This window comes from Hemitrygon akajei, chromosome 2 (assembly GCF_048418815.1).
Source record: "Hemitrygon akajei chromosome 2, sHemAka1.3, whole genome shotgun sequence".
NCBI lineage: Eukaryota > Metazoa > Chordata > Chondrichthyes > Myliobatiformes > Dasyatidae > Hemitrygon > Hemitrygon akajei.
The window spans coordinates 153,472,521-153,760,878 of NC_133125.1; the positions used below are offsets into that span (position 1 = coordinate 153,472,521).

Sequence of the window (288,358 nt, forward strand, 5' to 3'; positions counted from 1 at the left end):
GGCTGCATCACTGCCTGTTATGGGAATTGTACTTGCCCCAATCACAGGACTCTGCAGAGAGTGGTGCAGACAGCCCAGTGCATCTGTAGATGTGAACTTCCCACTATACAGGACATTTTCAAAGACAGGTGTATAAAAAGGGCCTGAAGTATCATTGGGGACCTGAGTCACCCCAACCACAAACTGGTCCAGCTGCTATCATCTGGGAAATGGTACCACAGCATAAAAGCCAGGACCAACAGGCTCAGGGACAGCTTCTTCCACTAGGCCATCAGACTGATTAATTCATGCTGATACAATTGTATTTCTGTTATATTGACTGTCCTGTTGTACATACTATTTGTTATAAATTACTATACATTGCACATTTACATGGAAATGTAATGTAAAGATTTTCATGCCTCATGTATGTGAATGATGCAACTAATAAGGTCAGTTTAAATCAACAATTGTGCTCTGGGTAAGCCTAGAAATTTCTAAGTTAGGGACAAGTTCAGCACAACTTTGTGGGCCGAAGGGCCTGTATTGTGCTGTTGGTTTTCTAGGTTTTATGTTTCTCATTCACATCTATCATATCTCCACCAAAATTTTCACTGAATCTAAAGGATAGCCTGCTGCATCAATTGACAACCTTTCTGAATATCCACGATTTGACCAACGGGCATGTAACTATAGACACCGGCGGTTGTTGCTAAGTAACTGATCTATAGAGTTGGAGCACCAATATACATAACCAAGAAAGACACACACACACACTCACAGAGAAACAGTAGTACAACAGTCATTCTCTACAAATAATGCAGGGAAAAACGGATATACGATTTGCATAAAAACAATTGGAGAAAAGGACAATAACAAACTAATTAACATAATCAACATAATTAAAAAAGCATAAACTACCCCTCTGAACTTTTCCATTGCTGTTTAACGAGTGTAATTTAATAACTTCGCTTGTGCTACCAGAAATAATATATTTTATCAAGAATATATTAAATATAAACCAGTTTACAATCAAATATTTAACTTTCGTAAGGCAGGCACGGCGGACCTCGATTTGCATATCTTACTTATCTTATTTGCATATCTTACTTACCTTGCCTGTGAGAATTACAGCCCCAAAACGGATATCGACATGGGCGGGGCGGTGGATTGGAAATAAAACATTGTACGAAGAGAACAAGAAAATATCAGAGACAACAAATAAACTGACGTATATCCGGACTCCGAATCCCTCTCACTCTTACCCACCGCCCCTGTAGAAAAACGGAGAAGCTGATGCTGATTCGACATGTTGTTCTGCTCTCATTTCCTCTCGCTCTTTCTGCTGCCTTCACTGGGATCTTCAGGTAAGATTCTTACCACCACGGGACAGTGGAAAACATATTCTCATCTCAGTACTTACTAATAAATTTGTCCAAATGTGAACTCCATTATTGGTTCGTGGTGAGCGGGGGAGGGTGGCGTGATTGTGGTCGTCATCCCGGTCCAGAATTCTTAATGGCCAACGCTATTTATTGTTCTTGTTTTAAAATGTGTTTGTCAGAAACGTCCTGCCCTTGAATAATGGCAAAGGACAAATTCAAGGAAACAAAGTTTATTAGAACAGGTCTGCAGAGCTGGGTGCCTTTAAAAAAGGACCCCGAGCCTTACACAGTTCCAACTTTTATGTCTCTCTTAACTCCTCCCCTCGCTGGGAAGTGCACATTCTTGAGCTTAGTACTCAGTACTTTTCCATTCCCTAATTGGAGTTGTCTTTCTTTTACAACCTGCAGTCCACCGTTACATCCTCCATGTTATTATCAGTAGCTTATTTCACAGTCTCCATGGTTACACATTTGCAGCTTTAGCGACTACCCCCCCCCCCCCCCATTCCCCCTTAGTCATCCTTGTGTTAGCAGTTTAGCAGAAGCTCAATATTTAACTCCTTCGGGTCACTGCACATCTTAATAACGTAATTACCTCTCACAGTGTTCATGGGATTCTGGTGGGACGTTTATTTATTGTTACATTTTAGCTTGGGTTATACGGTTAATTCGCTTGTAGGTCACCCTGTTACCTGGGTGCGTATTAATCACCTACCCGTCTGTATGTGACTGAGTGGGTTCTCTGCTCGGGTCACGGCGCCCGCTTTGTTTTTTGTGTTCGTCACAAGAGGGGTCCTCCCAGTCAGATCCCTCCGTACGCCCGGAACATCGTCTCCACACCCCGCTACCCACGAGAGGAATGCAATGGGGGCGGAATCAGTAACCCGCCTCTTTGCGCATCGAAGAAGGATGAAAGCTGGTTTCACGCTTCATCCCCGGCAGCTGCGTAGCAGAGGACTCTGATCTACAGGCTGTTCCCGGAGACAAACATCCGGTACTGCTGGCAGATCATCAACTCGGTGAAAGACGCTGTCTGTTCGGCCCAAAACTTGATGGACGTCGAGGTGTCCATGGCAGAATGCTGCCAACTGGCAACTTCTCGGCTGCAGGAGTACGCGCTGAGGGACGCACTGAAACTTGATGCAGCCACCGCAAGGACCCAGTGGGGAAGGACCACGGTTTAGGGCTCTTCTCCCGCGGGAGTAGGGGGGGGGGGTTGTGTGGCGGGAAGTATACCCCCTCAACAATGGTTATGCAATATGAACTAGTAAAGTGCCACGTGAGTGGCTGAAATCGTGAAACTGTATAGAATATAATTGTACTGTCTGTAAAGCATTCACAGTTATTGAATGGTTTATTGTTAATAATTGTGAATAAAGTATATTTTGTAATAAAAAAACGGCTGTTGAGTTAAACGAGCTCTTCTCGTCTGTCATCATGGTCTGAAAGCTCACCACAGTGGTGTCAGGAGTGATGATGATATTGAAGAGCTATGACATCAGATGGAGCACCTGAAAACTCAGGGAATAAGTCAAGGGAGTGAGCAGTATGCCTGCCCCTGCACTGGCCTCCTGAAGATGAGACCCGGAGGGAGGACCAGGAAACCAAGCATCCTAGACCGGCCTCACTCGTGGCCCACATCGGGGACCCAAAGACGCCATAAATGTGGGAGAATGTGCAACATGGGAGACACCACTGACACCGTCAGAACAGGAGGAAGACCAAAGGGCCTCAGCAATTAATGCCACAAGGTTGATCCTGAAGATCCCCAGGTACCGGCCACCTGGAACCTTACCTGGTGCAAGTCAGTCTTGTGGCATGGCACAACAGGTGGAACCCCACCGAGACGGCGGTGCACCTCACCCTGCAGATGGATGCCCTCCCCAACCTAATGCCAGCTGAGCAGTGTGACTACGGGGCTGTCGTTGCAGGACTGGAGCGGTGTTTCAGGCAGAGGCTGTTAGAGGAAGCAATGAGCAAAGAACTGGGCAGTTCACAGCATCATGTGGAAGAAACCCTGGTGGCATTCACAGGAGATCTCCGCCTCTGTGCTCCGCATGGCTACCCCTAGTTCCCTCCCGCGGTCCAGGAAGAGCTTGCCCTCCACGCTTCTGTAAAGGAGCTGACACTGGAGTGCCTTCGGCAGCATGTTCACCTGAAATCACCATCATTGCTGGTTGAGGCACTGGCAGAGGGGGAGAGGGCAGAAGCAATTTTAGCCTCCCAAGCTGTTCCAGCGTCGCCCCGCACGCCGCTTACCCGGGCTTGTATCACCAAGTCGGAGGAGGGAACTGACGAGGAGGATCCCGTGAGACAGGTCCGACCTACTCCGTGCTCGCCCTGTCACATGCCAGGGAGTGATCTCTGCTACCGTTGTGGTGAGTCGGGCCATTTTGCCCGGGACTGCCTCATTGCACCACACCACAGACTAGTGCAGCCGTGGAGAAATGCTGTGTGGGCTGAGCACCACCCGAGACCTCCAGCAGAATCCTCCCTGTTGTCACCTCTCCAGGTGGGCCGATTGGGTGAAGAGCAAGGCTTATGGGAGGACTATGTGGTGGAGGGCATCAGATGCCTTGCATTGGTGGATACAGGGTCAGCCATCACCATCAAACGTCCGAGTGTCCTCCCCGACACGGACCAGCCATCCCTGTCTAAGTGGACAATAACGGGGGTCCAGCTGGCTATGGTCGCTGGTGACTATGTGGCAATGAGAGGGAAGGGTTCACTGGGCATCGCAGTGGGGGAAAAGACAGTAAAGCACAAGGTGTGGCTAGCCGACTTCCGGAGTCCACCATATCCCAGGCAGCGGTGTCGTACTCCACCTGGACTTTTGGACTTTTTTATGGAGTTTGGAGCTGCTGGTGACGGCTGACCCTTCATGTAGGGGCAGCGTGGCATTCTGGGGTTCATCAGACTGCTCCAGCATTCCTAATGGCCAGCGGTATTTGTTATTGTTGTTTTCAAATAGATTCATGTGATTATGGTGGGATGTTCAAGTTCGTTTATTGCTACAGTTAGCTTGGGCTATACAGTTATTTGCTTGTATGTTTGTGGGTCATTCTGTCTGTAATTGGGGTGTGTAATAATCACACCCTACCCCATGTGACTGGATGTGTGAGTGTGTTTACTCCCTGGGTCATAATTCCCTATCAGTATTTTGTAGCTGTTACAATAAAGTGGCTGTTGGGTTAAATGAGTTCTCCTCGTCTGTCATCATGGGCTGAATGCTCACCACAATATATTCCAATGCATGGCATCAGATCTGTTAGTATTTCATACTTTGATCTTACAAAAGAAGATCACTTGTCACTCGTAACCATAGAAGTTTTTGAATCCACAGTTTGGTTCAATTTCCTTTCTTCTAACAGACTTTTATCTCCCTTGCTTAAAATAGGGTTGGTTTCATTTCCATCACACTTTCAGGCTGTTTATCCGTAGCCACATAGCTACAATTACTGTTGAGGCATTCGGGCAGATGGGTCTTGTCAGCCATAGTTGGCAGCTCATCTAAAAGGAAGATTCTGATCTCAAACCTCTGCTGCCTTGCAGCTATACCCACTCATGGCGGATAAACCCTGAGGGAAAAATCCGGAGCTGGAGTCCTTAAGGTGGTCCACAGTGAATCCAACGCTGACTGGCAACTCTGGCAATACTGTTGATATCAAACTGTATCAGTCACTGCCGTTCCTTTGGGTTCATCAGATGCGTGGAGAGAGAGTTGTACATTGGCAGCAGCTTGCTCTCCACATCACACTGCCTAGGCCTGCATATCTAGACAGCTAGACAGCAACATCTATGATTGATCTTGACCAACAGAGGCCTCACTCATTCCCTGTTGAAGCAAGATCTATTGATGCGCATGTTTAGATTTCTCCTCACATTGGGCCTTCTACCGTGGGGTTATGGGAGGAAACCAGAGTTCCTGAGGGGAAACGTATGCAGTCCCAGGGAGATTGTACAATCAGAACTTGGGAAACACCAGAAGGTCAGGACTGAACCTGGGTCTCTGGAACTATCAGGCAGCAGTACTTATGTCAGCCAGTGACTTTGTGGCTCTTTTTGAACGGTGACCAAACTCTGAAACAGACACTCTAGATTCTCCTCCCTTGTGCCTTCAACACAAGACTCCACTTGAATAACTAATGAGCCAGTGAGATTGAAGACAGATTTCTACTTCAATTCTATTAGTTTACACAGGCTGATCGTCCATAACTTTATTGTTCCCATTTATATATTAGTTCCAATCTTTAAACTTAACTTGCATCAAACACAGACATAATTTGAATTACAACCTCATTAACAGAAACTATGCAACAATTGATATGAGTGGTGCTGCCTCCTTTTCATTATATTGCCACTTTTACCAAGTTCTCACACTTAAAACAATAAAGTGCATTTTGAGCACCCGGAGGCAGATATTATTTCTAAACATCCTGGAGATAATGAAGTGATAGGGTTTACAATTTGTGGATTTACCTTTAATCCCGAGCCATGAGGCAAGTGCAACAAAGGTAGCAGCAAGAGACAGAACTCTGAAAATCATCAAGCTCAAAGACGCTGTGGAGATACAATAAAAAACAGTTCAAATCCACTGTCACTCAAGGGGACCTACTCTTTTGCTCAAAGGCCATTTAATGCCCCCTTTGGCCGTCATAATGGTTTTCTTAATTGCTCTTGTAGTTTCTCCATAAACCTCAAATGTCATAATAACAATTTGATAACAACCTGATAAAATGCCTCCTCTTTCTGTCACTCCTCTCTCTTTCTTCCACTCACCAAGACTGCTTCCTGCAGTCGGCTGTTGTTTCCCTTTCAGCAGCTGCATCCAGTCCAGCTTTACCAGGTTCTGCCTCATACTACTGAAATCAGCCCTCGACTGATTTATCTCTAATTCAACCTTCTCCATTTTCATGACTAAAATTTATTCATTTGAGATCACTATTCACTAAAGTTTGCTTTATAGAAACTTCCAGTAAAGTAAGGTCAAGTATACCCCTGCCCCTGGTAGGAATTTCTACAGACTACTTTAAAAACTCTTCCTGGACACATTTAACAAATTCAACCCCATCTAGGTCCCTTACACCAAAACAATCTCAGTCAAATATGAGGAAGTTATTGCCAGGAACAAGAGTTCATCATACAGACGATGGTTACTATAAAGTTATTTTTGCTACATTAATCTACTATGTTTAAAACGTATATTGTTCTCCCAGTCTGAGAACAATGAGAATGGTAATCAGTCTCGGGTGCAACATCCAATAACATCCATTCGACAATGGTACCAGTTCCATTACCTCGGATATGAACAGCGTGTGTGAATGCATACAGGCATGGCACATTGTTCTGGTCAGAAATATTTTCTCTGTTCTGTTCTCTGTAGGTAGGACTGACGGAATATTTAGAATAGAAACACAGACACACATTTTCAATGAAGGTCAAGGATGTTAGGTAGTTCAATGAACTGAGTCCTTAGCAGCAGGTCCAAGGAAATCCACCGCTTCACCAGGTCTTTAAAATATTATCCATCTTTAAACACCATTGAGAGGGTACTCCTGAATGCCTTTTTTCTTTCACTATTTCCACCACCCCGCTTCAAGCTTCCCTTGTTTTAGTAACACACTCAAAGTGCTGGAGGAACTCAGCAGATCAGACTGAGGAATAAGCAGGTTTCGGGCTGAGACCCTTCTTTAGGACTGGAGAGGAAGGTGGAAAAAGCCAGAATAAGGTGGGTGGTCAGGGGAAGGAGTACAAACTGGCAGGTGATAGGTGAAACTAGGTGAGGGGAAAGGTGGGTGTGTGGGTGAAGTTGATGAAGTAAGAAGCTGAGAGGTGAAAGGTAGAAGAAGTAAAGGGCTAAAGAGGAGGAATCAGATAGGAGACGACAATGGACTAGGGAAGGAGATAGGGCATGAGAGGGAGGTGATAGTCAGGAGAGAAGGGGTGAAAGAGGAACCAGAATGGGGAAAATAAAATCGAGAGGGAGAGGGGGGAAAATTACGCGAAGATAGAGAATGGATGTTTGTACCATCTGTTTGGACGCTCATTACATCTTCCAGCCATCACCCCCAGCTTTTTACTTCTTCCTTCCCCCCCCCCACACACTCACCTTCTTCCTCAGCTGGTTTCACCCACCACCTGCCAGTTTGTACTCCTTCCCCTCCCCCCACTTTCTTATTCTGCTTTCTTCCCTCTTTCTTTCCAGTTCTGGTGAAGGGTAGGTGATCAAGGTTTCTGAAGCAGAGCTTCGCACCAGTTTCTCTGAGTCGGACGGTGACCAATCAGCAAGAGGAATTCATTAGACCGGGTGATAAAAGTAACGCAAGTGTAAGCTCAGCGGATATTCCGAGTGTGCCCGTTTCAGAGCGGCTTTGGCTCCTCGGGCTTGGGCAAGGGAACGTATCCAGTAAGTTTTCCTCCTCCTGTTCTTATTTGTTCATTCCTCTTCGATTAGGACATAGTAGTGTAGTGACAATGGCTCTGGGGGCAGTGTGTGAAATGTAGGAAGTCTGGACAACTCAAGTCTCCCAGATAACCACACCTGCACCAGGTGCACTGAGCTGCAGCTCCTCAGAAAATGTATTAATCGGAACTGGAGCCACAGCTCGATGACCTTCGACTCACAAGGGAGAATGAGGAAATGATGGACAGGAGTTACAGGCAGGTTGTCACTCCTAGACTACAGGAGCTAGGTAACTGAGTGGCCGATGGAATAAAGTGTTGGGAAATGTATGATAATGCATTATGGCAAAAGGAACAATAGTTCAGACTATTATCTAAATGGGGAGAAGTTTCAAACATCAGAGATACAGAGGGACTTACGGGTCCTCATGTAAGAATCCTAGAAGGTTAATTTACAGGTTGAATTTGTGGTAAAGGCAGCAAATGCAATGCTGGCATTTATTTCAAGGGGAATAGAATATAAAAGAACAGGATAATGCGGAGGCCTTTTAAGACACTAGTAAGGCCGCACTTGGAGTATTGTCAACAGTTTGTCCCCATACCTCAAACAGCATGTGTTGTCATTGGAGAGAGTCCAGATGGGATTCATGAGGATGATTACAATATTGAAGGTGTTAACATATTAGGAGCGTTTGGCAGCTTTGGAAGTGTACTGACTGGAATTTGGAAAAATGCGGGAGGATCTCACTGAAATTCTCCAAACATTCAAAGGGCTAGAGAGGGTGGATGTGGAGAGGGTGTTTCCTATGGTTGGGGTACTCAGAACTAGAAGACACTGCCTCAAAATGGAGAACAGCAGTAAGGAGGATGTTTTTTAGCCAGAGATATCAAGTCTATGAAATGCTCTGCCACAGACTCTGGTGGAGGTCAAGTCCATGCATATATTTAAAGTGGAATTACAAGCAGCTTCTTTCATGCAATATACAACTAGTCATAGGTATCATATCCCTTTGATGTCCATGAATTTTATTTTTAGTTCATGTTTGGGATAAGGCTAATGATAAGACAAGAACTTGTATATCCTGAAATGTGCAGCGTTACAACTGTCAATGACACGTTTGATCAGTGCAAAAGCAGAAATTTTTCCACAGGAACTGTATGACAGTGTCTTCTACCGACACTATTATAGATGGATGCATCTACCACAGGAAGACCAGTAAGGACAAACTCATTACTTGTATCAGAACCATTTTAACAGCTATGTGTTTCAGGACTTGGCAGTTCATCCATGATGGTAATAGGCAGCCATCTTTGGTGGACAGTAAACTTGTCAAGTTTGGAGGCTTGACTGCTTCAATGGCCCAGAGAGGTATGTTGCCTGGAGTTTGGGCTTTGTGCGTTGACTCTTGGTAGAGTCACCTATGCCAAACTGGTCAAAGGGAAGAGGCCAGACTAAGAGTAGTCCATCGGTCCTCCAGGTTCAGGGGTTCAGCTCAGGGCCACCAACACTGAATGGTCAAAAAAAAATTACAGAAACAGCAATCAAGTTTCCTATATCTGTGTGCGACTGTATTCCTGATATCTACCCGGATTTCCATGACTGACAGTAGTGAAAACCGAGAGGAAGCTACTGGCACAGTCAAGCCAGTCCTCTCTGTATACCAATGACTGTTTCACCACCCACAGTTCCAATCTGCTAATTAAATTTACTGATCATACCACAGTGATTGGCCTAATCTCTATAGGCAGCCTCATTATTATTTGAGAAGTCATCACCCTAACACAGTGGTATCAAGAAAACAACCGCTTCCTTAATGTCACAAAAACAAAGGAGCTGTTTGTGGATTACAGGAGGACTGGAAACAGGCTAACCCCTATTGACATCAATGGATCTGGGGTTGAGAGGGTGAACACCTTTAAGTTCCTCGGCATCTACATCACAGAGGATCCCACGTGGCAATGTTGTCAGAAAGGCACCACAGCACCCCTTTCACCTCAGATGATTGAAGAAGTTTGGTATGTGCCCTCAGATCCTAAGACTTTCTACAGGGGCGCAATTGTGGGCATCCTGACTGGCTGCAACATCGCCTGTTATGGGAACTGTACTTGCCCCAATCACAGGACTCTGCAGAGAGTGGTGCAGACAGCCCAGTGCATTTGTAGGCGTGACCTTCCCACTATTCAGGATATTTACAAAGGCAGGTGTATAAAAAGGGCCTGAAGGATCACTGGAGACCTTAGTCACCCCAACCACAAACTGATCCAGCTGCTATCATCTGGGAAGCAGTACTGCAGCATTAAAGCCAGGCCCAACAGGCTCTGGGACAGCTTCTTCCACTAGACCATCAGGCTGATTAATTGATGCTGATACAATTGTATTTCTATGTTATATTGATTGTCATGATGTACCCCGTAACTGGGTGTCTAAGCAGCAGAGAAGGAAGAATCCGTTGGAGTCTGGTGGTACTATATTCAACAGTGTTTATTAGTAAAATAAGCAAATCAATATCAATAATGCAAATATATAGACAATACATGTTAGCAATAATAAACCTAAAAGTGTGGGAATAATAATAAGCAATAATAAACAAGCTCTATCGATGTCTAGGGATAATGAATTGTCATATAAAAGTATAAAGTTTAGTTCAGTTCATACGTGCTGAGGTAGATGTTGGTTGTTGTGTTGTAATCGTTGGAAAGAGAGAGAGAGCGAGCAGTAACAGCTACAGGCAGGCAAACCTTCCTTTACGTTCTTGATCCGTTGTTCCATGGTCATTGTGGCCATTCAGTTATGACCCCTCTGTCCTTCAGCTAGACTGTTCTTCTGTGCTGGACTCGTCACTCTGGCATGAGTGGACACAGACACTAGCCCCCACCGGCCCTGCTATAACACTGTGAGTTCAACTGACTAACCTCTTTGTTCGGTCTCCGATGCCCCACACCTTACCGTGGGTTCCAACACTCAATCAGTGCTCAATAGTGTGTATCCTGGTGTATCTGAGGGGTATCTCCCCAGACTTCACTTTTATCCTTATTCACGGGGTCTCAGTTGTCAATCAATTTTGAATGGCTGTGTCCATCAAACCAGCCCACTCCAGCTGTCCACTGAGGAATTTTAATGAACAGAATAGTATAAGATAAATAACCCTCTCAGGAGCCATAAGTCTCTCAGAAGTCACAATACGGTGAATCAACAAGTCTTACTCCCCTACTTTCTCTCTCTCTTACCTGTAGCGGATGTTCCAGTATGTTTTCTTTTACATCTCTCTTTCTCATTAGCAGCATAGCAACAGTAACGGTTTGTGATTCTCCCGGGGGGTGGGGGGGGGGGACATGGGCAACTCTGCACCCTTCTGCCCATCAGAGCTGTTCATCCTTCATAACATTGTATATACTATTTATTACAAATTACTATACATTGCACATTTATATGGAGATGTAATGTAATGGTTTTCATGCCTCATGTACGTGAATGATGCAACTAATAAAGTCAGTTTTATTCAACAATTGTGTTCTGGGTAAGCCCAGTAATTTCTAAGTTAGAGAAATGTTCAGCACAACTCTGTGTGCCGAAGGGCCTGTATTGTGCTGTTGGTTTTCTATGTTTTATGTTTCTCATTCACATCTATCATATCTCCACCAAAGTTTTCACTGAATCTAAAGGATAGCCTACTGCATCATTTGACAATCTTTCTCAATACCCACCATTTGACCAACGGGCATGTAGATACAAACAACACACAGTAAATCACATAAAATATACAGGACCGTGAAGAGAGGAGGGGGGAGAAAACTGCAAAAAAAAAAGGCCATGATGCAAAAGACAGACAATCAGAGGCAAGTTGGTGGTAGTACTAGTGTAAAACATGGTCCATAGTGTTTATTGCTGAGGCGGGGTTGGGGTTGTGCAGGGCAATTCAAGAACCTCACATTTGTCAGAAAGTAGGCTTCTGTACCTCCTGCTTACCATAGCAGTGTTGTAAAGTGAACAACGTCACCAGAGAGACACTGAAGCTAGTGGATATAGAAGTGTTTTATTTAGCAAAAAACGAGCAACAGGCATCATTCAGCATTAAGGGCACTCTTGGAAGGAGAGGCCTGCCAGACCCAATGTTATACTGTATAACATTTTTCAAAGCTAAGATCAAAGGTAACAGCAGGATAATTCTATAGACACAGTGTTTCTACATCGCTCCCTTTGAATTTTATATAATTTTGGAACATCTCCGTCTAAACACCCACTCTCCAGGCACCCAAAATGAATGTTAACTCCCACCAACTCGGGGCTGCATTCATGCGCATCCAGCCTTAAGGCGACCAAACGGAGTTTTTCTTTGTCTGCAATCAACCCCCAAAACACAGCATTATTCACAGCCGCAGTTTAAATTCAATCTACAATCCACACTGAGGTCTGAAGACTGGCTGCTGTAAAAATTAGTATTTGCTTCACACCATAAAGCAACAAGTTAAGGCCCTCGGAAACCCACCGGCGGTCGTTGCTAAATAACTGGTCTATGCAGTTGGAGCACCAAAATTCATAGCCGGTAGAGACACACACACACAGAAGCAGTGATACAGCAGTCATTCTCAACAAATTCTGCAGGAGAAAATGGATATAGGATTTGCGTAAAAACAATTGGCGGAAAGGACAAAAACCTTGCTTTCCTTCAACATAATTAAAAAAGCAATAACTGCGCATCTGAACTGAATGCACTTTCCACTGCTGTTTAACGAGTGTAATTTAATCACTTCGCACGAGCTACCAAAAATAATATCTTTTCTCCAGAGTGTATTAAATACAAAACAGCTTACAAATATTTAACTTTAGTAAGGCAGGCACTGCAGACCCCGACTTGCATATTTTACTTAATGTCGCCTGTGAGAATTACGAAATCGACATGGGAGGGTACTGTGATGTGGATTGGAAATAAAACATATACTAAGAGAACAACGAAACCGCCAGAGGGAACAAATAAACGGCTGCATATCCACACTCCTAATCCCTCCCACTCTTACCCACATCACCATACAGCCGAGACCTTGATGAATTTTTCGTTTTGCCAATCTGCATCGTTTCCTGGTAACTCGACATGTTGTTCTGCTCTCATTTCCTCTCGTTCTTTCTGTTGCCTTCACTGGGAGCTGCAGGTAAGATTCTAACCACCACGGGACAGTGGAAAATATATTCTCATCTCAGTACCTACTGACACATTTGTCCAAATGTAAGCGCTCTGTTATTACCTAGTTCGTGGTAGTGGCCGTCATCCCGGTCCAGTATGCCTAATGGGTAGCGCTATTTATTGTTCTTGTTTTAAAATGCGTTCATGGGATTATGGTGGGACGTTTATTTATTGTTACATTTTAGCTTGGGTTATACGGTTAATTCGCTTGTGGGTCACCCTAACTGTTCCCGGGGTGCGTATTAATCACCTACCCGTCTGTATGTGACTGAGTGGGTTCTCTGCTCGGGTCACGGCGCCCGCTTTGTTTTTTGTGTTCGTTCCAAGAGGGGTCCTCCCAGTCAGATCCCTCCGTACGCCCGGAACATCGTCTCCACACCCCGCTACCCACGGGAGGACTGCAATGGGGCGGAATCAGTAACCCACCTCTTTGCACACTGTGGGTTCGCGGAGAAGGTGTGGAGGTTGATGAATGGTCTGGTGTCACGCTTCACCCCCGGCAGCTGTGTAGCAGAGGACTCTCTGATCTACGGGATGTTCCCGGGTACGCACACGGAGATAAACCTCCGGTGCTGCTGGCAGTCCATCAACTCTGTGAAAGACGCTCAGAGGGAAGAGTTAGTTGCGCATCGCAGTGGGGCAAAAGACAGTAGAGCTGGAGGTGTGGCTGTGCTAACCTGTGGCTTTCGGAGTCCACGGCGACCCAGGAGGCGGCGTGGCCACCACCCGGACTTTAGGACGTTTTTGCGGACTCTGGAGTTGCTGGGGATGGCTGACCCTTCGGGTAGGGGGCAGCATGGCACTCTGGGGTTCATCAGACCGCTCCAGCGTTCCTAATGGCCAGCGGTATTTATTATTCTTGTCTTCAAATAAATTCATGTGATTACGGTGGGATGTTTAAGTTCATTTATTGCTACAATTTAGCTTGGGTTATACAGTTACTCACTTGTATGTTTGTGGGTCATGCTGACTGTAATTGGGGTGTGTAATAATCACTCCCCCTCCCATGTAACTATGCCAGCTCACAGAGGAATCCCATTCCCCACAACATTTCCTATTGGCTGTTCTTCTGGCGTTTCTGTCCACATTACCATCCAAACTGCACAGAACTACTTACATTCTTCACTAACCTGCCAGGCTGGGGCTGTTGGGATGTTGGAGGAAACCAGAGTACCCAGAGAAAATCCGCATTGTCACAGGGCGAATGTGGAAACTTGAGATAATGCCAGAGGTCAGGATTTAAACTAGATTACTGGAGCTGTGAGGTTGAGTGCCAATGTGCTGCATCCTGTGTATCCTGTAGTACATCCACCAACATTCTACCACTTCCAGCACACCCCCACCCATTGTCAGAGACTCGGCATAGAATTGGGTTGAATATGGATCTCAAATACTCCAATTGTACTCTATTTATGAGGATCAGAAATTACCTGAACCTCACTAAAGGAGACATATAAAGACATTGGTTCAGGTGTGTGATAAAACCCAGAGTCAAAGCAAATTCAGTTTATTGCCATTTCCACAAGTGTGATGAGGTATGAAGGTGATGGAAGACTTGCTTGCATCAACATTATGGACATGTTGGTTCAGAGATCACACAGTTTAAAGTACACCAGACAGTGAAGAAATAAAGATGTTGGTGGAAAACAAAACGATAAATCCATGGTTGTGCAAGATATTCCTTTGCTGAGGTTGTGCAGATTGTTTCAAGGACCTGAAGTAGCTGTTCCTGTGGAGCTTCAGGCTTCTGAACCTCTCATCTGATGATAGGAATGGGACCCTTGTGGTGGGGTCCTTGATGGTAGCCTTGAATTACCCAATTACACAATTAAGTTCCATTTTGAGATCCATGATCCCACCACAGCCTAGAAAATAGAGCATTATTAAAAAAGGATACTGGCTGCAGATAAAAGGCAGGTTTTTTTCCCAGCTGCTTTCATGTTGGACCAGCTGGCTGTCTTATTAAATTGACAAGAGCTCTACTATTTGCACAATATTTTACTGCTCAGTTTGCATATGTAAGCTTGAAATTAATTGGACATGCACATACTGCAGCTCCTGATGCCAGTCAGACACCTGGGTCACATTCCTGATAACACTTACTCACATTCCCATAGCACTCCTAATAACTGGTTCTGGATAAACATATACCCACATTCCCAAGTCAAGTCACGTCACTTTTATTGTCATTTCGACCATAACTGCTGGTACAGTACATAGTAAAAATGAGACAACGTTTTTCAGGACCATGGTGCCACATGACACAGTACAAAAACTAGACTGAACTACGTAAAAAAACAACACAGAGAAAGCTACACTAGACTACAGACCTACACAGGACTGTGTAAAGTGCACAAAAACAGTGCAGGCATTACAATAAATAATAAACAGGACAATAGGGCAAGGTGTCAGTCCAGGCTCTGGGTATTGAAGAGTCTGATAGTTTGGGGGAAGAATCTGTTACATAGTCTGGTCGTGAGAGCCCGAATGCTTCGGAGTCTTTTCCCAGATGGCAGGAATGAGAAGAGATTGTATGAGGGGTGCATGGGGTCCTTCAGAATTCTGTTTCCTTTGCGGATGCAGCGTGTAGTGTAAATGTCCGTGATGGCGAGAAGAGAGACCCCAGTGATCTTCTCAGCTGACCTGACTATCCGCTGCAGGGTCTTGCAATCTGAGATGGTGCAATTTCCAAACCAGGAATTTCCATCACTATGCAGCTGCTCAGGATGCTCTCAATACAACCCCTGGAGAATGTAATGAGGATGGGGTGTGGGAGATGGACTTTCCTCAGCCTTCGTAGAAAGTCGTGACACTGCTGGGTTTTCTTTGCTATGAAGCTGGTGTTGAGGGACCAGGTGAGATTCTCCGCCAGGTGAACACCAAGAAATTTGGTACTTTTAACTATCTCTACCGAGGAGCCGTCGATGTTCAGCGGGGAGTGGTCGCTCCGTGCCCTCCTGAAGTCAACAATTCCCAGCACAATCTTAGAAACACATCCTTCCTGTGCTCTGGATTGTAGCTCCAATTTTATACCTGATATCAGCTCCGTCTTCCCATCCTTGTATACTGAGGCTTTGTCCTCTCAAGGCTCTGCCACTATTAAAATACAATTAGCCCAAATAAAGGGCCTCAAGTTGGAAGTACAATCTGAGCTGGTTTTTCTCTGAACAACTTAGTAGGTCGATCTTGCCTTTCACTGAGGCCAAGGTAGAGGTCTTGGGCTTAAAAAGGTTGATGACCACTGGTGTAGAGTCTCAATGGATTGAGTTAAGAAATGGCAAGGGTAAAAGGACCCTAATGGTAGTTGTACACAGGCCTCCAAACAGCAGCCGGGATGTGGATTACAAATTACAGCAGGAGATACAAAAGGCATGTCAGAAGGGCAATGTCATGATGATCGTTAGGGATTTTTAACATGAAAGTGGATTGGGAAAACTAGGCCAGTATTGGACCTCAAGAGAGTGGATTTGTAGAATGTCTAAGGGATGGCATTTTAGAACAGCTTGTTTTTGAGCCCACTAGGGGATCAGCTGTGCTGGATTTGGTGTTGTGCAATGATCCAGAGGTGATAAGAGAGCGTAAGGTTAAGAAACCCTTAGGGAACAGTGATCACAATATGATAGAATTTACTTTGAACTTTGAGAAGGTGAAACTAAATTCCAATGTCAGTATTTCAGTGGAATAAAGGAAATTACAATGGTATGAGAGAGGAATTGGACAAAGTTCACTGGAAAGGGACGCCAGCAGGAAGGACAGCAGAGCAGCAATGGCTGGAGTTTCTGCAAAAAATGAGGGAAGTGCAAGACAGATATACTCCAAAAAAGAAGTAATTTTCAAATGGAAGGACACCACCATGGCTGACAAGTGAAATCAGAGCCAAAGTAAAAGCAAAAGAGAGTGCATATAAGGAAGCCAAAGCTAGTGGGAAGATAGAAGATTGGGAAGCTTTTAATAACTTCCTGAATGAAACTAAGTTCAGTAGGAAGGAAAAGATGAATTATGAAAGGAAGCTGGCAACTAATATGAAAGAAGATACTAAAAGCTTTTTAAAAAATATATAAAGGATAAAAGAGAGTCGCGGGTAGTTATGGGAACAATAGAAAATGATGCTGGAGATATTGTAATGAGATGCGCAGAGATGGCAGAGAAGTGATGGCGTATTTTGCATCAGTCTTCACAGTGGAAGACATCTGCAGTATAGCGGACACTCAGGAGAGTCAGGGAAGTGAAGTATGTGCAGTAAATATTATGACGGAGAAGGTGCTCAGGAAGCTTAATGGTCTGAGGGTGGACCTGATAGAATGCACTCTCGGGTTCTGAAGGAAGTAGCTGGAGAGATTGCAGAGGCATTAACAATGATCTTGATAGATTCTGGCATTGTACCAGGTGACTGGAAAATTGCAAATGATACTCCACTATGTAAGAAGAGTGGGAGGCGGCAGAAAGGAAACTATAGACCTGTTAGCCTGACATCAGTGGTTGGGAAGTTGTTGGAATCAATTGTTAGGGGTGAGATCACGGAGTACCTGGAGGCACATGTCAAGATAAGCCAAAGCCAACATGATTTGCTGAAAGGAAAATCCTGCTTGACAAACCAACTGCAATGTTTTGAGGAAATTATAGGCAGGGTAGACAAAGGAGATGCAGTAGATGTGGTATACCTGGATTATCAGAAGGCTTTTGACAAGATGCCACACAAGAGGCTGCTCAACAAGATAAGAGCCGATGGAATTACAGAGAAGTTACTAGCATTGGTTTCTTGGCAGAAAACAGAGAGTGGAAATAAAGGGATCCTATTCTGGCTGGCTGCCGGTTACCAGTGAAGCTCCACAGGGGTTGGTGTGGGACCGCTACTTTTTACAATGTATGTCAATGATTTGAAATTAAATGGATTAATGTATTTGTGGCTAAATATGTCAATGATACAAAGATAGGTGGAGGAGCGGGTAGTGTTGAGGAAACAGAAAGCCTGTGGAGAGACTTAGATAGTTTAGGAGAATGGGCAAGAAGTGGCAAATGAAATACACTGTGGCAATGTGTATGGTCATGCACTCTGGTGGAAAAAATAAATTGGCAGACAATTATTGAGATGGGGAGAGAATTCAAAATGCAGTGATGCAAAGGGACTTGGGAGTCCTTGTGCAAGGTACTGTAAAGGTTAACCTCCAGGCTGAGTTGTGGGTGAAGAAGGCGAATGTAGAGTTGTCATTCATTTCTAGAGGTATAGAATATAAGAGCAGGGATGTGATGTTGAGGCTCAAGTTATTCTTGAGACCACACTTGGAGTATTGCGTGTAGTTTTGGGCTCCTTATTTTAGAAAGGATATACTGACATTGGAGAGGGTTCAGAGAAGATCCATGAGAATGATTCCTGACATGAAAGGTTTACTGTATTGAGGAAGGTCTGGCAGCTCTTGGGCTGTATTCCCTGTAGTTCAGGAGAATGGGGGGGGGGGGATCTCGTAGAAGCATTCAGAATGTTAAAAGGCCTGAACAGATTAGATATGGCAAAGTTATTTCCCATTGTAGGGGAGTCTAGGACAAGAGGGCACGACTTCAGGATTGAAGGACGTCCATTTAGAACTGAGAGGCAGAGAAATTATTTTAGTCAGAGGGTGGTAAATCTGTGGATTTATTGCCACGAGCAGCTGTGGAGGCTAAGCCATTGGATGGATTTAAGGCAGAGATGCAGTTAGGTTCTTGATTAGCCAGGGTATCAAAGGGTATGGGGAGAAGGCAGGGGAGTGGAGATAACTGGGAGAATTGGGTCAGCCCATGGTTGAATGGCAGAGCAGACTCAATTGGCTGAATGGCCTACTTCTGCTCCTATATCTTATGGGCTTATGATGGATGTCACCTTTATAAGTTATTGTCTTTTGAAGTGATCCTTGATGGCGAGGGTTGTGTATGCAATGGAGCTGGATGAGTTTGCAACTTCTGCAGCCTCTTGCAATCCTGTGCATTTGAGCCTTCATATTAGGCAGTGATGAAACCAACGATAATTTTCTTCACTATCTATCTATAGAAATTTGCAAGAGTCTTTGGTGACATAATAATTCTTCTCAAACTCTGAAAGAAGTAGAGCTGCTGGTGTGCCACTTTCATGACTGCATCAGTGTACTGGGCTAGTTTCTCTGAGCTGTTGATTACCAGGATCTTGAAGCAGCTCACTCTTTCCACTGATCCTGAGGACTGGTATGTGTTGTTCTGACTTATCTTTCTGGTCCATAATCAATTTCTTTATCTTCCCGTCAGCGATGACAGTTTGTTGTTACAACAACATGCTACTGGCTAATGTCTCACTCCTCTGTCCTCCGCTTTGCCATTTGAGATTTTACCAACAATAGTGGTGTCATCTGTGAATTTATAGCTACCACAAGAACAGCGTTTAGCCATATAGTCAGAGTGCAGAGAGAGTACAGCACTGGCACAGCTGAAAAGGCAGTTTACCATATTTTGATAGCATTAAAGATCGTTTGTCACAATAACAAAACTATAACCGTCCAGATTACTACCCTAATCCGGTAATTGCTGTTCAACTAATAATCAGGAGCAGACGACTCATTTACAAGAGGACACCTCTAGCTTATATAGTTCCAGCATATCTCTCTGATTTTTGCTCATTCATCTAAACTACTTACACTTCTCCATAAATGCTGCCTAACCTGTTGTGTGTTTAAAATATCACGATTCGCCCAAGCAGAAAAACTGCCTGTAAAAACATGGAAGGTGTAGGCAGGAAATTGGTTTACAATAGTTTAATATTATTAGCTCAGCCATGATCAAATTAAGTAGAAAGATCTGGGCCCTTTGGCTGAGGCTATAAAGAGTCTGCATTGTACTGGACTTGTAGCTGCAGAAAAGCTATTTGTGTTATATTAGAGATAACAAAATTTCATAAATGCAATGAAGTTGTCATGACTTGCAGGAAGAGTGAAGCTACCACGGAAGACCCGAATCCCACAATATGTTGGCCCCTAGTACCAGGGAACGCCTAGATTGGTTCTGCATTGGATCTTGCTGTAATTTCAAAGATCTGTTACAATTCAAAGTTCAAAGTAAATTTATGTTCAAAGTACATATATGCCACCATATACAACCCTGAGATTCATTTCCTTCTGGGCATACATAAGAAATCCCTAATAGAATAATAACCTTAATAGAATCAATGAAAGACCACATCAACTGGATGTTGAACCAGTGTGTGAAAGACAATGAACCGTGCAAATAAAAAAGAGAGTATAATAACAAATAAATAAATAAACAATAAATATTGAGAATATGAGATGAAGAGTCATTGAAAGTGTCTATAGGTTTGGGAACATTTCAGTGATTAGGCAAGTGAAGTTATCCACTTTGGTTCAAAAGCCTGATGGTTGAGGGGTAGTAACTGTTCCTGGACATGGTGGTTTGAGTCCTGAGGCTCCTGTGCCTTTTTCCAGATGGCAGTGATGAGAAGAGAGCATGACCTAGGTGGTGAAAGCCCTTGATGATGGATGTTATGACAACACTCCTTGTAGGTGTGTTCAATGGTGGGGAAGCTTTACCTGTGATGATCTGGGCCGTAACCACTACTTTCTGTAGGATTTTCCTTTCAAGCACTTTGGTGTTTCCATGCTAGGCTATGATGTAGCTTGTGAATATACTTTCCTGTTTATGGGATTTGTTGAACTTTCCAAAGCATTCAACACTGTACAAAGAGAGCTCTCATGGGATGGCCTCCTGAGGTTTGGCTGTCCCAATAAATTTGTTGACATCCTCCGCCAGTTCCACGATGGGATGACTGTTTGGTTGACCACAGGAGGATAAGAGTCCAAGCCCTTCCTTGTACGCACGGGTGAGGCAGGGGTGTGTGCTAGTGCCAGTTCTCTTTAACATCTTCCTCGTGTGTAACCAAACTTCTCCGCAACAAGATTGAGGACAGCAGCAGTGTGGCAGTCGACATCAGATTAGATGGCAACCTCTTTAACATCACGAGGCTCCACACAACCACCAAACTCCGTAGAGAATTGGTCCTGGAGCTGCAGTATGCAGATGACTGTGCTCTTGTGGCCCATACTCCGGAGGATCTTCAGACTGTTCTTGCTGTGGCGGTGAGAGCGTACAGCAGGATGGGGCTGACTGTCAATACCACCAAGACAGAAGTGGTTTGCCAATGGAATATCAGTATCCCACACACCCTACATGCTTTCACTGTTGGTGATGACAAGCTGTCAGTAATGCCATCTTTCAAATATCTGGGGAGAATTCTCTCTGAGGATAGCGGCATTGACAATGACATCCAGAGCCGCATTAAACAGGCATCAGCTGCCTTTGGGAGACTTCGGCATAGAGTCTTTCAGAACAGGAGCCTTTGTCCTTCAACAAAGGTCATCATATACCAAGCAGTCTGTGTCACCACCCTCCTTTATAGCTGTGAAGCTTGGGTAACCTACAGCCATCACATCAAGTCCTTGGAGAGCTTCCACATAAGCTGCCTTCAGCGCATCCTGGGAATTACCTGGTGTGAGCGGGTGCCTCACACTGAAATACATGAAGACCAACTGCAGAAGTATTGAGGCCATGATCACCCAGCGTCAGCTGCAGTGGCTGGGGCACATGATAAGGATGTCCCCATGTCGGCTACCCCGCAGAGTGTTATACGGCCAGCTACATCATGGTCGACGCTCAGCTGGAGGGCTGAAGAAGCGCAATAAGGATCAGATGAAGAATGCTTTAAGGAAGTGCGAGATCAGACCCGAGGACCTGGAGGATGTCGCTGCTGACCGTAACACTTGGCGACAGCTGTGTAGGGATGGGGTTTGTATTCTGGAGATGGAAAGAACAACCAGAAGACAGCAGGGGAGAGCCAGTAGAAATGCAGCCATGGTTGCCATCACTACCACATATACATGTCCCACCTGCAATAGAGTTTGTGGGTCCAGGATAAGACTGTATAGTCATCAAAGATCTCACCATTAAAGGAGTGGAAGTCATCATCTGATTCTGATGGACAACCGAAGAAGAAGGAATATACTTTCCACTACACATCTATGGAATTCTATCAAATTTTGGATGCCATCCCAAATCTTCGCAAACTCCTAAGGAAGTAGAGCTGCTGCTATGCTTTTTTCAAAATTGCACTTACATGCTAGCCCCAGGATAGGTCCTCTGAATTGAAAACACCGAAGAATTTATCATTGCTGACCCTTTCCACCTCTGATCCTTTGAGGACTGGCTCATGGACCTCTGGTTTTCTCCTCCAGAAGACAATAACCAGTTCCTTGGTCTCACTGAAATTGAATAAGACGTGGTTGTTGTGGGACCACTCAGTCAGATTTTCATTCTCTCTCCTATATGTGATTCATCACCAGCTTTGTTTCAGCCTAAGACAGTGGTGTCATCAGCAATCTTAAATATGGCATTGTAGCTGTGCTTAGCCATGCAGTCTCGAGCAGGGGGTAAACATGCTGCCTGGTGGTGTACCTGTGCTGATGGAGATTGTGGAGGAGATGTTGTTGCCAATCTGAACTGACTGGGGTCTGCAAGTGAGGAAATTGAGGATCCAATTGCACAATGAGGTATTCTGGCCAAGGTTTTGAGGCTTACTCATTAGTTTTTGAGGGAATGACAGTATTGAATTCCAAGCTGTAGTGAATAAAGAACATCTTGATGTAGGCAGGGTTGTTCAAGGGTTGAGTGAGGAGTCAATGAGGTGACATTTTTTGTGAACCTGCAGTGCCAGTAGGGAAATTGGAGTGGCTACAGGTCACCTCTCAGGGAGGAGTTGTTGTGTTTCATCACCAACCTCTTATAACACTTCATCACTATGGATGCAAGTGCTATTGGATGCTGGTCATCGAGGCAGGTCACCGTTGTTCTTAGACACCAGTATCAGTGAAATCTGCTTGAAGAAGATGGACTGCCAAAGCGAGAGGTTGAATATCTGAGTGCACACTCCAGCCAGTTGATCAGCACAGAGACCCCATCTGGGTTGGATACATTTCGTGGGTTCACCCTCCTGAAGGATACACACACATGTCGGCCTCAGGGACTGAAATCACAGGTTCATCGGGGCTGCGTAAGTTACCAGTAGTTCTTCCATGCCTGTTATCTGCTGAAGTATTCTGTGGATTACCAGTCCTGGCCCAGCATCTTCCCAGATGATATGGTACTGTAGCAGTGTGCTACACACAGCACTGAAATAACGTCACACAGTCGGTGAGTTGCAGTTGCCACAGTACACAGATTCTGGTTTTGTCGATTCTCAAAGAAGTGGATGCTATGCTCTGTAATGAGAGTGAACGGCAGTGAAACATTTCTCAGATTCCTGCTTTGGGAATGTAGGAATTGTTTTACTACTGAGGTTAAAGTGTAGAAAAAGGCTTTCAATATTAAACATTTTTTTCTGAAAATCCTACACGGTTGCATTTAGAGTCATATTGGCATTCAGTAATATAACACCCAAGTAACTGAATTGGCTGCAATTTGGAGCTTTAGAAAATATAAAGAAAGGCTGTTTTTAAATGTGATGGTCTTCCCTCTGACCTTTTCAGGAAGCTTGGAGAGGCCAGGTGATGGTTGCTGTGTTTAAGAGGAATTTAAAAAGGTACATGAAAATGAAGGGAATCGAACGTTACAGATCACGTGCAGGCAGATGGGATTTGTTTCATTTGTCATCATGGGCTGAAGGGCCTGTTCCTGGCTGTACTGTTCTGTGATGTGGATGAACACATTAACTGATGGAAATTCTGGTTCCACAAGGCCAAGTTCCAAAACTCTAGGATGGCATTCTACAAATGTCTATTTGTGGCGACCCACTTCCCAGCGCACTCGAACCGGCTCACAAAGTGGCGCGCGCCGGCATTGAGGCCGGTCCCAAAAAGGGCGCCAGGCCTTCTTCACCAGCAAGGGGAAAAGCCCGCGCCAGGGACAGGTCTGTGAATACGGGCCCTCTATTCCATTCCTGCCCGGGGAGGGCGGGAACAGGAAGGCTTTAAAGCGAGGCCGCGAAGTTTGAATAAATCTCTTTTGCAACTGAAGCTCACCGACTACGTGTCGTTATTTCAGCGCTGCGTGTAGCACACCGCTACAATTTGTGACCCCGACGGCCCAAACGACATTTGGACCGGAGATGAACAATGCCGCATCTGTTCATGCAGTTTCGTTAAAACTGCCAAGCTTCTGGATGCTGCGACCTCACCTATGGTTTCAGCAAGCAGAAGCCCAATTCCACATTCGGCAGGTAATCTCGGATACCACACGTTACTACTACGTGGTGAGCTCCCTCGACCAGGAGACAGCCACCCAGGTTGAGGAGTTCATACAGTCGCCCCCGGAGGATGGCAAATACACAGAATTCAACGCCTTGCTTGTAGGGACTCTCAGGGCGTGAGCAAGCTGCCCGCTTACTGTACCTGGATGGTTTGGGAGACAGGCCACCGTCGGCTTTGATAAATGAGATGCTGTTCCGGGCCGGAGGACACAAGCCCTACCACATGTTTGAGCAGGCATTCCTGGAGCAGCTGCCCGAGGACATACGCCTGCTGCTGTCCGATGCGGATTTCAGCGACTCCCGGAAGGTGGCGGCCTGGGCAGACGTGCTGTGGAAAGCCAAGAAGGAGAGTCGGGCGTCCGTCGCACAGATCGCCAGGCCACGTTCCCAGCAGCAAACCAGACCAGGCCCGGCCACAGAGCCCGCTAACCCCGGAGGCAGGGGTGAGGAGACCAACGAACAATGGTGCTTCTACCACCAGCGGTGGGGCGCAGAAGCCCGCCGCTGTAGCCCACCCTGCAAATTCCCGGGAAATGCCAGGGCCAGCCGCCGCTGATGGCTACGGCGGCTGGCCATCGGGATAGCCTCCTGTATGTGTGGGACAAGCAGTCGGGACGCCGCTTTTTGGTCGACACCGGAGCCGAGATCAGCGTCTTACCTCCGACGAGTTACGACACCCGCAACAGAGAAGCGGGTCCCACCCTGAGGGCCGCGAACGGCAGCACAGTAAGGACCTACGGCACCCGTACGGTGCGGCTACAGTTCGGCTCCAGCCGGTTCACGTGGGACTTCACACTGGCCGCCGTAGCCCAACCGCTCCTGGGAGCGGATTTTCTGCGAGCTCACAGCCTACTGGTCGACCTGCCAAGGAAGAGACTGGTCTATGCTGAGACCTTTCAAACGTTCTCCCTGGGTGAAGCCCAGTTGCAGGCCCCACACATAGAATCCATCACGCTGTCTGACAACGACTACACCAGAGTCCTGGCGGATTTCCCATCGGTTCTAGCGCCTCAGTTCACGGCAGCCATGCCCAGACACGGCGTACAGCACCACATCCCGACCCACGGACCACCCCTCCACGCCCGTGATCGAAGGCTTCCCCCGGACAAGCTCCGACTGGCGGAGTTCAAGAGGATGGAGGAATTAGGGATCATACAGCAGTCCGACAGCCCATGGGCCTCCCCTCTGCACATGGTGCCCAAAGCAACTGGGGGCTGGAGACCATGCGGCGACTACCGCAGGCTAAACGAGGCTACAACACCAGACCGTTACCCTGTGCCGCACATTCAGGACTTTGCAGCAAACCTGCACGGTGCACGGATCTTCTCCAAGGTAGACCTCATCCGGGGATACCATCAAATCCCGATGCATCCGGACGACGTCCCCAAAATGGCACTCATCACCCCGTTCGGCCTTTTCAAATTCCTCCGTATGCCGTTCGGCATAAAGAATGCCGCACAGACGTTTCAGCGGTTAATGGACGTGGTGGGACACGACCTGGACTTCGCATTCATCTATTTGGATGACATCCTCCTAGCCAGCAGTAGTTGTCAGGAGCATCTGTCCCACCTCCGTCAACTCTACGCCCGACTGAGTCATCAACCCGGCCAAATGCCAGTTCAGGCTCGATACCATCGACTTCCTGGGCCACTGGATTAATAAAGATGGGGCAGCCCCTCTGCGCGCCAAGGTAGACGTGGTCCGCCACTTCCCCCTACCCAACACACTCGAAGGCCTGCAGGAATTCGTGGGTATGGTGAATTTCTACCACCGCTTCCTCCCTTCAGCAGCCCGAATCCCGAGTCCCCTGTTCACCCTGATGTCAGGTAAGGGCAAGGACATTACCTGGGACGAGGAGTCCGCCACCGCTTTCATTAAAGCCAACGAGGCCTTGGCAAATGCCGCAATGCTAGTGCACCCCAGAACGGACATCCCTACTGCCCTCACAGTGGACGCATCTAACACGGCAGTCTGTGGGGTTCTGGAACAACTCATCGAGGGTCGCTGGCAACCCCTGGCATTCTTCAGCAAACACCTACGACCACCCGAGCTCAAATACAGTGCTTTCGACCGGGAACTGTTGGCGCTATACCTGGCAATCCGGCATTTCAGGTGGTACTTAGAACGTAGACCCTTCACCGCGTTCACGGACCACAAACCGCTTACCTTTGCGTTCACGAAAGCATCCGACCCCTGGTCGTCCCGCCAGCAGCAACATCTGTCCTACATCTCCGAATACACGACGGATGTCCGGCATGTCTAGGGAAAGGACAATGTCGTGACGGACGCTCACTCCAGACCTAACATCCAAGCCCTGTCCCAGGGGGTAGACTATGAAGCGCTGGCGGGGGCGCAGCAGGCAGATGAGGAGATCCCTAGTTACAGAACCGCAGTGTCTGGTTTGCAGCTCCAGGACCTCCCCGTAGGCCCAGGTGAGAGGTCCCGACTCTGTGATGTTACCACCGGCCAACCCCGCCCCGTCATCCCGGCAGCCCGGGACCTGTACTGAATCTGAAAACACGTCAGCTAATAAGTCTTCAGCAGTGAATCTGATAAGAAAAACGTTAGATCTCAGTGGCTGTGAAAGCAGATGACAGCTGCAGCAAGTCAGATTATCCGCTTCCTGTACTGTGACCTGAGCTGCACAGAATACTCCAGCTCAGGTCTGATCGATGTTTTATAAAGTTGTGCATAACCCCTCTGTTCCTTTATTGAAGACCTGAGCAAATTAAGCCAGTATCACATATCCCATAGTAAACACAAAGTACACTGCAGATGCTGTGGTCAAATCAGCACGTACAAACAAGCTGGATGAACTCAGCAGGTCGGGCAGCATCCGTTGAAAGGAGCAGTCAACGTTTCGTCAGGACTAAAGAAGGAGGGGGCAGGGGCCCTATAAAGAAGGTGGGGGGAGGGTGGAAGGTGCCAGGTGAAAAACCAATCAGAGGAAAGATCAAGGGGTGGGGGAGTGGAAGCAGGGAGGGGCTAGGCAGGAAAGGTGAAGAAGGAATCTAAGGGGAAAGCACTATGGGTAATAGAAGAAGGCAGAATCATGAGAGAGGTGATAGGAAGCTAGAAGAGGAGGCAGAGTGAAAGTGGGATGGGGGAAGGGAGAGGGAGGGAATTACCGGAAATTGGAGAATTCGATGTTCATAGCAAGGGGCTGGAGACTACCCAGACGGTATATGAGGTGTTGCTCCTCCAACCTGAGTTTGGCCTCATCATGGCAGTAGAGGAGGCCATGCATGGACATATCCAAATGGGAATGTGAAGCAGAGTTGGAATGGGTGGCAACCGGGAGATCCTGTCTGTTGTGGCGGACGGAGCGGAGGTGCTCGATGAAGCGGTCCCCCAATCTGCGTTGGGTCTCGCCGATGCAGAGGAGGACGCACAGGGAGCACCGGATGCAATAGATGGCCCCAACAGACTCGCAAGTGAAGTGTTGCCTCACCTGGAAGGACTGTTTGGGGCCCTGAATAATGGTAAGAGAGGAGTTGGGACAGGTGTAGCACTTACGCTTACAGGGATAATCCCTGTCCCTACAACCCCTGCAAGCATAAGCGCTACACCTGTCCCTGCACCTCCTCTCTTTTGGCTGTTCGAGCCACATTGCCTGCCAATTTCCCAGTTTTTAATCCTAGCCTAATCATGGGACAATTTACAATGACCAATTAACCTACCAACCAGAAATTTGGAGGAGCATGGAGGGCTATTGAACGGCTGTAGGACGAGGCAGGTTAATAATTTGGCAGAGACTAGATGGGCCGAAGGGCCTGTTTCTGTGCTGTAGTATTCTGGAACTATCTGCCGCACCGTCTTCAGTGATACACAGTTACTTCAAAAAGAAGCTGTTGTTCTCTCTTTACTTTGTGCTGTAAGGTATCTGTATTTCACCACATCAGTATAATGATTTTCTGTTTTAATTCTAAACAGTGAGGAGTAAGGAAGTAATTGGGACCATTGGTTCATCGGTTTTCCTGGATCCTGAACTCCAAGGTGATCTCAGCAAGAGTGAAATTCTATGGACCTTCACCGGCAGCAACAAAAGCCCTGTTACTATTTTGGATTACGTTCCAGATAAACCTGTGGAGGAACCAAATGAACAATTCAGATCCCGTTTACAGTTTAACGCTTCTACTGGCTGTCTGCTGGTAGACAGGATAAAACCTGAGGATCAAGGTTTCTATAGTTTTGTTGTAGATAAGAGAAGAACAACTACAATAGAATTGCTTCTATTCTGTAAGTATTCACTTGTTTGTGTATCTTAAAAATGCTGAAGCTGTTGAATTATTTACTCCTTTGCTCTAGAACTGTACACACAGGATTTGTGATTATTGATACCACTGTAAATGAATTAGTTTCTTCACCCAGCAGCTATAACATTAGTAAAATAAATGTAGCTGTTCAGTCAGCCTCTATTGTATTTGCATATATATTTACTCTCCTTCTGAGGAGTTGCTATGGAATTCTGATCTACCATGTATTTCTGTCCTGGTGAAATGAACCCAGACAAAAGAAAATCTGCAGTTGCTGGAAATCCAAGCAACACACTCAAAATGCTGGAGGAACTCAGCAGCCCAGGCAGCATCTATGGGAAAAAATAGTTGATGTTTCAGGCTGAAACTCTTTGTCAGGACAGGGGGGAAAATAGCTGAGCAGTAGATATGAAAAGTTGGCAAGGGGTGAGAGAATCTCCAGGCGACAGGTGAAACCCGGAGGGGGAGGGGGGATGAAGTAAAGAGTTGGGAAGTTGATTGGTGAAAGAGACAGAAGGCCATGGAAGAAAGAAAAAGGGGGAAGGAGCACCAAAGGGAGGCAATGGGCTGTCAAGGAGATGAGTGAGAGAAGGAAAAAGGGATGGGAAATGGAGGGGGAAGGGTTCGGGGGCATTACCAGAAGTTTGAGAAATGAATGTTCATGCCATCAGGTTGGAGGCTACCCAAAAGGAATATAAGGTGTTGTTCCTCCAACCTAATTGTGGTCTCATCACAACATTAGTCACAGGCCACAGGTTCAGTGTAGCGCAGATGAGAAAACCCCAACGAGTAACAGTCAAGAAGGCATAGCAGCATCTACACATTCTGAGGAGATTGATGTGTGCAATCTCTGTCCCCATCCGAAGAACTTTGTATAGGAGTACCATCGAGTGCCCAGTTTGGCTGCATCATTTTGTGGTACGGAAACTGCAAGGCATCAAACTGCAAGACCCTACTGAGGATAGGAAAAACCACTGTGAGGATCATTGGAGAATCCCTCTCGCTTATTTATGACTTCTACTGGGAGCATTGTAGACAGGGCACCTGAAGTATTGTTGAGAAACCCTACCACCCATCACACATTCTCTTTGACCCACTATTGTCAGCAAAGAGTTAGAGGTGTATCAGGACTAGGATGCTAGATAGGGTAACAGGTTCTTCCCTCAGGCTGTGAGATTAACCCTGAGTCTAAATCTAATGAATACCCGGCTACCACCAAGGTCTCCATCACAAGGACAGTGAACTGTTTTACTGTGCAGTTTATCTGTATGTATTTTTGAATGATAGTTTATTACTTATGGTAATAGTGTGTGTGTGTGTGAGAGATATTCATTAAGTATTATGGGTGCACTGTGGTCTGGAGGAATGTTGTCTTGTTTAGTTGTATATATGTATAATCAGAAGACACACAACTTGAAGTTGGACTTGAAACATAAATTTCTGAGAGCAACAACTGGCACAGGAATACGTTTCCCTTGTTGGGAGTCTGGAACCAGATGCTATAGTCTTGGCATTTGGGGTAAGAAATTAAAAGTTGTGTGATTTTACACCCCTGGGACACAGCCCAGGCTGGTTCCTTGTGAAATTTCACTCTGCAGGCTATCTCTGAATATATTCTAGAAAGCGATAACAGTTTTCTAGACATTGAAAAAACACCCAGCAGGGGTATGGATAAAACAACAGTGTTTAAAATAGCAATTCAGCCACAATTGTATTGAACAGTGAAGGACAAACCTCTGATCCCTCCTTTAAAATGTTCTGTACCATTTCTCTCTAAACTTTTGGGACTGACTGGGTATTTAAGGCAGAAAATCCTTTTGGAGATGATAAATTAATTTCTTCACCAAAGATTTGTCACTAGTAGGTAGAAATCCCCTGTCCTTCATTGGAACCTGGTAGTATCTCCCCTGAATGCAGGTTTTCAGGTGTAACCATAAGTGGGGTCTATCATTGAACTGTTGGGTTCAATCACAAAGCCATTGAGAGCCAAACCCAAGATTGTCATGATAACTGTCTTTCCTTTCCTCAGTCATTATTTCTATGGAGTGAGGAGCCCATGGACTGAGGACTTCAAACAGAAAAATAGCCTTGACTGACTTCCATAAAAGGCGTTTATCGATACTGGTGTCTCCTCTCTCTGCCTGCTGGAGTGCCCCCTGCTGGTAACATTGTGTAGTTGGCAGCAGCAAGTTTCCAGCAGTAAATTCACAAACTTAGAAACAACATTTGGACTGGTATCATTTACCTTTTGTGGAAGAAAATTTCGAATATCCTTTGTGTGGAAAAGTGTTCAAATTTCAAACATAAAGCACTGGCTCCAATTTCAAACTGTCTTATCATCCGCTGTTTTTTGGTCTATTCTGTTGATCTACAATCATTCTGTGAAATGCATTTATTTTTTCATAACTCGACCAGTGAGGGCTAGTTTGAAAAAAAAGAATGAAATATTACTGCTCATTATTCAACATTTTTCCTCTAGATGAGCGGTCCAAAACTTACATAAGGAACTATAGAGCCACTGGCAACACCATGAAACTGACCTGTGAGGTTAAAGGAAATCCTCATAAATATGAGTGGCTGAAAAATGGAGGGGAGATCTCCCAGCGTCACTGGCTAATTAATGAAAACAGAAGCCTCATCATCTTGACTGACTTGACAAATGAATGTGGAATGTACACCTGTGTTGCTACCAATCCTGTCAGCTCCGATCAGGCAAATTGCACCTTAAATCCCCCAGGGAAACTTCATTTATAAACAATATCTTAAAGCTATAAGTCACAATCTTTGTGGACTTTTGGAATGCAGGCTGCATTAATCGAACAGTAGCAATGATTGCCCATAGTGGAATTAATAGATATTTTGCTACAAAGGGTTTGACTGAGCGAGGAAGGGTGACTCCTTCTGGCTGGGTGAATGGATTGCCAATTAGCTATCACTCAGAGAAAGATGCAGAGAAGGGTAATCAGGAGAAGCTGGTGGATCCTGAACTGCTCTGTGACAGGGATTGAGTGAGACGATGCCCTTTTGAATTCTGTGGGGGAAATCCAATTAGTTTTACAACATGAACAACACACACACACAAAATGCTAGACAACTCAATAGGTCAGAATATATTTATTGGAGAAAATGAACAGCTCAGGTTTCAGGCAGAGATCCTTCATCAGGACAGGAATGGAAGGAGACAGAATCCAGAATATAAGGTTAGGGGGAGGGGAAGGACGACAAGCTGGCAGGAAATACGAGAATAGGGATGAAAGGGAATGAATGATGTGAGAGGCAAAGAGGTGATAGGTGGTAGCAATAAAGGGCTGAAGGAGGAATCTGGCAGGATAGTAGACCATAAAACAAAGGGAGGAAGGTGGGGAACCAGAGAGAGGTGATGGACAAGTCATGAGGTCAGTGTTGGCTAAGAGGTGAGGTGAGAGGCCACTGCAATAAGGGAAAACAAAGGGCAGCGGCAGAGGTTGATGGGAAACAGTGTGCGTTTATGGGAAGTTAGAGAAATTGATGATCATTCTATCATGTTTTTTGTATGTTGCTCTAGATTTCTAGCATCTGTAGAATCTGTTGCATCTTGGTTTTATAATATTGCAGTTTCTGAATTTCAGATCCAAACTTTTCACTTACCACCCTACAGTCACCAACTATCATATTGTTTTGTTCAGTATGTTTTCTCTCCTAAGAATGCTGAAGCAGAGTTTCCTTGATCTTCAGTTATCTGGCTCAAGCAAATTACAAACTGGGCAGGTTTGACAGTAGATGTAGGATATCAAGCTTCTTGGATATGACAGCGCTGCTCCCATCAGGAATGCATAATCAGTGTTAGTGTGGAATTTACTTTACGGGGATTGGAAAAAGGGAGACTGACTTATCTTTACTTTAACTTGTGGTATGTGGGACAACGATCACATCCTGACCATTTGCTGATTAGTTCTGCGTGTCAGATCAAGTAATTTGCTAGCATCGGCTGCCTAGTGTTATATATGATGAGAGACTACTTGGGCAAACCCTTCTGTAGAGAATGTGCAGAGAAAATAAAACTTGAGCCTACAGTGGGGAACAGAGATATCTTATTTTTCATCAACACACCTGTACAAAAATAACATGTAGTATAAAACACTGTTGTTCAGTCAGCACCCATTCTGTGTACCACGTGTGACTAATTTCATTGATTTGTTCCCAGTCCTGACTATTTCCTCATTCCTACCAAAAAAAATTAGACACCTGCTGAGCTGGAACTATTACCTGATATCTTCTGCTTTTGATACCTACATTACATTTTTCCGTGCGGATGAAAAATAGAAAAGATAGAAACATATAAAACCTATGGAACAATACAGGCCCTTTGGCCCTCAAGATTGTGCTGAACATGTCCCTACCCTAAAAATTACTAGGCTTACCTATAGCCCTCTATTTTTTTAAGCTCCTTTACCTATCCAAAAGTCTCTTAAAAGACCCTATCGTATCCACCTCCACCAACATTGCTGACAGCCTGTTCCATGCACTCACCACTCTCTGAGTAAAAACCTACCCCTGACATCTCCTCTGTACCTACTCCCCAGTGCCTTAAACCTGTATCCCCTTGTACACTTCTATCAGGTCACCCCTCATCCTCCTTCGCTCCAAGGAGAAAAGGCCAAGTTCACTCAACCTATTAGTGTGGAATGAGCTGCCAGATGAAGTGGTAAATGCGGGCTCACTTTTAACATTTAAGAAAAACTTGGACAGGTACATGGATGAGAGGTGTATGGAGGGATATGGTCCAGGTGCAGGTCAGTGGGACTCGGCAGAAAAATGGTTCGACACAGCCAAGAAGGGCCAAAAGGCCTGTTTCTGTGCTGTTATGTTCTATGGTTCTATTCTCATAAGGCATGCTCCCCAATCCAGGCAACATCCTTGTAAATCTCCTCTGCACCCTTTCTATGGCTTCCACGTTCTTCCTGTAGTGAGGCTATCAGAACTGAGCACGGTACTTCAAGTGAGGTCTTCCCAGGGTCCTATATAGCTGCAAATTACCTATCGGCTCCTAAATTCAATTTTACGATTAATGAAGGCCAATACGCCATACGCCTTCTTAACCACAGAGTTAACCTGTTGCAGCTGCTATGGACTCAGAACTCAAGATCCCTCTGATCCTCCACACTGCCAAGAGTCTTACCAACAGTACTATATTCTGCCATCATATTTGATGTACCAAAATGAACCACTCCACACTTATCTGGGTTGAACGCCATCTGCTACTTCTCAGCCCAGTTTTGTATCCTATCAATGTCCCGCTGTAACCTCTGACAGCCCTCCACACTATCCACAACACTTCCAACCTTTGTGTCATCAGCAAACTTACTAACCCATCCCTCCACTTCCTCATCAAGGTCATTTACAAAAATCATGAAGAGTAAGGGTCCCAGAATAGATCCCTAAGGTAATTACCTGGTGACCGACCTCCGTGTAGAATATGACCGTCTACAACCATTCTTTGCCTTCTGTGGGCAAGCTAGTTCTGGATCGACAAAGCAATGTCCCCGTGGGTCCCATGCCTCTTTACTTTCTGAATAAGCCTTGCATTTGATAAACCTTATCAAATGCCTTGCTGTAATCCATATACACTACATCTACTGCTCTTCCTTCATCAATGCGTTTAGTCACATCCTCAAAAAATTCAATCAGGCTTGTAAGGCACGACCTGCTCTTGACAAACTCATGCTGACTATTCCTAATTATATTATACCTCTCCAAATTTTCATAAATCCTGCCTCTCAGGATCTTCTCCATCAACTTACTTTTAGACCACTGAGGTAAGATTCAATGGTCTAAAATTTCCTGGGCTATCTCTACTCCCTTTCTTGAGAAAAGGAACAACATCCGCAACCCTCCAATCCTCCGGAACCACTCCCATCCCCATTGATGATGCAAAGATCATCGCAAGAGGGTCAGCAATCTCCTCCCTCGCCTCCCACAGTAGCCTAGGGTACATTTCATCCGATCCCGGCGATTTACCCAACTTGATGCTTTCCAAAAGCTCCAGCACATCCTCGTTCTTAATATCTACATGCTCAAGCTTTTCAGTCTGCTACAAGTCATCACTACAATCACCAAGATCCTTTTCCATAGTGAATACTGAAGTAAAGTATTCATTAAGTACCTCTGCTATTTGCTCCAGTTCCATACACTGTCACATTTGATAGGTCCTATTCTTTGACAGACAGACATACTTTATTGATCCCGAGGGAAATTGGGTTTCGTTACAGCTGCACCAACCAAGAGAAGTGAAGAAATATAGCAATATAAAACCATAAATAATTAAATAATAACAAATTAATTTGCCAAGTGGAAAAATAAGTCCAGGACCAGCCTATTGGCTCAGGGTGTCTGACACTCTGAGGGACGAGTTGTAAAGTTTGATGGCCACAGGTAGGAATGACTTCCTATGACACTCAGTGTTACATCTCGGTGGAATGAGTCTCTGGCTGAAAGTACTCCTGTGCCTAACCAGTACATTATGGAGTGGATGGAAGTCGTTGTCCAAGATGGCATGCAACATGGACAGCATCCTCTTTTCAGACAGCACCGTCAGAGAGTCCAGTTCCACCCCCACAACATCACTGGCCTTATGGATGAGTTTGTTGATTCTGTTGGTGTCTGCTACCCTCAGTCTGCTGCCCCAGCACACAACAGCAAACACGATAGCACTGGCCACCACAGACTCGTAGAACATCCTCAGCATCGTACGGCAGATGTTAAAGGACATCAGTCTCCTCAGGAAATAGAGACGGCTCTGACCCTTCTTGTAGACAGCCTCAGTGTTCTTTGACCAGTCCAGTTTATTGTCAATTCGTATCCCCAGGTATTTGTAATCCTCCACCATGTCCACACTGACACCTTGGATGGAAACAGGGGTCACCGGTGCCTTAGCCTTCCTCAGGTCCACCACCAGCTCCTTAAGTCTTTTTCACATTAAGCTGCAGATGATTCTGCTCACACCATGTGACAAAGTTTCCCACCGTAGCCCTGTACTCAGCCTCATCTCCCTTGCTGATGCATCCAACTATGGCAGAGTCATCAGAAAACTTCTGAAGATGGCAAGACTCTGTGTTGTAGTTGAAGTCCGAGGTGTAGATGGTGAAGAGAAAGGGAGACAGGACAGTCCCCTGTGGAGCCCCAGTGCTGCTGACCACTCTGTCTGACACACAGTGTTGCAAGCGCATGTACTGTGGTCTGCCAGTCAGGTAATCAATAATCCATGACACCAGGGAAGCATCCACCTGCATCACTGTCAGCTTCTCACACAGCAGAGCAGGGCGGATGGTGTTGAATGCACTGGAGAAGTCAAAACACATGACCCTCATAGTGCTCGCTGGCTAAACATCTTATCCACTCACAATGGATCAGGAGAAGGTGATTCCAATCTGATATGTTCAAAACAATGTTTAAATTCAAACAATGAAGAAGATTTCTCCTCTCCTCGATAAATGATGTCAGTAGTTGTTTTCGATGTCATCTTTAAAATCACAAGAGGCCTCATTTTCTCTTTTGCAGAAAATGTTTACCTCTTTCATTTAACTCTTTATGGTATCAGCATCCCTTGCAAATGGATTAAGTACTGGGTTAACTACATGAGGATGCACTGAAGTATCATCTAATGAAAACATGCCCTCAGCAAATTCCCATCTATTGACAATTTGCTCGCAGTCCCTAATATAGGCTCTCAGCAGGTGAGGCACTGAGAGTTCTATTTGATAGTTCCCTGAGAATCAATGTAATGTCTTTCTGTTATTACCCACTGTGACCCTTTCGCTTGGTGTCAGCTCTGCCTCATGTGGCAGTGTTCTCACCTCAATTCCAGATTGTGGGTTCAGATCTCATTCTAATATCTTAATCAGAATCAGATCCAGCTTTAATATCACTGACATACGTCATGAAATTTGTGCAGCAAGAGAACATTACAATACATAGTGAAAAAAAAACAGTCAGAAATTATCTAATTAAATAAGAGATGCAAAAAGACAGAAAAAAAAGTGAGTTAGTGTACCTGGGTTCTTTGTCCATTCAGAAACACTTACGCTTGTGGAAAAAAGCTGTTCTTAAAATATTGAGTATGTGTCTTCAGGCTCCTGTACCACCTCCTTGATGGTAGCAATGAGAAGAAAACATGTTTTGGGTGATGGGGGTTCTTAATGCTGGATACCGTATTTTAAGGCATTGCCATTTGAAGATGTCTCCGATGCTGGGGAGGCTAGTTCCAATGATGAAGCTGGTTTTGTAGCTTTCTGCAGTTATTTCTGATCCTATGCAGTGGCCCCTCCTGTTGATGTAAACAGTTAGAATGCTTTCCACAATACTTCCGTCGAAATGTACTAGTGTCTTTGGTGACATAGTGAGTCTCCTCAAACTCCTAATGAAATACAGCCACCGTTGTACCTTCTTTGTAATTGCACCAATATGTTGGGCCCAGTACAGATCTTCAGATATTCTGACACCCAGGAACTTGAAACTGCTTACCCTTTCCACTGTTGATCGTTTGATGAGGACTGGTGTGTGTGCACCCTCAACTTCCCCTCCATGCAGTCCACAATCAATTCTTTGGACTTATTGACATTGACTGATAGATTGCTGTTGCAAGCATTCAACTAGCTGATCTATCTTGCTCCTGTACACGTCTTCGTCACCATCTGAAATTCTGCCAACAATAGTTATGCCATCGGCAAATTTATGGATGGCATTTGATCTGTGTCTAGCCACACTGTCATGAGTGTAGAGACAGTACAGTGGTGGGTCTGTTATGACTGTGATCTCCCGATGAGGAAGTCAAGGATCCAGTTGCAAAGGGAGGTACAGACACCCAGATTCGAGCTTGTTAATTAGTACTGAGAGTCTGGTGGTGTTGAGCGCTGAGCTGTAATCAATAAACAGCAGCTTAATGAAGGTATTACTGTTGTCCAGGTGATCCATGGCTGAGTGGAGTGCCACTGAGATTGTTTCTACTGTAGATGTATTTTGGTGATAGGCAAACTGCAGTGGTACAGCTCCTTGCTTAGACAGGAGTTGATTCTGACTGTGACCAACCACTCAAAGCACTTCATCACAGTAGATATGAGTGCTTCTGGGCAATGGTTGTAGAGACAGCTCACCCAGCTCCTTTTGGGCAGCAGTGTAATGGTCGCCCTTCTGAAGCAGCTGGGAATCTCCAACAGCAGCATTGAGAGATTTAAGATGTCTTTCAACATTCTCACCAGTTAGTTGGCACAGGTTTTCAGTGGCCTACCAACTATATCAGAATCTGACATCTTGCAAGGCTTTGCCCTCATGAAAAATGTTCAGATGTTCTGACATTGGCCTCTGAGACAGAGATTACAGGGTCACCAGATTTGGTAGGGTTTCCCACAGGTCAAGTTTTATTCTCTGTCAAAGTGTTCATAAAAGGTGTTTAGCTCATCTGCAGTTAAGCCTCCGAGAATTCATGATGTTAGATTGTGCCCCGTGGGAAGTAATGGCCTTCAAACACTGCATTCTTGGAAGTGCTCTTGCAGAAGGATGTACACTCTAGGCCATGACCCTGTTTTGGGTGTAGCACCTCTTTCAGAAGAGAAAGAGAGAAGTGAAGTAACTTGCAGAGTGTTGTAATGTTATCCAGCTTCACCATCTACACTAGCCTCTGTAGTATCCAGAACATCTTCAAGGAACAATGCCTCAAAAAGACAGCGTCCATCATTAAGGACCACCATCACCCAGGTCATGCCTTGTTTTCATACCTTTCATCAGGAAGGTGGTTCCGAAGCCTGAAGGCACACGGTCAATGTTTCAGGACCAGCTTTTTCCCCTCTGCCATCTGTTTTCGCAATGGACATTAAATCTATGAACACTAGCTCACAAATTTATTCTTTCTATTTTTGCACTTCTCTTTTAACTATTTAATATATACAGTGTATACTTGCTGTAGTTCACAGGGTTTTGCTACTATTGTGTACTGCATTGAATTGCTGTTGCAAAGTCAACAAACTTCATGACATATTAAATGTGATTGTGATTCTGAGTTCTCTCTTGTATTCTACAATATTTATCTCTCAACCAGTATAAACAAATCAATTTTCTCTTTCATCACATCACTGACTAATCCTTCCTCTTACAAACTGCAAGTTCCACATTGCAACAGTGACTGCATACAAGGCATCACTTTTTCTAAGTATACACTGGAATGATCAAGGTTTGTTTTCAAACAATACATAAACTCACTGAGGCCTTCTGTAATGAGTTGAATGGATGATTAAATTAATGCAGGCATCACTGAATAGACAACATTCACTATGCATTCTGGTAGGCATGACAACTCAGTTGCAGTAATGCAGTAGACAATAGCGTTCAATCAGTATGGATTTGAAGCGACATCAACCAGGCCCTAATTCAAGGTTACAAACTGAATTTCCTGAGACTGAAGGGTAAACCAAATGGCCGATATTACAAACAAATTCATTTTCCCTGATGCCTTTTTATACAGTGAGATTTGATGGACTGGGACTCTTTTCCCTGGCAAAAAGGAGGCTGATGGGTGGGTGATCTTGTAGAGCTTAAAGGCACACAGGAGGAACATAGAAAAGTTGGATTGTCGCAGTCTTCTTCCCAGTCTAAAACTAGAGGTCTTGGGTTGAAGGTGAGAAGGGAAAGATTTAAGGGGGAACTGAGAGAAAGGTGTTTCACACTGAGGGTGGTGGGTATTCGGATCAAGCTGTCAGAGAAAGCAGTAGAGGCAATTGCAACATTTAAAATACATTCAGAGAGGTGCGTGTATAGGAAAGGTTTTGAACAGGGGTTTCAAATCTTTGGACTAACACAATTTGGCAAGGGGTCCATTGACCCCAGGTTGGGAACCCCTGGAAATGGCCTAAATGCAGGTAAATGGGACTATCTCAGAAAGATACTTTGGTTAGCATGGATAATTTGGGTCAAAGCACCTGTGTAACTCTCTGTCTCTGTTCTATTATGTGAATATTTCAATAACAGGTGCTTCTGGTGAAGACTATTATTATTATTATTGAATCAATCACAGGACTGGTATCATCTTTGGTCTCTCACAGTTGATTCTTGCTTCTGTCATGGTTGGAGAAGAATTCAAACCAAGGTAGTGTATGTGTCAAATGTTGACTAGGTTGGGAGGCTTCAATATCCATCACCGAGTTTTGCTGGGTATCACCTCAATAAATCAACCAGCTAGCCAGAAAGATATCGCTGTCAGTATGGGTCTGAGGCATGGGAGGGATAAACTGAATTGGCTTTGTCCTTCCTAATCCACCTGTAGTGGATGCTTCTGCCGACAATAGCGTTACTGGAAGTGAGTGCCTCACAGGCCTTGTGAAGGCAAGTCTTTGCACCTTCCATCATGTTGTGTTTCTCTGCAAGCATGCTGAACAGGATTGACTTGCAGTAGAACAGATTTGCACCTCTAAAACCAGGCATCTGTTAAACATGGTGGATCATTTTTGTTGGCAGAAATGCATTGTGTAACCTCTATATGGTCTATTACTTCTATCACCATGACTACCAAGCCGGGGAATCAACCCTGGTTTAATGGAGAGTACAGTGTTAGTGACTTTTCTGGAGGGCAGGTTATCAATGTCATGTGTTTAGAGAAGTTTTCTTACTAGGCACTGGAACCTGCTTGGTGAGATAGATTCAACAGGAAGAAGGAAAGGAAGGAAGGTGCAGTGAAACTGATAACATAATTAATGAATCAAAAAATATTTCAGGTGCATCTAGTATGTAACTGAAAGTTGAATTTAGTAGAGTGAAACTGAGTGTTTGCTCAAAGATTGTTAAGAAATACAAAACTATCAGTATCACTGTCAGTCTTATCCAGCCAGGTCCCTTCAATATTACCCTAGATGATGGTTGTGCACATTTTACTCATGTTTATAAATAGCTGTCAGGTAGGTTGAAGTGGAATTAAGCCATTCTAATGTTATTGTTCATTTCTCTGCAGTGTTTCAGAGCCTCATTAATTGCAACATTTTGTCTGTTGTTGCTACCTTTGTTGCCCTCATCTCCTGGATTGCGATTAAAGGTGAGCACAAAGATGTGTTTGATCTGTATTCCTCTCAAGCTCAGTGACCCTCTCCAAATGTCCTTTGTGAATTGTTATTGTACCCATCTCTACCACTTTCACTGTCACCTTATTCCATTATGTCCAGTACCCTTTACGTGGAAAAACCGGCACCTCACATGCTCTTTGAATCGCAGAAACCATCAAACAGGATTTCCTTACCCTGGAGAGGAATATGATCTCATGATTTGATAACCTGTATAAGGTCACCCCTCAGGGGAATCAATTCCAGTTAGTGCAAGAATAACACAATCTTCGGTACATTAAATTCATGATTGATGCAATGGAAACTGTGTATTTAAATGAAATAACCAAAATTTAAAAGCTGATTCTGCATTTTTCATTCAAGGAGAAGGAACTTATTAGTAAGGAATAGAATGATGAGTAGGAAAGTGGAAAAATACGATAGAATAATTACTGGGTCTAACTCCAAATCCTTGTGGAGAATGTACACATTTCATCTGCTCATGTAAGAAGGCTTAGGCTCAGACAAAAATAAGGGTTTCTAAATCGGGGTAAAAAAATCTTTGTCAAGACTATCAAAGCAATGTACAGGTGCAGATGTCATTCTGAATGCCTTAACCTACCATTAAAACCTGTTTTGGTTGTCCCATTCTGAATCCAGTTGCCGAAGGGTTTCAGCCCGAAACATTGACTGGAATTTTTTCCATAGAATGTGCCTGGCCTGCTGAGTTCCTCCAGCATTTTATGTGTGTTGCTTGGATTTCCAGCATCTGCAGATTTTCTCTTGTTTGTGATCTCTTACATTGATATATTTTCTTTCCAAATCCACACCTCAAATTGCCAAGGAAAGGACAGCAAATGCATGGAGTCACAATCACCAGTATGTTCCTTTCCAAGTCATATCTATCCTGACTTCTAAATGTTTCACTAATTTTCATTGTTCCAGAGTCTAATGTCACTCACACATTCTGAGGCTTTGCTCTCTCTGAGTAGGTGAGGGAAAGTCAGCGGCCTGGAGGCCAAGAAGCTTTGAGGTGAGCCCACGATAACTCAATTTATCACTGAGTTTGTCGATTAAAAGACTGAAGAAAATTGAAACATCGAGGCGAGTGTGGAAGGCAAGTAAGAGTTCAGTGCCAGATACCAGCCTCTTGCTCGCTGCTGCCAGAGGAAGTTGTCTGCCTGTGACAGTCTTTCCCTCTCGCTCACTGCTCCCAAGGGAAGGTCCATGTGTTCCAATGGTCATTGTCTCCTACGATGCTGTCAGAGAATGGTGCTGGAGTTTTGGGTCTGTGGTTTCTGGATTGGACTGCAGGTCCTGGTCTCTCCTTTATCTACTACTGTTCTGGGCAACTATGAATCGGGGTGGCCTGTAGATAATGAACACTGAGCTGAACTGAATATGGACTCTTTCAATTTTGTGTTTTGTATTCAGGGTTTTCACACATTCTTTCTTGTTGCCTTTGCGTGCGGGCAGAGGTGCGGTGGTTGATGTTCTTGGTGCCATTTGTCCAATTTGTGTTTTGTGCCTGTGGGGGTGGTGGGGTTGATGTTTTTCTTTGTTTTGTGGTTGTCCGTGGAGAAGACAAATCTCAGAGTTGTATACTGCATACATACTTTGATAATAAATGTTCTTTAAATCTTGAAAAACAGCTGGTGAAAATTCAAAGGATTCAAAAAAAGTTCACCGCCTGCTCCCAAGGCCCAGAAAAATGAATATGGAACAAAATTAAGTACATTACCAATTACCAACCAGTATTGTTGAATTTTTCCTCCAGGTGCTGCCTTTATATCTGTTGTTGCATTATGCACTGTCTCTGTCCTGTTTTTGGCCATAATTACACCAATCGTTATTCTGAAATTCAGCTGCTCCTTTAATGGGAGATTCCAAGGAAAGAAAGGTAAAGAACAGTTCATCATTTTAAAAAATTTCTAGGTTTAACAATAAAACTGAATCTTGCAACTAATTATATTGTTTACGTTTGACAGGATCTCAACCTTTCACTGATTTCAGTGGTTTCATTATATTCCCCATTTCGATCACTATCCTGAAGGAAGAGATTCAGCAAAACTGTGAGTCTAACTTTGCAAACATTGGCATTTCTGTGTACTCAGCATGTTTTTGAAGTTACAGGTACTGTGTGAAGTGGCCACTCCCATCACCATGGTTAAACCCAGATTAATCTGCAATCTATACATTTTATTTTTTATGGATGTACAAGCCTTGCTTGAATGTTGGCTAAACAGTAGAGCTGGTTGTTGACTCCAGGGTATGCACACACTCCTGTTTACATCATATGCGCTGATTTCCAGAGGGTTGAGAGCTTCAAGTTCTTTAGGAGTGAACCTTGCTAATACCTGTCTCGATCTAACCATGTAGTGTTGTGGTCTGGGCTGGGGTCCGCGTTCCGGTTCGCGGTCCGCGTGCTCCGGACTCCGGGTCCTCCGGCTGTCCCTTGTTTCGGTTGGACTAAACCATAGATACCTGATGCTCATCTTGTTGGCTGAGAATATAAGTGGCCCTGGGATTGAGTGTGGTTGGGTGGGTCATCTTGTCAAGCTTCCCTGGCAAGATTCTCATGGAGTAAATGGCTGGTGGAAGGCTGGAACGGCCACTTGCCATCTTTAGGCTACTTTGGAGAACCATTGCTTCTTGGAGCCTTGCTGGCAGTAGTCGGAGCTGTCATTGCGGTATGGATTTGGCCATTTCCCGGGCCAGCTGGGTGGCCGTTAGCCACTTCGAGCTAGGTAGGGATCTGGTTGTTTCCGTAGCCACCAAGGTTGCTGGCCGTTACTGCGAGTCGGAGCAACCCCGATGCTGAGATGGAACTGTCTGTCGTTCTTCGGTGTTTGTCTCTTCCTGTCCTCACCCTGTGGGGTAAGTTGAGCCATTCTGCTGTTGCCCTGCGGGGGGAATCTATCTTGTTTTGTCTTTGCCTCCGTCAGGTAAGTCCGGCCATTCTGCCGTTACCCGACGGACGGTCCTGCCCCACCTTGGTGTGGAGTGAAAGATGAGTCCCGGCTTGTCGAAAGAGAAGTCCCGGCTCTATGTCTATGTTCTGTCCAGTCTCATGTTAATGTCTTGTGAAAAAGGAGTCCTGGCTTGTCGAAGGAGAAGTCCTGGCTCTATGTCTATGTACAGTTCCTAGTCTGCCTCCAAGCTCTAGCCAAGCCTTGACCCCAGCGTCAGGCCTCAAGCCGAGCCTCATGCCCAGCCTCAAGCTGAGCCTCGACCCCAGCCTCAAGCCAAGCCTCGACCCCAGCCTCAAGCCAAGCCTCGACCCCAGCCTCGAACCAAGCCTCGACCCCAGATTCAAGCCAAGCCTCAAGCCAAGTCTCCAGCCAAGCCTCAAGCCTCTAGCCAAGCCTCAAGACCCCAAGCCTCTAGCCAAGCCTCAAGACCCCAAGTCTCTAGCCAAGCCTCGTCACGTCTTCGCCTGGTTTTGGGGGTCTGAGCCCGAGGCAAGACCCAGGTTCTGGGTCCTTGTCCAGTCTCAGGCTCGGAGTCCACCCCAGGCCCCTTGTTCCCAGTCCCTCGTCCTGGTCATGCTTCCCTAGCCAAGGCTGCGTCCTGCATTTGGGTCCTGATACAACACCCCTGTATGACATATAGATTCCATGGCCAAGAAGGTGCACCATGCCTCTGCTTCCTTAGGAGGCTAACGAAATATGGCACTCCTCCAATTTTTATAGATGCACCATAGAAAGCATCCTATAAAGATGCATCACAGCCTGGTGTGGAAACTGCTTCATAGACTTGATTCCCTTCATTCCCTTGATAAAGCAGCCTGATGCCATACTATTGGACATTGAAATAGATTCTGTCTCCTATTGCAGAATTTGAAATTGAAATGTTGGTTAAAATTGACACCTGTGCCCACCTGGAAGCCCGAGAAGAGTTTATGTGCTTGTTTGCTAATGCTCAATAAAAATTCTTTGGGTTGTTTACCATGGTGAAGTTACTAAATAAGTGTTGTATTGGGAGACATTCAATTTACTCAGTGTTTCATTGTCACACATTTTCAGATCAAAGTTGTCCCACCAGCAACTTAGCATGGAGCATACCGATTGCATTATTGGTCAGCTGTGTTATTATAATGTCTGTGTTCCTTGCAACATATCGCTGTAAATACCGTAAGTATCAAATCATTTGCTCACTTTCACTTCCTGAAGAATTCAGAATGGAAATGAAAATGTTCACATAACTATTTTGTCATTAACTTTTAAAGTAGAACAGTTGTGAAGAAACTGTCTCAGTATATTATCTTAATTTCCTTTATAACCACAATGTCATCACAGAAATGTCAATTCCCTAGCACAGGTTGTTACACTAAATTGCTTTTCTTAGGGTTAGCAAATGGACAAGGCTACAAGTCTTTATTACGAATCACATGCGTATCCTACGTTCCCTGAAGCCAAAGGCTACTACAAGTTCCCCTGAATTCCCATTTTGCTAAAAGACTCTCACTGTCCACAGACCCTAATCCTGAAGGTGATACTGCCAGGTCAGCCTGCCCCAAGGCTACACAATCACTATGACACCAGGCTTCTGTCTTGACATATCTTATTGAACTCAGTTTTGGGAATGAAGAGACCCTGACCTGTGACCTGCTATTGAGGGTAGAGAGAGGCAAAGTGCTTTTCAGTCCCAGCCCCAGCTTGCTATATTCTTTCAACCTTGTCACACATAAGTACCAACTTGCAACCCCTTGCCAACACGGAGCAAAGGAGCCGCTGCTTGGATCACCTGCTCCACAGTCCTGGCACAATAGGAGATTACTATACATCCATATTCTCTGCTCTGTTGAGCTCAGGAGTTTATGTCCAAATAAAGTCACTGACCACATGAGTATAATTTCACAGTACACCCAATGAAATCAGCCCCAGAAAATGAGGAAAATGGTTTTATGTTGATTTAGCCCTCTTCTAATGTCTGTTGTCCCTGAGGTCCCTAAGGTCCCTGAGGTTTGTATGTTCAATTACAAACCACATTGACCTCGACCAAAATATAAGAGATTAAGTCAAATCAGACTTTTCCACAGAAAAATGGTGATGAGAAACAATGTTCTTTGTTAACTATCTGGAATTTATAAAGGTTTATTTTATTTATTATATACAGAAACGAAAATGAAAACATTGAAGTGAGACAGCAGGTATGTTATCATCTACATGTCTGCAATTGTCTAGAACTCTGTTATAAGGCTAGCTTAATTTGCATTTATAAAAATAAGATGCAAATCCGGCTTCGGGATGAGAGTGGGTTTGGGGGTTCAATATCAGTGAGCACGTACCAAAAGTTTGATAATTTAAAGTAATTTCTAAAATCTTCTGTTTCATAGAATTGTTACAATACAAAAGGAGGCCATTTGGCCCATTAGATTTATGTCAGGTTTATTACAGAACTCTGATGAATTTCATTCCACTGCTTTCTGCGCACCCCCCCCCCACTGACTTGCAGATTATTTTTTCCATTTGTCTGAGTAATTCACTTCTCAAAGCCTTGATTGATACAGTTTTAACCACAGCTTCAAGCAGTGAGTTCCAATTATAATCATGACCATCAGAAGGGGTAAGGGGAGTAAGCAGTCAGTGCAGGGTTCCACTCTGACTGTTCCCCTCATTAACAAGTGTGCCGCTGGTTGCTGCTGGGTGGAGGGGAGATGACCCATCAGGGTGCAGCAGGGCATCCAGGCAAGTGGCACTGTGTCTGGATCTGAGGCTCAGCTGGGAAGGGTAAAGTCAGGCAGAGCGATAGTCATCGGAGACTCAATGGTTATGAGGACAGTCATGAGATTGTGTGGCTGCAGGAAGTTCTCATGAGAGAGAGCGGGCAGCCAGATATTGTGGTGCACATTGACACATCAGCAGAAAGGGGGAAGAGGTCCTGCACAGTTGGTGTAGCGAGTTAGGGAAGAGACTGAAGATCAGGACCTCCAAGATAGTAATCTCTGGAGTACCCCTGGCATGTGCTTGTCAAGACAAGAAATAGGATGATAGTACAGATGAAAGAGTGGCTGGTGAAGTGGTGCAGTGGGTAGGCTTTCAGATTTCTGGATCATTAGGATCTCTTCTGGGGAAGGTAGGACCCGTACAAAAAGGGCGAGTTACACATGAACTGGAGATGGACCAAAATCATTTGTGCAGATTTGCTAAAGCTGTTGGGGAATGATTAAACAAATTTGGCAGTGGATGGGAACTGGAGTGATAGGACTGAGGATAGGCAGTTGGTTTACAAGTTGAAACGTTGTGAAGTGAGTCTGTGAGGAAGGGCAGGTAGATAATAGGGCAAAGTTGCAATCAATGGGATGAGGTGAAGTGTAAAATCAAAAAGTGTGATGAATACAGGACTGAAGGTGTTATATTTGAATGCACACAGTATACGGAATAAGGTAGATGATCTTGTAGCGCAGTTAGAGATTGGCAGGCATGATATTATAGGCATCGGTGAGTTGTGGCTGAAAGATACTAGTTAGGAACTTAACATCCAAGAAAACATTGTATTAGAACATACAACATAGAACAGTACAGCACATTACAGGCTGTTCGGCCCACAATGTTGTGCCGACCCTCAAACTCTGCCTCCCATATAACCCCCCCACCTTAAATTCCTCCATATACCTTTCTAACAGTCTCTTAAACTTCACTAGTACATCTGCCTCCACCACTGACTCAGGCAATGCATTCCACACACCAAGTACTCTCCGAGTGAAAAAACTTCCTCTAATATCCCCCTTGAACTTCCCTCCCCTTACCTTAAAGCCATGTCCTCTTGTACTGAGCAGTGGTGCCCTGGGGAAGAGGCGCTGGCTGTCCACTCTGTCTATTCCTCTTAATATCTTGTACACCTCTATCATGTCTCCTCTCATCCTCCTTCTCTCCAAAGAGAAGCTCCCTTAATCTCTGATCATAATCCATACTCTCTAAACCAGGCAGCATCCTGGTAAATCTCCTCTGTACCCTTTCCAATGTTTCCACATCCTCATTGAAAGGCCAGATAAGTAGGCAGAGGGGTGGGGTGGCTCTGTTGGTAAGATGAGAGCCCATGCTACTAAAGGAAAGAAACTAGCATGGATAAAAGACTGGCGGTCCCACAAGAGACAAAGCATGGTAATAAAGGTGGCCTTTTCTAGTTTGTGCCAGTGACTAAAGGTGTTCCACAGTGGTTGTTGTTGGGACTGTTTCTTTTCACATTATACATTATGTCAATAGTTTGGTTGAAGAAATTGATGACTTTGTAGCCAAGTTTGCTGACAATACAATGATAAGTGGACAGGCAGATAGTGTTGAGGAAGCAGGGAGACTGCAGAAACACTTAGTCAGATTGGGATAATGGGCAAAGAAATGGCAGATGGAATATTGTGTAGGGAAATGCACTTTGGTAGAAGGAATAAAGGTGTAGCGTATTTTCTAAACAGATTAAATTCAAATGTCAGAGGTGCAAAGGGACTTGGGAGTCCTTGTGCAGGATTATCTAAAGATTTACCTGGAGATTGAGTCAGTTGTAAGAAAGTCAAATGCAATGTATGCATTCATTTAGAAGGACCAGAATATGAGATTGAGGCATTTTAAGGCATTGGTCAGACCACACTTGGAGTATTGTGAGCAGTTTTGTGTGCTTTATCTAAGAAATTGTGCTGACACTGGAGTGGGTCCAGAGGAAGTTGACGAGAATTATTTTGGTAATGAAGCAGTTAACGCATGAGGAGCATTTGATGGCTCTAGACCTATACTTTCTGGAGTTTAGAGTAATGACGGGTAATTTCATTGAAATCTATTGAATATTGAAAGACCTAGATAGAGTGGATGTGAAGAGAAAATTTCATATTAATGGTGAGTCCAGGACCACTGGTCACAGCCTCAGAATTGAGGCCATCCACTTACAACAGGGATGAGAAGGAATTTCTTTAGCCAGAGATGATGGATTTGTGGAATTCATTGCCATGAACAGTTGTGGAAGCCAAGGCATTGAGTATATTTAAAGAGGAGGTTGACAGGTTCTTGATTTGTCAGGGCATCAAAGGTGATGGAGAGATGGCAGGAGAATGCTGTTGAGAGAGATAATAAATCAACCAGGATGGAGCGGTGGTTCAGAATTGATGGGCTGAGTTGCCTAATTCTACTCCTACTTGTGACGGTCTTATGGTCTCTTATGATCTGATGTGCATCTATTCCCATTTTTAGAAATTGTGCTTTCTGTCCGTTGAAATGTCTGCCTGGGTAACATCTGTGCTCCATTGAACCTAACTAGGTCACTCATGATATTATACAGCCGTCTGAAATACCTTCTCATCTTTCTCTGCTCCAAAGCAAATGGCAGTTCACCATCTAACCTTGCACTTGAAATACATCATTCATGAAACAATTGCAGCAAATACTTCTTTACATCTTCTCTATGGTGTCACAGTCCCTGAAATGGATATAATAGTTCCGTTGGAGTCTATCAGTTTACCAGAGTCAATATAACATCCCTGCCTTTGTACTCTTCGCTTTTCGTTATGAAAACTTGGATTTCGTACCCTTTGCTAATTATACCGAACATGCTCTGACATTTTCACATACAGTACTGTGCAAATTTCTTGGCACATTTTCTGTATACAGCTAGGCTGCTGAAGACCTTTGGACAGAACTACACTAATTTTATATATTGCACTGTACTGCTGCTGTAAAAAAAATCATGATATATGAGTGATGATAAACCTGATTTTAATATGGGTCTCTATTGTGGACTGAGAGTGGGAATGGGGCAAGGAGAGAGTGATCATGGTCCCAACCATGAGACAGGGGCTGTGAGACAGGAGAGAGTGGGAAGTCCCAGAGAGACATTCTGTAATGATCAACAAACCAATCATTTGGAATCAAATTACCTTGCCTGGTGTATCAGGCTGGCAGTGTCTGCCCCCAGGCCACACCCCCCCTTATGCTGCTTGTTTTTAGTCTATTTCTACCCCAGTCAGTTACGAACTTTTAATTTCATGTGCCTTAATTTTGCTGATTAATGGTTTGTTTGTTTCTGAAAACCCATGTAGATGACATCTGCTTTCCCTTCTTAACATGCTTGCCTGTATTAGAATATTCCCCACAATGCATCTGGCTGCTAGGCTCAAACAAGAGAAAATATGTAAATGCTGGAAATCCAAGTGACACACACAAAATGCTGGAGGAACTCAGCAGGCCAGGGAGCATCTATGGAAAAGAGTACAATCGATGTCTCAGACCGAGATGTTGACTGTTCTCTATTCCATTGATCTTGCCTTGTCTGCTGAGTTCCTCCAGCATTTGGTTGTGTTGCCTGGTCACCAGGATAGTTGTAAACCTCCCACCATCTGTTTCGTCCATTTCTCTGTCCAGTATGGTTATTTACTGCTGGCAATTTGTGAAAATATTGATCCCTACATATAACAAATATGCTTTGTGTTTTTTTTAGGATAATGAAGAATCGTAAGATTTCAGTATTTCATAGAGCTGGGTGCTGCACCTGATTCGCTTCAGACTCTTTAAAATGGATATGATGGGTGTCAGTCCTGGACTTGAGTACCAGCGGAAAAACTTTGTCTATCAATAGGACAAATATTTGCCTTCACTCCTATGGAATGGCACTATTATTTGAAGCACATTATTACAGCATTACTAATGATTTCTGTATTTTTCTTTCAAAGCACTGTTAGAATGTATTACTGGGTAGGTGTCTGATACAAAAAACACCCTCGCCAAACTAAGAGTCTCTAACCAAAGAATCGATCCTTGAAATGCTGTTTATACAGTATGAAAATCAATAAACCAATATGCAAAACCAATTTTAAAAAAAACAATACAAACAACATTAGAATCCTACCAACCCTCCACCTTGTATACGATATCAAAAATATGAATAAATACATCTCATCTTAACTAAGTGGTACACTCACTTCGGCACACTCGTACTTCACTTTCAAACACGCATAGGCTAGTCCTTGAAATGAATTCTCGCTCACGCTGTGACATTACTCCATTACATTCACTGGTCATGAAGCAAAAATAAACTTACACAAAAATATTTACAACATACTGTTCTTGTAGTTAAATTAAAAGAAAGACTAACCTACCAGGCCGATAAGGAACTTTACACAACCATGCTATCCAGTACCTTAGCAAAATTCTAAATCAACCACATGTAAAACATGTCAAATTATTGATATTCTGGACTTACAAACAAGTATAAATGAATTTGCATGGATAGTATCAAATATTATACACCTTTCCTAACCATACATCCAGAACTCAATGTTTTTTCTAGAACATTAACTCCTTTTCCTACTCCGCACATGCATAATGATGTCACCATTTTCTCTTAAAGGCACAGGCAACCATTTTAGCATTACCAGCATGAATAAATAAGTGCACTTTAACAATAAAAAATAACATAATGCTTACCTGTTACACTGATTAATGAAGTCCAAATTGCCAATAACTCTCTTCATGACCCTACCTACCTGTGACGCCACTTTCAATAAATTATGTACCTGATTTCCCAGATCTGTTTGCTCTTCAATATGGTGACACTTTCTGACCATACATGCTCTAATGATTCAACTAGATATGACTGGTGAGGGAATCAGAACAAAATCTACCATCAATGCTGACTTTAGTGTAATATTCGCCAGCTCTCTAATGTAATATATCAGGTGGATGATACTAACAAGGCATTGGGTAAGATCCAGAGAATGCCTGAGGGGAAGAAGAAAGCCAAATGGACATGTATAGTTCTATCACAACTAAGAGAGAATGTGTTAAGTAACAATGTCAGCATAATAAAAACTGAAGTGTCTATAGAATACATGTGTGTTAACTGAAAAAGTGACAAAGGAAAAGGAAAATTATGACAAATTACAAGATAGCTCCTTGATGATTTGAAGATGTTTGAATGAGTTATTGTCTCTGAAAATGAAGTGTAGCTATCAGCAATTATGGCTTCTGGTACCTCTCTGCAACAGACACAATTAAAAACCCTGGCTGAGATGGAAGGAGGGAAAAAAGCAGTTACATCTACACAGACTCACAATAGGCTTTCAGAGTTGTTCACAATTTTGGAAATCTATGGGGCAAAGGGGATTTCTTACAGCTCCAGGAACCCCAAGCAAAAATGGCCAGATGGTACAATACTTAATGCAGATCATGCAATTTCCATCCGAGGTGGCTGTATTGAAATGTAAAGGCCATTGCAAAATGGACACAGTTGAAAGCTGTAGAAGTGGACCAGCAGATGAAGCAGGGAAAAAGGAGAGTACAGAGAGGAGGAAAAGAAATGAATGAAGTGAATCCATTAACTAATTCTGTGAGAACAAACTTGAACTCTAGCACATAGAGACATACAGCATATTTGAGAAACGCAAGTTCAGTCTTCTAACAGAGGAAAGTTGTCCTAAATGGTGGGAAATTGAACAATGACTGGGCATGGAGATATAACACTGGTCATGGACTGGTAGCCTTAGTGATATTGCTTCCTTACGGGCACAGTAGATACACTCACTAGGATACGTTAGAACATGACTAGCAGCTTCTCTTAGTGGAAGTGGCATCAGTAATTCAAGCCTCTAAGCTTAACAAATGTTGGAGAGATGCATGCCATACTGAACAATAAATACAGTTAAGTACTCCAACCCCATCTAGATCCTCTTACTCCAAGTGATTTACCTGAACAAATTGACAAGGATACTCATATATACTAGATGTTCTCAAAGTGGGTGAAGCCTGTTCCAGCAAGGAAAGCCACTACTACACATAAGAGTAAAACATGATTGAGGACCACAGCACTAGTTGTGGATTGCCGTGTTATATTGACTCTGACTAATGGCAACACTATATTCCCTGATGAACATTGAATGATTCTCCCTCAGTCCACATCATCCAGAATTGTCAGGACAGATGGAACAAATGAAAGGGACTATCAAACAAATACTGATCAAGTATTATGAGGAGGGTGTACTATGGCCCTCTGGCCTCCCCAGACTCTTGCTCTAAGCACAATAGTCAGCTTCATTGAATATTCTGTAGATGCAACCAAAGCTCTTCAGTCTGCTTCTCAATGGTTCTCCAGTGGAAGGAGGACACACAATTCCCATGAGGGAGTCCTGATCAAGAACCCATTGGGTGCTTTGTGGGAACAATCTTATCACATTCTATCAATTACTGATTCAGCTGTAAAGGATGAAGAAAAAATAAATGGATGTACATGAGACACTGCAAGTGAGCAAAGACGGCACCAGGCAATGAAGATGTAGATAGCAAACATTGAGATTAACGTACGAGGAACCTATTCCTCAGTGCCTAACCCATTAACCTGCAGTTATTAAATCACTAACCAGCCAGAAGGTGTTGAAAAAATTCCTGAACCATTGAACACAAAGCTCAGTCTAATGTCCTTATTTTTGCATTGTTACCCATCTTGATGACTCGGCACATGCCAGATGAAATAAATTACAAAGTATTCTTACAGGTATCACATCAATTTCCAGATGCTGTTAATTCTTCTGGATGTTGGATATCCCAGTACATACCAGACACATTCCAAATGTAGCAGCACAATCACTTGAGTTGAGCATGTTCTTCTCTTAAGAAGTTGTCTATTGGAGGGTCTTCGGTGACTGTAGGTGCCAATCCAGGATCCACACCCAGTATTCTGATCTCACAATCCTGTCCCCATCATTACTTGCTTATCATCACACAACAGGACTTAATTCAGGATGTTAAGGGGGTATTCCCTTAATTGAGAACACCTGTGCATGAGCTTGTTTACTGTGGGTGGGCTGATACATGGGCAGCCACCACACAGTCCTTGACAGATCAGGGTCAATGTTCAGTAACTGGGAACGGAAGATTCAGATTCAGCTTATTGTCATTTAGAAACCACAAATGTAATGCAGTTAAAAAATGAGACAACGTTCCCCCAGAATGATATCACAAAAGCATTGACAAAACAGACTACACCAGAAAATCCACGTAACGTTTGGCAATCCCCAATCCAGAGTCTGGAGAGGCTGCTGCGTATTAATATCACGCTACGGTCTAGCGCGTTCCCCGGAAAGGAGCTCCAAATCCACCAGACAAGACCAAAAACTAAAGCTACAAGACCTGCACAAAACCACATAATTACAACATATAGTTACAACAGTGCAAACAATACCATAATTGATTAAAAAAAACAGACTATGGGTACAGTAAAAATAGTCCAAGATGTTAAAGGACTGTAAGTTCAACAGAAATCACCACAGTTTCCACAAGTCCCCAGGGTCCCGACAGACTCGCCATCCCACACCGGCAGCAGAAGGGAGTACCCACGCTATGGACTTCCAAGTCGCAGCCAGACTCAGCCTCGCAGACGCAGCACACACTTAAAGCGACCTGAGTCCGTCGAAAGGACTCCGAGTCCGTTGAACCTCCGAGCCGACGACCATCTCCTCCGGCACAGCTTCTCCGAGCACCATCCTCTGCCGACCGTATTAAGATGATCCCGCCAACGGCCATCGGCAACACGACCCCGAGGACTGGGGGCCTGTTCTTCCCAGCAGAGTCCCGGACCTCACAGCAGCAGCAGCAGCAACGAAGAAGGTCTTCCTGGAGATTTCCCGATGTTTTTTTGTGCTCCCACGTCCATTTTCAATCGATTATGATTGGGCACGGCACCCCACTTCACAAATGATGACAGGATGCTTCAATACTACAGCCTTCCTCCACTGCACTGCCATTGTGATGCATCATGCATCTGCCAGAGGCACAATTGAGGTCTTGGTTGGATCCCTCTTCCGAACATCCCCCTTGACCTGACTGGCTTGGGTGGCACTACCAGGGGCTAAGAGCCAGATGGTTAACCTCCACATGGCATTGCTCTTGGGATCTCAGGGACTCCCAAACCTCTCCCACCACAACAAAGTGACAATCCTCGGAGAAGAAACATTACAAAACTCACCAATGTTAGGTATTACTGTAGACATTTAACAACCACATGATCTTTTCCTTGTCCAGCATTGTGCTCTAACAACTTGGTGTCCTTCCTTCACTCTTCTCAGGGGTATTATGGAAACACAGTCATCACATGCATCACACACCATCTTAATCTGGATCTTTTGTGCCAACACTATCTGTCTCATCTGTTGAGTTTTGTCTAGACCAGTCCTATTTATGCATTCATTGGGGTATGGTATGCCAATGTTTAAACCTGAGATTGATGATAAGGTTACGTCCTTTCAGGTGTTCACTGTAAAGGCTGCCTTTTGCATCAGTGCTAAAGATAACCTCAAAGTAGGGTATAGTTCTTGCAAATACAGATATCGCTGATCTGAATATAATAATGACTCTGCAATTTTCATTGACAATGATCACTATAATATCACAATCCAAAGTTCCTGCCAATAACTCAGAAACAGGTTGAATTCATGGAACGACACATACTTTATGTGTAGAGATGGAGAAAACATGCATAATTGTATGTAATTGATGAGGATCCTGGTACTTGAATCTTGTCTTCCCTGTTATGAGACTTGCATAAACTTTATCTTGTCCAGATATAAATATAGGGGGCTCTAGACAGAGGTAGTACCTTTGATGTCTGGCATGCTATTCCCTACCAGACAGGGTGGACAGGCATCACCGGTCCTCATCCATCTCCTAAATCTCTCCCGTGTTGGCTCCAAGCGCCATACCCCAGTAAACTTCATTAGCTGGTGGGTTAAACAATGTGAGGGGGTGGTGTTAACACAGCACCACTGGGTGAAAGGCTTCCATGATGCGATCACCGGCTGGGACAGAAAGGTTCTCAGATGAACTATAACGGCCACGTGTTGACGACCAAGGTGAGCCACCCAGTTGGAGGAAATCGGCTGTGGTCGAACCTGGAGAGGGATGGGCTCCGCCAGGTTTCAGATGCCCAAGACACACCACATGATGTGTGCACCAAAAAGCTGGTGCAAAGCTTGTCATGATGACACCCCGACGACTCCACCTAAGGGCACGAGAAGAAGCAGAAGAAATGTGATATCTTGGAAGGGAGTCATCTGCAGCAAACATAGGACCATAAGACATAGCAGCAGAAATAGGCCATTCAGCCTATTCAGTTTGCTCAGCCATTCCATCATGGCTGTTCCTGGATTCCACTCAACCCCATACACCTGCCTTCTCACCATATCCTTTGATGCCCTGACCAATCAGGTAACTATTGTGGGTTGGTTGATTACTCCCTCTTGCCCCCTCCTTCTCTCCCCTCTAACTACCCTATCCCACTCTCTACCCCCTCCCTCTCACTACTCCCTCCTCCTCACTCCACCATCCCTCTCCCTGTACCTCTTCTCTCTACCCCCTCCCTCTCCACCCTCACCCTCTTCCTCTCTCTCCCCTTCCCTCTCCACTCCCCCTCTCTCTCCCTTCTCCCTCAGCCCCTTCAGTCTTCTCCTCCCCTCCCCGTCCCCATCGTTCTTCTCTCCCCCACCCCTTACCCTCCCTCTCCCCTTCCACCTCCCCTTTTGTCCTACCGACATCAGCTCCCGGTCTGTTATCTTGCTTCCGCCAGTTTCCCTCAGTTTCTATTTTGCCTTCCTATGCAGACTTCCGAAATGTTTACTTCACCACCACCATCAGTCACTCTTTTTACTGGCAACATTGGAAGCCTTTCTCACGTGTAAAATAATGTTAATGTCACCTGGACCACGAACGATGAAGGACGGGCGCTATGACTAGGCAGTTTAGCGGGGCAGCCTGCGCCAACCGGCACCGTGAGTAATCGCCGGAGACCACTTGCCGCTTCTACTGCGCTGTTCCGCTGGTCGTTCCATCAAAATCCACCGGCGCCCCACACGACAGGAAGCGATGCAATAAGATGCATCTTTCGGGGTTCAGGGCAGGCAATCAAAAGCCATTCGTCATCGCTTCCAAATTGCAGCAACAACTGATTTTGGCTGTAGCACTTTATTGATGCATTTGCGAAAGTGCAAATTACATTTATTACCAAAGTGCATATATGTCATCAGATACAACCCTGAAATTCATTTTCTTGTGGGCAATCACAGTAAATACAAGAAGCACAACACAATCACTGAAAAACTGCGCTCAACAGGACGGACAAAAACCAATATGCAAAAAAGCAACAAACAGCAAACACAAAAAGAGAAAAGATTATTAACGAACAATCAAGCAATAATACACAATAATATCTTTTGCATCTATCCTGTTTACACAGGCAATGGGTAGAGGTGGTCAGATTTAAGATTGTACTGAAAGCCTCCTTGAAGTGCACTATAACACTCACACTTGCTCCTGGGAATCTCCATCCAATGGTTGTTCAAAGTGGGAGCTCATCCAGGCATCTTGAATCCATACATTTGGAGCACATGGAAGCCCAATGTAAATAGTTGGGTGGGTGGCACTACCTCACACACTAAACATCTGCCCTCTCCACAGGTACGTCCCACCCTATCAATGGAACTGTTTGCAGTTCTCACATTCTCATCATCAGTCCCCTTAGAACTCACAGACTGCAGTGGGAGCCAGTCTCCCTCAATGCCATGCAACTAACAACACAGAAGCTAACCCAACTGATTCTCACATTATGCTTGTAAAATAAAGCCAATTATTTGAATATTATTTTACTACCTTAGCTGTTAAAATTAAACATTGCAGATCCTGCAAATGTGTATCATCGCACAAACCCAAAATAACTCAAATTTGAGCACGCGTATATCCAGTGAGGGGTGGTTCTGTTGGTGAAAATGCCTGTCAATGAGAGAGGTCAGAGGGGAATGGCCAGACCGGTTCAAGCTGACAGCACATTGAACACGGAAACCTACAGAACATTACAGGCCCTTCGGACCACAATGTTATGCCGAACATGTAACCTACTCAGTAGAATTTCTCTACAGCATAGCCCTCTATTTTTCTAAGCTCCATGTACCTCTGTAAGAGTCTCTTAAAAGACCCTACTGAATCCACCTCCATCACTGCTGCTGACAGCCCATTCCATGCACCCACCACTCTCTGTTTGAAACACTTAACTCTGACATCCCCTCTGCACCTACTTCCGAGCACCTTAAAACTATACCCCTCATTTTAGCTATTTCAGCCCTGGGAAAAAGCTCTGGTTATCTGTACAATCAATGCTTCTCATATCTTATACACCTCTATCAGGTCAACTTTCATCCTCTGTCACTCCAAGGAGAAAAGGCCAAGTTCATTCAAACTGTTCTCCAAAGGCACACTCTCCAATTCAGGCAACATCCTTGTAAGTCTCTTTTGCACTCTTCCTTTAGTATCCACATCCTTCCTGTAGTGAGGTGACCAGAAATGGTGACCAGTACTCCAAGTGGGATCTGACCTAGGTCTTATATAGCTGTAATGTTACCTCACTGCTCTTGAACACAATCCCACGACTGATGAATGCTGACACACTATACACCTTGTTAACAACACTTTTAGCCTGCACAGCAGTTTTGTGTGTCCTGTGGACACATATCCCAAGATCTGTCTGATCTTCCACACTGCCAAGAGTCTTGCCGTTAATACTATATTCTGTCTTCAAATTTGACCTATCAAAATGAACCACCTCACACTTACCTGGGATGATCTCCATCCGCAACTTCTCAGCCCAGTTCTGCATCCTACAGATGTCGTGCTGTAACATTTGACAACCCTCCAGACTATCCTTGTCTCATCAGCAAACTTACTAACACACCCTTCTACTTCTTCATCCAGATAATTTATAAAAATCACAAAGAGTCGGGGTCCCAGAACAGATCTCTGCGGAACACAACTGGTCCCCATACTCCATGCAGAATACAAACCATCTACATCCCCACTTTGCCTTCTGTGGTCAAGCCAATTCTAGATCCACAAAGCAAGGTATCCACGGATCCCATGCCTCCTTACTTTCTGAATGAGCCTTGCATGGGGAGCCTTATCAAATGCCTTGCTGAAATCCATATAAACTCCATCCAGTGCTCTACATTCATCAATGTATTTTTACACAAGGTGACAGTAACTCAGATAATCACACATTAAAACAGTGATGTGCAGAAGAGCATCGCTGGATGTACAACATGTCGAACCTTGAAGTGACACACATGAAATGCTGGAGAAACTCAGCAGGCCAGGTAATATCTATGGAAACGAGTACACAGTCGATTTTTCAGGACATTTCAGTTGAACAGACTAGTTAGGGACAGTATTTTGCACAAAGTATTCATTAATTAATGATCTTGCAATTTAGAGGCCTGTCTACAAAACTGATCAAAATGTGATATAATTCTGTACTGGGATAGCAAGCCAGTATCTTAAAAAAGAAAAAGGAATGTAGGTATGTGGGACAAACTACATAGGCAGAAAAAGAACATACATTAAAAGCAGTAACAGTAGGCAAACAATAGATGATGTTTATAGATTTAATGCATGATTCACGGCAGAAGAATGGCAAACTCCAATGGAAATTTTAGCCCTTTATGGTTCAGAAGAAATTGAAGATAACATTAGATATTGGAAAAGGAATAAACCAGACCAAACCAGATGAAGTGGATGAAGCATGAGAATCGCAGTCTGATGTGGGCTAGATCTGTGGCAATCAAAGACCAGTTGTCACAGCCACAGATTCGGCAGTGCAGCAGATTCAGCAATTACACTTATGAATATGCTCACGTCAGCTAATTATTGTTTAATTGTGATAGTGTTTAACTCCAATCATTCCATCATAGCATTTGTCGAGACTTGGACACAGCAATGCTTTGTCGCCTGCTTGCATTCAGTCTTGACTGAGAAATTGGACAGTCAAGTCAACTGACTCTGAAGAGTAGTGGTATTTATTTTATTCTTAGTTTTTCTTTTCAGCCGCAGTATAGGCTTTGTTTTCCATTTGTGAGTTTTAGATATCAGCCCTGTTCAGCCTAGCATTTATTGTTTTCTTTGCCCTTTAACGTGGTTTGCATTAAAGTCTATGAACTATCGAACTGCTTCAGTGTCTCTCACTCCACATGGGCCATGTCTGAACCTGGTGGCACCAGTGATCCAGGTGCGACCTATGGAAGACTATCATAAGAGTGGAAAAAAAAAGAATTCCCTGTGAAGTTAGTAATGGAATCATATGTGCATCAGCTAAGGCAGGGTTTGCAGGACATTATTTCCTACAAGGCGAAACCTCACATCTTACATGGTTGTAATGCTTCACTCCAGAGTAAGCTGAACACATTTTATGCAGGCTTTGAAAGTCAGAATAAAACTGTACTTGGGTGAATCTCTGCAGCATCTGTTGACCCAGTGATATGTGTCTCAGAGGTCAATGTCAGAGTATCTTTCAAGAGGATGAACTTGCAAGACATCTAGACTTATTGTGTATCAGATAGGGTATGGAAATCCTGTGCAAACCAACTTGCTGGAGTGTTGAAAGATATCTTCAATCTCTTACTGGCTGTCCACAAACTTAGCAGCAAGACAGAGGATTTGGAAGGTTTTGTAAACCTACAGAAAGCAACTAAATGAATTATTATGAGGGAAAAGACAAAATCTGAAAGCAGCTAGCAAATAATATCAAACTGGATAGAAAAAAAAATCAAGTACAGTATATAAAAAACAAAATAGAGTTGAGAGTGGATATTGGACCGCTAAAAAACTGAGACCAGAGAAATAAGAATGTGGGTCAAGAAGATGTCAAATGAGCTAAATGAGTATTTTGCATCAGTTTTCTCTGTGGAAGACATTAGCAGTGTGCCAGGTGTTGAGGAGTGTGAGGGACGGGAAGTGAGTGCTGTTACTATTACAAGGGAGAAGGTACTCAAAAAGCTGAAAGACCAAAAAGTATTTAAGTCATCTGGACCAGATGAACTGCACCATAGGGTTCTGAAAGATGCCATCAGGGATGTGGAAAGGATGTTTGGTAGGGGAGTCTAGGACAAGAGGGCATAGCCTCAGGATAGACGCGCATCCATTTGAAACAGAGATGTGGAGAAATCTCTTTAGCCAGAGGGTGGGGAACTTTTGGAACTGCGGGGGGGGGGGGGGCGGGGAAGGATCAGCTATGATTGAATGGCAGAGCAGACTCGATGAGCCAAATCACTTAATTTTGTTCCTATGTCTTACGATCTTATGTGGCCTCCTCTAACGCGAGACCAAGTATAGATCAGGCATAAACACAAGAAGCCTGCAGATGGATAAAATCCAAAGCAACACACACAAAATGCTGGAGGAACTCAGCAGGGCAGGCAGCATCTCTGGAAAAGAGTAAACAGTCGACACTTTGAGCTGGGACACATCAACAGGACCGAAAAGGAAGGGGGAAGATTCCAGAATAAGAAGATGGGGGAGAGGGGAAAGGGGCTAGCTGGAAGGTGATAGCTGAAGCCAGGTGGATGGCAAAGGTCATGAGCTGGAGAAGAAGAAAGCTGATAGAAAGGAGAGTGGACTATAGGAGAAAGGGAATGAGGAGTGGTCTCAGGGGGAATAGGATGGTGAGAAGAGCTAAAAGGTCAGAGTGTGGAATAGAAGGGGTGTTGGGTGGGGGGAGGAGTTTGTTAAACAGAAGGAGAAATCGATACTCATGCCATCAGGTTGGAGGCTACCCAGGTGGAACTTTCTCCTCCACCCAAAGGGTGGCTTCATCTTGGAAGAAGAAGAGGCCATAGACGACATGTCTATGAGATGGAGACAGATTGAGAAAAGGAAGGAGGTGTCAGAAATGGACCAAGTGAATTTAAGGGCATGGTGGAAGTTAGAGGCTAAGTTGATAAAATTGAGGAGATCAGCATGGGTGTGTGAAGCAGCAACAATGCAGTCATCAATGTAGTGGAGGAAGAATTGGGAGTATAACTGGGGAAGGCTTTGAACGTGGACTGTTGTATGTTGCCAACAAGAGGCAGGCATAGCTGGGGCCCATATGAGTGCCCGTGGATAGCCTTGAGTTTGCAGACGGTGGGAGCAACAAATCAACAACAGGTTGTTTCCTGCCTCCCTCCCTCCCACTTAAACAGATACTCCTCCAAAACCAGGAGGCTTCTGGGCAGTCAGTCTCCAGTCGTTGTCTATCGGGCTTCAACGTCTAAACTTCCTAACAACCTTTTAGCTTTGATCTTCAGTAATGATTCCCCACCTACCACTAACTAATGACACGTCCCCAAAATCCAGGCCTCAAATTCTGGGCACATGAACTCACCAGCCCTTCTTCCCCCTGTTCTCAGAGTTATCCAGATTTTTTTTATTTATTTACTTTCCCATTTGATTCTTCCCCACAGCACGCATGATCGATTTCTTATCCCTGCACTGGTGCTTTAACCCTATGCCCATCATATCATCTCACTACATGGTTCTGTCTGGCCTCCACCTCTTCCTAATGTTTTACTTCTCTAGAACTTACTTCAGATGCACCTTACCTTTTACCCTTGTTCCATCCACACACATAGAAACTTTATCACTGACTGTTGTTTAAAAGATTTAGCATATAACTTGAGATCAATTGTGTGTATAATGATCCTTTCAGAAAAAGAATCAACTTGAGGCTTTGCCACAGGGAACTGAAACCTGCACCGACTTTCCAGTTCTACGACTTCACCAATAGCTATCTGCATTTTCCTAACAATGGAATTTATTATTCCACTTCTACACCAGACTGCATCATCAGAGCTGTGAATTTGATATTTCAATAATATTTGAGTCATCTTGTGTTTATATATGTATTCTTGTTTGGTTAAATAAATCATTACAGGTTATATGTAAGATTACCTTAATTGCCTACCCCATCATGCTATCATGTGATACGTGATAGCCTCGCTTAAAGTAACCTCGAACTAATAATGCCGGGCGATGGGAACCAGTTTGACAGAGTGAGGACGAGCCAGCAGTTTTACAAGTAGATAATGGATGTAATATGAATGTCAGGAAGGACAAGCCAATAATTGGCTGCAAATGCAGACACAGCAAAGAGTTAAATTGTAGCGCAGAGACCAGATTTAAAAGGGTGACGAAAGCAGGGCTGAACGTGTATTTAGATGGATGTAGCATTCAGAATTAAAGGAATGAATGCGAGGCTCAATTAGAGATTGGTCTGTATGATGTTGTGGGCATCGCTGAGTCGTGGCTGAAAGAAGGCTATAGTTGGGAGCTGATGCACCATCAATAACTCACGCTGAGACTTAGGAAGTGAGATATCGGCTTTTATTAACTGGAAGAACGAACAACACTACATCCTGGGAAAATGAGGGAGAGCAGCAGACCACAGTCGCCTTTATACAGGGGTCTGTGGGAGGAGCCACAGGAGCAGTCAGCAGGGTCTGTGGGAGGAGCCACAGGAGCAGTCAGACAGGTATATCTAGTTCACCACAGGAGCTTAACATCAAAGTATTTACTTTGTCTTGAAAGGACAGGCAGGAAGGCATAGCCGGTGGTGTGGCTCTGTTTGAAAGAGATGGAATTACATCTTTAGAAAGAGGTGACAGAGGGTCAGAGAATGTTGAAGTTTTGAAGATGGAGTTCAGAAACTGCAAGGGTAAAAAAACATTATGGGCATTGTGTATAGGTCTCCAAACAGTAGCCAAGGTGTGGCGTCCAGATTGCAAAGGTAGCAGGAAAATGCATGTAATAAGTGTAATGACACAATTGTATTGAGAGACTTCAATATGAAAGGAGATTTGGAAAATCAGGATGGTGTCAGATCGCAAGTGAGGAAATTTGTTAAATGTCTATGAGATGGCTTTTTAGAGCAGCTTGTGCTTGAGCCTACTTGGGGAAAGGCTCTTTTAGATTGGGTTTTCTGTAATAACCCAGATCTTATTTGGGAGATTAATGTAAAGGAACCCTAAGAAGATACTGATAATAATAAGATTGAATTCATACTGCAGTTCGTGAGGGATAAGCATAAGTCACATGTAACAGTATTGCAATAGAATAAAGGGAATTACAGAGTCCTGAGAGAGGAGCTTGCCCAGGTGGATTGGAAGGGGATGTTGGCGGGATGACGGCAGAGCAGAGATGGCTGAAGTTTCTGGGAATCGTTCACAAGGCGCAGGATATGTATGTCCCAGTTAAGTTCTCAAATGGTAGTGGTAGGCAAACATTGCTGACAAGGGAAGTTAAGGACTGCATAAAAGCCAAGGAAAGGACATATAAGGTGGCAAAAGTGAAGGGAAAGTTGCATGATCTAACAAAAAACAACTCAAAAAGCTATCAGAGGGAAAAGATAAAATGATAGGGCAAACTAGCCCACTGGAAAATGATGCTGGTCAGGTTGTAATGCAGAACAAAGAAATGGCAGATGAACCTGTTGGGTACTTTGCATCAGTTTTCACTGTGGAAGACACTGGCAGAGTGCCAGAGGTCTGTGACCATTAGCGAGCAGATGTGAGTGTCATTGGAATTACAAAGGAAAAGGTGGTAAGCAAATTCAAAGCTCCGATGGTGGATAAGTCACCTGGTCCGGATGGACTACATCCCAGAGTTCTGAGAGAGGTTGCTGAAGAGCTAACGGATGCCTTCGTCATGATCTTTCAAGAATCACTTGATCCTGGCATTTTCCTGGAGAACATGGAAGACTGCAAATATCACTCCACTCTTTAAGAAGGGAGGAAGGCAAAAGAAAGAAAATTATATGCCAGTCAGCCTAACCTCAGCGGTTGGAAAATGTTGGAGTCTATTATTAAGGCTGTGATTTTGGGGTACTTGGAAACTACTAAAATAAGTCAAAGTCAGCATGGTTTCTGGCAAGGAAAATCTTGCTTGACATATCTGTTAGAATTCTTCAAGGAAGTAAAAAAGCAGAGTGGACAAAGGAGAGGCTTAGATATTCAGAAAGCATTTGATCAGGTGCCACACATGAGGTTGCTTAACAAGATAAAATCCTATGGTGTTACAGGAAAGATACTGGCATGGATAGTGATATGGCTGACAGGCAGGGGACAATTAATAAATGGTGCCTTTTCTGGTTGGTTGTTAGTGAATAGTGATGTTCTTCAGGGGTTTGTATTGGGACCACTACTTTTCATATTGTTTGTCAATGATTTAGATAATAGCAGATAATAGTTTGCAGATGAAGATAGGTGGAGAGTTAGGAAGTGCTGAGGAAGCAATGTGATGGCAGCAGAACTTAGACAATTGGAAGAATGGGCAAAAAAATGGCAGATGGAATACAGTGCTGGGAAATGTATGGTAATGCATTTTCATAAAAGAAACAATAGTGTGGACAATTCTCTAAATGGGGAGAAGGTTCAAACATCTTAGGTGCAGAGGGACTTGGGGTTTCTTGGGCAAAACTTCCAGAAGGTTAATTTACAGACTGAGTCTGTGGTAAAGAAGGCAAATGCAATGTTGGCATTTATTTCAAGGGGAATAGAATATAAAAGCAAGGATATAATGCCGTGGCATCATAAGACGCTAGTCAGCACCTTCCCAAGATTAAGATGCACAGAGTTTAAAAAGAAAAGTGGCTACCACCATAAGAACCACTTCCTACAGTCTCAGAGTCAATTCCTACAACCACATCGGAGGATTTACTAGAACCGGTTTGCTTTCACTGCTCTAAGTCTCACCTGCTAACCAGATTGCACACACAAAATGCTGGAGGAACTCAGCGGGCCAGGCAGCATCTACGGTAACAAATACAGTCGATGTTTCAGGCCGAGACCCTTTGGCCAGAAAAAAATGAATTGTTTTTAAATGTGTGGGATGGGGAGGCAGAGAGAAACTCAAGATCACAGGTGAAACCGGGAGAGGGAGGGATGAAGTACAGAGCGGAGAATTTGATTGTTGACAGAGTTGCAGGGCCAGAGAAGAGGGAATCCAATAGAAGACAGAAGGCCATGGAAGAAAGAAAACGGGCAGGAGCACCAGAGGGAGGCGATGGGCAGGTAAGGAGATGAGGTAAGAGTGGGAAAAGGGGAAGAGGAATGATGAAGGGGGACATTACCAGAAGTTCGAGAAATCGATGTTCATTCCATCAGGTTGGAGGCTACGCAGATGGAATATAAGGTGGTGTTACTCCAATCTGAGTGTGGCCTCATCTTAACAGTTGACGAGGCCATGGATAGACATATCGGAATGGGAATGACAAGTGCAATTAAAATGTGTGTCCACTGGGAGATCCCGCTTCTTCTGCCGTACGGATCGTAGGTGCTCGGCAAAACACTCTCCCAATCTACGTAGAGTCTCACCGATATACAGGGGGCCACACTGGGAGCACCGGACACAGTGTATGACCCCAGTAGACTCACAGGTCCTTCTTTGTTTTTTTTCTTAGACCTTCTTTGTTTTTTTTTCTTAGATATTAGATTAGTAGATTAGTTAACTTTCATATATAGATTTATTTTTTTTCTCTTTTTTTATATTATATATTATGGAATATCTAAACTTACCTTGTTCATATATATACTATATGGTTTATGTTTTGGGAAAACTTACTTATACTGTATTCATTGCTTATGTATTCCTTCATGTGTAATGGGAGTCTATATGTTTGTAATCCCTTATCAATATTTTAATTGTATTTCATTCATAATATTTTTAATACTAATAAAAAGATTGAAAGAGAGAGAGAGAGACTCACAGGTGAAGAGTTGCCTCACAGGTGTATGCAATCGCCTCACCTGGACGGACTGTTTGGGGCCCTCTTTTGCCAACTCTGGTGTCAACCAGATTGACCTCCTTTGTTAGGAAATAAGTTATCCCACAAGAGTAAGAATTCCTCTACAGTGTCTGAATCTTTAGTCCTGAATAGGACAATTTAAAATTTACTATGCAGTGGATGTCTGTCTATGGTACTTGTATAATATACTGTGAGATAGTTGAGATGCATTCAACATTGAGTTGAAATTTATAGCTAAGAAGGGAGGAGTGTTGTGGGTTTGATATTTCAATGATATTTGAGTAATCTTGTATATAGGTTGATTAAACATTCTTGTTCATTTAAAACTAATATATTACGAGTAAAATGTAAAGACGTGGATTGCGTCAACACGCAGCACGTAATACGTGTGCGCCTCGCTTAAAATAAATTCGAACTAGATCCGGTGTATAAAAGTTTACAGTTCTGAATGTACCGATCACCAATGCGAAGTTTTATTGTTTGCATTATTTCTTCCTCTCTATTTGTTTATCATGAATAAAGTCTAGTTCTGAAAGGGGAAAACTGCGCGATAATAGGGTCACGCGGGGAAACGGCGCAAAATCTGAGATGCAGTACTGTAGAGAATTCAGCGAGCACCCTGTCAGGGTTTCGCAGCACTGGACATGTTTTTCTACGTTCTTTTTTGGTTTGTGCTGTCTTTCGGAGTTGCAGGTAAGATCGTGACTCCGTTGTAAATCGCGCTGCCGGGTCCGCCCTCAGCCCAACAACAATCAGGAGTATAAAAGATTGACATTCACAGGCACACAGGGTTAAATAGTACATTGGTTTTAATGAAGAAAAACACTAAAGGGAGGTGAGTACATTATTTTTATCAGCAAGGACCGGTTCGACATGTAGCGGTGAGGTGTATATACCTCAAAAACTTGTATAGATTTACCGTGGAGAGCTTCTGACAGGCTGACACGCTGTCTGGTATGGAGGGTGGGGGGCGCTGCTGCTGCTCATGACCGAAAGAAGCTGCAGAGGGTTGTACAGAGTACCCAGGACATCTTCAGGGAGCGGTGTCTCAGAAAGGCAACGTGTATATTTAAGGATCTCCTGCACCCAGGCCTCGTCCTTTTCTCACTGTTACCGTCAGGTAGGAGGTACAGAAGCCTGAAGGCACACACTCAGCGATTCAGGAACAGCTTCTTCCCCTCTGCCATCCGATTCCTAAATGGACATTGAACCCTTGGACACGACCTCACTTTTTAAACATAGATTATTTCTGTTTTTGCATGCTTTTTAAATCTATTCAACAATGGTTGTATTGTAGGAAAGGTGGAGGAGCTGAGGGCATGGATCAGCATGTGGAATTATAACATTGTAACCATTGGTGAGACTTGGTCCAGAAGGGGTAGGACTGGTAGCTCAATATTCTGGGGATCTGCTGTTCTAGACGTGGCACAGTGAAAAGAATTAAATTGAGGGGTGGTGTTACTAGTCAGGGTAACTGTTCCAACTGTGTTCTGTCAGAATAGACTGGAGAGCTTGACTAGTGAGGTTTTATGGTTGGAACTGAAAACAAGGTAGGTTTGACCACGTCAATGGGGCTCTGTCATTTCCTATCTAGGATTCAGAGGAACAAATCTGCAGAGAGACCTCAGACTGTCGTAGGAAACGTAATGTTGTTATAGTAGGTGATTTTTCCACATATTGACTGGGACTAACATCCTGTAAAAGAACGAAATGTGCTAAGAGTTTGTCAAATGTGTTCAGGAAAGTTTCCTTAATCAGTACATGGAAGTCCCAATCAGGGAAGTGTGCAATACTTGATCTGTTATTGGGAAATGAGATAGAGGTGACAGAAGTTTGTGTAGAGGAACATTTTGCATCTAGTGGTCAAAATGCCATTAGCCTCAAAGAAAATATGGAAAAAGATGAGTCTGGTCCTTGGGTTGAGGTTCTAAATTGGAGAAAAGCCAATTTTGATGGTATCAGAGATGATCTGTCAAGCCTGGACTGGGACAGGCTGTTTTCTGGCAAAGGTGTGGCGACCCACTTCCCAGCGCACTCGAACCGGCTCACAAAGTGGCGCGCGCCGGCATTGAGGCCGGTCCCAAAAAGGGCACCAGGCCTTCTTCACCAGCAAGGGGAAAAGCCCGCGTGCGGGACGGGACTGTGAATACGCGCCCCCTACAGCATTCCGACCTGGGGAGGGTGGGAACAGGAAGGCTTTAAAGTGAGGCCGCGAAGTTTGAATGCATCTCTTTTGCAACTGCAATTCACTGACTGTGTGTTGTTATTTCTGATACAAGGCCTTCAAAAATGTAATTATAATAGTACAGTGCTTGTATGTGGCTGTCAGAATAAAAGTAAAGATAAAAGATGTATGGAACCTGGGCTTTCAAGAGAAGGTGAGGAACAAATGAGGGACTTTTGGAGTATAAGAAATGCAAGAGAATACTTAAGAAAGAAATCAGGAGGGCTAAAAGAGGGCATGAGTTTGCCCTTGCAAGACAATGAGTTCTTGCATCTGTATTTACCCGGGAGACGGACAGCAATTCTATAGAAGTGAGACAAAGCAGCAGCAAGGTCACGGACCCTGTACAGATTACAGAGGAGGTGTTTGCTGTCTTGACGCAAATTGGGGTGAAAAAATCCCCAGGGCCTGACAAGGTGCTACTTTGGACCCTGCGGGAGGCAAGTGCAGAAATTGCAGGGTCCCTAGCAGAGATATTCAAATTGTCCCTAGCGACAGTTGAGGTACCAAAGGATTGGAGGATCACTAATGTCGTTCCACTGTTTACGAAAGGTTTTAAAAATAAACCAGGAATTTATAGGCCAGTGAGCCTGACATCAGTAGTGGGAACGTTACTGGAAAATATTCTAAAGGCCTGGATGTATGAGTATTTAGATAGACAGGGACTGATGAACTTTGTGACTGGTAGGTTGCGCTTAACCAAACTTGTGGAGTTTTTCTACATGCTGAAGGCCATATAGACAACATCTTGGCTGTGGGAAAGTTTTGATAAGTCATCATTCTGAAAGATTGATTTGACTCTAATGATAATTTTGATGTTAATCACTTTTAACAGTTGTGGGGGGAGAAACACATGCACTTTTTGGGCCATCAGTAAATGTTGGTGACTGCTGCTCCACAGAGTTCTCAGGAGAAAAGAGGTAGTAAATTGATTCAGTATTTACCACACTTTCAAATTTCATCCAAAGCTCCTTTCCTGCAGGTCCTGTCATTTGTCCCTACCACTGATCACACCACATCCCTACCCACAACTACCTCATATCCCACCCTCAACCTCTTGCCTTCCCCTCTCTCATCCAAGTCCTCCTCTCTACACAACTGCACCACCCCTGCCTACTGAAGTCCTCCACCCCACTGGACACTCTGATTCTATGGCTGACGCCAGGTCCAACTCCTGTCGTGTCTTTACCATCCTTCTGACCAGCCTCCTCTCTGCTGTTGTCTGTCCTCAGCTGAGACATCACCTAACCAGTTCCAGGCCTACCATAATTTTGAAATCTTCTTCCGTCACCTCTGCCTCCGTGATGATCAATTTGCCAATGAGTCCTTGCCCCCTACTGATGACCCCTTCTCACGTTTCCAACAGTCGCATTCCTTATGTACCCTCTTCTTGTCTGTTACACTCTCTCGAATTCTTCATTTCCTACTGCTGACATGACGTTAACTGTCTGACTTCTGCACACCCCTGGCTCTTTTGCACATGTTGCTCTCCATAGAAGCATAGAACACTACAGCACGGTAAAGGCCCTTCAGCCCTCCATGTTGTGCTGACCCATATAATTCTAAAAAAAAGTACTAAACCCACACTACCCCATAACCCTCCATTTTTCTTTTATCCATATGCCTGTCCAAGAGGCTCTTAAATACCCCTAATGTTTTAGCCTCCACCACCATCCTTGGCAAGTCATTCCAGGCACTCACAACCCTCTGTATAAAAAAACTTACCCCTGAATTTTCCCCTAATCTTCCCTCCCTTAATTTTGTACATATGCCCTCTGGTGTTTGCTATTGGTGCCCTGGGAAACAGGTACTGACTATCTATGCCTCTCATAATCTTGTAGACCTCTATCAAGTCCCCTCTCATTCTTCTACGCTCCAAAGAGAAAAGTCCCAGCTCTGCTTACCTTGCTTCATATGACTTGTTCTCCAAACCAGGCAACATCCTGGTAAATCTCCTCGGCACCCTCTCCATAGCTTCCACATCCTTCCTATAATGAGGTGACCAGAATTGAACACAATACTCTAAGTGCAGTCTCACCAAAGATATGTAGAGTTAGTGCTCCATTCTCTCCGTACCAGTCACAACTTCCCATCAGACCTGAAGATGAAGACGATGCTATAGTTATCTGGCAACAGTCTCATACCTTGAAGAGACTAAACAGATGCTCCTGGCCACTTCCTCTTACCTCCCCCTTGCGTATGACACTCACCAGTAATCACCAGGCTTCAGTCTCCTAAATGGACTCAAATCCAAACACTTCAGGAGATCTCCCCTTTGCAACATCCAACCTGATAGTGTCCAAATCCACACTGCAACTTCCTCCCTCCTACCCAAGTCTGCCCTAGTAGCCCCATTGTTTCTGCCTGCTCCTGACCCACTGAACGTATCTCCTCATACCTGAACTCCATCGTGTTCTCCCGCTTGTTCAGTCCCTTCTTCTGACATCTGGGACATCTGCTACGCTCTCTGCCATTTTAAGAACTTTTCAATTTCCTGACCACTATGGCCTCATCTTCACCATGGGATGATGTATCATATATTGAGACATGGATTCAGATTTATTATCACTGTCTTGTATGCTGCAGCAGAAGAGTGTAAAGATATAAAATTACTCTAAATTACAAATATAAATAGTGCAAAAAGAACAAGGTAGTGTTCATGAACTGTTCAGAAGTCTCATAGAGGAGGGGTTGTTCCTGATTCATTGAGTGTGAGGCTTCAGGATCCTGCTCCTCATGGTAGTAATGAGAAGAGGGCATATCATAAATCGTGACAATCCTTAGAGATACACCAAGTCTCTCTCTATACCAGGCTGTGCTGCAACCAGCCAGAGCTCTCCACAACACAGCTATATGAACATTTATAAGAATCTTTGGTGACGTACCAAATTTTCTCAAATTCCTAAGTAAGTACAGCTGCTGGCATGCCATGTTGTGATTGCAGCAATGTGTTGGCCCCAGGGTAGATCTTTGGAGCTGTTGTTGCCCAGGAACCTGATGCTGCTCAGCCTTTCCGCCACTGACCCTCAGTAAGGAATGGTGTGTGTTTTCTCGACTTTCCCTTCCATCAATTCTTTGGTATATTCAGATCTACTGTAGATACAAAACTGGTTATAAGGAGGATTGAGAATATTCTGAGCAAAATAGAATGGGAGGAATTTTTCAAATGGAATTCAATGTTAGGGTGGGTAAGTAGAAATGTCAAGTACACTCAGTGGTCACTTTGAGGTACATCTGCTCATTAATACAAATATCTAATATGCCAATCATGTGGCAGCAACTCAATGCATGAAAGCATGCAGGCACGGTCAAGATGTTCAGACCAAACATCAGAATGGGAAGAAATGTGATCGAAGTGACTTTGACCACGGATGATTGTTGGTGACAAACAGTGTGGTTTGAGTATCTCAGAAACTGATCTCTTGGGATTTTCGTGCAGTGTTTACTGAGAATGGTATGAAAAACAAAGAAAACATCCAGTGAGTGGCACTTGCATGGGCAAAAATACCTTGTCCATGAGGGAGGTCAGAGGAGAATGGGCAGACAGGTTTCAGCTGACAGGAAGGCAGTAGTAACTCAAATAACCACGTGTTACAACAGTGGTGTGCAGAAGAGCATCTCTGAATGTACAACACATTGGGACTTGAAGTGGTTGGGCCACAGCAGCAGAAGACCATGAATTTAAATTGTGAGATTGAGAACTTCTGATAACAGGTGCCAGTGTTTTGTATATATAAAAGACGTTAACATGTGGTTAGTGCAAACATTAGGAAGATAAAAGGAATATTGGCCTGTTTTGCAAGAGAATTTGAATATAACTGTAGATGTTATACGAGAGCTGTTGGGAGTGGTTGAAACTAATGCGATGGCGATGGGAACCAGTTTGATAGAGCTGAGGATAAGCCAGCAGATTTATCAGTAGATGGTGGATGAAACATAAATGTAAGGAAGGACAAGCCAATGACTGGGTACAAATGCAGACAGGGCAAAGAATTAAATTGTACTATAGAGGCAAAATTCAAAAGCGCAAAGAATGCTGGACTGAAGGTGCTGTATTTAAATGCGCACTGCATTTGGAATAAGGTGGATGAACTTGTGCAATTATAGATTGGTTGGGATGACGTTATGTGCATCACCGAGTCATGGCTGAACGAAGGCCATGGTTGGGAAGTTATCATCAAAGGATATACAGTACTTTGTATCATAAGGCCAGGCAGAAAGGTATAGGTGGTGCTGTGACTCTTTTGGTAAGCGATTGAATTACATCTGTCGAAAAGATGTCATCGAGTCAGAGAATGTGGTATCTTTCTGGGTGGGCTTAAGAAACTGCAAATTAAAAAAAATTATTATGGGAATCATCCATAGGCTTCCAAACAGAAGCCAAGATGTGGGGTTGCGATTGCAAAAGGAGCAAGAAATGGCATGTAACAAGGATAATGTCAGAATTGTAATGGGCGTCATCAATATACAAGGGGATTGGGTAAATCAGCTTGGTGTCGGATCGCAAGAGAGGGAATTTGTTGAATGCCTATGAGATGGCTTTTTAGAGTAGCTTGTGCTTGAGCCTATTAGGTGAAAGAATGTCTTAGATTGGGTGTTGAGTAATACCCAGATCTTATTAGGGAGCCTAATGTAAAGGAACCCTTAGGAGGCAGTAATCAGTAAATGATTGAATTCAAACTGCAATTTGAGAAGGAGAAGCATAAGTCACATGTATCAGTATTGTAAAGGGACAAGGGGAGTTGCAAGGGAATGAGTGAGGAGCTTGCCTAGGTGGATTGGAGGAGGATACTGGTGGGGATGACGGCAGAACAGAGGTGGCTGAAATTTCTGGGAATAGTTCACAAGGCGCAGTATATATATGTTCCATAAAAGAAGTTCTCAAATGGCGGGGTTGTCGGAGTTTACAGTGTGACATGTATAGGGTGCAGAACTGGGCTGAGAAGTGGCGGATAGATTTCAACCTAGGTAAGTGTGAAGTGGTTCGTTTTGGTAGGTCAAATTTGAAGACAGAATATAATATTAATGGTAAGACTCTTGGCAGTGTGGAGGATCGGAGGGGTCTTGGGGTCTGAGTCCATAGGACACTCAAAGCAGCTGTGCAGGTTGACTCTGTGGTTAAGAAGGCATACGGTGTATTGGCCTTCATCAATCATGGAATTGAATTTAGGAGCCAAGAGGTTGCAGATATATATGACCCTGTTCAGACCCCACTTGGAGGACTGTGCTCAGTTCTGGTCGCCTTACTACAGGAAGGATGTGGAAGCCACAGAAAGGGTGCAGAAGAGGTTTACAAGGATGTTGCCTAGATTGGGGAGCATGCCTTATGACAATAGGTTGAGTGAACTTGGCCTTTTCTCCTTGGAGCGACGGAGGATGAGAGGTGACCTGATAGAGGTATATAAGATGATGAGAGACATTGATCATGTGGATAGTCAGAGGCTTTTTCCCCAGGGCTGAAATGGTTGCCACAAGAGGTGACAGGTTTAAGGTGCTGGGGAGTAGGTACAGAGGAGATGTCAGGGGTAAGTTTTTTTACTCAGAGAGTGGTGAATGCATGGAATAGGCTGCTGGCAACGGGAGTGGATGTGGATACGATAGGGTCTCTTAAGAGACTTTTGAATAGGTACATGTAGCTTAGAAAAAAAAAGGGCTATGGGTAAGCCTACTAGTTTCTAAGGTGGGGACATGTTTGGCACAACTCTGTGGGCTGAAGGGCTTGTACTGTGCTATAGGTTTTCTATGTTTCTATCTAATTAATCGTCTGTCCGTTTAATGCTTCCACCAAAGTGCATGACTATACATTTTTCAATATTGTATTTCATTTTCCACTTCTTTGCCCATTCCCCTAATTATCTAAGTCTTTCTGCAGGCTCCGTTTCCTCAACACTATTTGCTCCTCCACCTGTCTTTGTATTATCAGCAAATTTAGCCATAAACCCATTTATTCCATAGTCCAAATCATTGACATACATCATAAAAAGCAGCGGCCCCAACACCCACTCCTGTGGAACTCCACTGGTAACTGGCAGGCAGTCAGAATAAGTTTCCTTTATTCCCACTCTCTGTTTTCTGCTGATCAGCCAATACTTCACCCATGCTAATAACTCCCCAGTAATTTCATGGGATCTTATCTTGCTAAGCAGTCTCATGTGTGGCACCTTGTCAAAGGCCTTCTGAAAATCCAAGTACACCACATCTATTGCATCTGCTTTGACTACCCTGCTTGTAATTTCCTCAAAAAATTGCAGTAGGTTAGTTGAGCAGTATTTTCCTTTTAGGAAACCATGCTGGCTTTGGCCAAACTTGTCATGTGCCTCCAGCTGCTCTGTAATCTCATCCCTAACAATCAATTCCAACAACTTTCCGACCACAGATGTCAGGCTAACGGCTCTATAGTTTCCTTTCTGCTGCCTCCCACTCTTCTTACATAGTGTAGTAACATTTGCAATTTATCAGTCATTGGAATTTAGTTTCTCCTTCTCAAATTTCAAAGTGAATTCGATCATATTTGTTTGCCCTCGCTTTTGCTTTTACTTTGGCTCTGACATCACTTGTCAACCATGGTAGTGTCCTTCTTCCATTCGTAAATTTCTTCGATCACATTGTGATCACTGTTCCCTAAGGGTTCCTTAACCTTAGGCTGTCTTATCACCTCTGGCTCATTACACAACACTCAATCCAGAACAGTCAATCCCCGAGTGGGCTCAACAACAAGTTGTTTTAAAAAGCCATCCCTTAGATATTCTACAAAATCTTTCTCTTGAGGTCCAGTACTGGCTTGGTTTTCCCAATCCACTTTCATGTTAAAATCCCCAATGATTATCATGACATTGCCCTTCTGACATGCCTTTTCTATCTCCTGCTGTAATTTGTAATCCACATCCTGGCTGCTGTTTGGAGGCCTGTATACAACTGCCATTAGGATCCTTTTACCCTTGCCATTTCTTAACTCAACCTGTCTTTCCAATAGACCATATATCCTTGGACGTTCAGCTCCCAATGGCAGCCATCCTTTAGCCAAGTTTCAGAGATGGCCACAACATCATACTTGCTAATCTGTAGCTGAATTTCAAGATGATCTATTATTTATTGTGCTGCGTGCATTCAAATATAACACTTTCAGTCCAGTATTTTTTGCTTTCTGTTTTACCTGCACCACGCTTCTATTGCCCTGTAATTCATCCCATTGGGTGTGATTATGCCTCAGCTCCAGCCTGTCCCTTCTATCATCTCTGTTGCCCGCTATCTTTGATTTATTTCTGTTTTCCCCTTCCTCAGCCCTATCACTCCAGTTCCCATCCCCCTGCCAAATTAGTTTAAACCCTCCCTAACAGCTCTATTAAATTTGCCTGCTAGAATATTGAGTAGAATAGAATAGAATAATAGAGAGATATAATATCAAGCCTCCCCCCTCCCCTTAACATCCCTATCTGAAAAAATAGAAAGAAAAAGAAAGAAGAAAGAAAGACTGCCTGGATATCAGCAGATCCCCACATGCTCCATGGAATTCAAAATAGCTTTAATATATGTATTTATTTCTTTCCCCAGAGGACCAATAACTTTATCTTCGAAGCACCTATATAAGTAATCCTATCTTTTGTAAATAAGGGCTGCAAATTATCAGAAATGTGTTATATTTATTCCTTAAACTACAAGTAATTTTTTCAAGTGGAATACAGCTAAAAATTTCATTATTCCAATGATCCATACTTAAGTATGAATCCGATTTCCAAGTAACTGCAATAGCCATTTTGGCTACTGCCAATGCAATTTTTATAAATTATTTCTGATATTTGTTCAATTTAAGTTTCAGTTTTATCCCTTCAATATCACCTAATAAAAATAATATTGAGTTATGTGGAAGTTGTTTTCCAATAAAACTCTTAAATTTATCCAAAAAGGTTTAATTTTAAAACAAGACCAGGTGGAGTGTAAAAAAGTACCAGTTTCTTGATTACATCAAAAACATTGTGATGCACCATCAGTAACTCTCAGAGACGTGAGGCGAGATATAGGCTTTTATTGGCTGGAAGAAAGAACAAGCAGCAAATGGCCACCACACTACATCCTGGAGACTGAGGCCGGGGCTGTGTCTCCAATCGCCTTTATACCGGGGTCTGTGGGAGGAGCCACGGTCTGTGGGAGGAGCCACAGGAGCAGTCAGCGGGGGGGGCGTGTCCAGACAGGTATATGTAGTTCACCACACATTGATTGGATAAATTTGGGTTTAATCTATTTATCTTTTGTGGTGTAATGTATAGTTGATGTAAAAAATTGTATTGTTCTAATCTAAGTCGGACATTTATTGTATTTGTCATACTATCAAGACCAACTTGCTTCATCAATTTTAATATTCAAATCTATTTCCCATTTTTGTCTTGACTTATGAATTCCTTGTTTAAATGTCTGTTTTTGAATCAAATTATACATACAAGAAGTAAATTTTTAAATCTTTCCTTTTTGAATTAAACTTTCTATTTTATTAGGTTTCGGAATTAACATTGTTTGACCCAGTTTATCTCTTAAGTAAGCCTTTAATTGAAAATAACAGAAAAAGGTGTTATTTGATATTTTATATTTATTTTTTAATTGATCAATTGACATCAATATTGTTGTTGTTGTTCGTCCTTCGGAGTCGAAGATGACCACGACTTCTGTCAGGTGGAGGGTTTGTGACTGTGGGTCCGGAGGTGACTGGTGAGGTCAATCCGGGCCCTGAAAGCTCGCCCACATGTGGGACACATGAGGGTAGGTGCTGCAGTGGAAGTGGAGGTAGTTCGAGCCTTGCACACGGCGCGTTTCCTCTGAGCCTCTGTGGTGCGCCTGATTTCTTCTGCATACGCTCCTTTAGTGGTCCTGCTCCACCAGGTTGGGCGGTCCAGAGCAAGCGATTCCCAGCTACTGGGATTGATGTTGAGGTCTTTCAGGGACACTTTGAGGCAGTCTTTGAAACGTTTCTTCTGCCCTCCAACTGAGCGCTTGCCCTGGCTCAGCTCTCCGTACAGCAGCTGTTTTGGTAGTCGACTGTCAGATATCCTGATGACATGGCTGGCCCATCTGGCTTGGGCTTTCTGTAGGAGGGTGTAGACGCTGTGGGTGCTAGCCTGCTCCAGGACCTCCGTGTCTGGGACTTTGTCCTGCCATTGTACGTGGAGAAGTCTGCGGAGGCAGCTCAAGTGGAAGTGGTTGAGATGTTTAGCGTGTCTGCTGTAGACAGTCCAGGTCTCGCTGGCATAGAGGAGGGTGGTGAGAACCACTGCTCAGTAGACCTTCAGCTTGATGGTAAGGCTGAGTCCTCTCCACTCTCCCAAAGGCGGCACTGGCTTTGGCAATTCTGTTGCTGATCTCTGCATCTATGTTCACCGCTCGTGATAGAGTACTGCCCAGATAAGTAAAGCTGTCGACTGCCAGTAGCTTCTGCCCCTTTACTGTGATGTGTGGTTCCTGGTAGGGCTTTCCGGGTGGGGGCTGGTACATAACTCTGGTCTTTTTGGTGCTGATTGTAAATCCGAAGTTGTCACAGGCTCGTGAGAGGCAGTCCATTTCTCACCATATCGATGTCCATTTCAGTCCATTCTTCAAAACAATCTCCTATATGTCTAATCCCTTTTTGATTCCAGTTATATAAAAGTTGGTTATCATTGTAAAAGGAATAAGTCTATTTTGAATTAGAGGTCTCTTTGCTAATAAAGATTTCTTTATCTCATCATCACCGTTTGTCTTATTCCATAAATCAATCAAGTGTTTTAATATAAGGGATTCTTTCTTTTCCTGTATCCATTTAGATTCCCACTTATATATAAAATCTTCTGGTATATTTTCTCCTATCTTATCTAACTCTATTCTAATCCATGCTGGGTTTTCTTCATCAAAAAAGATGCAATAAATCTAAGTTGATTTGCTTTATAATAATTCTTAAAGTTTGTCAGTTGTAACCCTCCTAGGTCAAATTTCCATGTCAATTTTTCAAACAATATTCTTGACATCTTACCTTTCCAATGAAATTTCCTCACACATTTATTTAACTCTTGAAAAAACTTCTGCAGCAGTTGTATTGGCAATGTTTGAAATAAATACTGTAATCTAGGAAATATATTCATTTTTACAGCATTGACTCTACCTACTAATGTTATTGGTAACATTATCCAATTATCAAGGTCTTCTTGAATTTATTTCAATAATGGTAAATAATTAAATTTATATAAATTCTTTATATTGTTATCAACTCTTATACCTAAATACTTTATACCATTTATTGGTCATCTAAATTGAGTTACTAATCGACATTGACTATAGTCTCCTTTAGTAAGGGGTAAAATTTCACTACCTATGTCATTGATATCAATGTGTACCAGGACTTCTGGCTGTTCACCCTCTCCCTTCAGAATATTCTACACCTGATCCAAGACATCCTGTACCCTGGCACCTGGGAGGCAACACGCCATGCAGGTATCTCTAACAGGCTGAGAGAACCTCTTCTCTGTTCCCTTCACTATGGAATGCCATAAGACTACCGTGTTCCTCTTTTTCTCTCCCTTCTGTCAGGTCATTCCCCTCAACAGCATCCAAAATAAAATAACAATTACTGAGGGGGATGACCACAGGGATGCTCTGTACCATCTGAGCTCTTCTTTTCCCTTCCCTGACAGTCACCCACTTGTCTAACTCCTGCAGCCTCAGGGTGCCCAACACCCGGTAGCACCTATCTATCTCCTACTCACTCCCTAAAAAGCTGTAGGTCATCGAGCCACAGCTCCAGATCCCTAACACGGTCTCTCAGGAGCTGCTTCTCTGTGCACCTGGTGTAGATGTGGCCAGCTGGGAGACTGGAAATTTCCCAAGACTCCCAGAGCAAAGCACTAACCCTACAGACATGCTCCGTATTCCTCAAAAAATGCAAGGAAAACCAAAGTCCACTTACCCACTTACCTCGCCAAAGCCTGAAAGAGCCAAGGCTTTACCACTCTGACTCAGACCACTCTGTCGATGAGCACTCCTTTGCTGACCGCTCCGCTAGGCAGTGTCTTCCTTTTATTCCTGAGCCTTCCCTGTTCTCCAACACACAATTGGTGCTCCTGTTGTGGGCGAGTTCCCGCAAATCTTTCCCCTTTTAATCTTTGTTCCTGGACTTGTGTGCTGCCTTCTTTCTCTTAGCTGTCCAGATCACAATTGGTGCATAATCGGTGTTATAATGGGTGACAGAGAAATGGAAGACTAACATACTGAGTACTTTGCATCTGTCCTTACTGTGGAAGACACTACCAGTGGGCCAGAGGTCTGTGAGTATTAGGGAGCAGGAGCGAGTGCCATTGCTATTATAATGGAAAAAGTGCTAGGCAAACTGAAAGATACTGAGGTGGATAAGTCTCCTGGACTAGATGGATGACATCCTAGAGTCCTGAGAGAGATTGCTGAAGAGATATGGATGCATTGGTCATAATTTTTCAAGAATTACTTGATTCTGGCATAGTGTCAGAGGACTTGAAAATTGCAAATGTCAGTCCACTCTTTAAGCAGAGAGGAAGGCAAAATAAAGGAAATTTTAGGCCAGTTAGCCTAAGGTCGGCAGTTGGGAAAGTACTGGAGTCTACTATTAAGGATGAGGTTTCGGGGTACTTGGAGACAATTGATAAAATAAGTCAAAGTCAGCATGGTTTCTGTAAAGAGAAATCTTGCCTGACAAATCTGTTAGAGTTCTTCGAGGAAGTACCAAGCAGGGTGGACAAAGGAGAGGCAGTGGATGTCATTTACTTGGACTGAGGCTGCTTAACAAGGTAAAATCTATGGCATTACAAATAAGATACTGGCATGGATAGAGGAATGGCTGACAGGCAAAAGGCAGCAAGTGGGAATAAAGGGGCTTTTTCTGGTTGCCTGCCAGTGACGAGTGGTGTTCCTCAGGGGTCAGTATTGAGACCACTACCTGATGCACCATCAATAACTCTCAGAGACGTGAGTCAAGGTAGGCTTTTATTAGCTGGAAGAAAGCACCGTCAGCAGCTAGAGCCCACCACACAACATCCTGGAGACTGAGGGAGGAGCAGTGCATCCAATGGCCTTTATACAGGGGTCTGTGGGAGGAGCCACAGGAGCAGTCAGTGGGGGGGGGGGGGGGCGTGTCCAGACAGGTATATGTAGTTCACCACGCTACCTTTCACATTGGCTTTCAATGATTTAGATAATGGAATTGATAGTTTTGAGGCAAAATTTGAGGCTGATACAAAGATAGGTAGAGGGGTAGGTAGTGCTGAGGAAGCAATCCATTGCAGTAGGACTTAAACAAATTGGAAGAATAGGTGAAGAAGTAGCAGATGGAATAAAGTGTTGGGAAATGTATGATAATGCATTTTGGTAAAGTGAACAATAGTGCTGACTATTATCTAAATGGGGAGAAAATTCAAACATCAAAGATGTAGAGGGACTTAGGAGTCTTCGTGCAAGCCTCCCTGAATGTGAATTTACAGATTGAGTCTGTGCGGAAAAAAGGCCAATGCAATTTTGGTTTTTATTTCAAGGGGAATAGAATGTAAAAGCAAGGAGATAATGCTGGGCTTTTTAAGACACTAGTCTAGCCGCACTTTGAGTATTGTCAACAGTTCCCCTTCCTGAAGTCCACAGTCAATTTCTTGGTCTTCCTGGCATTGAGCACAAGGTTGTCATTGTGACACCACTCAGCCAGCTGATTTATCTCACTCCTGTACACCACCTCATCATCATCTGATATTCTGCCAACAGTGGTATCATCAGTTAATTTATAGATGGCATTTGTGGGTGTAGAGAGAGTGGAACAGTGGGCTAAGCACTCATCCTTGAAGTACACCTATGTTGATTGTCTGTGAGCTGGAGATTTAATTACCAATTCACATGGACTGTGATCTCTCAGATGAAGAAGTAAAGGACACACTTGCAGATGGAGTTACAGAACCCCTCGTGTATTGCAGCTTGTTGATTAGAACTGAGGGTATGGGCAGCATGGTAGCATAGTGGTTAGCACAACAGTTTACGGTACAGATGACCAACGTTCAATTCTCACTGCAGTCCGTAAGGGGATTGTATGTTCTCCCTGTGACTGTGTGGGTTTCCTCCAAGTGCTCTGGTTTCCTTCCACTGTCCAAAAACGTACCGGTTTATAGATTAGTTTTGTCATTGTAAATTGTCCTTTGATTAATCTAGGGTTAAATTAAATGCATTGTGGCTCAAAGGGTCTGAAGGACCTACACTGTGCTGTATCTCAATGAATAAAATATATGATTGTGTTGAATGTTGAGCTGTAATCAATAAGCAACATCCTGACGTAGGTGTTACTTTTGTCCAGGTGACGCAGAGCCAAGTGGAGAGCCAGTGAGACTGCATCTGCTCTGGACATATTGTGGTGATAGGCAAATTGCAGTGGGTCCAGGTCCTTGCTCAGGCAGGAGGTAATTCTAGCCAAGACCAACCTCCTTAAAGCACTTCATCACAGTAGATGTGAGTGTTCCCAGGTGACAGTTGTAGAGGCAGCTCACCGTGCTCTTGGGCACTGGTGTGATAGATATCCTTTTGAAGAAGATGTGTAATTCTGACTGCTGCAGAGAGAGGGTGATTGTGATATCCGTGAACCCCACTGGTAACAGATTGTATCCTGAAAATGCCTTATTGTTAGTACAGTGTTCTGATGTTATGGGCTCTATGTTCATAGTTACACAACATGGATAAAGTTCATTCCTGCCACTCATTGGTGGCTGTAAGATAGTTCAGCTGTAATATGATAGTTGTGTTCTGAAGAATTCCTGTTTTACAGAAAATCATGGTATTAAAAAAAAGTTATGCCAATGGGAAAAGCGGGGGTGGGGGGAGGGAAGTAGTAGCTGGAGAGCTTTAGACTTACAATAACAAAGTTATTCCCCCCAACAGGTTTTTCAAAATTAAGTGAGTTATTTTATTACTAAAGAATGTGTTACCTTATGAAAATGTTCTGTTCAGTTCCCTAATATGTCAGCAGTAAAAGCAGAACCTGACCTTTTAACAGTCATTTGTGTCTGGTTACTGCGGAGAGGTTACATGTACATTACCTTTCCTTCTGCTTCTCACTTTCCAAATTAACTCTTAACTGCATCTCGAGTTTCTGATCAATACCGATCACAAAATTCAGCCTGCATAATACAAAGAGTCTTCCTGACTTCATTAATCGTGTAGTATCCAACTAGTGTTCTGAAAAATATTGTACAGCAGAATTACTTGCATAATTGTGTCGATCTGCCACTCTACTAGAGGCCTATAGGTTCAGACCCAGGGAATAATTGTCAAACACAGTTTATTTAAAAGTATATACTGTTTATTAGCAAGCTTGTGTCACTCAGTTGAACTACAGAGCCCCACTCACAGAGTTTGGGAAAATCTGCAACCCAAGTGAGCCCCCGAGTACTGTCTGGGCTGCTGATATACATTTTTTATCACATACCTACTTTGATAAGGGTAGACAGAGCAACTTTCTCATGCAACAAACACTTGAATGTTCATACGTTATTCTCACAGCACAACTTGTCAAGCTGCCAATAAGTCAGTTAGGTTTTAGCCCTTTTAATTCTGCATATAATTCCTCATTCCCTCCTTTTGTCATTCTATGACAATGAGGATTATCAATGTCAGGGTTGTTGTACATATTAATTTTCATATTCATGTTAGAAGGAGGATAGTAATCCTTGGGATGAGCCAAAGGGCTTTCTGTGTCATCTAATTCTGCATTCTCATCATTTGCACCTCAGTCTCTCTTAGAACCCCTTCCTTCTAGGGGACTCCTTGTATAAATATCCCTGTGGGTGTAGGGCAAAAGCGCTAGCTGACAATGGGCCCGAAACATCAGAAAAGTGCAATGATGATAGCATAATGTAGCAGTATACCGCTCCATCCTGTTAGGATGCCACTGAAGAGCCACAATCCCACTTTTGGGGTAAAACAATGTTGGTCGGCCCTGGTTTTCTGGATTTTATTTATCTCCTTTTTGAATGTGAATGGAGAGAGAGGTAATGTTCTCTGACTCATCTGGGATGTAGGTGCAGAACTCTTGTCCTATAACAGAACATGCACCTCCTTTTTCAGCCAGAACAAAATTGAGGGCCATTCAGTTCAGCAAAACCATCTGTCGTAGCGCCATCATTTCAGTGGTGATGGCCCTCACCTGATCCTGGACACCATTCAATAGTACCAGTGGTACTACTGGCCATCTCTAAAACGGCGGCCAGGTTGATGATTTCCCTGGAATTGTGGGCCGCACTGTAGGAAGGGAAAGCTATCATCCAGAAGCACTCTGGTTGTGAGATTCCTCGCTTTTGCCGTAGGAGGGAAGGGTGCTAGTCCAGGGTGTTCAGCATTCCCACATGGGGCACAAGGTAAGCCAAAAAGCAGCACCCCATCTCTCTTCTTGGGTGTCCCATCAGCAAGCTGTGTCTCCTGGGAGCCACAAGTAGGCCTTTTCTCTGCAAATCCATTGAGTTCCGTTCAGGGGGCATGGTGGTTCAGCCGTTGTATAAATGGCACAGGTGCTATTACTCGGAAACCAAGTCCCCTTACCTTTGAAATTACAGTAGCAGATAGTATTCGCTGGTTGGTCGATCTGACAGTGGTGGAGGGCCATGATGTCTGACCTCCCCATTAGATGGCTTTTTCCAGGGAGATGAGTGTACCAACCATTAAAGCAGTCGCACCCACAGTCTCCATTCGCATCACTGGTGCAATTCTGGGCCTCGCTAGTCTGAGTGTCGTCAGAAAAGCACAGACTGATCGTTGTTCACTGCTCAGCAGAACGGCTATTAGGGGAACCTCTGTCTTCCCATGGGAAGGAATCGCTGCACACACCCAGCAGGCAGATGAGTTAGCTTTCCCAGCTTAACCATAGCAAAGCGACAGGAAGGTGTATGGCTCGGTTACTACAAGTGCTTAAGATTACAAGTATAGACAGTAATAGCTTAGTGATGAATGCACACATTTGTCATGTCCCAGATATGTCCATTTTGGAAGTCCTTGTAGTTTGACAGCCGTGGGAGTGGTCAGTAACACTTGGTGGGGTCCTTTCCAGTGAGGCTCAAGCTTCTTTCTAAGATGGCTCTTTATGAGAATAAAGTTTCCTGGGCAAAATCGATGTTCATTTTCCATTTCTTCTTCTTCCCGGTGAGCTTCCTTCACCTGCGAATGAAAAACCTGGAGAGATTTGGTTAGTGCAGGATACACCCTATAATTTCATTTGACATTTGATTCAGGTCCATCTCAGGTAATTTTGGGGTGGGCAAGGTAGCCTTCCATGGGGTTCTTAACGGTCTGCCATATACAATTTCGGCTGCCAACAGATCATGTTTGGTCTGCTAATGAGTTGTCATCTGGAACAAGACTATCGGTAGCCCTTTGAGCCAATTTTGACCCATTTCTTGTCCTAGTTCAGCCAATTTGCTTTTCAGCATCCTATTAGCCACTTAAATCAGGTCGGTGGCCTAAGGTCTGTGGGGCAATGGAATGTCTGTTTAATACCCAGAGCCTGGCATAGTTGGGTATCACTGTCGCCCACAAAATGAGGGCCGTTGTCAGATGCAATTTGCTCTGGTTTCCCGAATCTGGGAATGATTTTTTTCACCAAAATACGCACCACGGAATCTGCTTTGTTATCTGCAGTGAGTTATGCTTCAATCCATCTACTAAAAGCATCAAGAATTAGAAGACAGTACTTATAACAGTGCACGCACGGTAATTTGTTAAAATCAAGTTGCAGTTACAGAAAGGATACCTTGGTAATGGGGTATATCTCTTTGGGCATGGGGTGTCTTTTCCTGGATTATGTTCTCGGCATATCAGACATCGTCGTGCAACATTCTCTACTACTTTTCTCCGGGTCCGGGCTCCACCATGATTCCAAACGTTGCCTTGCCATTCCCTCCTTGCCAGGTTGAGTGTTGTTATGTACAGAATCTACAGTATGGCCCAGTATAGCTTCAGGTACGCAGGACAGACAAGGTAACCCAGAGGTGTTCGGTCAGAGTAAAAACATGCAGCCGATTTCCAGGAGGCTTTCTCTTTTCCAGAGGTGTCTCTCTGTAAAACCTTAATTCCAGGCATACCCTTTGTTTTGGAAATGGGGGATTCAGTTTTTCCCTGGCAATTTGTCATTTGGGGAAATGTCAGTGCTCTAATAAGGGCAGTTTATTTCGCAGCTGAGTCCGCTCTGTTGTTTCCATGGTCAATCTCAGTGGTACCGTTCGTGTGTGCCGAGCATTTACTAATGGCCAATTGTGAGGGAAGACAGATGGTGGTAGTCGATGTAAATTATATTAGTGATGGGCATACCAGAGGAAGTGACGTATCCTCCTGCTATCCAAAGTTGTCTGAAGTCATGAACGACCCCAAAGGCATATCTAGAGTCTGTAAAAATATTGGCCGATTTTCCAGTGGCTGGATGCATGCTCTAGTGAGTGCAAAGTGTTCATTTTGCTGCGCCAAGTGAGGAGAAAGAAAGGAAGCGGACTCCACGGTTTCTATGTTGGAAACAACAGCATAGCCTGCATGGCGCTGGCCTTGGTTGTCTACAAAGGAGCTTCCGTCTACGTGGAAGACTAAGTCCGGGTTAACAAGGGAGATGTCAGTCATGTCAGGTCGGACTTCTGTCAATTGGTGATTTATTGTTGCAGTCATGGGGATGAATCTAGACACTCAGGTGGGCATTCTGAAAAGGTGGCTGGGTTCGCAGTAGAACAGGGGGAAAATGGAGAAGGGGGTTCTCTGGGCGAAGAACCTCCTATCTAGTGCGATGGAAATTGACAAGGCCCAGGAATTTACACATCTCAGTCGGCGTGGTGTATTAACAATGGGGGTTAATTAGCACAGGTCAAGAGCTGAATCTAGTACCTTCTGGTCTATTAAGATCTGTACTACATTGGTGCCGCACTTGATAACAAAACCTTTTAAATACAAATAATTTTTTTCTGACAAACTAACACATTAAATTTTTTAAAAATGTTTAATGTAGTGTCATTATATTTGTTCAGAATTGGACAAAATCAAAAATCAACTTTCCTCACAAGGAAAGGAAACAAATATTAAAATATGGAAGATTGCTCTCGCCACTGAATGCAATGTTATGTACTAAAATTTAAATGAACTTTTTCCCCTTCAGATGGCTTCTGTGGTTTGTTTTGTAAGACTGAACTACGACACTTCTTTCTGACAAGGCCACATTGTTAATACAACTACAATGATAAATAATGAACGTCTTTATATGATTTATAGCTTTCCAAGAAATACTTTGTCTTTGTGAACTACTAACTAATTTTAAATGGCTTTCTGAAGCTTCAGTGGATTCTAGCCAGTTCATATTGTTGACTTTAACCCTGTCGGCCACCTTTCTGGTGGGGAAGGGGCTTGGAGGAGGAGAACACAGTACTGTGGGGACTGGTTCCCTGCTGTGTTCAGCAGATCTCCCAATCGTGCTGAATAAATGGCATTAAAGCATTCTAGGAAATCGTCAGGGCTCTCACCTTTCCTGGGTTTACACTGGAACTTAGTTGCATCTATGGGGAGGGGGTCAGAAAATGGGACAAGGCGTCCAATATCTTCAATCATCCGGGGTTCGGTTTGCTAGGTCGCGATTAACTGGTCGTAGTGGCCATGTCCGAGCCGAGTGGTGAATCGTGTCCGATCAATTGGAGTAAGGGCAGCCTTAGCCAGAGGGAACAAATCTCGGGAGTTAACGGAATAAGTAGTCAGGACAGTTCTTAAATAATTACAGAACCCTTGGGGGTCGACCTTTCTGTCAGGGGCGGCTTTCAGTGTACCACAGAGTTCGGAAGGGGTCCAGGGCTTATGGATTTGCATCGTAGGTACTTGTCCCACCACTCCGGCTTCGGGGTTAGGAATGGTCCTCATTGGCAATTGATGTTGAGACTGTATCGGTCCTGCTAAAACCAATGGCCCTTGTTCAGGGGTCCAGTCTGACTGCGCGTGCTGTCAGAAACAGGCATTGAGCTTCCCAACTGTTCTGGAGGAACTACATCGGTCGGTGGTGATGCAATGACTGCCGAGTTTGCGACAGAGTCAACAGGGCGAGAACCATATGGGGGTGAGGAACCTGATCGTGGTAAAACAGGCACCGAGGCAGCTGTGGATAGTACAGTGGGATCATTAGGTCACCTTACCCATTTCCCAATATTCATCAGTATCGTCTTCGGAATTGGTTGGTGTGCCTAGATAGAGGCAGGTTACCCCAGAATTATTTTTATTTTCTGTTTCCCTTTTCCTTTCATTCTTTTTTCCAAGGTGAGTGTGGTTTGTCTCTGGTACAATTTCTTCCCCCGTCTCCTTTGTCTCCCTTATCCCATTCTTCACAAATCACTCTCAACTCTTGCTAACTCCTAGGATTGCCTCTCTTATCATGTACGCTTATCCCTCTTTGCTTAGTGTTATTGGTCCAACAATTGAACTTATGTCAGCAGTCTTATAGTTTTGCCTCTTGTCGCCATAGCCAATCAGGAAACCCTACTCTTTCCCTGCCTTCCCTTTCCATATTCCCTATTCCGCCTGCCGTACTAAATTGAAATCAAATGTACCTCCTGTAGGACAATTGTCTCTTCCCAAATGTTTAGACAATTGGAACAATGTTTGTCTCAGTGCACACCCATCGTATTCCAGGGGATTCGAACCACCTGTCTTGACTTACTATTCTGGGGGACTTGAACCGCCCATCCTTTCTGTTCCCTTTGGGTCCCGTCTGTGGATTTTCCCCACCAAAATGAGGGAACAAACAGAGTCGTCAGAGAGCAGAGAGGAACCAAGGTTAAAGCTTACCTTCTGGGCCCATTCGTCTCTGATTCACCCCAGGTTTGTCTACTTATTCAGTTTTGGCGAGGGGTCTACCACATATTGGGACCCTGCTCGCTGCTGTGCCAAGATGTCGATCTGCCTCTCTACCAGAGGCCTTCAGGTTCAGACCCAGGGAATAATAGTCCAATACAGTTTACTTACAAGTGCATACTGTTTATTAGCAAGTTATCACAAATGTACTTTGATAAGGGTAGACAGAGCAGCTTTCTCATGCAACCAAGACTTCTTTGTTCATAAATAATTCTCACAGTAGTACTTGTCAAGCTGCCAATAAGTCAGTTAGGTTTTAGCCCTTTTAATTCCTCAGTTGTACCAAGTGCTTCTCTCTAGGCCACTCTGGTGTTCTACTTTCCCTTTCCTTCCTGGCCCTCTGCTGAATTCTGAAATATTTCCAGTCTTGGGATTTACCCTTTTTTTGGGCAATGTTATAGCCCATTTCCCTTTGCGTGATTCAACCTGCTATCAGAAGGCATATGAAGGTAAATGCTTGCATCACTAGAATAGATTTTAAGCCTCATTTCTTTCAGCCAATGTTGTGTATGCAGTATTCGTGCCAGCTGTGCATATTATGATATCGTATGAATGCAATTAGCTAATTCAGGTCCATACTTGTTCCTCTCGAGTTGAAATTACAAAGAGCTTTCAGTCATTCTTACATTTCTGTTCCTAAATCTTCAGCCTGAAAGAAGCCCAATAATTACTGACTGGCTGTTTTTACAGATTAGATTCATCTGATCATGTTTCCGTGCTTTCAGTCACTAATTCTATTCTCATTCTGTAAAAGGTGTTACTTTACCCAGCTAAACCCTCAGTGTGGGAAATCAGTTCTTTATCCTTTGGTTGCCAGGAGCAGCTGTAGCCTCAGTCCAAAGTTGTAAGGTGTTCGTTTTAAAAGTCAGTTCAAGTTGATTTGTTTTATTCAACGTTAGCTGCCATTAGTTTGTGGGTTTTGTATTTTACTCTGCAAGTTCAGTACAGCCGACCTGCATTAAACAATAATACAGGTTTGTGTGTCCACTTAAGTGGGAAAACTTTTAGGTAATGCAGGAATAGGATTTGGGTTGAGCTCCTAAATGGCTGACAAGATTCAAGAACATTTATTATCAAAGAATGTACAAATTATACAAGCTTGAAATTTGCTTGCTCGCAGGGAGCCACAAAGCTAGAAACCCAAAAGAACCCAATTTAAGAAATAAAAGACCAGCACTTGATGCACAAATGAAAGAGAAAAGAGAGGAAATATCATACAAACAACTGAAGCAAACAGCATTCCAAACCAAAAATGAGTCCTCAGATCTGAAACCGTAGGCCCAAAACCTTACCTATCAGTTCATCATATTAGCACAATCATGGCTTCGCCTGTCTAAGTAGACAATGGATGTGCCTGGTCCGGGACACAGACCTGGGCGATAAATATGGAGATCCTGGGCTGCCCAGACATCAAGATCCCACTCTTGGCCTCGTAGATGTGGTCCAAAGGAATGCAAAGCAGTGTATTTGGCATCAGTGAGTTGCTCATTGGTGGAGAAACTGGAGGAGCTGGAATTGGTATGGACCGTGTTGCTGAAGTTGGAGTTGATGCACGAAGGCACTGTCCAGTCTAACAGCAAGTGCTTATCATAGACGCTTTTCAATAGATATATAATTATTGATCCCAGAGGTAATTACAGTGTCACAGTAGCATTATAAGTGCACAGATGTACAATAGTAGAGGAGAAGTAAGAAGAATAAATTAAAAATAAGTTACCTTAAACAGTCTAACACAAGAGGTCATCACTTCCCCGGCTATAGGTTGTCTCATTATAGACCCTAATGGCCAAGGGTAAGAATGACCTCATATAGTGCTCTTTGGAGCAGTGCAGTTGTCTCAGTCCATTACTGAAAATGCTCCTCTCTTCAGCCAAGGTGGCATGCAGAGGGTGAGATACGTTGTTCAGAATTGCCAGGATTTTCTGTTTTCCTTTGGATCCTTTGTTCTACCACAGCCTCCAGTGTGTCCAGTTGGACTCCTAAAACAGACCCAGCCTTTCTAATCAGTTTATTGAATCTGTTGGCATCATCCCTGTTGATGCCATTGTCCCATCGCACCACTGCACAGAAGATTGCACTCTTGACAAGAGACTGGTAGAACATGTGAAGAAGAGGCCTGTATACTCCAAAGGACCTCAGTCTCCTCAGGAAGTAAGGTGACTCTGGCCCTTGCCAACAGCCTCTGTTGATGCTCCATTCAAGACTGACATCTAGGTGTAGCCCCAGGTAATTGTAGGTCCCCACCACATCCACGTCCTCACTGACAATAGTAACGGGGCAGTGCAGGCTTGGTCTGCTTAAAGTCCATCACCATCTCCTTTGTTTAGCTGCAGATGATTTAGCTTGCACTACTTAACAAAGTCCACCACCAGAGTCCTTTATTCATCCTCCTGTCCTGCCTTAATACAGCCATTGCTGAGTCATCAGATAATTTCTGCAGAGGACGTGACTCAGTGTTTTATCTAAAGTCCGAGGTATACGGGGCAAAGAGGAAGGGAGCCAATACAGTCCCCTGTGGGGCTCCAGTGCTGTTAACAGCCAGGTCTGACACACAGCTCTGAAGCTGCACTAACAGGTCTGCCAGTCAGGTAGTCCATATCCAATATACAATGGAAGTGCCACTTTGCATTGAATGGAGCTTTCCCCCAGCAATGAGGGCTGTATGGTACTGAAGGTACTTGAATTCAAAAAGCAGTGCTGCCTTGCTTATCCAAATGGTAGTCAGCTTTGTTCAGTAATTAGAGGATAGCATCTTTGACTGCATTGTGCTCCTGATCGAGGGCTGATCTGACCAGGAGTCCATTGTCCATTGTCCTCTCCTTCTTTAAATCAGTTAACAAGACCAAAATACTGATGCCCTGTCATGACCGCAGTCTTAATTCTGTCGCATGTACAATTAAGTTCCACTTTCCCCCATTAATCAAATTTCCACAACCTTTGCCTCAGTATCAACCCTGCACTGTCCCTCTACCCTTGTTCCCATTCCATGATGCTTCCACAACTTAAACCTCAACAATTCTGAGCTGTACAACAGCCCTGATTTTATATCACTTTCTCCATGGGTTAACAAGTATTGTCACAGCAACATGGAGGACGTACACTGTACATTCAAGTTCATTTGTCGTTCAGTCATACATGAATACAGCCAAATGAAATGGTGTTACTCCAGGGACAAGGTGCAAAACACAGCACCCACAGTCACACACAGCACAAGGTACATATAAGATAGCAGTAAAATACAGTCACAAAGAGAGAAAATATATATAGTTCAAGTCCCTGAGTCCATGAACGTTGCAGCAGTCTAGTCGAACAGTATACTGCTCGTCTTCTGCTGAGCGAACACTGGAGAGCAGCACCAACTCAGATGCCTCTCTCCTGGATGGCTGCAGACAGGCTTGAGGCCAAAACCTTGCTGTGATCGAGGGGGTGCAGCACCCTCACTGTCCGCACTCACTGTGTGCCAATAGACCAAGTAACCTGGCATCAGCTATCTTTACTGGGGAAAGCAAAGTTCGAATTTTAAAGATATTTATATGTAAACAGCATTCCCAAAGAACAAGCTGCAGTTTTTAAACTTTAGCTCTGTCAGTCATATTATTGCATTAGTTTAATATCAGAATTTAGTATAGAGAGAGTTGGCTGTCAGTGCTCAGACATGCGTTTATTCACCTGGTAGCAATGACAGAAAGGACTCTGAGAAAAAAGTATTATTTCAATGAGCAATTTAACCCTGGATTTGGATTAAAAGGAAAGACAACAACTGGGCTGTAAGATGAAGACAGGAGGGTACGCAACTGAGGGGGGTGTTTATCTGGGACGCCAGGTAGCACCGTTGACCCCTCTGGAGACGTCATAGGCTTATCAATGAAATGTCAAAGAAGGAGGGTGCCCACCTGATGACCCCAATGACATAACTACCCTCCTCATCACCACTCCAAGCCTACTGCCAACATCGAGAGTGCCGACTTTATCATTGGGAGTGAAACATCAAGTCCTAGTAGCTCCACTACTCTACTGACCCTGTTAAATTCCAGTTTAAAATGGCGCTACTGAAGGTGGGCGAGAACTTGCTGGCAGTTTTCAAAGCCAGTAATATGACAAAATATTCTATTAATAAACAATTTTTGTGTGGAAAATTGTGGTATACAATCACCACAAACAATGAAGAGAAGATCAAAGATCAGACTGATCAGAGGGTTGCGGCATATGGGTGAGAGATGGCATCGGAGCATAGTCGAGGCATATTTGAGATGAAGTCAGAGTTCGAGAGAGCAGAGAATATTTAAAGTCGAGTTGTCTCAGATCCCATCCATTTAAACTGGGAATGAGGTTGGATCTATCGAAGCACCAGGCCGATTTAGAAATGGTTAGCGTGGGCCCAGCTGCTCCAGGCTTGGTGTCTGTGAACTTGTGCCAATTTGCCCCATTGTGTGATGAACTGAGACTAGGCTTATGGGCCTACTCCGACTGCTCCGGGCTCCGGGTTTGTGGACTCATTTTGTTCTGAATGCTGATGATGGCTTTATTGTTTGTCTGCTTTGTTTATTTTTCCTTCTTTCTCTGCACATGGGTATTGGCCTTTTTAAAAAATTGGGTTCTTTAATGTTTCTTGTTTTATGTTTGCCTGTAAGCAGATGAATCGCAAGGTTGTATAATTTATACAGTCTTTGATAATAATTATACTTTGAATGTTTGAGTTTGTTGCAAACACATTATTGATTCTCCTGCACCCAATACAACATAATGCCATGCATTACTGAGAAAGTGATGAGCCATTTTGGAAATATTTTTTTAAATTGTGATCCAGTTCACTAATTCCACTCGTTCAGGACCTCAACATCTTATTAACTGTCATCTAGTTAAAATAACAGTACATTTGTTGGGAATGACCATTTTTAGTTAGATCTGTGGATGAGCAATCATTATTTCTAAATGCACAAATCTTCTTATCTCAACCAATGAGAGCTAATTGGAAGTGAAGAATGAAATATTACAATTTATTAATATTTTTTCCTCTAGATGAGCTGTCAAAAACTTTGATAAGGAGCTATAGTGCCCTTGGTTACACCATCCAACTCACCTGTGAGGTTGATGGAAATCCTCAGAAATATGAATGGCTGAGAAATGGAGGGAAAATCTCCCAGCATCACTGGCTAACTAATGGAAACAGAAGCCTTGTTATCTTGACGGACTTGACAGGTGAATGTGGAACATACACCTGTGTTGCTACCAATCCTGTCAGCTCTCCCCAGGCAAATTACACCATAAATCTCCCAGGTAAGCTTCATTTATGGATGTAGATGTCCTCTTGAGAGCAAACGTTATGATCTTTGTGAACTTTGCAATGCATCTTGTTTATATCGCACTGTATCAAGGACAGCACACAGCAGATTTAATGGAATTGTTACTGTGACTTAAAAAGGGCTTTGACAGGGTGAGGAAGGGTAACTTCTGACTGGGAAACAGGATCTTTAATTAGTTGTCACTCAGAAAGAGGAAGTATCAGGGGAAACTCTTTACTGGGGTTGGTGGAGCCTGGGCTGTTCTGTGACATGGATTGATAGATAGATAGATAGATAGATAGATAGATAGATAGATAGATACTTTATTCATCCCCATGGGGAAATTCAACATTTTTTCCAATGTCCCATACACTTGTTGTAGCAAAAACTAATTACATACAATACTTAACTCAGTAATAATATGATATGCATCTAAATCACTAACTCAAAAAGCATTAATAATAGCTTTAAAAAAAAAAGTTCTTAAGTCCTGGCAGTTGAATTGTAAAGCCTAATGGCATTGGGGAGTATTGACCTCTTCATCCTGTCTGAGGAGCATTGCATCGATAGTAACCTGTCGCTGAAACTGCTTCTCTGTCTCTGGATGGTGCTATGTAGAGGATGTTCAGGGTTTTCCATAATTGACCGTAGCCTACTCAGCGCCCTTCACTCAGGATTGAGTGAGACAGTGTTCATTGATTTTACAACACTGCAGTTTATGAATTCCAGTCGGTTTCTGATCCAAATGTTTCTCTTGCTGGTCCACAGCCGCCAACCACTTAACTCATGGATTCACAAAGCATGGGAAAGGGCCTTTCCTACCCACCAGGTTTGCAGTGTGATTCAAGAGTCACTCTCAGCCACTTTCCATCAACTGACAATTTATTCTCAGTCATTGAGACCTGTTCCCAATGGGTGAAATGCCCACAGTTCTATTTTGTAATTTGCTGACAATCTGTAGTGTCTTTTCCTTGGTGTCAGATCTGCCTTAGGTGGTGGCATTCTCAGCTCTGAATTACAGGTTGGGGTTTCAGATTTCATTGTAATCCCTTCAGCACACAATCCCAGATAAAACCTGCAGGAGGGCTAACAAAGTGTTCTCTGAGAATGAATGCTTCATTGAGATCCTGTTCGTTTTGCTTGGGTGGAGAACCAGTCCACTCATTTCAGAAGAGAGGGGAGGTGCTTAACTCAACCAATAGTCACAAAGTTGATTCTCTGTTTTTTTCACATTGAACTTCTCTGAGTTCTGATTTTGTTCTGACATTGCGAGAGTGACTGCATTTAAGGTATTCTATCACCTGGGAACTTTTTGGAACATATTGGAATTTCAAAGATGCTGTTAAGTTTTTTTTAATACCTATTGATTTATTGACTCAACCCACTATGAAACTAAGTGCATGGAATATTATTAATGCAGGTGTTACAGAATATCATGTGCACCACCCATTCTTGCTTTGAATGGCAACTGTTTCTGACAGTAATTCACCTGGGCAAAAAAGAAAAAAATCAATCATTATGGGTTTGAAACTTGAAAACCAGATCCAAGCAGGACTGGCATGTTCACTGCCTAAAGAACTTCAACACAACAGTTGGGTTGTGACTGATGTAGGGGCACTTCTGGTCATTTTTGCCAGTAATGTGTAATTTATTATGTAAGTGTTTTAATTGCAGGTATTTCCAGTGAAGACTCTATAATTATTACTGCATCGATCTCAGGGCTGGTAGTTTCTTTGGTATGTCTTGGTGGATCATTGCTTCTGCGGTGTTTGGAGAAGAAGCGAGGTATGCGTCAAATGTTGAAAATGTTGGGAAATATCAATATCTGTCACCAAAGTTAGTTTGTGCCTGTTACACCTCTGGAATTTAAGGCAGCAATGAATGACCTCCATGTCTGTCTGTCCTTGGCCATCTTCTTTTGGTCTCGATATTGGTGGTGTTCAGGACTGGCTTGACTGTGCCAGTAGCTTCCTCTCGGTTTTCACTACTGTCAGTCATGGAAATCCGGTTGGATATCAGGAATACAGTCGCACACAGATATAGGAAACTTGATTGCTGTTTCTGTAAATTTTTTTTGACCATTCAGTGTTGTTGGCCCTGAGCTGAACCCCTGAACCTGGAGAACCGATGGACTACTCTTAGTCTGGCCTCTTCCCTTTGACCAGTTTGGCATGGGTGACTCTACCAAGAGTCAATGCACAAAGCCCAGATTCCAGGCAACATACCTCTCTGGGCCATTGAAGCACTCAAACCTCCAAACTTGACAAGTTTACTGTCCACCAAAGATGGCTGCCTATTACCATCATGGATGAACTGCCAAGTCCTGAAACACATAGCTGTTAAAATGGTTCTGATACAAGTAATGAGTTTGTCCTTACTGGTCTTCCAGTGGTGGATGCATCCATCTATAATAGTGTCGGTAGAAGACACTGTCATACAGTTCCTGTGGAAAAATTTCTACTTTTGCACAGATCAAACGTGTCATTGACAGTTGTAACACTGCACATTTCAGGATATACAAGTTCATGTCTTATCATTAGCCTTGTCCCAAACATGAACTAAAAATAAAATTCATGGACATCAAAGGGACATGATACCTATGACTAGTTGTATATTGCATGAAAGAAGCTGCTTGTAATTCCACTTTAAATATATGCACGGACTTGACCTCCACCAGAGTCTGTGGCAGAGCATTTCACAGACTTGATATCTCTGGCTAAAAAACATCCTCCTTACTGCTGTTCTCCATTTTGAGGCAGTGTCTTCTAGTTCTGAGTACCCCAACCACAGGAAACACCCTCTCCGCATCCAGCCTCTCTAGCCCTTTGAACGTTTGGTAGATTTCAGTGAGATCCTCCCGCATTTTGCCAAATTCCAGTCAGTACACTTCCAAAGCTGCCAAACGCTCCTGATATGTTAACACCTTCAATACTGTAATCATCCTCATGAATCTCCTCTGGACTCTCTCCAATGACAACACATGCTGTTTGAGGTATGGGGACAAACTGTTAACAATACTCCAAGTGCGGCCTGACTAGTGTCTTAAAAGGCCTCCGCATTATCCTGTTCTTTTATATTCTATTCCCCTTGAAATAAATGCCAGCATTGCATTTGCTGCCTTTACCACAAATTCAACCTGTAAATTAACCTTCTAGGATTCTTACATGAGGACCCCCAAGTCCCTCTGATGTTTGAACCTTCTCCCCATTTAGATAATAGTCCGAACTATTGTTCCTTTTCCCACAATGCATTATTATACATTTCCCAACGCTGTATTCCATCTGCCACTCAGTTACCTAGCTCCTGTAGTCTAGGAGTGACTACCTGCCTGTAGCTCCTGTCCATCACTTCCTCATTCTCCCTTGTGAGTTGAAGGTCATTGAGCTGTGGTTCCTGTTCCTCTAAATACATTTTCTGAGCTCAGTGCACCTGGTGCAGATGTGGTTATCTGGGAGACTTGAGTTCTCCTGACTTCCCACATTTCACACACAGTACAAAACACTGCCCCCAGAGCCATTGTCACTACACTACTATGTCCTAATCGATGAGGAATGAACAAATAAGAACAGGAGGAGGAAAACTTACTGGATACGTTCCCTTGCCCAAGCCCGAGGAGCCAAAGCCGCTCTGAAACGGGCACACTCGGAATGGCCGCTGAGCTTACACTTGCGTTACTTTTATCACCCAGTCTAATGAATTCCTCTTGCTGATTGGTCACCATCCGACTCAGAGAAACTGGTGCGAAGCTCTGCTTTAGAAACCTTGATCACCTACCCTTCATCAGAACTGGAAAGAAAGGGGGAAGAAAGCAGAATAAGAAAGTGGGGGGAGGGGAAGGAGTACAAACTGGCAGGTGGTGGGTGAAACCAGGTGAGAAAGAAGATGGGTGTGTGTGTGGGGGGGGGAAGGGAAGAAGTAAAAAGCTGGGGGTGATGGCTGGAAGATGTAATGAGCGTCCAAACAGATGGCACAAACATCCATTCTCTAACTTCGGGTAATTTTCCCCCCTCTCCCTCTCGATTTTATTTTCCCCATTCTGGTTCCTCTTTCACCCCTTCTCTCCTGTCTGTCACCTCCCTCTCATGCCTTATCTCCTTCCCTAATCCAGTGTCCTCTCCTATTTGATTCCTCCTCTTTAGTCCTTTACTTCTTCCTCCTATTACCTCTCAGCTTCTTACTTCATCAACTTCACCCACACACCCACCTTTCCCCTCACCGAGTTTCACCTATCACCTGCCAGTTTGTACTCCTTCCCCTGACCACCCACCTTATTCTGGCTTTTTTCACTTTCCTCTCCAGTCCTAAAGAAGGCTCTCAGCCCGAAACATGCTTATTCCTCAGTCTGATCTGCTGAGTTCCTCCAGCTCTTTGGGTGTGTTACTAAAACAAGGGAAGCTTGAAGCGGCGTGGTGGAAATAGTGAAAGAAAAAAGGCATTCAGGAGTACCCTCTCAATGGTGTTTATAGAACATAGAACATAGAATAGTACAGCACATTACAGGCCCTTCGGCCCACAATGTTGTGCCGACCCTCAAACCCTGCCTCCCTTATAACCCCCCACCTTAAATTCATCCATATACCTGTCTAGTAGTCTCTTAAAGATGGATAATACTTTAAAGACCTAGTGAAGTGGTGGATTTCCTTGGACCTGCTGCTACTATGGTCTTTGGACTCAGTTCATTGAACTACCTGGCATCCTTGACCTTCATTGAAAATGTGTGTCTGTGTTTCTATTCTAAATATTCCATCAGTCCTACCTGCAGAGAACAGAACAGAGAAAATATTTCTGATCAGAACAATGTGCCATGCCTGTATGCATTCACACATGCTGTTCTTATCCAAGGTAATGCAACTGGTTCCATTGTCGAATGGATGTTATTGGATGTTGCACCCGAGACTGATTACCATTCTCATTGTTCTCGGACTGGGAGAACAATATACATTTTAAACATAGTAGATTACTGTAGCAAAAATAACTTTATAGTAACCATCATCTGTATGACGAACACTTGTTCCTGGCAATAACTTCCTCATATTTGACTGAGATTGTTTTGGTGTAAGGGACCTAGACGGGGTTGAATTTGTTAAATGTGTCCAGGAAGAGTTTTTAAAGTAGTCTGTAGAAATTCCTACCAGGGGCAGGGGTGTACTTGACCTTACTTTAGTGGAAGTTTCTATAAAGCAAACTTTAGTCAATAGTGATCTCAAATGAATAAACTTTAGTCATGAAAATGGAGAAGGTTGAATTAGAGATAAATCAGTCGAGGGCTGATTTCAGTAGTATGAGGCAGAACCTGGTAAAGATGGACTGGATGCAGCTGCTGAAAGGGAAACAACAGCCGACTGCAGGAAGCAGTCTTGGTGAGTGGAAGAAAGAGAGAGGAGCGACAGAAAGAGGAGGCATTTTATCAGGTTGTTATCAAATTGTTATTATGAGATTTGAGGTTTATGGAGAAACTACAAGAGCAATTAAAAAACCATTATGACGGCCAAAGGGGGCATTAAATGGCCTTTGAGCAAAAGAGTAGGTCCCCTTGAGTGACAGTGGATTTGAACTGTTTTTTATTGTATCTCCACAGCGTCTTTGAGCTTGATGATTTTCAGAGTTCTGTCTCTTGCTGCTACCTTTGTTGCACTTGCCTCATGGATCGGGATTAAAGGTAAATCCACAAATAGTGAACCCTGTCACTTCATTATCTCAAGGACGTTTAGAAATAATATCCACATTAAAGTTATGGATGATCAGCCTGTGTGAACTAATAGAATTGAAGTAGAAATCTGTCTTCGATCTCACTGGCTCATTAGTTATTCAAGAGGAGTTTTGTGTTGAAGGCATGAGGGAGGAGAATCTAGAGCGTCTGTTTCAGAGTTTGGTCACCGCTCAAAAAGAGCCACAAAGTCACTGGCTGACATAAGTACTGCTGCCTCATAGTTCCAGAGAACCAGGTTCAGTCCTGACCTTTTGGTGTTTCCTGAGTTCTGATTGTACAATCTCCCTGGGACTGAATATGTTTCCCCTCAGGAACTCTGATTTCCTCCCATAACCCCACGGTAGAAGGCCCAATGTGAGGAGAAATCTAAACATGCGCATCAATGGATCTTGTTTCAACAGGGAATGAGTGAGGCCTCTGTTGGTCAAGATCGACCATAGATGTTGCTGTCTAGCTGTCTAGATATGCAGGCCTAGGTAGTGTGATGTGGAGAGCAATCTGCTGCCAATGTACAACTCTCTCTCCACGCATCTGATGAACCCAAAGGAACAGCAGAGACCGATAGAGTTTGATATCAACAGTATTGCAGGAGTTGCCAGTCAGCGTTGGACTCAATGTGGACCACCTTAAGGACTCCAGCTCCGGATTTTTCCCTCAGGGTTTATCCGCCATGAGTGGGTATAGCTGCAAGGCAGCAGAGGTTTGAGATCAGAATCTTCCTTTTAGATGAGCTGCCAACTATGGCTGACAAGACCCATCTGCCCGAATGCCTCAACAGTAATTGTAGCTATGTGGCTACAGATAAACAGCCTGAAAGTGTGATGGAAATGAAACCAACCCTATTTTAAGCAATGGAGATAAAAGTCTGTTAGAAGAAAGGAAATTAAACCAAACTGTGGATTCAAAATCTTCTACGGTTACGAGTGACAAGTGATCTTCTTTTGCAAGATCATAAATTATGAAGCAATAATAGAGCAGATGTTTCCTGTTTGACTGTATACTGAATAGGCACCAAATTGTGCAAGTGTTTAAGTAGCGAGAGTCAAGAAGTATTAATGTATAACATGTGAATGGTCCTTTGACAGATGCATTATTTGCCATTAGAGAGTCAATAGAATGATTACGTCTTTGAGTACACACAAAACACCCTGATTGCAGTAAAGATCCAGTTATCCCTATCTAATTCAGAAATCCCAATGTTTTGGCAATGAACTCAACAGGTGAAGGTCACTTATTTTCCCATCCACCCACTAGGGCTCGAGTGTGAGTGCTCACTTTCCATTCAGAGGGGTTCCATTTCCTGTGCTGTCACCCATTCATGGACTCTGGTTCCCATACTCCCCATCCATTGACCTGAGTCCATTTCGATGCTCCCTTTCACACTCTAGGGCTCCAGTTCCTGTATTCACTTTAAGATCACCTGCTTCTGTTTTTACATCCGTCCTTTAAACGGACCGAGTTTACCAGAAAAAGTATTATAATATCGTGTGACTCATGACTGCACTGCCAGATCCAGCTCAAAGCACCTCATCAAGATTGTTGTCGATACAACGGTGGTTGCCCTCGTCAGCAACAATGATGAATTTGCAGTTAGAGAGGGGTGTAGAAAGGCTTGTCAAATGGTGTAAGAACAACCACCTGAGTCTTAATATGGACGAGAGAAAAAGATGATTGTGGACTTGAAGAAGGCGCAGGTTGACCACCCTCCATTGCATATCAATGGCTCTGCCGTCGAGAGTGTGAAGAGCACAGAGTTTCTTGGCATGCACATTGACTGATCCAACCTGGGCACAAAACACTACCTCATTAAGTGGGAGGGTGAACAGTCTTGGTCCATGTAGGTATCAATTACATGGGTAGGATGAGTGACAAGGTTCTGCACAGGGAGGTCAGGCAATTAGGTACTAAGTTAAAGGGCAGAACCTCCAGGGTTGTGATCTCAGGACTGCTACCCATGCTATGTGCTCGTGAGGCCAGATCATGGAAGATTATACAGTTTAATATGTGGCTAAGGGTTAGTGTAGGAGGGAGGGTATAAGATTTTTGGATCATTGGGCTCTCTTCCAAGGTCGGTTTGCACCTGAACTGGACGGGGACTATCATCCTAGCAGGAAGGTTCGCTGCATGGTGGAGTTTAAACTAGCATTACAGGGGGATGGGAACCAGACTGTCAGAACAGTTAGTGGAGAGGTAGTGGAGGCAGATGTAGGTAAGACCTCAAAGTTAGGAATCACAAGGTTGAGCATGATGTGACTAGTGCCCTGAGCAACATATATTTCAATGCAAGAAGTATAGCAGGAAAGGCAGATAATGGTGCTGAAAATGGTTTACAGACAAAGGCAATGTGTCATGAGGAGAGGATGCTGACCGGGCAAAATTGCAGTTAATTGGATGAGTTGCAACAATAAAGGTGGACAGAATCGAAAAGGTTGAATACAGGACTGAAGGTGTTGTATTTGAATGCATGCAGTACACGGAATAAGGTTGATGAACTTGCAGCACAGTTATAGATTAGCAGGTGTGATGTTGAAAGCATTCATGAATCATGGCTGCAAGATTATAGCTGGGAGCAAGGACACACATTGTTTCAAAAGGACAGGCAGGAAGGCACAGGGGGTGGCATTGCTCTATTGGTTAAAAACATGAAATCAAATCATTAGAAAGAGGTGACGGGGATTAGAAGGTGTTAAATCATTGTGGATAGAGCTAAGGAACTGCAAGGCTAAAAAGACCCTGATGGGAGTTGTATACATGAGACCCCCAAACAGTAGTATGGATGGACTTACAAATTACAATGCAAGATAGAAAATGCATACAAAAGATCAATGTTACAGTTGTCATGGGGGACTTCAATATGCAGGTAGATTGGGAAAATCGGGTTGGTGCTGGAATCCAAGAGGGCGAATTTCTGGAATGCGTTTTAGAGCAGCTCGTGGCTGAGCCCGCTAGAGGATCAGATATTCTGGATTAGGTGTCGTGCAATGAAGCAGAATTGGTTAAAGAGCTTAAGTTAGAAGAACCCTTAGGGGAAAGTGATCATAATATGATGGAATTCACTTTGAAATCTGAGGAGAAGCTAAAGTCAGGTGTATCAGTTTTACAGTGCAGTAAAGGGAATTACAGATGCCTGTGAGAGGAGTTGGCCACAATCGATTGGTAAAGAACAATGGCAGGAATGATGGCAGAGCAGCAATGGCTGGAAATTTTTTGGACGCAATTCAGAAGGCACAGGATATATGCATCACAAAGAAGAAGAACCATTCTAAAGGAATGATGACATAACCACGGCTAACAAGAAAAGTCAAAGCCAACATAAAAGCCAAAGAGAGGGCATATAATAGAGGAAAATTTAGTGGGAAATTAGAGGATTTGGGAAGCTTCTAAAAACCAACAGAAGGCAACAAAACATGTCATTAAGAAGGACTTTTAAGATGGAATATGAAAGTAAGCTGGCCCATGATATTAAAGAAGATACCTACAGTTTCTTCAGATACATGAAGTGTAAAAGACAGGCAAGAGTGTATAACAGACCACTGGAAAACAATGCTGGTGAGGTAAAATGGGGGACAAGTAAATGGTGGACGAACTGGACATGTATTTTGCATCAGCCTTCATTGTGGAAGACACGACATGTATGGTGGAAGTTCCAGGTGTCAGGGGTCATGAAGTGTGTGAAGTTACTATAAGTAGAGAGAAGGTTATTGGGAAACTGAAAGACTTGAGGGTAGATAAGTCACCTGGACCAGATGTGAACATCCTATGGTTCTGAAAGAGGTGGCTTAAGATGTTGTGGAGACATTAACAATGAGCGTTTAAGAATCACTAGATTCACAAATGGTTCTGGAAGACTGGAAAATTGCAAATGTCACTCCACTGTTCAAGAAAAGAGAGAGGCAGAAGAAAGGAAATTATAGGCCAGTTAGTCTGACCTCAGTGGTTGGGAAAATGTTAGAGTTGATTATTAAGGATACTCAGGGTACTTGGAGCCATATGATAAAATAAGCCGGAGTTTCCTCAAGGGAAAATCTTTCCTGACAAATCTGTTGGAATTCTTTGAAGAAGTGACAAGCAGGATAGACAAAGGAGAATTGGTTGATGTTGTGTTCTTGGATTTTCAGAAGGCCTCTGACAAGGCACCACATATGAGGCTGCTTAACAAGCTACAAGCCCATGGTATTACTGGAAAGATGCTAGCATGGATGGAGCAGTGGGTGATTGGCAGGAGGCAAAGAGTGGGAATAAAGGGATCCTTTTCTAGCTGGCTGTTTGTGATTAGTGCTGTTCCACAGGGGTCTGTGTTGAGACCGTTTCTTTCTACGTTATATGTCACTGACTTGGATTTTAGAATTGATAACTTTGCTGCAAAGTTTGCTGACAATATGAAGGTAGGTGGTGGAGCAGGTAGTTTTGAGGAAGTAGAGAGGCTACAGAAGGAGTTGGACATACTAGGAAAATAGGCAAAGAAATGGCAGGTGGAATAGAGTCGGGCAGTGTATGGTCATGTTCTTTGTTAGAATAAGTATCGACTATTTATTAACAAAGAACATAAAAATCTACAGCACATTACAGGCCCTTCGGCCCACAATGTTTTGCCGACAACGTACCCTACTCTAGAAACAGCTGAATATTTCCCTAGCACATAGCCCGCTATGTTTTTTAAGCTCCGTGGACCTATCTAAGTGTCTCTTAAAAGACCCTATTGTATCTGTTTCCACCACTGCCGGATACAATAGTAGTGGATTCCAATGGCAGTGCATTCCACAGACCTACCACAACTCTGTGAAAAACTTACCCCTGACATCCCCTCGGTACCTATTTCCAAGCACCTTAAAACTATGCACCCTCGTGTTAGCCATTTCAGCCCTTGGAAAATGTCTCAGGCTATCCACACAACCACCTTATACACCTCTATCAGGTCACCTCTCATTCTCTGTTGCTCCAAAGAGAAAAGACAAAGTTCTCTCAAACTGTTCTCATAAGGGACACCCTCCAATCCAGGCAAAATCCTTTTAAATCTCCTCTTCACTCTCTCCATATTATCCATATCCTTCCTGAAGTAAGGTGACCAGAAATGAATACAGTACTCCAAGTGGAGTCTGACCAAGGTCTTATATAGCTGTAACATTCCCTCACTGCTCTTGAACTTAATCCCATGGTTGATAAATGTCTTCTTAACAACACCGTCAACCTGTGCAGCAGATCTGAGTGTCCTATGGACATGGACCCCAAGATCTCTCGGATGCTCCTCACTGCCTAGAGTCTTAGCATTAATATTATATTCTGTCTTCAAATTTGACCTGCAGAAATGAACCACTTCATACTTACCTGGGTTGAAGTCCATCTGCCACTTCTCAGCCCAGTTCTTCATCCTAATGATGTCCCACTGTACCCTCTGACAACCCTCCAGACTATCCACAACACCCTCAAATGGAGAGAAAATACAAAAAAAAGGGATTTGGAAATCCTTGTACAGGAATACCTAAAGGTTACTTTGCAGGGTGAGTCTGTGGTGAGGAAGGCAAATGTGATGTTTGTATTTATTTCAAGGACTAGAATATAAAATCACGGATGTAATGTTAAGACTTTATAAAGAACTGGTGAGGTCTCACTTGAAGTATTGTGAGCAGTGTTGGGCCCCTTATCTAAGAAAGGATGTGCTGAAACTGGGGAGTGTTCAAAGGAGGTTCCCAGGAATGAATGTCTTGGCATATGAAGAGCTTTTGATGGTGCTGGGCTTATAATTGCAGGAATTCAGAAGAATGAGGGGTGACCTCATTGAAACCTATCAAATGGTGAAATGCCTTAACAGAGTGGATGTGGAGAGGATGTTCCCTGTGGTGGGAGAGTGTAGGAGCAGAGTGTCAAAGACGGATTGATGCAACGCAATAGTCACAATACCTTTTTGCATTTACCTTTCAAGGTCAGCAGTACACTTGGACTAGGTTACCCCAAGGGTTTGTGTGCTCTCCCAGCATTTTCTCACAGATTTTTCATCGGCAGCTTAGAGATTTACAATTTCCTGGGGGCTCTACGGTAATTCAGTACATAGATGACCTCCTACTGGCAAGCCAGTCAGAAACAGCAAATGAAAAGGACACCGATACACTTCTGAATGCCCTGCACTCATGGTGTTACGTATTCCCTCCCAAAAGGTAAAAAGAGATCCCAATGGCAACTGAAACTTCTGGGAACCCTTTTGAGTGCAACCGAAAGACAGCTCAGTCCTGAAAGGGTAACCCCGATTCTTGTGAACCCTCTCTGTCCACTACGCCTAAAGCCGTGCGTGCTCCTTGGTCTGGTAAACTTTTGTCGGCAGTGGATTCCGAATGTCACCCTATATATGCAGCATTTGAGCCCCCTGACGTCTAGCACGCTTAAAGAACAGACCGAGCAACAAAAAGAGGCCTTTGAGGAATTAATGAAATCCTTCTCAAGGGTGCCTGCTCTTGGTCGCCCGCTCTATGACCGTCCGTTCTAGCGTTTTGTGAATGTTTTAGAAGACTGCGCCACTGCAGTTCTCACTCAGGCTCATGGGGACAGGCGTAGGCCTGTTGCCTATTATTCCACCAAGTTAGACCCTGTAGTTCAGGGGTTACCCCCTCGCTCGCAGATGCTCCAAGCCATTTACTGCCTAGTTACAGCTGCTTCCAACATCACTCTCCAGCAGCTGGTTACAGTGTATTCGTCTCATGCTATTGTAGCCTTGCTGACTTCCCACCAGACTCAGCATCTTACACAGGCCAGACTAAGTCACTATCAAATAACATTTCTAAATAACCCACTCCTCACCTTTGCATATTGTAATGCCATCAACCCCGCTACATTTTTGGAGATGACCCCTGTTGAGTTGACTGAGCCTCCTCATGACTCTGTGCTACGGAACCATTTTCTCAGCACACCTCGCTCCGACCTCTCAGATGCACCTGCTCCAGGGGCAAAACTTACCCTTTACGTGGGTGGCAGTTCCACAGTCTCTGAGACCGGGGAACGCCTCTGCAGTTACGCCGTTGTTGACAACGATCCCACGCTTGAAAGTGGCGCTCTCCAGCCTCCAGTCTCTGCCCAAAAAGCTGAACTTTTTGCTCTCACTCACGCCTGTATTTTAGCTAAGGACAAAAGGGCCAATGTTTATACAGACTCTCGCTACGTGGCCCATGATTTTTGACAACTTCGGGCACAGCGGGGATTTCTCACCTCCTCCACGACCCCCATCCAGAATGCCATGTATGTAAAGAATCTCCTCCAGGCTATACTCCTCCCCGAAAAATTGGCATTATTAAATGTTCGGCTCAGCTAAAAGACGACTCTGCAGTGACTAAAAGAAACAACAGGGCCGACCTGGCAGCTAAACATGCTGCACAGGAGGCGACTATCATAGTTTCCGCTACTGTGTGATTGGCTTTCACCGCCACTAAATCGCCACCAGTGCCGGGCACTCCAGACAGGGTTACAATTCAAGCTCCAGGGGGGCGCTCCTGATTCAGATAAACAACTCTGGAAGACACACGAATGTGTGCATTCGGTGTCCACAGGCCTCTGGCAGACCCCAGTTGGCCAAGTTTGTATTCCTGATGCTTTGTTTCCAGTGCTTATTGATTGCCTGCATACGGACACCCATCTTGGCAAGAAGGGAATAAGCATATTTTGCTCCGCACATGGTAGCACCCAAGGCTGGAGGAGGCTGCCACAGCAAAAATACAAGCCTGTTTGATCTGCCAAATGCTTGAAAAGGCAGTAAAATGTGCCCAAGGAAAAACTCCTTGCCAAGTGGTCCTTTTGAATTTATTCAGCTTGATTTTATTGAATTACCGCGTGTACACTGTTATAAGTACTGTTTAGTGATTGTAGATGTGTTCAGTAGATGGATTGAAACCTTTCCGACCACCAATAATAAAGCTTCCACGGTGGTAAGGTTGTTGCTTACAGAGATTATACCGAGGTTTGAGGTACCCAGACGGGTAAGTTCAGACAATGGTCCTCATTTTGTGGGGAAAGTAAATACAGAGCTATGTGAGGAGCTGCACAATGAACAGCAGTTTCACTGTGCCTACCTCCCGAGGGCAGCAGGAGTAGTGGAACGGGCTAATGGCACCTTGAAAAATAAGCTGGCTAAGTTAATGTCCGAAACCGGATTGAGCTAGCTGAAGGTCCTTTGTTAGCTTTATACCATATGAGAATTACCCCACATTCCACTACAGGGGTATCTGCAGCTGAAATTGTTCATGGGTGACCTGGAAGGACCCCATGGGATGCTGACATGCAGCCTCCCACCCAAATTGACCTTAATGTCATGGAGGATGAATTGCAGAAGTACTTTTGTCAATTAATGTCCTCTCTAAAGTTTCTCCACTCCAGGGTTAACTATACCCTTAAGGATTCCAAAGGGCAGGGAGCGGAGTGGCCAGAGTTGAAAACTGGAGATTTGGTACTGATCAGGGATTGGGAGCGTCCCAATCTTGGACCCTGGTGGAAAGGACCATCCCAGATATTACTGCAAACTCCGAATGCTGTTAAAGTACAAGACCAGCAACATTGGATACACCTCAGTGACTGTAAAAGATGGCTTCCTGGTGGCAATTAACCATTTGTGGACTCATTTCTTTACTGTGTGTTACAATTGATTCCTTAGAGGACAACTTGTTTTATCAAGTACATAAACAACTGCACGGTAACTGTACTGCTTGTTATCCTTTGGTACTATCTGTGGAAGAACTGTTTGTAGCTAGCCCATTAGGGCTAACCTGGAAGAGATGTGACCTAATAGTGGAGGGTAGATAAGGGGCAGAATGTAAAGGGGTAGAAGGGAAGGTTTCAAAGAGGGACTTGGGGAAAATGTATTGAGGGAATAGGTGATAACTATGTGGCGGACCCTGAGTGTTTGGGGACCCATGAACTCCATGTAGTGGGGGATGGGGAAGAGTGGGTACCTGGTACATGCTGTCAAAGCACCAGGGATTATCCCATAGATGCTGTCTGGCCTGCTGAGTTCTACCAGCATTTTGTGTTTTTAGGGATTATCCCTTCTGTTTTATGGGAAAGGGATGGGGATGCATGTTCGCCAGGGTACCCCAGGCAAAACTTTGCCTGGAGAAATAGTGTTTGGACCACCGATGTAGGAGAGACAAGGGAATATTCTCTTGTGAGTGTATCCAAAAACCATGCGTGCCCCTCTCTAAGGGGAGTTCAGTATGTATGTGGATATTGTAATGGGACTCGTGTCAGCCGGTTCAGGGACTTTTGAATACTCCTCACTGTATCCCGAGGAGTACTTATGGTATGATACAATAGTACTTCGTAAGAATTCTTGTTATCGGACCAAGCCCGGATACGTGTTCCTATTTACTGGCACCTATACTATGGACACCACCACTCTACCTACCCTCTTTACAGTAGGAACAATTGGACCAGTCTGCTCCCTGCCCCCAGAAGGCTCACGTTCGACGACGACTGATAGCTCGAGCCGTGAGTAAGGAATTCTGTGCTGACTGGAGGAATCCTGTTACTCTGGGCTATGGGTTCCTGAGCACTCTCTCTCTAGGGGGTTCTGTGGGAACCATAGCTGCAAAGAACCGTAACTACCTCATTTGTGGGCTAATGGCATTGGGAAACAGTATGGTGGAAGGCCTGGAGGCTGTTAACAGGGAGCTGGTGGAGTTACAACTCTATGCACAGCAAACCAGGTATGCTGTGGATTATCAGCTGGCCCAGCAGGGAGGGATCTGCGCCACAGTTGGAGACAAATGCATCACTCATGTTATTATTGAATCATATAATGTAACCCATGCCATCCAGTCTATTAAGAAACAATTGGATACTTCAGGCAAGGTTTCAAGGAAGGAGAGAGCTGGATAGGGTGGTTGCTAGGAGGATCTTGGGGGGCTTATTTACTGCACGAGTTGATTGTTCTTATTGTAATAATTGTCATGTGTTGTGTGATAATGACCTGCCTAAATACTGGCTGTAGAATTTTCGTGGAAAGGCTGATGATGCCCTTCTCGAACCCCATTTAGTTGGTTATCATAATATGATAAAAGTGGGGGGGGGGAATGATGGAATAAAGGGATAGGTAATTAGGGGTATGGATTAGAAGGGATTAAAAGACAATGATTAGCTAAAGATCAATTACCTTTTAGGTACCATGTTGGTTGCTGTACAGCCAAAAAGGGAACTCTACCCAGCAGCAAGTGATGTACCAAACATTGTTCCCTAACAGCATTAGACATAGGTCTAAATAAAGAATTATTTAGTCACACAGAACATTTTTGACATATAACATAAATAAATAGGGGAAGGACAGCTTGCGGGGGTTTTTAGAACTTTGGGGAGTAGGGGCAGGTGTCAACATAAGGAACTGAGATTGTATCCAAGCTGGCCTTGGCAGAAATAATTGTAACTAACCAATAATGATTTTACATCTAATTGTATCTTAGCATGTGATCGAAACTATTCTAAATCTGTATTAACTCGCGTAATAATAATATTTCCTGTAATGATTGCTGTTATAAATTGTTAAGAATTCTGCTTCGAGGGAGGGCAGTGTCTGGACTGTCTCTTTGGGAGATCAGTGTGTAACTTCCCCCATAGCATGCTATGAATAAAAAGCGAAGCTTGACAAAGTATCACTTGTTTTATGGTTTCATTGAGTTTGTGGTACCTTGCGTTATTGCATCGGGTCGACCCCCCTTTGACAAGAGGACACAGCCTCAGAATAGAGGGGCATTCTTTTTAGAACGGAGAAGAGGATGAATTACTTTAGGCGGAGAGTGGAGCATCTTTGAAAGTCTTTGGCATATGCAGCTGTGGAGGCCAAGTCTATATGTAAATTTAAGGCAGAGCTTGCTTTCCTTATTGCTCAGGACATGGAGGAGTATGGGGAGAAGGCAGGAGATTGGGGCTGAGTGGAACATTGGATCAGCCATGATGAAATGGCAGAGCAGACTCAATGGGCCAAATGGCCTCATTCTGCTCCTATATCTTATGGTGCTGTGGTTCCATCTGCCAGCATCTGACCTGTCTCCCTCCCTTCTTACTACTATCCTTGGGTGTGACGTGCTGGAGTCTTGATCCCCTGCACTCGCCTCAGCAATGAACTGGCCAGTGACCGTGATCTCACTTTCAGGGCTGTGGTTTATTTGCCACATGTTATTTGTTTACTTTTTATATTGTTTACATGATTTGTTATTTTTTCCCACACATTGGATGTTTGATGGTCCCTGCCGTGGGTTTTTTCATGGATTCTATTAAGTGCTTGCTTTGTGGCAGGCTGCACGAAGATGAATCTCCAGGCTACATCTGTTACACATAATTTGATAACAAATGTACCTTGAACTTAAGGATTTTGAACAATGGGTGTGGAATTCCACCATTTTACTCCTGTATTGGTGCAAGTGAGCTCCTGAATCTTTTTCAACGTCCTGACATTCAGTCCATTTCTAGATTGTGTCATGTCCGTGATGCTGGTGTCATCTTCAGTGTGGCCATCACACTATCAGTGGATGAGTATATCATTCAGGTTGGTGAGTGACTCGGAGGGGATCTGGAAATAGGAGTGTGTCAATGTACTTGTGGTCCCTGGTGATAGAGGTTGCAGATTGATAGTGGAGTAAGAATAGCCACGGCCAATTATTATTTCATACCCATTGCACCAAGAATCATTGGTAGAAGCAGCAAATGTTTCCAATGGTGGCTGGGTATCAATGAAACCAACTGCTTTGTTCTGTGTTGATTGGTACTGAACTGGACAAATGAACACTGTTCCACCATATTCCCAGCTTGTGGGTAAACTGATTTCAGAATTCTCAGCCTTTGCCCTGTTCTTGTAGCAACAGTATTTGTGTGGCTGCTGCATTTAAACATCTTAAACTGTCAGTGCTGGTGACGGACAAAAGTTGAAAAAACTACCACCAGTTCCCCAAACATTCACATTCCAGTGCTCTTAGACTCTCTGTGGAGATGGATTTTTCCTGATTCTTTTCTCGTGCAAATGTGATTTGCCACGTCACTCTGTATTTGTGTATACAGACGTGAGCTGCGTGATGTTCTGCGGAGCTACAAATATAAGTGAACATGCTGAGTTCAAATCTTCTGATGTCTGATACCACTCTGACAAACTGCTGAGATGATGTCCGAAAGTCAGAATGATTGACTTTGAGCAAATACATCCGTCTATCTTTGTGTGACCTATGACTCCAAGCAGTGGAGAGATACTTTACCCTTGATTCTTCTGGACTTCAGTTTTGCAAGGGCCTCATCAAAGTTGCCTTGATGTCACAGGCAAGCCTCTAGCATTCGTCTCTCTTGTCAGTGTTGAGATCTGAAAGCCGTGATGAGAGCTGAATGCAAATGATTCTGATAAAAACCTGAACTGGGCCTTTGTGAGCAGGTTACACGAGTGTAAGTTGAAGGCGTTCCGTTTTGGTAAAATTCAAGCTACAGTTTGAGAGGGAAGAGATAAAGTCAGACCTTTCAGTACTAAAGTAGGGTGAATGAAATTAGAGGCATGAGAGAGACGAATTGGCTAAAGTTGCTTGGAAGGGGACACAAGCAGGGATGATGACAGAATGGCTCAAGTTTCTGGGAGCAATTCGGAAGGTGCAGGATAGATGTATCCAAAAGATGAAGAATTCTAAAGGGAGGATGGAGCAACTGCTGCTGACAAGGGAAGTCAGACGTAGTATAAAAAGAAAAGAGGGCATATAATGTAGCAAAATTTAGATGGAAGTTAGAAGATTGAGAAGCTTTTAAAATAAACAGAGGGCAACTAAACAAAGCAATAAGGAGAGAAAAGATGGAAAAGGAAGGTAAGCTAGCCACTAGTATAAAAGAAGATATTAAAAGTTTTTTTTGTCAGATATATAAAAAGTAAAAGAGATGTGAGAGTAGATATCTGACTACTCGAAAATTATGCTGGAGATGTCGTAATAGGAGACCAACTAAGTAAGTAGTTTGTGCCAGTCTTCTAGCAGTATGCCAGAAATTCAGGAGTGTTAGGAGGCAGAAGTGAGTGTAGTTGCTATTACTGAGGAGGAGGTGCTTGGGAAAATAAAAAGCCTGAAGGAAGGTGGGTCACCTGGACCAGATAGACTATGCCCCAGTGTTCTGAAAGAGGTAGCAGAAGCAATTGTGGAGGCATTTGTAATGATCTTTCAAGAATGGTTCCAGAGGACTGGAAAATTGCAAATGTTCTTTCACTCTAAGGAGGGAGGCAGAAAGAAGGAAATATAAGCCGGTTAGCCTGACTTCAGTTGTTGGGAAGATTTTGGCGTCCACTATTAAGGATGAAGATTTGGGGTACTTGGTGGCACGTGATAAAATAGGCCAAAGACAGCATGGCTTCCTCAACTGGAGGTCTTGCCTCTCAAAATCTTTGAGGCAACAACAAGCAGGTAGACAAAGATGAGCCGGTGGATATTCAGAAGGCCTTTGACAAGATCCTGCACATGCGCCTGCATAACATGATGTTTCAGAAAAGATACAAGCACGTATAGACTGGTAGGAGGCAAAGTGCGGGAATAAAGAGGGCCTTTTCTGGTCGGCTGCTGGTGATTAGTGGCATTTTGCAGGGGTCAGTATTAGGACTGCTTTTCACATTATATGTCAGTGACTTGGATGACAGAATCGATGGCTTTCTGGCCAGGTTTGCGGACAATACAAAGATAACTGGGGTGGGGGCAGGTATTAGTAAGGAAGCAGGGAGTCTGCAGGTGGACTTTAGCAGATTGTGTGAATGGGAAAGGAAGTGCAGATGGAATATAGTCTAGGGAAGTGTACTGTCATGCTGTTTGGTAGAAAAGGCATAGGCTATTTTCTAAATGGGGAGAAAATTCAAAATTCAGAGGTGCAAAGGGACTTGTGCAGGATTCCCTAATGGTCACCTTGCAGGTTGAGTCAGTGGTAAGGAAGGCAAATGTGATGTTAGCATTCATTTCGAATGCACTAGAATATAAAAGCAATGATGTAATGCTAAGGCTGTCAGGCCAGACTCTTGGAGTATTGTGAGCAGTTTTGTTCCTCTTATCTAAGAAAAGATATTCTGGCACTGGAGAGGGTCCAGAGGAGGTTTGTGAGAAATATTCTGGGAATGAAAAGGTTAACTTGTGAGGAGTGTTTGATGGTTCTGGGCCTGTACTCACTGGAGTTTAGAAGCATGAAGGGAGTCTCATTGAAACTTATCAAATATTGAGAGACCCACAGAGTGGAAGTGGAGAGGATGTTTCCCATAATGGGTGAGTCCAGGACCAGGGGGCACATCTTCATATTACAGGGACGTCTATTTAGAACAGAATGAAGATGAATTTCTTCAGCCCGATGGTGGTGAATCTATGGAATTCATTGCCACGGATGGCTGTGAAGGCCAAGTCATTGAGTATATTTACAGTGGCATTTGATAGGTTCTTGATTAGTCAGGGAGTCAAAGGTTATGGAAACAAGACAGGAGAATGGAGTAGAGAAAGATAATAATTTAGCCATGAAGAAATGGTGGAGCAGACTCAATTGGCCAAATAGCCTAATTTTGTTCCTTTGACTTCTGGTCTTATTGAGAGTAGTTGGATAAGGTTTGTAGTGCTTATTGTAGACAAGATTTACCTACTGACAAGCACAGGGCAAAATGTCAAAGAGAATAAATGCAGTCAGCAATATCCCTAGAAGATGTGTAAAAAAAAGTGTAATCCTGTGCTTGTGACTTCTATTGGTGCTGCTCATCAGTTTAATTTCCCAAAGGAATGAACAGCCAATATTGTTGAATCTTTGCTCTCCAGGTGCCAACTTTATCCCCACCGTTGCATTATGCATGGTGAGTGTTCGTCTTCTGGCCATTGTTGCACCAGTTGTCATTCAGAAGTCCAGCTGCTTGTTTACTGAGGAATTCCAAGAAAAGAAAGGTATGGAGCAATTTGCCTATTTAATAAAATTTCCAGATTTAAAGATAAAACCATATATTCCAAACCAATTATCATTTGTATTTCATAGATTCTCATCCTTCCACTTGCTTGAAAGATATGACTGTGATCCTCATTTTGGTCAGTATTTTGATGGAGGAGATTCAGCAAAGCAGTAAGTTTACTACAGTGTTTGCTTACATGATATTGTACATAAATTAATTCCATATTTCTTTGTGACACAGAAGGCCATTCTGTCCATAAGGTCAATTCCAGCTCACAGCAGTGCTACTTCCAGACAAATTCTCCTGCTGCTCTCACTGAGAGAGAGAGAGAGAGCATGGAACAAACACTTCTGCCCATGGAACATGTTGATCATCAAGCACCACTGCTTTCCCCCATCAGTCTTTGTGTCCACCTGCTCATCACTTCTCCCCAATGGCTGCCATTATCCCCTTACTTGCTTATTTTCCAGCACTGGTTGCATTCATGTTAATGCGTATTTCCCTCCTATTTGTCTTCAGATTTACCCTCCTGCCCCACCACCTGGCTACATCTGCCTGTTTGTTTTCTGTCTGTTTCCATCTATCGTTCATCTGACTGCCGATGCCATCCCTCTTTCCCTCCCCCCTGCTTTGTTCAATCTGCCTTTCATGCTTCACCCCTCCTTGACGCACAAATCACCAAATGGCCCGTCTCATTCTTCTCCCTCTCTCCTTTATACTCAGTATCTCTCTAGTCCTGATGCAGTTTCAAGCAGAAAAGTTGACAGTTCCTTTTCCCTACAGATGCTCATCAACCATCCAACAGACTGTTTGTTGCTCTGCAGACTTTTATGTTCTTTCAGATAATTCAGCATCAAGTTTTGTTTGATAATGCTCCTGAGGAATTGTCTGGAATGTTCTACACAGTAAAAAGCTACATTAATGCAAGTTTTTATATTTTCCCACGTGAGCTGTGCATTGTGAACTCAAGTGTGTTTGATGCTATACATTCACAGAACAAAGCTGTCACACCAGCATTTACACACGGACCGTACCTGCTGCGCTGATAGTCGGCTGTGTTACAGTCATCTTGGTGTTCCTTGCAACGTATCGCTGTAAGTATCAAGTCTTATAATCATGTTCATTTTGTATGAGGAAGAGGAGGTCTCACCTCTGCTGGATTCCTTTAACAGAAAGCTGAGAAGTGGTTGTTCCACCAGAACTTGATGATTTGTTTGAATTTTCTTTATTGTAATTTTACTTCCATCCAGTGTGCAACTGTTTGTGAGGATGGTTGTAAATTTAGTCCCGTCTCACTACCTCCTCTGTTTTGTCCATCTTGTCCATTTTGTGGTTTCTGTCTCTCTTTGCCATCTGTTTTCCTGCTGCTATATGAGCATAAAGATTTGATCGCAACACATAACAAAAACTCTTCTCTTTGTCGCAGTGCCTCGATTTGGAGGACGCCATGTCTTGCGTGAAGTTGATGCTGCACCCGGATTTCCTCAGAGCCTTTAAAAATGGCTGAGAAATATTGTCCATGAGAACACGTGTTCTCATATGTGTTTACATAATTTACATAGTTTACATAATTTCATAATTTACATGTGTTTTGTTCCTGTGGATGGGAACGTTTCAGGACACAGTATTTCCAGCTAACATGATGCATTGATGCAGGATCATCCCCTAAATGTGAATAAACAGAGAAACAAACAAATCTACAGCACATTCCAGGCTCTTCAGCCCACAATGTTGTGCCAAACACGTAATCTGCTCTAGAAACTTTGGAAAAGATTTTCTGTCTACTATTAGTACCCCACCCTGATTGTCTTTTGTAAAGTACATACATGAACAGCTACAGTCTATCTGGTGAAAACATTCTCAATCTGGCTCAAGGAGGAATTCGTGGATTTAGAGCAGATGACAAAATATATCCATATATATTCAGTGGCCTATTCATTAGGTTCAGGACTGGAACCCTGTGTGGCCTTTGGTTGCTGTAGCCCATTCACTTCAAAGTTCGACATGTGTGTTCAGAGATGTTCTTCCGCACACCATTGTTATAACGAGGGGTTATTTGAGTTACTGTCACCTTCCTGCCAGCTTGAACTAGCCTGGCCATTCCCCTTTGGCATCTCTCATTTAATAAGGTTTTCACCCACAGAACTGCTTCTCACTCAATGTTTCTTGATTTTTCATATCATTCTTTGTAAACTCTAGAGACGATTGTGGATGAAAATCTAAGGAGATGAGTTTCTGAGATACTCAAACCACACAGTCTGCCACTAACAATCCTTCCATGGCTAAGTCACTTAGATCACATTTCTTGCCCATTCTGATGTTTGGTTTGTACAACAACTAAACCTCTTGACAATGTCTGCATGCTTTTATGCATTGAGTTGCTGCACATGATTGGCTGATTAGATATTTGCATTGATAAGCACCACCAATAGAGTGGCCCCTAAGTGTATATGAACTATGGCTTGGAGATTTCTGTGTTTCTTTTGCTGTCAGTTCTCAGTGGTGGGGCTGACATATTTGGGGGGCATTGTCACAGTAGTCTGGGGTGAGTCCATTTTATAGATAGCACACCGCTGGTGGTGAAAGGAATCAATATTCAAAGTGGTTTTCTGGGTGGTACCAAACTTCCTGAGTGCTGTTGCAGTGCTAATCAATTGAACAACTTAAGGTTATTCCATGTCACTGCTGATGTCAACCTTCTGATGAAGAAAACCTTTGGAATATGAATTGAGATATTTATGCACTGATATCCAGCTTCTGACTTGCTCTTGTCAAATCAATTATAACAAAAGTTGACATTCTGCTAGCGAAGTTGAGCAGGAAAATCCTGATAGTTCAGCATTTGGCTGTTGTGTTAGTGTTTTCAGAATCCACTTGTTACTCCAGCCTAGGTCTGAAGTTCCCATTCACCAGCTTGTTCTCTAGTTCCTGTGCTCCCTATACCAAAACAAAGCTCTGATTGCCACAGGACTTCTAACGTATTGGAGCCCTGATTCCTGTTCCACTTATTGGGCCCCTGGTTTCCCTACTGCTTCTAACATTATCAGGGCCATAGACTCCATGCTGAAATATGACTCACTGGAACCCCCATTTCCTACACTCCAACTACAGTCACCAGAGCTTGAGTGCAATCTTACTGGAAAAAATAAATATCAAGCTGTGTAACGTTAAACAAGTTGCTTTTTTGGAAGTCCAGAAAATCTGCAAATTGACCATCAAAGACCTGAATGTGCTGGACTAGCAGAGTTCAACTGCAGATGGCTGGCCCCTTTGGGATTGTAATCAATGGGTGATTCCACAGGATGTTGGGAGTAGGGGTTTTGGTAATGTCATCCCATTGAATGTCACAAATAGGTTGCTGCAGTCTCTGACTGGAGATGATACTTGCCTGGAACTTTTCTGAAGTGCTTATCACCCATTCCTGAATGGTGCTGAGGTCTTGTGGCAGGCAATTATTTCCTGAGGAATTTTAATTGAAATTAAGCATTCATTAATATCTCAACGGCTGCCATTTTAAAGGAATGCAGCTGAAGATGGTTGAGGCTAGGAACTTCTGTCGTGGTTTCTCATGCCCCACAAATGACCAAGAGACGAAGAAGATTCTTCAAGAAGGGTTAAACTTTAATTTGCAAATCAAAGCTGAGCTAGTCACTGATTGCCCACTGATCCTCGGACCCAGCATTTTTTATAGCAATCTCCTGGTCCAGTTGCATTAGCATATGTAATCGGTCTATATACATCTTGCCACCATTGTTTCTACCAATTGACTTAATCATGTTCTAATCTACATCTCTTAGCTACCTCTCATTAACACACCATTGTCTTCTACATTCTTAGGATTTTGTGACTTAATCATGTTCTAATCTACATCTCTTAGCTACCTCTCATTAACACACCATTGTCTTCTACATTCTTAAGAATTCATTCTCCTACTAAATTGAGTACATGCATATCAAATAGCAAGTTGCAAAATTTATACTTTTATACTCCAATTGAGCTCCACCAAACACAATATCCAGCTTCTTGTGGCAACAATTGGAACATTTTCCCCTTATCACCACATTTATTTGAAGTGTTGACTTGATGTCAAGTGCAGACACACTTGCTTCACCTCTAGATTTTAGCTTCTAGATTCAGGTTTGAACCAAGGCTGCAGTAAGGGTTGGAGCCAATTCGCCTGGGAGAAATTCAACCTGAGCTTCAGTGAGCACAAAGCCCAGTCCATTCAAATTGAAACATTTGAGTTAAAATAGCTTGTTTCAATCTGAATGCATCACTACTGTGCGTGGGCTTGGAAGAGGTTAAAAGTCAGTGCAGAAAACAAATGTGATTTAATTATGTCTGATAAGCAGGAATGCAGAAGCGCCTGACAAGATTAACTGCTTGTGGAAAACAGAGCAGATATGCGAAGATTGTAATCATTGAAGTCCTGAGATATGGACTATTGTTTTACAGAAATGTGTAAAAAACAACTCCAAATATGGAATGGGAAAACACTGAATCTAAGACTGTGTACCTCCCGAGTCAGGGAGGGGAGGGGTAAGGAAGAAGGATAAAACCTGCTGCCCTGTAAGGTTCGGGGTTCCCTTCTCTGAAGGCACCCAGCTCTGCAGAACTGTTAATAAACTTTGTTTCCTTGAATTGGTCTTGAAGCCATTATTCGGGAGCGTGGCTCGTTTCTGACACATAGGAAGTATGCAAACTGGTTCTTTCACTCAGCTTGCTTGCAGTGAACAGTTCCTGATGTTTACAGTTTCTGTACTATAGATTTACTAAGTACACCCACAGAAAAAGAATCTTAGGGTTTTGTGTGGTGACATGTACCAACTCTGCTAATAGATTTATCCTTCACTGTTGCCATTCCAGCTGTTGTTGATATCATCTATCATTTTTAGACTCTTTATCTATTCAGGCAAGTCCTGGCATGTGTTTCCTGTAGATTTTCACATGGCATACTTGCTGTCAGTCCCAATAATGAAAGTCTAAGTTCAAAGCACCAAATCCATATCTGAAGATTTAAGTTTATAGTTGTGTTTACACAGTTCAGACGTACTTCAACAACCTTTTTTATTATTTGCTTAGGTAAATGGTACTGGCTCACAACTGTCAATTTTGTCTTCGTTTACACAGCTGCATACTGTAATTTTAGTTGTTAATGGTGAAAAGCACTGACTGTTTTTAAAACAGAAGAGATAGGAACAGGCAATTCAGCCTTTTGGGACTGTGCCATTCATTGAGATAATGATATACTGTCCATCAGTTCCATTATCCAGAACTATTCTCTTATCCCTATATTTCCTCACCATCCAGAAATCTGTTTATCTCTATTTTGATTGCACTCAAAGACAGGATCTTCACACCCTTCCAAGCAAGAAGAATCTAAAGATTTACTAGCTGTTACATGAAGAAATTCCAAGGAACACGCACAAAAATGCTGGAGCAACACAGCAAGCCAGAGAGCATCTATGGAAAAGAGAAAACAGTTGATACTTCAGGCCAAGATCCTTCATAAAGGTTGGAGAAAAAGATAAGAAATCAGATTACAAAAGTAGGGGGAGGGGAGGAAGATGTACAAGGGGGTAGGTGATAGGTGAAAGGGGTAGGGATGAAGAGCTAGGAAGTTGATTGGTGGAAGAGATAAAGGGCTAGAAAAGGGGGAATCTGATAGGAGAAGACAAAAGGCCATTGAAGGAAGGGAAGGGGAAAGGAGCATCAGAAGGAGGTGATGGGCAGGTAAGGAGATAAGGTGAGAGAAGGAAATGAGAATGGGGAATGGAAAGGGTTAGGGGGGACAATTAATATTGGGAAATTGATGTTCATGCCATCAGATTGGAGGCTACCCAGATGGAAAATAAGGTGTTTCTCCTCCAACCTGAGTGTGGCCTCATTCTGGGAGTAGAGGAAGCCATGGTCTGACATGTCAGAATGCGAATGGGAAGTAGAATTAAAATGGGTGACTACTGGTTGATCTGTCTTTTTCTGACTGACCGAGTGTAGATGAAGCCGTCTCCCAATCTATGTCGTGCCTCACCGATTTACAAAAGGCCAATCGCTTCGAGTACCAGATAGAGTAGATGAACACAACAGACTCACAAGTGAAATATTCGCTCACTTGGAAGGACTGTTTAGGTCCTAAATAGTGATGAGGGAGGAGACGTAGGGGCAGGTGTGGTACTTGTTCTGCTTGCAAGGATAAGTGCAGGAGAGAGACCAGTGGGGAGGGACTGATAGACTAGAGAGTTGCATAGAGAGTGATCCCTGTGGAAAGTGGTATTTCTAATCTACCTATGCCCCTTATAGTTTTATATGCTTTAACAGCTTGCCCCTCTGATATTCTGTAAACAATGCATCGTCTGCTTATGGCGAATATTCTCCAGTCCAGGCAACATCCTGGTAAAACTCTCCTGCATCCTTTCCATACACTTCCTATTACGAGCAGACAATGTTCCAAATGTGACTTAACCAAAGTTTTATACAGTTGCATCATGGCTTTCTCATTCTACCCTGACTGAGGAAAGTATGCATGTCGATTGTTTTTGTTTTACTGCTCTATCTACTTGTGTTGCCACTTTCAAGGAGCTGTGGATTTACACAATATTCTTCTACATATCAGTCCTCCTAACAATCAGTTGTACCATTTACTGTATTCTTATATCTTTGGCCTCTCCAAATAAAGAAGAGGGATGCTTATGTGAGAATGCTGTTCTTGGATTACAGTTCAGCATTCAATACCATAATTCCTTCGAGGCTCAACAAGAAGCTCAGAGACCTCGTCCTTCACCCTGCCTTGTGCAGTGGGATCCTGGACTTCCTGTCAGATCACCAGCAGGTGGTAAGAGTGGGGTCCCTCACCTCTGCCTCTCTGACCCTCAACACAGGAGCCCCTCAGGGCTGTGTCCTAAGCCCCCTCCTTTACTCTCTGTATACCTATGACTGTTTCAGCATCCAGTTCCAATCTGCTAATTAAATTTACTGATCATACCACAGTGATTGGCCTAATCTCTATAGGCAGCCTCATTATTATTTGAGAAGTCATCACCCTAACACAGTGGTATCAAGAAAACAACCTCTCCCTTAATGTCACAAAAACAAAGGATCTGTTTGTGGATTACAGGAGGACTGGAAACAGGCTAACCCCTATTGACATCAATGGATCTGGGGTTGAGAGGGTGAACACCTTTAAGTTCCTTGGCATCTACATCACAGAGGATCCCACATGGCAATGTTGTCAGAAAGGCACCACAGCACCCCTTTCACCTCAGATGATTGAAGAAGTTTGGTATGTGCCCTCAGATCCTAAGACTTTCTACAGGGGCGCAATTGCGGGCATCCTGACTGGCTGCAACACTGCCTGTTATGGGAACTGTACTTGCCCCGATCACAGGACTCTGCAGAGAGTGGTGCAGACAGCCCAGTGCATCTGTAGGTGTGGCCTTCCCACTATTCAGGATATTTACAAAGGCAGGTGTATAAAAAGGGCCTGAAGGATCACTGGAGACCTTAGTCACCCCAACCACAAACTGATCCAGCTGCTATCATCTGGGAAACAGTACTGCAGCATTAAAGCCAGGACCAACAGGGTCTGGGACAGCTTCTTCCACTAGACCATCAGGCTGATTAAATGATGCTGATACAATTGTATTTCTATGTTATATTGATTGTCATGTTGTTGTTATGTACCCCGTAACTGGGTGTCTAAGCAGCAGAGAAGGAAGAATCCGTTGGAGTCTGGTGGTACTATATTCAACAGTGTTTATTAGTAAAATAAGCAAATCAATATCAATAATGCAAATATATAGATAATACACGTTAGCAATAATAAACCTAAAAGTGTGGGAATAATAATAAGCAATAATAAACAAGCTCTATCGATGTCTAGGGGTAATGAATTGTCATATAAAAGTATAAAGTTTAGTTCAGTTCATACGTGCTGAGGTAGATGTTGGTTGTTGTGTTGTAATCGTTGGAAAGAGAGAGAGAGAGAGCAAGCAGTAACAGCTACAGGCAGGCAAACCTTCCTTTACTTTCTTGATCCGTTGTTCCGTGGTTATTGTGGCCATTCAGTTATGACCCCTCTGTCCTTCAGCTAGACTGTTCTTCTGTGCTGGACTCGTCACTCTGGCATGAGTGGACACACACACTAGCCCCCACCAACCCTGCTGTAACACTGTGAGTTCAACTGACTAACCTCTTTGTTCGGTCTCCGATGCCCCACACCTTACCGTGGGTTCCAACACTCAATCAGTGCTCAATAGTGTGTATCCTGGTGTGTCTGAGGGGTGTCTCCCCAGACCTCACTTTTATCCTTATTCACGGGGTCTCAGTTGTCAATCAATTTTGAATGGCTGTGTCCATTAAACCAGCCCACTCCGGCTGTCCACTGAGGAATTTTAATGAACAGAATGGTATAAGATAAATAACCCTCTCAGGAGCCATAAGTCTCTCAGAAGTCATAATACGGTGAATCAACAAGTCTTACTCCCCTGCTTTATCTCTCTCTTACCTGTAGCAGATGTTCCAGTATGTTTTCTTTTACATTTCTCTTTCTCATTAGCAGCATAGCAACAGTAACGGTTTGTGATTCTCCTGGGGTTGGGGTTGGGGTTGGGGTTGGGGTTGGGGGGGGGGGGGGGGGGACATGGGAACTCTGCACCCTTCTGCCCATCAGAGCTGTTCATCCTTCATGACATTGTATATACTATTTATTACAAATTACTATACATTGCACATTTATATGGAGATGTAATGTAATGGTTTTCATGCCTCATGTATGTGAATGATGCAACTAATAAAGTCAGTTTTATTCAACAATTGTGTTCTGGGTAAGCCTAGTAATTTCTAAGTTAGAGACATGTTCAGCACAACTCTGTGTGCCGAAGGGCCTGTATTGTGCTGTTGGTTTTCTATGTTTTATGTTTCTCATTCACATCTATCATATCTCCACCAAAATTTTCACTGAATCTAAAGGATAGCCTACTGCATCATTTGACAATCTTTCTCAATACCCACGATTTGACCAACGGGCATGTAGATACAAACAACACACAGTAAATCACATAAAATATACAGGACCGTGAAGAGAGGAGGGGGGAGAAAACTGCAAAAAAAAGGCCATGATGCAAAAGACAGACAATCAGAGGCAAGTTGGTGGTAGTACTAGTGTAAAACAAGGTCCATAGTGTTTATTGCTGAGGCAGGGTTGGGGTTGTGCAGGGCAATTCAAGAACCTCACATTTGTCAGAAAGTAGGCTTCTGTACCTCCTGCTTACCATAGCAGTGTTGTAAAGATAGATAGATAGATAGATAGATACTTTATTCATCTCCATGGGGAAATTCAACTTTTTTTTCCAATGTCCCATACACTTGTAGCAAAACTAATTACATACAATACTTAACTCAGTAAAAAAAATATGATATGCATCTAAATCACTATCTCAAAAAGCATTAATAATAGCTTTTAAAAAGTTTTAAAAAGTGAACAACGTCACCAGAGAGACACTGAAGCTAGTGGATATAGAAGTGTTTTATTTAGCAAAAAACGAGCAACAGGCATCATTCAGCATTAAGGGCACTCTTGGAAGGAGAGGCCTGCCAGACCCAATGTTATACTGTATAACATTTTTCAAAGCTAAGATCAAAGGTAACAGCAGGATAATTCTATAGACACAGTGTTTCTACATCGCTCCCTTTGAATTTTATATAATTTTGGAACATCTCCGTCTAAACACCCACTCTCCAGGCACCCAAAATGAATGTTAATTCCCACCAACTCGGGGCTGCATTCATGCGCATCCAGCCTTAAGGCGACCAAACGGAGTTTTTCTTTGTCTGCAATCAACCCCCAAAACGCAGCAGTATTCACAGCCGCAGTTTAAATTCAAACTACAATCCACACTGAGGTCTGAAGACTGGCTGCTGTAAAAATTTGTATTTGCTTCACACCATAAAGCAACAAGTTAAGGCCCTCGGAAACCCACCGGCGGTCGTTGCTAAATAACTGGTCTATGCAGTTGGAGCACCAAAATTCATAGCCGATAGAGACACACACACAGAGAAGCAGTGATACAGCAGTCATTCTCAACAAATTCTGCAGACGAAAATGGATATAGGATTTGCGTGAAAACAATTGGCGGAAAGGACAAAAACCTTGCTTTCCTTCAACATAATTAAAAAAGTATTAACTGCGCATCTGAACTGAATGCACTTTCCACTGCTGTTTAACGAGTATAATTTAATCACTTCGCACGAGCTACCAAAAATAATATATTTTCTCCAGAGTGTATTAAATACAAAACAGCTTACAAATATTTAACTTTAGTAAGGCAGGCACTGCAGACCCCGACTTGCATATTTTACTTAATGTCGCCTGTGAGAATTACGAAATCGACATGGGAGAGTACTGTGATGTGGATTGGAAATCAAACATATACGAAGAGAACAAGGAAACCGCCAAGAGGGAACAAATAAACGGCTGCATATCCACACTCCTAATCCCTCCCACTCTTACCCACATCACCATACAGCCGGGACCTTGATGAATTTTCCGTTTTGCCAATCTGCATCGTTTCTTGGTAACTCGACATGTTGTTCTGCTCTCATTTCCTCCTGCTCTTTCTGTTGCCTTCACTAGGAGCTGCAGGTAAGATTCTAACCACCACGGGACAGTGGAAAACATATTCTCATCTCAGTACCTACTGACACATTTGTCCAAATGTAAGCGCTCTGTTATTACCTAGTTCGTGGTAGTGGCCGTCATCCCGGTCCAGTATGCCTAATGGGTAGCGCTATTTATTGTTCTTGTTTTAAAATGTGTTCATGGGATTCTGGTGGGACGTTTATTTATTGTTACATTTTAGCTTGGGTTATACGGTTAATTCGCTTGTGGGTCACCCTAACTGTTACCGGGGGTGCGTATTAATCACCTACCCGTCTGTATGTGACTGAGTGGGTTCTCTGCTCGGGTCACGGCGCCCGCTTTGTTTTTTTTTGTGTTCGTCACAAGAGGGGTCCTCCCAGTCAGATCCCTCCGTACGCCCGGAACATCGTCTCCACACCCCGCTACCCACGGGAGGACTGCAATGGGGCGGAATCAGTAACCCACCTCTTTGCACACTGTGGGTTCGCGGAGAAGGTGTGGAGGTCCGGTGTCACGCTTCTCCCGCAGCACCTGTGTAACAGAGGACTCTGTGATCTACGGGATGTTCCCGGGGACGCACACCGAGACCAACATCCGGTGCTGCTGGCAGATCATGAACTCGGTCAAAGACGCTCTTTGGTCGGCCTGAAACTTGATGGTCTACCAGCACACGGAGATGTCCGTGGGGGAATGCTGCCGACTGGCACATTCTCGGCTGCAGGAGTACGTGCTGAGCGACGCACTCAAACTCGGTACAGCCACCGCAAGGGCCCGGTGGGGAAGGACCACAGTCCAGGGTCCTTCTCCCGTGGGAGTTGAGGAGTGGGGGATTGGGGGTATTCCCCCTAAATGTAAATATGAAAGAACAAAGTGCCACGTGGGTGGCAAAACATTTGAACTTTGAAAATGTAAAGACAGTAATGGTGCCAACTGTAAAGAATTGAAAGTCTTTGATGGTTATTGTATATAATTTTATTTTTGAATAAAGTATATTTTGTTTAATTTTAAAAAATCAACTCTGTGAAAGATGCTCAGAGGGAAGAGTTCATTGCGCATCACAGTGGGGCAAAAGACAGTAGAGCTGGAGGTGTGGTTCGCCGACTTTCGGAGTCCACCGCGACCCAGGAGGTGGCGTGGCGGACTTTAGAACTTTTTTGCGGACTCTGGATTTGCTGGGGATGGCTGACCCTTCGGGTAGGGGGCAGCATGGCACTCTGGGGTTCACCAGACCGCTCCAGCGTTCCTAATGGCGAGCTGTATTTATTATTCCTGTCTTCAAATAAATTCATGTGATTACGGTGGGATGTTTAAGTTCATTTATTGCTACAATTTAGCTTGGGTTATACAGTTACTCACTTGTATGTTTGTGGGTCACGCTGACTGTAATTGGGGTGTGTAATAATCACTCCCCCTCCCATGTGACTATGCCAGCTCACAGAGGAATCCCAACCCCACCACATTTCCTATTGGCTGTTCTTCTGTCGTTTCTCTTCACATTACCATCCAAACTGCACAGCAGACTACTTACACTCTTCACTAACCTGCCAGGCTGGTGTTGTTGGGATGTTGGAGGAAACCAGAGTACCCAGAGAAAATCTGCATTGTCACAGGGCGAATGTGCAAACTTGAGATAATGCCAGAGGTCAGGATTTAAACTAGATTACTGGAGCTTTGAGGTTGAGTGCCAATGTGCTGCATTCTGTGTATCCTGTAGTACATCCACCAACATTCTACCACTTCCAGCACACCCCACCCATTGTCAGAGACTCGGCATAGAATTGTGTTGAATATGGATCTCAAATACTCCAATTGTACTCTATTTATGAGGATCAGAAATTACCTGAACCTCACTAAAGGAGACGTATAAAGACATTGGTTAAGGAGTGTGATAAAGCCCAGAGTCAAGGCAAATGAAGTTTTTTGTCATTTCCACAAGTGTGGTGAGGTATGAAGGTGATCAAAGACTTGCTTGCATCAACATTATGGACATGTTGGTTCAGAGATCACACAGTTTAAAGTACACCAGACAGTGAAGAAATAAAGATGTTGGTGGAAAACAAAACGATAAATCCATGGTTGTGCAAGATATTCCTTTGCTGAGGTTGTGCAGATTGGTTCAAGAACCTGATGGTTGTAGGAAAGTAGCTGTTCCTGTAGAACTTCAGGCTTCCAGATGAAGGGTCTCGGCCTGAAACGTTGGCTACTCTTCTCACGGATGCTGCCTGACCTGCTGAGTTCTTCCAGCATTGTGTACGTAGGCTTCTCAACCTCTGTCTGACAATAGGAATGGGACCCTTGTGGTGGGGTCCTTGATGGTAGCCTTGAATTACCCAATTACACAATTTCCATTTTGAAATCCATGAACTTCCACCACAGCCTAGAAAATAGAGCATTATTAAAAAAGGACACTGGCTGCAGATAAAAGGAAGGTTATTTTTCCCAACTGCTTTCATGTTAGACCAGCTGGCTGTCTAAGTTGACAAGAGCTCTACTATTTGCACAATATTTTACTGCTCAGTTTGCACATGTAAGCTTGAAATTAATTGGGCTTGCACATACTGCAGCTCCTGATGCCAGTCACACACCTGGATCACATTCCTGATAACACTTACTCACACTCCCATAGCACTCCTAATAACTGGTTCTGGATAAACATATACCCACATTCCCAGCACAATCTTACAAACACATCCTTCCTGTGCTCTGGATTGTAGCTCCAATTACATACCTGATCTCAGCTCCATCTTCCCATCCTTGTATACTTAGGCTTTACCCTCTTAAGGCTCCACCACTATTGGAAATATCTTCACTGCTTCTACTCCATCTAGACTTTTCAATGTTCAATGCATTTCAAGGCACCTCCCCCCCCCCCCCCCCATTCTTCTAATCTTCACAAACACTAACCCTTTTCATTCCTGAAATCATTCTTGTTAACCTCCTTCGGTGCCTATCCTTTCTTAGAGAAGGAGCCCAACACTGTTCACTATATTCCAAGTGTTGTCTAACCAGTCTTTTATTAATTCTCAGAATGATTTCCTTGTGTTTATATTCTAGTCCTCTCAGTATGTATGCTAATGTTTCATTTACCTTGCTCACTACTGACTGAACCTGTAAGTTAATCTTGAGGGTATCCTCCACTAGGACTCTTAAATCCCTTTGCACCTTTGATTTCTGAATTTGATGCCTCTTTAGAAAATCATCTACATCTTTATTCTTTCTACCCAAGTGTGTAACTATACACTTCCCTACTCTGTATCCCACCTGCCACTTCTTTGTTCAGAGCCCTAATCTGTCAGTCCTTTTGCAGACTCCCTACTTCCTCAGCTGCAGTTTTGACCACGTTTGAATGTTTTTACATATTGAGTTGCTGTCCATTGTTTGGTTGATCAGATATTTGCATTACCAAGCAGGTTTACCTGATAAGGTGGCTAAGACAGAGGTATAGAGTTCCAAAAAGGGGAAGAATGAACCTTGTGAAGATAAGGTCCGGGTGGAAAAAGACAGCAAAAGTAATGAAATTTTGAGTTCTATTTTGATTCTAGTCAGTACAGTCCTTTGTTAGAATCAAGTTTATTAAGACATAAAATTTGTTGTTTCATAACAAAGACATCACATTTCTATAAATTGCAAAATAAATAAAAAGTGCAAAAATAAAGTAAAAATAAGGCAGTGTTCATGAACTGTTTCTAAATATGTTGGTGGAGAAAAGAAGCAAGAAATAAATCATTAAGTGTGGCTCTTCAGCATGATGATCGATACTCAAAGGGGTCCAATATCATCGCTGGCAGGTATAATAATGCTTTTAGGGAGAGTTTACTCTAATTTGACATGGGAGCGGGAGTGATAGGGCTGAGGAAGAGAAAAACAGAAAAAATCAAAGATAGCATGCAACAGAGATGGTAGAAAGGAGAGGCAGGAGATGAGGCATAATCACAGCCAGTGATATGAGTTACACGGCAATAGAGGCACAGTGCAGTTAAAACAGTAAGCAACAATTGCTGGACTGAAAGTGTTGTATTTAAATGCATGCAGCAAAAGAAATAAAATAGATGATTTTGAATTTCAGCTTCAGATTGGCAAGTATGACGTTGGCCATCTCTGAAACTTGGCAATTGGGAGCTGAATGTCTAAGGATATACAGTGTATTGGAAAAATAGGTTAGTAGGCAGATGAGGTGATGTGCCCCTGCATATAGGAAATAATATTAAATCTTTAGAAAAGGAAGACATAGGATTGGAAGGTGTAGAGTGCCTATGGGTTGAGTTAAGAAATGGCAAGGGTAATAAGGACTCTAAGGGCTGTCAAACATCAGCCTCCAAACAGCAGCCAGGATGTGGGTTACAAATTATGCCAGGAGACAGAAAAGGCATGTCAGAAGGGCAATGTCATGATGATCATTGGGGATTTTAACATGAAAGTCGATTGGGGAAAACCAGACCAGTATTGGACCTGAGAGAATTTGTAGAATGTCTAAGGGATGGCTTTTTAGAACAGCTTGTTTTTGAGCCCACTGGAGGATCAGCTGTGCTGGATTCAGTGTTGTGCAATGATCTGGAGGTGATAGGAGAGCTTAAGGTTAAGGAACCCTTAGGGAACAGTGCTTACAATATGACCGAGCTTACTTTGAAATTTGAGAAGGTGAAACTAAATTTCAATGTGTCAGTATTTCAGAGGAATAAAGGAAATTACAATTGCATAAGCGAGGAGCTGGCCAAAGTTCACTGGAAAGGGAGGCTAGTAGGAAATACAGCAGATCAGCAATGGCTGGTGTTTCTGTGAAATATGAGGGAAGTGCAAAACAGATATATTCCAAATAAGAAGAAATTTTCAAATGGAAGGACGCTACCATGGATGACAAGTGAAGTCAGAGCCAAAGTAAAAGCAGAAGTGAGTGCATACAAAGAAGCCAAAGCTAGTGGGAAGATAGAAGATTGGGGAGCTTTTAATAACTTGCTGTTGGACACTAAGAAGGTCATTAGGAAGGAAAAGATGAATTATGAAAGGAAGCTGGCAACTGATATCAAAGAAGATACTAAAAGCTTTTTTTAAGTATATAAAGGGTATTAGAGAATCCAGGATAGATATAAGACCAATAGAAAATGGTGCTGGAGATATTGTAATGAGATGTGCAGAGATGGCGGAGAACTGAATGCATATTTTGCATCAGTCTTCACAGTGGAAGACATCTGTAGTATACCAGACATTCAGGAGTGTCAGGGAAGTGAAGTATGTGCAGTAAAAATTATGACTGAGAAGGTGTTCAGGAAGCTTAATGGTCTGAGGGTGGACCTGATGGAATGCACCCTTGGGTTCTGAAGGAAGTAGCTGGAGAGATTGCGGAGGCATTAACAATGATCTTTCAGGAATCGATTGATTCTGGCATTGTACCGGATGACTGGAAAACTGCAAATGTTACTCTGCTGTTTAAGAAGGGTGGGAGGCAGCAGAAAGGAAACTATAGACTTGTTAGCCTGGCACCAGTGGTTGTGAAGTTGCTGGAGTCAATTGTTAGAGGTGAGATCACGTGGTACCTGAAGGCACTTGTCAAGATAGGCCAAAACCAGCATGGTTTCCTGAAAGGAAAATCCTGCCTGACAAACCTACTGCAATATTTTGAGGAAATTTCAGGCAGGGTAGACAAAGGGGATGCAGTAGATGTGATGTACCTGGATTTTCAGAAGGTTTTTGGCAAGGTGTCACACAAGAGGCTGCTTAGCAAGATAAGAGCTGATGGAATTACAGGGCAGTTACTAGCATGAGTGGAGTATTGGTTGATTGGCAGAAAACAGAGAGTGGGAATAAAGGAATCCTATTTTGTCCGGCTGCTGGTTACCAGTGGAGTTCCACAGGGGTTGGTGTTTTGACCGCTTCTTTTTTTGACGAATGTCAATGATTTGGAATTAAATGGATTAATGGATTTGTGGCTAAATATGCCAGTGATACAAAGTTAGGTAGAGGAGTGGGTAGTGTTGAGGAAACTGACAGCCTGCAGAGAGATTTATATAGTTTAGGAGAATGGGCAAAGAAGTTTCAAGTGTAATACAATGTTGCAATGTAAATGGTCATGGACTTTGGTGGAAAAAATATGTAGGCAGACTATTGTTTAGATGGGGAGAGAATTCAAAATGCAGAGATGTAAAGGTACTTGGGAGTCCTTGTGCAGGATACTGTAAAGGTTAACCTTCAGGTTGAGTTGGTGGTGAAGAAGGCGAATACAATGTTGGCGTTCATTTCTAGAGGTATAGAATATAAGAGCAGGAATATGATGTTAAGGCTCTATAAGCTATTCTTGAGACCACACTCGGAGTATTGTGTGTAGTTTTGGGCTCCTTGTTTTCAAAAGGATATACTAACATTGGAGAAGTTTCAGAGAGGATCCTCGAGAATCATTCCTGGCAATGAAAGGGTTACCGTATTGAGGAAGGTCTGGCAGCTCTTGAGCTATATTCCCTGGAGTTTAGGAGAATGAGGGGGGATCTTGTAGAAGCATTCTGAATGTTAAAAGGCCTGAACAGATTAGATATGGCAACGTTATTTCCCACGGTGGGGAAATCTAGGACAAGAAGGCGCGACTTCAGGATTGAAGGACATCCACTTAGAACAGAGAGGCGGAGAAATTACTATAGTCATAGGGTGGTAAATCTGTGGAATTTGTTGCCATGAGCGGCTGTGGAGGCCAAGCCATTGGATGCATTTAATGCTGAGATACAGTTAGGTTGTTGATTAGCCAGGGCATCAAAGGGTATGGGGTGAAAGCAGGGGAGTGGGGATGACTGGAGGAATTGGATCAGCCCATGGTTAAATGGCTGAGCAGACTCGATTGGCTGAATGGCCTACTTCTGCTCCTATATCTTATGGTCATGATGGATGTCACCTTTTTAGTTTATTGTCTTTTGACGTGATCCTTGATGGCGAGGGTTGTGTATGCTATGGAGCTGGATGAGTTTGCAGCCTTCTGCAGCCTCTTGCAATCCTGTGAATTTTGAGCCTCCGTATTAGGGAGTGATGAAACCAATGAGAATTTTCTTCGCTATCTATCTATAGAAATTTGCAAGAGTCTTTGGTGACATAATAATTCTTCTCAAACTCTGAAAGAATTAGAGCTGCTGGTGTGCTGCTTTCACGACTGCATCAGTGTACTGGGCTAGTTCCTCTGAAGTGTTGATTACCAGGATCTTGAAGCAGCTCACTCTTTCCACTGATCCTGAGGACTGGTATGTGTTGTTCTGACTTATCCTTTCTGGTCCACAATCACTTTCTGTATCTTGCTGACAGTGATCACAGTTTGTTGTTGCAACAGCACTCTGCTGGCTAATGTCTCACTCCTCTGTCCTCCACTTTGCTATTTGAGATTTTACCAACTATAGTGGTGTCATCTGTGAATTTATAGATGCCACATGAATAGCACTTAGTACACACTCAAGAGTGCAGAGAGAGTACAGCATTGGACTAAGCACACATCTGTGATCTTACTGCAATGCAAATGTAGATAGTGGTTAATGAGTAAAAGAACATACATAGGAAGACAGGTGCATTTGTAGCTGTTGAACATCCCTTTAGTTGTGTATACATTACTATATTTATTGGCACAGCTGCAAAGGCAGTTTACCATATTTTGAAAACATTAAGGATTGTTTGTCACAAAAACAAAACTATAACTGTCCAGTTTACTACCACAATCGGGTAATTGCAGTTTAACTAATAATCAGGAGCTGACGACTCACTTACAAGAAGATGCCTGTAGTTTATATAGTTTGACAATATTTCCCTGATCATGATTTCTGTCTGATGAAGGCTCATTGATCTAAACTACTTACACTTCTCCATAAATGCTGCCTAACCTGTTGCGTGTTTAAAACATCACGAGTCACCCAAGCAGTAAAACTGCCTGTAAAAACATGGAAGGCGTGGGCAGGAAATTAGTTTAGATAGATAGATAGATAGATAGATACTTTATTCATCCCCATGGGGAAATTCAACTTTTTTTCCAATGTCCCATACACTTGTTGTAGCAAAACTAATTACATACAATACTTAACTCAGTAAAAAAAAATATGATATGCATCTAAATCACTATCTCAAAAAGCATTAATAATAGCTTTTAAAAAGTTCTTAATTCCTGGCGGTAGAATTGTAAAGCCTAATGGCATTGGGGAGTATTGACCTCTTCATCCTGTCTGAGGAGCATTGCATCGATAGTAACCTGTCGCTGAAACTGCTTCTCTGTCTCTGGATGGTGCTATGTAGAGGATGTTCAGAGTTATCCATAATTGACCGTAGCCTACTCAGCGCCCTTCGCTCAGCTACCGATGTTAAACTCTCCAGTACTTTGCCCACGACAGAGCCCGCCTTCCTTACCAGCTTATTAAGACGTGAGGCGTCCCTCTTCTTAATGCTTCCTCCCCAACACGCCACCACAAAGAAGAGGGCGCTCTCCACAACTGACCTATAGAACATCTTCAGCATCTCACTACAGACATTGAATGACGCCAACCTTCTTAGGAAGTACAGTCGACTCTGTGCCTTCCTGCACAAGGCATCTGTGTTGGCAGTCCAGTCTAGCTTCTCGTCTAACTGTACTCCCAGATACTTGTAGGTCTTAACCTGCTCCACACATTCTCCATTAATGATCACTGGCTCCATATGAGGCCTAGATCTCCTAAAGTCCACCACCATCTCCTTGGTCTTGGTGATATTGATTACAATGGTTTAATATTATTAGCTCAGCCATGATCAAATTTCGTAGAAAGCTCTGGGCCCTTTGGCTGAGGTTATAAAGAGTCTGCATTATACTGGACTTGTAGCTGCAGAACAGGTATTAAAGGTAACAAAATTTCATAAATGCAATGAAGTTGTCATGACTTGCAGGAAGAGTGAAGCTACCACAGAAGACCCGAATCCCACATGTTTTTGGGCCCTGGCACCAGGGAATGCCTAGATTGGTTCCGCATTGGATCTAGCTATAATTTCAAAGATCTGTTACAATTCAGAGTTCAAAGTACACACACACACACACACACACACACACACACACACACACACACACACACACACACACACACACACACACACACACACACACACACACACACACACACACACACACACACACACACACACACACACACACACACACACACACACACACATATAGGATATACAACCCTGTGATTCATTTTCTTGTGGGCATACATAAGAAATCCCTAATAGAATAATAATTTTAATAGAATCAATGAAAGACCACATCAACTGGATGCTTAACCAGTGTGCAAAAGATAATGAACCATGCAAATACAGAAATAAATTATAATAATAAATAAGCAATAAATATTGAGAACATGAGATGAAGATTCATTGAAAGTGTCTATAGATTTGGGAACATTTCAGTAATTAGGCAAGTGAAGTTATCCACTTTGGTTCAAGAGCCTGATGGTTGAGGGGTAATAACTGTTCCTGGACATGGTGGTGTGAGTCCTGAGGCTCCTGTACCATTTTTAGATGGCAGCAGTGACAAGAGAGCATGACCTCGGTGCTGAGGGCCCTTGATGATGGATGTTATGACAACACTCCATGTAAATGTGCTCAGTGGTGGGGAAGCTTTACCTGTGATGATCTGGGCCGTAACCACGACTCTCTGTAGGATTTTCCATTCAAGCACTTTGGTGTTTCCATGCTAGGCTGAGATTTAGCTTGTGAATATACTTTCCACTACCCATCTCTGGAATTCTATCAATTTTTGGATGCCATCCCAAATCTTCGTAAACTCCTAAGGAAGTAGAGATGCTGCTGTGCTTTCTTCAAAATTGCACTTACATGCTAGCCCCAGGATAGGTCCTCTGAAACGAAAACACTGAAGAATGAAGGGAATCTAACGTTGCAGATCATGTGCAGGCAGATGGAATTTGTTTCATTTGTTATCATGGGCTGAAGGGCCTGTTCCTGGCTGTACTGTTCTGTGATGTGGATGAACCCATTAACTTGGTTGACACTACTGATGGAAATTCTGGTTCCACAAGGCCAAGTTCCAAAGCTCTAGGATGGCATTCTATAAACGTCTGTTGATATAATATATTGTGATTTGTGATTATACCTGTTATGTTGCTGAACAATCAGAGTTTTACCACTAGAGTTCAAAGAATGTTTTTCTTTTTTTAAATCCAAATTAGAGAAACAGAAAGTAGTAATTGGGACCATTGGTTCGTCGGTTTTCCTGGATCCTGAACACCAAGGTGATCTCAGCAGGAGTGAAATTCTATGGACCTTCACCGGCAGCAACAAAAGCACTGTTACTATTTTGGATTACGTTCCGGATGAACCTGTGGAGGAACCAAATGAACAATTCAGATCCCGTTTACAGTTTAACGCTTCTACTGGCTGTCTGCTGGTAGACAGGATAAAACCTGAGGATCAAGGTGTTTATAATTTTGATGTAGATGAGAGAAGAACAACTACAATAGAATTACTTATCTTCTGTAAGTATTCACTTGTTTGTGTATCTTGAAAATGCTGAAGCTGTTGAATTATTTACTCATTTGCTCCAGAACTGTGCACACAGGATTTGTGATTATTGATACCATTGTAAATTAAATTAGTTTCTTCACCTAGAAGATTAACATTAGTGAAATAAATGTAGCTGTTCTGTCAGCCTCTATGTATTTGCATATCTATTTATTCTCCCTCCTGAGGAGTTGCTATGGAATTGTGATCTATCATGTATTTTTGTCCCGGTGAAATGAACCCAGACGAAAGAAAATCTGCAGATTCTGGAAATCTAAGCAACACACACAAAATGCTGGAGGAACTCAACAGCCCAGGCAGCATCTATGGAAAAAAACAGTTGATGTTCCGGGGCAAAACGCTTCGTCAGGACGGGAGGAAAAAAAAAGCTGAGTAGTAGATTTGAAAAGTTGGCAAGAGAGAAACACCAGGCGACAGGTGAAACCTGGAGAGGGAGGGATGAAGTAAAGAGTTGGGAAGTTGATTGGTGAAAGAGACAGAAGGCCATGGAAGAAAGAAAAGTGGGGGAGGAGCACCAAAGGGAGGCAATGGGCTGTCAAGGAGATGAGTGAGAGAAGGATAAAGGAATGGGAAATGGAGGAGGGGAAGGGTTGGGGAGCATTACAAGTTGTTTGAAAAATGAATGTCCATGCCATCATATTGGAGGCTACCCAAAAGGAATATAAGGTGTTGTTCCTCCAACCTAAGTGTAGCCTCATCACAACATTAGTCGCGGACCACAGCTTCAGTGTAGCGCAGGTGAGAAAACCCCAATGAGTAACAGTCAAGAAGGCATAGCAGCATCTACACTTTCTGAGGAGATTGAGGCATGCAAGGCTCTCTGTCCCCATCCGAAGAACTTTGTATAGGAGTACCGTCGACTGTCCAGTCTGGCTGCAGCATTTTTATGGTACAGAAACTGCAAGGCATCAAACTGAAGACCCTACTGAGTATAGGATAAAACACTGTGAGGATCATTGGAGACTCCCTCTCCCCTATGTGTGACTTCTATTGGGAGTGTTGTAGACAGGGCACCTTAAGTATTGCTGAGAACCCTACTGCCCTACTCACACAATCTCTTTGACCCACTATCATCAGCAAGGAGTTAGAGGTGTATCAGGACTAGGATGGCTAGATAGGGTAACAGATTCTTCCCACAGGCTGTGAGATAAACCCTAACTCTAGTTTTGGCATATGGGGTAAGAAATTAAAAGTTGTGTATTTTTACACACCTAGGACGCAGCCCATGGTGGTTCCCTGGGAAATTTCACTCTGCGGGCTGTCACTGAATTTATGCAAGAAAGCGATAACAGATTTCTAGGCATGCAAAACACACCCAGCAGGAGTATGAATAAAACAACAGTGTTTAAAATAGCAATTCAGACACAGTTGTATTGAACGGCAAAACAGCTTCGAAGGCCAAACATCTGATCCCTCCTATAAAATTTTTTGTGCCATTTCTAACCTTTCGGGACTGACTGGGTATTTAAAGCAGAAAATACTTCTGAAGACGGGGAATTAATTTCTTTACCAAAGATTTGTCACTAGTATGTAGAAATCCTTTGTTCTTCATTGGAACCTGGTAGTATCTCGCCTGCATGCAGGCTTTGCAGGTTTCAGGTTTCATATTATTATTAAAATGTTGGGTTTAATCACACAGTCATTGAGAGGATTGTCATGGTAACAGTCTCTCTTTTCCCCAGTCATTATTTCTGTGGATTGAGGAGCCCATGGACTGAGGACTTCAAACTGAAAAATAGCCTTGACTGCCATTCCATAAAAGCAGTTCAGCAATACATTTATTGGTGACTCGTTTCTCTGCCTTCTAGAGGGCCTCCTGCTGTGTGTTGGCAGCAGCAAATTTCGAACAGTACATTCACAAACTTAGAAACAACGTTTGAACTGGTATCATTTGCCTTTTGTGGAAGAAAATTTCAAATATCCTTTGTGTAGGAGAAGTGTTCAAATTACATGCCTAAAGCACTGGCTCCAATTTCAAACTGTCTTACCATCTGATGTTTTTTCGGTTGATTCTGTTGATCCGCAATCATACTGTAAAATGCATTTATTTGTTCATAACTCGACCAATGAGGGCTAATTTGAAAAGAAGGATGAAATATTATAAACAAGAGAAAATCTGCAGATGCTGGAAATCTAAGCAACCCCCAAAAATGCTGGAGGAACTCAGCAGACCAGGTAGATCTGTGGAAAAAAAAGCACAGTCGACGTTTCGGGCCGAAAAACTTCGCGGGATTGAAGAGAAAAAAAAGCTGAGGAGTAGATTTGAAAGGTAGGGGGGAGGGGAGAGAGAAACATCAGACGATAGGTGAAGCAAGGAGCTGGGAAGTTGATTGGTGACAGAGACAGAAGGTCATGGAAGAAAAAGCGGGAAGGAGCACCAGACGGAGGCGATGGGTGGGCAAGGAGATGAGGTGAGAAAGGGAAAAAGGGAGGGTTGGGGAGCATTACCGGAAGTTTGAGAAATCAATGTTCATGCCATCAGGTTGGAGGCTATCCAAGCGGAATATAAAGTGTTGTTCCTCCAACCTAAGTGAAGCTTCATTGGAATAGGAATGGGAAGTGCAATTAAAATGGATGGCCACTGGGAGATCCCGCCTGTTCTGGTGGCTGGAGCATACGTGCTCGGTGAAGCGGTCTGCCAATCTACGTTGGGTCTCACCGAAATACAGAAGGCCACACCGGCAGCACCGGACACAGTGTATGATCCCAACAGACTCACAGGTGAAGTGTTGCCTCACCTAAAAGGTCTGTTTAGGGCCCTGAGTGGTCGTGAGAGAGGAGGCATAGGGGCAGGTGTGGCACTTGTTTTGCTTGCAAGGCTAAGTGGGGAGGTGATCAGTGGGGAGGGACGAATGGACAAGGGAATTGCATAGGGAGCGATCACTGTGGAAAGCAGAAAGTTGCCGGGGGAGAGGAAGATGTGCTTGGTGGTGGGATCCTGTTGGAGATGGTGGAAGTTTCAGAGAATTATGTGCTCTAAGTGGAGGCTGTTGGGGTGGTAGGTGAGGACAAGAGGAATCCTATCCCTGGTAGGGTGGTAGGAGGATGGGGTAAGAGCAGTCATATGTGAAATGGAAGAGATACAGCGTTGATGGTGGAGGAATGGAAACCCATTTCTTTGAAAAAGGAGGACATCACCATTCTAGAATGAAAAGCCTCATCCTGAGGGCAGATGCAGTGGAGATGGAGTACTTGAGAGAAGGAGGCGGTGTTTTATACAACATATAATAGGGTATTAATCTGTATTTTTCCTTTTAGATAAGCTGTCGAAGACTTTGATCAGGAGCTATAGTGCCCCTGGTTACACCATCCAACTCACCTGTGAGGTTAAAGGACATCCTCAGAAATATAAATGGCAGAGAAACGGAGGGGAAATCTCCCAGCGTCACTGGCTAATTAATGAAAACAGAAGCCTCGTCATCTTGACTGACTTGACAGGTGAATGTGGAACGTACACCTGTGTTGCCTCCAACCCTGTCAGCTCTGCCCAGGCAAATTACACCTTAAATCCCCCAGGTAAGCTTAATTTATAGACAATATCATGGAAGTATATGTCATAATCTTTGTGGACTTTGGAATGCGGACTGTTATTATTCAAACAGTAGCAAAAATTGCCAATAGCACAGGGATTGAGCGAGATGATGCCCAATTCAATTGCTTAGGGCAATTCGATTATTTTTACAACATGAGCAACACACACAAAGTCCTGGAGCAACTGAGGAGTTCAGACTATATGAAGGAAATGAACTGGAAAGGAAGGAGGCAGATCCAGAATATAAATGTGGGGGAGGAGAAGGGGAAGGACGATGAGCTGGCAGGAAATATGAGAAGAGGGTTGAAAGGGAATGACGTGTGTTATGAAACAGCAGCAACAGAGATGAATTTGAGTCGAGTTTTTATAAAATAAACAAAGACATTTATTAACCTCTGCTCAGATCAACATGGAACAGTAAATGAACGATTAACAAATGGATGTTAACAGCATTATGTGTCTATAGTTATCAAACAGTCGAACTTAAAGACAATTCTTAACAGATCTTATTTAAGCCCAGTCTTAAGGTGGTAGTTTAATAAGTCCAAATGATTCCTGAAATATTCAAGAGGAGAGGCTTCTCAAACCAGCTTTCTTTTTTTTTGTAATTTATTTTTTTATTGAAGTTCATAGAACATAGAGAACATAGAATAGTATAGCACATTACAGACCCTTTGGCCCACAATGTTGTGCCGACCCTCAAACCCTGCCTCCCATATAACCCCCCAGCTTAAATTCTTCCATATACCTGTCTAGTAGTCTTTTAAACTTCACTAGTGTATCTGCCTCCACCATTGACTCAGGCAGTGCATTCCACGCACCACGATTTTTCTCTGCGTGAAAAATCTTCCTCTAATATCCCCCTTGAACTTCCCTCCCCTTACCTTAAAGCCATGTCCTCTTGTACTGAGCAGTGGTGCCCTGGGGAAGATGCGCTGGCTGTCCACTCTGTCTATTCCTCTTAATATCTTGTACACCTCTATCATGTCTCCTCTCATCCTCCTTCTCTCCAAAGAGAAGCTCCCTTAATCTCTGATCATAATCCATACTCTCTAAACCAGGCAGCATCCTGGTAAATCTCCTCTGTACCCTTTCCAGTGCTTCCACATCCTTCCCATACTGAGGCGACCAGAACTGGACACAGTACTCCAAGTGTGTCCTAACTAGAATTTTATACAGCTGCATCATTACATCACGACTCTTAAACGCTATCCCTCGACTTATGAAAGCTAACACCCCATAAGCTTTCTTAACTACCCTATCTACCTGTGAGGCAACTTTCAGGGATCTGTGGACATGTACCCCCAGATTCCTCTGCTCCTCCACACTACCAAGTGTCTTGCCATTTACTTTGTGCTCTACATCAAACAAAGATTTCCATAAGATGTATTTCAGACATTGTACATATATATCATATAATCATATATATCACAAAATCTCCACAAAGTATTTATCTGGGGTATACCCTTATAGAAAAGAGTGGAAAGAAAAAAACAAGCAAAAGAAAAGAACTATGTACAAGTAGGGAGTGATTTTTTTTTTACAACAGATTCATTGATTTGTGAGAATAAAATCAGGCCTATGAGGCATTATGTAGTTAAGCCATTTTTCCCAGTATGAATCAAATTGTTCCAGCTTATGATTAACAGATGCTGTTATCTTCTCCATTTTGTAAATGTCCATTGTAATTTCCATCCATGTATTTAAAGTTGGGCTCCCCTGTGATAACCATTTCCTAGTAAGAGTCTTTTTACCAGCCACTATCAGTATATTCATTAAATATTTATCTCTTTTCAACCATTCTTGAGGTATATATCCAAAATATATGGTCTTGCTCTCCAGGGGTATTTCACATATAAAGATGTCTTGTAGGGCATTGTGTATCCCCCTCCAATAGTTTTTGATAACAGGGCAGTCCCAAAAAATATGATAATGATTTGCATTTTGATTTCCACAATTTCTCCAGCAAACAGGGAGGTTACTATCATAATGGGATTTCTGAGAGGGTGTAATAAAATATCTTATCAAGTTTTTCCATCCAAACTCCCTCCATTTCTGTGAATTGGTACACTTCCATTGATATCTCCATATTGTTGTCCACTCTTCTCAGATATAATTATTCCTCCTTCCTTCTCCCATTTTGTTTCAATGCATGAAGTCGAATGTGTTTTAAGATTTGACAACCCCTTATACATGCTTGAAATGATTCTACTACCATTATCTGAATTATATGCTTTTCTAGAGAGCTCTATCAAACATGTACTTGCCTTGGTTACATTTTTAAGCATCTTATTAACATATTGTCACATCTGTAAATACCAATAAAAATCTTGTTTTTCTAATAAGTGTTTCTCTTTAAGCATTTCAAAACTGAACAGTGTTCCTTCTTTCATTATGTTGCAAAGAACTGTTATTCCTTTAGCTGCTCAGTCCTTAAACCTAGCATCCAATTTATTTGGTGTAAAATCAGAGTCATATGCACACCATTTAAGAATTGCAATATCTCCCTCTAGATTTTATTCTTTTATAGTAGTTTTCCATATTTTAAGAATCAGTTTCACCCATGGGTTATCAATAGTATTTATGTACCTTTGCAGGTTATTATCAGCCAAAATTGCTTGTATGGGGATGGGAAGTACCCGCTCCTCAATGTTTTTCCATTGAGCGTCATATGATGGGTTGCACCAACATATCACAGCTCTCAACTGTGCTGCAAAATAATAATCTCTAAGAGAAGGCAAACCCCATCCCCCCATTTCCTTTGCTAATTGCAAAGTTTTGAGACGAACTCTAGGCCTTTTACCCTGCCAAATATACCTTGAGAGCATCTTGTTCTATTCATTGAATTGATTTTGATTAATCTCTATTGGTAGGGTCTGAAAGAGATATAACAGTCTGGGCAGTATATTCATTTTAATAGACTCAATCCTTGAACTGAGACTGAAAAAAGGAATCAGGTTCCATCTTGCCACATCTTCCTTAATTTTTTATATAAAGGCTGATAATTACATTCTGATAATTTTGCCAAATCTTTTGGCATAATGATGCCCAAATATTTGAAAGACTCTGTGTGCCATGCCCAGGGGTATCAACTTTCAATTTCTCTTGGTGGGCAATAGTAATATGAAAGTAATTGGGTTTTATCTGTGTTGATCTTGTATCCTGATAATTGACCATATTGTTCAAAGGATTGCATCAATTTAGGTAAAGAGTATATTGGTTGCCCTAGATAGATCAAAATGTCATTCACATAACAAGCCAATTTATGCTCTGTCCCTTTAATAGTAATTCCCCTGATATCTTCATTTTGTCTGATGTATTGAGCTAATGGTTCCAGATATAACGTGAAGAGTAGTGGTGACCATGCACAACCCTGTCTCGTGCCCCTTCCTAGGGTAAGACTATTTGATAAATATCCATTGATTTTAATCTTAGCAGTTGGATTGTCCTATAGTGTCTGTATAGTTTTAATAATTGTGTCTTGGAAACAAAATCTATGTAAAACTCTGTAAAGGAAATTCCAATTAACCAAATCAAATGCCTTTTCAGCATCCACGCTTATCACTATAGTTTCGCTTTTATTTTTTTTTTGTATATGATCCATAATGTGAAGTGTCCTTCGTATATTGTCTTGAGTCTGGTGTTGTCATATAAAACCTGTCTGATCATTACGTATCAGTATGGGTAGAAACTCCTCTAATCGGTTGGCCATGATGGAGGTAAATAACCTATAATCTACATTAAGAACGAATATTGGTCTAAATGACCCACATTCCATTTTATCCTTGCCTTCTTTCGGTATAGCTGAGATTATCGCTTCCTTCCAACTGGGTGGCATTTGTGCCTTTTTTAGAACCCAGTTCAGTGTGGGGAGTAAAACAGGAATTAACTCATTTTTAAATTCTTTGTACCACTCTGCCGTATACCCATCTGATCCTGGTGACTTGCTTAATTTAAGCCTACTAATTGCAGCTTTTAATTCAACTTCAGTTATGTCAGCAGTCATCCTTCTATTTTGTTCTTCGCTTAAAGTGGGTAACTCTAGAGAATTCAAGAAGGTGTCAGTCTGGGTTATATGCTTCCCCCTGGAACGTTGGAATATAGTGTTTTGTAAAACACTTCAAAAACTTCCTGAATTTCACTTAGCTTATTTTTTATCATTTTTGTTCTTCGGTCCCTAATTTTATGAATTGTCTTTTTTGCTATCTTTATTTTTAGTTTCCACGCCAGTATTTTCATAGATTTCGATCCACTTTCATAATGTCTCTGTTCCAGAAACATTAAGTTTTTCCTGATTCCTTGCATAGCTGAATTATTTATTTCATTCCTAATTCTTTTAATTTCCCCTAATGTATCCTGTGCCAAATTCAATTTGTGTTTTTTCTTTAGTTCCTTCAGCCTATTTTGTAATTCTTCTAATGTTTTATTCCCTATTTTTTTCTTATATGAAGATATCGCTATAATTTTCCCTCTTAAGACCGCCTTCAGACTATCCCATAAAATGGGAGGTGAAACCTCTCCATTATCATTAAATTCTAAGTAGAGACCAATTTCTTTTTTAATTTGTTCCTTAAAATACGGATCATTGAGTAGACTTGAATTTAATTTCCACATAGTATTCTTTGGTTGTAGGTCAAGATCAACAGATAAATATATAGGTGCATGGTCACTTACATGTATTGTCCCAATTCCACAGGTGTTTATTTTGTCTTTTTCTTTTCCAAATATTATGAAATAGTCTATTCTTGTAGATACAGAATGTGGAGCAGAATAATAATATCAATTAAACCAACATCCTCAAAAAGGGTATTAACTTTCTTATGTAAAGATTTTGTTTCATATGTTTTTCTATTGGAAGAGTTTAAGTTTGGTTGTAATTGTAAATTTAAGTTTCCCCCACATATCAGGAGACCTTCTGTTTCTGTTACCATAATATCAGTAATTTTCTGAAAGAAACTAGTATCACTTCCCGGGGGTGCGTATATATTCGATAGAGTAACTGAACTGCCATCTATATTCCCCCTTACCAGTATATATCTGCCTTCTTTATCTCCCATTTTGAATATTTTTTCAAAATTTAGCTTACCTGAGATAAGAATTGCAACTCCTCTCCTATGTCCTGATTCATATGAGGAGAAAAACAGATTAGTGAAGCCCATTCTCTTTAGTTTTTTATGCTCATTATCACTTAAATGAGTTTCCTGTAAATATACTACATGGGCTTGTTCTTTTTTCATTTTGGATAAAATTCTCTTACATTTGATTGGATTTAATAGCCCATTGACATTAAAAGAAATGAATTTTACCTTGTCCTTAGCCATCTGTATTTATCTGTCAATGTATCATTGAAATTAGAATAAAACTTAATCGATCTACTCCCTGAACAAATAAGAAGCAAGAAACTCAAATAATAACAAAAATGGCAACAAATGTGTGATTCCAAGGCTGAGGTCTCTAGTAGATGACCCTGCGTTGAGCTAGAGGAAATGTCTAGCTGTGGGGGATAACCCCTCCTACTTGTGAGTTGAGGGCCCCCATTGCAGTATTCATAAAAGTCAGTGAACAAATCCATTACACAGAAAAGATTTCCCTGTGTACTCCTATATATACACATACAAATATATATGCACACACACACACACACACACACAAATATATATATATATATATATGCATACATACACACACACATATACACACACACATTCACATATGTGCACACACACACATATATACACACACACATTGCACACATACACATATATGCACACACACACACACACACACACACACATATATATATTCTCATTTTGGTGAGGAAAAAGGAGTAAGTAAGTGAATAAAGAATAACAACTAAGTAATATAAAAGCCACATTATAATAAGTATTTCTCGAGATAGGTATATCACCGTGTACTTTTGCTTCTGTTTAGCTTCTCAACATTTTTAAAGTTAGCCAAACCTTATGGCTCTTCTGATGGGGGTGAGGACTGTCTTTGGGAAACTACCGGTCTCATCCTGATATGTTTCTCTCGGATTCCTCCCGTCTCCAGCCTTCTCGTTTCTCACGCTATTTCCCATGACGAGCAGGACAATTCCTCAGCTTTCCTTCGTTTTGGTCGTGCTGACGGGCAATCCTCTGGCCTTCATGTCTGTAGTCGCCTCTTCCACTGTCTGGTACAACTGCGTCCCGTTGTCATAAAACACTCGAAATTTAGCAGGGTACGGAGTTTGAAATCTAATCTTATTTTGCTTTAATACTCGCTTTACTTCGGAGTATTCTTTGCGTTTCTGGAGGACTGCGGGGGGGGGGGGTGTGGGTAATCTTGGTCGAAATATATTATTTTATCCTCTAAAAACACTCTCTTCTTACCCCAGGCCCTTTGTAGAATCTCCGCCTTGGTGATGTACCGAAGGAATTTAATTATTATTAAGTGTGGCTTTCTATCCTGGGTAGGTTTTGGGACGAATGCCGGCAGAAGATCCAGCACGTCCCGCAGTAACTTTCCGACAAACTCTGTCATAGACGAGCCCTCCGCTCCTTTGGGAACGTGTAGATTCTGATATTTTTCTGCCATGATCTTCCCTCCAGGTCAAGCAGAATACCTTCTTGGTGATGTATGATTTTTATTGTCTTGCTCAGCGTCCGTTCCACATTTTGAACGCGATCTTCCACTTTCTCAATGTGAGTCTCTGCCACCGCTGTTTTTTGATTAACGCTGGCGAGCTCCGCCTTAACATCATGGAGCTGCTGCTTTATATCTTTCTGGACCTTCGTTATTTCTTTCAGGATTTCGAAGAAATTCGCCGCTTCACCTGAACGAGGCCTGGCATCCGCATCGCTAGCACGCGGTCAGGTAGGAGAGCCACCTGCTGAACTCCTCTCGGCCGCAGGCTCCGCAGAGTCACTTTTTTTATTTCCATTATTTTTCCCCATTCTTGCCCCTCTTTTCTGTTCAAATATTTTTCGAAAAATATTATATTTGACGGGTTAATGAGGCTTAATATGCGTTTTTCCGGAGGAGCTAGCGACTTAAGCTGCCATTCTCGACGATGACGTCACCGGAAAACCATCAGCTTTCAAACAGTCCTCAAGTAAAGACGTCACTGCTGACACAGCTCCCAGCCAAAATGCCTTATCCGAAGTTACGACACAGAATACGATTTCTCAAAGTAACTGACCTTTCGACAAATGATCATCACACAATACACACACCGTGTTAATAATTTTTACACTGTGGCCCCTGCCCATCCCCCACATGATTCATCTGTTGTCGGCCCCCAACCAACACATACTCCACTCTCTGCTGCTACCCCTCCTCACAGCCCCCCACCGTGCTCTCAAGACTGCACCCCTCCCCCACCTGAAACCACCACAGTGGGCTTCACAGCTGAACAGGTGAGAAGACAGCTGAAACGTCTCCACCCAAGCAAGGCTGCAGGCCCGGATGGTGTCAGCCCCAGGGTGCTCAAAGCCTGTGCCCCCCCCCCCCAGCTATGTGGAGTACTTCAGCATGTCTTCAACCTGAGCCTGAGTCTCCAGAGGGTTCTTGTGCTGTGGAAGATGTCCTGCCTCATTCCTGTACCGAAGATGCCGGCCCCAGTGGCTCCAATGACTACAGACTGGTGGCATTGACCTCCCACATCATGAAGACCCTGGAAAGACTTGTTCTAGAGCAGCTCCAGCCCATGGTTAGGCCACACTTAGACCCCGTCCAGTTCGCCTATCAGCCCCGACTAGGAGTTGAGGATGCCATCGTCTACCTGCTGAAATGTGTCTATGTCCACCTGGTCAAGCCGGCGAGCACTGTGAGGGTCATGTTTTTTGACTTCTCCAGTGCATTCAACACCATCCGCCCTGCTCTGCTGGGTGAGAAGCTGACAGTGATGCAGGTGGATGCTTCCCTGGTGTCATGGATTATTGATTACCTTTTTGCAGACCGCAGTACGTGCACTTGCAACACTGTGTGTCAGACAGAGTGGTCAGCAGCACTGGGGCTCCACAGGGGACTGTCCTGTCTCCCTTTCTCTTCACCATCTACACCTCGGACTTCAACTACAACAGAGTCTTGCCATCTTCAGAAGTTTTCTGATGACTCTGCCATAGTTGGATGCATCAGCAAGGGAATTGAGGATGAGTACAGGGCTACAGTGGAAAACTTTGTCACATGGTGCGAGCAGAATCATCTGCAGCTTAATGTGAAAAAGACTAAGGAGCTGGTGGTGGACCTGAGGAGGGCTAAGGCACCGGTGACCCCTGTTTCCATCCAAGGGGTCAGTGTGGACATGGTGGAGGATTACAAATACCTGGGGATACGAATTGACAATAAACTGGACTGGTCAAAGAATACAGGCTGTCTACAAGAAGGGTCAGAGCCGTCTCTATTTCCTGAGGAGACTGAGGTCCTTTAACATCTGCTGGGCGATGCTGAGGATGTTCTACGAGTCTGTGGTGGCCAGTGCTATTATGTTTGCTGTTGTGTGCTGGGGCAGCAGGCTGAGGGTAGCAGACACCAACAGAATTAACAAACTCATTCGTAAGGCCAGTGATGTTGTGGGGATGGAACTGGACTCTCTGACAGTGGTGTCTGAAAAGAGGATGCTGTCCAAGTTGCATGCCATCTTGGACAATGACTCCCGTCCACTCCATAATGTACTGGTTAGGCACAGGAGTACATTCAGCCAGAGACTCATTCTGCCGAGATGTAACACTGAGCATCATAGGAAGTCATTCTTGCCTGTGGCCATCAAACTTTACAACTCCTCCCTCGGAATGTCAGACACCCTGTGCCAATAGGCTGGTCCTGGACTTGTTTCCACTTGGCATAATTGACTTATTATTGTTTTATATTGCTATATTTCTACATTTTTCTTGGTTGGTGCGTCTGTAACGAAACCCAATTTCCCTCGGGATCAATAAAGTATATCTGTCTGTCTGTCTGCCTCATGTGGCGGTATTCTCACCTCTAAATTCCAGATTGTGGGTTCTGGTCTCATTCTAATATCTTAATCAGAATCAGAACCAGGTTTAATATCACTGGCATATGTCATAAAATTTGTTGTGCAGCAGCAGTACATTGGAATACATAAAATATACAACCAGTAATTATATAATTAAATAAGTGCAAAAGAGAGCAAAATGGACAAAAATAATGATTTAGTGTACCTGGTTTCATTGTCCATTGAAAAGTTCTATGATTTTTGTCAAAAAGCGGTCACTAAAACATTGCATGTGTGTCTTCAGGCTCCTGTACGACCTCCTTGATAGTCGCAATCAGAAGAAAACATGTCCTGGGTGATGGGGGTTCTTATTGCTGGATACCACATTTTGAGGCTTTGCCATCTGAAGTTATCCACCATGCTGGGGATGCAAGTGCCAATGTGGAGCTGGCTCGTTTGTAACTTTCTGCAGCTGTCTATGATTCTGTGCAGTGATCCAATTGACGGTGATGCAATTGGTTGGAGAACTCCCCACAGTACATCTGTAGAAACCTGTGAGTGTCTTTGGTGACATACTAAAGGCTGATTTATTCTTTTGCATCAAATGAATGCTGTAAGTACGGTGTAGTTGTGTAACCTATGCTGTTCCCTATGCCCTACCCTATGCCATAGCCTGACGCACACTTCTCCAAAAATGTAACTGCACGTCGCTGCAACGCAGACCGCAACAACTCTGATTGGTCCGCGTGGTAGCATCGCATTTCCTCCTGTCTATAGGCATACTGTGCATACACTGATGCAAAATAAATGGTTGGAGACGATGAACCAAATCGTCAAATCTACCTGCCAACATCCGAAAATATTTGAAATGCATTTGCACGTCCATGTCTCTCAGTGGCTGGACAAGCACAGAAAATTCACCCTCTTTCTGCCTCAATCTGTTCAATAGTCTTACATACCATCTCCTCCGACGTCTTCTCTATTTTCTGCATTGCAGTAATTTCAATAAAAGTAATCCTTGTTCAACATTGATTAGCAAAAACTCCAACATGATGCGCTCAGTTCCCATTGTCTGAAGTACACGAAGAAACTCTACACAGTGGCATAGAAACCCCAACCACCAACTAGCGTTTTGGCAGTGAATTGCGGAGCAAAGCAGAAACTCGACCACACAGGTATAAATGCTCACAATGGCGCAGGCCACTTATGAAGGCTTCGGCGTAGGCTACTACGTAGAAGTAAAGTCAGCTCTTAGTCTCTTCAGACTCCTAATGAAATATAGCCGCCGTTGTGCCCTGTTTGTAATTGCGTCAATGTGTTGGGCCCGGTATAGATGTTCAGAAATGTTGCACCCAGGAACTTAAAACTGCTCACCCTTTCCACTGTTGATCCCTTGATGAGGACTGGTGTGTGTACCCTTAATTTCCCCTCCCTGAAGTCCACAGTCATTTCTTTGGAATTACTGACATTGACCGCAGGGTTGTTGTGACGACACCACTCAGCTCGCTGATCTATCTTGCTTCTGTACGCCTCCTCGTCACCATTTGAAATTCTGCCAACAGTAGTTATGTCATCAGCAAATTTATAGATGGTGTTTGACCTACGCCTCACCATACAGTTATGTGTGTAGAGAGACTAGACCATTGCTTCCAATCTATTCTGACTGTTGAGGAAGTCAAGGATCCAGTTGCAAAGGGAGGTACAGAGGCCGAAGTTTGGAGCTTGTTGATTGGTACTGAGGGCATGACGGTGTTAAACTGAGTTGTAAACAATAAACAGCAGCCTAACAAAGGTATTACTGTTGTCCAGGTGATCCATGGCTGAGTGGAGTGCCAGTGAGATTGCATCCACTATAGATGTATGTTGGTAATAGGCAAACTGCAGTGGTACAGCTCCTCGCTTAGGCAGGTGTTGATACTCATCATCACCAACCTCTCCAAGCACTTCATCACAGTAGATATGAGTACTTCTTGGCAATGGTTGTTGAGACAGCTCACCCAGCTCATTTTGGGCACCAGTGTAATGGTCACCCTTTTGAAGCAGCTGGGAATCTCCAACAGCAGCAGTGAGAGATTGACAATGTTCTTCAATATCAAGTCAAGTCAAGTCAACTTTTATTGTAATTTTGACCATAACTGCTGGTACAGTTGATAGTAAAAATGAGACGTTTTTCTGGACCGTGGTTTACATGACACAGTACAAAAAACTAGACTGAACTACATAATAAAAAAAACAACATAGAGAAAGCTACACTAGACAACAGACCTACACAGGACTGCATACAGTGCAGGCAATACAATAAATAATAAACAGGACAATAGGGCAAGTTGTCAGTCCAGGCTTTGGGTATTGAGGAGTCTGATAGCTTGGGGGAAGAAACTGTTACATAGTCTGGTCGTGAGAGGCCGAATGCTTCGGCACCTTTTCACAGACGGCAGGAGTGAGAAGAGATTGTATTAGGGGTGCATGGGGTCCTTCATAATGCCGTTTCCTTTGCAGATGCAGTGTGTAGTGTAAATGTCTGTGATGGCAGGAAGAGAGACTCCGATGATCTTCTCAGCTGACCTCACTATCCGCTGCAGGGTCTTGCGATCCAAGATGGTGCAATTTCTGAACCAGGCAGTGATGCAGTTGCTCAGGATGCTCTCGATACAACCCCTGTAGAATGTGATGAAGATGAGGGGTGGGTGATGGACTTTCCTCAGCCTTCGCAAAAAGTAGAGACGCTGCTGGGCTTTCTTTGCTATGGAGCTGGTGTTGAGGGACCAGGTGAGATTCTCTGTCAGGTGAACACCAAGAAATTTGGTGCTGTTTACGATCTCTACCGAGGAGCCGTCGATGTTCAGCGGAGAGTGGTTACTCCGTGCCCTCCTGAAGTCAACAACCATCTCTTTTGTTTTGTTCACATTAAGAGACAGGTTGTTGGCTCTGCACCAGTCCGTTAGCCACTGCACCTCCTCTTTGTAAGCTGACTCATCGTTCTTGCTGATGAGACCCACCATGGTTCTGTCATCGGTGAACTTGATGATATGGTTCGAGCTGTGTGTTGCAGCACAGTTGTGGGTCAGCAGAATGAACAGCAGTGGACTGAGCACGCAACCCTGGGGAGCCCCCGTGCTCAATGTGATGGTGTTGGAGATGCTGCCTCTGATCCAGACTGACTGAGGTCTCCCAGTCAGGAAGTCTAGGATCCAGTTGCAGTGGGAGGTGTTCAGGCCCAGTAGGCTCAGCTTTCCAATCAGTTTCTGAGGGATGATTGTGTTGAATGCTGAACTGAAGTCTATGAACAGCATTCGAACGTATGTGTCTTTTTTTGTCCAGGTGGGTTAGAGCCAGGTGGAGGGTGGTGGCAATGGCGTCATCTGTTGAGCGGTTGGGATGGTACGCAAACTGCAGGGGGTCCAGTGAGGGGGCAGCAGGGTCTTCATATGCCTCATGACGAGCTTCTTGAAACACTTCATGATGATGGATGGGACGGTAGTCATTTAGGCAGGACACTGAAGACTTCTTCAGCACGGGGACGATGGTGGCGGCTTTGAAGCACGTTGGAACCGTGGCGCTGCTCAGGGAGATGTTGAAGATGTCAGTGAGAACATCTGCTAGCTGGTCTGCACATCCTCTGAGCACTCTGCCAAGAATATTGTCTGGTCCAGCAGCCCTCCGTGGGTTGACCCTGCACAGGGTTCTTCTCACGTCGGCCAAGGAGAGACACAGCACCTGGTCATTCGTAGGAGGGGTAGACTTCCTCGCCGAGACATCATTTTCCACCTCAAACTGGGCGTAGAAGTTATTCAGCGCATTTGAGAGGGAGGCATCACCTGCACAGTCAGGTGATGTTGTCCTGTAATTGGTGGTGTCCCGGATGCCCGTCAACATGCGCCGCGTGTCGCCGCTGTCCTGGAAGTAACTGTGGATTAGCTGGGCATGTGCACGCTTTGCCCCTCTGATGGCCCGGGACAGTTTGGCCCTCGCTGTTGTTAGAGCTGCCTTGTCGCCTGCTCTGAAGGCGGAGTCATGGGACCTCAGCAGCGCACGCACCTCTGCGGTCATCCATGGCTTCTGGTTGGCACATATAGTGATGGTCTTGGACAGAGTAACATCATCAATGTACTTGCTGATGTAGCTGGTCACTGATGCTGTGTACTCCTCTAAGTTGGTAGAGTCGCCATCGGTTGCAGCCTCCCTGAACGTGTGCCAGTCAGTGTTCTCAAAGCAGTCTTGAAGAGCAGAGATGGCTCCTGCTGGCCAGGTTTTCACCTGCTTCTGAACTAGTTTGGAACGCCTGACGAGCGGTCTGTATGCTGGGATTAGCATAACAGAGATGTGGTCTGAGTATCCGAGGTGGGGGCAGGGCTCTGCCCGGTACACGTCGGGGATATTTGTGTAAACCAGGTCCAACACGTTCTCCCCCCTCATTGCAAAGTCCACATACTGATGGAATTTGGGGAGCACTGACTTAAGGTTCGCGTGGTTAAAATCACCGGCGACAATAAACAGGCCATCAGGATGTGCGTTCTGCAGTTTGCTAATAGCCCCGTACAGTTCACAGAGCGCCTCCTTAGCATTAGCGCAGGGGGGAATGTAGACACCAAATATAAGGACAGAGGTGAATTCCCGTGGCAAATAAAATGGTCTGCATCGAACTGCCACAAACTCCACTAACGATGAGCAGTGTCTGGAAACCAGCAGAGAGTTCTTACACCATTCCGTGTGGATATAAACACAGACACCGTCACCGCGAGTCTTACCGGAGACAGCTGCATCTCTGTCCGAATGAAACAAAGCTAGCCCGTCTAGCTGGATGGCAGCGTCTGAAATCCCATCAGTGAGCCATGTCTCTGTGAGGACAAACGCGAAGCAAACTCTGTACTCCCGCCGAGTATTGCGTTGGAGTTGGATGTAGTCCATTTTATTGACCAGGGAGCGGCCATTGGAGAGCAGAATGGACGGGAGAGCTGGCCGGCTAGGGTTTGCTTTTAGCCTGGCAAGGAGCCCTGCCCGTTTGCCTCGCTGCTGCTTCTTTGCACATCACTTTCGACGTATCCATCTCTGGCTCCCAGCATCAGGCAAGTCCGAGGATTGTAGGCCTGTTCCCCTCAGCAAGCCGACGTCGCGTAATTCAGCCAGCAGATCTCTGTGAAGGTTTGTTTTTGGGCAATCTCTGTATTGTAGTAGTATCTGGCGATGGTAGATAGCCACTCTGTTATCCATGTGCCCTAATCGAAAATTGTGTATCAAACTTAAAATAGAAAATTAAATTAAAGTAACACCAGGTCTGAAAGGCCGCTGCTGCCGTGCCGCACCGCCTCATGGGATCCTACCAGCTGGTTGGCACAGGTTTTCAGAGGGTACCAGGCACATCAGAGCCTGACATTCTGCAAAGGCTTGCCCTCATGAAAGATGTTCTGACGTTAGCCTCAGACAAATTATGGGGTCACCAGCTGCTGCAGGGACCCACACAGGTCTAGTTTTATTCTCTCTTTCAAAGTGTTCATGAAAGGTGTTTAGCTGATCTGGAGTGAAGCATCAGAGACATTCGTAAGACCATAAGACATAGGAGCAGAATTAGGCCATTTGGCCCATTGAGTCTGCTCCCCAATTCAATCATGGCTGATCTTATTTTCTCCTCATCAGCCCCATTCCCCAGCATTCTCCCCGTAACATTTGATAACCTGTCTAATCAAGAGCCTGTCAAACTCTGCCTTAAGTACACCCAACGATCAGGCCTCCACAGCTACATGTGGTATTAAATTTCACAAATTCACCACTTTCTGGCTAAAGAAATTGCTCGGCATCTTGGTTTTAAATGGATGCCCCTCTATCCTGAAGTTGTGCCCCCTTGTCCTGGACTTCCTCACCATGGGAAACAATCTTCCCTCATCTACTCTGTTTAGGCCTTTCAACATTTGAAAGGTTTCAATGGGATCCTGCCTCATCCTTCTAAATTCCAGTGAGTACAGACACAGAGCCACTAAATGTTCCTCGTATGATAATCTTTTCATTCAAAGAATCATCTGTATGAGCCTCCTCTGAACCCCTCCCCCCAATGCCAGTACATCTCTTCCCACATCTTTCCTTATCTGAGGAACCCAAAACTGTTCACAATATCCAAGGCAGGGCCTCACCAGTGCTCCACAAAGCCTCAGCATCACACCCTGTTTCCGCACTCTAGACCACTTGAAATGGATGCTAACAATGCATTTCCCTCACCACCGACTCTACCTGCATGTTAACTTTTAGGGTTTATGCATAAGGCTTCCAAGTCCCTTCGCATCTCAGATTTTTGGATTTTCTTGCTATTTAGAAAATAGTCTGCACATTTATTTCTTCTACCAAAATGAACAACCATGCATTTCCCAACATTGTATTTCATTTGCCACTTTCTTGCCCATTCTCCTAATCTGTCTTAAGTCCTTCTGCATCCTACCTGTTTCTTCAACACTACCTGCCCCTCCACCAATCTTCGTATCAGCTGCAAACTTGGCAACAAAGCCATCTTTTCTATCATCTAAATCATTGAGGCACAGCATAAAAAGAAGTGGTCCCAACACTGACCCCTGTGGAAAACCACTAGTCACTGGCTGCCAACCACAAAAGCCATGATGTTAGGTTTCGCCCTGTAGGAAGCAATGGCCTACAAATACTGCAAGGTAAGCACATAATCCCAGAAGTGCTTTCTGGGCCATGGCCCTGTTTTGGGTGTTGTACTTCCTTCAGTAGAGAAAGAGGGGATCGAAGTAACCTGCAGAGAGTTGTAAAGTTAGCCAGTTCCACCATGTGCACTAACCTCTGTAGTATTCAGGACCTCTTTAAGGAGCGATGCCTCAAAAAGACAGAGTCCATCATTAAGTAACCCTATCACCCAGGTCATTCCTTGTTTTCATTGCTTCCATCAGGAAGGAGGTATAGAAGCCTGATGGCACATATATATACATACTGCAATTCAGTTTTTTAATCCTGTTAAATATATATTGCATTGTACTGCCGTCACTAAGTCAACAAATTTCACGATGTATGCTGGTGATATTAAACCTGATTCTGATTGAGTTCACTCTTGTGCTCCAGAATATTTATCTCTCAACCAGTATTAACATTAGATTTTCTGTTTCCGCAGATTAAATCTTCCTATTACAAATTGCAACAGTGAAATCATATAAGGCATTACATTCTCTAAGAATACACTGGATAAAACAAGGTTTTGTTTTATAACTACACATAAATTCACCAAAATCGGCAATGAGTTGAACGACCAACTAAATTAATGCAGGCATCACTGAATAGACCACCTTCACCATGCATTCCTGGAGGCATGATAACTCAGTTGCAGTAATGCAGTGGACAAGAGCCTTCAGTCATTATGGATTTGAAGCAACATCAACCCTAACTTGATCTCAATTTCCTGACAGATGGGTATACCAAATGGCCTGTATTGAAGTATGGGAGTACTAATAGTCATTTTCTCTAATGCCTTTATAAATTGTGTGATTAGATAGGCTTGGACTCTTTTCACTGGCTAAAAGGAGGCTATCAGGTGGGTTATCTTAACAGAATTTTAAAAGCAATCAGGAGGAACATAGGAAAGATGATTGTCGCAGTCTTTTTCCCTAGGTAGGGGAGACTAAAGCTAGAGGTCATAAGTTTAAGGTGAGAAGGGAAAGACTTAGGGGGAGCTGCGGGAAAGGTGTTTTACACTTGAGGGGGTGGGTATATGGATCAAGCTGTCAGATAAAGCAGTAGAGGCAATTACAAAATTTAAAATACATTCAGAGAGGTATATGTATAGAAAAGGTTATGAACAGGGTTTCAGGATCTTTATACACCATGGACTAATAGAATTTGGCAAGGTACCAGGTTGGGAACCCCTGGTTCAGATGGATATGGGCTAAAGGCAGGTAACTGAGACCATCTCCGAAAGATACTTTGGTTGACATGGACAAGTTGCTTTAAAGCACCTGTTTTTGTTGTTTATAACTCTCTGACTCTATTCTATTATGTGAATATTTAAATAACAGGTGTTTCTGGCGAAGACTCTATAATTATTATTGCATCAATCATGGGACTGGTATCATCTTTGGTATCTCACAGTGGATTCTTGCTTCTGTCATGTTTGGAGAGGAAATCAAACCGAGGTAATGTATGTGTTAAATGTTGAATAGGTTGGGAGACTTCAATATCCATCTTCGAGTTTTGCTGGGTATCACCTCAATAAATCAACCAGCTAGCCAGAAAGATATCACTGTCAGTATGGGTCTGAGGCATGGGAGGGATAAACTGAATTGACTTTGTCCTTCCTAATCTACCTGTAGTGGATGCTTCTGCCGACAATAGCGTTACTGGAAGTGAGTGCCACACAGGCCTTGTGAAGGCAAGTCTTTGCACCTTCCATCATGTTGTGTTTCTCTGCAAGCATGCTGAACAGGATTGACTTGCAGTAGAACAGATTTGGCAGCTTTAAAACTAGGCATCTGTGAAACATGGTGGATCATTTTCATTGGCAGAAATTCATGTGTGTACAGCATGGTGTTAGTAGCCTTTCTGGAGTGCAGGTCATCAATACTATAGGTGAGATGTTATGTGTCTCATATAATTTCTGTACCCCATATAATCATCTCCTTCTTGATCTCATGTGAAGTGGATCAAATTGATAGGAGAATAGCCTCTGTAATGTCAGGGATCTCACAATGAGACTGAGATGAATCTTCTGGCTTGCACTGTCTCTCTTTTAAGAACATATCATTCTGTTCCCGGCATGCCATACAGTTGCAACACTGACATCTGTATACTCAACCTTGTAGAAAGTTGGACAGAAGACAAAAAAGCCGGACAACTTCAGTCCAACTAATTGATGCTGAAACAGCCCAATTGGAATCAACAGCAAAGTGACTGAATCTGTCATTAAAAGTGCTATTAAATACCTTTTCACCAATAACTTATTCACTGATGCTCAGACAAGGGCGATTAGGGACGGGCAATAAATTGTCAGCTGTACTGAAATACAATAAGACAAATTCATTCAAAATATTTTACCTCAGGAACAAGATAAAATCTGCAGATGCTGGAAATCCAAGTAACACACACAAAATGCTGGAGGAACTCTGCAGGCCAGGCAGCATCTATGGGAAAGAGTACAGTCGCTGATTGGTCCGAGTCTCTTCATCAGGACTGGAGGAGAAAAGATGTGAAGTCAGAGTAAGAAGGTGGGGGGTGTGGAAGAAAGAACACGAGTGATAAGTGAAACCAGGAGAGGGAGGAGCGGTGAAGCAAAGAGTTAGGATTGGTGAAAGAGAGAAAGGGCTGGAGAAAGGTGAATCTGATAGAAGAGGACAGAAGGCCATGGAAGAAAGAGAAGGAAGAGGAGCACCAGGGGGAGGTGATGGGCAGGTAAGGAGATGCATGAGAGAGGGAATGGGAATGATAAGGTAGGGGGGCATTACCGGAAGTTTGAGAAATCGATGTTCATGCCAGTACGTTGGAGGCTACTCGGATGGAACATTAAGGTGTTGCTCCTCCAACCTGAGTGCGGCCTCATCACAGCAGTGGAGAAGACCGTGGACTGACATGTCAGAATGGGAAGTAGAACTAAAATGATTAGCCACTGGGAGATCCCACTTTTTCTGGCGGATGGAACATAGGTGCTCAGTGAAATGGGCTCCCAATCTATGTTGGGTGTCACTGATTTACAGGAGGCTGCACTGAGAGAACTGGATACAGTAGATGACCCCAGCAGTCTCACAGATGAAGTGTCACCTCACCTGAAAGGACTGTTGGGGGCTCTGAATGGTAGTGAGGGAGGAGGTATAGGGGCAGGTATAGCACTTGTTCAGTTTGCAAGGTAAGTGCCAGCAGGGAGATCAGTGGGGAGGGGCAAATGCTCACAGGAATCTGGAATATACTTCCCACCCTGTTAATTGTAGAAATGCCATCCCCTTTGTCTCAATTCCTCCATCCTCACTGCATCTGCTCTCAGGATGAGGCTTTCAATTCAATTCAAGTTTAATTGTTGTTTAACTGTATATGAATACGAGTGAATATAGCCAAATGAGGTAGTGTTACTCGGGGGCCAAGGTGCAAAGACACATTAACAACAGTCACACACAGTAAGCACAGACAAAATATCAATCACATAATCTTCTTCGGTTGTCCTCCTAAATCCGAGGATGACGTCCACTCTTTTTAACAGTGAGATCTTTGATTATACAGTCCTACCCTGGACCCACAAGCTCTATTGCAGGTGGGACGTGTATATGTGGTAGTGATGGCAATCATGGCTGCATTTCTCCTGGCTCTCTTCTGCTGTTTTTTGGTTGTTCTTTCCATCTCCAGAATACAAACCCCGTCCCTACACAGCTGTCGCCAAGTGTTACGCTCAGCAGCAACATCCTCCAGGTCCTCGGGTCTGATCTCGCACTTTCTTAAAGCATTCTTCATCTGATCCTTATAGCGCTTCTTCGGCCCTCCAGCTGAGCGTCGACCATGATGTAGCTGGCTGTAGAACACTCTGCGGGGTAGCCGACATGGGGGCATCCTTATCACTTGCCCCAGCCACTGCAGCTGATGCTGGGTGATCGTGGCCTCAATTCTTCTGCAGTTGGTCTTTACAAGTATTTCAGTGTGAGGCACCTGCTCACACCAGGTAATTCCCAGGATGCGCTGGAGGCAGATTATGTGGAAGCGCTCCAGGGGCTTGATGTGACGGCTGTAGGTTACCCAAGGTTCACAGCTATAAAGGAGGGTGGTGACACACACCGCTTAATATACAGCGACCTTTGTGGAGTGACGAAGGACACTGTTCTGAAAGACTCTACACTGAAGTCTCCCAAAGGCAGCTGATGCCTTTTTAATGCGGCCCTGGATGTCGTTGTCAATGCCACTATCCTCAGAGAGAATGCTCCCCAGATATTTGATAGATTGCACTACTGACAGCTTCAATCACATAATAGGTGTCCTAACACCCATCACCTCTCCTCCCACCCCGCCCCATGACACAATTCCCAGTTCTTGCACATACATCAACAAGCCATATGGAGTATCAGTAAAAATACAACAATGCAGAATATGCATGTGTATATATACAGTTCATTCCAGAATTACGGAGATGTCCTCCTCCTTCAAAGAAAGGGGCTTCCTTTCTTCCACCATCTATGCTGCTCTTACCCGCATCTCTTCCATTTTGCGCACTTCTGCCCTCACTCCATCTCCTGCCACCCCTCCAGGGATAGGGTTTTCATCTCCTTACCTACCACCCCACCAGTTTCTGTGTCCAGCACATAACTCTCCATAACTTCTGCCATTTCCAGTGGGATCCCACTACCAAGCACATCTTTCCCTTCCACGTACTTTCTGCTTTCTACAGGGATTTCCTTGTCCATTTGGTTTTCCCCACTGATCTCCCTCCTGGCACTTATCCTTGCAATTGGAACAAGTGCTACACCTGCCCCTACACCTCCTCCCTCACTACCATTCAGAGCACCAAGCAGTCCTTCCAGGTGAGGTAACACCTCACCTGTGATCTGTTGTGGGTCATTTACTGTGTGCAGTGTTCCCAGCATAGCTTCCTGTATATTGGTGAGACATGACATAGATTGGGATTTCGCTCCATCCGCTAGAGAAAGCGGGGTCTCCCAGAGTCCACCCATTATAACTGTACAGCCCATGTCCATCCATGGCCTCCTCTACTGTCATGATGAGGTTACACTCAGGTTGGAGGAGCAGCAACCTGATGCCTCCAACCTGATGGCATGAACATCAATTTCTCAAACTCCTGGTAATGCCTCCCCACCACCCTTCAGCATTCCCCATTCCCATTTTCCCCTATTTCCCTCTCTTACATTATCTCCTTACCTGCCCATCACCTCCCCTTGGCGTTCCTCTCCCTTCCCTTCCCTTCCCTTCCCTTCCCTTCCATGTTCTTCTGTCCTCTCCTATCAGATTTCCCCTTCTCCAGCCCTTTATCTCTTTCACCAGTCAACTTCCCAGAGCTTTACTTCACCTCCCTCCCTCTCCTGGTTTCATCTAACACCTATAACAGAAATTCTGTAAATGCTGGAAGTTCAAGCAACACAGAAAATGGTGGAGGAACTCAGCAGGCCAGGCAGCATCTATGGAAAAGAGTGAACATTCAACCAGTCCTGATGAAGGGTCTCGGCTCAAAACGTTAACTGTATACTTGTGTCATATGTCTTTGGAGATGCAGTAGAGCTTGGGGATGGACTGCTAATATTTATGAATGAGTTTTTATACAGAACGGTGATGTCTGATTTGTAAATAGTAGGAGTTGTATTTGAGAAGGGCGCACTGTTAGGATTATGAACCAATAGAACTCTGATATGGTGTTGTGATTGGGAGTTGGATATTTTCAGCATGTGTTTAGAGAAATTTTATACAAGACAGTAGAAGATGTTTGGTGAGGTTGGTTCAACAACAAAAAGGAAAGGAAGGAATGTGCAGAGAAACTAATGGTTTTAATCAATGAATAATCCAGGTACACTTAGTATTTTATTGAAAGTGAAGCATAAGAGACAAAAATGTTGAATTTGGGAGAGTAAAACTGAGTGTTAGCTTTGTATTTCATAACAATCTATGAGCCATCAGTGTCACTGTCAATCTTACCCACCCAGGTCCCTTCAATATTACCTGAGATGATGGTTGTGTGCATTTTATTCATATTTATAAATAGCTATCAAGTAGGTTGAAGTGGAATTAAGCCATTCTAACGTTATTGTTATTTCCTCTGCAGTGTTTCAGAGCCTCATTAATTGCAACATTTTGTCTGTTGTTGCTACCTTCGTTGCCCTCATCTCCTGGATTGCGATTAAAGGTGAGCACAAAGATATGTTTGGTCCACATCCTTCTCAAGCTCAGTGACCCTCTCCAAATGTCCTTTGTGAATTGTTATTGTACCCATCTCTACCACTTTCTCTGGCAGCTTATTGCATATGTCCAGCACCCTCTAAGTGGAATAAGTAGAAAAACTGGCATCTCACATGCTCTTCGAATCTCAGGAACCTTAAATTTCCTTATCCTGGAAAAGGAATGTGTTCTCATGACTTGATAACCTGTATCAGGTCACTCCTCAGGGGAATCAATTCCAGTTAGTGCAAGTATAACACAATCTTCAGTACATTAAATTGGACCATAAGACCATAAGATACAGTAACAGAAGTAGGACATTCGCCCCATCGAGTTTGCTCCGCTATTCAATCATGGCTGATCCAAATCTTCCAGTCATCCCATCTCCCCTGCCTTTTTCCCATACCCTTTGATGCCCAGGCTAATCAAGAACCTATTCATGACTGATGCAGTGGAAGCTGTGTATTTAAATGAAATATCCAAAATTTGAAAGCTTATTCTGCATTGTTCATTCAAGGAGAAAGAACTATTTAGTAAGGAATAGAATGATTAGTAGGAAAGTGAAAAATGCAATGGAACAATAATTACTGGGTTCATCTCCAAATCCTTGTGGAGAATGTATGTAGTTCATCTGCTCATGTAAGAAGGCTTAGGTTCAGACAAAAATGAGGGTATCTAGATGAGGCTAAAACTACCTTTGTCAAGAAAATCAAAGCAATGTACAGGTCCAGATGTTATTCTTAATGCTTCAACCTACCATTGAAAATTCTTTTGGTTGTCCCACACTGTATTCACATTGATATTTTAGAAGGACATTTCTTTCCAAATCCGCACCTCAAATTGCCAAGGAAAGGACAGTAGGTGTATGAAGTCACAATCACCAATTGGTTCCTTTCCAAGTCATAACGATTCTGATTTGCAAATGTGTCTCTAATTTTCATTGTTGCTGAGTCTTATGTCAGTATGGGAGTATTTCCTGGTGCCTTGCTGTCTGCAAGAAGGTAATGGGAGGCCTCTTGCCCAGGAAGGTTAGAAATGGGCACGAGTCCAAGATCAACACCATTTCTCACCAATCTCACCGATGAAAGCAATGAAGAGGATTGAAACAGCAAGGCGAGTGTGGAATGTGAGTGAGTGTTCGGATACCAGTCTTTTGCTCGCTGCTGCCGGAGGAAGTTCTTTGCATGTGATGGTCTCTCTCACTTGCTCACTGATCCGAAGGGAAAATTCCCTGCACTTGAATGACCTCACTCTCCCTCGATGCTGACAGAGGATGATACCGAAGTTCTGGGTCTGCAGTTTATAGATTGGACTGTATTCCCTGGTTGCTCCTTTATCTGTTACTATTTTGTGCAACGTTGCAGCCTGTAGATAATGAATACTAAGCTGAACTGAATATGGACCATTTTGATTTTGTGTTTTATATTTCTGTGATTTTGATCATTCCTCCTTGTTCCCTTTTGCGCGTGAGGGAGGTGCACTTGGGGGGGGTGGGGTTGATGTTTTTCTTTGAAAGGGTACCATGGTTTTCTTTGTTTTGTGGCTGTCGTTGGAAAAGATGAATCTCAAAGTTGTATACTGCATATATCCTTTGAAATTTGAATCTTTTGAATCCTTCGAATCTTCACCAGCTGTGCTCCCAAGGTCTACCCAGACCCCCAAAATATGAATTTGAAACAAATTTATATGTGTTATGAATTACTAACCAGTATTGTTGAATCTTTCCTCTAGGTGCTGCCTTTATATCTGTTGTTGCATTATGCACTGTCTCTGCCCTGTTTTTGGCCATAATTACACCAATTGTTATTCTGAAATTTGGCTGTTCCTTTAATGGGAAATTCCAAAGAACAAAAGGTAAAGAACAGTTCATTATTGTACAAAATTTCTTGGTTTAACAGTAAAACTATACTTGCAACTAATTATATCATTTACATTTGACAGGATCTCAACCTTTCATTGCCTTGAGTGGTTTCATCATAATTCCCATTTCAATCACTGTCCTAAAGGAAGAGATTCAGCAAAACAGTGAGTCTAATGTTGCAAACATTGGCATTTCTGTGTACTCAGCATGTTTTTGAAGTTACAGGTACTGTGTGAAGTGGCCACTCCCATCACCATGGTTAAACCCAGATTAATCTGCAATCTATACATTTTATTTTCTATGGATGTACAAGCCTTACTTTAGTATTGGCTAAACAATCGAGCTGGTTGTTGATAACAGGGAGTGCACACACTCCTGTTTACATCAAAAGTTCTGATGTCGAGCGGATTGAAAACTTCAGGTTCTTAGGAGTGAAACTCACTAATTGCCTGTCTTGGTCTAACCATGTTGATACATAGAACATAGAATATTACAGCACATTACAGGCCCTTTGGCCCACAATGTTGTGCTGACTCTCAAACCCTGTCTCCCATATAAACCCCACCTTAAATTCCTCCATATACCTGTCTAGTAGTCTCTTAAACTTCACTAGTGTATCTGCCTCCACCACTGACTCAGGCAGTGTATTCTTTGCACCAACCACTCTCTGAGTGAAAAACCTTCCTCTAATATCCCTCTTGAACTTCCCTCCCCTTACCTTAAAGCCATGTCCTCTTGTACTGAGCTGTGGTGCCCTGGGGAAGAGGCGCTGGCTGTCCACTCTGTCCATTACTCTTTAATATCTTGTACACCTCTATCATGTCTCCTCTCATCCTCTTTCTCTCCAAAGAGTAAAGCCCTAGCTCCCTTAATCTCTGATCATAATCCATACTCTCTAAACCAGGCAGCATCCTGGTAAATCTCCTCTGTACCCTTGATGCCATGGCCAAGAAGGTGCACCATGCCTCTGCTTCCTTAGGAGGCTAAAGAAATGTGGTATATCCCCAATTTTTATAGATGCACCACAGAAAGCTTCCTTTTAAGATGCATCATAGCCTGGTATGGAAACTGTTTTGCCCATGACCATAATAAAGTGCTGGGAGAACTGGAAACAGCTCAGTATATCATGAAAATCAGCCTCCTCTTCATAGACTGTCTACACTTCTTGTTCCCTTGATAAAGCAGCCTCCCTGAACCCTCTCAGTCTTCTTGATAAAGGCCTCCCTGATCTCAGACATTCTCTCTCCTCCCCCCCCCCCCCCCCACCCCATTTCCATCAGGCAGAAGATATAAAAGCCTGAAAACCAGAACCAGGAGACCCGAGGGCAGTTGTTATCCCTCTGTTATAATACTACTGAACGGCCCTCTAGTATGATAAGATGGACTTTTGACCTCAGAATCGACCTTGTCATGGTCTTGCACCTTGTCTTCCCACACTGTACTTTCTCTGTCACTATATTCTGCATTCTTTTCTTACTTTCACTTCTTTTCACTGCATTGATACAATCTTTTTTTCAGCGTGTCGCACCAGTCAGCCGGCCATTCTTGTCTGACGCGCAGTGTCAGGATTAACCGGGTGACGTGAACGTTCCTGCCTTGATCCTTTGTATTTATTATGAGGCCGAGTGGCTAGCTCGATACTTAACCCGGCATGGATGGAAAGCGTGCTTGGGGATGGTCTGACTTGGATTCGAACTTAGGAGCCTTCGCTGTGGAGTCCAATGCTGATGTCATTGCGCCACCAGCTGGCCACTGATACAACGACCAGTATGGATGGCAGACAAAATTATTTTTTCACTGCACCTCGGTAAATTTAAAAATAACAAACCAATTTACCAACTTAATGTGTGGAGCGATTTTTCATCACGCTGATTCTTTCCATTTGCCACAGCTGTCTGCTTAAAAGCTCCTTCAGTGAGGTCAATCCTGATGCCATACTATTGGACATTGAAGACCCCTGCTGGAGTAGATTTTGTCTCCTCGCTCTACTCCACGCCACTTCAAGTGGCGTTCAATGTGGAGAGTTCTATTTAATTTGCTGAGGGAGGGTAGTTGGTGGTAAACAGGAGGCTCCTTTGCGTGCACTTGACTTTGGCTCGGGAATTTATGGAGTTAAGAATCAATAAAGAGGACTTGCATAGTCCCTGGCTTTTGCTTCTATACTACTGTGTGATTTCCTGCCGAGTCTTTGCATGCAAAGATCCAGCCAGGCATGGTGAAAGACTCTTGGGGCATTTGGTACGGACCATGATGCCCAGTATATCCATTACTTGACTATTTTTTGACTCGAACTTCTCAATTTGGCACAAACTCCAGGTGGTAGAGTGTACATAATTGTGTTGAATGTGATTGTCCAGCACTTAGGTCTCCCTGTGTACAGGTATGCGTCACTTAACGTCCTTGATACGTTCTGTGAAGTTGGGCGTTATGCAATTTGGACGTTGTGTGAACACAATATTATATACTTTGCAAACCTATATGGAGTACTGTACTGTAGTGTGGCTGGCAGTGTAGTGGCATCAGTGCTGGACTTTGGGGCAAGAGGTCCCGAGTTCGAATCCGAGTTTGGCTCCCTTGCACGCTCTCCACCTGTGCCTGGGTTGAGTGTCGAGCTAGCAACTCGACCTCGTAAAAAAACCCGGAGAGGGATGGTCTCCGCCGGGTTTCAGATGCCCAAGACACGCTGTATGATGAGCAATCACCGAAAAAGATGGGTGCAAAAAGCTTGTCATGATGGCGCCCTGATGACTTCACCAGGAGTTATGGGAGTGCGCGCACACACACACACACACACACACACACACACACACACACACACACACACACACACACACACACACACACACACACACACACACACACACACACACACACACACACACACACACACACACACACACACACACACACCTGTAATGACTAAATAGCCAAGAACTTACACGTATACTGTACGCTATAATTTTGCTTCTGCTGCCTTTGCATTAGCACTTGCAGACTTATCACTGACTTTCTCATTATGCAACAAAAATCATTGTTTGAAGCACTTTTTCTTTAAGCATTTTGAACAAGCTCCGAGCCTTAGCAGTGATCATTAACATGCTGAGAGGGATTCTCTTTTGTGTTTGGGAGAGGGAAATATTGCTAATGACATGGATTTCTCTTTTCAATCAATTGCATATTACGTCCATAGTCCTGATTGGACATTGTCCGAATGGATATTAAGCGGTGCATACCTGTACTGTATATCATAACATTTGCTTCTGTGGTATGGTGTCAAGTTTGTTTGCTAATGCTTATTAAAAATTCTTTGGGTTGTTTACCATGGTGAAGGTGCTAAATAAGTGTTGTATTGGGGGACATTCAATTTACACAGTGTTTCATTGTCACACATTTTCAGATCAAAGTTGTCACACCAGCATCTTAACATGGAGCATACCGATTGCATTATTGGTCAGCTGTGTTATTATAATGACTGTATTCCTTGCAACATATCGCTGTAAATACCGTAAGTATCAAATCATTTGCTCACTTTCACTTCCTGAAGTATTCAGAATGGATGACCTAAAATTTGTTCAGATATTCCACCAAGTCCTAAAACTAGATAAAGAGGACCAAATTAAATAAATAACATGAGGATGTTATACTTGTTCATTCATTTATTGAGAAAAGTGATCTGATATTACATGTATTTGTTGGAACAAGTATGTGAACCTTTGCTTTCAATAACTCTTATACATCAATAGCCTCAACCAAATGTTTCTGGTAACCACTGGTCAGTCCTGCACATCGGCTTGGAGGAACTTTAGCTCATTCCTTCTTACAAAACTGCTTCAACTCTGGGATGTTGGCGGGCGTCCTTGCATGAACTGCTTGCTTCAGGTCCTTTCACAGCACTTCTATAGGATTAAGGTCAGGACCTTGACTCAGAAATTCCAAAGCACAATCTTTCTCCTTTTGAAACCATTCTGTTGTTGATTTAATCTTGTCTTCTGGATCATTGTCTTCTATTAAGCTTCAGGTGATGGACTGTGATTCTGACATTCTCCTGTAAAATGTGTTGATACAGTTTTGAATTCATTGTTCCTTCAATGCTTGCAAGATGTCCAGGCACTGAGGTAGCCCCAATCCATGATGCTCCTTCCACCATGCTTCACAGTTGGGATGAGGTTGAGGTTTTGGTGTTGGTTTGCAGTGCCCTTTTCCTTCAAACATAGCAATGTGCATTCCTGCCAAAGAAGTTCAACTTCTGTCTCATCTGTGCTCACAACATTGTCCCAGAAGCATTGTAGAACATCCAGGTGGTCTTTTGTAAACTTTAGAAATGCAGAAATGTTTAGTTTTTGGAGAACAGTGGTTTCCTCCATGGTGTCATTCCTCCATTCTTGTTCAGTGTTTTTCTTGTACTGGACACATGGACAGAGACTTTAGTAAGTTATAGGATTTTCTGCAGGTCTTTTGCTGTTACCCTTGGGTTCTTTTTCACCTCCTTCAGAATTGCACATTATGCTCTTGGTGTGATCTTTGCTGGATTCCCACTCCTAGGGAGAGTAGCAACAGTATGGAATTTCCTCCATTTGTAGACAGTTTCTCTTAGGGTGGACTGAAGAACACTCAGGTCTTTAGAAATGCTTTTGTATCCTTTTCTAGCTTGATACATCTGTACAATTCTACTGATAAGGTCCTCTGAAAGTTGTTTTGATCAAGGCATGGTGCACACAAAACAGATATTTCTTGAGAAGATCAGGCTTTTTCAGTAACCTGACCTTGTATGTCTGTTCTATAGGGCATGGCATCTGTGCAACCCACTCCTCCAATCTCATCTCATTGATTGAAACTCTGGACTCCAAATAGCTTTTGTAGAAAGCATTATCCCAGAGGTTCATAATACATGTAATATTGGATATTTTTTCTCAATAAATAAGCAAACAAATATGATGTTTTTTGTGTTATTTATTTAATTAGGTTCTCTTTGTCTAGTTTTAGTGAAGATCTGATCACATTTAGGTCGTATTTATGCAGAAATTGAGAAATTTCTACAGGGTTCACAAACTTTCTAGCACCACTGTATATCTGTTGAGTCCAGGAGTTTATATCCAAATAAAATTATTTATTTAACAAGATTAAATCTTGCAGTGTTACAGGAAAGGTACTGATATGAATAAGGAATGGCTGACAGGCAGGAGGCAGTGAGTGGGAATAAAGGGGGCATTTTCTGGTCAGCTGTCAGTGACCAGTGGCGTTTCTCAGGCGTCAGTCCTGGGACTTAAATTTTTTCAACATTGTCAATGATTTAGATAATGTAATTGATGCTTTGTGGCAAAGCTTGCAAATGATACAATAATAGGTGGAGGGGTAGGTAGTGCTGTGGAAGCAATGTGATTGCAGCAGGACCTAGACAAATTGGAAGAATCAGCAAAAAAGTGGCTCACTGGAATTCAGAAAAAAATGCAGGGGGATCTCACTGAAACCTACTGAATGTTGAAAGGACTAGATAAGTTGGATGTGGAGAGGATGTTTCTTGTGGTGGGGTTATCCAGAACTAGAAGGCATAGCCTCAAAATTGAGGGGTGACCTTTTAGAACAGAGAGAAGAAGCAAATTTATTTTAGCCAGAGAGTAGACAGTCTGCAGAATGCTCTGCCAAGAGCACAGTGGAGGCCAAGTCTGTGGCTATATTTAAAGCAGAAGTTGATAGTTTCCTTATTGGCCAGGGTATCAAAGGATATGGTGAAAAGTCAGGTGTATTTGGTTGAGTGGGATCTGGGATCTACCATGATGGAATGGCAGAGTAGACTTGATGGGCTGAATGGCCTAATTCTGCTCCTTGTGTTCTTACAGTCTTGAAGTCACAGACCACTTGAATATAATTTCACGGTACACCCAATGAAATCAGCTCCACAAAATGAGTAAAATGATTTTACGTTGATGATCTAGACCTCTTCTAGTGTCTATTGTTCCTGAGATCCCTGTGGTATGTTCAATTACAGCTAAAGGGAAACCACATTTACCAGACCAAATATGAGCAATCGAGTCAAATCTGACTTTTCCACAGAAAAATGGTGATGAGGAGTAAGATTCTTTGTTAATTATCTGGAATTTATAAAGATTTATTTCATTTGTTATAGACAGAAATGAAAATGCAAGCATTGAAGTAAGACAGCAGGTATGTTATCATCTAAATGTCTTTAATTGTCTATGACTGTGTTATAAGGCAAGTTTAACATGTGTTTACTAAAATGTGATGTAATACTTGCTTTGGGCTAGTTTAATGTGGCAAATCTGGTTTCAGCCAGAGAGTGGGTTTGAGGGTTTAATATCATTGAGCATGTACCAAATTTTTCATGATTTAAAGTAATTTCTAAAATCTGTTTTTCCATAGAATTGTTACAATGCAGAAGGAGGCAATTTGGTCCATTAGAGTTATGGAAGATTTATTACAGAAATCCCATCAGTTTCATTCCACTGCTTTCTGTGGCCTAACCCTCCCCCCCCCCCCCCCAATGACTTGCAAATAATATTTTTCTCATTTGTCTGAGTAATTCACTTCTGAAAGCTTTGATTGATATAGTTTTAACCACAGTGAGTTCTAGATTATCATCATGACCATCGGGAGAGGTAAGGGGAGTAATCACTTAGAGCAGGGTTCAGAAGCCGAATCAGGTTTATTATCCACCGGCATGTGTTGTGAAATCTGTTAACTTAGCAACAGCAGTTCAATGCAATACTTAATATAGAAGAAAAAATATAATAATAAATAAATCAATTACAGTGTGTGTGTGTGTGTGTGTGTGTGTATATATATATATATATATATAGAGAGAGAGAGAGAATTGATTAAAAATAGTGAAAAAAAGAAATAACATGTATATTAATGAAGTGAGGTAATGTTCACAGGTACAATATCCATTTAGGAATCAGATGGCAGAGGGAAAGAAGCTGTTCCTGAATCACTGAGTGTGTGCCTTCAGGCTTCTGTACCTCCTACCTGATGATAACAGTCAGAAAAGGGCACGCCCTGGGTGCTGGAGGTCTTTAATAATAGGCACCGCCTTTCTTAGACACCACTCCTTGAAGATGTCCTGGGTAATTTGTAGGCTAGTACCCAAGACGGAGCCGACTAAATTTACAGCCCTCTGCAGCTTCTTTCGGTCCTGTGCAGTAGCCCCTCAATACCAGACAGTGATGCAGCCTGTCAGAAAGCTCTCCACGGTACATCTATAGAAATTTTTGAGTATATTTGTTGACATACCAATTCTCTTCGACCTCCAAATGAAGTATAGTTGCTTTCTTTCCTTCTTTATAACTGTATCAATATGTTAGGACCAGGTTTGATCCTCAGAGATCTTAACACCTAGGAACTTGAAACTGCTCACTCTCTCCATTTCTGATCCCCCCTATGAGGATTGGTTTCCACTCCCTGTGGCCGTTCCCCTCAGCAACAAGTATGCCCCTTTGGATACTGGCGAGTGGAGGGTGGATGACCTATCAGGGTGCTGCAGCAGCAGCCAGGCCTGTGGCAGTGTGTCCGGCTCTGATGCTCTGCCAGGAAGGATGCAGTCATGTCATCAGAGACTCAAGAGTTACAGGGATGGCCAGGAGATTCTGTGGCCACGAAAGGCACACCAGAATGGTGTGTTGCCTCCCTGGTGCTAGAGTGCAGGATGTTTGAAAGCAGCTGCAGAGGGTTTTCAAGAGAGAGAGTGAGCAGCCAGACATTGTGGTGTATAAATGGCACCAATGACATGGGTAGAAAGGGGAAAGAGGTCCTGTGCAGTGAGTGTAGGGAGTTGGGGAAGAAGCTGAAGATCAGGACCTCCAAGATCGTAATATCTGGAGTACTTCTGGCATGTGCTTGTTAGGGCAGTAATAGGATGATTGTGCTGATGAATGAGAAGCTGAGGACGTGGTGCATGGGGCAGGATTTCAGACTTCTGGATCATTAGGATCTTTTCTGGGGAAGGTAGGACCTGTACGAAAGAGGCAGGTTACACATGAACTCAAGCGGGACCAAAATCGTTTGGGGAGGTTTGATAAGGCTGCTAGTGAGTGTTTAAACTAATTTGGCAGCGGGTGGGAACTGAAGTGATTGGGCTGAGGACGGGCAGTCGAAACATTCTGTAGTGAGTCTGTGAGGCAGAGCAGGCAGATAATAGGGCAAAATTGCAATCAATTGGATGAGATGAAATGCAATGTGGTGGCAAAATTGTGATGAATGCAGGACTGAAGGGGTTATATTTGAATACATGCCATATACAGAATAAGGTAGATAATTTTGTAATGCAGTTAGAGACTGGCAGGCATGACATTGTAGATACTTTGTAGACATTGTAGGACGTGGCTGAAAGAACATCATAGTTGCAAGCCTAACATCCCTATTGTGTTGAAAGAAGAGGCAGGTAGGCAGAGGGTGGCTCTGTTGGTTAAAAAAGATGAAATCAAATCCTGACAAAGTGGTGACACAAAACTGGAAGATGTAGAATCCTTGTGGGTGAAGTTAAGAAATTGCAAGGGTAAAAAGAAACTGATGAAAGTCAGATACAGACCTCTGAACAGTAGCCAGGAGGTAGGAGAGAAATTACAATGGAAGACGGTAAGTACATGTCAAAAGAGCAATATTACAATAGTCATGGGAATTCTAATGTGCGGATAGATTGGGAGAATGAGGTTGATGCTGGATCCCAAGAGGGAGAATTTGTGGAATGCCTATGAGATGGCTTTTTAGAGCAGCTTGTGATTAAACCCACTGGGGGAATATTGTTGTATATTGGATGTTGTGTAATGAACCACATTTCATTAGGGAGCTTAATGTAAAGAAGCCCTTGGGAGTCAGTGATCTTAATATGTTAGAATTCATCTTGCAGTTAGAGAGGGAGAAGCTAAAGTCAGTTGTCTACACGGACTTTAGTAAGGCCTTTGACAAGGTCCCACATGGGAGATTAGTTCAGAAAGTTCAGACACTAGGTATCCGTGGAGATGTTGTAAACTGGATTTGAAATTGGCTATGTGGGAGAAGACAGGGTGATAGTGGATGATTGTTTCTCAGACTGGAGGCCTTGACTAGTGGTGTGCCTCAGGGATTGTGCTGGGACCATTGTTGTATCAATAATCTAGATGATAATCTGGTAAAATGGATGAGCAAGTTTGCTGATGACACTGAGATTGGAGGCATTGTGGATAGCAAGGAAGGCTTCCAGAGCTTGCAGAGGGATCTGGACCAACTGGAAAAATGCGCCAGAAAATGGCAGATGGAATTTAATGCAGAGAAGTGTGAGGTGTTGCATTTTGGAAGGACAAATCAAGGTAGGACATACACAATAAATGGTAGGACACTGAGGGGTGCAGAGGAACAAAGGGATCTGGGAGTTCAGATACATAATTCCCTGAAAGTGGCGTCACAGGTAGACAGGGTTGTAAAGAAGGCTTTTGGCAGCCTGGCATTCATAAATCAAAGTATTGAGTATAGGAGTTGGGATGTTATGGTGAGGTTGTGTAAGACATTGGTGAGGCCAAATTTGGAGTATTGTGTGCAGTTCTGGTCACCTAACTATAGGAAGGATATCAGTAAGATTGAAAGAGTGCAGAGAAGATTTACTAGGATGTTGCCGGGTCTTGAGGAGTTGAGTTACAGGGAAAGATTGAACAGATTAGGACTTTATTCCTTGGAGCATAAAAGAATGAGGGGGATTTGATAGAGGTTTACAAAATTATGAGGGGTATAGACAGAGTACATGCGAATAGGCTCTTTCCACTTAGATTAGGAGAGATAAATACGAGAGTACATTGCTTTGGGGTGAAAGGGAAAAGGTTCAGGGGGAACATTAGGGGGAACTTCTTCACATAGAGAGTGGTAGGAGTGTGGAACAAGCTGCCATCTGATGTGGTAAATGTGGACTCACTCAAGTTTTAAGAATAATTTGGATAGATACATGGAGGTCTGGAGGGTTATGGACTGGGTGAAGGTCAATGGGTCTAGTGCAATAAATTTTCAGCAGAAACTAGGAGGGCCAAATGACCTGTTTTCTGTGCTGTAGTGTTCTATGGTTCTATGTAACAACATTACAGTGGAGGAAACGGAATTAAAAGGAATGATAGAAGAACTAGCCAAAATTGATTGGAATCAGACACTAGCAGGGATTATGGCAGAAGAGCAATCGCCTGAGTTTCTGAGTACTTATTGGAACGTGCAGGATAGATACATCCCCAAGATGAAGAGGTATTCTAAAGGGAAGGTGAGGCAATTGTGGCTGACAGGGAAGTCAAAGACAGCGTAAAAGCAAAACTAGGCATATAGGATAGCAAAAATTAGTATGAAGTAAGAAGTTTGGGATGTTTTAAAAACTCAACAGAAGGCAATTAAAATGCCTTACAAAAAGACCAAAACGTCGGCAGAGTATTCATTTCTATGGATGGTGTCTGACTTGCTGAGTTCATTTAGCATTTTGTGTGCATTGCTCTGTATATCCATCATCTGTAGAATTTCTTGGGTTTCTGGCTTGTTTACTTAGAGAACAGATGAAATAAGAAGGTAAGGTAGACAATTATATAAAAGAGGATATCAAAAGATCAGATATATAAAGAGTAAAAGAGATGCGAGAGTGGACGTTGGACTGCTGGAAAATGATGCTAGAGAGTTAGTGATGGGGGACAAAGAAATGGCAGATAAACTTAATAAGTATTTTGCATCAATCTTCACTGTGGAAGACACTAGCAGTATGCCAGAAATTCATGAGGAAGACATGAGTGTCATTGCTATTATGGAAGTGCGTGGGAAGATGAATGATCTTGAAGGTTGATAAGTTTCTGGACCAGATGGACTACACCTGGGGTTTTGAAGGAGGTAGCTGAAGAGATTGTGGTGGTATTACTAATGATCTTTCAAGATTCTGGAATAGTTTCTGAGGGATAGAAAATTGCAAATGTCACTCCATTCTTTAAGAGGGGAGGGAGGCAGGCAGAGCTGTTGAAGTCCACTGTTAAAGATGTGGTTTTGAAGTACCTGAAGTCATAGTCCACCAAATAGCCAAAATCAATATAATATCTCTGCCTTTGCAGCTAATGCTATTAGTTATGAAACTTGGATTTCATACCCATTGTGAATTGCTACCAAAGCATGCTCTGACATTTTCACATACAGTACTGTACAAAATACTGTATAGCTAGTGTGCTGAAGACCTTTAGACAGCACTGCAGGAATTTTATGTGGTGCACTGTATTCCTGCTGCAGCAAAAAAAAAAATCATGATTTGTGTGAGTGATGATAAACCCGATTCTGATATGGGTCTCTATTGCAGGCTGAAAGTGGGAAGGGGTCAAAGAGAGCGGAGTCATAGTTGGGAAAAGGGGAACTGAGAGAGGAAGAAGTGGGAAGCACCAAGAGCCATTCTGTAATGCTCAATAAACCAATTGTTTGTAATCAAATTACCTGGCCTAGTGTCTCTGGGCTGGGAATGTCTGCACCCACATCAACCCCTGCTCATGTTTCCTGCCCTTAAGTCTATTTCTAACCCAGCCAATCATGAACCTTTAATTTCACGTGCCAGAATTTTGCTAACTAATGCATTATTTGTGAAATGCATGTAGATGATATATGTTTTCCCTTCTTTATTAGAATATTCCCCACAATGCATCTGGTATAAGGATCGTTGTAAACTTCCACTGTCTATTTTGCCCATTTCTCTGTTCAGTACTGTTTTCTACTGCTGGCAATTGGAGAAAATGTTTGATTCCTGCATATAACCAATATGCTTTGTTCTTTTTAGGATAATGAAAACTTGTAAGATTTCAGTATTATTGACATGGATCTGGGTGTTAACAGCCGATTCGCTTCAGGCTCTTTAAAATGGATATACCGGGTATCAATTTTGGAACTGAGTACCAGTGGAAAAACTTTGTCCATCAATAGGGCAAATACATGTCTTCATTCCTATGGAATGGCATTGTTATTTGAAACATATTGTTACAGCCCTTTGTATGATTTCAGTAATTTTTTTTACTTTCAAAGCACTGTTAGGATACATTACTTGGTGTCTGATATAAGAAGCACCCTCACCAAACTAAGAGTTTCTAACCAGAGAATCAACCTTGAAATGGTGTGGTGGTTTTTTCACATTGTGTTAGAGTTTGATGTGAACAGAACATCAATGGAGCAGTAATTGTAGGACTTGCACTTGACTACTGCCATTTGGTGGACCTGAGGACTGAAGGCAATACAGAGTCTATAGATGCCAGAATCTGGAGCAAAAGAAGTAAACTGTTTGACAAACTCAGAGCAACAAGCAGAATCTGTGGAGGCAATGCGGCAGCCGAAATTTCAGATTAAGATCCTGCATCAGGGCTGAGAGTGTTGACTGAGAAATAGTTGCTGTTTCAGAAGGCTTGTGCATGATAGTTGATAACAAATAATGGATGGAAAAGGTAACAAGGGAAGGGGGAGAAAACAGATGTATTAGTGGGGTGTAAATGACCTGAAATTAGAAAATTCCATACTTATACCAAATAAATTACCCAAGGGGAGTAGGAAATGTTTTTATTGGATTACAGTACTGATTGGTGTTTTCTTGAGTCTCTTTGTTTTTTTTGTGTACAGTATAGTTTTAGTTTTCATTACTTATTTGTTTGTATGACCACTTGTAATATTTCAGATTGTGTTGCAGCATAAAGGAAGAGCATGAGTTTAAGTTCTTAATGTTTTGCTTTTACTTGCTGGTTACATGAATTTTCAAGATGGCACCAGTGACCAATGAGACCACCAGGGATGTCCTGCATACATTTCATTAAATTACTACTACTTCTCCGTCTTTTGAATTTGTTTCTAATACTAAACTGTGTGCCTGTAACTTACATTTTGACAATTTGTTTTTGGGACAATTGAGTGATCTGGTGCCCTTGCTGTCTCCAAGGGAATTTGGTTTGTTTGAGAATGGAGTGTGCGGCAAAATGGTGGAATGTGAACCCAAGATTGGCTGCATTACTCAACAATCTCACCAGTTTATGCATCAGGTAAAATTGAAATCGACAAGGATGAAAGCAGAAGGCAAGCAGGTGTTAAGTGCAGTCTGCCTGCATCGACCAGTCTCCCTCTCCCTCTCAGACATTGCCGCAGGAGTCTTGGGGCTTGGGCACGGCTTGATTGGTGCAGTTTGTGGATTGCTCTTTTTTTTGAACAGGGTCTGTGGTTGATGTTACACGTGTTTCTCTTTTTATTGCTCTTTAGCCCAATTTTGATTGGAGCTCTTTGTCACAGACTGGCTCTGCAGCTGCAGTCAGTGAATGAGATAGTGCTAAATTGAACTGAACTAAACTGTTTCAAGCACTCTGTGGTTTGATGTTGAACATTCTGTGTGTTAGTTTGCTCAGTTTTTTGGTTCCCTTTGTGTGATTTGTTCTTTTTTATAATGGTGTGCTTGGTTTTTTAATGTTTTCTTTGAATGGGATCCATAGTGTTTCTTTGTTTTTTGGCTTTCTTTGGGAAGGATGCATACATAATTTGATAACAATTATGTATATTTTGAATACTTTGAATTTTTTTGAATCTTTTGAATCTTCCTGATTTTACTTGCTGTCATTTAATGACACTTTCTGACCACACACACTCTGATGATCCAGTTGGATAAGACTGCTGAAGAAATCAGAACAAAATATACTGCCAATCCTGACTCTAATGTAATATTCACCAGGACACTCGAATGTAATATGTCAGGTGGATGATATTACAAGAGCATTGGGCAAGATCCAGAGAATGCATGAGGGAAAGAAGAAAATGAAATAGACATTCGTAGTCTTATCACAACTACGCGAGAATGTGTTAGTACAAGTGTCATCATGAGAAAGACTGAGGTCTAACTCACAGTGTGTGTTAACTGAACTATGAGAAAGGAAAAGGAGAACTGTGACAAATTACAGTCAGTAAAACTTCTATAGAGTCGATCTGCATTAATTAAACAAATGAGACAAGAAAAAGGACTGTGAGAAATTGCAAGATAGCTCGATGGTTAAAGATGTTAAATGTCTGGATGAGTTATCTCTGAAAATGAAGTGCACGTATCAGGAAGTATGGCTCCTGATATACCTCTGCAACAAATAGTATTAAAAGCCCTGATTGAGGTCTTTAAGATGGAAAAAAAAACATTAACATCTACAGAGACTTCTGATATGCTTTTGGAGTTCACAATTTTGGAAATCTATGGGGCAATGTGGATTTCTTACAGGTCTTGGAACCCTCATCAAAAATGGCCAGCTGGTACAAGAATTAATGCAGATCTTGCAATTGGCATCAGAAATGACTGTATTGAAATGTATAAGCCGCTGTAAAATGGACAAAGTTGAAAGCTGTAGAAATGGATCAGTGGACAATGCAGCAAAAAAGGACCGTATGGAAAGGTGTAAAAAATATAAATGAAGTGAATCTATCAACTAACATGGTAAGAACAAACTTGAACCCTCTAGCACATACAAACATAAAGCATATTTGAGAAATGCAAGCTCAGTGTTCTAACAGAGCAAAGTTGTCCTAAATGGTGGGAAATTGAACAGCTGGGCATAGGAATCATTTTCATGAACCTCCTTTGAACCCTCTCCAGTTTCAACACATCCTTTCTAATAAAGGGCCTCAAACTGCTTACAATAATCCAAGTGAGTCTTCAACAGTGCATTATAAAGTCGCAACACTACATCCCTGCTTTTATATTCTATTCGTCTTGAAATGAATGCTAACATCACATTTGCCTTCATCACCACAGAATCAATTTGCAAATTAACCTTCAGGAAATCCTGCAGAAGCACTAAAAGTCCTTTTGCATCTCAGTTTTATTTTAGTTCTCTTCTATTTAGAAAATGGTCAACTTTCATCCCTTCGACCAAAGTGCATGACCATACACTTCCTGACACTGTATTCCATCTGCCACTTCTTTGCCCGTTCTACTAATTGGTCTGAGTCCTCCTTTAGCCTCTCTACTTCCTCAATTCTACCTGCCCCTCCACATTTCTTTGTAGAGTCTGCAAAATTTGCAACAAAGCCATCAATTCCACATTATGTAAAATAATTGGACCCAACACAGAGCCCTGTTGAACACCACTAGTCACTGGCAGCCAACCCACAAGAAGCTCCCTGTTTTCCCACTCTGCCTCCTACCAGTTGGCCACTGCTCTATCCATACTAGAATCTTTCCTGTAATACAATGGACTCATAGCTTGTTCAGCAGCCTCATGTGTGGCACCTTGTCGTATGCTTTCTGAAAATCCAAGTACAAAACATTCATTGATTCTCCTTTGTCTTTCCTGCTTGTTATTTCTTCAAAGGATTCGAACAGATTTTTCACCTACTGACTACAGCCTATTTTATCATGTGCCTCCAAGTTCCCTGAAACCACATCATTAATAATTGACTCCAACATCTTCTCAACCACTGAGGTCAGAGTAACTGGCCTATACTTTCTTTTCTTTTAGCCTCTCTCCCTCTTGAGTGGAAAGACATTTACAGGTTTCCAGTCTTCCAGAATCATTCCAGAATCTAGTGATTCTTGAAAGATCACTACTAATGCTGCACAATCTTTTCAGCCACCTCTTTCAGAACCCTGGTGTCCCTCCAGACCTTCTCAAGGCTTTCCAAAGAACCTGATCCCTAGTAATGGTAATTTCTCACAACTCGTGACCCCTGACACCTGGAACTTCCACCATACTGCTATCGTCTTCCACAGTGAAGACTGATGCAAAATACTTTTTCATCTACCATTTCCTTGTTCCCCATCACTACCACTCCAGCATTGTTTTCCAATGGTATAATATTCACTCTCACCTCCCTTTATACTTTACGTATTTGTAGAAACTTTTGATAGTCCTTTTTAATATTATTGGCCATCTTACTTTTGTATTGCATCTTTACCTTGATGACTACTTTAGTTGTCTTCTCTTGGTATTTGAAAGATTCCCAATCCTCTAACTTTCGACTAACTTTTGCTGTATTATATACCCTCATTTTGGCTTTTATTTCTCTTGTTAGCCACGGTTGTGTTATCTTGCTTATAGAATGCTTCTTCCTCTTTGGAATGAATACATCCTATGCCTTCCGAATTGGTTTAAATCACTAACCAGCCAGAAGATGTTGAACACATTCCTGAAGATGACAAAGCTCAGTTTGATGACGATTGTTATTTTTGCTTTGCTACTAATCTTATCCACTCAGGACATACAGGATGAAATGACTCATAACGTGTACAGGCATCAAATCAACTTTCAGATGCAGTTAATTCCTCTGGATGTTGGATATCCCAATACATACCAGATGCAATACAAAAGTAGCAGTGCAATCACTTGAGTCGAGTATGATCTTCCCCTAAAAAGTGTTCTCCTGGAGGATCTTCATGGGGTGGTAGAGGCCAATCCAAGATCCACATCCAGTATTCTGATCTCACAATCCTGTCCCCATCGCTACTTGCTTATCACCACACCACAAGACTTAATCCAGGATGTTAAGGGGGATTCCCTTAATTGAGAACACCTGTGCGTGAGCTTGCTTAATGTAGGGAGGCTGATGCATGGGCAGCCATCACATAGTCCTTGGCAGATCAGGGTCAGTGTTCAGTAACTGGGAACGGAAGATGACGGGATGCTTCACCACTACAGCCTTCCTCCACATCACTGCCATTGTGATGCATCATCATCTGCCAGCTGCACAATTTAGGTCATGGTTTGATCGATGTTTGGAACATCCCCCTTGACCTGTCTGGCTTGGGTGGCACTACCAGGGGTTAAGAGCCAGATGGTTAACCTCCACATGGCATTGCTCTTGGGATTTCAGGAGCTCCCAAACCTCTCCACCACGACAAAGTGACAATCCTCAGAGAAGAACCATTACAAGACTCGCCAATGTTAGGTCTTATTGTCGTCGTCGTCATGGCTATCCTTCGAGTTCGAGAATGATGGTCTTCGTTCTGTTGAACCCACAGAGTGAAGAGGCCTGTGCGTGTATTTGTTTAACATGTGCTTGATATTGCACTCCATGAAGCACACGTTACTTCACAAATCAACCAACTGATTCCAATGGTATGGAAACCACAACGATTAGAGCTGATAGATTTGTTGCAGCCTTCATCCGCCTTCACAGCCTGTCTACAGGTACTTAGCAATCACATGATCTTTTCCTTGTCCATCATTGTGATCTAACAACTTTGTGTCCTTCTTTAATTCTTCTCAGGGATATTATGGAAACACAGTGACCAAGTGGGTCACATACCATCTTAATCTAGATCATTTGTGCCAAAACTAATTGCCTCATCTATTTGTCATCCTGACAAAGGGTCTCGGCCCGAAACGTCGACAGTGCTTCTCCTTATAGATGCTGTCTGGCCTGCTGTGTTCCACCAGCATTTTGTGTGTGTTGCCTCATCTATTGACTTGTCCTATTTATGCATTCATTTGGTGTATGCGTAAATTCAAACTTGAGATCTGTGATAAGGTTAATTCCCTTCAGTTGTTCACTGTAAAATCTGCCTTTAGCATGACTTCTGAAGATAACCTCTAGGGTATAAATCAGTATCGCTAATCTAAATGTAATAATACCTCTGCAATTTTCATTGGACAACGTTCATTGTGTGCTTAGCGTGTCGTCCTGAAAGAAGTCTCAGTTTATGTTGATAGTGGTGGTTGTTCTTCTTTGGTTGTTAATAGATAGCATGATTATTCCAATCTATTGCAATGCATCTTCAGAATTAGGAAGATTGTAAGTATTGTGTGGAGTTTTTATAAATTAAGACCTCCTATTAACCATAAGTGTCATTCAGAATCAAATGTTTTTTGGTAGTGAATACAACACCATGAAAGATTTCTATTTTTCCTCCGGGACTGAACTGGAATTACAGTTGTTCGTTCCATTCTTCCATACCCTTACGGCATAATTTCTGCTCTTCTGTGAGTATATTGTAGTTATCTAAATGACCTGGACCCACTGCAATTTGCCTATCGCCACAATAGTTCAACGACAGATGCAATCTCAATGGTTCTCCACATGGTCTTAGACCACCTGGATAATACAAACACCTATGCCAGGATGCTCTTCATCAATTATATCTCAGCATTTAGCACCATCATTCCCACAATCCTGATTTAGTAGTTACAGAACCTGGGCCTCTATACCTCCCACTGCAATTGGATCCTCGACTTGCCAACCAGAAGACCACAATCTGTGTGGATTGGTGATAATATCTCCTCCTCACTGACGATCAAAACCGGTGCACCTCAGGGGCGTGTGCTTAGCCCACTGTCCTACTCTCTCTGTACACACTACTGTGTGAGTAGTGTAGCTCAAATATCATCCATACATTGGCTGATGATACAACCAATGTTGGTAGATGGAGTCGAGAGGATGCACAGGAGCAAAATATATTAACTAGTGGAGTGGTGTTGGAGCAACAATTTTGCACTCAACATCTGTAGGGCGAGAGAGCTGAAGGGCAAGATGAGGGAACACTCACAGAGACAGATAGACATCTCATAGACAGATCAGAAGTGGAGATACAGACAGACAGACATACTTTATTGATCCCAAGGGAAATTGGGTTTCGTTACAGCCGCACCAAGAATAGTGTAGAAATATAGCAAGCTAAAACCATAAATAAATAATAATAAGTTAATCATGCTAAGTGGAAATAAGTCCAGGACCAGACTATTGGCTCAGGGTGCCTGACACTCCGAGGGAGGAGTTATAAAGTTTTATGGCCACAGGCAGGAATGACTTCCCTTGATGCTCAGTGTTACATCTCAGTGGAATGAGTCTCTGGCTGAATGTAGTCCTGTGCCTAACCAGTACATTATGGAGTGGATGGGAGTCATTGTCCAAGGTGGCATGCATCTTGGACAGCATCCTCTTTTCAGACACCACTGTCAGAGAGTCCAGTTCCACCCCAACAACATCACTGGCCTTACGAATGAGTTTGTTGATTCTGTTTGTGTCTGCTATCCTCAGCCTGCTGTCCCAGCACACAACAGCAAACATGATAGCACTGGCCACCACAGACTCTTAGAACATCCTCAGCATCGTTCAGCAGATGTTAAAGGACCTCAGTCTCCTCAGGAAATAGAGACGGCTCTGACCCTTCTTGTAGACAGCCTCAGTGTTCTTTGAGCAGTCCAGTTTATTGTCAATTTGTATCCCCAGGTATTTGTCATCCTCCACCATGTCCTGATAGTGAGCAGTTCCAAGTTCCTGGGTGTCAAGATCTCTGGGGAACTAACCTGGTCCCAACAAATTGATACAGCTATAATAAATAAATAGATAAGTCACAGTATATGTATAATGAATGTATTAAAATCATGCAAAATCAGAAATACACAAGAATGATTCCAGGAATGCAAGGGTAACCTATGAGAAACGTCTGGCTGTATTCCCTGGAGTTCAGGAGAGTGAGGGAGGATCTAATAGAAGCATTCCGAATGTTAAAAGGCCTGAACAGATTAGATATTCCCATAGCAGTGGTGTCTAGGACAAGAGGGCACAAATTCAGGATTGAAGGACTGTTGCGGTGTGCTACACACAGCGCTGGAATAATGACACGCAGACGGTGAGGCAGTTGCGTAAAAGATTTATTCAAACTTCGCGGCCTCACTTTTAAGCCTTCCCATTTCCGCCCTCCCTGGCCCCTCCCACGCGCGGGCGTTTCCCCTTGCTGGTGAAGAAGGCCTGGTGCCCGTTTTGGGGCTGGCCTCTCTGCCGGCGTGCGCCATTTTGTGAGCCGGTTCGAGGGCGCTGGAAAGTGGGTCACCACAGGACGTCCATTTAGAACGGAGAGGCAGAGAAATTGCTTTATAGATAATAGGCAATAGGTACAGGAGTAGGGCATTCGGCCCTATGAGCTAGCACCGCCATTTACTGTGATCATGCTGATCATCCATAATCAGTACCCCGTTCCTGCCTTCTCCCCATATCCCTTGACTCTGCTATCTTTAAAGCACTATCTAACTCTTTCTTGAAAGCATCCAGAGAACTGGCCTCCACAGCCTTCTGAGGCAGAGCATTCCACTGATCTACATCTCTCCGGGTGAAAAAGGTTTACCTCAACTCCGTTCTAAATGGCCTACACCTTATTCTTAAACTGTGGCCTCTGGTTCTGGACTCTCCCAACATTGGGAATATGTTTCCTGCCTCTAGTGTGTCCAATCCATTAATAATCTTATATGTTTCAATGAGATCCCCTGTCATCCTTCTAAACTCCAGTGTATACAAGCCCAGTCGCTCCAATCTTTCAACATATGACAGTCCCACCATCCCGGGAATTAACCTCGTAAACCTATGCTGCACTCCCTCAATAGCAAGAATGTCCTTCCTCAAATTTGGAGATGAAATCTACACACACTACTCTAGGTGTGGTCTCACCAAGGCCCTGTAAAACTGCAGAAGGACCTCCTTGCTCCTATACTCAACTCCCCTTGTTATGAAGGCCAACATGCCATTAGCTTTTTTCACTGCCTGCTATATATGCATGCTTACTTTCAGTGACTGATGATCAAGGACACCTATATCTCATTGTACTTCGCCTTTTCCTATCTTGACACGATTCAGATAGTAATCTGCCTTCCTGTTCTTGCCACCAAAGTGGATAACCTCACATTTATCCACATTAAACTGCATCTGCCATGCATCTGCCCACTCATCCGACCTGTCCAAGTCACCCTGCATTCTCATAACATCCTCCTCACATTTCACACTGCCATCCAGCTTTGTGTCATCTGCAAATTTGCTACTGTTACTTTTAATCCCTTCATCCAAATTAATAATGTTTACTGTAAATTGCTGTGGTCCCAGCACCGAGCCTTGCAGTACCCCACTAGTCACTGAAAGGGACCCGTTAATCCCTACTCTTTGTTTCCTGTCTGCCAACCAATTTTCTATCCATGTCAGTACCCTACCCCCAATACCATGTGCTCTAATTTTGCCCACTAATCTCCTACATGGAACCTTATCAAAGGCTTTCTGAAAGTCCAGGTACACTACATCCACTGGCTCTCCCTTGTCCATTTTCACAGTAACATCCTCAAAAAATTCCAGAACATTAGTCAAGCATGATTTCTTCTTCGTAAATCCATGCTGTCTCAGACTGATCCTGTTACTGCTATCCAGATGTGCTGCTATTTCATCTTTATAATTGACTCCAGCATCTTCCCCAGCACTTATGTCAGGCTAACTGGTCTATAATTCCCTGTTTTCTCTCTCCCTCTTTTCTTAAAAAGTGGGATAACATTAGCTACCCTCCAATCATCAGGAACTGATCCTGAATCTATAGAACATTGGAAAATGATTACCAATGAGTCCACGATTTCTAAAGCCACCTCCTTATGTACCCTGGCATGCAGACCATTAGGCCTTGTGGGCCCAGACCATCAGCCTTCAGTCCCATCAGTCCACCCAACACCATTTTCTGCCTAATGTGAATTTCCTTCAGTTCTTCCATTACCCTAGGTCCTCTGGCAACTATTACATCTGGGAGATTGTTTGTGTCTTCTCTAGTGAAGTTAGATCCAAAGTACCTGTTCAACTCGTCTGCCATTTACTTGTTCCCCATAATAAATTCACCCATTTCTGTCTTCAAGGGCCCAACTTTGGTCTTAACTTTTTTTTTGCTCTTCATGTACTTTTACTATCCTCCATTATATTCTTAGCTAGCTTACCTTCGTATCTCATCTTTTCTCCCTGTATTGCCTTTTTAGTTATCTTCTGTTGCTCTTTAAACGTTTCCCAATCCTTTGGCTTCCCACTCATCTTTGCTATGTTATACTTCTTCTCATTTATTTTTATACTGTCCTTGACTTCCCTTTAGTCAGAGGGTGGTAAATCTGTGGAATTTGTTGCCATGAGCGGCTGTGGAGGTGAAGCCATTGGATGCATTTAAGGCAGAAATATAGTTGGGTTCTTGATTAGCCAGGGCGTCAAAGGGTACGGGGAGAAGGCAGGGGAGTTAGGATAACTGGAAGAATTGCATCATCCCATGATTAAATAGCAGAGCAGATCCGATGGGCCGAATGGCCTACTTCTCCTATATCTTATGGTCTTAAGTAATATACAGTATGTTAAAAAATGATGTAGTGTTCCTGGGTTCCGTGTCCACTTATGAATCAATACAGCTATAAATAAGTCAAGAAAGCGACTATACTTCATTAAAAGTTTGATGGGATTTGGTATGTTAAAAACTTCTACAGATCTATTCTGGAGAGCATTCTGACAGTCTGTATCACTGTCTGGTATGGTGGGGCACTACTGCACAGAAAGAAGCTGCATTAGGTCGTAAAATTAGTCAGCTCCATCTTGGGTACTAGCCTACAAAGTACACAGGACATCTCAGAAAGGCAGCGTCTATTAATAAGGATCTCCAGCACCCTGGGTATGCTGTCAGGTAGGAGGTATAGAAGCCTGAAAGCACACACTCACTGATTCAGGAGCAGCTTACTCCCCTCTGCCCTCCAAATCCCAAGTGGACATTGAACCCGTGAACACTACCTCAATTTTAAAATATATATTATTTCTGCCTTTGCACGATTTAAATCTATTCGAGATACTGTGGTAAACTATGTATACCTGTCTGGACACGCCCCTCTGCTGACGGCTCCTGTGGCTCCTCCCACAGACTCCTGTGTAAAGGCGATTGGAGGCACTGCTCCTCTCTCAGTCTCCGAGATGCCGTGCTCCCTTTTGCTGGTAATAAAAGCCTATTGTTCACCTCCCGTCTCCGAGAGTTATTGATGGTGCATCAGATACATATACTGAAATTTATTTATTTATAATTTTTTTCCTTCTATATTATGTGTAGCATTGAATGGCTGCTAAATTAACAACTTTCATGACGCATGCCCGTTTTTGGAGATTATTTGTGAGCTGCATGATATTACAATTTTAGATTTAGTTTCTAAATAAGTAGTAGGACGATATTTTGATGGAGCATTTGTGATTTCTCCCTTAGGTAAGAGATATATTTTACCATCTGTCCAAAATTCGAGCACTTTTCCAGGATTAAAAAGAAAAGTTTTACTATGTGTTAATAGCTATGTATGAAGGCAAGTCATTTTTGATATCAATAATTTATGAATATTATCACTGTGCTTTTCCAGTTATGGTTACCTTTTATAACCACTTTTAGCATAACCACTGTAACTTCAGGTGTTTGCTGTATTCAATTGTGTGAGTGCATTCTTTCTCCTCCCTAATCCAGCTTGCATCACCCTGTTTGACCAGTGACTAGACCAACATCTTTTAAACTCTATTTGCTGGTAATCCTGGCCTAGAGTTGGTGACATTTTGGTGCATCAAATTTAGTTGAGGTGTCCTGTATAAATCTTTTTCCACTGTTCCTGAACTGATAACTATCGGGGTTTTTTTTCTGGCACATTTAATGTATCTATTTGGTATGGCTTTCTATGCACCATGCCTTCGTAGTGTATCTATAAATTCTACAATACTTCTGTTCGGTTCAGCATATCTTGTATGGACCTTATATTTTCTTACCTTTTTTTCTTAACTTTCTTGCTTGGATGATCCATTTTATACTCCATTAAGGGGGAGGGGCGGTATTTCTGCTCTTTAGATTTCTTAATCTCTTCTGGCATTCTGGTGTTCACATTTCTTTACTCAGTTTTGTGTTTCTATTAATGAATGCCTCTATTGTGGAAACACTGCTGTTAGTCTGGCGCATTATGTTATTGTGAGTAGTTCTTCAAAGGGTTCTAGTTTTCCTAAATATTGTGGTAATATAATATCGTTGAGAGTATTAACAAATTTTGCAAATTTTGTGACGTGTTTTGTTTTGGGTCTTTTTATTGGGCCATTTCCGTTTTATTCTGTTAGTGTGGTGTTAAATGTTTACATAACTGTGGAGGAAAAGGGTTACTAAGTTACGTGACTAGTTACAGGGGACACTGCAAAGAGCACACCCTTGTGTGCAAATAGAGAACAGTACGTGTTAATTCTTACGAGCTAAATTACGAGTCTAATCTGCTGCGACCACAGAAACAGAAACTAATGTGCTGAGCTCCGCAAGATAGCTTAAATTGTAACTGCTCCTTTCACTCTAAGATTTTTTTAGTGAAGGGTAATTTATTGTTAGTGTGGTGATATTTCTATACAGTGATTCGATATGTTATAATAAGTTGCTATTTCTATGCTGAACTGTATGAAAGGACGCTATTGTAACAGGAGAGTAGAGTTACGAGCTGATGGAGACTAGCCCTCTCTCTCCTTCGTACCAAGTATAATAAAGGTCCCAAAACGTGACTCGGGAGTCGAGTATTCTTTTCACCTAAGGTCAAATTTCCATGAGAATAACATTACTATATTTTATTTTTTTTCTCTCAGCTCAAGCGGGTACATTTTGAGGTATTGGCATAGCCAAGCTCGCTTATTTCTCAATTGCTAGGAACTTTCGAACTGTTCTAATGGTATTTAGTACTGCGGCCTTCTGGAGATTTATGTAGATATTGTTTTGTATCCCTTACTGTTTAATGCTACTGTGTAGTGATTTTGGGATGATACCTGTGGTAGATATGACTATTGGGGCAATGTATATCCTCTTCATATTCCATAGTTTTTACAAAAATCCTTTTTTAAAATTCCTCTTTCTGGTGTTTTTCACTTATTGAGTTCTGTATGTTACGTGCGCTTGGAACGGCTGTATCTCTTAAGTAAGCCGTTATTGCTTGCTTATCCTGTACTATTATATCCGAACGGTAGTTATGGATTGTTCTGTCTGTAATAACGGCTCGGACGTAATATAGTGTGTGGGACTTCGACTCCAAATCTGCATCAAGCTTGTATTTATAGCATGATGTGGTTTCTTTTATGAGTTTGATATTGGTGAATGATTGTGACATGGGGTATTGACAGGGACCTGTCCACCATGAGGTAGACCTTTCCCCAGTATGGACCTGAAAGGCTACATGGACAAGTATATTCAATATGCACTCGCCTCAGGCTTATCAGACCGTCAACTTCATCTGTGGGAGCACGGTTCTGTTTTTGCAACCAAGAAAGACGGGAGCCTGAAACCTTAGATAGATTACAGGGACTTAAACAAAATAATAATTAAGAATCGCTACTCTTTTCCACTAATTAAAAAAGCGTTCGAATTGTTGCAAGGGGCAACTATTTTCACAAAACTGAACCTGAGGAACGCTTATAATTGAACTTGTATTTGCGAATGGGACGATTGGAAGTCAGCTTTTATTACCCCGACAGGCCATTATGAATACTTATTGATTATCTTTGGGCTGGTCAACACTCCAACCGCCTTTCAGATATTTCTTAATGAAGTTCTTCGGCAAATGCTTAATAAGTTCGTGTTTGCGTGCCCCGATGACATTTTGAGTTTTTCGTACCCCTACGAGGAATATGTAACACACATAAGGCTGGTTCTTCAGTGCGTATTAAAGAAACGACTGTTGTAAAATGAGAGAAGAGTGCGTTCCACAACCCCGAAGTTTCTGCTTTGGGATTTCTCATCCCCAAAGGAATATTCTAGTGGTCCCTGGGAAAAAACATATGGAGCGAGAGTGGCTCCCACCTACTTCTGTTTAACAAATTCAACGGATTTTGGGGTTCGCAAATTTTGACAGGAGGAATACGCGTAGCTCAATAGCGGCCCCTCTGACGAGATTAACCAGAAAGGCATCGGGTTCTTGCTGTTGGTCCCAGAAGCTGAGGCTAAAGCAGATTTTAATAACTTAAAAACTGTTTTGTTACTAGACAATTCTGCGCCCTCCTGAGCACATTGTTGAGGTAGATGTCTTTGATATTCGAGTGGGTGCCGTTTTATCTTAGAAATCTACAGATGAGCCAGAAACTACATCCCTGTGCCTACTTTTCAGGACGTCTGTCATCGGCTGAGTTGAATTACGGCATCAGGAATAGGAAACTCTTTGCGGGGAAGTTGGCACTGGAGGAGTGGTGGCATTGGCTTGAGGGGGCTAGGCATCCATTCATCCTGTGGACAGATCAGAAAACTTGACTTGTATTCAGGACGCGAAAAGGCTGAATTCTCGTCAAGCCCGCGTCATTTGTCGGCGTTGAGTTTCAGTCGTTTACGTTCTTTGTGACATCGTCCCGGATCTAAAAATCAGAAACTTGATGCGTTATCGAGACTATTCGATCTCCTAGATAAGGTGGAGAGGATAGAACCCATTTTTTATACCGGGCGAAGGTTTAGTGTCCCCCATGTCGTGGGATATAGATTGCCAGTCCTAGAAGGGCATAACCAGGTTCCAGCAGGTGGTATTCTGGTTGATTATTTGTTGCGATCTGAGGTTCTGAAATGGGATCAGACTTCTAAGATCACACGTCATCGGGGTATCGCACGGGTTCTGGAGTTCATTATAAGAGGATACCGGTGGTCCGGTATATATAACAACATTAACTTGTTCATGCAGGCGTGTGACATTTGCGTTTGTAACAAAGATCCCAATTCCCCACCCAAAGGCTTTCTTAAACCTCTACCCATTCCTTCACGCCCCTGGTCTTACCTATTCTCTAGATTTTAAAATCTGGCTGACCCCCATCATGTTACTTTACCAGTATTTTAGTTGTGATAGACAGATTCTTCACTTCTTGCTGATTCGTTTCTTGAACTATTGTGCCATCAGCACGAAAGACCGCAGAACTTCTCACACACTAGGTTTCCGTATTCATGGTTTCCCTACTGACATTGCTTCGGACAGAGGACCCGAATTCACCAAATTTTGGCAAACGTTTTTCAAGTTGATTGGGGGCTACCTCTAGTCCTATCTTTGGGTTCCATCCTCAGACTAATGGATAGACTGGGAGGATGAACCAGGACCAGGAGCGAACCCTTCGCGGCAACCCTTCCTCCTGTAGTGACCATTTAATCTGGGCATTTTTCGCCTAAAATGCGTTTCAACATTCATCATTGGGTATGAACCCTTTCGGATGTCAATTTGAGTATCAGCCCTCTCTCTTCCCTCTTTAGAAGGCAGAGATTGGAGTTCCCTCAGCAAAACAGTTTGTTCAGAGATGCAAACAAAGCGGCTCGAGGCCAAAGAAACTCTAGAAGCTCTCTGACCGGCAACAGACCCAAGGCGCAAAGAAAGAGGCGCCTGCGTCTTTCTTTCTATATTGGTCAGCGGGATAGGCTTTCAACTAAAAATCTTTCATTTAAACAAGAATAGTGAAAATTAGCGCTCGCTTTATGGATCCCTTTAAAGTCGTTAATAAAATTAACCCATAACATTCACGTTACAACTTCCCCTTTCTATGAGAATTCATCCCGCTTTTCATGTTTCCAAATTGAAACCTTTACTTTCTTGCTCCTTGGCCCGGATTCCCAAGCCCGCTCTACCAAGTTTCATAGACGGCGAAAGTGCCTACACAGTCCTAGACAGCTTAATTCACGGACAAGTTAAGGGGACAACTACAATACTTGGCAGACTGGGAGGGATATGGTCCGGAGGGACGGTGCTGGGTTCCTTCCCGGGATATTTTGGATTCTGACATTATTTCTGAATTCCATTGCTTACAGCGAGATAGTTCCGGACCGTCAGATGCCGGCCGTAATTGTAGGGAATCTGTCACAGCCTGCGGGCTAAGGGCTCTGAATTTTTTTTGCCGTTGTCTTTTTTGTATTCTCTGCGTTTTATTAATTATAATTATAATGTGTTCTTGCGCTTCGGGGTTTTATGCGTTGTAGTTAAGTCTTCTCTAGTTTACATTTAAGTTGCAATTGTGCTTGGATACTTCCAACTCTCTTGGAGATTTTGCAGGTATACGATTCACTTTTGTAATTAGAATAGTTATTTGCAACATTCTTAAGACTCTTGGGTTTAATCGCTTTGCGAAGGATTGCTTCGTGTACTACACAGTGCTAACTACTCGGTGCTAGGTTCTAGCGCTGATCCTTTCCTAGTGATATTCTGACTGAGTTGTTCCGAGTTATCCAAGACCTTGTAAGTTCTACTGTGCTTTTTTTTTGTCTCCTTCTCCTTTAAAAAAAATCCTAGTTTTGCTTAACCTTTCAGAGTCTCTGTGTAAACTTGCTCTTGAATCCAAAGTTGTAGCTTCACACGATGCCAATTTCACCTTGCATTTACATATTGTGTAGTAGTGAAAGGAGAGACGAATCTCTGGAATTCTCTACTCCAGAGATTTGTCAAAGTCTAGCTAATTAATTGTATTTAAAATTAACAGGTATTTTTTTTGAGAGATAAAGAATTGGTGGCTATGGGGCTTCTTAGTTATTTTGGATCCTAAGAACCAGACTGACTTTTTCCACCTCGAGTCCCTGACTGTTATCGTTGACATTAGAGTCCATGTGCCGATTGTTAGCAGCAGCTGAACCGGGAGCTTGGCAAACCAAAGCCTGCAATTCCATGTACTGTACTGTAAGATCATTTCTCGTACTCAATCATACAATTGCCTCAAGAGATTGATCTGTTCCGAGTCCACATATATCTAAAACGGAAAGGTGAATTTTCATTTTGTGCGATAGTGTTTGAATCGGCGACATGGAATTGTTATGTTTTTCTACTTCACGGGAAAGGGCTAGAGTTTCAGAAACTCACACAAAATGCTGGAGTGACTGAGCAGGTCAGGCGGCGCCTATGGAAAGGAATTAAGACGATTCGGACGGAGACGCTTTATTCCTTCTATCGATGCTGCTGAGTTCCTCCGGCATTTTGTGTGTGATACTTTGGATTTCCAGCAACGACAGAATCTCTTGAGTTTAGTGTTTCCATATTGATAGTTTTCTGTTTGAAAGTGTTGAGTGTCAGGTTCTTTAATCTTGATTGCAATTTCGATTGTATTGTGGAAATGGCTTCGACCAGTCCTGGTGTGATCTATGGTGAAAGCTCATACGGTCACTCGCTCCCAGTAGCAGCTGTTTGTCCTTGCCAAACTGCCCTGAAATTGTCTTCAGTGCAATTCACAGTTTGAATCTCAAAAGACACCTACCTCTCTGTCTTACCAAGTTCTGCGCACTGCAGCGGTGATAACACACGAATAATCTTCTTTCAACGATGTTTCGGCCATCCAGAAGCAGATGTTCGTTGCATTAATGAGAAGCTTTATTTGTTGTTTTTTTTCTGATAAAACTGAAAACTTATGAAACGTAAGAGCAACTGAAACAGACCTCACCGGTATCTCGCCAAGGTTGCACTGAAGCTATAGGGAGTGTTCCAGGAAATAGACATCACCCTGGTGTCAAAACGCTGATCATAAGTTAAATTAATGCCCATTCGTGTATCTACGCCTTGATGGTGGTTTGTTGGGGCCAGAGATTTATCAGACTTTCTCACCCGCGATTGACGAGAATCAGAATCGATATCTCAGGACTGAGAGCGGCCTGACATTACTTCCATAAATTCAACTTATCTGAACACACACAACCTGCAGCAAAATGCATTTTAGTGAGAATGCTGGATTGTGCACAGCTATTCTTTTCACTTTTCCCTTTGTTGTTAATGGTAAGAAGTTCCACGATAAGTATAAGAAATTATAAGAAATTATTAATCCAGTATAAGAAATGATATATTTTAATATTTCTTTGGAAATTGGATGTGATCGAAGGGGTTATATGGTATAATACGCGGTGGAAGTGAAATGCTGAGTCGAACGGTCAATTCAATAAACAAAACAACTTTGGTAAGGTAACATATGATAAAACTGCGGGAAACTGAAGCGGGTGTGCGTGGCTGGGGTATAGAGGGCAGTGCTCCGAAGCAGAAAGGTTTTTCAAAGAACTGGCATCTGCTGGATGGACTGATTAAACTCGGTATGGGTATTTTCCCCCATTCCGGACAGAATCACAAGTTACCGAATGAAAACTGTCTGGGACAACTGAGGGACAGAACTGATGCTGGTTCTAATGCGTATATTATCAATTTAGACAATCTCACAACACCGGTATTGTTTTCATCAGTTGGTGCATACTGTAAACAATTTGGTTTTCTGTAAGGTGCCACATGAGTCGGTCTCTCCACTGATTCCAGTCCATCGTTAGTAATAAATATTACCGATGTCGAAGAATGTCTCAGACATGGGGAAAGGAAAGTTCCAGTGTTAAACCCGTCGGATTTAAGAACATCACGTGGTGATGAAATATATGAAACACAGTGAACTTTTGTAGCAATTAGTTATGCTATGAATTAAACATTTTTTATTATTTAGTTATTGTCCATTTATATTAAAACAGTTACTATTTCTTTCAGTCGCTGTAACACCGGAAGTACATTCGGAACGTTTGAACGGAATCGTTGGCCAGACCGTACATTTCCCCGCCTGTCATAAAGTTTCAGACATTCAAGGGTATCTGCGGATCAAATGGAACAGAGCAGGGAAGGAAATTGTGGATTATCGTTGCCCGTCCAACAGAAGGCACAGTTTTGCTGGATGTAGTCAGCGAAACACCAATCCCGACCAATATGAACACCGGACAGCTTTTTCTCTGGCGAATGCATCCTTGCTGCTGAGAGATTTGCAGATCAGCGACAGCGGGGTTTATGAATTAGCCATCTCCCACGAAAAGGGAACGGAAATTTGCAGCTTCGATTTGACAGTCCAACTCCATGATAGAACCGACACCGGCAGCAGGAACAAAACCGGGAATGGAATCTACACCGGGAATAGAACCGACACTGCGAATGAAAAAAGTTGGTATATTTCCTAGGTTTGGAGTAATTTCGTCCAACTGTTAAAGTTTGACCACTTAGAGACCGCTCCTGCATTTAATTTGATCTTGAGAGCTCATTTTCCACATCCTCCTTTCCCAACAAACCTTTTTTCCCCTTTATAACCAAATCAATTGGAATCAATCTTGATTGTTCCGTGCAACCAAACATTCGAAGTTGGAGAATACCGAAGTCTCACTTCTCCTTTGGAAAATCATTTTCTTCTTGCGCTACTCCGAGATGTGATTAGATTAAACATCCTGTTCAGGGGAAACAACATTTCTGCACCCATTCTTCCACGTCCCATGGAATCCTGTATAAAATGTTTTAATGTGATCATTTGTTATTGTTCTGAATTCCAGTGTAGGCCCAGACTGTTTAATCTCTCTTCATATGACAAATTTTAAGAATCAGCTGAGTAACTGTTAATGAAATCGCTTCATCACAGGTAGTTAAGGAGACAGGATCTGCTAAATACGATATTCTGGGTGCAATCTCTCAAAGGCTCAATGTATAAGGGTAAGCTGTTTTGTAAATGGAGAGAAAATGCAAAAAAGTGAGGTGCAACGAGACTTGGGAGTCCTTGTGCAGGGCTCCCTATAGGTTATTTGCAGGTTGAATCTATGGCGAGAAAGGCATTCATTTCAAGAGGACTAGAATATAAAAGCTTGGATGAAATGTTGAGACTTTGTAAAGCACTGAGGCCTAATTTTGAGTACTATGAGCAGTTTGGGGCGCCTGATCTTAGAACAGAGGTGCTGACACTGGAGAAAGTTTACAGAAGGTTCACGACTATGATTCTGGGATTGAGTGGCTTGTCGTATGAAGAGTGCTTAATGGCTTAGAGCTTGTATTCATTGGAATTCAGAAGAATGAAGGGTGACTGAATTGAAACTTTCTGAATGGTGAAAGGCCTTAATAGAATATATGTTGAGAGGATGTTTCCTATGGCAGGATAGTCTAAGAACAGTGGACATGGCCCCAGATTAGAGGGGCATCCTCTTAGAATGGAGCTGAGGAGGATTTTGTTTAGCTGGAGAGTGGTTAATCAATGGATAACTTTGCCACAGGCAGCTGTGGAAACCATCTTTACTTATATTTAAGGTGAAGGTAGAAATATTCTTGATTCATCAAGGCATGAAGAGGTATGGGAAAAAGGTAGGTGACTGGGAGGAAAATTGGATCAGCCATGATCCAATTTAGTCCAATTCTGCTCCTACATCTCGTGGTGTTTTACAAATCCATTGTGGTGTATGGAGAGCTATCTGAGTGTAAGTAATATTGTTCACCTCTTGAGTATTTTCACCAGACTGAAGTGCAATAAATAAGAATTCTTTTTCCAGAAATAGCCATTTGCCATATTATTCCTCTGTGGGCTCCTTAAGATTAACCTCACTATTAGTCTTTTTTGACAGTGGTACAACTGTTTCTACTTTATGTATTTGTTCTCTTTCCCTTTGCAAACTATTAATGGAACAGCAGTTACCTAATTCTTGTCTATTCTGTAGCCAATATTTTGCAGTGATTTTAATACCTTTCATGTTATCTTTCATTCTTTTTACACCTGCAGTCTCATTCTATAGATCTTTCTGCAACAGAAACAATTTTTTCCTAGGTTGTTTTGTGAAAACCTTTATGACTTTCAGCATCATTTTCTATTGCAGTATGAAAACTAAATAAAACAACACAAACCTTAAAAGAATTGATGTCGTTCACTGTAGGGGTCATTTTCAAAAATGTTTTGGCACCCCGCAATACATTCACATCTTCCTTAGATTCTGTGTTCAGAGCAGCTCATAATCCACATGGAGCTGGCCATTGTGCACAAATATTTTGTTATATTGCCCTGTAAATAAAACCCAGATCATTACAAGCTCCTCAATTTCTTCTGACTCTTCAGATATTCCTGTATCTTTCTAATCCTGCTCCATATTTTAAACACTATTTGTACTAACCCTACTTGCTTTTAATATTCTGTTGCACACCCTCTGCCATATTTCTACGCATGGCATTATTCTATGTATGAATATATTAAATCACTATCTTGCTTATTGTTGATCAGATTTCAATGTATTCTGTCTTTTGTGGTCTTTGCAATCATGACTTGGACTCATGACATGTCTATTGTCTATCCTCATTTAAGCTATTAATATACATCAAAGCTATTTGTACCCAAAACACTGGAATATGTTGCTGTAATTGTGTTTTAACATACTGTGTGATACAATTACTACTCTTAAATAATTGCTTAATAATAAGTGCTTAAATAATTATGGCGTGGAAAGATATAGATGTAATGGGCAAAAACTTTGGCGTGGAAATGGTGATCTGAAGAGCCAGTGTCTGTGATGTACAAATATATCACTTTACTGCCATGAATAATTTATTATTAACCCACACATTTGCAATAAAGAACATGATTTCATAGTTTCAACTGCTGTTGATGCTGAGCAGTTAATCGATTAATATCTGGAATATTTGTTAATTGGGTTGTGCAGGAAAAAACGATGCTGCAATGAAGGTAAGTGAACTTTTATGGAAGAATAGAGTATACCCAATGCTCTTGAGTTCTTTATGGCTCTGTTAAAGGAGAGCAGAGGTTTGTTTTAAGAACACCAACTTTACATAATTAGTTTTTGTTATAAATTCAGACATAAATATTTACCAGAGAATGTTTTGTCAGGAGATTTATAGTTTTATGTGGTAGAATGTGATTTCTTTTTTTCCATTGGCATCATGTTTCATTCTCTGGATGTCTAAGGCCTGCTTTGATTTTGCGTTCTCTCATATTGTGTGATAACTTGCATATTTAATTCTGCTAATATGTTTATTTTCAACATATCAAAATGTGTTTGTATCTTTGTTGCCAGAAGTTATTATAACTTCATAAGGTATAATTTGCTTCCAGTTTAAAATGATGCTGGTGAATATTAGCGACATCTGGTTGGTGGCCAATGAAACTAGGCAACCGATAAATCTTAATTCATAACCAGTTACTAACTCAGGATAAGAATTCATTCATCTAGAAATGATGAATGCAGTGATCATTCTGGAAAAATTAACAATTTGGGTTAGAAGTTTTATGGTTATTTGCAATTATCCACTTGATGAGGTGCCTATATTCAGATATTGGGCATATTGAGGTTGAAATCAATGGTATTTTAACATCCAGGCAAATCAACGGATATGGAGACAGATCAGCTTTCATTCCAAATGTTCTTTTGATTTTCTGTGTAGGTTCACAGTCAACACTTGCATTCATCCTTCCAGCTGTTGGCATTGCTATTATTATTATCTCCTTGCATTTCTCCATGAAAATGAGAAGAGGTAAGTCATCATGCTGTGGTTAGTTTCAGGCAATGTCCTGTCTGCATGCTACTTTCTCATTCAAGGTTCAAAGTAAATTTAATGTTGCTGTACATATGTCACCAAATGCAACTCCGGGATTCATTTATTTGGGCGGTAGTCACAGTAAATACAAGAAACACAATAAAGTCAATGAAAGACCACACCTAAACAAGACGGGCAAACAACTGACGTGCAAAAAATTAACGAAGTGTACAAATACAAAAAGGAAGAGAAAGAAATAATAATGATATTGAATAAATAAGCAATAAGTATCGAAAACATGAGATGGAGTTCACAGGTTGTGGGCACAGTTCAGTGATGTGAGTGAAGTTGTGTGAAGTTATCCCTTTGCTTCAACAGCCTGATTGTTGAGGGGTAATAACTGTTCCTGAATCTGGTGGTATGAGTCCTGAGGCTCCTGTACCTTCCTGATTGCCGCATTGAGAAGAAAACATTGACTGGATGGTGGAGGTCTTTAATAATGGATGGTGCTTTCCTATAATAGAACTCCATGTACGTTTGTAGATATGCTCAGTGGTTGTGAGAGCTTGTTGGCGCATGGCCTAGTGGATAAGGTATCAGACTAGTAATCTGAAGGTCACTGGTTTGAGCCTCAGCTGAGGCAGTGTGTTTGTGTCCTTGAGTAAGGCACTTAACAGCACATTGCTCTGCGATGACACCGGTGCCAAGCTGCTTGGATCCTAGTTCCCTTCCCTTAGACAACATCGGTGGCGTGGAGAGGCGAAGGCTTGCAGCTTGGGCAACTGCCAGTCTCCCATACAACCTTGCCCTTCCAAGGCACAAATCCATGGTCTCACGAGACTAACGGATGCCTATTCTATTCTGTGAGGGCTTTACTCCTGATGGACGGGACCATCTTGTCTTGTAGGCTTTTCCAAACAAGGGCATTGGTGTTTCCATACCAGGCTGTGAAGCAACCAGTCAATATACTTCCCGCCATTCAGCTATAGAAGTTTGTCAAAGTTTTAGATAACATGCTGAATCTTTTCAAACTTCTAAGAAATAGAGGCACTGCTGTACTTTCTACATAATAGCACTTACATGCTGAACCCAGGACAGATCCACTGAACTGATAGCACAAATAAATTTAAAGCTGCTGCCCCTCTTCACCTCTGATATCCCAATGAGTATCGGCTCAGGATCTCTCGTTACCTCGTCTTGACATTTTGTGAGAAGTTGTTGTAGCGTTACTCAGTTATGTTCAATCTTCCTCCAATATCCTCCTCCCATCCATGTAACTATTTGTTACCACTTTTGAGATGGCCAACAACACTGGGTCCAATCAGCAAGCGTATATGGCATTGGAGCTGTGCTTATCCACATAGCTTATCTGCACAGTCATAAGTATAAAGTTGGTAGAGGAGGTGGATACGTTCAGAGCTTTGTGCTGCTTCTGCGCTGATGGTGATTGTGGAGGAGATGTAGTTGTCAACCTAAACTGACTGGCATCTGCAAGTGAGGAAATCGAGTATCTAATTGCAAAAGCAGATATTGTAGCCTTGGTATTGAAGCTCAGTGATTAATTTTAAGAGTGGATAGTATTGAATGCCAATCTGTAGTCAATGAAGAGCATCCTAATGTGTGAATCCTTGCCATCCAGACATTCCAGTATTGAGTGAAGAGCAAGGAGAGTGGTATCTGCTGTTGATCTGTTATGACAGTACACAAATTGGAATGAATCCAAGTCAGTTCTCAGGCAGGAGTTGACATATTGCATTATCAATCTTTCAAAACTCTTCACCTCAGTGGATGATAGTGATAGTTATAACAGGATGATAGTTATTGATTATGCTACCACATTCTTCATAGTTACCCTACTTGAAGCAGATGAATACCTTACACTGCTGAAGTGAGAGTGTAAAGATATTGGTGAATACTCCAAACTGTTAATCAACACATGTTTTTTTTTCATACTTGGTCTGGTACCCTGTCTAGTCCAGATGTGTTCTGTGGGTTCACCCTCCTAAAAGCTGTTCTCATGTCAGCCTCAGAGTGAAATCACTGGATCACTAAGAGCTTTGGGGGTTCATGAAGGCAACTCCATGTTTTGATTGTCAAACCAAGCATAAAAGGCATTGAGTTCATCTGGGAGCAGAGCCGTGATGTCACCTATGTGTGTACAAATGTATCTAAACTTACAAATTTATGAGGATTATTATTGTAGTTAATGTAATCCTGCACGTGGAACTGAAGGAGCTACTGCTTCAATGATTATAGTGTTCTCTCTTATTGTGGGGAGAGCGAGATTAACAAACTGAATCACTTCTGAGGATTTCATTTTACTACATGGAACCAGGTATTGCATCCTTGACCAAATTCTGAAGTTTACTTTCAGCTATTTTCCAGTTGTTACAGAGTGTTAGAGTCATAGAACATTACAACACAGAAACAGGCCTTTCAGCTGATCTACTCTGTACTGAACTATTTATCTTGCTAGTCAATTGATCTGGACCCAGACCATAGTTTTCCATACTCCTCCCATCCATGTAACTATCCAAATATATCTTAAATCTTGAAACTGAGCCCACATAAATCATTTCCTCTGGGAGCTCGTTCCACACTCTTAATGGCCTATTTATGTTCCTCTTAAGTATTTCATATTTCACTCTTAACTCGTAACCTCTATTTCTAGTCCCACCCAACCTCATTGAAAAAAAGCCAGCTCACCCCATGTACCATCATCATCTTATCCACAACCATGATTGCTTTTGGCAAATATTTTTGACAGAAGTGGTTTACTTTTGCCTTACGGGAAGTTTCTTTACATGATTACTGACTCCAGCCATTATCAACACTCTTCAGAGATTGTTTGGCTGGCATCAATAGTCGCATAGCCTGGACTTATGATATGCACCAGTTGCTCATACAACCATCCATCTGCTCCCCTGGTTTCATTTGACCCTGATCAGGAGGCTAGGCAGGTGTACAGCTTACAGGCTATCTGAGGTGAGGAGTGCCTTCCACCTCCTTTGGTAGGAACCTATCACCATACCACCACCCAAATGTGTATATTTCTATTAAAGCTCACCTGTTCTTCTGTGCTGAAGAAAATAAAATCCTACCTTATTCATCCTTTTGCTATAACTCAGGTCCCCAATTCCTGCAAACATCCTTGTAAATTTGTTTGCACTATTTCAGTCTTATGGACCTCTTTCTAGTAAGTAGGTAACCAGAACTGCACACAATACTGCAAATTAGCCCTCACCAGCATCTTGTACCATTTTGACATAACATCCCAGCTCCTGTACCCAATACTTTGATTACAGAAGGCCAATATGACAAAAGCTTTCTTTATGACTCTATCAACCTGTGATATATCTTTAAAGGAATTATGGATTTGTACTACCAGATCCCTCAGTTCTACCACACTCCATTGTACCCTAATGCTCCATACCTACCCTGGTTTGTCCTCTGAAGTTGGAACACCTCACTTTTTTGCATTAAATTCCAACTTCCATTTTTCTATATGGTCCTAATTCTGGTGCAAGTATTGATAGTGTTCCTCACTGTCCACTGCACTGCCAATCTTGGTGTCATGCACAAATTTTCTGATCCAGTTATCATTCAGATCATTGATGTAGATGACAAACAACAATAGATCCACAATGATCCTTGCAGCACACCACAAGTCACTGGCCTCCAGTGAGAGTGGCAATCATTTCATACTATGTTGTGCCTTCTCCTGCAATGACAATTCTAATCCAATTTAACACCTCAACCAGTTACCAAGCATTTTTAAACATGTAGTAAAGAGTGACTGCTTTTTTTATGACTTTGACAGCAAACTTTGCCTTGAAATGAAATGTAAGACTTATTAATAGGATTTTAATTCTACCCACAACTTTTATGGATTTTAAAAATACCCAGTGATTTACAAATTAAACACTCCTTTGCAAAGTATAGCTATTACATTAATATTGGTTTGTTACATTTCCTTTGAACTTCTTCTGGGTTTATTCATTTCCTCTAGTTTTTTTTCTAAGCTTTTTCTCTCCATAATCATCCAGCTCTTTATTTTGGGATACATTTTCTTTCTATCTAAGCGTATCTGTTCCATGTGATTGTGATTGTTTCCAAAAGTTCTGATATTTCCTATTCTTGCTGAATTTCTGAAGAAAAGTTACTTCTGTTTTATTTTGTTGATGTCAGAACATGAGTCTAATTTATATGGAGCTGAAAGCATTTGCAGACAATGTTATAAGGAGTAATTTTTCTTTAGAATTTCAGTAGGCTATAGAAAATATTGGAAACAGTTTATCAATTTATAAAGCAAATATATGAAGTAGGTAACCTTAAGAAAAAAATAATCTTATCCCTAATAAAGAGCTGGGTTATTACAAGGAATTAAGAAATTTAGAAGCAATTGGCTAAACAATGTTAAAGTGAACTGTATTTCTGGTTTTGTGGTAGTATTTTTAAATACAAATGTGCATTTATGTTCTGAAATTAAATGCTTTATGGAAGATGTTGGTCTATTTTGGGTTGATTCCTTCTGGCCAATCAAGTGTCTAACCACAAGGAAACCATATTTTATTAGTTTCCAATTCAGGCTGCTTATGAACTTGGCACTTGTTTACCTGCACTTCACTCACTCAAGCCTATGTCTCTCAGCTTACACTCTCATTTACAAAACCCAAATACTGCAAATGCTGATAAACCAAAATACTACAAGCTCTTTTAAAGTCAGGCAGTGTATTTCATGTGGAGAACAAAACAGAGTTAATTTTAAAGTTAACTAGTCTCTGATAAAATGTTATCCAACTGAAAGTGTAAGCTAGTTTTCTTGCTCAATTGATGCTGCCTGACCTGCTCAGCACTATAATTTTAATTAGTTGAGATTTATTTCTTTACTCAAGGAAGTTTACATGGAGATTGACAGAGGAGCTAGAGATCACCAGAAAAGCCTGGATTGCTACTGATGTTTAACTAAATAAACAATACAGTTTAACACTATAGAGAAAGATTTAACTTACTGCCGGTAGGTTTACTTCTATTGACACAACATATCTACTCAGCCCCACTGCCATGTCAGCAGTTCCAAGGTGTTCCAGGAAAACATATTAACTGGTTTGTATATTGTAAGTATATACTCACAACTTTTGAAGTGCCTGCATGGATTTATAATAATACTCATTTTGTTTCTACTTGCTAAGCTTTCAACCAATACTCTATATGTGCCATACAGCTGGGAATCTGTATTTAAAGAACCACTGTGAACATTAATTTTATTGAGAAAAGATAGGAAAAGTTAACAGCTGCTGTTAGTATTGGAAAGATACTTACATGGATAGAGCATTGATTGATTGGAGACAAAGAATGGGAATAAAGGGAGCCTTTCCTGGTTGGCTGCCAGTGACTAGTGGTGTTCCACAAGGGTCTGTTTTGGAACTGCTTTTTATGTTGTAGTCAATGATTTTGATGACCAAATTGATGGCTTTGCGTCCAAGTTTGTGGACAGTACAGAAGTAGATGGAGGGGCAGATGGCGCTGAGGAAGCAGCGGCTACAGAAAGACAGATTAGGAGAATGGACAATGAAGTGGCAGATGGAACTCAGTGTTGGAAAGTGTATGATCATGCACTTCAGTAGAAGAAATCAGTGTAGACTAATTTCTAAATGGAGAGAAAATTCAAAAAAATATGAAGTGAAGGAGGACTTGGGAGTCCTCAGGCAGTATTTCACAAGGATTAATTTGCAGGTTGAGACATTTGAAAGCAAATGCAATGTTAGCAATCATTTTGAGAGGACAAGAACATAAAAGCATGGATGTAATGTTGTGGCTTTATAAGGCACTGGTGAGGCCTCACTTGGACTATTGTGAGCAATTTTGGGCCTCTTAGTGAAGAAAGTATTTGCTGACATTGGAGACAGTTCAAAGGAGGTTCACGAAAATTATTCCAAGATTGAAAGGCTTATAATATGTGGAGAGTTTGATGACTGTAGGCCTGCATTCACAGGAATTCAGAAGAATGAGAAGAATCTCATTCAAACCTATTGAATGTTGAAAGAGCTCGATGGAGAGTATGTTTCCTATGGTAGGAGAGTCGAAGACGAAAGGACTCATCTCAGAACAGAGAGACATCTATTTCAAACTGAGATGAGAAGGAATATCTTCAGCCACAGATTGGTGATTATGGAAGCTGTCTTTGGTTATATTTAAGGCAGAAGCTGATAGATTCTTTATTAGTCAAGGCATGAAGGGATATGGGGATTGGGGCTGAGAGAGAAATGGATCAGCATGATGAGGTGGTGGAAAAGACTAATTGGCCAAATGGCCTAATTCTGTTTCTATACCTTGAGGTCTAATAGGAAATAGAGCATAAGCAGCATGAACAGATTTGTCTGAATCTGCCTTAGTGGTATATAATCCCATGTAATATCTTGAGGAAGGACAGTGTTTCCATTAGGTGAGAGGTGATACTCCTTCAAGCCATTTCCATCTGTGCTATATGCATGTAGTTATTCTAGTTTGAAAATCTTACTTGACCCAACCTCAGTGTCTGAGCGGAGTGACTTATAGGCTTCTATTACCCTCTTGTTGGAAAATGTGCCTTCTGTAAACAGTCCTGAAAGGCCCTGTTTAATTTTTAAAGCAATGCTCCTTTGATCCAGTCTTTCTCAAACATCAGATTCTTTAATCACTTCATTTTGTTCCCATTCATACAACAGGACATGTGCCGTAGGTGCACTGGTCCATTTAACAGAAGTGCCACCTTGATGAACCCACCATTGTTGTTAAATCTTCCTGCCATGCATTGTTCAGAATTAAGCAATTCTGGCGAGATTTTTCTGGGTACAGCAGCCAACCAGACACACCGGCTAAGGAACAACTGTTGGGAGTTTGAAAGCTCAGGATAGAGAGTTGCACGGTGAAAAATCATTAGTTATTTCTGAAATCTCTCAAAATGTCTACCTTTTGAGTCTAAGCCCATTTCCTGTTGTTATCCAAGGATTACCTCTGATCCTTTTGCTTTCTTTCCAGCTAACTCTGTTCTGTAGAACAACCCCTGACAAGAAGCCATTAATCTAAAAGATTAACCTTTGTCACTCTCCATAGATGGTCAATGAACTGTTGGCTTTTCTTTCAGATTTGCAACATTCTTAAAATTTTTCAAATGTCTTTTTAAAAAGTCCCACAAGTAGAATTTTGCACACATAACTGCAAAGTAAAATTGCAGTAATTCAAAAGTGAGCTTAACACAAACACAAACACATTTTTGGAGTTTCTGAGCAGCTGCCAAAATACTTTTCTCATTTCTGTGTTGGTGTTTGATTCTTCCTATCACTTGTTAGGCCTGAAACTTAAATTAAGCTAACTGCAAGATCTTTGTGGCTGGCAATTTAACAGGTTATGTAGAGACTTGTAGAATAATAAAGTCTCCCTGGAGACTCTGCTTTTTAAAGGTCAGTGGTCAAACCTCATTCGTTATGGTTAGTGAGGTCTGTGAACCACCCCACCCTCCCCATCCAAACTTGAATACGACCTGGTGTGTGCCTTGACTGGTTTGCCATGGAGGTCAGAGTACACAGTCACCTTCATCCTGCCAGCATTTGTATCATTCCAAATTGCCACTGCCGATGACCTCTGCCACATCTTAAGAGAAAGCACCTACTCAAAGATACAAGAATTTACATACTTTTTAGTGAGCCTACTGAAGCAAGCTAAATAAGAATACTTGTATTGGAGATATTCCCTAAAGTACAAGCATTCACAGATGGCACACGTGTCCTTTAAAGAGTCCTCCCTGGCAAACTCTCTCCATTTTTTAGATAAGCAGTTATGTTAATATTTGCATACCTAACTGGTAAATCTCACTAGTGATGTATTTATCAGTAGTTCATTCTTTCCAAACTGTGCAGGTATGCAGCCAGTTTGATTTTCCTAAATATGCAATTATCATATTGAGCAAGCATTGATGACAACTATGTTCGCAACAAGGCCAACGACTAACTGATGCAGACCAAAAGTTTTCCTCCTCAGGTTGCAATCAAGCCCAGGAACAAGCAGGAAAGCTCAGTAGCACACTGGATCATCAGGTAAGTCAAATGATGTACTGATAGTATTGTTTTACAAGCTTGCGTGTTTGGTTCTGAACTATTTCCAAACTTTCCATTTTCCTAGCAACTGAATATATTAGACCTTAATTCCAGCGTGATGCTTGTTGTACTTCAGACAGATTGATACCTATTGTAATACTTCCTCTCTAACTGTATTAACATTTGTGCTGAACCTGCTATGCAGTCCCTATCACAGGGATATAGAAAGTATAAATATATGCAATTTGCTTTGTACTCTTATTAACACATTTGGAAGGCAGCATGGGGCAGTCAGAAGACTGCAGGCATCCTCGATTCTACCAGTAGGATGTTTATAAAATTCTGAGATTTATGTCTGTAGTTTATATTACTTTCCTTCACTTTTCTGTGTTTTCGTTCTTGTTCCCGATTTGTGGGTTGGGGTTCTGGATGGGTGATGTGTTGGGTTTTATGTGAGGGAGGTGTGGGAGATTTGGGGTTTGATGTTTTATTTGTGTGTGGGTGATATGTTAGTTTTTTTGTGTGGGAGAGAGGAGCTAGGGGGTGGTTGGTGCTGTTGGCACTTTCTTGTTTGTGTGGGAGGTGCTTGGGGATTTGATTTTGTTGTAGTTTTTTTGTAAGGGAGGGGTTCATGATTTGGAGTTTTTGATGTTGCAGGTAGGTGTTCTTTTGGGTTTTCATATGAGGCAGGGTTTGGGGGAAAGGGTTGGACTTTGCGAGTTTTGTTTCCTGTTATTTTCATGTGGAAGGGGAGGGGCATTGGTATCTTTTCTTGCACTGACTACCATTGTATTCTGTATTTCATGGCTATCTGGAAAAGACGAATATCAGAGTTGTATGCACATACTTTGACAATAAAATGAATCCTTGAATTCTTTTTTAACCAGTTCAATGAACTGTTCTCCAAAAGTGATTAGAAATAAAACAAAAAGCAGAGTTTCAAACTTGTTGAGTTAGAGATATGTGAAATAGAAATACAAAAAAATGAGATTAAGCTTTGAAGGAATTGCTGGAGCAGCTATTGTTTGAGTTGGGCAGTGTTAGAGTGGTTCAGCTTTGGCTCAACAGCTTTATCGAGAACAGGTATAGGCAAACAAAGAAGCAGGGTATAAATAAATTTCTGTTTTTCCCCCCCCCCCCCCATTTAGTACCTTGTTAGTAATACACTTTAAGTGTGTCCATATTTTATAGTATGTTGCCTGTGTGAGATGTGGGTACTTTGGCAGTCCTCTAGTCTCCCTGATAACTACATCAGTACGGAGGTGCACCAAGCTGCACCTCCTTAAAGACTGTGTCAAGGAACTGGAGCTGCAGTTCAATTGTTTTTGGCACACTCAGGAGAATGAGGAGGTGATATATAGGCGCTAGAGTGAGAAGTTGTGCTACATATTGTTACTAATGGCACAGGTATGAAAATTGAGGAGGCCCTGAAGAAAGAGTAAGGAGTTAGTTGGGAAGCTGGAAAGTAGGATCACCAGGGTAGGAATCTATGGATTTCTGCTTGCGCCTTGTGCCAATGAAGGTAAGAATAGGATGATTTATCTGAGGAATGCGTAGCTGAGGAATTGGAGCAGGGGACAGGCCTTCGGATTTCTGAATAATTGGGATCTCCCTTGAGGAAGGTATGACCTGCACATAAAGAACGAGTTACACCTGAACCTGAAGGAGACCAATATCCTCATGGGCAGATTTGCTAGAGCCATTGCAGAGGATTTAAACAATTTGGCAGATGTATGGGAACTGGAGGGATAGGGCTGAAGATGGGGCAGTTGGTATACAAGTTGGTGCAGATTGTAGTGGGACTGAGGAAGGATGTAGGGCAAAATTGCAGTCAGTAGGATGAGATTGTGTAACATAGTGGGGTAAAATCAAAAAGGGTGATGGCTATAGAGCTGAAGGTATTATTTCTGAATGCATACAATATATGGAATTAAGTGGATGATGCTGTAGTGCAATTAGAGATTAGCAGGTACCTTGTTATGTGCATGACTGAATCTTGGCTGAAAGAAGACTATAATTGTGAGCTAAACATTGAAGGATACACTTTGTATCAAAAGGAAAGTCAGGTAAGCAGTTAGGCAGAGGGGGTAGGGTGGCTCTGTTGCAAAAAAAATGAAATCAAATCTTTAGTGAGATGTGAGATAAGATCAAGGATCTAGAATCCTCGTGGGTAGAGTTAAGAAGCTGCAAGGGTAAAAAGACCCTGATGTCCTCCAAATAGCAGCCAGGATGTGGGATACAAATTAAAATGGGAAATGGAAAAGGCATGTGAAAAGGGAAATGTTACAATAGTTATGAAGGGCTTCTGTATGCAGGTAGATTGGATTCCATGAGTGAATTTGTAGTATACCTGAGTTGGCTTTTTGCAGCAACTTGTGGTTGAACCTATCAGGGGAAGGGCAATTCTGGATTCCGGAGCTTAAGGCAAAGGAACCCTTAGGAAACAGTGATTATAATATTCAATTCATCTTGCAGCTTGAGGGGGAGACAATGTACCAGTATTACAGTGGGGTAAAGGGAATTACAGAGGCATTAGTGAGGTGCTGGTCAAAGCTAATTGGAAGGGGACATAGACCATAAAATCAAAAGAGATATGGGCAGAATTGGATCATTCAGTCCAATGAGTCTGCTACGTCATTTCATCATGGCTTATTTATTCTCCTTCAACCAAATTCTCCTGTCTTCTGGTAACTGTTCACAGTATGACTAATCAAGACTCTATCAACCTCTGCCTTAAATACACACAATGACCTAACTCCACAGCCACCTGTGGCAATGAATGCCATAGATTTACCACATTCCTATTCCTTGTTTCTGTTCCAAATTGATATCCCTCTATTCTGATATTGAGCCCTCTGCTCTTAGACTGTCCCATGAAAGGAACAGTCTTTGCCATGTTCACACTAGGCCTTCAGGTATTCGATAGGTTCCAATGAGATTTCCTCTCCTCCCACTAATTCTTCAGAATTACCATGAGTGCAGTCCAAAACCCATCACATCTCATATGATCCTAGAACTGACACTGGCAAATCAGAATGTGCAGGATAGATTCATTCCAGAGATGAAGTATTCTACAGGGAGGATGATGCAACCTTGGCTGACAAGGGAAGTCAAATACAGTACAAAAGCAAAAGTGAGGGCATATAGTCAAGCAAAAATTAGTGTGAAGCTTTGAAAAACAAACAGAAGGCAAATTAAAAAGCTATTAGGAGAGAGGTGATGAAATATGAAGGAAAGCTAGCTAATAATATAAAAGAGGATATCAAAATAATTTTTCAGATGTACAAAGAGTAAAAGAGAAAGAAAAGTGGATATTAGACAACTTGAAAATGAAGCTGCAGAGGCAATGATTTGAGACAAAAAATGGTGGATTACTAGTAAGTATTTTGTGTCATCTTCACTATGGCAGATACCGACAGTATGCCAGGAACTTGAGAGTGTCATGGGGTAGACTTGAGTGCAGTCGTCATTACTAAAGAGAAAGTGGTTAGGAAGCTGGAAAGTCAGAAGGTAGATAAGTCACACTGACCAGAATGACTTCACCCCAGGTTCTTAAAGTGATAGCTGAAGAGAGTGTCGAACTTGGTCTGTAATGATTCCATAGGACTGGAGAAATGCAAACATCACTTCACACTTAAAGAAGGGAGGAAGGGAGAACAAATGAAATTATGGGCCAGTTAGCCTGACTGCAGTGGTTGGGAAGATGTTGGAGTCCATTATTAAGGACCTTATCAGTCTTGACGAAGGGTCTCGACCCAAAACGTCAACTGTGCTTCTCCCTATGGATGCTGCCTGGCCTGCTGCATTCCACCAGCATTTTGAGTGTGTTGCTTGAATTTACAGCATCTGCAGATTTCCTCGTGTTTGTCCATTATTAAGGATGAGGTTTTGTATTATTTGGAGGCACATGATAAAATAAGCCAAAGTCAGCATGGTTTCTGTAAGGGGTAAACCTTGACTGAATTCTGTTGGAATTCTTTGAGGAAATAGCAAGCAAGATAGACAAAGGAGAGTTAGTGGATATTGTTTACTTGGATTTTCAGAAGGCCTTTAAGGTGCCGTACATGAGGCTGCTTAACAAGATTAGAGCCCATGGTATTACAGGAATGATACTAGCATGTATAGAAGATTGACTAGTAGATGGTTGGCAATATGTGGGATAAAGTGGAACTTCTCTGATTGGCTTCTGGTGACTCGTGGTGATCTGCAGGGACTGGTGTTGGAACCACTTCTTTTCATGTTATGTGAATGATTTGTATGATGGAATTGGTGGAGTGTAGCAGAATGGGTGTGGAGTGTGATCTTATTGAAACCTACTGAATATTGAAAGGTTTGGATAGAATGGATGTGGGGCAGATGTTTCCTATAGTTGCTGAGCCTAGGACTAGGGGGAAACAGCCTCAGCCTAGAGAGACATCTACTTAGACTGATGAGAGGCCCGTTTTCTTCAGCCAGATGGTCATGATTTTGTGGAATTTATTGCCAATGGGCAGCCATGGAGGCCAAGTTATTTAGTATATTTAAAGTGGATAGTTTGATTTTTAGTTAAGACATCAAAGGTTGCAGGGAGAAGGTGGGAGAATGAGGTTGAGAGGGATAATAAATCAGCCACGGTGGGATGGCAGAGAATACTCAAAGGGCCAAATGGCCTAGTTCTGCTCCTACGTCTTATGGTATTGTCTAAATGAGTATGTTTGCAGGTGACACTAAAGACCATTTTAGCAAGACTAATTATTTTGGAACATGGGGCAATGCTGAGGCAGAATAGCTTGAGGATAATAAGTATGACAAAACAAATTTGAAGAAGGTAAAGCGGTGATTGTAGTGTATTTGGATATCAGTAAGTATTTGACTAGGGGTTCCCATGTAAGCACAGTATGAATGTCATGAGGCATGGAATGCAAGGAAACCTGGATCTGTGGGGTTGGAATTTGTTTGCCTACAGATGGCAGGGAGTGGTAGTAGATTAAACGTATTCTGCCTTGAAGTCCATGATGATGTGTGTTCTGGGACCTTGCTCTTTGTGAATTTTAGAAATGACTGGGTTGAGGAAGGAGAAGGGCGAGTTGGTGATTTTGCATATGACACAAGGGTTGCAGAGTGGCAGATAATGCAGAACGCTCTCAGAGGACACTGTCAGGATGCAGAGCTGGGCTGAGAATTGGGAGGTGCAATTCAATCCAGAAATGTGACAAGTGATAAATTTTGCAAGGTTGTACTTGATTGCAGAATACAAGGACAATAGCAGGTTCTTAGCACTGTGGGGGAACAGAGGGATCTTGCAGTCCAAACCCATAGATTTCTCAAAGTTGCTGCATAAGTTGATAGGATGGTTAAGAAATTGTGTGGTATACTGGCATTTATTGTTCAGACGATTGAGTTCAAGAGACACGAGGAAATGTTGCAGCTCTATCAATGTCTGATTAGACCTAACTTGGAGTATTATGTGGAGTTCTGTTCACCACATTGTAGGAAGGATGTGAAAGCTTTACAGAGAATGTGGAGGAGATTTGCCAGGATGCGGCCTGGGGTAGACGTGTCTTGTGAATAAGTTTGAGTGAGATCAGGCTTTCTAATTGGAGTAAAGGAGGATGAGAGATGACTTGATAGAGATGCATAGTATGATAAAGGGCATAAATAGAGTGGACAGCCAGTGCCCCATTCCCAGAATGCTAATGGCTATTATAAGTATGAGTGGAAGAAAGTATAGGGGGATATCAGAGTCAGTTTCTTTTTACACAGAGTGGTAAGTACTGCCAGACATTATTGTAGATGCAGATACATTAGAGACATATAGGACACTTTCAGATAAGCATATGGATGAAAGAAAAATGGCTATTTGGGAGGGAAGGGTGAGACTGATCTTGAAGTAAGTAATAATGTCAGCACAAAATTGTGGGCTGAGGGGTCTATACTATGCTCTTTTGTTCTATGTTCTGTTCTCCTGTGACTTAAAAACACCATCTGTGGTTAGGATTTGGCCTGAAACAGTTGACCCAGAAAATATACTGCACTTGTATTCAAGTAAGTGCTGGTGTTTATTACAGATATGTTAAACAAATAGTTTTAAAATTATGATTGAAGGAATGAAAAAAAAAACATCATGTCTAATCTGTGTTAATGCAAAGGAAACTGACCAAAAATATATGTGAACATCTTAAGCAATTGTGGTTCTCACATGCATTGCAGGCATAATTAACTGGAAATCATTAGTTATAAAGTAAATCATTGTTGACACTCTTCACTGTTAAACTGTAATAAAATACTGCAGTTTACTGTCATTTCCTGTTCTGTACAGATTACTTGATGATTTGCTTCACTTTTTTGTTAGTCTTGATAGAGCAGAGTTAAATAACGTTTTGGCATGAGGTCTCCCATTCAAGTTGTTAAGAATCATGAGTTTCTGGACTTTCTCCATCATTGCAAATTATTTCCACTGCAAATGCTTATTTTGTAAATGAATGTTCATGTACTTGTGAGTAAGGTCTACTTAACTAATTTTCCCCTTGGCTAAATTATTATTTATTACTATTGAGGGAGCAAAACAGATGATTTCAAATGGTAAGATTGCCAAATGAGGAGAGTTTGGGTTGACAAGCCCTTCTGTATATTCTCGCAGAAACATACAGAGGTCTGATAGGGTTAACAGGACAGATTCAAGGTGACGTTATCCTTGTATAGTTTTAGAATAGTATATGAACGAGAAAGGAGAAGGGGCTACACTTTAGATATTGACAGGATTGAAAACAGAAGATGGCTGCGGTAGAATGGAAACAATAGCACGGACTGGTGAGGTTGCAGGGTTTTGTGCTCAATATCATATTTATGTCCTTAGACAAACAGAACGCTTTCATCGAAAGAGACATGTATTTCATCAGTAATTGATGCTTCATTGACAGCTGATTGATCAGTTGGAAATGTGCTCTTGGAGGTCAAATAGACCTGTATAGGCTGGTGAAGAATAGTACTGCAGGAGATAAGCGGGCACAATGCTAAAATTCTGATGACATGCAGGGCTATCCCTCAATTCTTTAAACCACACATAAAATAAAAAGATATATAATGACTTTCTTTACTGCAAAATGAAGCAACAAATTATTTTTTTTACAACCCGAGAGCAGTAAGATATTTTCAAGGAAATGTCTCACTCCAGCTTGGTGCCAGCTAGACAGTTGTGAGAACACGTGACACATAATACGTACAAAATACACATCAGTATTTTCTGGTAAATAGTTACAATAACAATACTATTTAGAAATGATATTTTCCAATTATCTTTTAAGGATTAATATTAATAATTTGGAACAGTTTTTCTAAAAGTATCATTTATTTCATTCTGTCTGTTACACTTTTATGAATAGTAATGCATGTAAATAAGCAACAGGACTCATCTTTTTTTATTCCTAAAAAGGTTGGCATTGAAGACTTGCTGAAACATTTAGTTTTCACATCTGAGAGCCAATGAAATTTCTGTATCATAAGTGGTAAGAAGGGATGAAGCGCATTTAAAAAATAATCTTTGGTGTTAAAGTAGCTTGAGAAAATTTCAAAACAATCCGAGGAAATCTTCACCGGTCACTGCACTTAGAGAAAAATGACCAAAAGTAGAATATTTCCTTTTCAGTTACTAACAACACGTCTAACTCTATTATCAGCATTATGCTCATCAATGAGACACAATAGGCTTCTGTATATACAATATGTTGAGGCTCATCTGGTATTGGTTCAATATTTGTTACAAATATGTTCTAATCTGTGCCATTAGAAATCATGCTTAGTTTGGAATTTTCTTTCTTAACAAAGTATAATATGGATAATAAAATGATTCAAATTATTTTTAAAATAATTGGATCAAATTTATTGTCATATAATGAAGGTGCATTGTAATTCTTTACACAAATGAAACTGCAATTAATTGTGCAGAACATAATATTTGTATTTTTTCAATATACTGGGCACAAGGAATGGTTTATTATGCAAACAATCTGATTGTTACAAATTGTTAATAGCTAACTTAGTCATGTATTAGATGTTTAATTCTTTGGTGGTCAAGTAACCACATGCTACAGATGTTGCTGCATTCAGCAGGCAACAGATCTTATCTTTCTTTCCAGTTTCCGCTTGGAGCTCATCTGAGCCGTGTAAAACTCAACTGATGTCAGCCCACAAAATAACTGAGAAAATAACAAGTGAGAAGGTACCAGATATACTGGGTATAGGGGAACTTCAAATGTTTTCATGTAGACTAGTGTACTAATGACGTAAAATGCAAGGGTGGAAAGTAAATTGCAAAAGGTGAAAAAGATAACTTTTGCATTGAATATGTTTGCAGTGTCTAGTACTGGTTAGCGGTATGCCACAGGAGTATGTTTCACTGAGCTTTTATGTGTTTGTATCAGTTCTTCAGGTCTGCTGTATTGTGCTCTTTAATTAGAAGTGGTCTGACCCATCTGGACTAGAATAAAACAATTGGAAAATACAACAATAATTATGCTATTTGAGCTCAATGGTAGTGTAGTGGTTAGTGAGATACTATTACATCAAGGGGTATTGGAGTTTGGAGTTCAATTCTGACACTGTCTATAAGAAGTATGTATGTCCTTCCTGTGAGCATATGAGTTTCCCCACCTGCTCCAGTTTCCTTCCATGTTCCAAAGGCGTACTAGTTAGTAGGTTAATTGATCATTGTAACTCATCCTATGATTAGGCTAGGGTGGGTGGGTTGCTGGATGGTGCAGCTCAATGAGCTGGAATTCCCTGTTCCACGCTATGTATCTAATTAAAATAAATTTTAAAAATTAATAAAATTGAGTGTGGCTTGTCTATGCAAAGAGGAGTAGAGGATTCAAATACTGAGTTGTATGTGAAGACAAGAAAGGGAATCCACACAGATCTTTCAGGGTGATTGGAAAATGTAGAGATTGAAATAATTAAGGGAAAGCAGGTTATAATAATGATGTTTCTTGGTGCAGGAGATGGGATGCATAAAAAGAATGTAATTTAAAGTGATGGGTTTGAAGAAGTATCCCCTGTTCAGGATGAGACATATCTCACATCAATAAGGGAGAGATTTATAAATGTTATGGTCTTTCAATCCTCCTGTTTGTTCACCACTGATAATAGTTCAACTGGCCTGCTCATAACAAGTTGTTCTTGCCTTTCAAGCCTCCTTGATGGAATGTTGGTGCACTGGAGGGTTTTAAGTTCTATAAGTCTCCTAAGAAAGGCAAGAGTGATTAAATTTGCCATTAACAAGTCAGTTACACTTTTATCCGTGGTGAATAAATAGTTAAAAACAATAAAATGTGTCAAAATTGATTGAAATTAATAATGTATAGGCCGGCAGCTAAAATACAGTGCAGATTTTTTAATAGTAATTTATAGTTTACTATCTTGTTTGAGATCTTTGAAGAAGTGTTAAGTATTATTGGGGGCCATGTATTTGATGATGAAGACATTGTTATAATTGACTGAAGAGATACAGTAGTGGTGAGCAATGATTTTTCAGATTGCAGAGAACTACATGATAATACTCCCCAGACTTCTGTTCTTTGTGATCTACATTGATTATCAGATCGTAATGGGTATGAGTTATGGGTAACCCTAGTAATTTCTAAGGTAGGGACATGTTTAGCACAATTTTGTGGGCTGGAGGGCCTGTAGTGTGCTGTGGGTTTTCTTTGTTTCCATGTAATTGAAGTTTTGAAAAGCCACAAGTAAGTATGTGGTTGGAAGTATAGAGCAATTGCATGGATATTGAGTTGATTTAATAGAGATCTACCAATGAACCAGCATCAACAAAGCAATCAAATGGCTCTCAGTGGTTAATTATGAGATATTGTCATTGATGATGGGTCTCCCTGCATCTTCTGCTCAGTCAGGAAGAAACCAATAGAGTATCTTTGTTTAAAAAAGGGAAGAGGAGATACATTTATTAACAATAGACTATTTAGTCTTGTATATTCCATGCAAATGGAGTTCAAACCATAATTTAAAAGTATAACATTAAACATTGAAAGCAACACATGCAGCCACAAATGGATAGATCAGTACTAAATTAATAATTTAAAAAGTGACTTAATGCAGACATAAAGGAAATGGATAACCTGTATTTTTAAAAGATAGTCCATAAAATGTTTCATCAGTATTTGTTTCAAGTGTTCAGATGCATAATAGTGGAAGTGATACCAGAGCACTATCTGCAGGACAGTTGGAGTGGAGAAGATTGGAAGTATAATACTCCAGACACAATGTTGAGATCTATCTTGTTGCTGAGAAAAATAATTAGTGGTTGGCAGACAAAAAGATTCCCACAACTCCTCTAATAAAAAACACAAATGGGTCTTTTTAGCAAGCATATAGTATCAACTGCGAAAATGTAGCTTTGTGGTCAGAAGTTCATCTGCAATAAAACACCTCTGCAAAATTGCCTGATGCTGCTCCCACCTTAGTTCAACTGTTGAAACACTTATGTGTGCTTCTAACTGCTAGGCTAGATCACTTTAAAGGTTTTTGTTGCCTCCCACGTTTTATCAAAGTGAAGTACATATTGGTATTTTCCTCTCAATCATTTGCACCCACATAGCTTCCATAATCAGCAAAAGACCTTAACTATATCATGCCTTCAATGTCATAAACTGCTGTGGAAAATCAGAAAACAAAATTTGATATTTGTCCACGTAAAATATATGATTCAAAGATGTGGTTAAAGAGTGCTTTTTTAAAGAAGAGTCATGTGCAGGCTAGGAGCATTTGGGCAGAGCCATGACTGCTATTAGAGTAGTCAAATTAGACTTTATTGTCACATGCACAAGTAATTGCACACAGAGATGCAATGCGAAACTTCCTTGCAAAAGCATTACATACTCAAGAAAAACATAAATTAAACACAATTTTTATGAGGAAGAAGACAACTAGAACAAAAGAAAGTCCACTTTTGTGCAAAGTGATCATGGTGTTGACAAACTGTAATGATTATGGTTGTGTGGGTTGGTTCAAGAACTGCTTGGCTAAAGGAAACTAGCTGTTCTTGAACCTGGTAGTGTGGAACCTTAGACATTAATAGCTCCTGCCCTACAGTAGCTATGAAAAGTTTAGCTGCACAATTTGAACAACACTCCACTATGCCCCCTCATATCTACTTCCTTGACTTTTCTTCACAATCATACAAGAGGTCATAATATTGTACTAACTCAACATCTCTTGTTGGTAAGGACGGTCAGGAGTAGGTGGCTATCAGAGCTGGCCAACTTTGTGCAATAGGTTCTGAACAAGAAATTTCAGAGGAGAAAGTAACACATTAATGGGTGATGAGTCAAGCTTCCCCAGACATTTGAAAATGCTGTGTGCAGATAACGCTGCTGGATCTCATTTGATTGCACCATTTCTCAGCCACACTCATTACTGCAGGTGCTGTACGCAGGCACCTCTATGTAGGGGGATCCTGTTTAAAAAAAAACACTTTTAATGTGTTCTGGCATCAGTAGCAAAGGGTAACTGACCAATAAACAGCTGGAAGGAGTAATTTATCACACACACAAATTTCTAAATTGTGCCAAATCACTGTCTGCAAAATGTCAATGGTTTGTGTATGATAGTAATTAACACAGTTTCTTTCACAGTTTAGCACAATATTTAAAGGTGATTGGTGCCCATTTATGGATTAATACTTGAATATGGTTCAAGATATGTAGAAGCAAATATTTAACACAGACATCACAACAGAGAAGACACAAGGACTCTGCTTTAGATAAGAAAGCCATGATTAAAGGAACTTGTAATACACCATATAAAATTCAAGGAATGTTAAATTTCTGCATCTGAAGAACTGTTCCCGCAGATGAAGTATCAATATTGAATGAAAATGTGCAAGCAGGTATTTGATCATTTTCTTGGGAAATGGAGATTTTAAAGTGCATAGTGCCAGACCATCATGGGTCATTAACCTCAGCTTCTATCCCTGCAACTAGAACCAAGTGGCCCTTTTAAAGTGATCCAAAAGGCAGTAGCAGCAGAAAGATGTTGAGTGCAAGTGTAATCACTGAAGTCATGAGACTGACTTGGTGCAAATGAGGATTCAGAAGGCTTGAACATTGTTAAAGGATCATCTAACAGATGCCAGTATTCTCCAGATTTCTGTACAGAGGCAGGGAAGTGAGCCACATTTAGCAACTTGTTGCTCCAGAGGAGCAATCTTCCGAGGCACACATCAGACAGCACCTGCATCTGAGACAGAACATTCCATTGTACCTGCCCCCATGGAACACCAGGTCTGATATCTGCATCTTATGACAAAAGATCAGAGTTCAGGGCACATTTCACAAGGAGAACCACTTAGGACCAAAGGGGTCCAGTCAGGCAGTAGAAGAAAGGAAACTCCTTTCTTCATTTCATCAAATTTGAATGAGATCAGTCATGTGTCAATGGGGCAGGATGTGTCAAAGAGGAGGTGGTATTTTGAAGAAGATTATTCGTAGCCATTCTAATAGCCTTGGCCCAGTGAGAGGAGCAGATGTGGGAGGGATTCCATGCACAAAGTCTCTCGGTTGCCTGAGAACCTCATGTTTACTTTAAAAGAAATTCATTCTTCTGAGCTGGGCAATGGGACTACTGAGAAAACATAATGGTGGAGGAAAGAATTTGCAGCCATTGTCCTTGTCTCCAGAGCTTTGCTAATCCTGAACCAGCAGCAGGGAGTTTTCAAGAGAGAGTTGGACATCTGTACTATGGTGAGGGTATATTTCCAGACTTGCTTTTGTTAGTTTGTAAGATCATAAGATATAGCAGCAGAATTGGGCCACTCAGTCCAAAAGGTTTGCCCCCCTATTTCAGAACGGCTGATCCATTTCCCTCTCAACCCTATTCTCTTGACTTCCGCCATAACCTTTTATGCCCTGACTGATCAACAATGTATCAACCACCTCCTTAAATGCACCCAGTGACCTTCCCGCCACAGCTGCCTGTGGCAAAGGATACCAGAGATTCACCACACACTGGCTAAATAAATGCCTCCTCATCTCTGTTTTAAATATCATCCCTCTATTTTGAGGCAATTCCCTCTGGTTCCAGACTCTCAACCTCTCCCCATACCAAAGGAAACATCCTCCTCACATCCATTCTATCTAGACCTTTCAGCATTCAATAGGGTTCAATGAAATCACTTCTCATTCTTCTGAATTCCTTTGAGAACAACCCAAAGCCTTCAATCGCTGCTTGTATGATAATCATTTCCTTCCTGACCTCATTCTTGTGAATCTCTACAGAACCCTTTCTTCTTTCAGCACATCCTTTCTTAAAAAAGGGGCCCAAAACTGTTCACAATACTCAGCACGTTATACAGCCTCAGCATAACATTATTGCTTTTATATTCTAATCATTTTGAAGTGAATATTAACATTGCATTCATCTTCCCTTCTGGAGACCATGACAACAGTCCTGCAATCTGTTCAGAACTACTCATCTACATTATTGCCTGACTAGTACCATGAAGCTGGAGTTGGCAGTCTTGAATATCAAAATGCCTCCTGCAGCCACTAAGTCATTATTCTCACCCATGAACCGAAAATGTTTCTTCCTCATATATTGCATAATATATTGCATATTGCATCCAGCCCAAGATCTTAAGGCACAAACTAACGGAGATGGGAGTAGACTCTCACATGGTGGATTGGATAGTGGACTACTTGACAGATAGACCTCAGTATGTGCGGTTGGGAGACTGTAGGTCTGACACGGTGGTCAGCAGCACAGGGGCGCCGCAGGGAACCGTACTCTCTCCGGTCCTGTTCACCCTGTACACATCAGACTTCCAATATAACTTGGAGTCCTGCCATGTGCAGAAGTTCGCTGATGACACGGCCATAGTGGGGTGTGTCAGGAATGGACAGGAGGAGGAGTATAGGAAACTGATACAGGACTTTGTGATATGGTGCAACTCAAACTACCTGCGTCTCAATATCACCAAGACCAAGGAGATGGTGGTGGACTTTAGGAGATCTAGGCCTCATATGGAGCCAGTGATCATTAATGGAGAATGTGTGGAGCAGGTTAAGACCTACAAGTATCTGGGAGTACAGTTAGACGAGAAGCTAGACTGGACTGCCAACACAGATGCCTTGTGCAGGAAGGCACAGAGTCGACTGTACTTCCTAAGAAGGTTGGCGTCATTCAATGTCTGTAGTGAGATGCTGAACATGTTCTATAGGTCAGTTGTGGAGAGCGCCCTCTTCTTTGTGGTGGCGTGTTGGGGAGGAAGCATTAAGAAGAGGGACGCCTCACGTCTTAATAAGCTGGTAAGGAAGGCGGGCTCTGTCGTGGGCAAAGTACTGGAGAGTTTAACATCGGTAGCTGAGCGAAGGGTGCTGAGTAGGCTACGGTCAATTATGGATAACTCTGAACATCCTCTACATAGCACCATCCAGAGACAGAGAAGCAGTTTCAGCGACAGGTTACTATCGATGCAATGCTCCTCAGACAGGATGAAGAGGTCAATACTCCCCAATGCCATTAGGCTTTACAATTCTACCGCCAGGACTTAAGAACTTTTTAAAAGCTATTATTAATGCTTTTTGAGATAGTGATTTAGATGCATATCATATTTTTTACTGATTTAAGTATCGTATGTAATTAGTTTTTGCTAAAACAAGTGTATGGGACATTGGAAAAAAAAGTTGAATTTCCCCATGGGGATGAATAAAGTATCTATCTATCTATCTATCTAAACTAGCTGACACATTGAGTTTATTGTAGACCTTGGTATCTCAAAGCAAAGAACAGTATCATTTTTCCAACAGCTGGGTTGCAGATGCTGGTGAAGCTGTGTGTTGTGGTAGAGTTATGGATATACTTGAAACCAGAAGTAAAACCAAGAATTAGTGTCAGAAATGGTTAATCATGGCAGTAAGGTTTCTTTCCATTTAAATATTTTACATTACTTTAAGGTCATTGTCTCTCCGTGTGGAAAGCTAATGCTAAGTAATGTCATTTAATGGAACTTACTGCTTCTTTATTTCTCAGTTCCAGACCAGCAACTCAATTGGAGCATCCGAGTAAGTAGAAAGTACTTTGGCCATTACAGGGCTTCCCACAGCATGCAATTCCCCTTCTGACACCATCTCCAAGACAGAAATCCTGAATGTGTCGGAATAGCCCTATCACAGCTGAATTCCTCCAATTTAACAGCTATCAAGAAATTAACACTAAAAGGCCCATCCACCTCCTAAAATATTCATTTAATAAAAAACTTGTTCAAAAAATGTAATAGAGATAATCTAGGGAATTGTAGACCAATTTGTCTTACATTAGTGCCAGATAAACTTCTGGAGAGAATTCAATGTGATGAGATTCATGAGCTTTTGGAGAATCACTGTCTTATTAAGGATAATCAGCATAGCTTTGTGAGGGGCAGATTATGTTGTAGAAGCCTAATTGAGAAGGTGACAAGCTGGTGAAAGTAGATTGGAGGGCCCAGTGTTTATAGATTTTTGTAAGATGTTTGACAAGTTTCCCTGTGGTAGGCAAATTCAGAAGATCATGAGGCATGGCTGTGATGATTTGGAATTGGCATGCCGACGGAAAGCAGGAGGATGTAGTAGATAGTGTATTCTGCCTGCCGGTCAGTGATGAGTGGTGTACCACAGGGATCTGATTTGGGAACCTGGCCATATGACTTGGATAAGGAGGTGAAAGTGTGGTTTAGTAAATTTGTAGTTAACACCAAAGTTGAACATGTTGTAAATAGTGTAGAAGGTTGTTGTAAGTTAAAACAGGATACAGACAAGGTGCAGAACATGGTGGATAATTGCAGACTGAGTTCCATGTGGGAAAAATGGAATGTGATACACTTTGGAAGGTCGAACTTGAAGGTGGAGTAAAAGAATAACAGGATCCTTAGCAGTGTGGAGGAACATAAGGATCTTGGGGTTCAAGTCCATAGATCACTCAAAGTTGCCATACAAATTGATAGGGTTAAGACGCTGTATGGTGTGTTGGCTTTCATTAGTCCTGGGATTGAATTCAAGAGCCATGAGGCAATGATGCAGCTCTGTAAAACTCAGCTTGAACCTCACTTGGAGTATAACTATATAACCATATAACAATTACAGCACAGAAACAGGCCATCTTGGCCCTTCTAGTCCATGCTGAACACTTACTCTCACCTAGTCCCACTGGCCCACACTCAGCCCATAACCCTCCATTCCTTTCCTGTCCATAAACCTATCCAACTTTACTTTAAGTTACAATACCGAACCTGCCTCTACCACTTCTACTGGAAGCTGGTCCCACACAGCTACCACTCTTTGAGTAAAGAAATTCCCCCTCGTATTACCCTTAATGTTTTGCCCCCTAACTCTCAACTCATGCCCTCTTGTTTCAATCTCCCCTACTCTCAATGGAAAAAAGCCTATCCACATCAACTCTATCTATCCCCCTCATAATTTTAAATACCTCTATCAAGTCCCCCCTCAACCTTCTACGCTCCAAAGAATAAAGGCCTAACTTGTTCAGCCTTTCCCTTTAACTGAGGTGCTGAAACCCAGATAACATTCTAGTAAATCTTTTCTGTACTCTATTTTGTTGACATCTTTCCTATAGCTTAGCGACCAGAACTGTACACAATACTCAAAATTCGGCCTTACCAATGCCTTGTACAATTTTAACATTACATCCCAACTCCTATACTCAATGCTCGGATTTATAAAGGCCAGCATACCAAAAGCGTTCTTCACCACCCTATCCACATGAGATTCCACCTTCAGGGAACTATGCACCGTTATTCCTAGATCACTCTGTTCTACTGCATTCTTCAATGTCCTACCATTTACCATGTATGTCCTATTTTGATTATTCCTACCAAAATGTAGCACCTCACACTTATCAGCATTAAATTCCATCTGCCATCATTCAGCACACTCTTCTAACTGGCCTAAATCTCTCTGCAAGCCTTGAAAACCTACTTCATTATCCACAACACCACCTACCTTAGTATCATCTGCATACTTACTAATCCAATTTACCACCCCATCATCCAGATCATTAATGTATATGACAAACAACATTGGACCCAGTACAGATCCCTGAGGCACACCACTAGTCACCGGCCTCCAACCTGACAAACAGTTATCCACCACCACTATCTGGCATCTCCCATCCAGCCACTCTTGAACCCATTTTACTACTTCAATATTAATACCTAACGATTGAATCTTCCTAACTAACCTTCTGTGCGGAATCTTGTCAAAGGCCTTACTGAAGTCCACATAGACAACATCCACTGCTTTACCCTCATCAACTTTCCTCATAACCTCTTCAAAAAATTCAGTAAGACTTTTCAGACATGACCTTCCACGCACAAATCCATGCTGACTGTTCCTAATCAGACCCTGTCTATTCAGATAATTATATATCCCATCTCATATATGTTGCATTAATTTATCTGCCATTGACATCAAACTGACAGGCCTGTAATTGCTAGGTTTACTCTTAGAAATCTTTTTAAACAATGGAACCACATGAACAATATCCCAATCCTGCAGCACCATCCCCGTTTCTAATGACATTTGAAATATTTTTGTCAGAGCTCCTGTTATTTCTGCACATACTTCCCTCAAGGTCCTAGGGAATATCCTGTCAGGATCTGGAGATTTATCCACTTTTTTATTCCTTAAAAGTGCCAGTATTTCCTCCTCTTTAATCATCATAGTTTCCATAACTTCCCTACTTGTTTCCCTTACCTTACACAATTCAATATCCTTCTCCTTATTGAATACCGAAGAAAAGAAATTGTTCAAAATCTCTCCCATCTCTTTCAGCTACACACATAGCCATCCACTCTGATTCTCTAAGGGACTAATTTTATCCCTCACTATCCTTTTGCTATTAATATTACTGTAGAAACCCTTTGGATTTATTTTCACCTTACTTGCCAGAGCAACCTCATATCTTCCTTTAGCTTTTCTAATTTCTTTCTTAAGATTCTTCTTACATTCTTTATATTCCTTGAGCACCTCATTTACTCCATGCTGCCTATATTTATTGTAGATATCTCTATTTTTCCTAACCAAGTTTCCAATATCCCTTGAAAACCATGGCTCTCTCAAAATGTTAACCTTTCCTTTCAACCTAACAGGAACTTAAAGATTCTGTACCCTCAAAATTTCACCTTTAAATGACCTCCATTTCTGTATTACATCCTTCCCATAAAACAAATTGTCCCAATCCACTCCTTCTAAATCCTTTTGCATCTCCTCAAAGTTAGCCTTCCACCAATAAAAAATCTCAAACCTGGGTCCAGTCCTATCCTTCTGCATATTTAAATTGAAAGTAATGGCATTGTGATCACTGGACCCAAAGCGCTCCCCAGCACATACCTCCGTCACCTGACCTATTTCATTCTCTAACAGAAGACCCAACACTGCCCCTTCTCTAGTTGGTTCCTTTATGTATTGCTGCAAAAAACTGTCCTGCACACTTTTTACAAACTCCAAACCATCCATCCCTTTTACAGTATGGGCTTCCCAGTCTATGTGTGGAAAATTAAAATCTCCCACAATCACAACCCTGGGCTTTCTACAAATATCTGCTATCTCCTTGCAAATTTGCCTCTCCAATTCTCACTCCCCATTAGGTGGTCTATAATACACCCCTATAAGTGTTACTACACCTCTCCCATTCCTCAATTCCACCCAAATGGCCTTCCTAGACGAACACCCTAATCTATCCTGCCAAAGGACCGCTGTAATAGTTTCTCTGTAAAGCAATTCAAAACCTCCCCCTCTTGTCCCTCCAATTCTATCACACCTGAAGCAACAAAATCCAGGAATATTTAGTTGCCAATCACACCCCTCCTGCAACCATGTTTCACTAATAGCTACAACATCATATTTCCAGGTATCGGTCCATGCTCTAAGCTCTTCCATCTTTCTTACAATGCTCCTAGCATTAAAATAAATCATTTAAGAAATTCTCCACCTCTTTCTCTTTGTTTATCTCTAACAGTACAAAGAACTTTACTGTCTTCTTTTTCATCCTTCTCCCATACATCTGTTCTCACACTCTGGTTCCCCTTCCCCCTCGTATCTAGTTTAAATCCACTGGAGGCTCTCTAGCAAACCTACCTGCAAGAATATCTGTCCCCCTCCAGTTCAGATGTAAACCATCTGGCCGGAACAGGTCCCACCTTCCCTGGAAAACTGCCCAATTATCTGTAAATCTGAAGCCCTCCCTCCTGCACCATGTCTTCAGCCACATGTTGATCTGCACATTCTTACTATTTCTAAACCCACCTGCACGTGGCACTGGTAGCAGTCCTGCGATTGCTATCCTGCAAGTCCTATCCTTTAACTTGGCACCTAGCTCCCTAAACTCACCTTTCAGGACCTCCTCACTCTTCCTACCCATGTCATTGGGCCCTACATGGAACATGACATCTCCCTGCTCACCCTCCCTCTTGAGAATACTGAGAACTCGATCCGAGATATCGTGGAGCCTGGCATCAGGGAGGCAACAGACCATCCAGGATTCTCGATCTCTTCCACAGAACCTCCTATCTGTCCCCTTAACTATCAAATCCCCTATCACTACTGCTCTCCACTTTTCCCTCCTTCCCTACTGAGCTGAGGGTCCAGTGCCGGTGCCAGAGACGCAACCACTGTAACTTGTCCCTGGAAGGTCATCCCAAACAACAGTATCCAAAACGGTATACTTATTGTTGATGGGAATGGCCACAGGGGTGCTATGCTCTTCCTGTCTATTCCCGTTCCCTCTCCTGACAGTCACCCAACTACCTGTCTCCTGACTCCTGTCTATTTCTGCCTCTGCCTCCCGAATGATCCAAAGTTCATCCAGCTCCAGCTCCAGTTCCCTAACACAGTTTGTCAGGAGCTGCAGCTGGATGCACCTTTTGCAGGTGTAGTCATCAGGGACAGCTGTGCTCGCCCTGACTTCCCACATACTGCAAACGGAGCACTCAACTGCCCTAACTGCAGCCTCCATTACCTACTCCTAAACTCATTAGATTAATTAAAGGAGCTTACCCTGCCTTACCTCACCTGGAGTGAAGCTCGTACTCAGCCTCTGCTTGCTTTTTAAAATTCCCCCGTCGATCTCAGAGGCCGACTTTCACACGCTTGCGCAGTCGTGCCCCATTCAACCTTGCCTCTGCCTGATTGACCCAAAGCCGTCCCACTCTGCCTCAGTCCACTCTGATGATGGTCACTACGACAATGGCCGCTGTATATGACGGTCTTTCTTTTAAACCTTTGACGCCTGCGCAGTCTAGCCTCTTTGCCCCGATCAGTTAAAAAAAAAGCTTGTCTCCGAGCTTCTTTTACGTCTTCCCTCTCCGTCTCTTGCTTCGATTTAAATCAAATCAAGTATTTCTGGTTGTGTTTTTGGAAGGACGTAGAAACTTTGGAGAGGGTGCAGAGAAGATTTACCAAAATGCCGTCTGTCTCGTGAGGATAGGCTGAGTGAACTAGTGCTTTTCTCTTGGAGTGAAGGAGACTGAAAGGTGATTTGATAGATGTATATAAGATTATGAAAGGCATAGACAGGAGAGCCAACACCCACGGTTGCAATGGTTCATTCTAGAGGACATGCATCTCAGGTCGATGGAGGAAAGCTCTGGAGAGCTACCAGAGGTAGTTTGTCATTTTTCTTTTCATTTTCAATCTTTTTTTATTGATTTTTAAAACAAAAATGAATGGCTACAAATCAAAGGAGAAGTTATATCAAATACATAATGCAATAAAGGTACAAACAACGAAAGGGATATATACTGTCAGTGTTATATAATTGAAATATTAGGCTAATGTGTATAAACAAGGAACCACAACTCCTCTTGGCAATTCATACAAAAAAAAGTCTGGAAATTTTTTATAATAAAGGGGAAAAAATCCCCCAGTAAACTAACCTAAAACAAACAAAAAAAGAGACTGGGCAGTCCATTTGAGGATAAAATTATAAAAGAGAGAAAAAAAAAATCCTTCTGTGCAGTTCTGAAACTTCGCAGAGATAGATGGGAAAAAAGAAAGAAAAAAATTACCTAAAAAAGAGAAAGAAAAATAATTAGATTATATGAAAATATTGAATAAAAGGTCACCAGGTTTGCTCAAAATTAAAAGATGTGTCAAACGTCTGACTTCTAATTTTCTCCAAACTTAAACAGGACATAATGGAGGAGAGCCAAAGATAAACAATAGGTGGATTAGAATCTTTCCAATATAACAAGATAGCTCTCCTAGCCCATAAAGTTGAAAAGGCTATCACATGTTGAGCGGAAGCAGGAACACTTCCTGTTTCCTTTGGAATAATCCCAAAAATTGCCATAAGTGAATTAGGTTGTAAGTCCACACCTACTACTTTTGATAACATTCTAAAAACATCCCTTCAAAAATTATTTAACTTTGCACAGGACCAAAACATATGAGTTAAAATAGCCACCTCAGTGTTGCATCTGTCACATGTGGGGCTTATATTAGAAAAAAAATGCACTAGTTTATCTTTTGACATATGTACTATCTTAAACTGAATTAGGGAGTGACGTGCGCAGATAGATGAATTGTTAACTAAATAATAAATTTTACTCCATTGATCATCCGAAAGTAAATGCTGAAGTTCCATTTCCCAGGCATGTTTAACCTTATCATTAGGCATCATACATGCATTCATTAACTGTTTATATATAATAGCTATCAATCATTTTTGAAATGGTTTAAGCTGAAAAATAGCATATATCATATTTGGTAAATGAACAAATGGATAATTCGGTAAATATCAGATAAAAGATTCCTAACTTGTAAGTATCTAAAAATGTGCATTAGATATATCATATTTATCCACTAGCTGCGAAGAAGACATTAAACAGTCCTCTAAAAACAAATCTCTAAAGTTTTTATTCCCTTAGTTTTCCATATTAAAAAAGTCTTATCCAGAGTTGATGGTTTAAAGAAAAAGTTAAAATGGATATTACTAGAGAGTCAAAGTTATTTAAATCAAAAAATCTATGAAACTGAAACCAATTTTTTAAAGTATGTTTAACAATAGGACTAAAATCTTGTCTACCTATCCTGGAGAACAAAAAAGGAGGATCTCCTAATAAAGAAGCTAAAGAAATCTCCCTTACCGAATTCTCCTCTAAATGTAACCATGAAGGACAGTCCTGATTATCTATAACATGAATTCAAAAGGAGATATAATGAATATTAATTGCCCAATAATAAAATCGAAAGTTTGGTAACACCAGTCTCCATCTTTTTTTTAATTTTTGCAATAAAGATTTATTCACTGTGGAGCGTTTATTATTCCAAGTGTATGACAGGATCATGGAATCTATTCTATCAAAAAACATTTTTGGAACAAAGGATGGAACCGCTTGAAATGTATATAAAATTTCAGTAAAATGACCATTTTTATAGCATTTATTCGACCAATTAATGACATCAACATAGGCGACCATTTGGAAAAGGTTTCTTGTGTATATTCAATCAGAGGAAAGAAATTATACTTATATACGTCTTTAAAATTTTTAGTAATTTTAATACAAAGGTAAATAAAATAATTTTAGCAATATTAAAAAGGTATTTGATCATAATAATCAGAGTAATTATTAATAGGAAATAATTCACTTTTATGTAAGTTTAGTTTATATCCAGGGAAAATACTAAATTCAGTAAATATAGATAACATAAAAGGAATAGATTTCCTAGGGTCTGAACTGTAAACTAATAAATCATCCGCATATAATGAAACCTTATGTAGTTTATCCCCTCTCTTAATACCCTGTACAGAATTAGAATCCGTAAGAGCATTAGCAAGTGGTTCTAAAACCAAATTAAATAATAAAGGACTGAGAGGACAACCCTGACGGGTTCCTCTATATAATCTAAAATATGGAGACTTTTGATTATTAGTTATAACCGCAGCAACAGGGCTTGATAAATCAGTTTGATCCAGGAAATAAATCCTGGACCGAAATTAAACCTCTTCAAAACCTGAAACAAATAAGGCCATTCCACCCTGTCAAAAGCTTTCTCTGCATCCAGAAACACAATACATTCAGATTCTTTAACTGAGGGGGAATAAATAATATTTAGCAAACTTTGAATATTAAAATGTGAATAACAATTTTTAATAAATCCAGTTTGAGGTAGTTTCTTTTGCACAGAGAGTGGTAGGTACCTGGGATGCATTTCTGGAGCTGGTGCTAGAGCTTATACAAATAGAGATATTTAAGAGACTCTTAGGTATGCACATGGCTGTAAGAAAAATGGAGAGTAATGAGCTGTGTATGAGTGAAATGTTAGAATGTTTGTGGAGTATGTTTATATAGGTTGGCACAACATCATCAGCTGATAGGTCTGTACTGTACTGTTGCACACACAGTTTCCACTTCATTAGGTACTTCCTGTAGCTAATAAAGTAGCCTCTGAGTGCATGTCTGTAGTTATCTGCCACTGTAGCCCATGCACTTCAAGGTTCGACATGTTTTGCATTTCAAGATGCTCTGCATACCACTGTTATAATGTGTGGTTATTTGAGTTACTGTCACCTTTCCATCAGATAGAACCAGTCTGGGCATTGTATCTCCGACCGCTCTCATTAACAAGTTGTTGTTACCCACAGAAGCACCGCTCACTGGATGTATTTGGTTTTCACCCCATTCTCTGTAAACTCTAGAGATTGCCATGTGTATAAATGCCACGATATTAGCCATTTCTGAGATACTCCAACACCCCATCTGGCACCAACAATGATTTCATGATCAAGGTCACTTTGATTACATTTCTTCCACATTCTGATGTTTGGTCTGAACACCAGCTGAATCTCTTGACCACATCTGCTTGTTTCTATGCAATGAGTTGCTGCCACAAGTTTGGCTGATTAGATATTTGCTTTAATGAGCAAGCATGCTGATTTGTCTAATAAAGTGACCACTGGGTGTATGTTCTACTTCCTTTATTCTAAACGACAAGGAAAATACAACCTACAAAAATGATGGATCCACTTCTTTCAGATACCTTGCTATTTCTTCTTTAATGATATCTTCAAGCATTTTCCGAACTATAGATGTTAAACTAATTAGCCTATAGTTACCTGCCTTTTGCCAACATCCTTTTGTTTAACAGTGGCATGATGTTCACCTTCTTCCAATCTGCCAGGACCTGCCCAGCACCGACCCCAGTGGCACACCACTTAGCACTAATTGCCAAGCAGAGAAACACCCATGTATCCAAACTCTCTGCTCTCTATTGGTTCACCAGAGCTCTATCGATATTAATACATCACCCGCAACTCTATGCATCCTTATCTTATGGATAAGTCACCTTATCAAGCGCCTTCTGGAAATCCAAGAAAATAATGTCCATCTGTACCCTCTGTCCACTGCATTTGTTATATCCTCAAAGATCTCCAGTAAGTTTGTCAAATGGGACTTGCCTTTGTTGAATCCATGCTGTGTCTGCATGATAGATCCATTTCTTTCCAGGTACCTTGCTATTTTTTAAATGATATCTTCAAGCATTTTCCCACCCTTTCTTCAACAGTGGTGTGACATTCAACTTCTTCCAATCTGCCAGGACCTGCCTAGATTCCAGAGAAGTTTGATAAATTATTACCAAAGCCTCTACTATAACCTCTGTCATTTCTTTCAGTACCCCTTTCAGCATCAGGGGATCTGTCTATCTTTAGACCCACAAGTTTGCTTAGTACTACCTTCTTAGTGATAGCTGTTGTATCAACATCCTCACCTCCCATCGCATCCAAATCATCTATCTTTGGCATATGAGATGTGTCCTCCACTGTAAATACCGACACAAAGTAGTCATTCAAAGCCTCAGACATTTCCTCATTGCACAATATCAATTCCACCTTCTTGTCCTACATTCACTTTGGCCACCCTCTTTCACTTTATATAATTATGAAAACTTTTACCATCTGTTTTTGTAATTTGTGCTAGTTTATTTTTATAATCTATCTGGCCTATCGTTATTGCTCGCTTAGTGGTTATTTGTTGCTTTCTAAAGTTTTCCCAATCTTCCAGTTTCCCACTATCTTTGTGACTCTGTACACAAGAGCTTTTAGTTTGGCACCTTCCTTTATTTCCTTCGTTATCCATTGCTGGTTCTCCCCACTGTCCTTGCTTTTAACTGGAATATACTTTTGTTGAGCACCATGAAAAATCTCTTTCAAAGTTTTCCACTGTTCCTCAACCATCCCACCATATAATCTGGGTTCCCAGTCCTCCCGATCCAACACCTCCTTCATCCTGTTGTAGTCTCCCTTGTTTGGGCATAATATACTGATTTTATGTCAAATTATTGCACCCTCCATTGGTAAGAGAAACTCAGTCATACTATGATCACTCTTTCCAAGAGGATTCCTGACACCAGATTGCTAATTTTACCTGTCTCATTGCACAAGACTAGATCCAAGGTGATATGTTTCCTTGTTGTGTCAGTAACACGCCATTCAAGAAAGTGATCAGGTATGAACTCTATGAAGTCTTCCTCAAGACTGCCTTGACCAGCTTGATTCACCCAATCTGTGTGCAAGATAAAGTCCCCCACAATAACTGCTGGTCCATTCTTACATGCTTCAGATAGTTCTTGGTTCATTGCCTGTGCCACTGTAATGTTGTTATTCAATGGCCTATAGACAGCTCCCACCAGTGATTTTCTTTTGCTTTACTATTCCTAATCTCTACCCAGATGGATTCAACATGCTGCTCCTTTGATCTTATATTGTCTCTCACTGTTACTCTGAAGTCATCCTTAATTAAGAGTGCTACCGTACCTCTGTTACATTCCTGTCTATCATTCCATATTATCTGATATCCTTGGATACTTAATTCCCAATTCTCTTCACCCTGCAGCCATGTTTCTGTAATGACCATGAAATCATACCCCTTCATACTGATTTGGGGCACAGGTTCATTGCCTTCGTCGTGAATGCTACTAGCATTCAGATAAAGTGCCCTTACATTCATTGTGCCTTTAAAATCTAGAAATCTTGTCTCTTACGCACTTGACTTTTTGCATTCCATCCTTACTCTTCTCTTTTTTAACATTTGCTTCCATTTTATTTTTAACCACACTCTATACCTCTCCATTTCACGTTATATGTTAATGATCTGGATGACCTTCATGGCCGAGGTTACGGATGATACAAAGTGGAGGGCAGGGAGTCTGCAGAAAGACTTGGACAGATTAGCTCAAATGAGGCTTCAGCTCTGGGCAAGGTTCTGTTAACTTTCCCTTTTTTCTTACTGTGTCAGGGGTACTTAGTGTATGTAGTTTAAATGGCCATTGTGTGTTCTTTATGCCGGATGTTGGAGTTCTGGGAGACCCAGAGTCTCCCAGGCAACTACATCTGTGTGAAATGTATCCGAGAAGACTATGTTAGGAATCTGAAGCAGCAACTGGATGACCTTTGTCTTGTGTGGGAGAGTGAGAGGATAATCAATCAGAGTTACAGAGAAATAGTCACCCCTAAGTTACAGGAGGTGGGTAGCTGGATGACTGTCAGGAGAAGGAATAGGATGGTGAATAGGTAGTTAGCACAGAGCACCCATGTGGCCATTTCCCTTAATAATGGATATACCATTTTGGATGCTGTTGTGGGGATGATTTCCCAGGGGAGTGCCATGGAGACCAGGTTACCGGCACTGAGCATGGGTTTGTGGTGCAGAAGGGAAAGAATGAGAAGAGGGGAGTGGTAGTGATGGGGGACTCATTACGCAGAGGAACAGATAGATTCTGTGGACGTGAACGGGACACCCGGATGGTATGTTGCCTCCCAGGTGCTAGTGTCAGGGACGTCTCGGATCACATCCACAGTGCTTTGGAGGGGGAGTAGCCAAATGTCTTGGTACATATTGCTACCAATGACATAGGAAGGAAAAGCAAAGAGGAACTGAAGAGTGCACAGTAGAAAGCTGAGAAGTAGTATTTTCAGTTAAGTAAATTCTGAATTTCTACCTGTAAGGGTAGAAACAGGATGATTTGGCAGATAAATGCGTGGCTGAGAAGCTGGTGCAAGGGGATGGGTTGGGGCTGTTGGGGAGGATTTAAACTAATTTGGCATGGGAATTGGAAACAGAGTGAAGGGTCTCTGGATAGGAGTGATAGCTTGCAGCTAGAGAGTTAGGAAGGGCAGGCAGATGATGGCACATTACAGCCAGCAGAGTGAGTATCAGTGCAGTAGGGATGCTGAATCAAAAAGGGCAGCAAATATAGTACTCAAAGTGTTATATCTCAGTGCTCGGAGTATTATAAATAAGATGAACGATCTGCTTGCACCTTTACAGATGGTTGGGTATAATGTTTTGGCTATCATTGAATCATGGCTGAAGGATGGATGTAGTTGGGAGATGAATGTCCAAAGTTATAGATTGCATCAGAGGGATAAGAAGGTAGATAGAGGGTTGGTGTGGCACTGCTGGTAAAGAATAGCATCAAAACAATAGAAAGATATGACATAGGATTGCAAGATGTTGAATCCTTGTGGGTTTAGTTAAGAAACCGCAAGTGTACCCTGACCCTGAATGCAGTTATATACAGGCCTCCAAACAGTATCAGGGATGGAGACTACTGAAAAGAATGGAAATAGAAAAGGCATGTAAAAAGAGAAATGTTATGACAGTAAAGGTGAATTTAACATGCAGGCAGTTTTGGAATATTAGGTTGGTAATGGATCTCAAGAGTTAATTTGTTGAAAGCCTATGAGGTGGCTTTTTAGAGCATCTTATCATTGAGCCTAGCAGGGGATCAGTTATGCTGGATTGGGTGTATTGTAATGAACCAGGGGTGTTAGGCAATTTAACGTAAAGGAGCATCAGGTGGCAGGGATCACAATATGATTGAATTCAGCCTGAAATTTGACAGGGAGAAAGTAATTTCTGACATAGCAGTGGAGTAAAGGAAATTACAGTGGTATGAGAAAGGAGTTGGCCAAAGTAAATTGGAAGGAGATGCTGGCAGGGATGACAACAGAGTAGCAATGGCTTGAGCTTCTGGGAAAAATGAGGAAGGTTTAGGATAGATGTATTCCAAAAACAAATAAATACTCAAATGGTAATATCGTACAACCGTGGCTGACAAGGGAAGTGAAAGCCTATGTAAAAGCAAAAGAGAAGGCATAGAGCAAAAACAAAAATTAGTGGCAAGACAGAGGATTGGGAAGCTTTTAAAAACTTTCAGAACAAAACTAAAAGAATCATAAGGAGGGAAAAGATGAAATATGAAAGCAAGCTAGCAAACAACATCAAGTTAGATAGAAAAACCATTTACAAGTATGTAATGGGAGCTTATATACTAACATCCCATATATATGCAGTATATATGCAGTATATATGGGAGGTTATAAGGTTACATGGGAGGCAGGGTTTGAGGGTTGGCACAACATTGTGGGCTGAAGGGCCTGTAATGTGCTGTACTATTCTATGTTCTATATAAAAAATAAGAGAAATGAGAGTGTATATAGGATTGTTACAAAATGAGGCTAGTGAAGTAATAGCGGGTGCCAAGGAGATGGCAGATGAACGAAATGAGTATTTTGCATTGGTATTCACTGTGGAAGACACTTGCGGTGTGGCAGATGTTGAAGGGTGTGAGGGAAGATAAGTGCATGCATTTACAATTGCAACAATAATGGTGCTATAAAAGATGAAAGAGCTAAAGTTGCTAAAGTCACCCAGGCCAGGTGAACTGCACACTCAGGTTCTGAAAGAGGTAGCGGTAGAGGTTGTTGAGGCATTAGTAATGTTTTTTGAAGAATTACTGGACTCTAGCATGAGTTTGGAGGACTATAACTCCGCTCTTTAAAAAGGAGCGAGACTGGAAGTGGGAGTAGAATGATCTTTTTTCAATTTAACTGCTAGTGACCTGTGATGTTCTCCAGGGCTCTGTGTTAGGACCACTACATTTTATGTTGCAATCAATCATTTAGATGATGAGATAAATGGCTTGGTTGCCAAGCTTGCAGATGAACAAAGATTGGTGGAGGGGCAGGTAATGTTGAGGAAACAAGTAGGCTGCAGAATGACTTAGACAGATTTGGAGAATGGGCAAGAAAGTGGCAGATGAAACAATGTTGGAAAATGCATGGTCATCCACTTTGGTGTAAGAAATGGATGTGCAGACTATTTTCTAAATGGGAGAAAATCCATAATGTGAGATGCAAAGGGAATTAAGCATCCTTGTCTAGAATGTCCTAAAGGTTAACTTGCAGGTTGAGTCAGTGGTGCGGAAGACAAATGCAATGTTAATATTCATTTCAAGAGGTCTAGCATTTAAGAGCAGGGATGTGATGCTAAGGCTTTACAAGGAACTGGTGAGGCCTCACCTTGAGTATTGTGAACAGTTTTGGGCTCCTTATCTAAGAGAAAATGTGCTGGATTTGGAGAGAGTTCAGAGAAGGTTCACAGGGATAATTCTGTGAACAAAAGGATTATCATATGAGGAACGTTTGATGGCTCTGGGCCTGTACTCACTGGAATTTCGAAAGATGGGGGGGACGACTCATTGAAACCTTTCAAATGTTGAATGACATAGACAGAGTGGATGTGAAAAGTATTTTCCCCTGGGGGTGGGAGTCTAAGACAAGACGGCATATCGTCAGGGTAGATGGGTGTCCATTTATATCAGAAATGTAGGGAAATTTCTTTAGCCTGATGGTGGTGAATTTCTGGAATTTTGTTACCATGTCTAGCTGGGGAGGCCAAATGATTGGTTGTATTTAAGGCAGAGTTTGATAGGTTCTTGATTGGCCATGACATTAAAGATTATGGGAAGAAGGCTGTGGAGTGGGGCTGAGGAGGGGAAGATCTGATCAGCAATGATTGAATGGTGGAGTAGCGTCGATGGGCCAAATGGCCTAATTTTGCTCTTATGTCTTATAGTCTTGTGGTTTAATTAGGAGAATGGGCAACAAAAATGCCATTTGGAATAAAGGCTATGATTGTCATGCACTTTGGTAGAAAGAATAAAGGCATTGTCTATTTTCTAAATGGGGATCAAATTCAGAAATTGGATGTGCAAGAGGACTTGGGATTCCTACTGCAGAATTCCTTACAGGTTAATTTACAGGCTGAGTTGGTAGTAAGGAAGTAAATTGCAATGTTGCAATGTGAGCGTTAATTTCAAGAGAACCAGAATATATAAGGACATGTAATTCTTCAGGTTTAGAAGTCCTTGGTCACTGCAGTTGGACTATAGTGAGCAGTTCTGGGCAACACAGCTAAGAAAAGGGAATTTGTTGGCATTGGAGAAGGTAAAGAAGAGGTTTATGAGAATGATCCCTGGAATGAAGGGGTTAATGTACGAAGAGTGTTTGATAATTCTGGGCCCATGCTTGCTGGAATTTAAAAGAATGATTGTTTCTCCTTGAAACCTGCCAAATATTGAAAGTCCTGATCAGAGGGGATGTGCAAAGGATGATTCAAATAGTGGTAGAGTCTCGGAGCAGAGGACACAGACTCAGAAACGAAGCATGTCTCTTTAGAAAGGAGGTAAGGGGAAATTTCTTTAGTCAGAGTGAATCTGTGGAATTCAGTGCCACAGATGGCTGTGGAGGCCAAGCTAGTGGTGGTTGATAGGTACTTAATTAGTGAGGGCATCAAACAAAGTTTACTAGGAGAAGGCAGGAGAATAGGGTTCAGAGGGAAAAGTGAATCAGCCACAATCAAATGGTGGAGCAAGTTCGATTGGTTTAATAACCTAATTCTTCTCCCATGTCTTATGGACCAAAACTATATTCAGCAATCCATTGTAGTCTAACCAACATACTGTACAAGTGAAACAAATTTTCTCTTTTATTTAAACTCCTAATCCCTTTGCCTTGAAGATCAAAACATCATTTGCCTTCTGGGCTACCTGTTGGACATTCCTTCTGTCATTTTCTGATTCATGCATTAGTACACCTAGTTCCCACTGCACTTCTTCCATTTCTCTCCATTTACTATAAATAACAATCTGTCATTTTTGACATATCTTAACTAAGTGCAAGTTTTTTTACTTCCTCACTATAAACTCCATTTGCTAGTCTTTGTTCTTCTCACTCAATCTGTTCACATCCCTTTGCTGAATCAGTATCACAATGCATCCTCCCCTGCATCTTTGGCAGACACTGACTACGAAACATACAGCAATGACGTGCTTTGATTATGTTGACAGCACTCTCCAAGCCTGGGCTTGATTACCAGACAGAAAGAATATTAAAAGGGGAACACCGCCACCTTGCAGGCTCAACCTCAAGTTACAGATGCTGAATGCAGCACTTTTCACACCAGACGGAATCTGTATTAGAAGCACTGCAGAGGTTCAAGAGTTTGGTTTTCTGCTACCTTTGGAAGGGCAATTAGCAATGACAAAAATACTAGCCTTATCATAAAACCCGTATCACAAGAGTGAACAAATAAAAGGAATATTTTTACTGAACTGCAAAAAGTCAGGAAACTGTTGCAAAGTTTGTGCATGTGTCACTGTTTCAGAGTTGGATGCAATTTGTGAGCTGCAGAAGTACACCAGTGATTCTTACTGGTTGCTCCTGGGGCTAGACTCCATAAAATATGCTGGAAAACTGCTTATGTTGAGTGGGTATTGAGCTGCAGTGTGTAATGGCAATGAAATGCTATGTTGTGAGTCTATAAGCAGTTTCCCAGCATGTTTCATGGAGTCTAGCCACAGGAGCAACCTGCTCTCCTCAGATACCATCACTGCAGAGTGATCAAGGATCAATATTTTTTCTTTGAGACAGTGTTAGCAAGAAGTTTTGGTTTTTACAAAAATATTATGCTTTTTACAATGGAGTGGTTGCCTTCTCAGAAATCTAACAGTGGCAGAGAGTGATGCTCTGACCATTCTAATAGCCTAAACAGGGTCAGGTGCTGAGATGCCTGTCAAAATGAGAAGATGATCTAGAATTAGCAAATACCTGCAACCTGGCAAATGAAGTGCTTGACCTGAAATGTTGACTATACAATTTGCTCCACAATTGCTGACTGACGATCTGTTTATCAGCATTCTTCAGGAATTTTTTTTCAGGATGAAGACCTGATGGAGATGCACCTCTCAGAGAATCTTTCAAGCCAATAGAATTGGGAAATGATGAAATTCAACTCAAGATCAAAGTTGTTTATTATCATATGCACTAGTACGTGTGTGCACAGGTGCAAAGAAAAACTTACTAACAACATCATCATAGGCACATAGCATCATATAAGTAGCTTTGGGAAGTTCATTTTAGTGCAAAGTGATCAAAGTGGTCAAAGTGTTAACAAATTGGAATGATAAGGGTTTGTCAGTTGGTTAAAGAACAAAATTGTTGAAGGGAAGTAGCTATATTTGTACCTGGTGGTATGGGACTTCAGGGTTTTGCCCAATCTTCCTGATGGTTGCTACGAGAAAATGGTATAGCTTGGATGTTCGGGTGCTTTGATGATAGATGTTGCCTCCTTGAAGCAGCATATTCTATATTTACTATAAATGGTGGGCAGGCATTCCAATCCTTATATAAGGATGGATATTAATGTGCTGGAAGCAGTACAGAGACAGGGTTCAGGAGTTAGAATAGGCAGTATATCTTATGAGGAAATCTTGGACAGGTAAAGCTTGTACCTGCAGAAGTTAATTGGGATGATGATGATAACATTGAGATTTTAAGGGATCGAGGAAGGATGAATGTAAAGAGGAAATTTTCAGATTTGTAATCTAGAAGTAAGGTTCCCAGTTTAAAAATAAACCAGAGTTGAGGCAATCTCTTTCTCCCCTAGGATTGTGAACTCTTCTTAAAAGAGTGGTGAATGCAGCATCTTTGAGAACTTTTAAGGTAGGAACAGATAGGTATGATGGCAAGTGCATGTAAGGTTACCATTCAATACAGAGCTAAGGTTGTGCTCATATCAGCAACAATTATATACAACGTTGAAGAGGCTTGACAGTCTGCGTGGCCTTCTACTGCACATAATTCATATATCTGTATGTTTCTTAGAAGTTATTGATAGAAAAGGACTGTGAAACGTGTTGGGGTATATTTACTTGAAGGACATTGTTGCAGTCCCACAATATGCTCTTGCTCTCACAAAGGCTTTGTAGAAGCAGAGGATTCTGAGTGTATATGAGTATGGGACCACAAGTAAATACATTGATAGGAAAGGTTAGGGAATTAGTAACATTTAGAAATAACACATTAATACATTACCCAAGTGCAATGATGGCCTCTTATACCCGAAATCAAAGAATTGTGCTGAATTTAGTGGACATTAGCTTATTAGATCTCATGAACTAGTCCTGTTATCTTAGGATGCAAATATTGTCTCTAAAATAAGCATACTGGAATGCAAATATTGATGAGAACGCAGAAGATTTATAATAATTGCTTGCTGTAAGTGTGCTCACCCTATCAGGACATTCTAATGCAAGTGAATTATTTGGCCAATTGCCAATCATGAATGGTAACTATGAAACAAGACAGAGATGAACTGCTGTTAAAATCTCAGACCAGATGAACTGTCAGCAGTTTAATTCCCTCTACAAATGTTGCCTGATTCTCTGAGTTCCCTGAGCAGCTTGTTTATTATTGTAGAAAACCAGCTGGTTTACCTATGTCCTTCAAAAATAATTCAGTGAAGAGCTGATGGCATTGTACACTTCAGTAAATTGTTTGTCTTTTTTTATAGAAAACACAGGAACAAGCTGGCACACCATATGCCGAACTTCAGTGGCCTGAATGTACCAAGGAAAAAACGAACATCCGTTTTCCCAAAGAAACAGTCGAGTATGCCACTGTGCAGAGCACACGTAAATAACTTTTTCGCTTAGATGATCGGCACTGCAAGCATAAGACCATTAGATACAGGAGCAGAAATAGGCCATTTATCCCATCGAGTCTGCTCCGTCATTCTATCATGGGCTGATCGAATTCTTCCAGTCATCCCCACTCCCCTGTCTTCTCCCCATAACCTTTGAGGTCATGGCTAATCAAGAACCTATTTATCTCTGCCTTAAATGCACCCGATGACTTGGCCTCCACAGCCACTCGTGGCAACAAATTCCACAGATTTACCACCTTCTTATTAAAGTAATTTCTCTGCACCTCTATCTTAAATGGACGTCCTTCAATCCTGAAGTCGTGCACTCTTGTCCTAGACTCCCCTGCCATGGGAAATAACTTTACCATATCTAATCTGTTCAGGCCTCCTAATATTCGGGTGCATATTGGTAGTCTACTGAACATTTCTTTCTCTGCCCAGTGATCTTAGTCTATTGGAGATGAGAACAGAATATTTTATAAGTATTTATGTATGATACTGTATGCTTAAATATTGTCTTGCTGCCTAAGGAGGCATTTGTAATGGAATACCTTTGTATTGGTATTACGAAGAGGATTTGAATGACCAGATTGGAAGAGCTTAGGCATGGGCTAAGATCCAGTTGTCATCAATGTTTTCTCTTTCATACACATTCACCAATGAAACCTGTATTCATTGTGACCTTCACTTACAATAAATGAAACTTGCAATATATGTTTTTAATAATCAGAATTGGAATTAGATTGATTATCACTGGCATATATTTTGAAATTATTGTTTTGTGACAGCAGTACAGTGAAAACATACTATATTACAAGAATGAATAAATAAATAAATATGGTAGTGCAATAGAGGAATAGCACAGAAACGTAGATTGACCGTACAGAAATCTGAAGGCACAGTGAATGAATCTGTTTTTACAATGTTCCTGTAACTCCTTCCCAATGGTAGTAATAAGAACAGAGCATATACTAGATAGTGAGGATCCTAAATAATGCATGGCGGCTTTTGAAGCATTGTAATTTTAATGCTATTGCCAAATATATTTACTGTGCCTATGACCGCAAGAAACTGAAAAAAATATATAGTCACAGCTTGGAAACCAACCTTGCACCATGGCCGCTGTCTTCATTTAATGCGGTCTCAATAAAGCCGACAGCACAATCAAAGAGCCCACCAGCCTGGACATTCTCTCTTCCCCAATACATGCAAAATGCTCAGCAGTTCAGGCAGCGTCTATGGAAATGAATGAACAGTCAACGTTTCTGGCTGAGACGCTGCTGAGTTCCTGCAGCATTTTGTGTGTGTTGCTTTCAATTTCCAGCATCTGCAGAATTTGTTGTGTTTATGATTCTCTCTTCTGTGCCTTCCCAAAAGGGCAGATGATACAAAAGCCTGAAGCATGTAGAACCAGGTTCTGATCCTGCTGTTATAAGACCATTGAATAATCATGTGTAGGATAAAGTAGACTCTTTCTTGTTTGTCTGCACAACACTCTCTGTACTACTTTATTCTGCATTCTCTAATAGTTTTACCTTGTACTACCTTAATGCACTGTTGTAATGAATTGATCTGTGTGAAGAGAATGCAAGTTAAAATTGTCACTGTATCTTTCCACGTGAGAAAATATTAAACCATTTATCAATATATGCATACTTAGTTGTAATATGTGAGAGATAGGGGCTCATAGTTCCTGAGTCAAACATAAAAATGTGCAGAACCATTAAGGTCATTGACATTGGCACTAGGGATACAATGGGAGAAAGCATCAACCCCTCCATGGATACACTCCATTCTGTGTAGGTTTCAGCTTTTAACATTTAGCTTGAGTTTCCAGGTAAAGATACTCACATTCCTGACTCAGTGCTTCAACCCTGAATCCAGCTCTGGTAACACACCCAGCGCACACTTTGGACAATTCTGTGGCTCCCAATTCTACAAACATTCCTGACCCTCAGTGTTGCTAAACTCAATTCTGGCTCTGACTGCACATGCAGTCAACACTTTGGATCCTGATTCTGTCTCCATACTGACTATGATATTTCTCTTCTTCCCAGAACAAAGCAACAAATGCAAGTCACCTTGTGGTCAATAGGGTTGCAAACAGAGGGGGCACTGGAGGTTTGAGCCATTTGCCAGTGCTCCCAGTAATACATGTTCAACCTTTCTAGCTCCATAAATAATAAATCAGTAGCTAACAAAGAGTTGAGTAAATAATGTGTGTGTGACAAGACCTACAGCTGTCTATGAATTGGAATGTTAGGTTGCAATTGTCCAAGATGTTGCTGAGAGAGCAAAGGGAGTACTTTGTACTGTTTTGGACAGACATCATTAAGCTGAATGGTGCAGAGAAGATTTGCAAGGGTGCTGCAAAAGCTCAACTTCCTGAGTTACATTTAGATCTTGGTTAGGCTAGGACTACATTCCTGCAATTGTAGGAGGCTGAAGGGTGAACCTGCAGAGATATACAAATTTATGATGGACAGAAAATGCTGAAGTCACATTTTTTTTTTTGCTGTGGAAGAGGATCTAAAAATAGAGGAGATGGGCTCAAGATGACAGGTGGCAACATCTTCATGCTTGTGATGGTACATATATGGAATGAGCTGTCTGAGAAAGTGGTTGAGGCAAGAAAATTAAGAACATTGAGGAGATGTTGAAGAGGTACATGAGGAAGAGAGATATAGAGGGATATGGACTAAATATGACAAAAGGGATCAGCTTGGGGACACCATGTGTGCATTGGACAAGTGGAGCTGAAGACCTGTTTCATTCTGTATTATCTTTTGACTCTATGATCTGGATAGAATAAAAAACTGATACACTAATGCCAATGTAACAAATGGTGGTTAAAAGTGTAGGACATTTGGTGACACAGATTGAAGTTAGTAGTTGTAATGTTGAATCAGGTTCACAGGTCTGGCAAGTGAGACAGGAAATCCATTGATCAAATAGGTATATTAATAGTTTATTCAGAAACAACAACAACCTGACCAAACATTTATATTGCCCAAGTGACAACGCTGAATACACAGCAAACATACTTACACTCAAAAGGCAGACTTAGTTAAAAGTGTGCACGAATAATCTTGCCTTTAACAAAGGAAGAAGTGATCAAGACCCTTCCATGTGCTATTTTATATACCCAGAGGATTTGAAACTGAACACCCGGCAGTGATCCAACATGAAAAGCATCTACAGCTTCTAAACTAACCAATCACAATGGAAACGACTCTCGACAATCTGTATAATGCACACACCCACAGGACAGTAGTGGTACTGCTTCTCTGCTCCAATGACTTGGCTTTGATCCTCAACTTGGGCATTATCCGAGCAAGTTTGTATAGTCTCCTGGTGATAGTATGGGATTCCTTCAGGTGCTACCATTTTCACCCTCATGCTAAAGGTCTAGAGATTGGTAGGTTAATTTGCCACTATCAATTGCCATCAGAGAAATATGGAGAGAATTAATGGGAATGTGGGGAGAATAAATTGGAATTAGCGAATCAGGGCAGTTGGTGGTTGGCATAAACCTGATTACTGAAGAGCCCATTTCTAGGTGTACATCTGTTTAACTTCCATACTTGACTTTAAGCCATGTAGTCATAATTTTGTACTTAGGATGTATTTGTTGTGTTGTGAGTGATGTAAGCACTAGCCTTTCAAAATCAAAAATTCACATTTCCTACCTCTACATCATCTGGTCAAGGACTTGCCTTCCTTTGAGACTAAGTGATTCAACCACCTAAAGATCCTTTAATGTTTTGGGTTTGCTTTATAAACAAAAAAGCAATGCATGCTACAACAAATTAACTATTTCCATGTAAAACCTAATGTGAATATCCCTAAAACTGAATGCTAACAACATATTTTCCGAAGGCTTCATAGTTCCTGTATGTTGACTTTTGCCAAGGAAGTTCAACATGTTGTGTAGTGCTGCTGTAAAAGTCAGAAAGGAAATATTCCTTGTTCTGGTATTATGCACATTACATTTAAACACTCGCTTGCACTTCATAAAGGACTTTGTATACCTGCTCGTTAATGCAAAACCTAATCATCAGCTCAATGCATAAAAGCATACAGAAGTGGTCAAGAGGTTCAGTTGCTGGCATAGACAAGGAGTGTGATCTAGCAAATAGGAAGAAATCTGCAGATGCTGGAAATTCAAGCAACACACACAAAATGCTGGTGGAACGCAGCAGGCCAGGCAGCATCTATAGGGAGAAGCACAGTCGACGTTTCGGGCCCAGATTCTTCGTCAGGACTAACTGAAAGAAAAGGTAGAAAGTGATTTAAAAGTAGGTGGGGGAGGGGAAATCCGAAATGATAGAACAAAGCAAAAAGGGAGGGGGTGAATCTAAGAGCTGGAAAGGTGATTGGAGAAAGGGATACAGAGCTGGAGAAGGAAAAGGATTATGGGATGGGAGGCCTAGAGAGAAAGAAAGGGGGAGGGAAGCACACAGGGAGATGGAGAACAGGCAAAGTCTGATTATGAGAGGGGCAGAAAGAGAAAAAAGGAGGGGGGAATAAATAACTGACTTTGTTTGTTGAATGATTGTTGGTGCCAGGCGGGTTGGTAAATTGCCAGAAATAATATACAAGTAAGGCGGTGGATGAACCCAAGTGCAGAACACGGGTGTGGAGGCAGAGTCGGGGGGCGTTCTTGATATAGCAAGCGTGGAATCGGAATCCAGGAGTGAAGCTAGACTTAGAACTTGCAGTCCTAAGAACCATGAAACAAGTTTACTCAAACCAAAGTCGATCAACGAACTGGCAGCTCCTTGTTGCTATCATAGGGTTTTTATCCTGCATTTGCTGATGGAAAGCAGGTGCGTGTAGTTAGTGGAACCTGGGAATGATTGGATACTAAACAAGGAGATTGAGGATTTCCCGAGGTAATTAGCCAGGTGGGAGATTGCCAGAAGGGACCATGACAAGAAACTGCTGATTCCTTTGAATTATCATGCACGACAGTCTCTGGAGTTTGCAGAGAATGGTTCAGAAATCAGACAAAAAACGTCCAGTGAGTGGCAGTTCTGTGGGTGAAAACACCTTGAGAGAGGTCAGAGGAGAATGACCAGACAGGCTCAACCTGACAGGAAGACGACAGTAACTCAATTAATCATGCGCTACAATAATGGAGGGTAGAAGATCATTTCTGAGCATCCAACAAGTTGAGCGTTGAAGTGGATGAACTATAGCAGCGGAATACCTTTAGCTAACTAAGTGGCCACGGAGTGTAAATGAACAGTAGATTCTTGCTGGATCTACCCATATACCTTGATCATTTGTTCCTAAGTACAACATCTAACGCTTTGAAAAATTAATGTTTTCGCCTCAGCTGTTGTAGCAGTTTCTCCAGATTCACGATATCTGTTAAATGCCGAGAGTAGAGTGTGAAAATTGGCAGACTGTATCTGATGAGAAATATACTGTAAGTGGTATTTCCCAAGGAAATTACAAAACTTCTGTCAAAGATGATTTACACTGGTGTTGCATCAAATCAAGATTAATTGTATCACTGCACACATATTAAAATATTTTGATGGGTGTGTGTAGAGTCCCAGAAATTTGAAGATTTTTGTCAGAGCATTCTTGTATTGTACAACTTTACTTCTATAGTAACTTTGGACTCGTCTTTGAATCAGCACAAACATGGAAATACATTCTGTAAATTCTACGGGGACAATCCGAGTTTAATTTATCCGAATATCATTCACATATCATTTATGATTTGTTTTCAAGGCTCGAGTCAGTTAAAGTAGATGATGCAGATACCTCAGAGATGATCCAGTGGATTTAATAGTTTCAGAACATCAGATGGAATGTCATCATTGGGTGTTTGAAAAATCTTTTATAACGTGTAAAATGTAAACGGATTTGGATACCAGGCTATGATTAATGGTAAGTGACATCTAGTGTGAGGTTAGAATACTTCAAATTTGAATTACACTAAAATATGTTGAACAAAAGTAAAAGATATTTAACATAATTCACCAATGCTTCTCTGAACTTAGCCTGAGCCAAGGCATAAATAAATGTATTTGTCCTAGAACTCGGGCACTGAAACATATACAATATTCAGTGTGTTCCATGATTGCGAAAGGATCGTCATAATCCGTGCGCATAAAGCAAACGCCCCCAAGTTGTGTGCGTATGAAATGCACGAACGTTACCAGCCATAGCTGTATGAAACAGCTTGATATAAAGAGCAGCAACATGATCGATTTTCTGCGATTAACAATTTCTGGGTCATTGTAAACCTCGAGCTTTCCTTTCCTATAAGTCCCTTTCTTTTTCTGGTGATCAGGGCATTAAGTAGCGCAACCAATAGAAATGATACCAACGCAGTTAATGTAATGTCAACGAAGAAGTATACTAGACAGATGTGACTTCACTTTGCAGAAATATGGTATATTATCAATAACATACACGTATTCGCTTTGAAAGGAAATTGAAATATTATGTACCAAACTTAGTACAAAGACAGTCAAAGTAACCTTTGTCGCATTCCGTTCTGTACGATACTTGCCTCTCAGCTTCTGAAAAGCAATGACGATGAATCGATAGAACTTGAAGGCAACAGTTAAGGGCCGGAGCAATCAATAACTGGAAAGTTTAGGGCGACGTTGAGGCTGCAAATAGGCGTGTAATCCAAGAATGAACGCGGAAAATACGTCATTAATCTCATACAATAGTACATCAAATATTATCACCGGTAGATCCACCAGAGCCATTGTAACCATACAACGAGTGGTGCATTTAGAAAGCCCCAACGTCCCACGACAGAAAAGTCACAATAGCCATTAGGTTGCCTATAACAGCAGAAACACGTAATTATACAATATTAACGAGATTAAACGCTTACAGAGGAATATAACCTTGTTTAAGACTTTGGTGTTGTCATACAGTTTATTATCACTTTGCATCAGGTAAGAGCGTGAAATTCACTTGTATTGAAGCAGGATTTACGGTGAACTACAAACACGTTTTACGTGGTGGTCGTTTAAAAGCTGTCAACGTTGAGCTGTTGTCATAAATTGGGGAGGCTTTTCTGTAGCAACAAGCTGTCGCAGGAGATTATTCGACTGACCGCACTAGCGAGGATTAATTGTGGCTAGTGGAAATGAGGAGGTGGATGGTAAGTTTGGAATAGGTTGGGGCATTGCTTTGGAAGACGTGACATATTTTGTACGTATTTCAATACCTGTAGTGGCAAATCGGGTGAGTTATAAAATTGAATAATAATCACGTGCAAAAAAGAATTTATGAAATTCATGTCCTTATATATTTATGATTTTCAGTTTGAAATAAATTGGAGATTTTTCTTGCTTGAAGGGTACTTTTTCAAATATAGAGTAAACTGGATAAGATTGTACACAGGAATCCCTAAGCGCAAATTATCTTGCAAAGAACCGTTAAAGAAATGTAATAATTTGGGCTTACAAATGATTATTGAAATGACTCCGTGTTCTGAATGGACTGATTTAAGCACAAAATAACTAAATGCACGCATTAACCACATGGCGTCCTGAATCTGATCCAGATTCAACTACCATAGTGAAATTGCGTTTCTTTTTTGCACTAAAGAGGTTTCCCTTGATATATCCGGATGCCTGGTATGAGCATGTCCGTTTTACTCCCATCGTATCACTCCAGCTCTGAAGAGGGTTCCTGAGGACAGAAAACATTCCGACAACACATTCCGAGTTTGTAACATGGATATATAATTTTTAAAAAAAACTATGTTATAACGAAAGTTTAATGTTGCAGTTGGATACTTTCAACTTCACATTATCTCGTGGCTGCCACACTATTTCCAGTATCCCATTTCAAATGCATCATGATTAATAAATGACAAGTTATTGGTGTAACTTTACGTTCTCGCCATTCTTAAATGTTCTTGGCTGTGACTTTGGGTGTCAGGTTAGCGCATAGTTTAGTCAGCATTGAGTAAAGTAGAAGATTTTATTCAAAGTATAAAGGGCTTTACACGAAAGTAATTCAGAACAATAGCAGCTACAATACAAATATAAATAGAAAGAAAGTTGTCCACGAGATGGTCTGTGCAATGTACTTCCATTTATCTTTGCAATGGTTCTCATTTTTACTGTTATGTTGTAGGTACTTCATTTAGCAGTTCTGTTCTGCTTTCAGCCTGTTTGGGTTATTGTTGATGATAAGGGATGATGAGAAATGTGTACCATCCAATTAGGATGTTGGAACTGGGGGGAGGTTCTTTGGTGAGCGACACTAAGGCTGGTCTTGGGGCTTTTGCACGGCGGGAGATGAAGAGAGAAAACGCTGCGAGAACAGGTCGCAGGATTCGACCCGGTGCGGGACCGTGAGTCAATGAAGCCAGGTGCCGAGATCGATTGAAGATCGGCGAATGTCGGCAAAATGCTGAGCTCCAACTTGTGTACATTTGACTGTTAAGTTCAAATGGGCGCTTTTCTTTTTGTATTTCTTAGAAACATAGAAACATAGAAAACCTACAGGACAATAGAGGCCCTTCAGCCCACAAAGTTGTGTCAAACATGTCCCTACCTTAGAAATTATTAGGCATACCTATAGTCCTCTATTTTTCTAAGCTCTATGTACCATTCCAAAAGTCTCATAAAAGACCCTATTGTATCCACCTCCACCACCGTTGCCGGCAGCCCATTCCATGCACTCACCTCTCTCTGAGTAAAAAAAAAAGCTTACCCCTGACATCTCCTCTGTACCTACTCCTCAGCACCTTAAACCTGTGCCTTCTTGTGGCAACCATTTCAGCCCTGGGAAAACGCTTCTGACTATCCACGCGATCAGTGCCTCTCATCATCTTATGCACCTCAATCAGGACACCTCTCATCCTCCGCCGCTCCAAGGAGAGAAGGCCGAGCTCACTAAACCTATTCTCTTAAGGCACACTCCTCAATCCAGGCGACATCCTTGTAAATCTCCGCTGCACCCTTTCTATGGCTTCCACATCCTTCCTGTAGTGAGGCGACCAGAACTGAGCACAATACTCCAAGTGGGGTCTGACCAGGGTCCTATATAGCTGCAACATTACCTTTCGGCTCCTAAATTCAATTCCATGATTGATGAAGGCCAATACACCGTACGTCTTTTTAAACACAGAGTCAACCTGCGCAGCAGTTTTGAGCATCCTATGGACTCGAGTCCCAACTCTGATCCTCCACACTGCCAAGAGTCTTATCACTAATACAATATTCTGAAATCATATTTGACCTATCAAAATGAACCACTTCATACTTACCTTGGTTGAACTCCATCTGCCACTACTTAGCCCAGTTTTGCATGTTATCAATGTCCCTCTGTAATCTCTGACAGCCACCAACGCTATCCACAACACCTCAACTTACTAACCCATCCCTCCACTTCCTCATCCAGGTCATTTATAAAAATCACGAAGAGTAAGGATACCAGAACAGATCCCTGAGGCACTCCACTGGTGACCGATCTCCATGCAGAATATGACCCGTCTACAACCACTCTTTGCCTTCTGTGGGCAAGCCAGTTCTGGACCACAAAGTAATGTCTCCTCAGATGCCATGCTTCCTCACGTTTTCAATAAGCCTTACATGGGGTACCTTATCAAATGCTTTGCAGAAATCCATATACACTACATTTACTGCTCTGCCTTCATCAATGTGTTTAGTCACATCCTCACAAAATTCAATCAGGCTCGTAAGGCACGACCTGCCCTTGAAAAAGCCATGCTGACTATTCCTAATCATATTATGTCTCTCCAAATGTTCATAAATCCTGCCTCTCAGGATCTTCTCCATCAACTTACCAACCACTGAGATAAGACTCACTGGTCTATAATTTCCTGGACTATCTCTACTCCCTTTCTTAATTAAAGGAACAATATTATTAAACTAGATTCTAAAGATAGACCATATGTCACACTCACGGATTGGGCAGCGCATCAGATTCGGCAAGGGCGCTCGTGGATATGTACACGTCAGCTAATTACTATTTCATTGTGAAAGTATTCAGTTCCATTCATTCCGTCGTAGTTCTTGTCGAGACTTGGATATGGACATAGCTACGCTTCGCATTCTGCATTCCACCTTGCCTGAGGAACTGGACTGTCGTGTCAGCTGAATCTGAAGACTAGCAGTATTCGTTTTATTCTTAGTTGTTCCTTCCAGCCGTAGGGTAGGCTTCGTTGTTCATCTGACTGTTTTAGTCAACGGCCCTGTTTGGCCTAGCGTTTGTTTTGTTTTCCTTTGAACAGTGTTCTCATTAAAGCCCGTGAATTATTGACCGGCGAGTGTCTCTCACTCCGCACTTGGGCCATGTCCGCACCTGGTGACGCCATATATATTTTCATTGGCGGTCAATTGGAATTAAAAGTCCATCTACGTCATCTAAAAGATATACAATTAAGAAAATAAACTTTCAAGATGGAACTTTCTTGCCTTATCGTCGCATTAAAACGCCAATACTGACACTTAAATTGTCCCATGCAGACTTTGTGAACCATATTTTTAAATCATGGCTTCACGAAACACAATTTCTTCACCTCTACGGACACATACTCTTTGATTGGAGCATCCCAGTCTCCACCCACCTCACATTCCAGACTAATCATCTGCAGCCTATTTAGCTCCAGTTCTGATCCACGATCCTTGTTCATTTATCAAACCAACGGCCTCAACCCGTTGCTCCTCTGTTTCAAAAATAAGAGAAAATTTGCAGATGCTGAAAATTAGCCGTAACATCGAGTGTACTTTTCTCATAGATGCTGTCTGGCCTGCAGAATTCCTCCAACATTTTGTGTTTTGTTTCTATATTTCACTCATTACCTTGTTGTCGTGTAGTATTTAGGTCTGCTTGCTCTTGTTTTATGGCCCCCTGTGGCTTGTTATTTTGCGATCTGTTATTAAAGTGATGGTTCACGTATATTATCTCTACTGCTCCGCTTTTGTGTCAAGCCTCCTCTGACAGGAAAGGGGAACCATCGGCTGACTCAGCAAAGTTTGCTCACCTAAAGTCAGTCGTCCGCTAACACGAGCACGCGATCCAAAAGCCACTCGTGCTCGTGTTAGCGGACGACTGACTTTAGGTGAGCAAACTTTCCTGTCAGAGGAGGCTTGACACAAAAGCGGAGCAGTAGAGATAATATACGTGAACCATCACTTTAATAACAGATCGCAAAATAACAAGCCACAGGGGGCCATAAAACAAGAGCAAGCAGACCTAAATACTACACGACAACAAGGTAATGAGTGAAATATAGAAACAAAACACAAAATGTTGGAGGAATTCTGCAGGCCAGACAGCATCTATGAGAAAAGTACACTCGATGTTACGGCTCCATCTGTCCGCCACTAACATCCAACTCTCTGCTTCATTTCAGCAACTCTACGTTAGTAACCTCATCCCTCTGAGCCCTGGATTCATTGCTCGAAAAGAGAAAAGGCACGACACGAACTGACATATTAAAGAAAGGATCAACAAATTAGTACAGAAATGAATAGTGACTCTATGCACCTTTTGTTTAGCTGAACGGCCATGATTTGAATTATGAGTTTAGTCATTATCTTAAGCTGAACAAGTGCTACACCTGTCCTTACACTTCCACCCTCACCACTATTTAGGGCCCCAACCAGTCCTTCCAGGTGAGGTGGTACTTCACCAGGGAGTCGGCTGGTGTGATATACTGTATCCGGTGCTCCAGGTCTGGCCTTCTATATATCGGTAAGACCCGACGCAGACTGGGAAACCGTTTTGCTGAACACCTACGCTCTGTCTGTCAGAGAAAGCAGGATCTCCCAGTGGCCACACATTTTAATTCCGTGTCCCATTCCCATTCTGATATGTCTATCTATGGCTTCCTGTACTGTCAAGATGAAGCCACACTCAGGTTGGAGGAACATCACCTTATATTCTGTTTGAGTAGCCTCCAACCTGATGGCATGAACATTCATTTCTCTAACTTCCGTTAATGCCCCCTCTCCTTCTTACTCCATCCCTTATTTATCTATCTATTTATTATTGTTTCCCTTTTTACATATTTTTCTCTCTCTTTTTTTCTTTCTCTGTCCTTCTCACAATCACACCTTGCCTACTCTCCATCTCCCTCTGCTGTTCCCGTCCCACTTTATTTCTCCCTAGGCCTCCCGTCCCATGATCCTTCCTCTTCTCCAGCTCTGTATCCCTTCTACCAATCAACATTCCAGCCCTTAGCTTCATTACTCGCCCTCCTATCATCTCCCATAATTTCGGATCTCCCCCACCCCCTCCCACTTCCAAATCTCTTACTATCTCTTCTTTCAGTTAGTTCTGACGAAAGGTCTCGGCCCGAAACGTCCACTGTACTTCTTCCTATAGATTCTGCCTGGCCTGCTGCGTTCCACCAGCATTTTGTGTGTTGCTTGATCTTATTGAGTAGCAGGATAGACAGAAAGGGCATAATATCCATCTCGTTCTTCTTTATGTTAAATCAATATCCCTACCGTTATCACTAGGCAAATAATGACTTGAATGCTCATCGACATCTCGGCTTTCCAATTAATACATCAGTTGCTCTTTAAACAATAAGAACTATCGGCTTCTGATAGCCCATTCATATGTTAACAGGACGAGCAATTCATATAACTTATTTTTTTTTCCAGAATGGAAGATGAATCCTGAATAAATGGCCCGTCATAACTACATAGATAAATTCGTGGCATCATCATTTTTGCAGTCCGACAGTGTTTCAATTTCCACGAAGGGAGAAGTTACAGAACAACGCTGTAGGTCCAGGACGAGTGTACTGACATGGACGCGATTTACAGATGTTGCTTTTTGTGTGCACCCGATGCTCTTTTTTTTTCTTAGTAAAGGTCACTGGTTTGAATAGTGCTGAAAGAGCAGACCCAACAGCTTACGATTTGGAGGTGGAAGGCACTTACACCTATTGCGCCAGTGGTGGTGTGAGTGAACTTTGGGAACGGAGAAACTATAAAGAATTGCTTTCATTAGAGAATGACATATTTCCTGATTGCTCGAGCAGGATCTGTCTGGAAAGACAGTAAGTGAGAGCTTTTGCTTTGCAGATAATATGAAATGGCTGAAGAGTCAAGATGAGTGTCATACGCGCAGAGTATTTACTGCCTGGTCATCTCTTCTCATGAGAGTACATATGAAGCAGGTCCTCTTGAGTTGCTGGACAACAGTGCTCTCAGTCTATTGATTGTCAGGGCCAAACAACAATAATACTGAGGTATACCCATGGAGAAGGCTTCTTAAAACTCTCAGAAGCAGGGGGAGTTGAAGTCGGAATAGTGTGATGCTTAAATTTGGAAGGCCGAATTTAAAGGCAGAATAGAAGGCAAATGGCAGGATTTTTAACAGTATGGAGGGTCAGAGTGTTCGTTGGGTTCACATTCATAGATCCCTCAATGTTGAGGGATCTTGACAATGTTGTTAAGAAGGCGTATGGTATGTTGACCTTCACTATTTGAGCGATTGAGGTTAAGAGCTGCGAGGTAATATTCTGCTCAGGTCTTATCGCCTCATTATAGGAACGATGTGGAAGTTTAAAGGGGATGCCGAGGAGACTTAACACGGTGCTATCTGGATTACAGATCTTGCTTTACAAGAATTGGTTGAGCGGGCTCATGCTTTACCCTTTGGAGCGAAGGAGGACAAGAGGTGAGATGACAGTGGTGTACAAGAGGATAAGAGGCATAGATAGAATGGACAGACATACACTTTTATTCTCCTGGGCAGAAAAGACTAATACAAGGGGGCATACATGAAATGTGGTTAGAGGAAAATATAGGGAGATGTTCTTCACACAGAGAGTGGTGTGTGTGCGGAATTCACTGTGAGGGGTGGTGTTGGATGCAGATACTTTAGGGTCATTTAATACACTCTTAGATAAGCATTTGACTGACAGAAAAAGTGAGTGTTATTTAAGAGGGAAGGATTGAATTGACCTTAGGGGACGTTAAAATATCGGCACAGCATAGCCTGTATTATGCAATAATATTCTATGTCATTGGTTTTGCAAAATGCTGACAGTTCGCTGAAGTACTAATAGCTTGTTTAATATGTTTGTTCAGTTAGGTGTGACTAATTCCAAACATTACGCAGCATCACTCATCAAGTGTGTGATTCTGTATAGATACGTCTCTGTTTTGCGAGCAGGAGAGTAGCAGTGTGTACATCACTGTCAAAAGTTGTTCTTCTGGAGGAGCCGGTAATCATACAGGTAGAAAAGATCTTCTGCCCAATTCTCGCAATACTTGGTGTACCTGGTAAGTCTATAAAAGTGATCAATATATTAGATAATCCTTTTTCACTGTTACCATATTCCTGCTGTTAGATTCGCCAGATTACGCCTCACTTTTCCTGGTGGTCATTAACGAATGATAGGAATACAACAGAAGTCCGCAACATTTCGCTATCTAGAATTGAGTAATTTTTGTTTTAAAAGTCGCTGCTTTAAAACGCAGGGCTTTGATACAATATTGTCATCACCTGGCACAGGTTCTGTGTTGGATCAAATCTCCGAATGAACAATCCCTTCGAAATCCGGTGTCTGCCTGAGAAAAATACATTGGAATCTCGCTGCGTTTTTTTGCGAACGCAATGAAATCAACTCACTCTTTAATCCAACTTATTTGTATTATAAATGACTAATCTTGCATTTACACAACTCTTCGAACGAGGAAGCTTATTGAGTTCTTTTACTTCCCAAAATGCGACTTATGATAACGGCAGCAAGGCATCGTTGCTTAGCAACAGCATGCAACCAATCCCGAAAACTTAAATTCAGTATTACAATCCGTATCTTTACATATGGGGTCAACTTATAAGATGGTATTAAAGTGAGTCAAATGTTTTGAAAATAACCAGTCGTTATCTTAAGCTTGTGGTCAACATGATGGGATAAGTAACACAGCAGCCCGTTGACTGGTTATTGCATGGTTTACAGATGAAGAATATCGCGTACTTTTATGAATCCTTCAGTTTTACTGGAAGAATTTATGCGTTCCTGAAACGAGGTGACTGAAATAGAACAGATAGTTCAAGTGACCAGAAATATGTACAACCGGTCACTTTGCAGTTCTAAATGACAGTTAACAACTCTGCAATATTGACGGTGGAGAAATCATGATCTATTCCTGCCATTTGTTGAACGTAAATACAAATCATAAAGCGACAACGTACTTGTGGGATTGAGGAAGAATATTTATAAATAATGAGTTGGACTACGATATTAAAAGATTTGTGGCTAAATTTTCCGATGATACAAAGATAGGCGGAGGAGCGGGTAGTGTTAAGGAAACAGAGAGCCTGCAGAGAGACTTAGATAGTTTAGGGGAATGACAAAGAAGTGGCAAATGAAATACAATTTTGAAAAGTGTCTGGTCATGCACTTTGATGGAAGAAATAAACTGGCAGACTACTACTCAGGTGGGGAGAGAATTCAAAATGCAGAGGTGCAAGGAGACTTGGGAGTCCTTGTTCAAGATACCCTAAAGTTAACCTCCAGGTTGAATCGGTCGTGAAGAAGACGAATGCAATGTTCGTATTCATTTCTGGAGGTATAGAATATAAGAGGAGAGATGTAATGTTGAGGCTCTATAAGGCACTCGTGAGACCAGGCATGGAGTATTGTGTGCAGTTTAGGGCTCCTTATTTTAGAAAGGATATACTGACATTGGAGAGAGTTCAGAGAAGATTCACGAGAATGATTCCAGGAATGAAAGGGTTAACGTATGAGGAATGTCTCGTAGTCTTGGGCTGTATTCCCTGGAGTTCAGGAGAATGGGGGAGACGATCTCATAGAAACACTCCAAATGTGAAAAGGCCTGAACAGATTAGATATGGCAATGTTATTTCCCATGGTAGGGATTCTAGGGCAAGAGAACACGACTTCAGGATTGAAGGACGTCCATTTAGAATAGACATGCTTTTAGAACTGAGATGCTGAGAAATTACTTTAGTCAGAGGGTGGTAAATCTGTAGAATTTGTTACCACAAGTGGCTATGGGCGCCAAGTCATTGGGTGTATTTAAGGCAGAGATAGACAGGTTCGTGATTAGTCAGGGCATCAAAGGGTATTGGGTGAAAGCAGGGGAGTGGGGGTGATCTGGATGAAGTGGATCAGCCTATGATTGAATGGCGGAGCAGATTCGATGGGCGGAATGGCCTACTTCTGCTCCTATATCTTATGGTCATATGATCTTATAAGAATTATTTTTCTTTTTGCAGCTAATTTGATTGCAGTCCTAATTCTAAGTCGTGGAAATTGCGGCCTATCTAAATGTATCACCCGTTACTTGTTCTTCATGGCGGTGGCAGATCTTATGGTGCTGATATTTGAAGTGATTCTGTATGAGATAATAGATGCCTATTTTCCATATTCATTTCTGAATTACACTCCAGTCTGCAGCGTCAATCTCGCGCTGTTAGTCTTTTTCGTTGATTGTTCTGTTTGGTTAACAGTGACTTTCACCTTTGACCGGTTTATTGCTATTGGTTGTCAATCACTGCGAACAAAATACTGCACGGAAAGGACTGCGTCTATTCTGATTGTAACTGTTTGCTTCTTGAGTATCCTCGAAAACATTCCGATCTACTTCGTTTACGAACCACGGGAAATTGTCGATGGTTTGCCATGGTCCTGTTATATAAAATCGAGTAACTATACAGCACCTATGTGGGTCACATTTTTATGGCTGGAAACCATTTTATGTCCATTTGCACCTTTTATTTTGATTACGCTGCTTAATTCTCTGACCATCAGACGCATCATACAGGCCAACAGAGTGAGGAACAACCTCCGTGGAAGAGACAATTCTACGAGACATACTGATCCAGAAATTGAAAACCGCAGAAAATCAATCATATTACTGCTGGCGATCTCTGGCAGTTTTATAATCCTATGGATGGTTATTTTCATATGTTACTTGTTTGTGAATTTTACAGATACTCAGTTTTTAGGAGCAAATTATAATGACCCTTTCCCAATTGCCGAGCAATCCGGCTATATGCTGAGGTGTTTAAGTGCTTGCACTAATACTTTTATATACGCAGTGTCTCAAGGGAAATTCAGAGAGGAATTGAAGAATATGATTAAGCGTCTACTATGTATATTTATAAATGATACAAAAATAAAATCAGTAATTTCTAAAAGATACCATGCCATCTTACCTATCGGAAGTTATTCGTTACAGCTTCGGACGTTACTTAATATAGCACGTTAGATCACTTGCTTGGGTCAGTATTGTGTTTTACGAACGTGATAAACTCATAAATATCAATGCATTGTTTTATTCAGATCTGAAATATATTAGTTGGGACGAGATAGTTCCACATTAATTTGAGCAAAAATATATGGTCTCTAACATAATTCTCAAGTTTACTTCCATGAGTCATGGACACTGAAAAAATTTGGGTAAATCAAATAGTTCACCGATGCGTTATTTGAGAAAACGTTCGCATAGCACGTTCCCACTTTCAAATCAAAAGGATTTTATGACATAATTTTTCGAGTTGGAGAATGACGAGTTTATTAACAGTTTGCAAAAATTATCGGGTCCCTTGAATTGCAACGTAGCAAAAATAAAGGACTTTGAAATTTAGAAATCGTGCTGAGCTGTGGGTCCTAGGACACCTAATATATTATAAACGTGGCTTGTGCGGCTATTTGTGTACAGATTAAGAATACTAGCATAGTAAACACACGTGACTTCGAAAAAAGCTAGATTCAGAGATGAATAAAAAGAAGATACTTTGACTTCCGGTGTAAAAGTGTGGGAGAAATGGATTTAATTCAGAGAGTACTTACACCGAATCCAGGGAAAGATGGAGTTGAACAAACGTGTACTGCAGCGAGAATGAATAAACTATCAGTCCAGGTCTGATAGAGAGGTTAATTGAAATGGATCTAATATAAAGAAATTTTAAAAGTTTGCGAATAATGCAAATATAGGTGAAGGAAGAAATTAGTGTTCAGGAAGCAGGAAGTCTGCAGAAGGACTTGTGCGGATAAGGAAAGAATGAGAAACAGGTTAGCAAATACATGGCAGATGGGACAGTGTATGAAGTGTGATAATGCATTTAGATAGAAGTAATAAAGGCAAAAATTAGTTTCTATACGGGGAGCGAAATCGGAATTCGCAGGTGCAAAACACTTGGAAGTTCAGCTGCAGGATTGCTTAATTGCCTGAAAGTTACCTTGTAGGCGGAGTCATGCAATTAGGTGTAAGGACGATAACATCATTTTTCAATAGGCCATACATACAATCCTGTGGCCACTTTATTAGGTACAGGGGTACTTCTCTTCGTTAATGCAAATATCTAATCAACCTAACAGATAGCACGTTTACTCGATGCATAAAAATGCAGACGTTATTTATTATTTATTGTTGCTCGCTGCCTCTTACCCGCGGGAGGGAAGGGAGCTGGGGAGGACTTGAGGTTTTTACATTTAACTGTCATTCATTCTTTGGGACACTCCTCTTTTATCGTGGATGGTTGCGAAGAAAAAGCATTTCAGGATGTATATTGTACACATTTCTCTAACATTAAATTGGACATTGGAACATTTGAACATTTGACATACAGCACGGAATAGGCCCTGCTGTGCTATCTATCGATTTAATCTGGAACAGTTTACAATGAGCAATTAGCTTACCAACGAGAATGTGGGAGGAAACGAGAGCACCCGGAGATATCCCACGCAGTCATGGGAAGAACATATAAACTGCTTACATGTAGCGGCGGGAATTGAACCCAGGTCGTTAGTACGGCAAAACGTTGTGCTATCCACTATGCTGACATGCTTTTAGCGACATGCTCAAGAGGTTTCATTGTTGTTCAGTCCAAATATAGAAATGGGGAAAAATGTAATGTAAGTTACTTTGACCGTGGGACGATTACTGGTTCCAGACGGGGTGGTTTGAGTATCTCAAAAAAATACTGAGCTCCTGGAATTTTTACGCTTACCCTATAGTCTACGGAGAATGGTATGAAAAACAACATACATCCAGTCAACGGCAGTTCTGTGGGCGAAAAAGCCTTGTCACAGGGTGCGATCTGAAGAGAATGGCTAAACTGGTTCAAGCTGACAGGAAGGCGACAATAATAAGCAACCAGTCGTTACAACAGTGGAGTGCAGAAGAATAATATTGAACGCAGAAAGCGTCGACCCTTGAACTGGTTGGGCTCCAGCAGCAGTGAGTGTGCCTAACCCTTATAAGCTCTGGTCGGGTTTATAATAGACATCATCGCCGCTGATTTCACTCCTCCACTTCTATGCTCAATTGGGCAACCCCACACCAATTCGTTCATTTTGGACACTGGGCTCAGGTCTCTCCAGTTCAAAGATGCAGACCACAATAAATTCGTATTAATTCTTCTGCCTGATCAAAGAACATCCCAGAAATAACTTTTACTTTGAAATTATCTCTGGTTAGCAATTTATTGATAAGTTCTTCATAACGACCCTTCAAGTATCTCAATAGAGCAAGAATTAATTCAGGAAATGAGAGAGCTGTTGAGCAGAATAGATTGGAAAACAACAATGGCATGGATGACAGCAGATCTACAATGTCTGGAATTTCTGGAAACAATTTTGAAGACACAGGATATGTACATACCAAAGCCGAAGAAGTATTCGAAAGTAAAGGTGACACAACGTGGCGAACAAGAGAAGTCAAAGCCAACCAAAAAGCCAAAGAGAGGGCATATACAGCAATAACTAGTGTGAAGTTTCAAGGTGCATTTAATGTCAGAGAAATGTATGCAATATACATCCTGAAATACTTGTTCTTCGCAACCAACCAGGAAAACAGAGTGTTCCAAAGAATGAATGAGTGTTACATGCTAGAACCCAAAGTAACCACCCCCCCCCCCCACACCTCCCTTCACTCCCGTGCGTAAGCGGCGGTAAGCAACAATCACCCTTCCCCCACCGGCCAAAAAAAGCATTGGCACGCACCACCGAGCATTCGAGCGTGAGGAAAGCAACAGCAAAGACACAGACTTGCAGTCAACGCAGAGACTATGCGCTTACCCTGTATTCGACAGAACACAGGTTCTCTCTCTCCGTAATAAAGGAGAAAGGGATGTCTCCGTTTCAGAGCGAGAGGGGAGATATAACAATTAACTCGCTGGTTTAAGATGTTATAACTCCGTTGCGTCGTTTGCTCCGAGCTCTGTGGCCAAAGATCTCAGTACTCCGGACAGACAGCCAAAGTTGTTCCAGTTCCCACGACACACGGGTCCGGGACACCGACCTTCGATCCCCCCGCCTCCAGAGCCCCTATATCCTAGGCCCGCAAAGGCGAGCCAAACTCTTAGGCTACGCCCTTGAGATAACGGCCAGTCCTGACACCGCGAGAGCGGGTCCCACTCCTGCAAAGAACCGAAGTCAGCCTGCAATTCCAGGTCAGGGTCTTCAAAAGAACCCTGAAAGGGAAAAATAGAGATATTAAAGATGGCAAGGTAGAGGATTGGAAAGCTTTTAAAAACGACGGAAGGCAACTAAGAAGTCATTAAGGTAAAGATGGAATACGAAAGTAAGCTAGACAATAATATGAAAGAGGATACCAAAAGTTTTTTTTCGGATTCATAAAGTGTAGAAGAGTGGAGAGAGTGGATTTCAGTCCACTGGAAAAGTGGAATGTGGATGTTGCAGATATAGTAGTGGGCAACAACGAAATGGCGAACGGACTGAATAAGTATTTTATGACATTCTTCGCTGTTGAAGACATTAGCAGTACTGTGGAAGTTCCTGGTGTCGGGGGTCATGAAGCAGGTGAAGTCACCATTAATAGAGAGAAGGTTCTTGGGAAACTGAAAGGTGTGACGTTAGATAAGTTACCTGTACTAAATTGTGTACAACCCATGGTACTGAAAGAGGTGCCTGAAGAGATCGTGGAGGCATAAGTAACGGCCGTTCAAGAATCATTAGATTCTGGAACGCTTCCAGAAGTTTGGATAATGGCAAATGTCACACCTTTCGTCTTGAAAGAAGAGAGGAAGAAGAAAGGAGACTACAGGCCAGTGTCTGAACTCAGTGGTTGGGAAGACGTTGGAGCCGATTACTAAGGTGGCAAGGTATTTGGAGGCATTGGATAAAATAGGCAGTAGCCAGCATGGTTTCCTCGAGGGAAAATCTTGCATGACAAATCTGTTAGAATTCTTTGAAGAAATAACAAGCAGGATAGACAAAGGAAAATCGGTTGATATTGTGTACTTGGATGTTAAGAAGGCTTTAGACGAGGTGTTACGCATGAGGCAGCTGAACAAGCTACAAGCCCATGATATTACAGGAAAAATACTAGCAAAGGAAAAGGAGTGGTTGATTGGCAGGAGGCAAAGAGTGGGAACAAACGGAGCATTTTCTGGTTGGCTGCCAGTGTCCAGTGGTGTTTCATAGAACTCTGTGTTGGGACCATTTCTTTTCAGGTTATATTTCAATGATTCGGATGATGGTATTGATGGCTTTACTCTAATATTTGCAGATAATACAAAGGGATGTGGATGGGCAGATAGTTTTGAAGAAGTAAAGAAGCTTTAGAAGGAGTGTTACAGCTTAGGATAATGGACAAAGAAATGCCGGATGGAACACATTGTCGGGAAATATATGTTGATGCATTTCGATAGAAGAAATGAAAGGGTTGTTTATTTTTAAATTGGGAGAAAATTAAAAAAAAACTGGGGTGGAAAGGGTGTTGGCACTCCTTGTGCAGGATTCCCTGAATGTTAATTTGCAGATCGAGTCTGTCGTGAGGAAGGCAAATTTAATGTTAGCATTAATCTCTAGTAGACTAGAATATCCATGATGGATCTTCCGTGTAATAACATTAAACAACCTCATGTGTGGCACCTAGTCAAAGGCTTTCTGAAAATCCAAATACACAACACCAACTGATTTCTCTTTGCTCGTCCTGCTTGTTATTTCTTCAAAGCAAGATTTTGGTGAATGATGTTTTCCACTTGTTTGTGCCTGTGTAAGTAATCAGATTAAGTTAATCTGCTGCAGCATACCGCATTGTGTTGGATTGTTTCCAGTTTCTTTCGAAATTTTCTACTTTTATCTTCCTGGATTTATTGGTATTTTATAATGTGTTTTTGATATTCTTTTATGTAAAGAAACCTCCTGTTTCTGGGAAGAGACCTTCAACTCCTAGCTTGACATTTGACGCTTCCTCGTCGATATCTACTCCGCTCAGGCCAAGGGGATATATTTCATGGAGCGTCAGTTGTTCCATTGGTTAACCATTTATTCCATTGCGCTAATTTCTTAATTTTCTGGGTGTGCTTTCATTTAAATTCAATTATGAGTATTTGAATTGCATAGGCTAGTGTGGAGTGCTGAATCCTCCTTTTGTTGATGAATGTATATCTTTAGAAGTATTATCTGATTGCTGCGTATTTTTACGTCTGTTATTCTTCTTCCTTTGGTCTAAGAATCTAAACGCGTTTGAGTGCAAATGGTGTTTTCTAAAAAAATGTCATTTCAGTTATGTTTTGTGTACATTTTCCAGATCGGATTCACACCAAGATATTATACCATCAGAGGGAGATGGTGAGCTTCCATCGACCGTCTCTGCCTCGGTCGTAATGATGGGGTTTGGTAAGCAAGTAATACCATATCTCCAAATCATTCCGTATTGGTGAACCGAACAGAAATTCTGTAACTTATTTTAAGTACCTTTTCGATCCTGCAAGATGACTTCCAGACCAGTTATCAGCCTCTTTAATACTCTGTCCAATTCCCATTCACATCTCCTTCTATTTACGCAGCTTCCCACACTCTTGCAATGAATAATGACGAAATGAAACAACACCATATATTTACATTGCAAACAATTTCTAGGAATCGCATATAGAAACATAGAAGCATAGAAAACCCACAGCACAATACAGGCCCTACGGCCCACAATGCTGTGCCGAACATGTACTTACTTTAGAAATTACCTAGAGTTACCGAAAGCCCTCTATTTTTCTAAGCTCCATGTACTTATCCAAGAGTTGCTTAAAAGACCCTATTGTATCTTCCTCCACCACCGTCGCCAGCAGCCCATTCTGTGCACTCACCACTCTCCACGTATGTTTCACGTGGGAAACATAAGACCATAAGACATAAGAGCAGAATTCGGCCATTCAGCCCATTGATTCTGCCCCGCCATTCCATCATAGCTAATCCTGGACCCTAATTAATCCTTCTCGCCATATCATTTGATGCCCCGACCAATCTGGGAACGACTAACTTCTGCTTTAAATATACCCACGACTTGGCCTCCACCGCAGTCTGTGGCAGAGCATTCCACAGATTCACTACTCTCCGGCTAAACGGTTCCTCCTTATCTCTGTTCCAAAGGGTTGCCCCTGAATTTTGAGGCTGTGCCCTCTACCCCACCACAGGAAACATCCTCTCCACACCCACCTTATCTAGTCCTTTCAACTTTTGGTGGGTTTCAATCAGTGTGCTGGGTTTAAGAAGTTTCGAAAACGACATGGAGGGGGCAAAAGAGGTGGGCGAGTGGCATTGCTAATCAGGGATAGTATCACGTCTGCAGAAAAGGTGGAATTCGTGGAGAAATTGTCTACCGTGTCACTGTGGGTGGAAGTCAGAAACAGGAAGGTTGCTTTTTCTAGACACCTAATAATGATAGAGGTATCAAGGAGCAGATAGGGAGGCAGATTCTGGAATGGCGCAATAATAATTGGGTTGTTGTGATGGGTGACTGTAATGTTCCTAATACTGACTGGCATCTCCTGAGAGCAAGTGGTTTAGATGGGGGTATAGTTTTCTAGGTTTCCTGACACAATATGTAGAGAAGCTAACTACATGCGAGCCTGTAATTGATCTGGTATTGGGAAAGGAACCTGGTCAGGTGTCAGATACCTCGGTGGGAGAGGATTATAGACGTAGTGATCACAATTCTATGTCCTTCACCATAGCGATGGAGAGAGATAGCAGCAGAAAATTTGCGAAAAGGTTTGATTGGGATGGGGGAAATATGATGCTGTTTGACTGGAACTTGGGAACATAAATTGGGAACAGATGTTCTCAGGGCACCATAGAAACATAGAACACTACAGCACGGAAAACAGGCCATTTGGCTCCCCTAGTCTGTGTTGCAACTTTATTCCGTTAGTCCCGTTGACCTGCACCTGTCAGGGGGCGATGCAAGCGGACCCAAATGCAAGACACAAACAATGAAGTACTAGGAACTGGGCTATGTGAGTTACGAATGCTAGGGAAGCCAAGAAGCGAGAATAAAATTATAACACGAAGGCAGACGAGGAGTGACAAACCGGAAAACCTGGACTTGGACTTGGGACTAGAAATTGACTCGGAACTCGGGTCTTGGCTGGGATCAGCACCTGGGTCTAGACTTGGCTCTTGACTAGGACTCGGGCTTGACTAGGACTTGACTCTCGACATGGACTCGGAACTAGACTTGACTTAGGCACAGGACACTGAACACTGAGCTGGGACTCCTCGAACAGAGGACATAGAGCCAGAACTTTTCTTAGACAGAGGACACGGAACACTGAGGTGGGGCTCCTCCTTCGACACAGGACATAGAGCCAGAACTCTTCTTAGACACAGGACACGGAACACTGAGATCGTTCGACACTCAGGGTAGCGGCAAACGGCCGGACCTACCCTGCGGAGGAGTGAACACGGAGAGACAAAACCACACAACGATAGGCTGACCTTTCTCTTGACACAAAAAGGCTCCAAGTAGCGGCAAGCCCTAGACGCGTCCAGGAACTACAGACAGCGGCCTTATTCTCACTCTGGCGGGTTAACTTGACGGAAATACTACCGAGGACGGTCCAGCAAGGAATCACTGGACCCCAGCGCTATTTATGTTGCCAGTCCGAAACGAGAATCAGGTGCCTCAATTAAGGCACCCAATGGAAAAACTGAAAAACGAAATACCCGGAGTATGAATCCACGGACTGGACTGTGACAGCACTCAGGTCATAACTATCCAGACCTCTGCCATCCATGTATCTATTCAATTTATTCTTAAAGCTTAAGAGTGAGCCCGCATTTACCACGCCAGATGGCAGCTCGTTCCACACTCCCACCACTCTCTGAGTGAAGAATTTCCCCCTAAGTTTAAGTTCCCCTTAAACCTTTCCCCTTTTACCCTAAAGCCATCTCCTCTCGTATTTATCTCTCCTAATTTAAGTGGAAAGAACCTACTGGCATTTACTCTGTCTATGACCTTTATAATTTTGTAAACCTCTATCAAATCCTCCCTCATTCTTCTACGCTCCAAGGAGTAAAGTCCTAAACTGTTCAATCTTTCCCTGTAACTCAACTCCTGATGACCCGGCAACTTCCTAATAAATCTTCTCTGCACCTTTTCAGTCTTACTGATATCCTTCCTATAGTTAGATGACCAGAACTGCACATGTACAGCAGAAATGTGACCAATCTTCAAGACATTGGCATGGCGTTCTGCATAGGTATATTCCATTGAGGCAGGGAAAGGATGGCACTGTAAAGGAATCATGGTGTACAAGGGATGTAGAAAATCTAGTAAAGAAGAAAAAAAAAACTTATGGAAACTTCAAGAAATTAAGTACAACTAGAGCTCTAGAAAATTAAATGGGTGCCAGAAAGGAGCTGAAGAATGAAATTAGGAGACCGAGAAGGGACCATGAGAAGGCCTTGGCGAACAGGATTGAGGAAAACCCCAAGGCATTGTACAAGTACGTGAAGAGCAAGAGGATGAGGCATGTGAGAATAGGACCAATCACTAGCGACAATGAAAACATGTGCATGGAGCCGATGGAGGTAGTGCCGGTACTTAATGAATACTTTGCTTCAGTATTCACCGGTGGAAAGGACCTTAGCAAATGGGGATGACTTACAGTGGACAGAATCGCTTGAATGAATAGACGTTAAGAAAGAGAACATGTTGGAGATTTTGAAAGGTATTAGGTTAGATAAGTCGTCTTGATCGGACGAGATATACCCTAGATTGCTGTGGAAAGCGAGGGAGGAGATTGCTGAGCCGGATAAATGACCCGGATGAGGAAGTACAAGGGAGGCTTAGTAGGTTTGCTGATGACACAAAGGTTGCGTGTGTTATGCATAGTCTGGAGGCTTGTCAGAGATTTCACTGGACATCAGTAGGATGCAGAACTGGCCTGAGAAGTGGCAGGTGGACTTCAACCCACATGTGTGTGAGGTGGTTCATTTCGCTAGGTCAAATTTGAAGACAGAATATACTATTAATGGTAAGGCTCTTGGCAGTGTGGAAGATTAGCAAGATGTTGGGATCGTGAACATATGATACTCAAAGCTGCCATGCAAGTTGACAGTGTTATTAGGAAGGCATATTATGTGTTGGCCTTCTTCAACCGTGGGATTGAGTTCAAGAGCCGCGAGGTAATGTTAAAACTATATAAGTCCTTAGTTAAACCCAATTAGAGTACTCGGTTCACACGGAGAGTGGTGGTTGCGTGGAGGCGGATACAATAGAATCTTTCAGGCGACTTTTAGATAACTGGAGGGAACTTAGAAAAATAGAGAGCAATGCCTTAGGGAAATTCTAGGCAGATCTATTTTAACTTCATGAGTTAAGATCTAAACAAGCCTGATGCATTTTGGAAACAAGTCATGTGTACTGATGAAGTTAAAATTGGCCTCAATGAGCAAAGGCATGGTTGGAGATAAATGGGTGCAGAATTTTGTGAAAAGAACACCTCTCCAACTCTGAAGCACGGGGGTGGATCGATCATACTCTGGGCTTGTGTTGCAGCCAGTGGCATGGGGAACATTTCACTGGTAGAGGGAAGAATGAATTCAACTAAATACCAGCAAATTCTGGAAGCAAACATCGCACCGCCTGTACAAAAGCCGAAGATGAAAAGAGGATGGCTTCTACAACAGTATAATGATCCTAAACTCACTTCAAAATCCACAATGGACTATCTCAAGAGGCGCAAGCGGAAGGTTTTGCCATGACCCTCACAGTCTTCCAACCTAAACATAATCAAAAATCTGTGGATAGACCTCAAAAGCGCAGTGCGGGCAAGACGACCCAAGAATTTCACAGAACTAGAAGCCTCTTACAAAGAAAAATAGGCGAAAATCCCCCAAGCAAGAATTGAAAGTCTCTTAGCTAGCTACAGAAAGCGTTTGGTGATACTGGCCAAAGGGGTTGTTACTAAGTTCTGCCAGGCAGGATGCCCAAACTTTTGTTTCGGGCTCTTTTCCATTTTTGTTATTTTGAAACTGTAAAGGATGGAAATAAAAAAGTATTCTTGCTTAAGATATTAAAGAAATGTGTCATCTTTAACTGGATGCCTTTTGGAAATACGGTAATCTTTTACTCAGCTATTCACAGTAACAGAAATATTGACTGGGGTGCCCAAACTTTTGCATGCCACTCTATCTCCAAGGAGCGGTGCCAAAGCAATGCGGCATCCATTATTAAGGACACCCATCTCCAAGACATATCCTCCTCTTATTGACACCGTCAGAATGGAGGTACAGAAGCCGAAAGGCACACATACAGCGATTCAGGAACAACTTCTTCCCTTTTGCCATCTGGTTTCCAAACGAAACCCATGAACACTAACTCACTTTTTTATCATTTGTATTTTTGCACTACTATTTTTAAAGTACCTATTAATATACAATTATATACATAATGCATTTTATTGTTCCTATATTTATAATTCATTGCAATGTGCTGCCACGCAATGTTAACAAATACAGCGCCATAAGCTGATGATATTAAAACTGACTCAGATTCCGATTCTGGTTTAGTAACAAATGTCATACAATAATATATATTTTGTGGACTTAGCGAATTGATACCTTTGCATGACCCCGTTATAAAATGGTCTGACGGCAGTATCCTGCCCTGGGCTTTCAGATATCCCGAGTTCCCGAGTCGGTCACACATCATTCGGAGTCTGCCTCTAACACTCCTGAGATTGCGACCAATGAAGTTCTCTAAAAATTCTACCCCCCCACAGTCCGTCCGACTATTGAGACCACCATAAGGCTTTTAGTAAACAGATGGCAACCACAGTACCGTCGCATCAGCGCTATGATTGTGAGATAGTGTTACTGTCCAGGAAGACATTTATCCATGTCGGGACCCGAAAGGCTGGCCTTTGGAAAGTAAATTCTAAAAGGCTCTCGCCCCAGGATTTATCAGACCCTTCTCTGGGGGGAGCGCGGTTCTCTTTCGTGTAATCAGAAATAAAATCGGGAGCCAGAGACCTTGCATAGATTACAGGGACTTAAACAAAATAAGTTATGAATCGTTATCACTTTCCCCTAATTAACACAGTGTTTGAGTTTTTGCAAGGGGCAAGTATTTTCAGAAGTCTGAACTCGAGGACGCTTATATTTCAATTCGTCTTGTGAACGGGAGGAGTGGATGACAGCTTTTCATACCACGATTGGGTATTATGAATACTTCGTGAATCTCTGGGCTGGTCTCTGCCCCGGTAGAGATGTCTTTCAGGCATTTATTAATTACATTCTGTGGGAAATGCTTAATACGTTTGCGTTTTTGTACCTCGATGATATTTAGATTTGGTCGTACTCCTCAGAGGAACCTATAACGTATGGAAGGCAGTTTCACATTGCCTGATACAGAATCGACTGTTTGTCTGTAATTAGAATGGCACTTTCTAAGCTTCTTAAGATACTAGAGTTTAATCAGCTGAGCACCGATTCCTTGCAGCACTGACGTGTACATAAAGGAACCGTCCCTGTTCTTCAAGGCAGCTTCCAGCATTCCCTAAAGGTTAATTTGCAGGCTGAGTCTGGTGAGAAAGGCAAATGCAAAGTTAGCATTCAGGGGCGCTACATATCCATTCCAGAATCTTTCCCGTAATACCATAGGCTTGTGTCTTGTTAATCAGCCTCATGTGTGGCACCTTGTCAAAGGCCTTCTGAAAATCCAAATACACACTTCCAAACAGTTCTCCTTTGTCTATCCTGGTTGTTATTTCTTCAGAGCAAGATTTTGGTGAATTGTGTTTGCCGTGTAAGTAATCAGATTGAGGTAGACTGCTAGAGGATCCTGTGATGTGCTGGATTGTTTCTGGTTTCTCTCGAGCATTTTCTGCGTTTATTGTCTTGCAACTGTTGGAATTCCATTATGCATTTTTGATTTTTTGTGTAAACCACTTGATCCTGTATTGAAGGAACCCTTCAGTTTCTGGGAAGAGGTCTCCAACTCTTGGAAGTTGGAGAGGCGTTCGGCTCTCCCATGTCGACATCGAGTGGGCTCAGAACATGGGGATGTATTCCTTGGAGGGTCACGCTCTTCCATTGGTTAAGTTTGCCGTTTAGTTTCCTAATTTCCATGGGTTGTGGTTACATTTAAGTTCAGTGGGACGTACTTCTATTTTACAAAAAATCAGATTTGCTTATGCAGGCGTGGAGTGCTGAATCCTGTTTTTGTTGATGAAATTATCTTTCGGAAGTTTTATCTGACTGTTGTGTATGTTTATGTCTGTTATTCCACTTACTTCCACTGTCCTAGGTACAATTAATCTAAGCACACTTGAGGGTATATACCGTTTCCTTAAAAAAATATTTCAGTTCCTATTTTTCTATGTATACAACGGCATGCAAAAGTTTGGGCACCCCTGGTCAAAATTTCTGTTACTTAAATAGCTAAGCGAGGAACGAATGGAAGAATTTCAGTTCGTTTCGCCGATACAGAGATTGTATAGGAAATATCGAAATAGTTGCTGACCTAATTCCGTCATCTCTACTGTGGCAGAGACTGCCGACAGCAGCTCACCATCGCCCTCTTCTGGCATTATATCTGGAATATACAGTGGCATGCAAATGTTTGCAGAAATTCACAGTAAATTTCCGTTACTGTGAATAGCTAAGTGAGTAAAAGATGAACTGATTTCCAAAAGGCGTAAAGTTAAAGATGACACGTTTCTTTAATATTTTAAGCATGAAAACTTTTTTGTTTCCATCTTTTACAGTTTCAAAATAACAAAAAAGAAAAAGGGCCGGAAGCAAAGGCTTGGGCACCCTGCATGGTCAGTACTTAGTAACACCCCCTTTGGCAAGTATCACAGCTTGTAAACGCTTTTTGTAGCTAGCTAAGAGTCTTTCAATTCTTGTTTGGGGGATTTTCGCCCATTCTTCCTTGCAAAAGGCTTCAAGTTCTGTGCAATTCTAGGGGTGTCTTGCATACACTGCTCTTTTGAGGTCTATCCACAGATTCACGATTATGTTTAGGCCAGGGGACTGTGCCTTGCGCCTCTTGAGGTAGTCCATTGTGGATTTTGAGGTGTGTTTAGGATCATTATCCTGTTGTAGAAGCCAAGCTCTTTTCATATTCGGCTTTTTTACAGACGCTGTGATGTTTGCTTCCAGAATTTACTGGTATTTAATTGAATTAATTCTTCCCTCTACGAGTAAGTGTTCCCCGTGCCACTAACTACAACACAAGCCCAAAGTATGATTGATCTGGTCCCGTGCTTAACAATTGGAGAGGGGTTCTTTTCATGAAATTCTGCACCCCTTTTTTTCTCCAAACATACCTTTGTTCATTGCGGCCAGAAATTTATATTTTAACTTCGTAAGTCCACAGGACTAGTTTCCAAAACGCTTTATGCTTGTCTAGATGTTCCTTTGAACCTTTTGAATAGAACGTTTTGGCCGCAATGAGCAAAGGTATGTTTGGAGAGAAAAAGTGTGCAGAATTTCAGGAAAAGAACCCCTCTCCAACTGTTAAGCACGGGGATGGATCTATCATGCTTTGGGCTTGTGTTGCAGCCAGTGGTACGTGGGAGATTTCACTGGTAGAGGGAAGAATGAATTCAATTAAATACCGGTAAATTCTGCAAGCAAACATCACACCGTCTGTAAAAAAAGCCGAAGAGAAAAAGAGGATGGCTTCTACAACAGTATAATGATCCTAAACACACCTCAGAATCTAGAATGAGCTACCTCAAGAGGCGCAAACTGAAGGTTTTGCCAAGGCCCTCACAGTCCCCGGGCCAAAACATCATCGACAATCTGTGGATAGACCTTAAAAGAGCAGTGCGTGCAAGTCGGCCCAAGAATCTCACAGATCTGGAAGCCTTTTGCACGGAAGAATAGGCGAAATTCCCCCAAACAAGAATTGAAAGACTCTTAGCTGGCTCCAGGAAGCGGTTACAAGCTGTGATACTTGTCAAAGGGGGTGTTACTAAGTACTGCCATGCAGGGTGCCCAAACTTTTGCTTCGGGCCCTTTTCCTTGTTTGTTATTTTGAAACTGTAAACGATGGAAATAAAAAAAAGTTTTCTTGCTTAACATATTAAAGAAACGTTTCATCTTTAACTTTATGCCTTTTGGAAATCAGTTCATCTTTTACTCCCTTAGTTCTTCATAGTAACAGAGACTTGACTGGTTTGCCAAAACCATTGCATGCCATAGTATATTCCAGATATGATGCCAGGAGAGGGCGATGGTGAGCTGCCTTCGGCAGTCTATGCCACAGTAGAGATGATGGAATTAGGTCAGCAAATAGATCGATATTTCCTATGTAATCTGTGTATTGGCGAAACGAACTGAAATTCTTCCATTCGTTCCTGCAAGATGACATCCAGGCCAGTTAGCAGCCTCTTTAATTCTCTCTCCTATTCCTTTGATTTACGTAGCATCTCACACTCTTGCAATGAATGAAGAGGAAACGAAACAGCCTCTCATTTTCACATTGCAAATTGCGTATACACTAATATCTGATAATCAGAAGTCTTATTTTACCTAACCAGGAGTGACAACCTGTAGTTTTGGCCTCTCTACATAGTCTACTTGATTTCAGACGAAAATATTTTCTTTCGTCTGAAATTTGCTGTAATTGTTTGCATTTCACAAGGAAATACTGCACAGACCACATTCCCGTCTCTTTCGCATTTCACTCCAACTTTACTTCCACTGGATAAAGCGGCTGTACCTAAGAAAAATGGACGGCGATATCTCACCTGACACCAGGACTACATATGCCACTCTCTTATTTAGACTCCACTCGACGGCAGACAGGTGCTTTATATGCTACCCACTTTGCGATATTGCGTCTCAATATCACCAAGACCAAGGAGATGGTGGTGGACTTTAGGAGATCTAGGCCTCATATGGAGCCAGTGATCATTAATGCAGAACGTGTGGAGCAGGTTAAGACCTACAAATATCTGGGAGTACAGTTAGACGAGAAGCTTGACTGGACTGCCAACACAGATGCCTTGTGCAGGAAGGCACAGAGTCGAATGTACTTCCTAAGAAGGTTGGCGTCATTCAATGTCTGCAGTGAGATGCTGAAGATGTTCTATAGGTCAGTTGTGGAGAGCGCCCTCTTCTTTGTGGTGGCGTGTTGGGGAGGAAGCATTAAGAAGAGGGACGCCTCACGTCTTAATAAGCTGGTAAGGAAGGCGGGCTCTGTCGTGGGCTGGAGAGTTTAACATCGGTAGCTGAGCGAAGGGCGCTGAGTAGGCTACGGTCAATTATGGAAAACTCTGAACATCCTCTACATGGCACCATCCAGAGACAGAGAAGCAGTTTCAGTGACAGGTTACTATCGATGCAATGCTCCTCAGACAGGATGAAGAGGTCAATACTCCCCAATGCCATTAGGCTTTACAATTCTACCTCCAGGACTTAAGAACTTTTTATAAGATTTAGATGCATATCATATTTTTTTACTGAGTTAAGTATTGTATGTAATTAGTTTTGCTACAGCAAGTGTATGGGACATTGGAAAAAAGTTGAATTTCCCCATGGGGATGAATAAAGTATCTATCTATCTATCTATCTATCTATCTACTACAGGTCAAACCGCTTTTGATATTTAACATGTGTAAAGTTAGTTCAATGACCACGAACGTTAAATCGCATTATTTGGCCATGGAAATTGAGGAATATGCCGAGATCTTCCTGCATTATACACATTTTTATTATACATTCAGCTTTCCGGTTGCATTGGGGAAATTCCTCTCTCGAGCTGAAAATCTACATTGACTATAAATCACCCGAGAACCGTTAGAAGACTTTGTATCAATTATTTTATTTCAAATTTCGAAATACCACGGCTTTTCTGAAAATTAGTACAGCAGGTAATATCCAGGAAATACTACCCCCCCCCACCGCCACTATTTCACTATATCCGGGCATCCAACCTGGCCCCAACATATCGATGCAACTATAAAGAATGCAAGAGCGGATATATTCCATTAGGAGTTTGAGGAAATTTGGTTTTGTCACCTAAAACATTGGAAAACCTCCGCAATTGTACCATGGAGAGTATTCTGACAGGCTGTATCACCGTCTGGTACGGGGGAGGCTACTGCACAGGTTGACAGATGCTACCGACAGTTGTAAGATTACTCAGCTCCACTATGGGTACTGGCGTCTGTAGTATCTAAGACATCTTGAAGGCGCGATGCATCAAGAAAGGCGGCGGCCATTATTAAGGACTCCCATCATCCAGGACATACCGCCTTATCATTGTTACCGTCAGGAAGGAAGCACAGAAGACTAAAGGCACACACTCATTGATTCAGGAACAACTTCTTCCCCTCTGACATCTAATTCCTAAATAGAACTTATGAACACTACGTCGTTTTATTATCATTTCCGTTTTTGTACTGTTTTAAATTTAACTCTCTCTCTCTCTCTCTCTCTCTCTCTCTCTCTCTCTCTATATATATATATATATATATATATATATATATATATATACATACATATACTTACTGTAATTTATTTTTCCTATATATACCATGGATTTTACATTAGACTTCCCTACAAAGTTAACAGATTTCACGACATATGCCGCTGATAATAAAACCTGACTCTGCTTCTAATTCTATTTTAGAAACAAATGTTATACAGTAAAATATCATTTCTTGCTGATTTATTGAGTTGATATCGCAGCATGGCCCACTCCAATGGTAAGACTTTTGGCAGTGTGGAGGATCTGAGGGATCTTGGGTTCCCAGTCCGTAGGACGCTCAAAGCTGCTACGTAATTTGACTCTGTGGTTAAGAAGGCATACGGTGCATTGGCCTTCATCAATCGTGGGATTGAGTTTAAGAGCCGAGAGGTAATATTGCAGCTATATAGGACACTGGTGAGACTCAATTCTGTGGAGTACTGTGCTCAGTTCTGGTCGCCTCACTACAGGAAGGACGGGAAACCATAGAAAGGGTGCAGAGGACATTTACTTTACAAGGATGTTCCCGAGATTGGTGAGCAAGCCTTATGAGGATAAGTTGAGTGAACGCGGCCTTTTCTCCTTGGAGCGACGGAGGATGAGAGGTGACCTGATAGAGGTGTACAAGATAATGAGAGGCATTGATCGCGTGGACAGACAGAGGCTTTACCCCAGGGCTGAAATGGCTAGCACGAGAGGGCATAGTTAAGGTGCTTGGAAGTAGGTACAAAGGAGATGTCTGTGGTAAGTTTTATTACGCAGAGAGTGGTGACTGCGTGGAATGGCTGCCGGCAGCGGTGGAGGTGGAAACGATAGGGTCTTTTAAGAGACTCCTGGATGGCTACTTGGAGCTTAGGAAAATAGAGGGCTATAGGTAAACCCTAGGTAGTTCTAAGGTAGGGATATGTTCGGCACAGCTTTGTCGTCCGAAGGGCCTGTATTATGCGGCAGGCTTTCCATGTTTCTATGGCTCCATTATAGACTAATCAGATGGCAGTATCCTGGCTTGGGATTCCAGATGATCCGAGTTTCCGAGTCGGTCACCCGTGTCTCTGAGTCTGCCTCTGACATTCCTGAACATACAACCAATGATGATCTCTCAAAAAAATTCCCTCCCAAGTTTTGCGACATCCTTGAGGTTTATAGTAAACAGATGGCAACTACGCTATCGTCCGATAGGCGCTATGATTGTGACAGTGTTATTGTCAGCGGCTGTCCACCAGGACGAAAACCTTTTTTCCCTCTCAGGACCCGGACGTCTGGCCATTCGCAACTAAATTCAAAAAGACACTCGCCTTAGGGTCTATCAGACCACGTATTCCCCCGCGGAAGCAAGGTTAATTCATATAGAACTAATAAAGTCGGGATCCTGAGACATAGTAACATAGAAACAAAGAAAACCTACAGCACATTCCAGGCCTTTCGGCCCACAATGCTGTGCCAAACATCTACTTACTTTAGAAATTACCTTGTCTTACACATAGCCCTCTATTTTTCTAAGCTCCATTTACCTATCCAGAAGTCCCTATAGTATCCGCATCCACCACTGTCCCCGGCAGCCCATTCCACGCACTCCCCACTCTCTGCATAAAAAAACTTACCCCTGACATCTCCTCTGTTCCTATTTCTAAGCACCTTGAAATTGTGCCCTCTCGTGATAGGTATTTTATCCCTGTCCAAAAGCCTCTGACTATCCATACGATCAATGCCTCTCATCATCTTGTACACCTCTATCAGGTGACCTCTCAACCTCCGTCGCTCCAAGTCGAAAACGCCAAGTTCACTCAACCTATTCTTGTAAGGCATGCTCCCTAATCCTGGCAACATCGTTTTAAATCTAATCTGCACACTTTCCATATTTTCCACATCCTTCCTGTAGTAAGGTGAGCAGTACCGAGCACAGTACTCCAAGTGGGGTCTGACCATGGTCCTATACAGCTGCAACATTACCTCTCAGCTCTTGAACTCAACCCCAGGGTTTATAAAGGCCAACACACCGTATGCCTTCTCAACCACAGAGTCAACCTCTACATGCAGCTTTGAGTGTCCGATGGACTCGGTCCCCAAGATCTCTCCGATACTCCAAACTCCCAAGAGTCTTACCACTAATACTATATTCTGCCATCATATTTGACCTACCAAAACGAACCACCTCACACTTATTTGGGTTGAGCTCCATCTGGCACTTCTCAGCCCAGTCTTGCAGCCTATCGAAATCCTGCGATAACCTCTGACAGTCCTCCACACTATCCCCAACCTTTGTCAACAGCAAATTTACTAATCCATCGCTCCAATTCCTCAACTATGTAATTTATAAAAAAGGATCGCAGAACAGATACCTGAGGCACACCACTGATCACCGACCTCCATGCTGAATATATGACCTTGCAAAGATTACAGGGACTTTAATAAAATAACATTTGAGAATCATTATCCATTTTCCCTAACTAACAGAGCGTTTGAATTGTTGCAAGGGACAACTGGTTTCAGAAAACTGGACTCGAGGAACGCATATGATTCATTTCGTATTTGTGAACGGGAGGAATGAATGCCAGTTTTTAATACCCCGAAAGGGTATTATGAAAACTTAGTGAATCTCTGGGCTTTTCAGCGCTCCGGATGTCTTTCAGGCATTTAGTACTGACATTCTTAGGGAAAAACTTAAGTTCGCATTGTGTACCTCGACTACATTTAGATATTCTTCGCATTCCCAAGAGGAACATATGACACATGCAAGACAGTTTCTCGGCTTGAAAACAATGACTTGTTAATACCCTCGCATTGATCCTGCCTGACCGGCTGAGTTCGTACATCATTTTGAGTGTGTTACCCTAGATTCCCAACAACCGCAGAATCTCTTGTTTAATGTTTCCAGATGGGTAGTTTTCTGTTTGAAAGTGGTGACTGTCAGGTTGCTTGAACTAGGTTGCAATATCGATTGCAATGTGAAACTTGCAGTCCTGGTGTGATCAATGGTGAAAACTCAGACCGTCACTCCCTCCCAATAACAGCTGCTTGCCCTTGCCAATTAAATTATGTACCGAAAAAAGCGACGAAACGGACACCAAAGGTTTAACATCGTAAACCAGCGGGTTGTTATTGTGTTTCTCGGTCGCTGTGAAAATGGGGGACACCTCCCTCTCCCTTGGCAGCGAGAGAGAGAACCTGTGGTTTGTCGAATTTCGGATGAAATGCGAAGCTTTTGGGGTAACTTTGGTCTGTGCCTTTGCTATCGCTTAGCACACGCTTGGGCTCTGCGATGGGGTTTTTTTTTGGTGGGGGGATGGGGAGAGGAGCGTTGCTCGCTGCCGCTTACACACAGGAGTGGGGAGCTCGCAGAGAATTTGGGTTCTCAAGTTTAACTGTCGTTCATTCTTTGGGTACCTGTCTGTTTTCGAGGATGTCTGCAAAGGAAAAGCATTCAGGATGCATATTGTATACATTTCTCTGACATTAAATTTGACCTTTGAACCTTTGAACTGCCGTGCAATTGACTTCAGTGCAATTCACAATTGCCAATGCAGTTTGAATCGCAACAAACACCTACCTCACTCTTTTGCCAAGTTCTGCGCATTGCAGCGGCGATAATACATTAACAATCTTCTATCACCAAAGTTTCGGCCGCCCTGAAGCACCCTGTTAGCTGCATTAATGTGGAGATTTATTTGTTGTCGTTGTTTTTCCTGATGACAGTATGAAAGCACATGAAATATAAGAGCGACTAAAACAAACCTCACCAGCATCTCGCTAAGGCTGCTCTGAAGCTATAGTGAGTTTTCCAGGAAGTAGACATCACCCTGGTGTAAAGACGCTGACCATAGGTTAAATTAATACCCATTCGTGAATCTGCGCCTTGATGGTGGTTTGTTGGGGCCAGAGATTTATCAGTCTTTCTCACCCGCGATTGATAAGAATCAGAATCGATATCTTAGGACTGAAAGCGGCCTGACATTACTTCCATAAATTCAACTTATCTGAACACACACAACCTTCAGCAAAATGCATTTTAGTGAGAATTCTGGATTTTGCACCGCTATTCTTTTCACTTTTCTCTTTGTTGTTAACGGTAAGAAGTTCCACGATTAGTGTAAGAAATTATATATATATATATTTTTGGAATTTGGATGTGGTCGAAGGGGTTATATGGTATAAAACGTGGTCGAAGTGATGTGTTGAGTCGAACGGTCAATTCAATAAACAAAACAGCTTCGGTAAGGTAACATACGATAAAACTACGGGAAACTGAAGCGGGTGTGCGTGGCTGGGGTGTAGAGGGCAGTGCTCCGAAGCAGAAAGGTTTTTCAAAGAACTGGCACCTGCTGGATGGACTGATTAACCTCGGTCTGTGTATTTTCCCCCATTCCGGACAGAATCACAAGTTACCGAATGAAAACTGTCTGGAACAATTGAGGGACAGAACTGATGCCGGTTCTACTGCGTATATTATCAATTTCACAACACCGGTATTGTTTCCATCAGTTGGTCCATACTGTAAACAATTTGGTTTTCAGTAAGGTGCCACATGAGTCGGTCTTTCCACTGATTCCAGTCTATCGTTAGTAATAAATATTACCGATGTCGAAGAATGTCTCAGACATGGGGAAAGGAAAGTTCCAGTGTTAAACCCGTCGGATTTAAGAACATCACGTGGTGATGAAATATATGAAACACAGTGAACTTTTGTAGCAATTAGTTATGCTATGAATTAAACATTTTTTTATTATTTAGGTATTGTCCATTTATATTAAAACAGTTACTAATTCTTTCAGTCGCTGTAACACCGAAAGTGCATCAGGAACGTTTGAACGGAATCGTTGGCCAGACCGTACATTTCCCCGCCTGTCATAAAGTTTCAGAAATTCAAGGGTATCTGCGGATCAAATGGAGCAGAGCAGAGATGGAAATTGTGGATTATCGTTGCCTGTCCAACAGAACATCCGGTGTTGCTGGATGTAGAAAGCGAAACACCACTCCCGACCAATATGAACACCGGACAGCTTTTTCTCCGGAGAATGCATCCTTGCTGCTGAGAGATTTGCAGATCAGCGACAGCGGGGTTTATGAATTATCCATCTCCCACGAAAAGGGAACGGAAATTTGCAGCTTCGATTTGACAGTCCAATTCCATGATAGAACCGACACCGGCAGCAGGACCAAAACCGGGAATGGAATCTACGCCGGGAATAGAAACGACACTGCGAATGAAAAAAGTTGGTATATTTCCTAGGTTTGGAGTAATTTCGTCCAACTGTTAAAGTTTGACCACTTAGAGACCGCTCCTGCATTTAATTTGATCTTGGGAGCTCATTTTCCACATCGTCCTTTCCCAACAAACCTTTTTTCCCCTTTATAACCAAATCCATTGGAATCAGTCTTGATTGTTCCGTGCAACCAAACATTCGAAGTTGGAGAATACCGAAGTCACACTTCTCCTTTGGAAAATCATTTTCTTCTTGCGCTACTCCAAGATGTGATTAGATTAAACATCCTGTTCAGGGGAAACAACATTTCTGCAGCCATTCTTCCACGTCCCATGGAATCCTGTATAATATATTTTAATGTGATCATTTGTTATTGTTCTGAATTCCAGTGTAGGCCCAGACTGTTTAATCTCTCTTCATATGACAAATTTTAAGAATCAGTTGAGTAACTGTTAATGAAATCGCTTCATCACAGGTAGTTAAGGAGACAGGATCTGCTAAATACGATATTCTAGGTGCAGTCTCTCAAAGGCTCAATGTATAAGGGTAAGCTGTTTTGTAAATGGAGAGAAAATGCAAAAAAGTGAGGTGCAACGAGACTTGGGAGTCCTTGTGCAGGACTCCCTATAGGTTATTTGCAGGTTGAATCTATGGCGAGAAAGGCATTCATTTCAAGAGGACTAGAATATAAAAGCTTGGATGAAATGTTGAGACTTTGTAAAGCACTGAGGCCTAATTTTGAGTACTATGAGCAGTTTGGGGAGCCTGATCTTAGAACAGAGGTGCTGACACTGGAGAAAGTTTACAGAAGGTTCACGACTATGATTCTGGGATTGAGTGGCTTGTCGTATGAAGAGTGCTTAATGGCTTAGAGCTTGTATTCATTGGAATTCAGAAGAATGAAGGGTGACTGAATTGAAACTTTCTGAATGGTGAAAGGCCTTGATAGAATATATGTTGAGAGGATGTTTCCTATGGAAGGATAGTCTAAGAACAGTGGACATGGCCCCAGATTAGAGGGGCATCCTCTTAGAATGGAGCTGAGGAGGATTTTGTTTAGCCGGAGAGTGGTTAATCAATGGATAACTTTGCCACAGGCAGCTGTGGAAACCATCTTTACTTATATTTAAGGTGAAGGTAGAAATATTCTTGATTCATCAAGGCATGAAGAGGTATGGGAAAAAGGTAGGTGACTGGGAGGAAAATTGGATCAGCCATGATGCAATTTAGTCCAATTCTGCTCCTACATCTCGTGGTGTTTTACAAATCCATTGTGGTGTATGGAGAGCTATCTGAGTGTAAGTAATATTGTTCACCTCTTGAGTATTTTCACCAGACTGAAGTGCAATAAATTAGAATTCTTTTTCCAGAAATAGCCATTTGCCATATTATTCCTCTGTGGGCTCCTTAAGATTAACCTCACTATTAGTCTTTTTTGACAGTGGTACAACTGTTTCTACTTTATGTATTTGTTCTCTTTCCCTTTGCAAACTATTAATGGAACAGCAGTTACCTAATTCTTGTCTATTCTGTAGCCAATATTTTGCAGTGATTTTAATACCTTTCATGTTATCTTTCATTCTTTTTGCACCTGCAGTCTCATTCTATAGATCTTTCTGCAACAGAAACAATTTTTTCCTAGGTTGTTTTGTGGAAACCTTTATGACTTTCAGCATCATTTTCTATTGCAGTATGAAAACTAAATAAAACAACACAAACCTTAAAAGAATTGATGTCGTTCACTGTAGGGGTCATTTTCAAAAATGTTTTGGCACCCCGCAATACATTCACATCTTCCTTAGATTTTGTGTTCAGAGCAGATCATAATCCACATGGAGCTGGCCATTGTGCACAAATATTTTGTTATATTGCCCTCTAAATAAAACCCAGATCATTGCAAGCTCCTCAATTTCTTCTGACTCTTCAGATATTCCTGTAACTTTTAATCCTGCTCCATATTTTAAACACTATTTGTACTAACCCTACTTGCTTTTAATATTCTGTTGCACACCCTCTGCCATATTTCTACGCATGGCATTATTCTATGTATGAATATATTAAATCACTATCTTGCTTATTGTTGATCAGATTTCAATGTATACTGTCTTTTGTGGTCTTTGCAATCATGACTTGGACTCATGACATGTCTATTGTCTATCCTCATTTAAGCTATTAATATACATCAAAGCTATTTGTACCCCAAACACTGGAATATGTTGCTGTAATTGTGTTTTAACATACTGTGTGATACAATTACTACTCTTAAATAATTGCTTAATAATAAGTGCTTAAATAATTATGGCGTGGAAAGATATAGATGTAATGGGCAAAAACTTTGGCGTGGAAATGGTGATCTGAAGAGCCAGTGTCTGTGATGTACAAATATATCACTTTACTGCCATGAATAATTTATTATTAACCCACACATTTGCAATAAAGAACATGATTTCATAGTTTCAACTGCTGTTGATGCTGAGCAGTTAATCGATTAATATCTGGAATATTTGTTAATTGGGTTGTGCAGGAAAAAACGATGCTGCAATGAAGGTAAGTGAACTTTTATGGAAGAATAGAGTATACCCAATGCTCTTGAGATCTTTATGGCTCTGTTAAAGGAGAGCAGAGGTTTGTTTTAAGAACACCAACTTTACATAATTAGTTTTTGTTATAAATTCAGACATAAATATTTACCAGAGAATGTTTTGTCAGGAGATTTATAGTTTTATGTGGTAGAATGTGATTTCTTTTTTTCCATTGGCATCATGTTTCATTCTCTGGATGTCTAAGGCCTGCTTTGATTTTGCGTTCTCTCATATTGTGTGATAACTTGCATATTTAATTCTGCTAATATGTTTATTTTCAACATATCAAAATGTGTTTGTATCTTTGTTGCCAGAAGTTATTATAACTTCATAACGTATAATTTGCTTCCAGTTTAAAATGATGCTGGTGAATATTAGCGACATCTGGTTGGTGGCCAATGAAACTAGGCAACCGATAAATCTTAATTCATAACCAGTTACTAACTCAGGATAAGAATTCATTCATCTAGAAATGATGAATGCAGTGATCATTCTGGAAAAATTAACAATTTGGGTTAGAAGTTTTATGGTTATTTGCAATTATCCACTTGATGAGGTGCCTATATTCAGATATTGGGCATATCGAGGTTGAAATCAATGGTATTTTAACATCCAGGCAAATCAACGGATATGGAGACAGATCAGCTTTCATTCCAAATGTTCTTTTGTTTTTCTGTGTAGGTTCACAGTCAACACTTGCATTCATCCTTCCAGCTGTTGGCATTGCTATTATTATTATCTCCTTGCATTTCTCCATGAAAATGAGAAGAGGTAAGTCATCATGCTGTGGTTAGTTTCAGGCAATGTCCTGTCTGCATGCTACTTTCTCATTCAAGGTTCAAAGTAAATTTAATGTTCCTGTACATATGTCACCAAATGCAACTCCGAGATTCATTTATTTGGGCGGTAGTCACAGTAAATACAAGAAACACAATAAAGTCAATGAAAGACCACACCCAAACAGGACGGGCAAACAACTGACGTGCAAAAAATTAACGAAGTGTACAAATACAAAAAGGAAGAGAAAGAAATAATAATGATACTGAATAAATAAGCAATAAGTATCGAAAACATGAGATGGAGTTCACAGGTTGTGGGCACAGTTCAGTGATGTGAGTGAAGTTGTGTGAAGTTATCCCTTTGCTTCAACAGCCTGATTGTTGAGGGGTAATAACTGTTCCTGAATCTGGTGGTATGAGTCCTGAGGCTCCTGTACCTTCCTGATTGCCGCATTGAGAAGAAAACATTGACTGGATGGTGGAGGTCTTTAATAATGGATGGTGCTTTCCTATAATAGAACTCCATGTACGTTTGTAGATATGCTCAGTGGTTGTGAGAGCTTGTTGACGCATGGCCTAGTGGATAAGGTATCGGACTAGTAATCTGAAGGTCACTGGTTTGAGCCTCAGCTGAGGCAGTGTGTTTGTGTCCTTGAGTAAGGCACTTAACAACACATTGCTCTGCGATGACACCGGTGCCAAGCTGCTTGGATCCTAGTTCCCTTCCCTTAGACAACATCGGTGGCGTGGAGAGGCGAAGGCTTGCAGCTTGGGCAACTGCCAGTCTCCCATACAACCTTGCCCTTCCAAGGCACAAATCCATGGTCTCACGAGACTAACGGATGCCTATTCTATTCTGTGAGGGCTTTACTCCTGATGGACGGGACCATCTTGTCTTGTAGGCTTTTCCAAACAAGGGCATTGGTGTTTCCATACCAGGCTGTGAAGCAACCAGTCAATATACTTCCCGCCATTCAGCTATAGAAGTTTGTCAAAGTTTTAGATAACATGCTGAATCTTTTCAAACTTCTAAGAAATAGAGGCACTGCTGTACTTTCTACATAATAGCACTTACATGCTGAACCCAGGACAGATCCACTGAACTGATAGCACAAATAAATTTAAAGCTGCTGCCCCTCTTCACCTCTGATATCCCAATGAGTATCGGCTCAGGATCTCTCGTTACCTCGTCTTGACATTTTGTGAGAAGTTGTTGTAGCGTTACTCAGTTATGTTCAATCTTCCTCCAATATCCTCCTCCCATCCATGTAACTATTTGTTACCACTTTTGAGATGGCCAACAACACTGGGTCCAATCAGCAAGCGTATATGGCATTGAAGCTGTGCTTATCCACATAGCTTATCTGCACAGTCATAAGTATAAAGTTGGTAGAGGAGGTGGATACGTTCAGAGCTTTGTGCTGCTTCTGCGCTGATGGTGATTGTGGAGGAGATGTAGTTGTCAACCTAAACTGACTGGCATCTGCAAGTGAGGAAATCGAGTATCTAATTGCAAAAGCAGATATTGTAGCCTCGGCATTGAAGCTCAGTGATTAATTTTAAGAGTGGATAGTATTGAATGCCAATCTGTAGTCAATGAAGAGCATCCTAATGTGTGAATCCTTGCCATCCAGACATTCCAGTATTGAGTGAAGAGCAAGGAGAGTGGTATCTGCTGTTGATCTGTTATGACAGTACACAAATTGGAATGAATCCAAGTCAGTTCTCAGGCAGGAGTTGACATATTGCATTATCAATCTTTCAAAACTCTTCACCTCAGTGGATGATAGTGATAGTTATAACAGGATGATAGTTATTGATTATGCTACCACATTCTTCATAGTTACCCTACTTGAAGCAGATGAATACCTTACACTGCTGAAGTGAGAGTGTAAAGATATTGGTGAATACTCCAAACAGTTAATCAACACATGTTTTTTTTTTCATACTTGGTCTGGTACCCTGTCTAGTCCAGATGTGTTCTGTGGGTTCACCCTCCTAAAAGCTGTTCTCATGTCAGCCTCAGAGTGAAATCACTGGATCACTAAGAGCTTTGGGGGTTCATGAAGGCAACTCCATGTTTTGATTGTCAAACCAAGCATAAAAGGCATTGAGTTCATCTGGGAGCAGAGCCGTGATGTCACCTATGTGTGTGCAAATGTATCTAAACTTACAAATTTATGAGGATTATTATTGTAGTTAATGTAATCCTGCACGTGGAACTGAAGGAGCTACTGCTTCAATGATTATAGTGTTCTCTCTTATTGTGGGGAGAGCGAGATTAACAAACTGAATCACTTCTGAGGATTTCATTTTACTACATGGAACCAGGTATTGCATCCTTGACCAAATTCTGAAGTTTACTTTCAGCTATTTTCCAGTTGTTACAGAGTGTTAGAGTCATAGAACATTACAACACAGAAACAGGCCTTTCAGCTGATCTACTCTGTACTGAACTATTTATCTTGCTAGTCAATCGATCTGGACCCAGACCATAGTTTTCCATACTCCTCCCATCCATGTAACTATCCAAATATATCTTAAATCTTGAAACTGAGCCCACATAAATCATTTCCTCTGGGAGCTCGTTCCACACTCTTAATGGCCTATTTATGTTCCTCTTAAGTATTTCATATTTCACTCTTAACTCGTAACCTCTATTTCTAGTCCCACCCAACCTCATTGAAAAAAAGCCAGCTCACCCCATGTACCATCATCATCTTATCCACAACCACGATTGCTTTTGGCAAATATTTTTGACAGAAGTGGTTTACTTTTGCCTTACGGGAAGTTTCTTTACATGATTACTGACTCCAGCCATTATCAACACTCTTCAGAGATTGTTTGGCTGGCATCAATAGTCGCATAGCCTGGACTTATGATATGCACCAGTTGCTCATACAACCATCCACCATCTGCTCCCCTGGTTTCATTTGACCCTGATCAGGAGGCTAGGCAGGTGTACAGCTTACAGGCTATCTGAGGTGAGGAGTGCCTTCCACCTCCTTTGGTAGGAACCTATCACCATACCACCACCCAAATGTGTATATTTCTATTAAAGCTCACCTGTTCTTCTGTGCTGAAGAAAATAAAATCCTACCTTATTCATCCTTTTGCTATAACTCAGGTCCCCAATTCCTGCAAACATCCTTGTAAATTTGTTTGCACTATTTCAGTCTTATGGACCTCTTTCTAGTAAGTAGGTAACCAGAACTGCACACAATACTGCAAATTAGCCCTCACCAGCATCTTGTACCATTTTGACATAACATCCCAGCTCCTGTACCCAATACTTTGAATACAGAAGGCCAATATGACAAAAGCTTTCTTTATGACTCTATCAACCTGTGATATATCTTTAAAGGAATTATGGATTTGTACTACCAGATCCCTCAGTTCTACCACACTCCATTGTACCCTAATGCTCCATACCTACCCTGGTTTGTCCTCTGAAGTTGGAACACCTCACTTTTTTGCATTAAATTCCAACTTCCATTTTTCTATATGGTCCTAATTCTGGTGCAAGTATTGATAGTGTTCCTCACTGTCCACTGCACTGCCAATCTTGGTGTCATGCACAAATTTTCTGATCCAGTTATCATTCAGATCATTGATGTAGATGACAAACAACAATAGATCCACAATGATCCTTGCAGCACACCACAAGTCACTGGCCTCCAGTGAGAGTGGCAATCATTTCATACTATGTTGTGCCTTCTCCTGCAATGACAATTCTAATCCAATTTAACACCTCAACCAGTTACCAAGCATTTTTAAACATGTAGTAAAGAGTGACTGCTTTTTTTATGACTTTGACAGCAAACTTTGCCTTGAAATGAAATGTAAGACTTATTAATAGGATTTTAATTCTACCCACAACTTTTATGGATTTTAAAAATACCCAGTGATTTACAAATTAAACACTCCTTTGCAAAGTATAGCTATTACATTAATATTGGTTTGTTACATTTCCTTTGAACTTCTTCTGGGTTTATTCATTTCCTCTAGTTTGTTTCTAAGCTTTTTCTCTCCATAATCATCCAGCTCTTTATTTTGGGATACATTTTCTTTCTATCTAAGCGTATCTGTTCCATGTGATTGTGATTGTTTCCAAAAGTTCTGATATTTCCTATTCTTGCTGAATTTCTGAAGAAAAGTTACTTCTGTTTTATTTTGTTGATGTCAGAACATGAGTCTAATTTATATGGAGCTGAAAGCATTTGCAGACAATGTTATAAGGAGTAATTTTTCTTTAGAATTTCAGTAGGCTATAGAAAATATTGGAAACAGTTTATCAATTTATAAAGCAAATATATGAAGTAGGTAACCTTAAGAAAAAAATAATCTTATCCCTAATAAAGAGCTGGGTTATTACAAGGAATTAAGAAATTTAGAAGCAATTGGCTAAACAATGTTAAAGTGAACTGTATTTCTGGTTTTGTGGTAGTATTTTTAAATACAAATGTGCATTTATGTTCTGAAATTAAATGCTTTATGGAAGATGTTGGTCTATTTTGGGTTGATTCCTTCTGGCCAATCAAGTGTCTAACCACAAGGAAACCATATTTTATTAGTTTCAAATTCAGGCTGCTTATGAACTTGGCACTTGTTTACCTGCACTTCACTCACTCAAGCCTATGTCTCTCAGCTTACACTCTCATTTACAAAACCCAAATACTGCAAATGCTGATAAACCAAAATACTACAAGCTCTTTTAAAGTCAGGCAGTGTATTTCATGTGGAGAACAAAACAGAGTTAATTTTAAAGTTAACTAGTCTCTGATAAAATGTTATCCAACTAAAAGTGTAAGCTAGTTTTCTTGCTCAATTGATGCTGCCTGACCTGCTCAGCACTATAATTTTAATTAGTTGAGATTTATTTCTTTACTCAAGGAAGTTTACATGGAGATTGACAGAGGAGCTAGAGATCACCAGAAAAGCCTGGATTGCTACTGATGTTTAACTAAATAAACAATACAGTTTAACACTATAGAGAAAGATTTAACTTACTGCCGGTAGGTTTACTTCCATTGACACAACATATCTACTCAGCCATTCTGCCATGTCAGCAGTTCCAAGGTGTTCCAGGAAAACATATTAACTGGTTTGTATATTGTAAGTATATACTCACAACTTTTGAAGTGCCTGCATGGATTTATAATAATACTCATTTTGTTTCTACTTGCTAAGCTTTCAACCAATACTCTATATGTGCCATACAGCTGGGAATCTGTATTTAAAGAACCACTGTGAACATTAATTTTATTGAGAAAAGATAGGAAAAGTTAACAGCTGCTGTTAGTATTGGAAAGATACTTACATGGATAGAGCATTGATTGATTGGAGACAAAGAATGGGAATAAAGGGAGCCTTTCCTGGTTGGCTGCCAGTGACTAGTGGTGTTCCACAAGGGTCTGTTTTGGAACTGCTTTTTATGTTGTAGTCAATGATTTTGATGACCAAATTGATGGCTTTGTGGCCAAGTTTGTGGACAGTACAGAAGTAGATGGAGGGGCAGATGGCGCTGAGGAAGCAGCGGCTACAGAAAGACAGATTAGGAGAATGGACAATGAAGTGGCAGATGGAACTCAGTGTTGGAAAGTGTATGATCATGCACTTCAGTAGAAGAAATCAGTGTAGACTAATTTCTAAATGGAGAGAAAATTCAAAAAATATGAAGTGAAGGAGGACTTGGGAGTCCTCAGGCAGTATTTCACAAGGATTAATTTGCAGGTTGAGACATTTGAAAGCAAATGCAATGTTAGCAATCATTTCGAGAGGACAAGAACATAAAAGCATGGATGTAATGTTGTGGCTTTATAAGGCACTGGTGAGGCCTCACTTGGACTATTGTGAGCAATTTTGGGCCTCTTAGTGAAGAAAGTATTTGCTGACATTGGAGACAGTTCAAAGGAGGTTCACAAAAATTATTCCAAGATTGAAAGGCTTATAATATGTGGAGAGTTTGATGACTGTAGGCCTGCATTCACTGGAATTCAGAAGAATGAGAAGAATCTCATTCAAACCTATTGAATGTTGAAAGAGCTCGATGGAGAGTATGTTTCCTATGGTAGGAGAGTCGAAGACGAAAGGACTCATCTCAGAACAGAGAGACATCTATTTCAAACTGAGATGAGAAGGAATATCTTCAGCCACAGATTGGTGATTATAGAAGCTGTCTTTGGTTATATTTAAGGCAGAAGCTGATAGATTCTTTATTAGTCAAGGCATGAAGGGATATGGGGATTGGGGCTGAGAGAGAAATGGATCAGCATGATGAGGTGGTGGAAAAGACTAATTGGCCAAATGGCCTAATTCTGTTTCTATACCTTGAGGTCTAATAGGAAATAGAGCATAAGCAGCATGAACAGATTTGTCTGAATCTGCCTTAGTGGTATATAATCCCATGTAATATCTTGAGGAAGGACAGTGTTTCCATTAGGTGAGAGGTGATACTCCTTCAAGCCATTTCCACCTGTGCTATATGCATGTAGTTATTCTAGTTTGAAAATCTTACTTGACCCAACCTCAGTGTCTGAGCGCAGTGACTTATAGGCTTCTATTACCCTCTTGTTGGAAAATGTGCCTTCTGTAAACAGTCCTGAAAGGCCCTGTTTAATTTTTAAAGCAATGCTCCTTTGATCCAGTCTTTCTCAAACATCAGATTCTTTAATCACTTCATTTTGTTCCCATTCATACAACAGGACATGTGCCGTAGGTGCACTGGTCCATTTAACAGAAGTGCCACCTTGATGAACCCACCATTGTTGTTAAATCTTCCTCCCATGCATTGTTCAGAATTAAGCAATTCTGGCGAGATTTTTCTGGGTACAGCAACCAACCAGACACACCGGCTAAGGAACAACTGTTGGGAGTTTGAAAGCTCAGGATAGAGAGTTGCACGGTGAAAAATCATTAGTTATTTCTGAAATCTCTCAAAATGTCTACCTTTTGAGTCTAAGACCATTTCCTGTTGTTATCCAAGGATTACCTCTGATCCTTTTGCTTTCTTTCCAGCTAACTCTGTTCTGTAGAACAACCCCTGACAAGAAGCCATTAATCTAAAAGATTAACCTTTGTCACTCTCCATAGATGGTCAATGAACTGTTGGCTTTTCTTTCAGATTTGCAACATTCTTAAAATTTTTCAAATGTCTTTTTAAAAAGTCCCACAAGTAGAATTTTGCACACATAACTGCAAAGTAAAATTGCAGTAATTCAAAAGTGAGCTTAACACAAACACAAACACATTTTTGGAGTTTCTGAGCAGCTGCCAAAATACTTTTCTCATTTCTGTGTTGGTGTTTGATTCTTCCTATCACTTGTTAGGCCTGAAACTTAAATTAAGCTAACTGCAAGATCTTTGTGGCTGGCAATTTAACAGGTTATGTAGAGACTTGTAGAATAATAAAGTCTCCCTGGAGACTCTGCTTTTTAAAGGTCAGTGGTCAAACCTCATTCGTTATGGTTAGTGAGGTCTGTGAACCACCCCACCCCCCCCATCCAAACTTGAATACGACCTGGTGTGTGCCTTGCTGGTTTGCCATGGAGGTCAGAGTACACAGTCACCTTCATCCTGCCAGCATTTGTATCATTCCAAATTGCCACTGCCGATGACCTCTGCCACATCTTAAGAGAAAGCACCTACTCAAAGATACAAGAATTTACATACTTTTTAGTGAGCCTACTGAAGCAAGCTAAATAAGAATACTTGTATTGGAGATATTCCCTAAAGTACAAGCATTCACAGATGGCACACGTGTCCTTTAAAGAGTCCTCCCTGGCAAACTCTCTCCATTTTTTAGATAAGCAGTTATGTTAATATTTGCAAACCTAACTGGTAAATCTCACTAGTGATGTATTTATC

General features: G+C 42.2%; 3 protein-coding genes across 11 annotated transcripts; all 3 read left to right on the forward strand.

Annotated features, from left to right (window-relative positions):
* Positions 1-1,161: 1,161 nt before the first annotated feature.
* On the forward strand, positions 1,162-51,322 carry LOC140717100 (uncharacterized). Of its 5 annotated transcripts, XR_012096445.1 has the most exons (10): positions 1,218-1,346; positions 28,134-28,439; positions 39,452-39,569; positions 40,428-40,508; positions 41,505-41,629; positions 42,290-42,412; positions 42,501-42,584; positions 44,538-44,645; positions 45,631-45,664; positions 49,936-51,322. XR_012096445.1 is itself a non-coding variant. In XM_073030315.1 (8 exons), exons 1-7 carry the CDS (start codon positions 1,289-1,291, stop codon positions 45,654-45,656), a joined length of 786 nt encoding a protein of 261 aa, XP_072886416.1. In that variant the 5' UTR covers positions 1,162-1,288; the 3' UTR covers positions 45,657-45,664; positions 49,936-51,322. The 5 variants fall into 5 exon arrangements, 3 of the variants coding, with proteins under 3 accessions (XP_072886416.1, XP_072886436.1, XP_072886426.1); XR_012096444.1 differs by lacking the exon at positions 41,505-41,629 and having other exon boundaries at positions 1,220-1,346; XM_073030315.1 differs by lacking the exons at positions 39,452-39,569; positions 41,505-41,629 and having other exon boundaries at positions 1,162-1,346.
* Positions 51,323-66,669: 15,347 nt separating this feature from the next.
* On the forward strand, positions 66,670-122,618 carry LOC140717056 (uncharacterized). 3 transcript variants are annotated; one of them, XR_012096436.1, is made up of 9 exons: positions 66,670-66,771; positions 93,194-93,451; positions 95,131-95,241; positions 99,035-99,115; positions 113,926-114,048; positions 114,137-114,220; positions 115,046-115,144; positions 115,477-119,564; positions 121,165-122,618. XR_012096436.1 is itself a non-coding variant. In XM_073030241.1 (8 exons), exons 1-8 carry the CDS (start codon positions 66,723-66,725, stop codon positions 115,545-115,547), a joined length of 876 nt encoding a protein of 291 aa, XP_072886342.1. In that variant the 5' UTR covers positions 66,670-66,722; the 3' UTR covers positions 115,548-120,660. The 3 variants fall into 3 exon arrangements, 2 of the variants coding, with proteins under 2 accessions (XP_072886342.1, XP_072886350.1); XM_073030241.1 differs by lacking the exon at positions 121,165-122,618 and having other exon boundaries at positions 115,477-120,660; XM_073030249.1 differs by lacking the exon at positions 121,165-122,618 and having other exon boundaries at positions 119,396-120,660.
* Positions 122,619-124,435: 1,817 nt separating this feature from the next.
* LOC140717072 (HEPACAM family member 2-like) lies at positions 124,436-239,781 on the forward strand. Of its 3 annotated transcripts, XM_073030260.1 has the most exons (10): positions 124,470-124,689; positions 134,853-135,158; positions 138,463-138,720; positions 155,687-155,803; positions 160,411-160,491; positions 162,255-162,377; positions 162,465-162,548; positions 165,782-165,889; positions 168,509-168,546; positions 174,143-175,176. In XM_073030260.1, exons 1-10 carry the CDS (start codon positions 124,632-124,634, stop codon positions 174,158-174,160), a joined length of 1,191 nt encoding a protein of 396 aa, XP_072886361.1. In that variant the 5' UTR covers positions 124,470-124,631; the 3' UTR covers positions 174,161-175,176. The 3 variants fall into 3 exon arrangements, with proteins under 3 accessions (XP_072886356.1, XP_072886370.1, XP_072886361.1); XM_073030269.1 differs by lacking the exons at positions 165,782-165,889; positions 168,509-168,546; positions 174,143-175,176 and adding an exon at positions 163,903-164,339 and having other exon boundaries at positions 124,455-124,689; XM_073030255.1 differs by lacking the exons at positions 155,687-155,803; positions 160,411-160,491; positions 162,255-162,377; ... (2 more) ...; positions 168,509-168,546; positions 174,143-175,176 and adding exons at positions 192,573-193,013; positions 196,269-196,358; positions 204,381-204,436; positions 238,110-239,781 and having other exon boundaries at positions 124,436-124,689.
* The last annotated feature ends 48,577 nt before the right edge of the window (positions 239,782-288,358 follow it).

Excerpts from the sequence above, each read along its gene's own strand:
- LOC140717100 (XM_073030315.1), top strand. The coding sequence starts at position 1,289 with ATGTTGTTCTGCTCTCATTTCCTCTCGCTCTTTCTGCTGCCTTCACTG. Across the intron at positions 1,347-28,133 it reads GCCTTCACTGGGATCTTCAG|TGAGGAGTAAGGAAGTAATT; the intron begins GTAAGATTCTTA and ends AATTCTAAACAG. Across the intron at positions 40,509-42,289 it reads CTCCTGGATTGCGATTAAAG|GTGCTGCCTTTATATCTGTT; the intron begins GTGAGCACAAAG and ends TTTTTCCTCCAG.
- LOC140717056 (XM_073030241.1), top strand. The coding sequence starts at position 66,723 with ATGTTTTTCTACGTTCTTTTTTGGTTTGTGCTGTCTTTCGGAGTTGCA. Across the intron at positions 95,242-99,034 it reads GTGTTTGGAGAAGAAGCGAG|CGTCTTTGAGCTTGATGATT; the intron begins GTATGCGTCAAA and ends GTATCTCCACAG. Across the intron at positions 99,116-113,925 it reads CTCATGGATCGGGATTAAAG|GTGCCAACTTTATCCCCACC; the intron begins GTAAATCCACAA and ends TTTGCTCTCCAG.
- LOC140717072 (XM_073030255.1), top strand. The coding sequence starts at position 124,632 with ATGTTGTTCTGCTCTCATTTCCTCCTGCTCTTTCTGTTGCCTTCACTA. Across the intron at positions 138,721-192,572 it reads TTACACCTTAAATCCCCCAG|TCGCTGTAACACCGGAAGTA; the intron begins GTAAGCTTAATT and ends TATTTCTTTCAG. Across the intron at positions 196,359-204,380 it reads CTCCATGAAAATGAGAAGAG|GTTGCAATCAAGCCCAGGAA; the intron begins GTAAGTCATCAT and ends TTTCCTCCTCAG.